This window comes from Pogoniulus pusillus, chromosome 31, assembly GCF_015220805.1.
Source record: "Pogoniulus pusillus isolate bPogPus1 chromosome 31, bPogPus1.pri, whole genome shotgun sequence".
In the NCBI taxonomy this organism is placed as follows: Eukaryota; Metazoa; Chordata; class Aves; order Piciformes; family Lybiidae; genus Pogoniulus; species Pogoniulus pusillus.
This window is the reverse complement of record NC_087294.1, coordinates 7,625,677-7,851,425: the sequence shown is the minus strand read 5'-3', so window position 1 is coordinate 7,851,425 and position 225,749 is coordinate 7,625,677. Positions and strand designations below refer to the sequence as shown.

Below are 225,749 nucleotides of genomic sequence, written 5' to 3'. Positions count from 1 at the left end.
TGAGCATCAAGACTACCTGTGTCCCAAGAAGAAATTCAGCCCATGCTGCACTGAAGTTCAGTCTCACCTACCTGTGTTGACAAGATGGTGTGTGTAGGCCAAGACTTCCCAAAGAGCATCCTGTATAGCCTATGAAAATGACTGGCAGCATCAGCTGGCCAGCAGGAGGGAAGGAAGCTGGCCAGGTTCCCTCCAGTAGGCACTTGATCCAGAACATACTGCAGAAGCTGCAGACACCAGAGCTGTCATTTTCTCCAGTGCTGCAGTTTTCACTCTGATTTATTGTCAACAATAAAGCCAACCAACCCTGAGTGTCCTCCTGTCGGGATGGTGGCGTGAGGACTAGTTAGCATTTACACATTGCTTTGAAATGGACAGAGGCTACTATGAAAAGGACACAGCACATGTTTCACGTTATAAGCTCTGGGAGAAACACCAAAGCAACAACCAGAACATCTTGCAGTACCTCTCTGCAGCAGTATGTACTTCAGATCAGCATCAGTAAACATGAAACGATCTACTTTATCCGATTAGTTTATCAAAAATCTCCAACGGTTCTTTAAATATACTTAACATGCAAAAACGCTACAAAGTTTGCTGTGCACCTGTTAATCTCACCCTTGTTCCAGTCAGTGCAGCTTGGTTCACTTTTTCCACTTTATTTCACTTCTCATTCTGCTATAATCTGCTTCTCCAAAAATTTTAGTCTCCTGGGACAGGCTGCAAGTAAGAGAAGTAGTAGAAAGACTCACAAACAATACTGGGGAAAAAGCTTAGGATTACATTTCAGGTTTTCTAGTTTCAGCACTAAGATGCCAAAATGGGATGGATGTGTAAGTACACTTTAGTTGTAAATTAGTAAATCTTGTAGTGAAAACTGAGATTAGTAGCTGGAGGCATGGTTTATGGCATTCAGTGGGTTGCCATATGCTGTGGGACACATCTTTTGAAGGAGATTTTAACCAACTCCAAAGACAATATGGCAACTGGCAGCCTTTTTCTTTATTGAAGCAAAGTCACAGCATTTTCATCACTATTCCCCTCTGGTGAAGGGAAGAGTTAAAGAAGGCCCCTGAAATTTACATTACTAACAAGTAAAGGATTGAAGAAAGAGATTACAAGCATATTTCTCTAAAATAAATAATCTACAAAGAGTGCTTTTTCTTCTTCAAAGCAGTCTAAAAATGTATAAATTCTAGGGTAAGGAGATCAAAAGATTTGAACAACCTTCAATATTTACAAACAATACAAAAGAACTGCGCACGCCATCAAACGATGCAAAGCTCTCCTTAAAAATCCAAAGTTTCTTTCCTACCAAGAACCTAAAAAACTCCAGCCAATATTTAAATTTCAATTAATGGTCTTCTTTACAATTGGAAAACCGTTAGGTGTCTTTGTTATCTGTAAAATGTACAATTAAAAAAACCCCAAACCTCGCTATGTTATTAAGGTTTAAAAAAAAAAAATATAAGAAGAGAAATACTGCAGGCAAATCAAAAAGGAAAGTAACTGTAACTTACTCTTTGGTAACCAAAAGTTAGCAAGGATGTGTATTTCAAGTGATGAAAGTAATCATCTTCTCATTCTGGCAAATGGAAGACAGACTTCTGGCAAAATACAACTCCCAACTCTCAGTTCTGAAAGGCAGGCTTCACCTACAGCTCCATAGTGCAAGTTCTCAAAACTGAATTTTGCTTTCTAATTCAGAAACATGAGCCTTCCAAGCTCTGGCAGTACACTGCTTAATTCCTCTTCCATCTCCCTTCCGTCTGCTCGCGTCCTCTGCGCGCACACCCAGTTCTTCCAGTTCTCTAAGGGAATACTCTAGTCAAGGAAGCTAATTCACTTGGAAATGAGCGTTTCACCACGTGCCCGTGCATGGCTGCACAGCAGCCAGCAGTGTGCTATAAAGCTTGGCTCCCTTTTCCATATTAACTCCTATTTCATTTTCCCTTAGGAAAAAAGAAAAAGTACCGTGGACCCAGTTCAGGACCTCAGTGATGACCTCACTGCTTTAGCAGGACACGCTTCATTGGACACCGAGGCATACTCCAGTAATAAGCCACAAAACCCCCAGCACCAACCCCACTACCTTCTCATAGGTCAGTGTTTCTCATCATGCCTCTCTCTCCCTAACTGTGTTGCACCACTACAATGCTTTTGAAGCAAATGTCCACCTTGTACCACAGAAGCCTTTCCAGTCCTCCTTTTCAGGCTTATTCCTAAATTTGCTTGCACAAATGCAGTCTCAAGAAAAAGAAAAACTTCACACCCCTACAGGCTCTGAGAAAACTCCCCTCCCACCCCAAGAGGACTTCTAAGGCTTTACACAAAAAGTTCAACTGTTCACTTTCTTTAAGCCACAGACCGCTGGTTCATAGCAAGTCCTCCCCCACCCCTCCCCAGCCATGCAGCACTATTGTTGCTTTAGCATTTAGACACACACATGCAGTTCATGGAATAAATGCTTAGCAAAGCAAACGTCTCCTGGTCTGGGCTTTCTCCTGGAATCTAGTCCTCCATCATTTTCTAGACTAATATCCAGTGCCTTTTAACTTTCTTCAGCTGAATGGCTTAGATACTTCCTTGAAGCACCTGGTTGAGTCGTTAAATCTAGATGGGTTGCATCCAAGGTCTCCTTGCAGCCTGCCTCCTCAGCATATGGAAAGTCATTTAAGTCCATTTCATCACTGGTAAACATATCAAGCTGTCTCTCTTGCTGCTCTTCCAAAGTCCTTCGGACCCTGCCCTCTGACTGTTCCACCACTTCCCCATCTCCTTCACTAATGACGGTCATGGGGCTGCTCTGGATGCGGTTGCGGACATTGTACTTGCTGCTGGCAGCAGAGGGGGGTGTTCGTGACCGGCCGTACCTAGTGCCAGAAAAGGACATGCTCCTTGGCATCAGGCCCTCACTCTTAGCCCACTCTTCCTGTGCCCGCTTGCTCTTGCTGGGTGAGCAGCTGGCAGAGCTGTCGGGAAGGTCAGAGGAGGAGGCATCTGTCTTTGTCCGGTGGAACCGTGGGTCTGTGTTCTTCAACATCTCTGCAGCAGACATGCGGGAACTGGTATCACAGCGGCTCCCCTTCTTCAGCAGCAGGGCTTTGAAGTTGTCATTGCTGGTGCTGCTCTTGCGAACGCTTCTCTGAATTGATCCAGCTTGTTTGAGGGTAGCTAAGGTTGGGGAAGCACCAGTGGGAGTTACGGGGGGGGACGGAGAATGGTTGCGGGTACGGTCATCTTCAGAGTCTTTACGGCCGAGGACTTTCCTTTTGGATCTGAGTATGAAAAACCAAAAGAGAGAGAGCCAAACAAAAAAAATGAAACTTTAAACCACCCTTAGCTAGAACTCAGCTTAGAAGGATGACAATGAATTAAGCCAAAGCAGACAGAGAGGTATGGGAGAAGTAACCTAAGTATAAAGCCTGAGTAAGAACACCTCCAAAAGAGTACAGGCGTTACTGTGGTGTTTGCAGTATAAGCCGAGTTTATTGTTCTTTTTCTGCAAATCTGGAACAAACAAACTACTAAAGCTGCCAATATTGATTTTATTCAGGAAATTTAGTGACTTAGGTTTTCTGAAGTCAGTATTCAACTGCATCATACTCCACACCACATGTCAGTTAATTTGGGAACTTATTTAAAATGTCACCTGGAGTACACTGGGGTTTTGGTTTTCCATTTCATTTGATGCTCTCTGGATAATTAGAACTGTGGGTTTGTGCACTAGCCTTTAGAAAAGGACACTGAAATGCACTGCTGCTGAAGTGAAGATGAGGCAAAGGCAGGCACATGTAACCATTCTGGATTAAGTGATTAAAGAGGAAAAGCCTCCCAAACCCTCTCCCCAGTCTAAATACTAAATTACTACTGAAAACTAAGTTTTTCAGCTTCTATTAAGGTGCATTCAGTTCTGTTGGTGCTTTGTCACTATGACACTCCAACTAAATGAAGGAGGGACCAACTTCTTGACATGAAAGTTATCTTTCTAAATGATAAGGCAGAGTGTTCTTTAATTTAAAATGCCAGGCTAACAAATAAAGGAGACAATCATAGAACTGGAAATAAGTGGAAATTGAACTTCTATTGCTCCATTTTCACGTTAGAAATCTTGAAGATATATTAGATGCCTGGTATCTGCTGGAAAGCTGCTTTGCTTCTGTGCAGGTTGAGCAAGAATTAATTCAAAAAGATTATACAAAGGCCAATTTTACAGATGCTATTTTGGCAAAACTGAAAGTAAGCCAGCAGACCTGTTACAAGATTAGCATGCTGTAATTCCACATTAATGTTTATGAAGCATGTGTTCAATACAGACTCTTCCCCTTGTAAAACAGGCTCCTGATTAACATGATCTTTAGCTGCTCCTTTCTTAAAGGCCTTGAGATTTTGCCAGGGCAAGCTCAAGTGTCTTCACGCGTTGCAGCCTACTCATAAGAAGAAACACCAGAAAACAAAGCAGCAGGATTCATCAGCTGAATAGGTGGCAGCAACAGACATTACCATAAACTCTGCCAAGAATTTAGAGTGATCCTGTCTTTCTTAAGTGGTGAAGTTTATGCACAGATCACTTCTGATTACCTCCCTCAAAGGCAAGTGTTTATTTTCAGCTGCTTCCACCTGCCTTTCTGGAAGAGGACTGTAATACTGACATCCATTCAGCCTGAAGATGAATAGACACCAGAAGATAGCACCAAGATAAAATGGTTACTTCAGTAGTTGCAAACATAAGAACCTTGTCTAGATTTAACTGTGTGGCCAGTGCTGTAGGCAGACAACGGATCTGGTGCTTGGATGCTCTGCCAGTCTGTACATGAACATGTGCATGAATTAGTTAGTGGGGAAAAGATTTCCCTTCTTGAGGGTCTTGGCTGCTGTGGATATCTGTAAACACTGCAATGCTGGGGTCATGCTGCTGCCACAACCCAAATGATATTCCCAATACATGGGAAGCAAAGTTCAACTACAAAGATCTGCAGGGAAAGACTCTGTTATCCTGGCTTGAAATAATTCAGTAAGACTGTGAATGCAGCGCAGAGCAGTCAGTTTGCTGTCAGCATCTAACCAGCTTTTCTCAGCATGTATGAAGTATGGCATAAACTTAACTAAATTTGGTTTTGGTGGCTTTTCAGACACAGATAGAGTTTAAAATCAAACAAAAGTGTGGCTAAAAATTAATGTTCTTTTTCCTGTCCTTAACACACATGCCACTAAATTTCTTGTCTTGCTCCAAAGCATGTATTTGAAAGCCAATCACTGAAATAATGCCTTTCAGAATACCAGGGTTGGGGGGAAGGGAGAGGATGGGATCAAAAGAGGTTTATCAGTTAAGAAACAAAGATAATTGTGGTTCAAGTCTAAAGCCAGCAAAAGCAAGGTCTTAAAAACAAATGTGTCAAGCAGTTTTAACTATGCCACATCCAGTTCCATTGTCCATTTCCCCATAAACTCAAGAATTAGATGCATGTGCATACACACAGAGATCCACTCTCTACCTGCGTGCATCATGGGCAGAGGTTACTGGCCAGAATATTCCATTCTCAGAACAGATTTGTCACAGTCTCAGGGACTGCCATGCAACATGAATGCAAGAGACCATTTTTAGAACAGCTCCTAGAGGCCTAAGTAATAACTGTAAGTTGCAAAAAGTCACCATCATATATATGTCATTTCAGTAACATCTGAAACAGGATTGTTTCAAAAAATTAAAATCCAGCATTTGCATCCCAAGTGCTGCAGTTTCTCAGCTCCCAGGCACATTCTCACAACAGGCTTTGCCCCTCCCTCGGTTCTCCTGACACAACTCATGCAGATAAGCAAACTATGGATCAGGATGCTGGCAAGCACATTCTGTGACCAGTTCAGAGAGATGACATCCCCCTACATTCTGAAGGAAGAGACAAAGCCACGAGATGGCACTACCACTACATCGATTCTAGTCTAAAATGCAAGCTCAGTAGTTCTGAGTGGTAATGGTCTTCTGTGTGTACTGTTTAAATGGTGCACGTGTTTCATTTTGTGGTTTTAAGCTTTGTTCTTCTTTTTCTTTCTCTCCTTTTTTTTTTACAACCTCACAATTCACAACAATCTAGTCGCCTATTCCAGATGATTGTGTTTTTTCAGGGAAATGAATAATGTCATCAATAATAAAGCCAGTGCTGCACATTTCATTCATGAACCAGTTTGACACAAAACACCCGACCTCAGGCTGGATTATGGCAAACTATAATCCAGCGTTTGCCATATGCTTTGCCATATGACTGACATGTTGTGTTACTTGCCAGTTTCAGCCACGCTTGCCATGAAGCATTAGCGTTGAGCCTCTGTCCCAAACTGCACCATATAAGCAGCGGAGAGAGTAAAAAGAGATGGAGAAGAACAAGAATGAAAACAAAAAGGTACACAGAAAAAAAAGCAACAGTAGAGTTAATATGGCAAATTGAGAATAGTACAATAAATACTAGAGGTAACTTCATATTTTAAGGGGCAGGAGGTTTATAACATGATCTACATTGATTTAATCCTTTTAGTTCAGAATGGATTAAATATATCTGTACAACAACAAAGCACGAGTCCTTTCCCTCATCTTTTTCATATACAGCCATAGCAGGAAGTTCAGAAACGTGTGCTTTCTGTTAAAGCAATAGCTGTTGTAATTGGGTGTTTTAGTAAAGCAATGTTCATTAGTTTTCGAGAGAACTATTGGACCTGACAGTATGAGAAGGGCAATTTCTGCAGTACCTGTGAATGGCTGCAAAAAGATCCTCCGTAGTCCTCGGTCTTGCTGGCGTTGCCACTCCATCCGTCTCCTCCCCATAACTACTGCTTGGCAGGAATGAACTGCTTGCTGTATCCGATTCAAACACCTCCACTACGTGGAAAGAATGAACAGTGATTGTCAGTCCGTGGTGGGAACCCAACAGCACATAATCCTGAAACCAGCCCTCACTGCTCTAAGGCAAAGCCTCCGAGAGACTGAGTGAATGCACTCTTGTCATTGCAGTGATTTCGGAGTGATGCTTTCTTAGGAGACCGCAGTGCATAAAATGCCAAGGCTTGCTCACTCACAGGGGTGGAGAACAATACTGAAAGAAAATCTGCATGGTTTCTACTTAAGTTGCAAAATCAAAATTAGCCAAGCTAATCGGGTTTGCATAGCATGTTATAATAAACATAATTTTCTTTCCCTGTCTGCAATAACGAGTGGTCAGAAAGGAATTAGAAGAGATCTCATGAAGTATTAATCAGATCCTGCAACTTTATTCAGACTTTTAGTTCTACCTCGCACAAGAGATTCTTTTCTCTACAGAAGCCCACCTGAATGCTAGGATTGCTATTCTCATTCCCCAGGCTCTCTAAAATAACTACTGCTGCATCTGAAGAAGAGTTAGAGAAAACAGACTCACCACTTTCATTTTCTTGAGAGAGGTGCCCATCAGCATTACTGCCACTGTCTTGGCTGCTCCCTGAACTGCTTTCTTCATCAAAAGCAGACTGCTCCTCTTGCCTGGCTTCTTCTGGAACTGGTGATGCAGCAGGCTGTACCACAAAGGCATTAGCTCCCACTGTCTCAGAGAAGGTGAACCCAGCAGCTCCTCCCTCAGGAACCAGGCTGCCAGAGTCCATCTCGCTAGAAGTGAGTCCATCTGTAAGACAACTTCTCGCTTCCTCACAGTGTGCAAGCACAGCGTCTCTCTTAGTTGGACTCGATGTGCTTCTGACAGTCTCTCTCACTTCAGCTATTTTCTCCACTGTAACATCTGATTCTATGCTTCTGTGATCTAACTGTGGAGGTGGTACAACAAGGAACAGTTTGGGTTTCTTTGAAATAGGAGGTGGCTTCTTGCTTGGCAATATGACCGGAGTCTTCTCAGGAGACGCTGGTGATCCCTGATGTGACATGCAAGAATGGAGGGCTTCACTCTGCACTGAAGACTCAGGTGTATCTTCAGTAGCTATCCCCAGTGCTTCAGCTTCAAAAGGCTTGCTCAGACCTACTGCACCTGCAGGCTTTTGATCGCTGTCAAGCACAGGTTTGCTATCAGAGAGAACGAGAGGAGAACCTTGAGCCAGTGTCTGAACTGAGTCTTTAAAATAGGTGCCTTCAGCTTTCACTTCTTCACCTAAGCTGCTACTGAGTCTTAGTGAGAGAGATGGCTTCAGGGAAGATGGTGATGATGAATTTACAGTACCTTTTTCCTGAGAGGTGGTTTCAGAAGCAGACTCAGGTGATGGCTCACCTTCTGTCACTTTTTTGACAGACCTCAGCTGCACCATTTGCAGTGCTTTGGTAGTCACTAAGGGCATTACAGGTCTCGATGCGTCTTGCTTGCCAAGTGGCTGTTTCACTGGACTACGGCAAGAATCTTTCAGATTATGTTTCTTAAAAGAATATTGTGGTGGGATTGTTGCACCTTTCAGTTTGGGATCAAGAGGTGGTGCTGGAGGTGGGACAGCTAAGGGCAAAGTAGGAGGAGAAGGAATAGGGGAAGAGAACGAATTGACAGAAGCTTCTTGCGGAAACCATGGGACAGGCTGGGCAAAGGAAGGTTTTACATCAGCTTCTGGGGGAGGCGGGGGAAATGTGGGAGAGGATGGTAATGGTGATAGATCCATGACTTCTGTGACAGGAGGAGGTGGGGGGGGAGGAGAAAGCTCAGGACAATGTGAAGGAGGTGTTGGAAGAGGAGGTGCACCTGAATCTGGAGGAGAGCTCAGTGTGGGGTCCAGTTTCTTCACACTCACACTCCCTTCAGTAGATGTATTTGAAGAAAGAGAAGTGGAAGATGAAGACATAGAGACTGAAGACAACAGGGAAGATTTCCTTTCAGGCACTTTAGGCTTCAGCTTAGATTTGCCGGTGCCTGATGATGCAGACTTTAAAAATACAGGCACTGGGGTAAGTGCAGTGGGCGTATTGGACTGGCTGGAGTACCCACTCGATGGCGATGTGACTCGGTGGGATTTCTCTGGGGAAGTGCTCTTTGGTTTGGCCAGTTCACTGGGCACTTGTGGCACAGAAGCCCTTGAGCCATCGCTGAAGTGGCTGATGCTGTAATCGCTGAGCGCAGATGATGTACTGGCAGAGTGGGTCACTGGTGATTTCACCTGGTCATCTCCCACTGCAGCATAGTCACTGTAGTAACCCCACTGGTCAGCATACTCTGACTTGATGCTACTTGTTTCACTCTGAGAGGGAGTGACAGTGCAGATGGAGTACAGGTTTGGAGCAGTGGTGGACATCATGCTGCTGCTTGCACTAACCGAGCTTTGGCTGCGGGAGCGCAGCACCCACGGATCCTCATAATCACTGCAGGGGCTCTGGGAAGGGGAGCTGCCATTTTTGCACTTCAGATTCAACTGCAGAGAATGCTGGAGGGTGGCAATGAGAGTTTCATCAAGCACCTGTCCATTAGACTGAGCTTTTTTCTTGGGCACCCTTCTGAGTGAGTCTGTTCTGGATGGTGGCAAAGGCGGCTTCTTTGCCTTTTTCAGAGAGATGTTTCTTGCAAGAGATTTGTCACCTTGGCCTGACTGGTCATCCTGATGTTTCTTCTCCTTTCCTTCAAAGACATTTATCACACTGTCTCTGGCACTCCCAAATCCATTAGTACTACTACATGGCATGTCTGACTTCAGTCCAGAGTCCATAGGCATGGAGCTGTAGTAGCCATCGTGGTCCACAGAATACAGAGAAGTAGAATCATCCCTGACTGAAGTCCTCTCCAGGCTGCTGCTGCTCAGGTTGCTACCAGGAGTGGCACAGCCTGGTGTGGTAGAAACCATCTTGAGTGAAGGAGTCTCACTGTTTTCTGCAGACTTGTACAGCCAATGCTCTGTGCTGTTCACTGCTGCTTGTGCTCGCTCCCCTGAATAGCTAGATTCACTTCTACCATCACTGTCCTGGGAAGGGTTTGGTAAAGCAAGATTGTTCCTACTGCTGTAGCTCATGCTCTGAGAACCAGCTTCTGCATTTCCAGAAGTGCTAAGAGAGACAGCAGAGTCACCAAGAGAAAGCATCACGGCGGTATTAGATGGGATGGTATCTGAAGTCTGTGAGTGACGTGTGGAGCTACTCTCACTCCAGTTACCACTTGAAGAATGGTGATCTTCTTTCCCACTTACTGTACTGCTGGCAACAGGATTGTCTCTCGGCTTTGGGTAGGCAGTGGAGCTAGTAATTTTACTATCCAATGACCCAACACTCTGGGCTGTGTGGATAACAATAACTTCTGAGGAGGATGACAGTGTTGCATTGGGTATGATGCTTGTTGAGTAAGTGGCGTGAGGAGAGACAACACATGCTGGGCTTGCAGACTTTTCACTGTCATAGCTTCTCACCTCTTGAGACTTTGGCCTTGACAGGCTGCCTGTCGTGGGATTATTCCTCAGATGCACAACACTATCATCCACTTGCAACTTACTTATCTGGTGAGGTAAAGTGCCAGCAACGTCTTCTGTCTGCCTAGAGCTGCTCTGTGTCTGGTCTAGGGACTGCAGAGACACTCTTGCACCAGCCCGCGGCAAGCTGTGAAAACCTATGTCATTGTTTTGGCGAGAGGTGAATACAACTGCAGCAGAATCGCTCATCACTGACATGTTTCCAGATGAGCTGGAGAACTGAGACATCTGGGCCGCAATGCCTTGTCCTTTCTGTGCTCGTATTCTTCTCATTGAAGGAGGCACCACTTTAACTTCCTCCGTCTGGCAGCTGGTGTCCTTGGTTTCGGAGCGCTGCATGGCAGAGCGATAGCTGTCCAGTCTCCCTAGCGTGGAGCAGTGATCCGGGACATACATCGAATGCCCTCGGAAATCACTTTGGCCAGTGCCAACTGCTGGAGTCAAAATAAAACCATTATTTCTTGAAGCACAAGTTCACATTTATGCTCTTACTCATTTAAAACCGAAACACATCAGCAAACTGTTTGATCCCCATGCTCTTGCAGGCTATGCCTTCTGAGAAAGAATCTGCAACAATGGATTTTGCACAGGCACTGTGTGTTTTCTGCATCTCTTCCCTTTTTCCTTATTACCATGAACCCCCTGCTTACAGGATTTTCTGCATTCCTGCTGCAGATTCAACACATGAAATCCTGTTTATGACATGGCAATAATTTCCATAGTAATCAGTTATGTCAGAAACCAAGTAGCACTGTTTGACTTCCAGTAGGCAAAGCAGCAGGAACAGACAAAAGCCTGAGCAATGTGAAGTGCGTTTCCACGCTAATGCCTCATGCAATAAAGAAAAGGGGAAGAAAATTCGGAGACTAATGTGAATAATCAGATCTGCTTTTTAAAAGCATTGCACTTCATTAACAAAAAAAAATTCTCAGAAGACCCAGCCACCACGTCTCCCAAGTCTCGCAGTGCATCTGAAAGGAGGGAACACACCGAAGCATGCATTGTTTTACCACAAATAATATGATACCCTTTATACAAAGACATCACCCAACAATGCAAAGAAATCTATTAAATACAGTTTCTCCACAGCACTAGTTTTGATTTATCACAAAGGAAAAGCTCTTAAGTGGGGAAAAGAAACAGCTAGTACTCAGCTCTGTCAGGAAATAGAAAATAACTGCACTTAAAAAAACCCAAGTAATAATAATAGTATATTGGCATTAAAAGAAACCAACAAACCTTTGAGGACAAAGGAAAACCCGTTTTTAGTTCAAAATACAGTTATCGTCGGGTCCACAGAAAGGACTCGAGGGTTCTTTTAAACTTACATGTTTATTGGTAGCTGCCTTTTAAAATCACAACCCAGAGCACTGATTTAAAATTAGGCTGGGTAAAGCTGTTGCTTTTCAGTTCAGTTGCATTATTGTATAAATAGCAGACACCGAGAGGCGGGCGTGCTGCTGGAGACGCTTCTAAGGATGCTGCATATGTCACTGCGGGGGAAAATTGGTTATTTCAAGTCTCCGCCTTAGCTAGTCTCAGGAGTGATGAAGCAGCACGCCTGATGGGACTGTTCTGCTTTCATATTTACTATGTGGAACTGGATCAGGAGGATAGGTATTCTCATCATGCAGCCCTAAACACCACTTAAAGGATATTTAATTATCCTTATTCTTGGCAGGCAAAAGAGGCATTTAGGATAAGGAAAAGAGAGCTCTGAAAAGGCTACAATGAACCCAGCATACACAAAAAGACTGTTTACTTCTTTTCCTCAGGCACATAAGTAGGCTTTTACCAGCTTGAAGCCTATTTAGTTTGTTTTGTGTAGATTCTCTTCCTCTCATGAAAACGTAGCCTCTTTCTCCTCCTGGTAGAGGTTTGCAGCAAAGCTGCATACTTGGATGCGGGCAAACATCTTGGATAATCTGAGATGCTGTCAGAACAGATGGACTACTGCAGCCAACCAAGAGAGGCATTTGCATATTCTGCACACAGTTATTAAGAACTGTACAGTAAAAAAAATAATTTAATTCCATTTTCCATGTGTATTTTTTCTATAGACCAGTGTCCCCTTTCTGATTAGAGAAAAACATCAAAGCAGATGTTATGAATGCTTCTGGAGCCATGACATCACTGATGACGACTGAGAGCCAATTAAGAATATCCAGTAATAAGAATCTGTGTACTAAATTTTACAAATTAACAAAGGGGTGGGGTATTTTTCTTCTTCCTACTACTGTGAAACACACACAGGCACACAAATACACACACACAAGACAGAAGGATGGGGCTGGTGAACAAAGCTGTCAGCACTACAGCAAGCATCTAACACTGTCGCATACTGACCTGTGGCTGAGAGCATCTCGTTTCAGTATGCAGCATGTCTGCACTCACAATGGAAGCTAAATACACTCCACTTCACAAGTAGCACGACAGAGATCCACAGTTTATGCTTAAGATGTTACTGCTAGTGAAGGTAAATGGCGAAGCAGAACAGCATTGGACTTGCTAACTTCCCCTTTCCCCTTTCCAAAATCAGGCGTGTCAAACACTACTGGGACATGCTGCTTACAGCAAACACAGAGTGGTGTGTGAAAGACAAAATTAAACCTTGGTGCTATATCTGCACTACTGAAAAGAGGCCAAGGATGGCTGTACCAAAAAATGGCTGAGGGAACAGCTTTTCTCCTGTCCCTTGGAACCCATGCCAAGATGGAGTCTGGTTAGCCCAGGCCAGAGCAGTGACGAAGAAGCATGCTTAACAGGAGGGCAGCATCAACAACCACAGGATGATGCTGGGCATCAGTGCTAATCTGCTTTGCTACTACAAGTAACTCAGGGTCCAGTCTAATGTGCTCATAAGTGGAACATCTCTGTTATGATGAAAGGATGAGACAGCTGGGTCTCTTTAGCTTGGAGAAGAGGAGGCCAAGAGATGACCTTGGTATGGGAAGGGTGAGTGTCATGAAGATAGAGCTGGGCTCTTCTCAGTGATGTCCAATGATAGGACAAGGGACAATGGGGACAAGCTGCAGCATAGGATGTTCCACATAACCATAAAGAATTTTTTTTTCACTGTGGGGGTGGCAGAACCCTGGACCAAGTTGCCCAGAGAGGATGTGAAGTCTCCTCCACAGAAGATCTGCCTGGATGCATTCCTGTGTGCCCTGCTCTAGCAGGGGGGCTGGACTAGGTCATCTTTCAAGATCTCTTTCAACCTCTAACATTCTGTGATTCTGTGAAATTGATCCAACAGCAGTAAGCCTTGGCAACCTTAATAATGCAGGGAAGCCCACTGGGGCACATCTCTGTGCCAACAAGAAGCCTCTTGTAGTTAGAATGGGTCAAAGCCCAAACAAACACAGGGTTCAGAAGGGGCAAAAGAGCCTAGTTTCAAGAGTATAAAGAACAGGGCTACATCCTTCGATCATGATACGGGATATGGTCAGGAAAGGGACTTTTCACAGCTGTTTCTATTACAAGAATGCAACACTGAGGTTTTAAGCAATTTTTTGTAGGAATGGATTATATTCTGAAATTACGTCAGCTTTGGTTTTATTTCCATGCATAACCTCAAGCAAAGCTGTGAGCATTTACTTGTCCTTTATAACACAGCAACTGTTCATTTTACAGTTCCATTTCCTGAAGAACAACAACAGAACTCTGCAGGGGAAATGGTTAAAAAAAACCCCAAACAACAACAACAAATTTAAGGCTCAGGTATTCTCTTAAAATACTTTAGGTTTTAAGACTGTGATGGGAGTCAGAGGAGGGTAGTGAGGAGCGTTTTGTTTGCAATTTACAAATGCACTGCAAACCTCTCGCTTGCAAAGCAAAACTGAAAAGCAAGGGGTTTCAAAAATCCTTAACAAAATGAAACAAATCAAGCCACCTTTGCTGATACTGCAACCAGGAGACAAACAGTCCAAATCTAAGGGCCAGCCCAAACCTTCACCTGACTATTACACTGAAAATGCCTTTCAGAAAGCTTCTACTCAAACAGCAGTCAGAAGTCCCAAGATTTCTGCAACACTACAATACTGGCTATGAATCAGAGCTCCTAAAGAATACTACCTGCAGGTCCATCTAGTTGCAGGAGGGATGTCTGAGCAGACAGCAGAGAAAAGTGTTGTGGAACTGGACATCAGGTTACAGATGCCGAATGTTATGAAGTCAGAAGTGGCTACAGTTTGGTGGTATGATAAATGTGCTGAAAGTAATTAGTAATTGTCTTGTCTGCATTTTATATTATCTTGTGTCCAGCAGCCTTGCAGACAGTGCTATGTCCAGCACAGGAGACCAGTATCTAGAGCTTTCTTCTTTATTAACGTACTTTTTGCCATGCTGAAAATACCTCTTAGGACAAAGAATCTTTGCTAATGCCCATTTTCAGTGTGGACTCCAGAAGCAAAACACCCACTATCTCAAAGGAGCAAAACATGCAGCGTATTTAAGATCTCTTGTATGGAAACACAGAGAAGAGACTCAAATGCATGCCTCAGCTCCAAGCACTTGATCCAAGATAGGCATATATACAAGTTACACCAGTTTTCCCTGACTCCAGTAGTTAATGATGTTGCTTGTTAGAGATTACAGGGACTGAGACTGACTGCAAATCTGATGGAATAAAGCGTCTGCATCGAATTCCTAAAGCCAGCACTAAAAGACTCCTTGTCTCCTTGTGATTCTGGCTGATCTGGTGGCACCAGTAACTCACTACAGAGAATCAGCAGAAAGGTCCTCTGCACTGAAATGAGTGCAGATAACCGAGGAGCACAGAGGATAAATGTGTGTTGATAGCATGAGGAACCTGCTTGTTTTGACTAGTCTATAGAAGTAATCACTCTTCCAAACTTCTTTTGATCAATCATTTCTGCTATAAGCACTTGTCTCTTGTGCCTCAGGCACATTCCTAAGGTCTACTGCTTTCATCTTCCCATGCCCCACCTAGCAATCCTGCTCTAAACCCAGTGACCTGGCCAAATCACTGCGCAGGCACCACAACTTCCACTGCTACAAAAAAAAAGCCCAAAACCCACACCCTTGAGATCCTTCATCTATTTTACCCTAGCAGTTACATACCAAATGATTTTTAATAGACATTCAACATGAAACAGAGAAGTACATCTGGCTTATGGTAATATTAAGTAATTTTCACTGTGCTCCATGAAACATCTGTAATCTCTCAGAGAGAAGAAAAATAGTGCAGAGAATCTTGCAGTACTTTCAATCCTGACAGCTAAAAAATACCTTGACTCCTTGTGTATGTTACTGACACCCTGACAGGGAGAATTTTGTTGAAAATATAGGAAATTGAAGTTTTCTTGAATCTGTTAATTTCACTTAAGTGAACAGTCTCTGGTAAAAATTACACTCCTAGCATCTCTGTCTTTCATCTCTCACTATCAAAAAGCAAGTCACACCTGTTTTCTAACACCCTGATCTCTGGATTAATAGTGCTGGAAATATAGAGTGTTTAGAAAAGTACAGCTTTAAATCAGTGTTAGTTAAAAGGCACAGTAAGTCTGGAAAGTTCTGTTCAAAGGCTATTGAAGCTCCAGCCTGAAGCAAGTACAGAACACCAGCCTGAGCAATTAGGTGTATGGTGTGTTTCTGTAAGCCCACAGCATAGCTTTGACTCTTCTTACCTGTGGGACCTGTATCTTGAATGACTGCTAGTGCTGAAGCAGCAAATTGGAAAAGATTATCTAATTAAGAGGAGTGTTCAACAGGACAGTTAAACTCTGGAAGAGATTGTCCAGAGAAGCTGTGGATGCCCCCACCATGGAAGTGTTCAAGGCCAGGTTAGATGAGGCCTTGAGCAAGCAAACCTAGTTAAGTGGTATCCCTGTACGTGGCAGGGAGGTTGGAGCAGATGATCTCTAAGTTCCCCTCCAACCTGAGCCATTCTAAGATTGATCAGAAGGACCTATATGCTCCCATGTTGCTGAGATGGAATTGTTTCCTCTAAGGCACCAACAAAGGGTCCATGCTGCGTCACAACAGATCAAACAAGGAACTAAGAATTTAGATGTCAATCATGTTAATTCTGAGGACTGACAGGAGGACCTATGGGTGACAATTCGTTGTGAACTACTGAAAATGTCAGGCAGGGCAATAAGCAGAAGAAAAGCATACAAGGTCATTCTGACCCTCTGAACCCTTCTGTTACAAAGAAAAATATGAGGGGTGGATAAAACAAGCCACAAAGCCATAAAGACCCTGAATTATAACTTAAGGTGGACAAAAAAGTATTGAAACAATTCAAGGGAAGCTCACACAAAGCATAAAACTAAAAGATCACTTTTGAAAATGTGGAGAGACTTTGTTTTATTAAAGGAAAAAAACAGCATGCCTGGCAGGAGACAAAATCAAAAGGTGGAAAACTTGAAGATGGCTTCCTCTCCTCAATTTTGGTGAGGTATGTTTAACTGGAAGATGAGTTGAGATGGAACTGATGCTCAGGTGTGAGCCCTGCTCCTGCAGCAAGACAGGGAGGGAGTTTGGGACACCAGAAGCTATTCATTGGTGCCTGGAACCGCACTGGTGCAGAGCTCTGGAAAAACATTCACAACCAGGTAACTCGGTACCTTAAGAAACAGAAAGTCAGTCTGAGCCAGACCTAGAGCACTGACACAGAGAAGGGACCATGGGAAAGCAAAGGCATTTCAATGCCTTTATTTCATCAGAATTGGAACACATGAAGATGAAGACAACTAAGAGACAAGAAATGAACATGACCTGAAACAGATTCTCCCAGAGAGATGCTCATCTATACCAAACTTGTTTGGCAGTCATCCTCTTCACAAGGGAAGAATATCAGTTTGCATATAAGGTACCATCTGGAGAAGACAGCTACAGGTGATGGATAATGGAAATGCAGAGCAGAGAAACTGAGTGCACAGTATTAAAGAAATACATCACCTCAAAGTTTCTTGCCCTTTCTGTAGTTTTGATCCAACACTGACTCCACTAAATATGTACATATATAACATTTATGTTCTGTAAAACGATGAAGGTAATTCAAAGGTAAGCAAAACTAATTTTGCGTTGCTGTGTTCGGCAGAGAGAGGAATGCTTTACTTCCTCCTCTTACTTTAATGTTGCTCTGCTCAATAGTACTGAGAGGGTCCTGCTGTTAAAAAAGAACTATTCAGAAAATAACTGGCATCTCTAAACTAGTGGGCATCTCATAGAATCATAGAATTATCTCCAGGGATGTGGCCACAACCACCACCATGGGGTGAGCTGTTCCAGTGTTCCACCACCGTAATAGTAAAGAACCTGCTCCAAATACCCAATCTAAATCTGCTCTTCTCTAGTTGAAGCCATTGCCCAGAGGCCTTTGTAAACAGTCTCTCTCCAGCCTTCTTGTAGGCCCCCTTTAGGTACTGGAAGGATGCTATTAGGCCTCCTCAGAGCTTCCCCTTCTCCAGGCTGAACAACCCCAGCTCCCTCAGCCTGTGTTTGTAGCAGAGGTGCTCCAATCACCTAATCACTTTCAGGGCATGCATACTCTTTTTCTGTCTCAAAGCATCCTCTATCCCATTGCATTTAATTTACACAGCATTTTTCAAGCAGAAGTTTCCAGTCTGTGCAGAGACTGGTTCCTTGCTGGAAGACACCTGTGAAAACACAGCAGTATTACAATGCTCAGAAGTAGGAATGTTTAAAGATACTTTCAACACACGCCTCAAGGGTGCAGTTAAGACCCCCTTTTGGTACACTCGTCTAAATTCTACAAGCGTACCACAAGCACTGAGCTCAAGCCAGGAGTCAGCACAGGTTTTCTCTTCTGTTTGGTATTTTTTGTGCCAAAGCAGAAAAGGGAGAACCCTATCAGTTTGGTCTGGCAGAAGCTCTTTCACAAAATTAAAGTAGTTCAAACTTGGTTGAAGCTTTGAGGTTCTCTCAAATTTCTGCTTCCATCTGAAGGACAAACAATGGGTAACAAGAATCTGCTGTATACGTTTCTTACTCAGCTTGTGCACAGCAATTCTGGTATACCAAGGGATTTTAATCTTTGTGTAAATATTACAGCCATTAGGCTTTAGGGAAGAAACAAAGAGATTTATTCAGCTGAAACCACAGGGAGAATGTCAATAGGCACAATGCAATTGCTTGATTTGGAGTTTAGTCCGGATCCTTGTTCTGATCAAATGAACTGTGGAATGTTTTAAAACAACTTGCTGTTTGTTTTGGGACAGTGTAAGAGAAATAGGGAATGGACAACTACAGAAATGTTTGGGGAGTGTCAGAGGAGAAAAGGCAAAGAGAGTACTGAGCAAGGATGGGGGAGACTGAACTTATTCCCAGCCTTGCCAGCTGCCTGGTGGGAGACTCCAGCTAAGTCATGGTTCCCCCTCTATGAGATGAAGATGCTGATAACTTTTCTCTTTTAAAACAGCTCTTTGTTTCTAGTGATGGAAAACAATATGCTAACAGGATGAAGAGTGCCATTAGAGAGTCTTCCTGACACACAGTCTGCTGTCCAGGTGGCATACAACCACCATGGAAGTAACAAGAGGCTCTTCAAACAACTTCCACTGTAGAGGGCTGAAGCTCTACTTGCCTGCCGGTTGTTGGTCAGGAACTCTCCAGGGAAGAACTCCTACACTGAGATACTGCCAGTCCTGAAGTTTCTGCAACTTAGAATAGGAGCCAAGGAAAATATTCAAGCAATGCAACATGAAACATGCTCAGCACAGAGGTGAAAGACTGACCATAAAACCTGTCACCCTTAGCAATTACCCATTTCAAAGTCCACATGCCTGAAAGAGTGTGGAGAAACCCAACAAGATACAAATGGCAGCTTGGAACAAAACATTCTACACCACTCTGCTTTTCTCTGCTCTCTGCCTCAAGGTGTCAAAGATTATACCAAAACCAAGGTCCATGACACATGTGCCATTTTCAGAATACCACAGAAGAATCAAGACCACCATAATAACCTTGCAAATGACCAAGCCATGTCTTGTTATCAGGTTTGCAATTAAGCAGCACAAGTGCTTTTAATGAGCACAAGTCACTGCATCTCAGCTCTAGACAAAAGAGCAAAGCAACTCAAGTTTGAAATGGAAAAACAGCTCTAGAACAGATGAGAGAGGATGAAGGCTGTTTCTGCTATTCCTCAAACTAGCTGTAAACATGGTACCTGAGGGATTAGCCTCAGAGAGATTTAAAACAGAAGGAAATCTTGTAGAGAATAATTTATTATTAAGCTTTACATAGCTCTGTTTGCAGCTTTGATCTTTCTTTGGTAAGAACACATCTACTTTATTTAAACTCTCATGCTTGCTTATACTTGATTGCAGGTCTGATGAATGTATCATTCTCTTTCAGGAAATAACAAATTCAAATTTTGACCTCCAGGAGCAACTCTAGGTCTGGAAATTGTCTCCTGCCAGGTAGCAAGGCCCACTACACACAGTGAAGAGGGAGGAAGGGAATCCACACTATGAGAAGCTCCCTACAACAGGCACAAAACAGTATCCATCTCACAAGAAGAGCAGGATAGATACATAGGAACTTTGGACAAATCTCAGAACAGCAGATAGAAATCACATCATTATGTGGGACCCAAATGTGATGACATTTAAAGCTGCCTAGCTTTAGCCATCCTAGCAGAGTTAGAAACATTGCATTTCCTTTCTTGAGGCAGAGGATCCCACGGCAGGGCACTGTGTCATTACAGATGTTAAAGGATGACAGAATCACAGAATGTTAGACATTGGAAGGGACCTCCAGAGACCATCGAGTACAACGCCCCTGTGAAAGTAGATTCACCTAGGGTAGTTCACACAGGAATGCATCCAGACAGGTTCTCAAAGCCTCCAGAGAAGGCGCCTCAACATCCCTGGGCAGCCTGTTCAGTGCCACATCATCCTCACTGTAAAGAAGTTTCTTCTCATGTTGAAGTGAAACCTTCTATATTCAAGTTTGCATTTATTGTTCCCTGTCTTATTACTGTGCACCACCAAAAAGAGACTGACCCCATCCACTTGACACCCACCCCTCAGATATTTATAGACACACTGATCAGATCCCCTCTCAGTCTCTGTTCCCAAGACATAGCAGCTCTGGGCCTCTCAGTTTCTCTACGTAGGGGAGATGTTCAAGTCCCTTAATCATCCTCATGGCTCTTCATTGGACTCTACCCAGCAGGTCTCTGTCTCTCTTGAACTGGGGAGCCCAAAACCAGACATAATACTCCAGGTGTGGTCTCACCAGGGCAGAGTAGACAGGGACAAGAACCTCCTTAGACCTGCTGGACATACTCTTCTTGATGCACCCCAGGATGCCATTGGCTCTGTTGGCCACAAGGGCACATTGTTGTCCCATGCACAACTTGATGTCTGCCAGGACTCCAAGGTCTTTCTCCATGGAGTTGCTCTCTAACAGGGCAACTCCTAACCTGCACTGGTGCCTGCTGTTATTCCTCCTCAGGTGCAGGACCCTGCACTTGTCCTTTTTGAACTTCATGAGGTTAGTCTTCACCCTGCTCTCCAGTCTGTCTGGATCTCATTGGATGACAGCACACCTTGACAGGCTGTCAGCCAAACCCCCAGTTTGGTATCATCAGCAAACTTGCTGAGGGTACATTTGATGTCCTCATCTAGGCTGTTAATAAAGATATTGAACTAAATTGGGCCCAGTACTGATCCCTGGAGCTCAGTTCCACTCACACACCACTTTTCACATGCTTGCCTCTCACTTTCTCTACACTTGGCCCTCTAGCTCATTTCAAATCCATTTACATACACATTTTTGCTCCTGTTTCTGAAAAATCTAGACAAACAACCAAGAATTGAAAACAATTAAAAAAGAAAGGGATGCAAAATGCAAGGCAGTAAAACATACTGAGATCATCAGTGAGAGGATTCCACACGTAAAACACCTATTTTAAAAGACATTCCTCCTCCACTGCAAAAAGAAAAATGGAGGTGGAACATAATTTTACCTGTAAAGTTCTAACTTAAAAAAAATAAATAAGAATAACCAGTTTTAAATCAAAGTGTTCTGCAAAGTGCCTGAAAGATCTGCCAAAACATAGACTACTTCATCAGCTTTGAATATCATGTATGGTACCAACTATGAAAGGATAGCCAAAGGTAGTGTAAATGTGACTGATGAGGAATTTTTTCCTTTGGAATATATATAATAGCTGATGAGTCCATCCAAATTACTTCCAATCAAATAACATTTATTCTTAAGGGATCACCAATTAGATCTAAACTGAGCTGGAAGATTTACAAGCTTTTCACTGGTGATGCAACTCTTGGCAGATCCAAGAAGGCATCCATGAACTGTTTTACTGCACTGAGTCATTATTTGCAAGCCAATGTCTGTCCACTTTAGTTTTGTTCCAATGAACATCCTGAGGGAGCAGCCCAAACCTCCAGGAAAACATTAAAGACCAAAAAACTTTTATCCCTGCAGATTTCCATTGTACCATAGAATCATAGAATCAACCAGGTTGGAAGAGACCTCCAAGATCATCCAGTCCAACCTAGCACCCAGCCCTAGCCAGTCAACTAGACCATGGCACTAAGTGCCTCATCCAGTCTTTTCCTGAACACCTCCAGGGATGGTGCCTCCACCACCTCCCTGGGCAGCCCATTCCAATGCCAATCACTCTCTCTGTGAGGAACTTCCTCCTAACATCCAGCCTAGACCTACCCCAGCACAACTTGAGACTGTGTCCCCTTGTTCTATTGCTGATTACCTGGGAGAAGAGGCCACCCCCCACCTGGCTACAAAGCCTCTTCAGGTAGTTGTAGACAGTAATAAGATCACCCCTGAGCCTCCTCTTCTCCAGGCTGCACACCCCCAGCTCCCTCAGCCTCTCCTCATAGGGTTTGTGTTCCAGGCCCCTCACCAGCTTTGTTGCCCTTCTCTGGACACGTTCCAGCACCTCAATATCCTTCTTGAATTGAGGGGCCCAGAACTGGACACAGTACTCAAGGTGTGGCCTGACCAGTACATCATTTTCCCTTCAATAGATGGAATTCAGATAAAAGGTCCTAATTTCCCTTGCCACCTTGTGCACTGGAGGCACATATGTTTGGAACTGTAATAGGCTATCAGACTGTATTGGTTTCATGAGCACTGGTAATGTCATTAGTCAAGTAATGATAAGCAGTGACAATGAACAGTGGATGGAATACAGTTCTGATGAGCCATACCTAGCTCCTTTTGTATGTTGTCAGGGATTCCTGTAATAGTCTTTCTCCTTTTGACTTTCTTCGGCCGTCTTACCACCGTGTCTGTGTAAATTAGAGACCGCCGAATGCTGGCTTGGCGGTCGAAATTCTCCCCTAATACATGATAGAACAAGCAAAGCAACATTACTTCCAAGCACGCTGACATCATGCACTTTCTTCCACTCACTTTGGTGTAGAAATGGAAAAAAAGGCATTAATAAATGATGTTAGCTTGTCCTACAAAGGTTTACACTGAAGGAAGATACAGCACATTGCCACAGTAAGGCCTCAGACACAGTCATTACACAGGGCTGCAGGCTTTTAGAGGACTTTTGACTTCCTGAGCCCAGTTCAGATTTGGTGAGAGCAGCTCTAATTCCACAAGTGAACAGAATCCTTGCTTTAATTTGACCCTCTGGGTGTTGGGGCTTTGATATTTTTTGGTGTGTGTTTCGTTTTTGTTTGTTGTTCCATTTAAAAGTGACGAGCTGCAACAAAAAAAGCAAATCTGCTCAGGAACACGAAAGATCACAACGGTTTGTGCAGGAACAGACATTGCTATTGGCAACAGCTACTACGTCTTTGCACAGCCCCATCATTAAATCACACAAGACTCTTCTTTCCCCTTCCAAGTTGCTCTGAACCTGTCAAGTGTATCACATTTCTGGTGGTGATCTTTTAACACGATACAAATAAGCACCAGAGAGCACGCAGAGATCAAACTGGTCTTGTGGTCTCATAAATATTTCAGTCAGAGCAGAAGATGCTTAAAACTGAAATTTTATACGATTATAAAAATATACAATGGTGAGAGATGAGAAAAAATGTGTGCAGCATGTTGCCAGACAAAGCCTTATGATGACCATGTGCTGTATCATAATGAGACCCAGAAGCACCACTATCATTAAGCAGCTTTTCTTTAGGAATTCACTTCTGTTTAGAGGTTTATAATTTGGCCATTTTACTAGGAGGAAGATAAAACTTACCCTATAGATTGTGAGCTGAGTTACTTCTGACACTTCTAAAAAATTAAGGACTACCCCTCCAAATCTAACACATAAATTCCCTTTTTAGAAGTTAAAGCATTTTAAGGCACTCAGTGCCCTTTAAATAATCCATTTAAAATTTAAATGCAAAGGGGGGAGGGGAAATTATGCATGTAGACATTTTTTGTTGTGTACGTTTTGAAAATCAATGACCAAATTATTTACCTCTAAGAAGTGATTATGCAGAGTACCTAACACATCATAAATACTATCCCTGGCTGACAGCACATCAGCATGATGTGTGTCGTGCAAAGGGCATAGAAAACCTCCTTACCTCTGTAACAGTCAAAGATACAGTCATATTAAAGTATAGCACATGGACTTGTGGAGATGCAAGGAAAAACCAGCAGTTTCATTCACCATTTTGTAAACATAAAGACTCTGACTCTGTTTGACTGGAGCCTTGTGCTCCCATGAACCACACTTGTGTTAAGTGAAATTCTTGCAGCTACAAAGAAGTGCCAGTTCCATCTGAATTTTGGATTAACTGACTGAAGTCAGGGCAGATTAAGGGAGGAGGAAGCTCATGGGATTTATAAAATTTAGAGGTGTGGATCCCAGTGGCTCAGTAGAAGCCCTGCAATACTGAGACAAATTGTGCACTGTCTGGGGCATTACCACTACCAGGTCACTAGAATCTTTATGGGGTCAGAATGAGGTGATCCTGCCACACAGGGTATTAATTCTATCCACATCACAGCAAATCCAAAGAATTTGAAGGAGAAAAGTTTTGCTTCTCTGAATAAATCTTTATCCATTCAAAGGCCAACCCCTGGGCCCGAGACTGTGAGATGCAAGGAAATTAAAACACAAATTTGAATGTCCTGAAATGAAACATAAATAGTAAGCAGAGGGTGCAAACAAGGAGAGAGTCTTTTACATGAAGCCTCAGACAGCACAAACAGGATGACCACAGAGAAATATTACTGTGTCAGCTGATCCACAGCAAGTTCTTTCCCTGAGCTACCAAAAAACTAACTCAACTAATCCATCTTCAGTGACTTTTGACACTCAAAGGTTTTTTTCAAAGCCACTGTGCAAATGTGCAGAATTTCAAAGTAGCTGCTTTAATAAATTCCAGCAATCAGAAGTGGAACATCTCGGTCTTTTTTTTCCCCCTTCTTCATTGCAGCATTATTATTATTAAATATATAAATATTTAATTAAATCTATTTAACATTAAATATATTTTGCAAATTTAAGAATACTTTCCTCCTGTTACAGATTTCTAACCAATCATCTGGGCATTCCTTATACAATTTACTCAGCTTCCTTGGATTCACTGAAAATATGTAAGTATGGTGCTTAAGTCTCACTGAAGTCAGTCAAGTCAGACTCAAGCAAATGCTTAAACGTTTTGCAGGACCCTGCCTGGCACTGATCACCTCCACCATCACCAGACTGTTGCATCTGGAAAGAAAGTTAGTTCCAAAACCCCCATGAAAGCAGACACCGTTATACATCTTTTAACCCCCAAGCTGTGGAAATGCAAGGATTGGCCACCACTAAAATTTCAGCCCAAACCCTTTTCAGGCCAGAGTAAGCTCAGCTCAGGCACTGCTGAAGTCTGACACTGCTTCCAAATCTGGACACCCAGCCAGCAGCTTGTCAGCCCAATGCAATGCCCCTGCACTTTCAGATTTTTACTGTGACTGTATTAGTTGCTGCAGTCTGTTCACCCAAGAGGCCCAAAAGCTGACCCTGTGGAGCATTTATTGCACAGCCAGGTGAGAGGCCATTGTATCAGAATCATTACTAATGTGCTGTCAATTGCCAGCAGCCTCTTCAGAGGTTAATCTTTTATTTCATGTCACAAGTAGTAAAATGGAAGTTTTCTGACCTCTCTTCTGGGAGAGTAAGGGGGGGAAAAAAGGGCAAGGGAAGGAAAAAGGCAGGTAAAACCACACACCAATGATGATTTGTTCCATGGCACATTGAGCAAACTGGACAGAATTCTTGGTTGTTTTTTCTCCTGCCTCATGCAGTAACATAAGGAACTCCATAAAATAAAATTACTCTATGTGTGGGAGGGCAGAGGAGGGGACCAGATTGTGACTTTTTAAAAAGGAACGAGGATAGCAGCTTTTCTATGTGTGTTGTGTGTGGCTCATAGTCTGTTACTGTCGATTGCCTTGTTCCACAGTAGTAATGTAATTATTCCAAGTGAAAGGAAACTGGATCACAGAGACCATACACATGCTGCAACAGTGATTCTCCTTTACTGCCCTCCCTTTCCATCCCTTCTGATTGCCATGCTTACAAGAGAATAAATGCTCAAGAGCACACTCCAAAGAGGTGAGGTGTAATACACACACACACACACACACTGCTTTTATCAGAAAAGCTGAGAACTGCTGTGTTTGCCACAGGAAGACCCAATAGCTCAGGGGACACAAGGTTTGCTACACCAGTCCAATTAAGCTGCTTTAAGTCTCATGACTAGTTTATCCAAACGTGGCGATGCTCCCAGTGACAATGAATTAAATCTATGAGGTTTATTTGATCTCTTTTGCCTCATTTTTCTTTCCATCTGTTTTGTTCCTCCATACATTTTCAGTACACAGGATCATTAAATCAAACAGCAGATTACTCTTTCTGTAAGTATATTCTGTTCCTGCTGTCACAATACCTAAGCCCTGCTCAAGCTTATCGATTATGTCAGATTATCCATTGTTCCCACAACTCAGCCTTCTGCACCTACATTCCCCAGATAATGCCAGCTGGCCTAGTAACACTTCAGCATTACACTTATTTTCCTTCTATTAATTTTCCACAGGTGAGGTTATTTGTAATTTTCAGTCATCTTAATGCTGTTTATTTCAAACATTTTCTGCTATTTAAGGAAAAATTCTTTATTTCCCAGCTTTCTGATGTTTATCACAGAAGTACTGCTCTTATACATTTAAATACTACTAGATACTACTATCTAAAATGATAGTTTCTAAAAAAATATAGGTGAAGAAAATATTGGTAGTCATATATGGAAGGAGAACACCCAGGGTACTTTCAAAACAAAATCAAATACTGCAAGCTATTGATTGTTAAGACTGAGCATGGAGTCAGAGCATGCCATATGGAATCTAAAATAAATTGGATATTGAATATCATCCTGGTTTTGGAAGGCAAGCAGTCAGTGATTTGAATTAATTAATAATGGCTTGATACTGTGTAGGAAGAGATTAGGAAATTGAAGTGATAATTCAATCTTTCAAAGAAATTCTAGTTACACATAGCAAAATATCTACTAGCATCAGGCTTGAGCATAATTTAACTTCCAGAAAGTGTGAGTTTTCCAACTGTAAAACCAAAGAGTAATATATATGTATATATGTAATATATATGAGAAGAGTTGATACATAACAAGCTGTGGACTATGGTCACATGAATGTCTTACCAAGAGTCTTGTTGAAGATGCAGCCTCATTAATTTCTGTTGCTCTTACCCTCTTCACCCTACTATCCTGCTGCTGGTAAAAGTAAGACCCCTGAGGCATTTTTTTTCTTGACTTCTGTCCTTTGGAATATAGAAAACCCTGATAACCCTCCTTATGTAAAAATTCCTAGAAAGAAAACCCTTGGAAATCACTAGCACTGCAGACAAAATTATTTACCATTACATATCTTCAGCACAGTCAACAGCAAAATACTATCAATTCTCTTCTAGTACTTCATGAATACCTAATGTCAGTTCAAGCCCATGTTATGTAGACTATTTTAATTAATTATCATTTTAAGGGATTTTGAGGCTTTCTCATTAAGTCTGGAGGTGGACTATTAAACAAAACACTGTTTTCACAGAAAGGTGCAGTAAGTAATTAAAATTCATGCATCAATTATATGAGTGTCAAAATACTATCCAACTGTATCAATCCTTTTTTATCCCTTCCCTCCCTCATCAGTGTAATGTAATGACTGAAATTAAAAGCCTACCAGTCACATTAATAGGAACCAGATCTGTTTGGACTGCCTGTGCTTGCTGTCGCATTTTCTCTTCTGGCGTTGGCAGTGGAAGGGACTTAGTCCAGTTGGTTTGGGTGTTGATATCTGATAACTCGTCTGAAACTGGAGTTTTAGGCCTCTTGATGCTAATAAGCTTTTCTTCTTCTGGAGAAGAGACAGGACACTACAAACAGAAATACATGGAACAGTGTAAGTTTACTACCAAAAAAAACCATCCAACAGCAAAGCACAAAGGTGGGACTGTGGCATTACAAAGGTACTGCTGCTGCAGCCAGCACGACAGCTTGTGGAACAAAACTACACCCTCACAATTGTCACACTTTGACCTATAAGAAGAGTGATTTAAAAAATGCTCCACCCACAACAAAACACCTCAACTGTACATATCCAAGACATCTAATGAGTCTAAGGAATATATACCAATGAGAGAAAAGAGTGGTCTTGAGCACAGCAAAGCACAGTGACCAAGTACCTTGCACACTGACATCATCCCTGGAGTGATTAACCCCTTGCACTGCATTGCAGTTTGCCTTCCCTTCTCTCCTCTCCCATCCCAGTGCCCTGTTAGGAGGATGAGATTTGACCGCTGCTCTGCTCCAGCTCTACTAGGTTGTGAAGGTGCTTAAGGTCCCAGCAAGAAGCCATTGTGAAAAGACAGATTTTGGGAGAGCTCAGTATAAGAATCAGTTTAATGTACTCTACAAAATCATCAGCCACAGATCAATGAGGTAGTAAGAACAACTCTGATTTCATGGTGGAGAAATTCATGCCACACTCAAGGGGTCCAGTTGTGCCCATTTCTCAGGGGTGAGGCAGTTAATATTAGTAGCCACACAATGTCTACCTCAAAACTAATTTCTTATCAAAGTAGCAGATTTTAATCCCCATGGTGGTTTTTCACTTCAGAAACTCAAAGCAACCAATAAAACAAAACCCTTTCTGCTCCAGAAAAAGAGGTTGCAACAGCTTGTGCAAGTCCTTCCACTGGACAAAGTTATAAGCCAAAAAAGCTATTTGCTTTCAGAGAGCAAATCTGTTTTCATTACAGAGCCCTGGCTTGTATGTCAGTAACAGCAGAGAAGGCTGTAACAAAGCCCTTTACCCATAGGACAGTACCAGTCCACAGGAAACCCCAAAGGCAGGCAGGTTCAAGGCACACAGAGAGACATCACTGAGGTTTCCAGCAGGTGGTCACCAAATTCAAGCAAACCCAGGAGAAACAACCTTCTCTCCTCACTCCTGCCAGCAAGGCACTCCAGGGAATCTTAGAAGCAGGAGAGGAAGAAAGCCCTGAGGCAAAACCCACCTCTGCTTCTTCCTGTTCCCAGGCAAAACAGAAAAAAGAAAGCCACAGAAGAGAAACTGAACAGCAGCACCAGCAGAGATCTCTCTGCCACCTCCCAGCTCCTCTGCTTCAGAGGTGTTTCTTTCATTTGGAAGCTCCCTCTTTACCACCAGATCAGAGTTACCTGTACTGGATCACTGCCACCCCTGGTCATTACTCCCTGGCTGCTGTACACAGGCCTGGGTAGAAGCACCACAGCTACTTGTAAACAGATGGAAGTTTTACATCAATCTGAGTTTTCAGTCTAAGCGATCTGTTCTGAGTGCTAGACAAAAGCCTACCCAGCCACTCTGTCACAACTACTGTTTATGATTTCTGATTTTCATTTTCTTCCTGTTACCATGAGGCAGTCCCACTGTTTATAAATAAATAACCATTCATTTATTCTACTAAGCTTCAACTATACCTCCTATAAGATAGGGCTCAACGTTGTATGGAATTTAAAAGACTAAAAAGGCAACTTCCAAGTAAAAGGTAAAAGAATACAGAAGCAAAATCTCTTCAAGTATTAATACTAAAAAAACCCAACACTTCAGGCAATGAAATTATTAGTAATGTCATCCTGTCATTTAGAACCACACTTTGTAACGTGAGAGCCTTTTATCCTGCCTTTCTTTACAAGAGAGGCTGCAGATGGGATGGACACTGCTCTCCAGGCAAGGCTGAGCCCTGTGCAAGGCCCAGCAACCCTTTCAACACAAGCTTCTTGGAGGCCATTGGTATTTTTTCAGGCATGCATTGTTTTTAACAGGCTCTAAAAAGCATTTCCCCCTGCCCAGGGAGGTGGTGGAGTCACCATCCCTGGGAGGTGTTCAAGAAAAGACTGGATGAGGCACTTAGTGCCATGGTCTGGTTGACTGGATAGGGCTGGGTGCTAGGTTGGACCGGATGGCATTGGAGGTCTCTTCCAACCTGGTTGATTCTATGATTCTATGATCTTTTTACAAGTGTATGCTCATACACTTTTTATACACACACCCAACGTGGGCACAGATATCTGTGTGCACACACATAAGGATTGTCCCGTCTCAAATCACTCAAATTCAAAATCTTTCATGAACATAAGCAATTTGGAAGAGAAATGCCATTGCAGAATGTAAAGCTACTTCTGACCCATACTTCCTCCCAGTTAGGTTTAAAAACAACTGAGAGAGTCAAAGGGTTTGTATGGAATGTAGCACTGGGGTGCTAGCCCAGTGTCACAGTGGGCATGAGTGTGTGTGCACTTAAAGGAGTCGCTGAGGTTGAGGCAAAGAAATTAGTTTTCCCCATTCTACAAAGACTTTTTTCTCTGCCTGAATCAGGGCACCAAGAGAGACCCCTCAGCCCGGGGTTTTGCAGTGACCTTCAGATACTCTGCTTGGTTGATATTGTCAGCATTAATATCTGTCACATTCAGACTATACAGCAGTGCCAGGTCTCAGCTGTCATACAGCAGTCACCAGGGGCTCCTCCAATATGTCAAGTGGCAGAGATATTGGTTACAAAGCCACCCTTCGTTTTCAAGGCAATTACCCAAACCAAGTAGAACACTTCTTCTGTTACAGTATGTAAATAGAAAGAAAATAAGAAACAGAAGCATCTACTACTATAAGGAAATCATAATTATCAAACAAACAAACAAAAAATAGTGGAACAACAATGACAAATTCTGGAGGATTAAAAGCTGAGAAAATTGGGGACAGATGGAGGAAGATGGACAGAAATGAAAGAGCCCAGTGAGTATGTAACAAATGAAAAGCAACTGAAAAACCCAACTGTGCAGCTGAGTTGAAAGCACTGTATCAGGAAGAAATATTTTCTGCCACAGGACAGTGATGTGTACTTCTATAAAATAATTCAGTATGAGTGATGGGTGGGTTTGGGTGTTTGCTTTTCATCTGTAGGTACACTTTCCATGGCTCCTGAAGAAGCATGACTATCTCAACCACAGAACCACAGAACTTCTGATGTTGCAAGAAATCTTTTGAGATCAAGTCCAGCTGCTTGCCTAGAGCTCTCAATCCAACCACTAGTGCTAAGCCACTACCACTAAAAGCATGTGCCTAAGGACCACATCCATGTGGTATTTCTTAATACCTCCAAGGATGGCAAGCCCATCACCTTCCTGGGCAGCCTGTTCCAATGCTTGATAACCCTTTCTGCAAAGAAATTTCACCTAATAACCAACCTGAGCTTCCCCTGGTGAAACCAGAGGCCATTTTCTCTTGTCCTGCCATTTATTGCATGTGAGAAGAGATCAAACCCAACCTTGTCCCATCAGTACATTATTCCAACTACTCACAAAGGTAGTGGTATAGGACTTTTTTTATGTGAAGCTGCTAAATTTCATAGCCATGATGAAACCATACACAACTTTCTTGCACGTAGAGGAAAAGAGCAGCTTGTATTGCAGCTTTCTTCACACATAAATTATTTTCCTCCATAGTCAGGATGAAAATAGGGATTCATATTTTTAGCAAACACTCCCAGATTTACAGCACAGAAGCTTGCTCTAAGATGCAGTGAATTGCTGCTGTGTAACATCTTCTCAAGTACTGTTACATCAGAAATAACACAAATGGTATACAAGGACTAGACTGTACTTTTGAGAGTATGTATCTGCTTAGCAAAGCTCATCATAAATGCTGTGTTCATAAAACAAAAAGCACTCATCCCATTTTTACAGCATCATTGATTCATAACAGTTTTATTACTAGACTTAAATGGCCACATTTCTGTGCCAAAGGGATGTAAAGACTCATCATCTCAGCGAAACTTGCTAGAATTTGTTCTTTTGAATGGATATTGGAAGAGCGAAAGGTGGGATGTAAAAGTAGCTGCCTTGGACCTTACAGTGTTTCCAGGAACACCTAGTTTTAGATGGGAAAAAGCATGACCTTTGAAATGGGAGTTAAAAAGAGAATCCAGGGAAAAAAATGCCCTACAAGTACCCTGCAGATAAGCTGTAGGGCTCAGTAAGCCAGAGAATCTTCAACGCTTTGCTGATATAGAATCATAGAATCAACCAGGTTGGAAAAGACCTCCAACATCATCCAGTCCAACCTAGCACCCAGCCCTATCCAGCCAACCAGACCATGGCACCGAGTGCCTCATCCAGGCTTTTCTTCAACACCTCCAGGGACAGTGACTCCACCACCTCCCTGGGCAGCCCATTCCAATGCCAATCACTCTCTCTGGCAACAACTTCCTCCTAACATCCAGCCTATACTTCCCCTGGCACAACTTGAGACTGTGTCCCCTTGTTCTGTTGCTGCTTGCCTGGGAGAAGAGGGGGGGGACGTATTGTTCCCCAGCCTACTCAGCTGCTGAGATATAACAAAGGAATGATTTCACTGTCTTGTCACATTCAGGCCATTTGAGAAGTCTCAGACAAGTGCATCTTTCAGCACACTCTACCTAAATGCTGTTCATTCTTCATCTTTTTTATGTTCCAGAGGTTTATACTACACTGTTAGCTGTCCAGTACTATTTGCCAACATCTTCTTTCTTCTCCAGCCTTTTACTAGGTTTGACAGCTTCAAGTGCCCAAAACCCAAAACCAACAATTGAACCTCAAGCCTTTAAATTACTGTTTCTTGGTCAATTGAGAATGTCACTCTGTGCTTGCTTCAGCCTGTGGGGTTGCACATTTTGTTATGGAACACTGCCACATCATACATTTACAAGAATTCACACTTAAGTTAAATTTGTCCTACCTTGCTCTCTTTGGTGTCCTTCCAGACCAAGGTCTCCAGTTTAATTCCCACCATTTCTGTAGACTATTCCTCTTTATTACTTTCACTCACAGATGTTAGTTTGCACTACCCAACTTTGCTATTCTACTAAATCCTTCACTATCTCAGTAAGGAAGGGAAATCTTTTTTCACTAGCAGAAAACACTGACCATCAAGCAAGTTATAACCTTCACCAACAGCACCACAGAAATGCTTCTTTCTTCTTTCTCTGCTGCAATAGGTTTAAAAATATAAGAGGAGTTGTACTGCACCAGTTCAGAGCTCTGGAGATATTCAAGACCCACCTGGATACGTTCCAGTGTGATCTGGTACAGGTGATTCTGCTCTGACAGGGGGGTTGGATTAGACGATCTTTTGAGGTCCCTTCCAGCCCCTAACATTCTGTGATTCTGTGAAAAGCCTGCCTGGTATCTGCATTATGATAATGCCTGATCAATAACACAGGTGAAGTGAAAGCAGAAGATGCATACAGTGGATACCTTCCACTGAATCCCTCAGCAATGGATGGAGTCCTCTTTCCTCAATTTACCCAGGTGCCTTCTCAACCCATGTAAACTTTCAGCATCCACAATTCCTGCAGCAGTTATGCAGTATATGTGGTACACAACAGATTATCTTGTTCGTTCAAAGAGTTTCTCTGCTCACTTCCTTATGCTCTTGGCATTTTATTGTTTGAACTGCTGTTTCAACTCCATTAACTGAGCAGTATCTTAAGAGATAAACCATGAGATAGTGTACAAGTGCTGCTTACAAGAGCATCCCTGCTTAAAAGTATCTCCAGTTCTGCTAGAGTCCATGCCTCAGGAGTCTCAGTCATTCCCACCTCCAAACCAGAGTGCCTACCTGCTTCAACCCCTCTTAACATCAAGCAAAGTTTTGGATGAGACCTCCTCAAGTTCCTCAAGGCAATACAGTTCATGCATCTGTTTTCACTGATGACACTAAGCAGCCTCTTGCACATATACTGAAGATACAACTAGCAGTTTGGCTGAGCACAGTAGTAAATATCTATTTTTTTCCCCCATGCATAAGCAAAATAGATGTTTTTGCACTCAAAGCTTCAGAGATTTTGTCAAGTTAAAATTCATGAACAACATGGCAGCACCTGGAGAAAAATATCATGAGATTTTGGCACACAGACAATTTTACAGATGGAATAAAGATATGATATGCTTCATGTCTGGGACCAAGTATTCTCTGTAGTTCATATTCCATCATTTAAGAAAAATACATTACTGCAAATCAGTAAAGGTCCTCCTTGACTAATTAAGAACAGATGAAACAGCTATTTAAAATACATTGTTCATTGGGGAAGGGGTTTCAAAGAAGGTAAATATTAAATGGCAAAAAGAAATGAAAAAAAATTTGGTGCACCAAGTAAACAGAGGACATTGACTGCAGACAAGGAGGAGTAATTGGGGAAAACCAAAGGAAACAAACCTGGCACAGCATTCTCCTGCTGACTAGGTGATTTTTAAAGTAGAAAACAGAAGCAGACAACAGCGGAAGGCTAAGAGCAGAATAAGACTGCATACATGCTAAATGCTACAAGTCACATCAAGCTGCAGATACAGCAGCTGGATGGTCCCACTTGTGGGCAAGGTACCTTGTTGTTCCAGGGAACCATGTTACAGCAGGCGCTAAGGCAAGACTGAGAGATGCAGTCTAACAGACTAGACTGGGTGAGACAAAAGGAAACAAAGAGAATGAGCGATAAAAAGGGAAAGAAAAACAAGTGAGAAGAAAAACCCACACAAAAGACATTTAACACACACAGTTAATACACACAATGCATACATTTTAGAACTCAGAGGGAATAAGAGTTTGAAAGTGACATCTAAATTTATCCTGAACTTCAGCAATACTGAGGGACAGGAATAGCTCCCGAGGTGTATCATCAACAGTTGACATGCAAGAGACGACAAGAAGGACGCTGGTCACGATACTGAGATGTGAAATCCAGATCAACAATCTAATCTCCAACAAACTCAATTAGGATCAGTACTGCAGTGGAGCTTGGATTGTGATTCATTAATGGAACTTGTAAGAAACAACACAGCAGAGTAGTACTGCTACTAGTACTAATACTTCCATTAAATTTTCTACCAGCTACCAGTCAGAGGCTTCAGTTTCCTGTGCTTTTGTTTGCTTTTCAGCTGGGCTAACTTGCCTGCCTCTCCTACTGGTTTTCCTTTCCAACAACAAATATTCTGCTTATCATAGACATTTTCTAACACTCACACAGAGTCATGTACTTTGTGGTATGAATATCACCACCCTCTGCTGCCAGACACTCACCTCCACAAAACCTAAGAATGGTTGCAGATTGAGGTCTTCTCTTGCATTCACTTAGTCACAGTTTCATAGTGTCTCCAGTGCAGGCAGACAAGTGGAGTATCTGGCTACAGATCTTTTTTTTTTTTAAAGACAGATCAAAAGGAGTGTGGAGAGATGGTTTCCACTGTGAACTTGCCATGCAGTTTTAACAGGAGTTGGCAGTTATGTGAACTGAGGAGCAAATTTCCAAACAGCAAGTAGCTATTCATCCATCCGTCTATCGTCATTCAGTTCTTGAATTTCAACTATTAGCTGCTGGATGTACACAATTTAAATGCTTCCCTTTTTTTTTTGAGTAGACAACTACACTAAAATAGCTTTCATCTAGTGGTGGTTCACATTTTCAGTCACAGGATTCTGCTGACCCCAGTTCCACACTGGTGCTGAAGAGCTATTCTGACAGCTGAAATATGACTTGCTCAAGGCGTAAGAGTTAATAGAATTACTTGGCGCTTTACCAGTGGGATTATAATTCAAATTCAGAGATCTGTTGTGCTAAGAGTTCGTTTTAAAACAAGAGCAAAATTCCAGGCAATTACAAAAAAACTGAATTAATCAAAGATGCTGGTCAAAGGACACCACTAAGCATTCATTTGTGCAATATGAAGGGAGGCTCATGCTATCTCTTGCATGGGATTGATGCCTTTTTGAGCAGCAAATTAAGAGCAGCAGGGTGAAGATTAAACTTCTGAGATAATCAGTCACATTCAAAACTGTTAGTTTGACAGCTCTCTTTTTCCACAGCTCTGAATCATCCTTTCAGCTAAAAATATTGAAAAGAGATGATTCCAATTCAAAATGTGAGTGCTATCCTATCTGTGAAACCTGATTAGCTGCAGGACTCTTTTTCAGAACACACATTAAAAATTGTTAGTAACCCGTACTGTTAGCATTCCAGGAAACCCTTAACCAGGCATGACAGGCAGCTCTTAGTCTCTAAAAGAACTCAGTCATGCTTATGTGCTCTCACTGGAATTGTTTCAAAAAAGTGTATTTATATTTTTTTTAATGCTACACTACTTTTCCATGTGCAGACATCATATGCAGCACAGTATTTGCTGGGAGGAGTCGATAAACTGTATCTGTGAATATATATGAAGTACATCAATAGCAACAATGTGCTAATACTTACCCCACCAGTTTCAATAAGGTTTTGCAAATTATCATTATAATGCACTCCACAGGATGAATGTGCTTTACATTCTCTGTTTACTGCCAGCAGATATCACACACAGCTAAACAAGATGCTCTAACATTTGCTGCCAATACACAGATAGAACGTAATCACCACCTGGATGAGAGGCTGTACATACTCCACAACTCTTTTTATTGTGTGATGAAAAGCTATGGAGGACAGATGTAGTAGTTTAAGGATTACTGGAAAATTCCAATAAGAAGAATCAAGACTTTCCTGAAAGCTCAGTGCAAAATGTAAATAAATTATAACACTGGATGTAAAAGCATAATAAAGTCTCTATCATTCATTGGCTTGCTAAGAGGGATAAAACAGCGATGTATAAACAGTTTCTCTCTGTTCACTTTGCCTTCTGTCTTCCACCTCCTCCACTGATCCTCTGTGCATAACTGCATACTAATCTCAACTGAACAGATAACAAGTGAGGCCTTGCTGGTTTTCTGTCTGGGGAGAGAGAAGAATGTGGTATTGGCCCCTTCTGGGTTTTCTTTGTCATGGGGGGAGGATTTATTTCTGTATTATTTCTACATTGATACAATTGTAAATACATGTAAATATATTTTGTGTGTATATATATATATATATATATATGTATTTAGCTTGCTGTAAATCATACCTTCATCTTACTCCCAAGTTGTCTGAGCCTGTCTGGTAAATGTTATTTGGGGGAGCAACAGAGATGAAAACACTGTATCTTTCAAACTGAGTTCTCAGGACTTCCACACTTTGTATAGAGATATTGATTTGCTCTGTACTACAGAGGTACATATGGTTTAGTAACAATTCAAATAAATTAGACTGTGTTACAATCAAGGATATCCTCCCACTCTCTGAGCAACACTAGTTTGTAGCAAAATATTCTAGAATATCTATCTTGAAAATCCCAGAAGCTCCACAATTTCAGGTTTGGATAGAGTGCATCTTCCTATTGATCCCAGCTGTAATGCCCCAGTCTGCAACACCCAAACTACCTTCTCTTTCAGAGCCCACAGGGTCAAAAGGTTCAGGAAAGAACAGGGGAGCAAAATATAGTTCTGTAATTGAAACATATATAAATTGTTGTATGCAGCAGTACATCTTCACGTGCTCAACTGTCTTTCATTACTTGCTTAATTAATTTCTAGATTCTAAGCTAAGCATACCAGAGCTGAGATGTGAGCATATAAACATGAAAACCATGAAGCAAACTGAAAACAAAACAGCTGAGGAACCCTATTTAGTGCGCAATCTTTTACTCTTCTGGATGCCTTTAGTAAAACAGCTGTGATGCAATATGACAAAGCCTTTACCTAATGAAACCTCCTAACTGCTTGTATTAGTAATTCAAAGTGTGCACAGGGTGCTGTTACAACGCGAGTACACTGATGGCTGGATAATAGCTTTTTCTGCTATTTAACTCTAAAGGTCTTCCCTTCAGATCATAGCCAACCCCCTTCTGGCTTTCACACCTTTATCTTGCCACCTGGAACTTCACAGGAGTAGCACTGGGATTTTTAAGAGGCGTAAGCCAGCTGACCTACTATCACTGGCATTCAAAGAAACAGGCACGCTTGTGATCTAGAAATCCTAACTTATTTCAACAGTATTATGGCAGGCAGCTAAACTGCACCAAGTATGTACTCCTTACAGCACTTCACATCCCACCATTACCTTTTGTTCAATTTCTTCATAATCATCCTGATAGCTTCCACAGATTGCACTGGAAGATGAAGAGAAGGTGGGGCCTTGAGAGTAATACTGTGAGCTCCGGTAGCCATCCCGTCGCAGCTTGTCACACTCTGTCAAAAGACAGTGAAAGAGGAGATGAATTCATGGCAGGGGCCATTACTGTTTACACTGAGTGTACAACAGCACTTACAAAAGTACAGAATACTCTTCTGAACGTGTTTACTATGCGTTACCATCATCTGCCTCAAGTGACAGCACCCAAAGCTGCATTTCTGGCATTTGTGTTTCCCCTTCCCTCACATACATTACAGACAAGCCCACACATAGCATGCATACACATGGCTTTTGTGCAACCCAGGAGATAGCAAAAGCTTTGGAAGGAAGAAGGAAATAGATTTATCAGAGGCCTGGCTCAATGTCTTGACAGATGGCAGCACGTTGCAGGATGGGAGATGGAAGTATGGGAGTAACACCAGGGGTCTCATTTGCCAGGCCGGTAGATACCCTTTATGTGCCTTACACTTGAAATGATGATGTTGCTCACTACTCAAGCACCATCTGCTAAATAACTTTGGCACTGACCACTTGTCTTCCTGCCTGCAGAAGAGACCATTTACTGTGATTCTGGAGAGAGGTACGCACATCACAGGGACATCACAATTTCATGTTGCTGCAGAGCACGTGTAGTTCAATAGTGAAGTTTTCAAAGTTCAGACAGAATTCAAAATGACCAAGCATGCACACTCAAAATGGCCAAAACCCCAGTCTGTATCTCATCCCCCTCAGCCAAGTTTTCCACAATCATCTCCTTGCCTAATTGATATTCAGTGTGATTGTGCTGAAGAATAACAGACGCCAGAGCATAAGGAAGAATTAAATGATCGAGATGAAGTAAACTCATCAGCCCAGGCAGACTGTTAGCTTTACATTTCCACAAGCAGATATCTAAGTCCATTGAAAGATGAGGAAAGCAAAAAGAAAATTAAGTATTTGGTACATTACTAAGGAACCAAAATTTCTGCACAGTACACTGGCATTAGCATGACACAAAGTGCTTTTATCATCACTCGCTGCAGAAAGACATCCTGTGATTGCATCACCTGTCTCCCTAACCTGATCTTTTGAATACCCCCTAAACTGGAAAACATGCAATGTTTATATTGAGGGCAAGGTTTTAGAGAGATTTTTGCCTGGCAAATGATTAAGTGGAGTTCAAATTTGCAACTCCAGCACATGTTTTATCTGTTACACTCAGATGCCTTCAAGGCTGAAGTCTGGAGGACTTCACACTGATGGGTTAACTGACCTAGAGCAGCCACAGCTCTACCCGGATTTAGTCAGTGTGGGCTCCCTGGTTATCTGCACATGCACATTGAGAAGGCAAGCTTGCAGGCTGGCAGCTACCCAATTCCAGAGCCAGACATACATCCTGGCCTATCACTTTTCTGTCTGGGGTCAAGAAGGGCAGCATGGCATGAACCTGTTCACTTTTCTCTCCATTCAAGGACAAAAGGCGGCTAAAGTGGGCTGTGAGATCCAGATCAATTGCTGCACCTCAGGAACAGAAGGTTGGTAGCCCCATTCAGCAGTTTTGCACATTTGAGTACACTGCCACTGCACGCATTCAGCAAACTGCTGCTGCAGTTCACAAGAAGGTGAAAAATGGCTGCAGGCAGTCACAGTGAAATTCCTCTACTGCCCTTCCAAATCTAGTGCTGGATCCATGCAGACCCAGCACATAACACAAACGTGAGCACCTTGATGGGCTGCTTGTTGGTTTGAGGTCCAAATCAACAGGAATAAGCAGGCTGCAGTAGAACAACAGAGTCCAGAGACTTGCATTAGCTTGTATCATGGGTTAAACGCACTCAGCTGTCAACACTGCCAAGTTTCATTTTCAGATCAGACACTAATCACCACAAAAACATATGAGGACAGCCTAAAGGGTAAAAAAGAATGCAGGGTAATTTTTTCCCTCCTGTTCTTGAGATAAGGCCCCAGGGTGCTGGCTGGCCAGTTTTGTGATTATTTGACATCAGGCATCACTGCATGCCCCTAGGCTGTTGGGCTATTACTGTGCATGATAGATGCACCCTCTGATATTAATTGCTTGACATTATTTATTCTCCTAACAAAGGAGATCATGATGATGAGTAGTGTGCTTCACAAAGCCCATAAAACCTCCAAAAACTCAAACAAGTCAACACCAAAGGTCTGAAGTCCACCACAAATTGAGGTGGACTGAAAACAAAATCCTGTCAGTTGATCAAGCCCACAACACAAGAGCCATGTAACATCAGAAGCTATCACAACGATGCTGCTGAAGGTGCCAAGAGAGCTGCAAGACAACTGCCAGGTGAACACACAGAGGTGATTCATCCCCCCAGATCAGCTTTCTCTATTTATGTACTGCCACCACACATTTTGCAGTGCTGCAGGAAACACACCGTGAATGGCAACCAAGACCAACAAACTTCAGAAGAGTTTTTAGCCATTCCTTACAACCATCCACAAGCACAACACAAACTCAATCACTGACTATGTCTAACTGAAGCTACTCTTGCTGCCAGACCAAGGGTGGCAGCTCCTGTTGAAGGACTGCTCTGGCTGGAGGCACACACCTCTCTTCTCATCAGTATTATTAAATGTGCATATGTTCTTCTGTAAGCAATTAGGCTTGCATTTCCCAGAGAAACACTGGGGCTGTAAATGTAAAAAGAACCTTAACGCTCATACTCTAGGAAAGATTCCAGACATGCTTCCTTTTTCACAGAGAAGCAACACCTTGTTCTATCCCTACAATCCCAACAGGGAGGAGGAACAACACACACTGTTAGCAAAAATGTTCTTGCAGTTATGCAGGTTATTTCAGAGACTGAAAGCTGACTGGGGAATAAAAAGATACAGCCAGTTCCAGTTGTTAATAAGCTTCAGTTTTAAGAATGTGAGCCAAGGCCATAAAAGCTCTTAGATTCAGCAGCAGAGATGCCATTATCTACCATGCAAAGCAGCCTTTCCATATCTCTATCCAAGAACTGCAGGGGCAAACTTTAGGAGACTGCACCAGGCAGGACACAAACACCTGTTCCAGAAGATGTGTCTGACAGTTCAACTCTGCAGCACATGGAGTACACTCAACATCACATAATCACAGAACAGGTTCAGATGAAATGACCCTGCCAGAAGCAGGCACTATGTCAAGTTGCTCAAAGCCTCATATAATCTGGTTTTGAACACTCCCAGGGAGAGGGCATCCACAACTTCTCCAGCCACTCTGTTTCAGTGCCTCACCACCCTCACAGTAAAAAATTTCTTCCCTATATCTAATCTAAATCTACCCTTTCCCAACTTGAAACGGTTACCCCTTGTCCTATCACCATACTCCCTGCTAAAGAGTCCTTCACCATGTTTCCTGTAGGCCCCCTCTAAGTACTGGAAAACTGTGATAAGGTTTCCCTGGAGCCTTCTCTTCTCCAGGCTGAACAAACACAACTCTCTCAGCTTGTCCTCACAGGGCAGGTGATCCAGCCCACTGATCATCTTTGTGGCTCTTCTCTGCACCCACTTGAGCAGGTCCATGTCTGTCTTACACTAAACACCCCAGAGCTAAGCACATTACTCCAGGTAGTGTCTCTTGCAATAATATTGTTGTGTTCCTGGTGAAGCAGTTCCATTTACACAAACACTGACCATTCACCTGGAAAGCCCAGGGAAGAGCCAATTGCAATCAGTGGCTGAACTTGGCAGCATTATAGCACAAAGATACAACATCCTTCCCTCCATCTCCCAGGTGCTTCTGAGGATGAGTGTGCAGGGGTGCTGCCTGTCATCAGCCCTGCAAATGCTTTTCTGGCTAGGTAAAATCACAGATCAGTTCTTGTCCTTCTCCTCCTATATTGATGATACATTACATTTCAAATTCCTGTTTTCTTCTGCATCATAATATTGTTTAAAATGCTGCTAGTCAGATTACATTACAATACAATTTACCCACACTTAGATCATACAAGCTAAAACCTTCCCAGAGAAGGAAATGTTGCCTAAAGTTGAGTTTTGTTGTTCACAGAGTGGTTTTAGTTAAGCATGAAGAAAGTGCATGGGAAATGCGGTCAAAAGCCTTTTGAAGGCCCCCTCATGATTTCTACAGTTATTAGAACAGGGTAGATCTGCTGTCCAGGACATGGAAGATGGAAGTCAATGTGTTAGAGCTGTCATATGATATATCCAACCATCCGCATGCCCCCTCGGGACTGCACTGCCACTGGCTTTGCTAAATCCTGGCATCAGACAGGCATGCTGGGGACATGCTTCTCACTAACAACAGGCGTCTGCATCACCCTTTTCTGCTCATTTCCCTCCCACTAAATAAGCAGGGGAAAGGGCAGGCACCAGTAGCACCATGCTGAGAGCAAGGGTACAAGTAAACCAACAGTGATTCATCACTCTGAGCCACAGGCAGTGGATTCAGCTCTGCTCAGAATAACTTGACCCCTCTATGTAAAAGCTTATGGGCTCTGTGACAGGCAGTGAGACCCAGTGTATGAAAATACCTTCAAGCCTCTCAGCCCAGATCTTCTCTCCATTTCATATGGGGAACTAGTACATAAATGCATTTGGCCCTGAGCTGGTAATGCACAGTTGTGAGTCTCACATACAGAGGTGATTTACTGCTTTTCCAACAACTCAAAGCCACATTCTTACATGATAACTTGATCCACAAATCACCAGAATGAACAGAAGGCACAGCACTGATACCTCAGTAATTCGTCTGACATGGTATTACTGTGGAAAACCAGGATTAACATTTACCTTGTCTGCTTAGTTAGACCTATACAGCACATTGCTCCTAGACAGAAGGAAGGCTGAGTTTGATGGGAGGGGATGGATGCATTGGCCTTTCTCCTCTTCATTCCTGATGAGCTTCCTAACACTCAAACTAGCTGCAATATCTTAAAACTTGATATGAAGGAAAATGCATTATCCTGCCAGCAGCAGAAGTGGTAAAAAGCAGATGGATTCATGGTAATAATCAGAAGTTTTCCCTTTTAAAAAATTATTTTATCATAAATTAATTGTGCAAGGCAAAGTGTCATTTTTCATGAGCTTCTTCATAAAACTATGCTTCTCCCTGCCAGGGTCTGGGCACCATATATTGCTATGGCTGCAGGGAGAAATAGCATTGGCAGCCCAGGGAGGTGGTAGAGTCACCATCCCTGGAGGTGTTCAAAATAAGACTGGATGAGGAACTTAGTGCCATGGTCTAGTTGATTGGACAGGGCTGGGTGCTAGGTTGGACTGGATGATCTTGGAGGTCTCTTCCAACCTGCTTGATTCTATGATTCTATGAAAAGTTCCAGAGGCTGGTTTTCAGGGCTGGACCCTATCTGAGCCTGGAACACCTCCCCAAGGTACAGCCTCAGCAGCAGTGCAGAGCCACAGCTTCCTGACACTACTCTGGACCAGTCTTCCAGGCCTTAGGGCTGAAATGCAGTCACCACTCAGTAAATTAGCCTTAATGAGATTACTTGTATAAGCAAACACTGCTCATGTGACTGTTGCAAGATCAGGTCTTAAGCTCTGTAGTTGTCCACATCCACACATAAACACTTCAGGCACACTCTTGCATGCATTGTTTCTAATTATTTATGAGTTAACCATTAAAGACAACAGCTAAAGAATTAAGCTACCACAATATTTACAGGTGTAAACTTGGAAACTTGTCATGGAGGTTATTCAGACATCTGAACAGCTCTGACTTCCTTGGCATCACTAGCCATCTCACTGAATTGGTCAAGCAACCAAAGACAGAAAGATAACAGCCCAGAAACATCTGAATTCTCCTCCTATCAAAGAACAGCACCTGAAACTTCAGACTAATTGCTAAACCCCAATGTCAGTCAGATAAGAGACAGCTTCCCAGAGAGAGGAAAAGACTTACATCTACCTAGCAGAGCTGCCTGAAGCCTCCGAGGTAGAGAGCACCCAGCACAGAAAGGGGAAGGATCAGTACACATTTTGCTTGCCTTTGCACTATACCCTGTTGTCTCCTTGTCAGCAAGAAGGGACAAGGGACCAGCTGGCAGCTGCATCTGCATGCTTAAAAATTTTCTCAGCTAAAGGCAGGATAACTTTATGGCAGAAGCTTTCATGCTGTAACCTGTATTTTGTAGAAGGGGATTCCCCTACTCGCCTCCTTTTATTTCGTACTACTAGAGAGAGGCTATAAACATCAACAGTCAGCTAAACTGTCAACTACAGACATAAATCTGCTGACCAGAAAATTGAAACACATTTATCCATTTCAACAACCCCCATTTCTGGGGTTGTTTAGCCTGGAGAAGAGGAGGCTCAGGGGGGACCTCACTGCTGTCTACAACTACCTGAAGGGAGGTTGTAGCCAGGTGGGGTTTGGTCTCTTCTCCCAGACAAGCAGCAACAGGACAAGGGGACACAGTCTCAAGTTGTGCCAGGGAAGGTCTAGGCTGGATGTTAGGAGGAAGTTCTTAGCAGAGAGAGTGACTGGCTTTGGAATGGGCTGCCCAGGGAGGTGGTGGAGTCACCATCCCTGGAGGTGTTCAAGAAAAGCCTGGGTGAGGCACTTAGTGCCATGGTCTAGTTGACTGGCTAGGGCTGGGTGCTAGGTTGAATTGGATGAATTTGGAGGTCTCTTCCAACCTGGCTGATTCTATAATTCATTCACTGCACAAAAACTGTTCTACTCCCTGAGGTCAGAAATCCTTTTTTTCCCTCCCTGTCTTCAAACATTGTAGTCAATCCCTTCCATATATACCCACACACCTTGTTCCTCCCTAAGTCACAACCACAAACACTGCCTTATAAGTTGCTTTTAAACATTACACCTAACCCCAAACAGACCCCAGCACACTTTTGCCTTATAAAAGAAAACTTTGACAAAGGGATGACCTGTTACATTGCAGGTCACATAGCAACTAAATAATCAGGATGTGCATAATATTGATGGGTTTTGTTTTAAAAGACCCTTCTGTTCCAAAGCTGATAAATAAGTGCAGAGCACTTTGATTTACCTCATGCATATTTTAAGTTTGTTTGTCCAGTTGAACTAAAGCAAATATGACCTCGTGGGCTTCTGACAGACTGGTATGGATGTCAGAAGACCTGGAATTTCCTACCAGACATTGCTTCACCCAAGCAAATAATTTTGGATTAGATTCAGTCAAGAACTTCTATCTGTAGAGAGAAACAACACAATTGATGTACATGCCTCCTAAATTAAAGGTCCAAATAGGTAGTTACACTTTGTCTGCAGCATACATACACATAGTGAAGCATCTTAGGATAAAAACAACTAAGGGAGAACTTGGGGTGCCTCAACTCTTACCCCTCCCACACCAGGAATGACCAATGCTTGGTCCAGTGCTGTGGCCATCTCTTTTCATGAGAAGCAGGAGAATACAACAGGGGTTTCAACATCATTAGTTCTGAAGATAATAGGCTTTTCATCCAACAGCTGCTGAAAACAAACTGCTGCAAGTTGAAGCACTTTTCAGGAGGTACAAATTAGAAATCTTTAAGAATAAGGTGAGCACAGGCTGAATCTCCAGCTTCTGAAGAACATGCTCTGAACGTTTCACAAGAAGACTGTCACCTGAAATGCAGCAGTCAGAGGTACATTTGTCTGGTACTAGCAGCACTGGTGCACACTGAGACATGCTCTAAGCACACCTACCAAACTGGGACAGAATTGGGTGCAGTTGCCTCTCTGCCTGCCTGCAGTGCTATAGCAAGATGTCAATAAAACCAGGGTTAACTCTGCCTACAGAGTTAACTAGGAATTTCAGGGAGGTAACTTTTCAAGATAAAGAGCTTATTTACAATTACTATGCCTGGGACTGTAATTAAAACAGACACCATAGCTCAAAGGTCTTCTTGGTTAGTAAAGCTAACTAAAATTACTACCTTTCACTCTGTGCCTCCTTATGACTATCTCATTTGGAACTGGGGGTAAGAATGCACAGGTCTCTGTGTATGGATGAAACAAGTTGTATAAAAGCAGAGCTGAACAAAGGCAATCCTGTTGTTTTCAACAAGTATCTCATGCTAAAGCCAAATGTGACTTTTTAAAGAAGACAACTCAATTTAACTCCAGTGAAGTATCTATTTTTGTCTCTGGATCTAAATACGAGGCAGACAGCTTGCCTCTGTTACTTTGCAGTCCTCCCAAAAATTCATTCAGCCTGGATCAAATCCCATTTCCCTTAAATGTATAAATCCCCATATCATCTGCAGAACTTAAATATCACAGAGAGTACTTCTATATCAAAGCTTTAAAATATGTTGCAAAGCCATAGCAATGATGCACTTGTTACAGTTCAGTTGTTACACCAAGGCTGACTGCAAAGCAAGTTCATGAACTTCAGCTGTGATATATTCAGTGCACTATTTTGCTCAGACTCCTGGTTTAATGGGTCAGGAATTTCAACAGATGTACTACCCATAACAGCCCAGCTGAAAAAAGCTTCTGCTCAACAGTTTGATATAGATGTTCTGGCTAGTACTAGCCTTTGTCAGGACAGATCCTTTCCTTACTATTCCCTTCTCCACCTCTAAAATGAATTTTGTATTGCTGTTTCTAGATCTTTATTTTTATCAGCCTGGAGATAGTGAACATTGGTACCCAACACACTTCCTCCACAATGCAAGTGCCATATAAAGTGTCAAGTTTTTAACCCACCAGCAAAACTTAATCATTTACTGCATTGCCTTCTTATCTGATGAGTAACAAGAAAGTTTTATCAGACTTTTAAAAAACTGTTCTGTAGGTTCCATCTCTTGAATAAGCAGCCAAGGGCAGCTACACAAGTAGCTTTTAAGGACACATGCCGTGTGGAGTTTCCCAGAAACAAGTATGTTTCTCCATAGGAAGAAGGTAACCTTAACAGAGGGCTGTTTGTGATGGAGAAGTCTCTTGAATGGAGACTTCGAGAAGTCTAACTGAAAGCAATCAAATGTATTTATGTTAGGTCTATTCCCCACCAGTGCATGAGTGCACACTCTCCTTGGGAAGGATGTTCTGACATGGGAACTGCAGGCCCAGTCAGGCTGGGAAACCCACCCTTCCAGATCAGCATCTCCAAGCTACTTCAGGGCTCAGCAACACCAGGAAGGGGGCATAAAAGCGCAACACTGAAGTAAAGCAAGGATGCAGATAATTTATTTTCAAGGGTTCAAATCAGATGCAAGTCTTTAAGAAGGACCCAAACTAAAGTGAACTTTGCACTGTGAAAATATCTTTAACAAGGTTAAGTCACTGCAAACCCACTGATAATTCCTTTTTCTTTTCTTGAAGCTTTTAAAAAACAAATACATTTGATCCCATTCGTAATTCCCCAGATAATCTGTATGATCTAGTCGCACAGAAAACCCTTCTAATGGCACCAAAATGCAATGCCATTACAAATTATATTTGTTAACAAGCTGTCTCTGGGGAGTGCCTAAAATAATTATCATTGTTTGTCTTAATTTAAATTCACAAAAGCATGTTATATTGCTACATGTACTGGTGATGAGATGCCTTAAGTTTAACAGTTTCCTTTCTTCCTTTTGCACGTTTGATGCTGGCATTAAAATCAAGCTCCCTGCTCCTCTCCTTCTCTAGCATTTTAACAGGTATTTGCTCTTTGTTAGACAACAGAACACAGCTAATGCAATAAAATTAACTGAGTTTTTATAGTTTTGGTTTTTTTTATTCTCCTCCTAGGACACTTACTGGTAAAATTAAAGCTACCTAAAATGCTGCAAACTAGCATGTATAACACCCCATCTAAGAGAGGAAAGAGGAAGAAAAGCAAACAAGGAAACAATCTAAAGTCTGATGTTGTGGCAGAAGTTGCTCTACCTAGCACTGAAACAAAGAGAACACACAGATAGTAACAGCTGAAATTTCTTCTCTCCACTTAAGGCACAGATCTGAAATGGGGTGAGGTTCAATAACCTTCCAGCTAAATCTTCCTACTGATACTGACTTCTATAACAAACATTAAGAAAACACATTAATCTGGTTTAAGGGGCAAAAAAATCATTAGTATTATTTTGAAACGAATTTTCAACTTCTCTCAAGCCTTTCACTGCAATTACTCTCACTTATGTATTTCTTGTAATCAATCCATATATAAGCACCTGGTATGCTTCTACACTAAGTGCTGCACTACAACACTAAACCTAAAAATAGGGAAGCTAAATGCTTCCAAGCAGCTAAATTTTTCAGCACAAGAGCAGCTTTCAGACATGAGCAGTGTAGACTCACAGTCAAATTCTGTTTAGTTTTATTTTAATATTTGCTTTTTAAAAAATCCTTATTAGAAAGGGCAGTTATGGAACTTGGCCAAACCCATCAACAGCTGTACTATGAATTAATTCAGGAATCTTAAAAAGGGCAGGATCCACGGACAGGACTTGTGGTAGTAAATTGAGTACTGAAACTAATGAGAAATCAGCTAATTTTTGGTTGTTTTTTTTATTTCACAACTTGAAGGCCTTTCCTGGACTCTAACAGTTTTACTTCACTAAGGTTTCCAGTTGGTGGGGAGCTGACATCTCTCTGAACCTGAACCAGACCTATTGTCAGTATGAAGTGGTTGCCTCCTATTTTGCAGCTCTTTAATGAAACATAAGATTATTTTAAGTCCATAATCTTCTCAGAAGGATTATCGACTAGTAGGGCTGACCCTAATATTGCTCATCTGAACAGTGATCTGGCAGATGCACTGAGAAAACAAAGGCTAAACACATACCTGTCTGGAGGGTCTTGCAGCAAGACATAATAGCGGCTTTATGAGTAACCACTTAAAGCTGGTTTTATTTGACAATGCTAACCAGATGTCTTCTGAAAAACAAATCAAGTGTTTCAATCACTGCTGCTTAAATACATTCCTTGAATTTGACCAACAAAGCTAAACAGAAGCTAGCCAGCCAAATCCAGCTCTTCTGAAGATGAGATAATAAATGAATCATTGCAGACACTGGAACAACGAGCCCTATATTATGTACATAGCTTGAATCAACACAATTACCCAGGGAGGGGGAAGGCACAAAGTACAAGCAGTTGTGCAGGAAGTCTCCAGAGTTACAGTCTGAAAAGGAGTGTGAAAGTCAGCCTATGAACCATTCCCTCTATTTACAGCTACACTTTCCTCAGTATGTACCTGCCACATGGTTACCTGCTGGAAAGGACAGCCAGATGGGCCAGGAACCAGCATGTGACAACTGCCAGTCCAAGCTGTTCAAGGCAAGACTGGATGTGGCACTTGGCGCCATGGTCTAGCCTTGAGCTCTGTGGTAAAGGGTTGGACTTGATGATTTGTGAGGTCTCTTCCAACCCTGATGATACTGTGATACTGTGAAGTAGCTTTACATCAATTACTAATAAATTTGAATCCAGTACTTCTTCGAATCTCAGATCTCATCTCAAATTTGAATGCAGGACACTCTTTTTTTTTGGACAGGCATTGACACAGAGTTCCCATGGAGGTGGTGGTGTCACCATCCCTAGAGTTGTGGGTATGTAGACATGGTACATTGCAATGTGGCTTAATGGCCATTGTGTGTTAGGTCAGTGGTTGACTTGATCTTAAAGGCCTTTTCCAAGTGAAACAATACTATCACACCATTTATAAAGTAGATTCATAAAAGGCAAGTACAGTATTTCTCCTTGATTTCAAAAGGGTCAAAGGCTAGTTCATAGCCATAAAAATCTAAAAAAAAAATCCCCATGCAACATCTACTACCACATACTGCATCCACCTCCACTATGTAATAAGCAGAAGGCATTTCAATATAGATTTTCTTTCTATAGAAAGTAAAATAATAAACCACACCAAAAAAAATTACTGAAAAAACTCTTCCTCCTCCTAACACAACACTGCTCTTCCTGTAAAAGAATGCAGACCATGCAGAGATCACCAGGTAGAACACTTACTCTCAAAACAGGTTACACATCATACACTTTAAGGTCTCTAGTCTTTTTATTCTTAAAACAATTTAAGAACAAGCAGCAGTAATACCTTTTCTGCTCCTCAAGTGGTGCTTAGAATTTTATTGCAAACAAAAGGCAGCTTCCTATCTACTTCACTAGGGCTTTTTTTGCTAGACTCATGCTGGCAAACATTTGCTGTTGAAATTGTACCAGAATAAATAGGTTTGACCTTGCATTGTCTGAAAAGCTAGACAGGATTTTCTCTGGTCAATATTAGGCAGGTGAAAACACTTTGACAGAAAGTTATCTTTTCCTTCCCAATCTCCTCTAGAAGTAAGGTTAAGTATACAAAGGCAATTTCTGAACAGTGTTTCTCTTTCTTACTCTTAGAAATCTCCAGTGATTTCAGTGCTTCAGTACCTCTACCACAGGAAAGATTCCTCTATTATTAGACCTAAGCACTTTGTTTCTGACTTACTACCAAGACAATACGAATTTCACTTTTGTTCCGTTCCATTCCTTGCAAATGCTTTCTGCAGAGCAGAGAGATTTCTAACAGAGGGGTTCATCCAACTGTTTCCTTTAGAGAAGAGAGTGCACCCTGCAATTACAGATTGTTAAGGGCTGGAAGGGAGGGAACTCAAAAGATCATCCAACTCCAGCCCCCCCTGCCAGAGAAGGATCACCTAGACCAGATCACACAGGTATGCATCCAGGCAGGTCTCAAATATCTCCAGAGAGGGAGACTCCACAACCCCCCTGGGTAGCCTGTTCCAGTGTTCTGTCACCCTCACAGGGAAAAAAATATCCTCCTCATGTTTCAATGGAACTTCCTGTTCCTCAACTTCCACCCACTGCCCCTTTTCCTGTCATTGGGCATCACCAAGTAGAGCCTGGCTCCATCCTCCTGGCACTCACCCTTTAAGTATTTATGAGCATTAATGAAGTCACCTCTCAATCTCTTCCTCTCCAAGCTACAGACCCCAGCTCCCTCAGTCTCTCCTCATAAGAGAGATGTTCCACGCCATCATTTTTGTGGTCTGCACTGGACTCTCTCAAGCAGTTCTCTGAGGTCCTTCTTGAACTGAGGGGCCCAGAACTGGACACAATATTCCAGATGTGGCCTCACCAGGGCAGAGTTGAAGGCGAGGAGAACCTCTCTCAACCTACTAACCACAGCCCTTCTAATAGAGCTCAGAATGGCATTGGCCTTCTTGGTCACAAGAGTACATCACTGGCTCATGGTGAACCTTCCATCTACTAGGATCCCCAGGTCCTTTTCTCCTTCACTGCTCTCCAGCAGGTCAGTCCCTGACCTATACTGATACCTGAGGTTGTCCTTTCCCAGGTGCAAGAATCTACACTTGCACTTGTTGAACTTCATTAAACTTCTCCCTGCCCAGCTCTCCAGCCTGTCCAAGTCTCACTGAATGGCAACACAGCCTTCTGGTGTGTCAGCCACTCCACCCAGTTTTGTATTATCAGCAAACTTGCTGACAGTGCACTTTGCCCTCATCCAGGTCGTTGATGAATATATTGAATACCATCATCTTGAATACCATCATCTATCCACCTGGTTATGTGCTCATACATTGTTTTTATTCCCTACCACTCACACATCATTTAGGGTCACATACAGCCATTCTACACCACCTCACCTCAACCAAAGAATCAGAAACACCACGATGTCAAACTGCAAGCTTCATCATGAGGCCAAGGAATGCAGAATTAAAAGTTCCCCATGATAGCCAAATGGTGTCTCTCATGAGACTACTTTTCTTCAAGGTTTATCTAAGCTATAATCACATAGCACTGAATTTACCTCCTACTCATTAAGAAGCTTTGGAAAACTGTCTTTTCTAAAGCAGCAGGTGGAAAAGCAGTTTGGCAGTTGTCACAATTATGTCACAATTTCAAGAGTACTTTTATACTGAATGAAGTTCATCTCTGGCTACAGAACTTTTAACCCAATCCTCCAAATGTGAACAGAAGCACCACTTGTCTTCTTGATTTGACAGTTCTGGCTGAAGCAGCAACAGAGTAAAACTGACTAAAGAAACTTTCTTCAGTGCTTCTTTTACTATTCAGACATCCTACAGGCAAGAATGAAATTACTGAAAACAGTGTTAAATTCATGCTGTAGCTACTCAGGACAGCCAGAGGATACAATAAGGAGTTATTTTAAAGCCTCTCTTGAGGAATAAATACAGACTAAGGAAATAAATAAATAAATAAACAGTAGTTTTAATGACTAAAATCAGCAGACTGAGGTCTGGTGAAGGCATCACAGTTTCTTCTCTCTATTACTATCCTGAAAGCACAAAACTGAAATTCAATTCTTTACCAAGGAGACCTACATCATATGTACAAGCCAGATTATTTAACACAAATGGCTAACTGATAAGTTATAGTAGTACTGAACAGCTTTTATTTAATGAAGAGCCACAGATCTGGAAAAAAAAACAACTGGCAGATCAAAATAGCTTCAGATGTGCAAGATGGGGGAAGGACAATATATTAGTTAGCTCCACACAAATATATTAGCTATACATTTATTTCAATAAAAGATGGATGTGCAGTAGACATATTTCTGATAAAACATAAATCAGAGAAAAATCAGAGCAGCATTTTGGCCTGTGCAGTTTTCTTTGACAATAGCCTCAAACAAGCAACAGAAAAACAGAAAAGCAGCTGAAGTTTTCCATAAACTAACCTTAAGCAGTGTTCTTTATAATCTAAAGCAAGGAAGTATTTTTCTTCTGTAAAGAACTGGTAAATGTGCCTTCAAAGGAACAACAAGCATTTTAAGGCTAACGTGCTGCACAGAAGTGTTAATCCAGTAACAAGTATAGAGGACACACAAGCTATCTGCTGAGCCAGGCACGAGCTAAAAATAGTGGCTGTCAAGACTCCCCTATTAAATTATAACAAAAGGCACCTAGCAAAAAGATGGTGAAAATCAATGTAGAGAAACAACAAGAGAAATAAAATGCAACAGCCGAACACTTCTCTATTCAGACATGCAGAATGAAGCTCTCTGCATGATAAAAAACGGAAATGTGTTAAACAAAAAAATCACAGTGCTCTTTTAAACCAGGTTCACCCTGCAAGGTATCAAGTAGCTACAGTTCCTGCTGAAACAGACAGGAAATTGAAACAGAAAGGGAGGTGGCTCTTTTCAAGGTAACCCCCTTTGTTACACAGTCGAAGCAAAGAAAAGCTTAGATTAACCACTTCTAGAACACAGACGTCAAGTTGTAACTTAAAACTTTACTTCTGGCCCGAGGTTAAATGTTCTGCAGTTTGCCTCGATGGCTTCCTGCCTCTGTCCTCATGGTTGTACTTACACAACACCTCCCATGTCAGACCAGACAGGTATACTCCCAGTGCATACACTAGGGGCAAAAAATGCTCCTTAAAAATATGCTGCACCCTTCTGAAAAAAGGGACTTTCTCTATTGAAAGAGTCCTTGTGAGTGCCCTGTTCTTGGTTTCCCTTCTCTGCCTTTAGTGCCTTTCCACCCCTGGAAAAGGCACTGTACAATAACAAAAGACATTACCTCTGATGTGGTTCTTAAACTAAAACATAAATGAGTAACACAGGACTTACTGAAATGGAAGGTACCATTCTGGAAACACTCTGAATATTGAATGGAAATGACCAAAAGACACAAGCAAAGGCATTTTTGCCCTATCCTTGCACTTGAGTGGATAAATCCCACTAATGCTCCTGATATGCTGCAGGCAGAAAAATACATAAGCTTCTTCTGAATTTGGCTATGTTTGCAAAGACTGTGACAGAAACCACTTGCCCTTTTGGACAAGTGGCAGTAGCAGCATCTCTTACCTCTCAGGACTGACTTGAGGTTCAGCTTGGCTTGTCTGTGCAGGTCTTCCACACAAGGTGGTCTTGAGGAGGGCAGGAAGACATTTTCCTGCTGGTGCCATGGAGCGGTGTAGTGCACAGTCCACCTGCTTTCTTCATCTAAGTTGGAAACAGCTGCAGAAAGAGACAATACAAATGCTATTGTAGATCACTGTACCTTGAAACCACACATGTAAGTTTCTCGTGCACCATCTTGCAGCTAAAAAATATTGTTTGTTGCTCTCTAGGTCCTCACTGCCACGACAGTTAAAAACCTTGCTCTCATTTCTAGTCTAAATTTGTTCTGCACCTTTCCCTCTTGCCATGTTTACACTCACTGTTGTGTTTACCTGTAGCTCTGTTTTCCTCTCCCAGCTTACATGTAAGATCAGTATCCTCATTCCCCTGATCCCTAGAGGCACTGTAATTGCAAGGTAACTTCCTCTTGCTCAAAGGTCACCCTGGGAATATGACAGTCTCCAAGAGAGATTATGATAGGTTCATTTGCATCAGGAAATAATTTTCTCTGACCTCATGCTTGCTCAAACCAGGAACAAAGATTCCAGTGAAGTCAACAAATTAGCTACTTTCCCTTGCCACAAGTGTAAACCAGATTTGGACAACAGTAACTCCCTGGGCAAATACTGCTCAGAACACAACACTACTGAAGAAGGATTATTCTGGCCACCTCTTCCAGCCAATACACACATGACAACAAAATAGAGACCTTGCTTAAGTTCAAAGTTCCCTACAGACATGTAGTGAATCCCTAGTAATGAATCAGTGAAAGCACATATTGCTAAGATTTGTTTACCGTTTATGCTTCCCAAGAGACAGCCACTACCTTTTGTTTAAAGATTATCAACAATAAAACCTCCTACAGCTAAATGACCTTACCCCTCCACCCTGTAATAATAGGATAAGGGTAGCTGGAGGTTGTGTTTTACGATCACCCAGGCACCTTTTTGCCTTCAGTCAGCATACTGCATGTACATCCTTGCTTTTAACCCCCCTGAGCACAAAGGCCCACTACAGCTGTGGTGTGTCCCAAGCACCTGCCCTGCTGCTGTGCTGGCTTTGCTGCCAATTCTGCATCTTCCCTTTGCTTTCCTCGATGCCTGGGCATTGCCTGCTGCCACATCAGTTTATGAAGTTTGTCTGATGCAGGGGAGGTGGGTAAAATTGAAAAGCAGAATGAAAGCAATAGTCTTTTGTTATCTCGAAAATTACCCCTTCCCTAACACTACTGTGCATCAAGATCGTTTCAGACGGAATTCATTAAAGAAAAGCTACGTCTTTGGCTTCAAAACCCATCCACAACCCAATGTCTGTTTTGTCCTAGGAGAACTTCGGGGAGGATGGAGGCGGGGCGTGTGTCTTAACTGCTTTTCTTTATTTCTAGATTAGTATCAGGGTTTCGAAAAAGGTTTTTGAAGACCTTTGATTAATCACTTCATTGCTCAAGTGGCTTGGTGCTACATCCTCTCCCCTCTCACACACATACTAACTGCAACAAGGGTGATACACATTCAACCTTTGCCTGCTTTTCTTGTTCTTGCTAACTAGAGGTCCAACCTAAATCATGACAAGACACCACCTACCTGATTACAGCATCAATCACCCTGATATTACAGAAAAAGTGGTACGTACAATCAGTGTCCTGCCCGAAAAGCAGCACTCACCATCCCCAGCCTGTGCAGGCGGGTGGGGAGGAGAGTAAGGCTAGGGGAGGAGGAGGGAAACAGAAGCCAAGCGTACTGTCTGGCTGCAGCCCCGACATACCAAAACTAAAGTTTGTTGCTCACCACAGCAACCGTCAGCAAAATTAGTTGACAGGAGTGCTGTGCACTCACTCTGAGGCACAATTTGCTTCACTCCACGAGTTAAACGAAGATCTGGATTTTTAAAAGCCATTCTGAAACCACAGCATCTTTAGAATGCAAAGCTCTGGTCAGAGAAAGCTTTCTGTAGACACCTCAGAGACACAAGCCCACAGCTACACAGGTGCCCAGCAGGCGCTCAAACAGAGGCAGGTAGGCGTCTGTGGCGCTGGGAGAATGCCCCAGCGCACCGCAGGACACCTGTGCCCAGCTGCAGGTGACGCTGGCACGCTCGGCCTTGTTACCAAGCTACTTGGGCTCACTTCACACAGAGAAGTTTGGCTCCTTCAGAACCACGTCGACGAAGAACTTCAAAAGCAACAACACAGCATCCCAAAGCAGAGGTCCTACGGCACCTTATAAGGCTGCATCCACACACTCGAAAACACTGTATGAAGGAGAGGCGGCTCCGGGGAAGCAGGACACAAGGAAAGCAGGACCGGAGCCTAAGGGAACTGCCCTTTCCTTTTCGGCTGTCTCTTCAAAGGGCAGCGAGCACGCACAACTACTTACTCTTTCTCTTAAAAAATTTCATCAGAGATTTAAGCTTTGTGTTGATGAAAACCACCATTTTCCAAGGGTTGAACTGCAATCCTGGAGTTTAAATCCCATAGAAAGGAGGAGCTGCAGAAAGGTGACTTTCCAGACCAAGCCTGTTCAAACTCCACACAGCAAATTCCTCTTCTCCAGGCAATCCTTTTCGCCTTTCTTTCCTGAAACTACAACTTAAAATCTGTCTAGATCTTCCTGGTGAGCGAAACTACATACAGTTCTTTAGCCTGGATTTTTCCTCCTCACATGTAAGCTTAAGGGCTGCAAGCAGCCAGGTCCAACATCAAAAAGAGGAGGAGCAGGAAAGAAGAAGAGTTCGCACAGAATCAAAAATTGAGCTTTCTTGCTATCCATGCATTTCACTCAGTTCGTCTTTTCATCCTCTGCTCCGCTCTCCAAGTTTGGCTGCTCCGGAAAGTCCGAGCTGGCAGGTGAGCGCCCTCCTCCCCGCCGCGCCAGCCGCCTCTGCCCGGCCAGACGCCGGCACCTTCCCCTTTTCCTCCTCCTCCCTCTCTCCGCCCTTTGCACCTCCCCGGTGCCCGTCTGCCAGAGAGGCAGGCAGGCAGCTCCCACCCCCACCCGCCCCCTGCTCTTCAGCCTCTTTCCAGCTGCAAATGAGTTGCATTTTCGTGCAAATCAGGATGCCCAGCGTTCCCACCGCTCCCATCCTATTCCCTACACATCCTTTTTCTTTCCCATCCTCTCACTCCCACTGTAATGACCCAAAAGCTGCGGTAGAGTTGGCTGCAACGTGCAGTCTCCCCTTTGCACTGTCTGCCCTTCCAGAGCCCTGCATTCATTGCCAGTTCCTGCGACGCTGGCCCTCTATTTTACATATTGAATTTCATTCAGTTAGATATCTAATTTACTCTTACTAGCGTCATCTCTGACCAGACACACAGAAAACAAAATCGAGTTACTGCTGGCTGACAGAGAATCTGTTATTCACCCGCTGAAACTTGTGCAGAGATGAAGTAGCCCAGCTCTTTCAGAATCACGTTACAGCCTCACACATTAATTAAAGAGATAAGTAACTGTACAGAGGGATCCACAGCCATCCTTCCCAGGAATGCAGCAGTTGAAGAGAAAATGCTAAGCACCAAACCGATGTGCTCAGCAGGGCATGCCCTTCGTACAATGTTCAGGCTCAAGAAGCAAGCCCTCCTTCACAAAGCAAGCTTAGGAAACCCCCTCGAGTTAACAATTAAAAGGATTTTTTTTTTCCTCAGGAAAAAGAAAAAGGCAGCAGCAGGGGGCTCAGACTGACCCCGAAGCTGCAGCAGGATCTGTCTTCTGGAGTGCAGCAAGTGAAAAGCAGATGCTCCACGGGAACTTCATGTTTCATGAAATGGCTAAAGCTCAGCACTGCACAGAACAGACTGTAAACAAAGTGCCTCCATCACTGTCTGCACACACTATCATCAGTATTTTTCAAACCCAGAGGTTTTACAATCGCAACAGTGCCATGAGCAGCAGGTCCTTCTTGAGCAGCTGTTGGTCCAAGAGACGTTTTGACTCAGCCAAAGCGACAGAATACCATGGTGCCATGGCAGCAATGGTGAGGAAGGCATCCTTGGTTTTGTATTGAGTTTTATCGAGCACCCTAAATAACTTCGAGAACACAATATCTACTTAACGTTATTTTTTCCTTTCAAGTCACACACACAACACTCCCCCAGTTAGGAATTTCACATCATCCATACATCGTTAAAACCACTTTAAATACACACTTGCTGGACACGCTCTGGAGGCAAGTGCAAATTGATTCAATTTCTAACTCCAGTAGTGTTGTCATCTGGTAACAAACCCAGAAGCCAGTAGCCCTTTTGCTGTGGTGGGGATCTTTGAAGGCAAGAAGTGTCTCCGTAAGTGGGGTGGGCAGCTACTGTACGATTGCAAAGGGAAAGTAACAGTTTCAAGCTACCATTTGCAGGAGATTGCGCTACTGGCAATGAGGCGCTGTCCCTGAGGTCTTTACAGCACCTCACAGAGGCTTGCGAGGCCTGGGAAGGAAGACTTTCCCCTCGCATGGCCGCGCCCTCCTGTATCATCATGATCCCGGGTACTCCTAACGCCTCAAGGAATCTCTCTCCGTTTCACCCGTGATGTGTGCCGTGCCAAGCCCAGCGTTTTCTTTGTTCCTGGATCCTCAGCCCACCCTGAAGCACTTATCTTGCCTAACAACGAGAGCCTAATGGCTGTCCTCAAGCTCTCATCTCCAGTATGGAGGCAGCTATTCAAACCCAGTAAGGAACAACACATAAGATGATGTCTCTCTTTCATCCTCACCCCGCCTTTGCTTCCATCTTCCCTCAGGTCATTCTGATAAAGAAGTCAAACATCAAAAATGGCTATCAAGAGGGAATACCCCAAAGGAAATACCAGTTGACTACTTGCATTTGCATCTCTCCCACCAAAACTCTTTCCCATTTGAGACAAACCCATCAGCTTCCATGAAATTCAACATACTATTTCAAATCGAGCTTTCCCTGTCAGAAGAAACAGAAACGGCTTCTAATGGCATCTCTCCTAGAACTGAAAGCATGGAACTAGTGTGCTTCTCTGAGAAGAGAAAAAAAAGATGAGTCAGTTTGAGAAAATTTATTTTGTGGTCATTATGAAAACAGGTAAAGGACTTTAGCCTCCAATAATGCCAACCCAGAAGACAAAACCACGAGCATCTCCCCAAATAACAGCAAACCACCCATCTAAAGTGACTTTGATAGAAAAAAAAAGTGTACATTTGTTAAAATATATCCAGCACGAAAAGTAGGTGTCCATATACTGTGTTACCTGTTCTTTAAAAGAAAATGACTCAGAGAGAAGCAGCAGACTGGGGAGACCTTGCTCTGTGACACACCTTAGACAAGTTAATATTAACTTACCATCTAAGTTCTCACATCATTCAAAGGGATCATATTCACTTGCCCCCTCAAAAGGCTACTATCACAAGTAATACAGAAAAGATCAAGATTTTTAGCACATGCCACTTCTCACTTCATACTAGAGGAGATTCCTACGGATTCCTAGAACTGCCTCCTAACAAAACTCAGAGATTGAAGCAAATGAAACAAGAGGCACAAGATGCCGTGCCAAAAAGCACACTCAGAATCATGAATGTGTAACACAATCATTAAGAAATTGTGGTTTTTTCTAAATTCACATTATAATAGTTTCTGAGTAGTTAAATTGACTTTAATTTCTAACAGACCAGGCACATAGAGCTGAGAAGTGAACACGACTGGCTGCTTGTGCATGGCATGCCTGAAATACCCCATCCATTCCTTCACTGCTCTCTCTGCTCTCTGCCCTCTTTAGAAGGGCCTTCCAGCTGACCTGCTCTGCAGCAGCCATCTGGGACAGCTATCCCTCCACATTCATGGCAACATAAAACAATGGCACCCGTGAAACAATCTGAAAATATTTGGCTTCCATGGAAATACTTAAAACCAGCCCCTGGGGGAGGGGGCTCTCCTGTAGAGCCCCCATTCACAATCCAATGCCCTGAACTTTGCACCAGTGCACAAGATCCATTGAAGAAGATGTGGCAAATGTTGAAAAGGGATGAATTTGAGTTGTTCATAACCTCGGCTGGAGCAACTTCCCCAGCAGCAGGCTGTCAAGTACACAAAACACATCTGTAAGAAACAACTGTTCATTCACCTTCTAACTGACACCCATCAGCCTATGCACACATGCGCTATCAAATTTAGGCAGTACCGAGCTAAAACACAGCCAAATCAACCCTCAAGAATAGTTAGAAGAAACCCATTCTTGCTACTTCCCACAAATTAAGACAAATGTTACCACTTATGTCCATGAAGGAGTGGCAAACCTGACACATACGTGAGGTTCATGAAAAGAATGATGCACCAAGCTACTAACGCACATCATCATCTCAAAACTTCAGACTTTTAGGTTGTAAGTCTTAGTGACTTTACTCAGACTGTAGAAGAAGCTTCCATTAAACTAGTCTGTAGCACTGGTAACATTTTAAGAGGAAAGAAAAAGTAAAACCATACAACTGAGCTGAGAACTGCACCACAAGAGCTCTTTCAAGGAGTTCAATAAGCAAAAGGGAAAGCAGAAGCGTTGGCAAGCAGATCTACTCAAAACAATTAAGCTGACTGATGCCTTTGGTTTTTATGGACATTCGCTCAGAACAAGTTTCCCAGCATCTTGCAGGGGACACGCAGGGAAGAAGCTGTTGAAGGGCAGCTGTTTACAGCCTGTCTGCAAAGGCAGGTCGACGTAGGACGTGCTCGGGATTGCTCCCTGCCACTCCCGTCTGCCTCCTCCCAGCTGCTGCTGCTATCCCCGGAGGGGTGCGGCTATGGAAGTGACCCCCACCCACACTCCGGCCAGGCTGCCCAGATACACTCAGGCGTCTGCAGGGCGAACCAGAGCCTCAGCAGGACTATAAAGCCCTTCCTGCAGGTGACAAAGCTCCTGCCTGCCTCAGACCTGGCCTTGAAAGCTGTATCTTCTAAGACTTCTGTCGTTAAGAAACAATCAAGCATCTGAGATAAAGACCGAACGCCTCAAGCGCTTTCAAAACTCGTGCCTAAGCTTTTATGCCCATTCTGTCCACCTTCACCCATGCAGTCAACCGCTTGCTGGTGTTTAGATGGTGTTGAAGCCGCCGCCGCAGACCATAGGAGTCAATAATGCATGGTTAGGAGGAGTTTCTCGCTCCCTCCCTCTTTCCAGAGCCAGTCCCGTCTGACCCTCTCCCTGCATCTTTCAGGAGAACAAAAGTGCTCCCTCCACAAAGGCAGTCCCAGGCGGCACCGCATTCAGCTGCCCTCCTGTCTGCAGCTCAGTTCGCTCACAATGGCCTCTTTCAAGGCAAGCTCAGCCTTGGTGAAGCGCGATACTTCCTCGGCTACTGAGAAATTACCATTCATTAAACCTGGGATCAGGAGGAAGAGAAGGAGAATGCACAGGGGAGAGGGAACAAAGGAGAAAAAGTATTTTATCCCAAAGCCACTGCAACAGAAAGCCAAGAGGGACCCATGTCCCATCAAACTGGCAGGGGAGCTGGGGGCTGAGCCCAACCCCACACAGACAATTACGATGCAGGTACTGCTTTATAGAAGGTGCACCGGCAGCACCCTCCTTATTCATGCTGTAAGGGATTATGACTTCAGGCTCTGGAAAAGAGGCTGCTCGGCGGGGGCAGGGGGTAAGCAGAGGAAGATGAGGAGATGTAGCACAACCTAAGCCAGAGAGGACAGAAAAGCAGCAGACTGATTGATCTGATGATCCTATTTAGGTCACAGCACAATAAAGCTAATTCATTCCTTTGACAATTCAAAACATCTTTCCACAGGATCCTCTATCATGCAAACACATCACCAGAGAGAAAAGGGAGCATTCGGGCAGGGCCGTCTCCAAACAAAGCATCAGTTTCTTCTGGTTAGAGCATCTCCATACACTCTGTAACCGCAGAGTGGAACAGAAAACCTCAGTGAATGCACAATTTTGTTTAATCGTTTTGTTTTAAATTGCAAGGAATTGCAATTGTTTTAAATTGCAAGTTTTCCTTTGGCCATTCCTGGACCCAGCTAAGGCAACATCGGCTCCCAGAAGAGTACTTTTCCATCTCCCTAGGAAGGCCTTTTTAAAATGCCACCGGGAAGTAGTCTTTATTTGCATTCAAAATCCACCTTAATGCTCCTATGCCATGGCTTACACTGAAGAAATGATCAAAAGTAGCTGCGGCAAGTAATAAGCTAGTCTTTGCAAAATCTTGCCTCCTATTTGCCTTAATAACACACTACGAAGATGACATTTCTGAGCTACTGATAGGAAAAATAATGGGCAGACAAGTTTGCATAAGTCTTCTTATCAATTCATCCTGTAAGACTTGGAGTAAAACGACAGAAAAAAAGAAACCCTTAGAAAAAGTAGACTGCAAAAAAGTAACTTCTGAACTTCAGGCCCAAAGCATCTTCCTGTTCAGCCTGTCATTCCATCTTTGGCAGCTGTGCACTTGTGGATCCACACAAATACCCAACAGACATCTCAACTAATCTCAGTCTGCATTCTCCTTCTGGGTATCCTGAAGGGGATATGCTCCCCACTCATTTCACTTATTTAAAGGTCACAGAAAGAATTCCTGTAGCCTATCTTCATCTCCCTGCCCAACATTGCTCTTTGGCATACGTTATTTATATATGAATTATCTTGGTATAAGAAGTTGGCAGACCTTGTTTTTCTTGCTTTCTTTTTTGTCTCTCTGCTTACTGTTAAAGCCAGGGTGAGTCACATTTAAGCTTGGAGATATCCTCTCTTAAAATTAGGCTGATATATCCACTAGATGCCTAAGAACTTTGCAATCTATAAATGAACAACATTAAGCTTCTCAGAAAACTCCAACCTTCATACAATCATGTAACTGCTCATGCCAAAATCAAGCAACAAGTGCTTGCTTACTCTCTCACACAGCAACTTGGGAGGGGGGGGAAATGTTTGCTTTGGTTTTAGTTTAAAAAAAACCCGTTGTTATTTACAGAAAATAAACAAGTAAAAGCTAAAGATCACAAACAAACAGGATTTCATTTAGTATTGTCACTAAAGGCCTAACATTATTGGCAAAATCTGAAAACCTGGGCAGGTTGCAGTAACTAATGACACAATTTGCCCTGAAAACCAGTACTGCCCAAATCCAAGTGAGGTGCCTATTCCATACAGCAGTCACCTAATCATTATGTTGCTACAGGATTCATCAATCTAAGCTCCTAAGGAATTGACTGGACCAGCGTCTGTGCCACAGCATCTCCAGAGAATGTCTTTGACTGGCCCTGGGCATGTGGATCTCAGACATGATCAAATGCCAGCAGAGCCTGAAAATAAATTTTAAGATTTGTGTGGTCAACATCATATTCCAAGTGAGATCTCACCTCTGCATTCAGTTTTGGGCTCTCCAGTTCAGGAAGGACAGGGATCTAAAAGAGTCCAACAGAAGGGTACAAGGATGATCAAGGGTCTGGAGCACTGCCTTATGAGGAGAGGCTGAGGGACCTGGGGCTTTTTGGTTTGGAGAAGGGAAGACTGAGAGGGGATCTAATGTTTATAAATATCTGAGGGGTGGGTGTTGAGAGGGAGCGAACAGGTTCTTCTCAGCTGTGCCCTGTGGTAGGATAAGGGGCAAAGGATATAAACTACAGCAGGGGCACAGATATAAATCACAGTTCCTCCTCGTGTTGAGATGGAACTTCTTTACTGTAAGGGTCACAGAGCACCGGAAAAGGCTACTCAGACAAGCTAAGGAGTCTCCTCTCTGGAGACTTTCAAGACCTGTTTGGATGCATTGCTGTGTGACCTACACTAGATTACGGTCCTGCTCTGGCAGGGGGCTTGTATTCAATGATCTCCAGAGCTGCCTTCCAATCTTGTGATTTCATAAATTGTCAAAAAAACAAATGAAAGATTAGCCTCCTAAAATCATACTGCTAATCAGCTGAACTTCAAAAATGTGTAAAATGTGGATAGCAACTGAAGATTTTATTACCTTTTGTTTGCTTAACAGTGTCTGAGATGCAAATACCTTTCTTATTAACCATATGCAATCCAGCAGCCCAAAACTCACATGTCAGAGTCAGTCAAGACTATCAGTAGTGCTTCACTTGATCCCTAACAAAATGCATCTAAACATTTAAATGGTGCTACTGTGAAAAAGGTATTTTGCCAGCAAACATCTTCAGAATGCACTAGTGAGCAAAACCATCATGTTTTTTAATATCGTGGCAATGATTTTATTAAGTATGTGAAGGCATTATGCAAACAACAGGTAACTCTATCTATTTCATCAAAAGGTAATGCACAAAAAGAAATCAAAAAAAGAAGATTCTCTCCCTCCTGCATTGCCTGCCATTTCTGCCTCCATTTCCTGACAGAGAAGGAAAGGAGTAGAGCCCTACTTTTTTTCCTACAGGATCCCTACTGCAGATTTGTATTCTAGAAAACTTAGTTATTCCCTGCTAAAGCTGTAGAACTTCAGAAAAATCAAACAAAGCTGAAGCACAAAGGGTTGAACAGATTCTATTTAAAATGAAAGACAACATTTTTAATTGCAAAAGTTGTCTCTCTTGGTATCCTCCGTTTCTCTACTTAGCGCAAAACGAAATCCAGAAAAGTTGTGTTTTGTTGAAAGAGTTTAAGTTGGAAAAGTTGGAGAAGTCTAAGTGTAAAATGAGGCAGCTGATGTTTTAAAAATATTTCTTCTGGTCCTTTCATTATTTTTATGTGAAAACCTTCAAAAGTCTGTAGCTACAGCACCATCTCCCCTACTTCAGCTCCAAACACATCACACACTGTAACCTGACATCACATCTCCATACTAACCTTCTTCCAGTGATGAACTCTCACAGAATCACAGAAAACATCCAGTTGTAACAGACCTCAAAACATCACCCAGTCCAACCTTCAACCCAGCACTGAGAAGACAATACCAAATCAAGTCCCTAAGTGCCAGGTCCACACACTACTTGAACACCTCTAAGGACAGTGACTCCACCACTGTCCTGGGCAGACCATTCCAGTGTTTGATAATCCTCTCTGTGAAGAAGTATTTCCTAGCATCTGGCCTGAAACTCCCCTGAAATGCAAGCATACATCCTACGAGGAGAGGCTGAGGGAGCTGGGATTGGTTAGCCTGGAGAAGAGGAGGCTCAGGGGTGACCTTATTGCTGTCTACAACTACCTGAAGGGTGGTTGTGGCCAGGAGGAGGTTGCTCTCTTCTCTCAGGTGGCCAGCACCAGAACGAGAGGACACAGCCTCAAGCTATGCCAGGGGAAATTTAGGCTCGAGGTGAGGAGAAAGTTCTTCCCTGAGAGAGTCATTGGACACTGGAATGGGCTGCCTGGGGAGGTGGTGGAGTTGCCATCCCCGGAGCTGTTCAAGGCAGGACTGGACGTGGCACTTGGTGCCATGGTCTAGCCTTGAGCTCTGTGGTAAAGGGTTGGACTTGATGATCTATGAGGTCTCTTCCAACCTTGGTGATACTGTGATAATTCAGACCAACACTGACGTTAAAGCTATCAAAGTACTTTTGAAAGAGCTTCTAAGAACATTATCCTACCAATAGTAGATACACTGCAGCCTGGAGATTTCCAACATGTGATTGGAGACTGAAGAGCCTAAAACTAAATTTCTGAGCAGAAACACCATGGGTTTGTCAGCAGTCCAGCATACAATAAGCTTGAAACAATCAACTATCCTGCCCAGTTTGGTCACCATGAAACTTCCCAGTAGCTGTTTTTAAGACAACAGTAAGAACAAGGCAAAGAAATACCAGTAGTTAAATACTACTAAGCAAACAACTCATCCATCTCAAGACAATTGATAAAACTACTGGATATCCCAGCAGCTGCATTTTTAAACTATGCAGAGCAGTCCAAATTCACCTCTGGGTTACAGATTTGTCCAGAGGACTGCTAATTCCTGACACCTTGTGCTATTACAGACTTGGAACATGACAGTGTTTATTCATTGCCAATTTTTGAGAACAAAGGAGTCTCATTTTAAAATGGCATGGAAGAGTGAGATGGGAAAGTTCTCACTGGCTCCAGGGCAGGATTTACTCCTGGATCAGAAGATCCAGTTTGAATGTAAAGAAGGAGGTGAGAGATCAATAACACAGTCAATGTGAGTAACTTCTACACCCTCAGGAAAACCAATCAATAAAACCACAGCTGTATTTTCCCAAAATTATTCTGCAGCATGTAGCATGCATGAAAAGGCTCTTCCTCTTCCCATCTTTGTGGATAATGATACAAGCTTTTCTAGACCTTGGCATCTTTTAAGGGTGGTGCAGTGTGGTGCTAAGCAAACTTCAATTCCAGTCTGCTCCAGTTAGACAGAAGCACTGCCTAACAGGATCCCTGTTTTGCCATCATGCCAGGAGTTATCTAAGCCAAATTTACATGTTCTGTTTTGAACTATGTCTGTTAGAAGAACATAGCTGAAACTACAGCCATCAAAAGTATATGATGCATGCCACAATGTCTAATATTCTGTACAGAGCATACACCCTGCTCCAGGAATTAAGAAATTAAAAGACTATGTTCATATAGGTTTTGAAAATTCCTCTTGTTATGTCAGGGAAATTAATATCTTGCTCTTCTTTGGATTATTGCAACCTAACAGGACAAGGTTAGCATTACACACAGGAAAAAAAAAAACAACTCACGCTCACCTTCAGTTATGGACATAGAAGAGCATCTTTTTCTCTGATGCTATTAATTATTTAATCTAACACTACTATCACCATCTGGTGGGGACCGGCTTGCACCCACCAAACAGCAGCCTACTATCCCTAGTCTAGCTGTGCCATCATGTTCGTGGCAAGCTTCTGACAAGCAAAAGGAGAGACAGGCCAATTAAAAGTTCATGCTGAGAACAATGAGGGATCAGGAGAGGTGCCAAACCTGGCTACTCAGCTAAAAGTTTAATTAGCCCTCTCTGTAACAGATCACGGAACTGCAGAGAAACAGTTTTATAAACACTGTTGATGCTTTTGGGCAATGACAATGTACTCCACTGCCCTTGTGTGTACAACATCACTGTTCTTAAACTCCTCGTCAAAGTGCCAAAAGGACAGCAGACAAAGAACTGACTGCACTGAACCAGAGGAGGAGAAGTTGTCCCATAGTCGTGGCTCAGATAAAAGGATGAAACTTCTGGGATGAGCAGCACATGGACACTGACCCCGGCACAGCAGGTAGCTGAGCATTCTGATGGAAGAGGCATCACACGCAGATCATTCGCCTTTCGACAATGGTATTTACAAGCTTTTCTTTCTCAAGAAGCCTAGGGTCCACAGACACCAGTTCACCACCAGTAACATAGCAGCATACTGAAAAACAGTTCCCAAACAAAAGCCAGGAGCTGTAGCCTAACAGCCATGAGCAACACTTTAAGGAATTCAGCCTTTAAATTAGTAATAGTCAGGCCACAGCCTGCCTGCCTGCACACAGGAGATGCAGGGAGGCTGATTCAATACTCTTCTGCTGTGACTAGAGTGGTGGCATCATGCAGCTTCATCTTTATTCTCCTCCAATACCTTCAGGACAGAACCGGTCAGTTACTAGTCACGCACTGTGTCTGTAACTGCTGTAATGGCAGGGCACTGCTTGCAATCCAAAACTCAAGCTGTGCCTTTCCAGTCGTGTATCATCCCACTGCAGTGTATTACAGCACCAATTGAGATGTAATTGCAGTGAGCCACTTAAAGCATTTTTCTGATTTAAAAGGAAAAAAAAAAACCACAAGAAAACAACTCCTTTGACCCATTTTTTTCATAGGCAGAAGAATGTCACCATTCTTGTTTATTTTGCACCAATCAGATGCAATCTATCTTTCAGCTGCTTATCAATTTCTTAACTGTGGCATCCTTGTGCTTTCCAGTTAGAAGAATGTTTTAGAGGGTTTGTAGGGAGAAAAATATATTGCCTAAAATAAAGGCTGTGCCCTCCCCTCTGCCACTTAAAAAAAACAAAACAAAACAAACCACAAATTTTCCCAATCCCAGCTCTTTTGAGACACTTAGAAAATGCAAGCAAAATGCCATCTGTTGGCAGTGAGGTGGGACTAAGCCTTTAATGTTGAAATATTTCAGAAAACCCAAGCAGGCAGATTTGAGTGACAAGACAGTTCTCTAAATCAATGCATATTCCAGGTCCAGCCCTGCACTTCCTTTCACATAATTAAGACACATTTCTGTTTAATCTGCCATTAATTCATCACTTCCCTTTTAAGAAAACAATAAACTGACCTTACCAAACCTGCTGCTCCTTCACTGGTTTAAAAATTCTAGGATGGGGCTTTGCTAAACTTCCTAAGGAGGTGTGAAGGGGAGGAGTCTCCTTCTATGGAGACTTTTAAAACCTTCCTGGATGCTTTCCTGTGCAGACTACCCTAGGTGATCCTGTTTCTGGCAGGGGGCTGGACTTGATCTCTGGAGTTCCCTTCCAAGCTAACATTCTGTGAAATAAACCCTAAGCAGACCCTTGGGTGCTGGAATCTCTTTGTCTTGTTTTAGCAAGCTGCTTCTGCACATATCATATATAATTTGCCCCTGCTGTGAGTGCCAGTCTGTGAGCCACAGGGGTGCCCTGTGGCAGGATACGGGCACCTCACAGGCCTGCCCCGAAGCAGCTGCTCTGCAGACCATGGTAAAGTCAGTCTGGGGGTGACAGGAAAGGAATCTCTGCATATATGCTCCCAACCTACACTTGCTACCCAGAAGAACTGCTGTGCATTTGGTGAGTGTCTGCTGTCTTCATACAGAAAAAAAATCCCAAAGAAATAAAGAATTTGAGGTCAGCTTTCAATAGTCCCACTCTCAGGAAGAATGTCATTCAGCATCCTACAAGGTGATGTGATGCCAGATACATGCAGCTATCAGTCTACTACAGCTTGCTGTAGGTATTCTGTAACAGCCAAGTCACCTGTGCCAAGGCTTTTATATTGAAGTTTAAGAAAAACCCAGTTCTGCTTAAGACCTATCACTGTTACCTAACAAGACTACACCCTTGCAGCAAGACTGCAAAATAAAGTATCAAAATCAGCAAGCTTTATGCTCCGTTTGGCTCTTGCAGCCTTGCTCCCATGAGAAGCGATTCCAGGCAGCGTGGGCGCATCCATTGGCACAGCAGGCAAAGGCAGGTGGCCAGGTGCCAGCAAGGCTGCCTTCTGCAAATCACCAAACAAATTCAGCACTCACTTGCTCAGGAGTGTTTTCATAGATATACAGTCACCACACATGGCACAATCCTTTCTACTCAAATCCTTCTTACTTTTATATACAGTAATTTATCGTGGAAGCTAAAACAAACAAAAAAACCACAACTCAGATTCCTTCTAAAATTCAGATTGCATTAGCAGGCTCCAGACACTCTATCATTCTGAGGTTTGTTCTCTGAAGACACCACTTTGCCAGTTAATTTTCTCTCTTCCACCAGTCTAGCCCTCACTCCACTCCACTGTCTCCCATATGGTTAACATGAATGTGGCAATTAATATGCAATTAATAAAATAGTGTGATCAACTGCTTTTGTTCACAGCAGCAGCTGGTCTGCATGTTAGAGGGTAATTAGACAAATTAAGATGTACTCCTTTTGTTTGTAGATGAACTGACAGCATCACTCTTGCTTTAAATGTCACTAAGCCTGCTGGCATTTTGGGATTATTTTAAACATGTCCTTTTTCATTAACACTACAAGGTATCAGTAAGCCAGATTTATATGCTGCCAGCTGCAATGCCAGCAAAGCACAAGTCTGCTTTACCTCCAAGAGGTTTGCAGAAGCCAATGCAGATTTATGGAGAGAAGTGATGTATTGCTCTTCTTCAGGCTCTTCTTGGTGATGCCCAACGATAGGACAAGGGGCAATGGGTGGAAGTTGAGGCACAGGAAGTTCTATGGAAATATCAGGATATTTTTTCACTGTGAGGGTGACAGAACAGTGGAACAGGCTGCCCAGGGAGTTTGTGGAGTCTCCTTCTCTAGAGATGTTCAAGACCTGCCTGGTTGTGTTCCTGTGTGATCTGGTACAGGTGACCCTGCTCTGGCAGGGGGGGTCGGACTGGATGATCATTCGAGGTCCCTTCCAGCCCCTGACCTTCTGTGATTCTGTGACTGCAGGGAATGAAAGTGCCTTTACTTAAAGTATGACAGCCTGTAGTATCATGTGTCTCTGGACAGAAGACAAAAGCAGACTTGACCTGTAACTGTGTCCGAGCAGAAGTTTGAAAACCTTGAGGCTCAAGCAGCATGCATATTTTTCAATGTTTTGTCATCAGATTAGGACAGGGAAACAAGAGAGGGTTAAAAATCTGTCATCATCTATCAGATTTGATAGCATTTCCTTTAAAAAGGCATTACTGTGGCCTATGCAAGAGGCAGACATGAGTAAAAGTGGTTTCAGGAACAGTTCCACGCTCTTTAAGAGTCAAGAGCTGAAGTAAAACCCCCCACGTCCTGGCCAGGCAGGAGGGCCAGGAACCCCAGCACCAGCAAACTTCTGTAACTGAGATTTCTCAACAGGCAGAGGCGCTGGGGTGGATGGCAGTGATGTTCCAGCAGCCACAGCTCTCAGGAGCTGCTCTCCAGAAGCCGGACTTCTTTGCCTGCACCGTGGCCCTGAGTGAGATTCTGTGTCCCCTGGAGGTTGTAGGCCCTTTTCTGGTTGTCCTTGCTGCACAGCCCACGTTGCTCCCACTGAGAACAACACAGAGGTCACCATGTCCACAGCAATATCCTGTTTAAATCTTTGCATGACCACCTTCTGTGGGCTCTGCAGAAGCAGCAGTGCAGGTTACCTGTATTTAAATTGAGGCAACATGTGTCATACACAAAGCACCAAACAAGATGCTTGACAAACCAAGCATTTGCAAGGCAACACACCATCACACCTTTGCAAGGGGTCATTATTAGAGCTTCTGGCTTCCCAGTTGTGTGGGAAAAAACATGTGTGAGGAGTAGCTGGCACAGGAAAAATAAAGGAGTGGCAAGGAAGCCTTTGAAGGTGTGTTCACATTTAGTAAGAGCTAACAAGAAAAGACAAGCAACCAGGAGGACTTCTGCTGTGGGAGCAGTGCAAATGTGCCAAACTCCACAGAAAGCCTCTACCATTCTACCTCTACCCTGCACATAGAGTCATACATCCCAACTCAATAGATGGATGAAAGTCACCAACCTGCAGAGACCTGGAAAACCAGATCTAGAAGCAGTGATATACATAACTACCTTGTTAATAGGAGGATTTGCTTCATACTCCTCCAGCACAATAAATCACAGAATCACAGAATGTCAGGGGCTGGAATGGACCTCAAAGTATCATCCAGCAATGGGCCTACAGTGCTGCTAGTGTTAGTTTTTTTTCCTGCAACGTATTTGAAGAAGCCCTTTCAGTTATCCTTGACCTCCCTTGCAACATTGAGTTCCAAAGAGGCCTTAGCCTTCCTAGCACTGCAGCTATAAATCCTTTTATCACTTCACCTCAAAGCGTTGGCCTGAGGGAGGGTGGAACACAGTAAGGAACATGGCATAGAAAAATGGATTTTGATAATGCTGCCATAATCATTTTCTGATGGCTAGTGTGACTCCATTAGCCAGGCTGATGAAGGCATCTCTTAGCACTTCTACCTTTTCTGTGCCGTTTCACCTTCTCCTCACCATGTTTCAGCTTTAATACAAATTGAGTTTAATTTTCTTAAAACACTCAAAACCATTTCTTGAATTTACTGCATTAGATAAAGCAACTTCCAGTAAGACCTGCAAACACATTGTACTCATCATCCATGAACCCCAGGTTTATGCACTGACAAGCCCATTCAGTCTGTTCTTAACCATCATCTTCAACCACAGGCTTTCCTTCCACTCTAACCTGTTTCACATGTGGATTTGCACTTTTGTTGCTCCACCTGCTTTCAGCAGATTCTCCCTCCTCCAATTGCCAAAAACACTGCACAAAAGATGTCTCTGAACTCAGACTCTTCCAGATGCACTTGAGTCATGTTAATGAGCTCTGTACCAAAACCTCTCTGCCTCTTCCTTGTGATTCTGAGTGCCACACATGGCTTCTCATCTGCTCCCTTGCAGAGATGAATGCATGAAACATCCACCACCAGCACTGACTTGCAACTGCAAGAGCAAGTGCACCCCTAGCAGTGAGCAGGCAGGCTAGCAAAGCATTTTGTTTCAGCAAGACAACGCAGCAATGCTTTCATATTCATGTTACTGACTCACTGTTTTACAACATCCCAGCATCAATCTCTCTTCACATCACATATTCCATGTTCTCCTTCATCCACAGCGTTCTCACATCTGATTCTCAAAAGGATTACAAACTGTATGACAGCAGCACGAGAGACCAAGAGCTGGATGTTCATGGCACAGCCAGAAAATGACAGGTGAAGGGCCTTTTCTATACAGCACACACAGGGAACATACAGCAAAATGAGTAAAAACTACTTGACATGTATTGAAAAGCACACCAGGAGAGTAGTCATTTATCCAAGACCTGAAGTAATTTTGTACGAATGGAAACATCCCTTTCCTTTGCAAGATTTCAGTGGCTTGTTTTGGCCCAATGAACAAAACATCCATGAAGACTCAAGTATAAGATAAGCTCTAAGACCACTGAAAGAAAAATAAACTGGTTTTTTTATAGCCACGTAATAAAAATTACCTTGAAGTCACTTTCTCTTTAATAAACAAATCAATTCCCAACTTATCTAATACAATCTGATCTATCAGCTCTTATGACAGGAACTGAATGCAGCAGATAAAATTGGGATATAATGGCCAGTCACTTGCATGAGGCTCTTCAAGTAGCCATCCCGGCCTGCTCGCTGCAACAGACTGAGCCCTTCTGTCACTTAGGGGACCAAAGACCACAAAGGGTTCTTCAGTGCTCCCCACACAGCCCGCGATTTGCAGAGATGGAGAGCAATTAAGTCTTTGTTTCGCACTCCTAAATGAGAAGACAAAGGATGAATCCTCCCCCAAGACACAAGGATTTTTTTTTACACAACACCCTTTAATTGAGAAATTCAAATCCTATCACTGCTGGAAGACTGAGGGGGGAAAAAAGTCATAGCAAACAGTGAATAATAAACCACCTAACTTAGTTCAGAACATCCCATTCATTTATCAATAGATTTAATTATTATTCTTTCAAATGCCATGTTTTTCACAAAACACATATGATAGATAAGAGAGCTGTCATCCTTAGAGTAACAAATTAAGAAGAAAACATTCTCTCATGAGCTAGCAGGCAACAAAATGCTGAGAAAAAAAGCCCAATAATTGAAGCTACTGTTCAACAAACATTAGAAGTAATCTGATACTGCCACTAGCTCACTTCCCTATCTGTAAAAGAAAGAAAAGAACCCTCCAAAATCCGTACCAAAACGTTATCATCACAAAAAGTCAGCAGATGCCACAATTTAGCTAGGTTAGCAACAGCATACAATATCTTTGAATTCTGAAAATTGGGTGGAATCTGAAGCAGCAATGGGTATGGCAAGAGGCAGGCAATGCTGTAACGAGGAGCAGGTGACAGCCTCCCACAGCAGCAGTCACTGCCAACAGCCTCAAATGCCAATTCGGCACACAAACACAACCATGCCAAGTCCTCGGCCTAACTTTGCTATAGGAATAATCAATTACCAACCACTCAGCACCACTGAGTCTCTGTACTGATAGTGTTTGTCTGCAGTCATCAAAGAACATGGGATGGTTATGGTTTCTCCACCACTGTAACACCATGTTTCTGGCAAGCAGGCTGTTAAAGGATGTACTGCTACCTAAAGTCAACCTGGTAGCAAAGAAAGGCAGAGGAACAGCACCATGGACGCTGAAGCAAAGCTCAGCTGGTCATGAAGAACCTCCACTTCACAATCACTGATTTAACAGTTTTGTCAGGACAGTTGCTACACTTAGAATCCAAACCCTAACGTGGTGACTTGACAGCCACAGTTACTACATCACACCACTGGTGAATATTGTGCAGAAGAGATGCTGCAAAGCGAGTAGGATTGCTGGGGATCACTGGGAGGATGCTTCCCCAGGCTTATGAGAAAGTTCAATAATACAACTGCATTATGTTTTCAAACAACCCTAACACTACCAGGGCTGTTTTCTGTGGAGTACATAAGCACTGTGAAACCTTCCAAAGCACAGTTCTCATAACACTTGATAAGGACCCCAAAGGGAGGCCTTTATCAGCTGAGATAAAGCTCAGCCAGTACTTCCCTGCTGTGCTCTGCAGTTATCACTCAACCAGGTCTCAGAAAGCACTTCCACTCCTGAACACTTTTGTTCCTTAAAATAAATATTAACAGAGTTTAAAAGCAATGTGGCCTCCCTGCCTCAAAGCTCTGTCCCACAAATAACACTTTTAACTGATGGCTTAATTACATTGTCATTCTTCTCCTTCTACTGACTGGAAATGAGTTAAGAAGAAAAAAATGAGGCAGCAGGGCAGAACTGGAGTTCCACATGCACACCCTTCTACCACAGGGGACACCACTACTGAAGCACAAACAATTATCCTGGGAAAAGTCAGGAAAGAAAGCAGGTTAACTGATTTTGCTGTTCACTGTTTCAAGGATTCAAGACAAAATATTGAAACTCCAGACGTTTGAAATTAAAAACAAACAAACAAACAAAAACCACAAACAAAATGCATGTATGGAGCCATACTAGGCATCAGTGGAAGTTAACATAAAGAAATCATGAGTAAACTTGGTCTGAAGCATGCAAGAGTTTGTTATGGTCCACATATTAAAAAGCTTTAGTAGATCATAAGTCAAACAATTCAACTGTTTAATTGTCAACAATGTGCTGATTATAAATAAAATTTACATACATAATTAAAAAATATTAAATAGAATCAATCAGAAATTTTCTCTCTTCATTAGGAACATCTTGAAGCAACGAAAAGGCACTTGGATAGGGTACTATAGGAACTACTACACCCCATTCAGATAAGCAAGTTTCCCAGGTTCTTCTTTGCATACCTATCTAAATAATTTCAATTCAGAGGTCACAAAGTTCTTTTCCAAGTAGACAGTGCCTTAAAGTGATTCAGCTACTGAAATGCATAAAATAATAAACAGAAATGCCTGTGTTTCAGTTTCCAAAGTTTTTACATGAAAAGATTTAAGCTCATCAGCAAGTACTTATCCATTTCTAATACTGCAGTATGTAACTATTTCCTCTGTCTCATCTTACGCAAAGTTTATTAATTTCAATTGGGGTGCATTTCAGAAAGGAGGGTAGGGACAACCTTCCCTACAGACAGCACAAAGAGAAAAAGGAGGCAGGCTGCAGGGAGGAAGCAGGGATTTCTGAGCGTTCCTCAATCCCATTTTCACATTCTTGAGAAGTGGGTTCAAATGGATGCTCCTGATGTTCTGAGCTTGACAGTCAGAGCAACACCTTCGATAGGAACCATCTCTGAAAGTCAGTGTCCTGTAGGAATGAATTAACTTCTCACTCATCAAGAGAGACATGCCCCCAGGCTGGCTGGGGCACAGAGGGACCGTGTCCCTCTCCTTAAACGCATCCCTGGAACCATTTTGTAGCACTCAGCCTCTTCATAGTGTCCAGGTGCTACAGTACAGGAACTATGGTAATTTTACATAAAGGAAGCATTTTCATTTTCCTTCCTGAATGAACCAGAATTCACTCTGTGCTCTAAAATACAAGAATTCAGTAGATGAACCAGATTTTTCTTTCCCCACATTTTAAGGCATTGCTTCCTCTCAAAGAAGGCCTGAAACACCCATATGGTAAATCACACTCTGACAGGAGGGGACATCAAATGAAGCTTGCTTAGAACTAGATAGAGAATCATAGAATCAACCAGGTTGGAAGAGACCTCCAAGATCATCCAGTCCAACCTAGCACCCAGCCCTGGTCAGTCAACTAGACCATGGCACCAAGTGCCTCATCCAGACTTCTCTTGAACACCTCCAGGGACGGTGCCTCCACCACCTCCCTGGGCAGCCCATTCCAATGCCAATCACTCTCTCTGTCAAGAACTTCCTCCTAACATCCAGCCTGTACTTTCCCCGGCACATTCTGAGACTGTGTCCCCTTGTTCTATTGCTGGTTGCCTGGGAGAAGAGGCCAACCCCCACCCGTCTACAATGTCCCTTCAGGTAGTTGTAGACAGCAATGAGGTCCCCCCTGAGCCCCCTCTTCTCCAGGCTAAATAACCCCAGCTCCCTCAGCCTCTCCTCATAGGATTTGTGTTCCAGACCTTTCACCAGCTTTGTCGCCCTGAAAAGAGACATACAGGTGGTTCCACTAACCGGTGTTCACACGGTGTGGCTAGATGACTGGTTTTCAATTGCTGTTAACTAGCCATTGTCAGATGATCAGCATGAGACTAATGAAGAAAAGAAAAATCAATAGAATTGCAAATATATTCACGTACTTTTTCCTTTTTCTTTTTTTTTTTTTTGGTTGGTTTGCTTGTATGTTTTTTAAAGGCCTGGTGCAAGATAGCCAGCCAACTGGCTTCTCAGGAAAAGCTTTCTTTGTCTTGTGCAATTTCTCCCTCATCACCCTTAAAGACACTTTTCTGAGCAACCATTCCACAGACAGCGGGGTCCCTTTGCTTAGGTGGTCAGAACAACAAAAAAGAAGGCAAGCAGTAAAACTAAAACCAATAAAAACAGATGAACATTACCACTCTCTGTCTATCTTCTCTCTGTTTCTCATCTGTATTCGCCAGTGAAACCTGAAACTATACAGACTTGAAAAGGAGAGTCATCACAATTCAGGAATTCTTGCTTGTCACATTCAGAGGGAAAATAACCTTAGACCTAAGTGCATTCAAAAGTTTGGTTTGTTTTTAATAAGCACCTGTCAAACCCATTATGCATCTTTGAGTCTTTTAGATATTTCTCTTATTTTTTCCTGGCCTTTTCATCCACTGATTGCTTCTACTGCTTTTGAGTGCCACATAACCAGCTCCACTTATCTAAGCCAATCATTTTGTTAAAAAGGAGCATTACTGAAGGAAAAAGCAAGTGCTCAAGGTCTCCCAGACATGGACATACCACATATACAGTGCCATCCTGTATCAATTAGCAGTCCCACCGGATGGGATATTTACCTGTGCTCACCTGAAGTGGGAATATATTATTTTCATTAGAAATTTGTTCCCAATGTTCATATCCTCTAAATAAGTAGGAGAAATGAGAGTACTTTCCTTCTCTCTGTCTGTTGTAATTATTTCCTCGGTAATGCTGACACACTGCTAAACGACCAAAACAACTACCAAAAAGGAACTGATCTTTTCTTACTTGGCCAGAAGGAGTCGTCGTCTTTGCTCAGTAACTTTTTCTTGAGGCGCCCGGGCAGCTTGGTGTGAGCGTTTCCCATTTTGCTGGAATACAGCGGGATAAGTTCCTCCTCCTCATCGTTGCAGCCGGGCTGCCACTTGCTCCTGCCGAGGCACCCGACCATCGGGTCTGAGCGCAGGCAGTGCACATAGGCAATCATTGTGAGATGCTGCTCTCAAAGATGCTCCTGCTGCCCCAATGGCTAGTTGGGAGCAGAAGGGAGTGGCCTGCTCATAACCCTTGAACGGATGCATACAAAAGGCTGCAGAGGAAAATATTTTCTCCTCCTCCGCAATTCGGCAAGCTAAGCTACTCCATTATGCTGGGAACTGTTTTGAATAGGATTCTGTTAGCTTGTTAAAAAAAAAATTAGGAAAGCTAAAAGAGGAACCACCTGGTTAAGCAGCTCCCTCCAGCTGCTGCCTGGCCTGCCCCGCTGCCGCGGGAGAAAACACAAGCCGCAGAGAGCTGGGAACGCCGGTCACCTGCCAGAGATCTCAGACTCCTCCCGTCCTGCTTCCACTCCAGCCTGCTGCTTCCCTTAAGCCTTATCCCCGATTACTCACCACCCCCTGAACAACAGGTACTCTGCCCATAGGCAGATGGCCATACCGAGCAGCTTATTTAAAGCTAACATACAGTAATCACTGGGACACTGACGTCTAAAGAACTGCACCCTGGCAGTTCTGCCAAGAACAGGAACGTTTACTTTTGTATTCTAGAATAAGAGAAGAAAAATACGCAGAACAAAGAATAAAAAAGAGCAAAGTGTTGCGATTTCAGTATGTAGACTTTAGTAAGGAAACTCCCTCTCCAAGTCAGAATCACAAGAAGGCATCTTCCAAGGTTAGACTACAATTGGACTGATGCTGAATGCAAGGCACAAGCAGTTACCACTTTGCACTCAGCACTGCATAAATACACAAATCCTTGCAATGCCTCTAGAAAGTAGATATTATTCCTATTTAAAGACAAAGACACAGTCCCAAAGAGATTTAATAACCTGCCCACAGAGTGCAAAAGCCAGGATTTGAATTGTGGTATTCTCAGTTCTTTAGCCTCATCCACAAGCCTTCAGGCTCTGGCACCTCCCTGCTCCCAAATAATGCATTGCTAGGTGAGAGTTTCCATGCTGTTAACCACATCGACTCTAATCTTGCATCCCCCATAATGTTTTTCTCTGGTATCCAGGAAGCAGGCTCTTCCTGGGCTTCTGAATTAGCTGCAACAGTATGGTCAGATTAACAGTATGGTCAGATTGGGACTGCAAGAAAAACAGCACATAATGAGACATGTGCCCTGCATATACAACTGTCTTCAGCAACTTCAAGTCTGCTTTTATTTTATACTGTTCAGAAGATTACATGGAATTTGACACTCCTACACTTGCTTTTAAAAACTGGGTGATATCAAAATCCCAAGTACAGTACAGTACAACAAAGGTCAAGTCTTACTCTGCTTTCTTAACTTTTCTTTTTAAACACTTCAGTTACAAGCCATAGCTTTCATGAAAGTGGCAGCTCTCTATGCAGGAGCTGAACAGTGTCAGGTAAGTATTTACACGTTTTAAAAAAGGCTTTTTTTGCTGTTTGTTTGATACTCAACATAAACTTTTGGACTGAAAAAAAAAAATCATACAAAACTCCCACTGTTTAACAGGAAAACAAAATTAACCACCACTACCAAGGCCAAAACAAGAAAAAAAAACCAATCAAATCAACAAAACAAAAAAAAACCCCACACACACGACACCAAAAACCACCCCAGTAATGAAAATTCAAATCAGAGTATACCTCTCTTTCTCCCTGACACACATACACATCTCCTGCTGCCTACATTGGCAGTAGCAGCCTGAAGGCTGGGTGTATACACCAGCTGCCCCTAGGCACTGCATCAGTGTGGCATCACCACTCAGGCGTGCAAAACAGAAAGCACCACCCAGCGTAAACTGTCTACAACACTGACTCAACTGTCCTGGCAAACTGGAGAAAGTCAGCAAGAAACTGGCTTGCGCTTGGTGTTCGAGGTTTGTGTGTAACAGACTGTTACACCGCACAGTGACCGGAGCAAGTATTTATCACTATGGAACACCTTACACACACCTCACACAGCCCAGCCTCGGCAGACTTGTGAGTAGATGAACACAGGTTGCAGAAGCGAAATGTCAGGCGGCTTTAAAAAAATAAAGACAAAACAAGCACTGTCCACAGTTTTACATCTTTTGACAACAATCTTCAACATCGGCAAAAATAGGAGGGGAAGGGAGAAAATGAGCCAACAGCACAGGCAATAGCTGTCGGCACCACATACTCATCTGTACGGAGAGCAGAAACTCACAGGCATAAATTGAACGCTTGCAGCCAGCGTCTGAGGCAAACACAAATTTACAAAGCCAAGTGCATTTACTCATCAGACTATGACAAAGACAAGCTGTGATTAACACTAGCCGAGTTCGACTCACTCATCAACCACGCCGATATTCTTGCATCCGCCAGAATAAATGAATGTCTAGACAGTCCTCCTGGGTGGGATGAATCCCTCAGAGTGCTGTTAGTGAACCAGTTCATAAGGAGGCCCTGTTAACGCCTCCCTAATAGGACGGTATATCTGTAACCCACTTGTCTAGCCATTGTGCCTGCTGTCTCACGCTTTCAATTCCCTGCGATTGTCAAGGGTCTTGGGAAGAGTCACTCCTGTGATCCACAAAACTTCCAAGCAACAACAGCCTAAAAGAGTGCACTGAGGCTTGTACTTATTGCTCCTGAAGACAGGAACGATATCTTTTATTAAACAAGAATACAGCTGTATTGCTGTTATGCTTTTTAACAACTCCAAATCATGTTCCCAGGTTCTATTTCAGAAGAGTATCAGCTGATGTTTGCACGCAGTCTTTGTATTTCTATATGATCATGTCACTTGACATAGAAGTTAAGTGTAGATCTACACATCAAAACAGAATTATTGGGTAACATGCATTGCAAACACAGGAGACAACAGGAGATACAGGCAAAATTCAATGTTCAGCAGCCTTAGATGTTCTCAAACACTTAACAAGATGACAGGATAACGCACTGGCCGAGAGTGCCTCTGGCAGACACCATGCACTTTTCTAGACTGCAGACATCCTGAATCAACCATCTTTCCAATGTGCACTCACAAAGTAAGGCTGATGTGCAGTAATGGGATCAGTGCTGAAATCCAGTTTAACAAGTATATTTACCATATGGTAAGCATTAATGTCCCCACAGACTTTTTACTTGAAGAATAACCTTTTTCCCTGAAGACTGGAGATCTTGGTAATACAGACAACAAAAGATTTGGAGATGGTTATGATCTCAGCTCCTAGCAAATCCAAAACCATGAAGAGCTAGGAAGAGGATGCACCATCTGATGCAAGACATTGTGTAGATTGCCTCTTCTAGTTTCTTTCCAAATAATCCTGTTAATTATTATTTTGTACTGTGTCTATAATGGAATAATAATTTCTAAGTATGATCAAATCAAAATGTCACCAAAAAAAATACTAAAAAACTTCTGATTTAAGTGAATTTATTGCACTGAATCTGTAACACTGTTTTATTTTTTTCAAATCCACAAAAGTGAGGCTGTTCATTTTTCTCAGCCTTGAGCCATCATTTACATAAAGACTTCCCCAAAATAAGATTTTATTTCCTTCATTAATCTTTTTCACACCTTTTAAAAATGGAAATATTTGTAATGTAAGCCTGAATGTTCTGATAGTAGACTATTAAACATGCATATTCATCATTATCAGCATATTTCATTTTTCCTAAATCACCTCTTTACAGTCAGGCTCTAGTAGGGAGAGCCTGAATAATTGGGGAGAAAATTGATTACATTATACTGGAAACACTGTCACATCTGAAGAAGAAAGACTCTTAAGAATTTGAGAGATTCCCAAAACTGTGACTAACTCGGGGATTACACAAAACAAAATTTAACACCAGCAACCAAATATAGCTTTAGCCCTTTTATTAGGCTCCTGAGTCCTGAGAACGGCAGTCATAGTGATGACTTACTACACACAGGAGTTTGACAAGCATATATATATATATATATATATATGATATATCCAGCAGGTACTCCGTGATTTGGATTTGTAATTTGGAATCATGTCATGTCATTCTTTATCTCTGGCTTTGGAAGATGACCAAGGCCAAATAATGGATGAAATGACTAACAGGCCCCAGCAATGCAAGTCAACTCTCTCTTCAGAGGAACTGTGAAAGAACTGATCTGGAAGATCAAGTGAATCCAAGAGAACCTGTCCTGTTTCCCACCTGTATGGTCCCATGTTTCAGCCATGAGGAGCAGGCACTTCCCTGTCCAAGGGAGAGAATCTGGAAGGTACACACAGTATGTATACCCTGTGGTTTTACTTACATGACCACAGGGAGGACATGAGGAAGTGGGACGGAAAACCCACTTCAGTCCTGGCTGCACAAGTACACCGATTACAAGGAAATTCTTCCTGGAAGAACACTGCCCCAATTTCCAGTATAAAGTAATCCAAAGACCGCAGAAGAACTGATGCTGCTTCTGATCCTCCTGAAGAGACTCCCAAAGCATCTTCACAGCATGCAAGTGATCCCAGTCAGAATTAGAAGGACCCTGCTTCCAACCAGACAGAGAAGAGGGACAACTGGGTTTATTGGACTGTACAGAATCAGTGGCTTGGCAAATTGAACCCATGAGAGTATACAGCTTTAGTAAGTACAGGTTCACAGTGTACTCCGATGACATCAAAATATGAGGTGGAACCCATCTGTCTTTTCGGTGTGACAGGGGGATCCCAACACCTGGATGTGTTTGAAGGAGAGCACCAGAATGCAAGCCACAGTTTGCTTTCACTTGGGGGTGTGTGGAAGGAGTTAATTGGAATTGCCTGTCCCAAGGGTGGAAGTACAGCCCCACCATTTGGACTGGTCATGGACTGATCAAAAATCTACTGGAACAGGGTGGAGCTCCAGAACATCTGCAGTGAGAAGTCCTCTATGTATTCAAAAGTAATCTCATTTTGAGTGAGAATAGATAGTGAATGATGTCTTATGTCTGTTGTTTGATGTTAATTGCTGCTGGGCATGACATAAATGGTACAGAATAAGGGGTGGCGAATGTCATAGGCTGAGTGGGATCTGCTGCTGATATTCAATATCATGCTGCTGCCATGTCAGCTTCAACATTAAAGTGCTGTCTGGAGTGAGGTATCATGGGGCTTGAAGTTCAGATTGTAACATGAGAGGCTTCCCATTCTGCTTGCTGCATCAGGTTTTCAGGTTTGGGGTGCAGTAAGATTTCCCCTTTCACTTCTCCTCTCCAGACTAAACAACTGCAGCTCCCTCAGCTACTTCTCATAGGACATGCTCTCCAAACCCCTCACCAGACTTGCTGCTCTTCTCTGGACAAGCTCCAGAACCTCAATATCTTTCCTATATTGTGGCATCCAGAACCGAACACAGTACTCAAGCTGTGGTCTCACCAGAACAGAGTAGAGGGGCACAATTGCTTCCCTACTCCTGCTGGACACACTGGTCTAGATACAAGCTGGGATGCTATTGGCCTTCTGGGCCCCTTGGACATGCTGCTGGCTCATGTTCAACTGGCTAACTGCCAGCACTCATCTTTTTCCACTGGGCTGCTTTCCAACCACTCTTCCCCAAGCCTGTAGCATTGTTTGGGATTGTTGTGACCAAAGACCCAGAACTTGGTCATGTTAAACCTCATCCTGTTGACTTCAGTCCATTGATTTAACTTATCCTGAGCTCTCTGCAATGCCTTCCTACCCTCAAGCAGATCAACACTTTTGCTCAATTTTGTGTCATCTGCAAACTTGCTGAGGGTGAGCTCAATCCCCTCATCCAAATCATTAATAAAGATATTAAACAAAATTGGCCCCAATGCCAAGACCTAGGGGATACCACTTGTGACTGGCCACCAGCTGGATTTAACTTTGTTCATCACAACTCTCTGAACTCAGCCATCCAGCCAGTTTTTAATCCAGCAAAGAGTCCACTGTCTATGCAATGGAACACAAGTTTCTCAAGGAGAATGCTGTGGGAGATGGTGTCAAAGGATTTACTGAAGTCCAGGTAGACAATGTCCACAGCCTTTCCCTCATCCAGTTGGCAGGTCACTTAGTCATAGATGAAAGGGCCCTAGGATGATGGGGCAGGCAAGCACCAGTTCCAAAATGAACAAAAGCTTCATCATGTAATAAAAAGCTCTTTCCATGTGGTCACCTTCATATTTTCCAGCATTAGTTCTATTTTCTACAACTTTCATGAATGTACTTTCATCACATGCTTGCAATCACATAGCATCTCCCAAGATTTTAGCAAATAAGGCATGTGCAGATTAAAACAGCTTGACAGCTAAAAAGCAATCCTACAAATTGAATATGCTTCCTAAAAAACTACAGCAAGTGATGCTGGCAACTGTCTGCCTGACTAACTGCACACAAATCTCTGAATGCTGGGCCCCAGCAGTGTGCCCACCAGTGTGTCCTGGTTCAAGAACAGTGTGGCCAGTAGGACAAGTGAGATTATTCCCTTGTACTCAGCACTGGTCAGTCCACACCTTCAGTACTGGTGTCCAATTCTGGGCTCCTCAGTTCAAGAGACGCTGAAGTACTGGAACACGTCCAGAGAAGGGCAATGAGGCTGGTGAGGGGCCTGGAACACGAGCCCTATGAGGAGAGGCTGAGGGAGCTGGGGTTGTTTAACCTGGAGAAGAGGAGGCTCAGGGGTGACCTCACTGCTGTCTACAACTACCTGAAGGGAGGCTGTAGCTAGGTGAGGTTGGTCTCTTCTCCCAGGCAACCAGCAACAGAACAGTCTCAAGTTGTGCCAGGGGAGGTCTAGGCTGGATGTTGGGAGGAAGTTGTTGCCAGAGAGAGTGATTGGCATTGGAATGGGCTGCCCAGAGAGGCGGTGGAGTCGCGAGGTGTTCAAGAAAATACTGGATATGGCACTTAACGCCATGGTCTGGTTGATTGGATAGGGCTGGCTGACAGGTCGGACTGGATGATCTTGGAGGTCTCTTCCAACCTGGCTCATTCTACAACTTGGCTAATTTCATCACTAGTACCCAAACAGCTAGTCCTAGACACAAAGCATTCCCTGGCAAACCTCAGACCTCTGCAGGGAAGTCCAATCTGAAAAATAAGTTGATATAGCAGTCACCATAAAACAACAACAAAACAAACCAAGCAAACAAAACCTAAAAGGATTGTGGGAAATCACTGCCTTGATGGAAAGTGAAAAATTCTTTACAAACCCTGCTGATGCAAGTTTCTTGCTCTCTGGCACATTCCAGCAACTACAGCCCTACTAGCAAGACAGCTCCTCTGGTTTCATATACACAGTAAACTCTCAATTAACACCCTTCCCATTAAAACTATGCAGATTGCTGCACATACTTTTCCTTTCTTTTTTCTATCAGCAGACTTTTTCTATCTCTTCGTATACAAATCTCTCATGCTGACAGTGGGGGATGAGTCTTCTTTTACTGTCTGGAACAGCCTCCCCACACCTGTATCTGTGCTTCATCAGGTCTGCACACATCCATTACTCTCTTCCATGACTTAATTTCTCCTTTGCTGTTCTGTAAAAGCACTCTGCAATTACTTTTAATTTACAAGTATTTTGATATACAACACATATGTAAGACACTAGAGGAGAAAATCATACCTTGCACTGCATTAGTGGCAGTCTTTGGGAACTCAAAGAATACACTTCTGTGTTCTGAATATTCATCTTTGCTTTCAATTGGGTAGCCTTCTTAAGAGCAACAAGCAATGTCCTATGTTTGATATTAACTCTTGATCACTGCTTTGCTATTTAAATGAGAAAGCAAACGAAGCCAGCTGTATAAGCAGCAGGTAAGTCAGAAAAGCCTTTTAATGCCTTTCCATTTTAGTTCTGTTGTCATACAGACAGAAAAAGCATTTTGGTTGGTGCATTCTGTGAACCAGACCACCTTTGGGAAGAGGATGATGCACATTCAGAAGAGAAGACAGCTGCTGGTGATACAGAAGCAATTAGATATTACTGCTAGTGTTTGAATCAGAAGCATTCTTGTTGCCTTACTCCAGGGAGGGACCCATGCATACACTGATGCTTCTGAAAATGTGGAGCCAAAGATAATGCTGCCAAAAGCAGAGGGAGAAGGCAGCTTCCAGGTTGGAGGCACAATGGATGGCCATGCTGGTAACACTGGTATACCCACCCCCTCTGAGAGCAAAGGAGACACATCTCTACCAGCTTATTTTACAACTCAAATAGCAATTCAGACAGAGATGGGTAGGATTACAGGTTCAAGATCTGCTCATTAAGCTCATTACCATGGTAACAGAAAGAAGACATCTCCTCACTCCTATTTTCTCTCATTCCTATTTATTCCTTTAATGGATTTAAAAGAAGGAAGTGCCTTTCCAATACAGAGCAGCAGTGACCTCCATATCACCAAAGCAGCTTAATGGAAGAGTCCACACACAGTGGGATTTTCAACACAGAATATCACAGCAATTTACACTACTTTATGAAAGCCACCTTAAAAAGCAGCCTTCAGTCATTAGGCTAAAGCATCCTAGCCCTCCTCTTCCTGGAGGAGATGCTCTGCAAATGCTGCCTTCTGTTCACGCACACCATCATTGCTGTCAAAAATACAGTGCCACCTCCTGGACACACATGTTCCGGGGAAGGCCTTCTGCAGCCAGGTGTGCAATGGGGAGCAAGGCTTTCAAGAATAAAACAGCAAAAGTAGTTAAAAGAATTCAACTCTGTGAGGGAGTTCATTTTTGGCAGGTGCTTGTAAAAACATTTTGGTTTCACGTGGTCAGAGTGCTTTACTGAATGCCCTATAAAGAACTGCTCTTGAGGTCCATGTAAGAAGGGAAGAAAGTGAAATTCAGCTCTACTAATAGAGTGTTCCTTCAGTGTATAGTAAAACATAACCTTGAGATGCCACAAGATGAGCTCGTCTCTTGCTTACTCATTTTAGGCAGAAAGCTCCACAAAGTCAAAACTTTCTACTCTGTAGGGCACAACAGAGAACACTGAAAAGTGTATCTGTCACCTGCTGCTGGACAAAGGGATTTGTTCACACTTTCACAGAGCAACAGCTAATACATGTGCTAGTTTGAAGCTAGCTAGAATGTTTTGGTGAGAGAATTAGATTATAGGCTGTGAAAAGGAAACAATGGTGATGTCTACTTCACTCATAGGCTTGCTGAGATGTATAAGAACAACAAAAACATAGATAACACAGTCGCTACCTGGGCTTTGGGCTGAACTCCTCTCTCTCTCTCTAACCTAACCTGCTGTCTTCGCGAATAATCCACCTGCTTCTTAACCCTCCATACTACCTTAAGCATAAGGCAAGATCTTGGGTAAGGTTGAGGTGTGGGAGGAAAGGTGGAAGGGTGGTTGAGAGCCCCTCCTGGGACTCAGGTTTCTGGGAGGGCTGTTGTGTTTCTGTATTACTTTTTAACTTGTATATTCCTGTAGATAATTGCATATCTTGTAAATATTTGCTTGTATCTTGTGCTAAGCTGTAAATACAAAGCTTCATTCAATTTCCAGAGCTGCTGAGTCTAGTCTGGGTGATTTCCAAAGTGGGAGGGGGCAGGTAACACCTAAACCATCACAATACATTAGATACAAATGCATTAAAATGTAATTCAACTACTGAAACATCAATGAATAAGCAAGAACGGCAGATATAACTGTCACAAAAGTAAGAAATTCAGTGGTAGTTTTTTGCTTTCCAGCCTTAAAAGGTCTTCCTGCATTACTGGTGCACATCTCAGCCATGCTTATGTTCAACTCAGGGATGCTCCCTTTGGTGTGACCCTGATGATCTCCTTACCACTGGTTGCACTGCAGGTGCAAGGATCTCAACAACTACTCCGCACTACAGATCAGCTCTCTCTTCTGTCATGCTACTAGCCAGCACAGATGAAGCTTCTTACAATACACAACCAATGAAAAGAGCAACTGTCACACACTTCTGTCAGCAGCCTAAGGGAAGGTTATACCACAGCTAAGAGAAGTATGTTAAAAGAACTAAAGCAATACTTTGTATCAGATATCATATTACTTGGAATGGTTTTGCACAATGTTTTTTAATCTGAAATGTCACATTTACTGAAAATATGTTTACATAAGATAAGCTAGTCGTCACTAAGCTTCTTGGGAATTACAACTAATTATGTCCCACCTACTCTCCAACAGGCCATATTAAGGTTTCTCAAAAGGAGAAAGTAAACTGTTGGATTGACAGATCATGGCAGAACAATGCATCAAATGCTATCAGAAAGAGTAATGACAAAAACATGCATGGAAAAGATTAAGCTAACGAGGAGCAGTACAAAGTAGCAATATTTCAATCCAAAACAAAGTCAAAGAAGTATGTTCTTCTTGAGTTCTAGATCAGTAATATATTTGTATGATGAATAAAGCTTTTAGTATCAATTACATAGTCTTGATTTTCACTCATACTGAGTTGTCACCTCTCTATCTCAAGCAACCAACTTTCTGGACTGCTTTTTCATGTAGAATATGGAGTTACTAAAGACGACTGCTCTTACAATATCTGATTTTCCAACACAATGGATTCCACGCAGGTGCTGTAGCTGCTACACAGCCTATCAGTGCCCCTTCTTGGCATCTGGAGTTACTGCTCCATGAAAAAAATGCAAGCCAAATGGGCAACCTCCACAAAACCAGTTGAAAGAGCACCCATACATGTATGTGCCAGTGTAAGCATGCAAATTAATAAATCCAGTAGCTCATAGGTTTCATTTCTTGTCTGTTCACTAGTGAAAAACAAAACCAAACAAACCAAAAAGCAAACTGCCTAAAGAAGAGTGTATTTTTGCTTTCAGGTGGTGTAAAGCTTTCTTTCAGTTTAACACAAAACTCCCTGCAAATGAAGGCTTCAGGCAAGAGCGTTTAACTGGTTCACCTTAAAAATGAAAAGCCTGGGTTCTTCTCAATACTTAAGTGTCATGTTTCTTTATCCCATGTAAGCATGTTGAAGATGCAGCACTTCTCTTAAGGCTGGAAGGCACACAAAATAATCCAAAATACCTCATTACACAGCTAGCAACATTTTGTTACAGGGCAAGACCAAAAGTAAACTGAAAGGCGTTTTCAAAGGCCAAAGCCCCTGTGAGGGCAGCAATTCTTCAGGTAAGACTCCTAAGGCAAGTGCAGCCCACTCTACAAGAGGACAGGAGATGCCCAGGGACCCTGACCAGGCTGAGCTTGTGGGGAGATTTCTGCCTCAGCAGTACCACTTGCTCAGTCTAAAAGGAAGGATGGGGTGAGCAGGGTACACCTGCACCATGAGGACCTACAGCACACCTTGTTTCTCATCTTGCCTTTCCCTGTGACCAGCCTCCAGTAAGCAACAGCTAATATAGAGAAACTTCTACAATTACATATTTAAAGGGGTAGATTTTCCTAGTCTTCACAGGAGAACCAGAGTCACTTAAACACAAGATGATGACAACATATGCACAGGACAAATGCAATCCTCTCCCTAGGCCTTCATGTAGCCCCATGGCCTTCTATCACAAACTGCCCTTGCTAGCTCCAGAAATTCTGACTTAAAGTGTCCCCAAACTGACTAAGAACTGTCCTTAAAACACTTCTTTGTCTACGTTATCCTGTTTGGAAGTCTATTGCACAACTTCCCTCCTCAGATGGTTTGGGACTTTTTCATGTCTGACTTCAGTTAACTCAGAACCCACTAACCATTCATCTCATGCCAATACACTCCTTGGACTTCAACAAGTTTCCTCCCTCCTTGTGGTATTTACTTTCCAAGCTACCAACTGGACTAAATAAGCCACGATTCTGTAATTCCTCTACATATGGCCATCAATTAAGTTTAAAATATTTTAAGGGCTGAAAGATTAAGAGTTAGACATGATCTTCAAATGCCAAAAACATTTTCCAAGTTTTTCTTCTTTTGTTTTTTATTACAGCTAAAATAAAATGGGATGCTCTAGAGGACTGGAAGTCAGACAGTGCTGGGACAGCATTAAAAAGAGATGCCTGGGGTAATTATAGACTGCTTCGCCTGTCATTAACCACAAGCAAGATCACAGCTGTGACAGGACTCTGAATAAAAGAATTAACAAAATTTCCATCTCTTAATACCAGGCAATGTGGTTTCACAGGGAACAGGTCTCCCATTGACAGAGGTTTCTGGCATTTTTCCAGAAGTAACAGTGGTCATCTGCACAAATGCTGTTGTGGAGGGTGGGAGGAAAACGAATGCAGGAGACTGACAAGCATGGACAGTAAAAATCTAGTAATGCTGTAGCACTGAACAATGTGAATTCATTACTAAGCTTAAACCTCTGAAAAATGTATGAAGATATTTATAGGTTCCAAGTAAGTGCATGCTGTTTCAAAGACCGCTTCAACATCAAATTCTTTCAATGCTTATGAATCCAATCAGCTGCACATGCTACTTCTTACATCTGTTTTAACATTCTCCAGCCTACAAGTTTTTTACTGCTTAGAATTAAGAGTTGTCTCCTTGCTGCAACGTGACAGAAATTCACTGCCCTCTGCTACTGCTTTGCACATAAATCACCACCTACATCGTATTCGCAGAGCACCAGACGATGGAGGAGGTTAACAGATATTGTTTAAAAGTAAACAGTAGCAGGTCATGGAAAACAGCAGATGATCTCTCCACTTATGATTCATTTACCAAAAGGACCTCTTCAGAACGGCAGTGCTGTGTGAATTAGTGCAAACGGCTTCTGTTACAGCCTGCAGTAAAGAACTAGATGTGGAGCAGAAGGTCCAGTGTGCATTAAATGCTCATATGAAAGAAAAAATAGAGTCTAAGGAAAAGCTGTGTGTTAATGATACAGCTGTGGCAGCAGATGAGTCAATCTTCAGTCTTAAAGACTGAACACCACCTGAGTAAACTAATAATAGGCATCACGTATTTTTGCCTGTGTGTACTTATACAGCACTGAGTTTGCAAAGCACAAGCCAAATTCGAGTACTGAAAGCTGGGTGTACACAGAAGTCTATCCTGACCTCCGCATGTCCAGTCATCAGCTAAAGTTTTACTGAAGGAGAGGTTCAATGCTAACTAATTTCACAGCTCAATCTATACAACTTGCTTTGTCACCATGTCACTGTAAGGTGAAAGACTTGTGTCACCTGGGAAAGGCTGGTGTACCTGCCAGAAGATGTTTTTATTTAATGGTGATTATTTTCACCCTGCTTCACCCACTGCCATTTGCCTTCTTAAAAATTTAACGGAAACAATAGGCACCCACACCCTGTTCTATGACCAGAAAAAGAGCAAAGCAAAACCACAGCACACAATAGGCATTCATTCTGCAGGTTCTGTGCCCATGCCATTTGGTGGTCTCATCAGAGGCAGTCAAATGAAACAGCAGGAGCTGCTTACACAATGTGGCAAACAAAAGTACTTAAGATGAAATCTCTCAAGTGCAGAAACGAGAGCTGGGATACACCACCCTCCTCCAATGGGTCAGCATGGCAGAAGTACTCTCCAAGGTTTCCATTTGCCCCTTTTGCCACAAAGAGAGCCAAGAAACACGTAAGGTAGGCAGCACGAGCACAGCTGCAGCTCCACTCAGGCACCCTGCTGCCTTTGGAAATTCACTTTGCTTTTATACATACTGCTCCCTTCCCATGTATTTAACTGTGATTTCATCCAAGCAGAAACACTGTTCTCCTTGGTGCTCAAGTACAACACTAGAGGACAGGAGCATAGCCACAGGTGAAGCAGTCTAGTAATACTTAAGAGAAAAAAGAAGTCCACGGGGCTTTTCAGTATATCAGAGCATCTGGCTAACTGCAGCATGAACGTTATTATCCAGGCCTATAATCTTCCCTCTGTTATGTTCAATTTAATTCTGTACTTCCAGGCATGATTAGCAGCAATTCCCACTCACTGTTGCCTGATGGCGAGAGGCCAGTCCTGTATCAGAAGCCTCAGCCACAGACTTACCTTCCCTACCTCTGTACTACTCCTTCCTTCAGCAGGAGATAACAAAGCTGTCATTTAAGCAACAAAACCACCAAACTTTAAGCAATCTAAAACATTAAAATCTTTAATAATTATAATAATCTTAAACACTAAAATATTTACTAATTAAAACTGACTTTGTCCATAGCAAGTGAATATACCACGTCTGACAGAGCTCTTTGTGGCTCTCCTGGCATGCTAGGAATTCACACAGGTGTAACTGTGAACACTTACATTCAGCCCATAGAGACAAGAAGAGTGACAGATCACAGCTGCATCTGAGATGAAGCAGGGAGCCATTCACTCGAATATGGGTAGGAAAACCGGGGGTGGGAGGGGGAAGAACCAAACAAAACAAACAAAGTAAAAAACCAACCAACAAACAAAAAACCCAAATTCCTACAACTGAGGAAAGAACAGCAGAGAGCAACTCAGTAAGTTACTTGGAGAAATGAAAAACAGCAGAGCTCTTCTTTCAGAAGTAGTTTGTTTTTTTTTTAATCACAAAGTCATAACCTTAGTTCTCATTTTTTGGTACTAATTCTGCATTTGTTTTTGCATTTTGAATAATTACTGATAGGAAATGTCCTCAATGTTAGTCACCCTATTAAAATAACCTGTATGATATAAAAAAAACACGACAAAAAGAATGGGTCTGACGCATGAGTCCCATTGTGATTAAACAATTTCAGAGTTTTTTCTTTCTCTCTGAGCTCAGCCAGAGGAATACATACCCCATGATCAGCCTCAGGCTTAGACTACACTCACTAAATTCCACCAGGAATCTTCACATAAATTTGTACACATCCCCGCCTTTATTTTGGCCTCCAGTTATCCACCACCCCCAAAAATGAAAACCCAAACTTTAAACAGAAAACAATAAATAAATAAATAAGTAGGGAACTTGTACAAATTTTTGCTTGCCTAGTTGGACTTGGAAAATGCATTTAAGACATCATAGAAAATCTGTTTCTGATTTCAAACACTGGCTATTTTATGAGAAGACTGCCAAGAAAGGAATCCAAGGAATGTCCTAATGCACAGAGAACATGCAAGACAACTGGTGAGCGGCTCTCTGATCTTTTACCCAAAAAAATAACAATACAACAAAATTTCTTCGTTTCTAGCATTGAACTCTTCTCCAGGGAGCAAACAGTACATGCCTGGGACTTTTCATGGATAGCTTCTATCACAATTTCTTGCTATTATTAGTAGAAAAGACTTCCCTCTCAAACCCACAGCTGTAAGGCAAGCAAGGATGGCGAATGCTTCCCAAGTGCAGGCAAGCAGTTAAGCACACATGCTTGCTTTACAGTGTTTCCTGGCACTGTTCTCCTTCTACAAAAGCTATGAAGAATTTCTAGGCAAATATTACAGAAACTTAATCTCATTTTTCAGCACATGCCAGTGAGCTGGCTCATGACCCTTCTAGGAATTCTTTTCTAGCAAAACATGTTTAACTCTTCTGTTAGTATCCCTTCCATCCAAAAGACCCATATGCCCAGAGTATTGTCTCTGCTGCTATTATATACCTTGTGTTTTGCACGATGGGGGGTCCCCTCTAAGGCCGTGCCAAAGAACTGTCGTGCTGCCTATGGGCTGGTGAGGTGTGAGGGCCACCAGGCAACCCAGCGATAGAGAGCTCAGGTCTGCCTGTCAGCAGGAGACATAGGGGCACCTGCAGGAGGCATAGGGGCACCTGCAGGAGGCATAGGGGCACCTGCAGGAGACATAGGGGCGCCTGCAGCAGACATAGGGGCGCCTGCAGCAGACATAGGGGGCCTGCAGCAGACACAGGGGCGCCTGCAGCAGGCACAGGGGCGCCTGCAGCAGGCACAGGGGCGCCTGCAGCAGGCACAGGGGCGCCTGCAGCAGGCACAGGGGCGCCTGCAGCAGACACAGGGGCGCCGGCAGCAGACACAGGGGCGCCTGCAGCAGACACAGGGGCGCCTGCAGCAGACACAGGGGCGCCTGCAGCAGACATAGGGGCGCCTGCCATGCACAGGCAGAGTGTTACAGTTTTGAAAACTACAGAGTTGGAAAAAACTCCTCCAGGGATGAGGCAGCCCAGGGCATGGACCTAGAAAATGGTTATGTTGTTATTCCATCCCATAACGCTGCTCTCTCTTTATAAGCTAGCAGCAAGGCCTCCTGTTGGCCCTTCTGCCTGCTCTCTCTGGCAGGAGCCCCTTACCTGGGAACACGGAGGAGCAGGCCTGCCTGTGGCCTGCAGAGGCCTGCTCAGGCCTAAGGGTGGCAGAGGAAACGGCGGGAGAGAAGTGGGGCAGTGGGCACTGTAGTTTAGTCGGGTTGGGGGAAGGTTAAATGTATCAGGATTCATCTGTTCTGTAGCTTCCTCTGTCTGTTTGAAATATAATTCTGTATTTCAATTCCATGAGAGTGTTTTATCTTACTCTTAGGCGGGAGTAAGATTTTATCTGCCTGCTCTTTAAACCACAGAGGCACACAGCACTCATTGCCTCTTTCCCCCAAGCATCTTAAGGGGCAGCAGGCTCACAGGGCTCACGGCAACTGAGTTTTAGAGCAGGGGCAATTAATCACTGACCTAACACACACAATGCTGCATCCACACCCACCAAAAACACACACTTGGTCTCAGCACAAACCTGGGACTAACCCATCCAAGCGCGACTGCTCGCTGGGTCAGACTGAGAAAGCACCATCGGAGCTGACAGACAGGGCAGTGCCCAGACCACTACATACCTTCTTCCTGAGCCTTCAGAGCCAAAACAAATGGCCACCTGAAAAGCCTATGTACTGCGCAGCTTCAAACACAGATAAACCTGCCTCTCTATACAGGATACCATCAAGTCAGTAAAAGGACTGGCATGTAACAGCTTCTCTCCTTTGCATCTTAAGGTCAAACAAATAAATAAGCAAGTGAATAAGGTGATTACCTCCAGATCATGATTTTCAATGCAATACCCAGGAACTGCTGCTCCTTAACACAGGAAACTGTCCACTACAAACTGACAAAACAGTGCAAGACACACCTGACTTAAAGAAAAGTAAGTGCAGGCATGCAAACGGGAAAAAAATTAAATATTACAATCAAGATCACAGTATTACCAAGGTTGGAAGAGACCTCACAGATCATCAAGTCCAACCCTTTAGCACAGAGCTCAAGGCTAGACCATGGCACCAAGTGCCACGTCCAATCCTGCCTTGAACAGCTCCAGGGATGGCGACTCCACCACCTCCCCGGGCAGCCCATTCCAGTGTCCAATGACTCTCTCAGGGAAGAACTTTCTCCTCACCTCCAGCCTAAATTTCCCCTGGCGCAGCCTGAGGCTGTGTCCTCTCGTTCTGGTGCTGGCCACCTGAGAGAAGAGAGCAACCTCCCCCTGGCCACAACCACCCTTCAGGTAGTTGTAGACAGCAATAAGGTCTCCCCTGAGCCTCCTCTTCTCCAGGCTAACCAATCCCAGCTCCCTCAGCCTCTCCTCGTAGGGCTGTGCTCAAGGCCTCTCCCCAGCCTCGTCGCCCTTCTCTGGACACGCTCAAGCATCTCAATGTCCCTCCTAAACTGGGGGGCCCAGAACTGAACACAGCACTCAAGGTGTGGTCTAACCAGTGCAGAGTACAGGGGCAGAATGACCTCCCTGCTCCTGCTGGCCACACCATTCCTGATGCAGGCCAGGATGCCACTGGCTCTCTTGGCCACCTGGGCACACTGCTGGCTCATGTTCAGGATACACTGGTATACAATGAACTTAGCCACTTTGAAGCACAGCCCTCAGACGTATCACTATGTATTGTAGCTAGCAACTCTTGTTATCCAGAAATAAAACCTGACCATTCTGAAAATTTCTGTCCTCCATATATTCAAGATAAGATTAATTTTTAAAAAATAGTACAATTCAATTTAATTATAAAAGACTGCATAAAGGAAATATCTTGCTTCTGTACAAACTCATTTGCTTCCATGTATGACATCTCTAAGAACTTCACTGTTAAACATGTACACCAGATGACAGAAGCCTCAGTCTTCTTAGCTGCCTGGTTAATGCACCTCACTTGAAAACTGTTTCCCTACCATACTCCTCACTTAAACAACAGCCTCTATGCTGCATCTCTAAGTTAAAGCTTTCAAGTTTCATCTCGCATTCCTTCTAAAGTCCAGTGAACTGCTGTGAACTGGAAATCTCTCGCGAAGTTATAAAACAGCAAGTAAGAGCTGATTTTTAGTTTTATTTGCTTGTTTTTGCTTTGTACACTGCAGTAATTTAAGAGAAATCACTACAGGGAAAACTCAGTATTAAGGTTTTCTCTAGAAACACCGATTCACTACTCCGAAATTCGCAAGAAGAGAACACGTAGAGGCACTTAGTAGAAACTCTGCACAAATAGAAGCCATTAGTAGAGTAAGAGCAGTGGACCTTCTGAAGCAATGCAGAAAGAAGAGCGAAATGAGCAGGCACCGATAAGCACTCAAGTATTTAACTTAATTGCTCTTCCTTCACAGGCAAAGCATCTTTTTTACAACCTCTAACCCTTCCCTTGCAACAGCTCCCTGGTGTCGCCTTACAACAACTGTACTCTTCAGTATGAAGAGTATTTTTAGTAAATACCGGACGTTAAACAGAAACAACAGTGGTTTGCTACCCGCGGTTTTCAGAACCACGCTCTTTAAGAAGGCTAATTAAAGACGAAATAAAAATCTCTTTGGACAGAAACTCTTCCTGTCCTGACAGCAACCATCGCCCGGCCGAGCCGCTGGTGTTTCTGTGCAGCACCTGCAATACCGCTCCACCATCAACTCTCTGCTCCTCTCCGGGCACATGGTGACGCTTCATCCAAAGGAGGACACAACCAAATAAAGGTCAACAAACTTCAGGTACTGCATCGCCACTTACAGATGCTCCACGCTATAAGCCACCACATCAGTCCGTCCCGTAAGGCAGAAACACCTCCCCGCCCGCCGCCATCCGCCGCCCGGGACATGCGCCGGCAGAGCAAGAGCCAGCCCGGCCTTTTGTTTGGCGAGCTGCCCTGCAGCTCCCGCGGGGTTCCCGCCGGGCAGCGCTGCCCTGCTCCCGGGGACAAAAGGAACAGCAGATTCATAGCTCGCTCATCAACGCACTGAGAGCTCCGCTAGCTTTTTTTAAGGACCAAGGTTCTGTTCTAAAGTCTCCCCTGAGCCAGCGGCGGAGGCCCGGTGGGAAAAGGCGGCACCCCTACCTTTCAGGCAGAACATCCTGCAGCTGGCTCTGGCGGTGGCGAGGTGGGGCCGCGCACTCCTGACGAGCCTCCCCGCAGCCCGCGGCCCGGCCACCTCCCGCCCCGGCCCGGCCCATCCCGCGGGGCAGGCGGCTGCAGAGCGGGGCCCAGCCCGGCCCCAGGGCAGCTCCCACGGCCCCGGGGCGCGGCCGCCCAATCCGCGGGGCTCTCGGCCGCAGCGCTGGCACCTCCCCATCGCTCACGTCCCCCAGAGCAAAACGCCCGTGAACTGAGCAGCACTTACAGAGCGGGCCGCCGGGCACCCTCGGCCCGGAGGCAAGTGTGTCAGCTCCGCTGTCAGCTCCGCCACCACCGCGGGTGCACCTCGTGGGCATCGCTTGGCCCGCGCTCGAGAAATACATCCCTTTGATACCACTTAGCTGTTTATCAACTACTAACTCTCTTTCTGAGTTATTCTTTCTTTTTAATTCGTTCTGGAACACGTCTGGTCTCTCTGCAGGAAGGGCTTTGTGCAGTTTTCCATTTCATCTACAAACACAGCTTTTGTTGAACGAAAACCTTGTGAGCACAACTGAAGAGTCAAGCTGCAGGCACCTCGCCTTCACTTGCCTGCTACCAAGTGACAGAGGACACGCCACACAATTTTCTGCACAAAGAAGATGAACAGTGGCGAAAGCATGCCTGCATCTTCGTGTAAGAAACTGATTAGCACAGTCTCTAGAGCCAGGACATGGCCTGGACCTCACAAAAGTGCATCCCTCTCCCAGTCATGCTAATTCCAAGATAGCAAATTTACACAACAGTCTAAGTAGGGAAATGCCTTTTATTTTTCCTTTATATAGTCCCTTTTGTGTTCCTTAAGACTGCTTACACAGTTCAGCATCAGGGATGATAATGGCTAAAAAGACTTCTTACAAACACCTTATTTCTGCGGGGGAGACTTTCAGGAACAAAAGCACCCAACTTTGTAAGCATTTCACTTTTACAAGGATCTCAAAGAGCTGTCAGCACTGTGCTTGCTGGTGATACTTGGATCTGTATTGTGGTCACCAACTTTTGTAGCACTTGGCCTTACACAAAGAAATAGGGAGTAGGGAGCAAGTTAAAAGTCAGGGTAGTCTACCTGACTGAGCAACTGAGAACTGCCAGTGTCACCAAATGCACGAGTCCTAAACTCCTCCACCTAAAGCTAAATGAAAATGAAGAACACCTGCAAACACATTATCTTTGGGTGGAGTTTTGGGGAAAAAAATGGTTCAGACACATTGCAAACATCAGTTTAGCCCCTAGATGAAGCAGCGCTAATGAGATGCTGAGTGCCATTAGCACCGTTTAGAGCTTGAAGTATCACATTTCAAGTATCCATCATCATGTAAGACAAGTTACTTCTTTTTAGAGTGGGCTAAGAGTGGCAGAAAAGTGGAGATATTACAGTGGAGTAGCTCAAAATCCAGAAAGAGCATTTAGCCTTTACCTTTTCTCTTTTAAATCCTGCTAGGGAGCCTGCAGACTAATGTCAAGACTTCCTTATGCTCCGAGAAGCAAAGGAGCCCTTTCCCCCTTAATTCCGTTTTCTGGTGCTCTAGGCACGCACACACTATTTCCTACCGTAAGTCTTCAGAGAGCTCCAGGAATAAACACTTCATGGAGGCAAAATAAACAAAAACATATTGTAGCTGGAGGAAGGTCGCTTGGATACCAGAGGGATTTTAAGGTCCAATCTTGTTAAATCTACTCATTAATTACCTGGAAGGGGAAGTAAGCAGCGCATCAGTGATAATCACCGGGGACTGACAGCGGGTGTAGACACACACAACTGGGGACTCAGAAGCAATAATAGATTCTAGGGGAACCACAACACAAGTGGGAAAATAAAACAGAAACCCAGCAGCCAGTTCTGTACACAAGCAGTGGGGAAAACGGTCAATAAATCAAGGAAAAGAAAGCCAACTACAGAACAATACTACTGTTTGCAAAATTAGATAGAGCTCAGATACAATATGGTGTTAAAGTGCTGAAAACTCAGAAACTGCTCTGGGCTGTAAAACCCACATACCCCTCCAGGAGGGTTGAGACCAGTGTCCCTTCCTCAGGGCATGCCTGTTGCCATTTTCACTAACTTATTAGGAACCCTATCTTGTTCTCACTGTCACTGGAAGGAGAGCAAAGAAGCCTGAATGGAGACACCCCTCCCCTTGCCACTGCCTATTAGGAAAGTGGAAATGCTTATAAAAAATACAGTAAATAAATTGAATAAAAATTCCTTGATTTGGGGAAGGGTGCAGAATTACAAAATCCCAGTCCAGCATCTATTTCACCTCCTATCAGTATGTCAGGACTCTTTGAGTGCCCAAAGACACATGCACAGCTTTACAGCAAAACTAAGGAGGCCTGGTAACCCACCAAGTGCCTCAAGGGTGGTGAACTTTGCTATCTAGGAGGGCAGGAGGTCTAAGCGATGCTATATTCTTACCTGACCATTTGCAGCAACTGGACATGTACCTGAGCCCTCTCCAGCAGCTCTGACACTTTGAGGATGTCACACCTAGTCCTGACTCTGCGTCCCATCAAGGAAGCAGTTCTCTGACTTGCTAAATCTCGTTTTGGTGTCTCTGACATTGGGGAAGCAGATTTCCCTATTGTATTGAGGTGAACTCTATGGAAATAACACAGAAACACTTTATGATAGCCAAATTATAAAGCACATTCATTGTGTAAAACCTTACATGTCAAGCTGCGTATGAAGGGGCAACTGCTACAAGCATCAAGTGCTGCCTCCAGGAGCACATTCCGCCACATCTACCTCATGAAGGGAGAAAGAGAAGAGTAATGCCAGCTGCCATCACCACGTCTCACAGAGGCACTGCTCCTACTGACTGGGTGCTAAATTATCTGCATAGAGACCACAACTGCTGTGGAGAATTGCATGTATATTCATTTTTACTAAGAACTGGTCATGGTCTTCTCAAGCTAAAGGTTTCAACCATCTGAAGCTGAAAATTGGCACACCAAACCATGTATTTCATTCTCTCCCTTACTCTCAAGTCACTGACGTTTTTATCAGCTCTCTGAGAACAATGAGAGGTATTAACTTGTTTTTTCCATGTTGAAAACAGCATTGTTAGCACTGTTTCTCTTAGCTACCCTAACCTGAAAATGCAATAGGATGAAGGGAAATAAATTTAGATAAAAAATATATATACTTGCAATAGTTTTTCATAGTAAAAGCTGTACCATTAAAATGAGCCTTAAAGTAAACTAAGCTCAGACTTGCCCAGCTCAGAGAAAAAATATGAGGGTTTAGGCTGTTTCTGTCTTGCTTCATATGTTGCTGTACAGCAAAGTGCATCCTTGTTTGACTGGCAGCTGGCAGGGGTATTGGGACATCTAATTAAATCCTTTTTCTTTTTAGAACCAAAGCCGTCTACGTTTCTGATAACCTGGGTGGGTGCCAGCTATCAAAAGACTTTTTTTTTCCTAAAGCCTGAATCATCTGACACACTTCCCTTTTAGACTGTGCATAAAACACAAAACCAAACAAAACCAGACAATCTCTTCCCTCCCCCCCCAAAAAAAAACTCCACCTTGAAAAACTACCCAAAGAAAACAGCTATTGTTAAAATAAATTTTTCAACCTGAAGGTAGCCAGAGCCCAACATTTTGTAGTCTGCACTTGGCTCCTCTGCTAAGGAGAGCCTAAGCCTACCAGGCACTGTGGTGATAACAGTGAGGAGATAAAGAGAGGTCAGGTCAGCCCAGTCCTATCTTTAAAGGGGCAGCATTGACTCAGAAACCAAGCACCAGCTGAAATGATATTAACCATTATTTTGATAAGTAAAACCACATATTCTTGTAACTACAAGGAAAGAGAAAAAATATTTTGCTATTATCTCTTGCAGTAGATAGTGTGTATTGTATTCCTTGTTCTGTTTGAGGACTGATTAGGGTGGAGTTTCCTCATACAGTGAAGATAGAAAGAAGTATTTTTTCAAAAGTATCACAGAAGATGAAATTCATTTGGGGAAAGTCACAGGAAACATAATAAAACAAGCAACGTACTCAAACGATCAGGCTGGAAGTATGTTCTTTAAAGCAGAATCCACTGTGAATAATTAGTCAAATAACTAAGTCAAATAACTCATTGTCATGGCAATCTGCTGAAGTTCCTACTGACTGGAAAAGAAGAAAGAAAACCACCATTTTTCAGAAGGGAAAAAGGGACAACCCAGGGAAGTACAGGCCAGTCGGTCTCAGCTCTGTGCCTGGCAAGGTAATAGAGTAGATCCTCCTGGAAACTGCTGAGGCACACAAAAAACAAAGTATGGATTGGTGGTTTCATCCAGAGCAAATCATGCCTGACAACTGTGGTGATCTTCTGTGATGAGGTAACAATATTGATGGACAAGGGAAGAGCAACACTGATGGACAAGGGAAGAGCAACTGTCTACCTGACTTGTGCAAAGCTTTTGACACTGTCCCCAACAACATTTGGGAACAAATTGGGAAGACATGGCTTTGATGGGTGCACCATCCAGTGGAAAAGGAATTGGCTTGATGATCACACTGAGAGAGTGATAGTCAGGCTTCGATGTCTAAGTGGAGACAAGTGATAAGCAATGTTTCTAATGGGTCACTACTGGAACCAGTGCTGTTCAACATCTTTGTTGGTTACACGGAGACTGGAATCAAGTGCACCCTCAGCAAGTTTGTCAACAACAACAAGGTGCATGGTGTAGCCAACATGATGGAGGGAAGGGATACCATCTAGAGGAACCTTCATGGCTTGAGAAGTGGGCCAATGCCAATGTCCTGAGGTTGAACAATGCCAAATGCAAGGTTCTGCGCCTGGGTCAGGGCAATCTCAAGCACAAATAGAGGCTCAGTGGACTATGAATAGACATCACTCCTGAGGAAGTGCTGGTTGATGAGAATCTCACCCTGAGCTGGCAATGTATTCCAGCCCAGAAAGCCAGCTGAACCCTGAGCTGCATCAAAGGATGTGTCAAAAGCAGGTCAAGGGAGGTGATTCTCTCCCTCTACTCTGCTCTCATGAGACCCCCACCTAGAGTACTGTGCTAGCTCAGGAGCCCCCAAGACAAAAACAGCATGGAACTGCTAGAACAAGTCCAGACAAGGGCCTTTAAGATGATTGGGTCTGAAGCATATCTCCTTCAAGGACATACTGAGAGAGTTGTGGCTGTTCATCCTGGAGAAGAGAAGGCTCCAGGCAGACCTTAGAGCAGCCTTCCAGTATTTGACAGGGGCCTACAGGATATCTAGAGAGGGACTTATTTCATAAGCATGTAGTGACAGGGTGAGGGTAATGGCTTCAAACTGTAAGAAGCTAGATTCAGATTACACGTTAGGAAGAAGTTCTTCACCATGAGGGTGATAAGGTACTGGAACAGGTTGCCCAGAGAAGCTAAGGAGACTTCAACCCTGGAAGTGTTCAAAACCAGGTTGGATGGAGCCTTGAGCAACCTGGTCTAGTAGGAAGTGTCCCTGCCCATGGCATGGGGCTTGAAACCAGCTTATATCTAAGGTCCCCGCCAACCCTTTCTATGATTCTACAAACTCACACTGATAAATATCCACCATAGCAGGAGGTGAAAGAACGTGTCCTGTCTCACAAAAAGCAATGCAGGAAGGTGATGTTGGTGAATGGACTTTCTCCAATTATCAGCTGAACAATAGTGTAGAGCTATTCATGCAGTCCCAGATTCACAGCTACAGGGCATAGTCATACCTTTCAAGACTGGCATAAGAAACAGAATTTCCCAAATATTCAAATGCAGAAGATAAAAACCTAATGTTAAGCACTTTTAAGCAACAAGGACAAACAGAAACAAGATAAGCATTTGGGAAAAAAAAACAGCAAATTCAAAACAACAAAATGAAACATTTGCCAATAATTAAAACTGGTTTCTATAAAACCTTATTCCAGAAAGAAAGAAAGAGAGAGAGAGAAAGAGAGAGAGAGAGAGAGAGAGAGAGAGAGAGAGAGAGAGAGAGAGAGAAAGAGAGGGAGAAAGAAAGAGAGGGAGAAAGAAAGAGAGGGAGAAAGAAAGAGAGGGAGAAAGAAAGAGAGGGAGAAAGAAAGAGAGGGAGAAAGAAAGAGAGGAAGAAAAAGAGGGAAAGAGGGAAAGAGAGAAGGAGAGAAAGAGAGAGAAAGAGAGAGAGAAAGAGAAAGAGAGAGAGAAAGAGAGAGAGAGAGAGAAAGAGAGAGAGAGAAAGAGAGAGAGAAAGAGAGAGAGAGAAAGAGAGAGAGAGAGAAAGAGAGAAAGAAAGAGAGAAAGAGAGAAAGAAAGAGAGAGAGAGAAAGAGAGAGAGAGAGAAAGAGAGAGAGAAAGAGAGAGAGAAAGAGAGAGAGAAAGAGAGAGAGAAAGAGAGAGAGAGAAAGAGAAAGAGAGAAAGAGAGAGAGAAAGAGAGAGAGAAAGAGAGAGAGAAAGAGAGAGAGAAAGAGAGAGAGAGAGAGAAAGAAAGAGAGAAAGAGAAAGAAAGAGAGAAAGAGAAAGAAAGAGAGAAAGAGAGAAAGAGAGAAAGAGAGAAAGAGAGAAAGAGAGAGAGAAAGAGAGAAAGAGAGAAAGAGAGAAAGAGAGAGAGAAAGAGAGAAAGAGAGAAAGAGAGAAAGAGAGAAAGAGAGAAAGAGAGAAAGAGAGAAAGAGAGAAAGAGAGAAAGAGAGAAAGAGAGAAAGAGAGAAAGAGAGGACCCCACACCTCTGGAAACATTTGAAATTGTTTCCCTATGGAATTCAATCTAAACCACTGACCTCTTACTTGAAGGAAGGACATAGCTCCACTTTAGTGGACACAGGAGCCTGTGTCAGTGTTTTTTTTCCCCATCAGAAGATGATTTGCAATGAATCAACTTTATTTGTATTCCTCCTACCTTAGCTATAGCTATAGTGCTATACACATACTATTTGTGAGATTGTGTTATGGATTTGGATTAGTACAACAAAAAGTTCTTCTGTAATAAAGGCTGTAGTATCTGCAGGTGTGAAGTGTTTGCTTGACATAAAAATTAATAAAATCAGTGGGTTTAGGAATGGGCTATTTTCTGCCTTAAGTGAAGAAAAAAACAAATACAATGAGGTCATGAATTAGTCCACTTTATCTTTTGTTTGCCTTACTCTTCAGACAAAGGGCACAGAAAGGGCAAAATCTTTTTAAGAGCTGCTATAGGTCAAGAAAGGAATTTGTAACCAACTTCTCCAAATTCATTCAGGAATTTCTTTGCTAAAGAAATTGAACAAAGAGGGCATTCCTGTTTGTGCAAGGAGGACTGAAGTGTATAGAGGCTTACTACATGACAAGGGGAAAACTAATTACACCAAAACACTGACTGACAGTCCTAAATTTAAAGAGAGGCTGGAGTAGAAATTCTAGGGGGAAAAGCCTGGAAAAACAACAGGCAATCCAGTAATTTCCATCTGCTGCCAAAAGGCTTGCTACTAAATAAGACCAGTTTGTTTTGGAAGGAATGTGTGCCAAGTTGTCTTTAATGGACGCAAAAGGCCTTTATCAGTAATGTTTATTATTAAAGCAAAACAAAGAAGCCCCTTGTAGGCACTTTCATTTGGCCAGTCACCAGTGCACTGCTCTAGAGAACCACTGCAGGTGTACTATAGGTTGACGTGGATTTGCTCCTTCAGACTGATGATGTCAGTATTTCACTAGCCCTGGTAACAAGAAGCCCCTGAGGAATGCTCTGAGGCCACCTCTGGGTAACCAGCAGTATCAAAATGGCAGGCATCAGGAAAGGTCAGCAGGAAGGACACTGGAATTACCCCATTATCATCCTAGCACCCAAATGCAATGGTGCCGTTACCTGCCACCCCACAAGCAAGAAAAGAGCACCACTACGACACACTGCCTCCAAATACAGAGCAATGCTCTTTCATCTAAAACCTCCCCAAGGCTGAAACACACAACCAGACAAATGGAAAGCACTTAACAGAAAAAAATCAGTTTCTCTTCTGCAACCATGCAGGCACCATCGGTACCAGCCGAGATCTGCCGTCATTGATATTAGCAAAATGTTTACCTAACGGACCAGAAATAGTTCTCTGAAATGCTGAGCTAAAACCAGCAGTACTTGAAACACTTTTATTCTTATTGAAAGCTATGGGCCAAAATACACCCATGTCCTTGACCAGGAATGACAAGAATTGGCACTTGAGCAGTCACTGTCCTTGAGCAGCAAACAGAACCAGCACTCTCATCAGTAACCATGTGCAAAGCAGCATATCAGAGCAGTTTGTATGTTATTACAACTGCAATTGTGCATTGCAATGGGAAATATTCCTGAATTCCCACCTGTCTTGGCTCTTTTCCTGCTACAAACTCCAGTCAGCCCCAAGGCATTTTCTGCCTTCACTCCCAAGGTAGAAACACAACTGCTTCTTCACTGAGACTTTGGCACACGTGAAGTGTCAGCACAAAGCAGAGAACAAAATGAGTTATGTCTCATTTGACCTGATTAATTTAATAGATTTGCTGCCTTTCTCATAGTCACAGCTGAATCACAATCTGCTGGAGACTGGGGGAGCTGCAGAGCCCTCAGTGTTGGTCCAACTCCACTACCACAGACAGCACATTGGTAGGAGGAGTTGGGCTGTTGAGCACAAGGACTCTTCCCCTTTGCAATAGTAGTTAAAGGTGGCTACAAGTCAAATGTATAATTCCATATGCAATTTTCCCACTGCATAACACAATGACCTAATTTTCATTCTCAAATGAAAATGCCTTATTTGTTGCATGTGGCATTATATGCATCACTCAAGGTCAATAAACTGAGTTTAATTTAAAGTTCTAGATGAGTTTCCATATAAATGTACAGTATGCTGTAATCAGTCTCTCTCACTCATTTGCTCTTCAGTAGTGCTGACTACAGAGGAAAAAAAACAGGTACAAAGGACCCCATGGAAATTATAAGCAAGTACAAACAAATTTCACTTTCTAAAAGGCAACAGCCTCCACTATGCATTCATTACTGTGTCTGTTGCAGGCACTGAAATTAAGCATGAACGACAGAACCAAAATTAAAAGCCTGTTTTTCCAGAGGTCCCTCTTTAATTAATATAGTTACTAGTGAGGTGCCTACAAGAGTGTGATTCAGAATATGAAGCCAAATATATATATGAACTGTGAGCACCCCTGCTGCATCAGGAAGCAAACATCTTCATGTGCAAAATAAAACAAAGCCACAGGGAAGTAAGGAAATTCACACATGCAAGCAAGCAAAAGACTAAGAGGCAGCAGGTGATAGGAGTAGGTCTGATGGGACTTGATCGACAGGGATGTGCTGTGTGAACCCAGGCACGTGGGGTCCAGCAGGCAGGTGCCATTCCCAGGCAAAGCCATGTGGAGGCCAAGCTGTGCTTCCCTCCAACAGCTGACCAACCTGACCTGCCAACTGGCAAGCACAGCTTCTTGTACCACGGTCAATAGGCATGGCACACAGTTCATGTAAGAAGTGGCAAGGGAGATCATGTCTCTGCCTCCCCCCTCCCTTTCAGTATACACACACACACACACACTTTGCCTGCAGACCCATGTTACCTTACAGAAGCTGCCGCCAGGGATAACTCCTATGTAACACCTCTGTGAGCTACTCTCAAGCAATATGCAGCCCTCTCAATCCCCCTGCTCCAGCGTTAGATTTGACAACTTCTGAGGAGCTTCACTGAAAGCCTTTTACAGCTTTCTCACATCTTTTAGTTTTGAGTGAACAGCCAGCAGAGGCACCACTGCAGTTAATGCTGCGGTGTGTGCAGTTCACAGCTCAGAACTGCCTGCACTACACTGCAAGTTCATCGAGATTCGTGTCCAGGGAATCCATCTGCTCCAGGGAGATAAAGCGCCAAGCAGAAGCTGCCATGCCATATGTAAGGGAAGCTCTAGAAGGAGCAGAAGGTGCATGTATCAATTACCTTTCCTTGGCATGGAAAATACTCCATGCTACTGCATGTCCAGTATACATGCTCACATGGTGAAAATACATCTTGCCTCACCTGAGCCTTGTATTTTAACAGATCACTTCTGCTCGGGCTTTGAAACAGCAAGATATACTTGAGGTTGTAACAGACTTTTCCTTTCAGTTCATTGGGGGGGGAAAAAAACACACCAACAAACACACACCAACAAAAAACCAGCAACCCCAAACCACACAGCAAAGGGGTTTCTACCTATAAGTGGGAAAGAGACTACTAAATAAAATAATAGGTAAATGTCGGCAAAAAACCCAAACAGGTGCATGGAAAAAACCCAAAAGTTTAGTTTCTTGATTTTAATTGTGATGCTGCACCTAAAAGACAAGTTAAAAAAGTATTTCACCATTGAAATTACAAAATGTCAAATCCACCCCTCTAAGTTGTTCCATGTATTGCAACAGAAGCAAAACACACTGTCTTTAAATTCATTAACTTTGGTTATAAACCACATTCCTAACCTTTCACTTCACTTTCTATTAATTTGTAATGGAGATGGAAAAAAAAAAAGACAAGTAGCTATAGCTGTCCTGCCAGCATGGTGAGCCATTCCCATGCTGGATACAAAGGTCCCCTCAGTTCTAAGGGACAATTCACAGAACAGTTGGCTGACAATTGCATGGAAACAGAGATTTTTTTTTTCCATGTGTTTTCTTACTTGCTGGGCAGTGCATAGAAAAGCACATACAGTGAGCTGGTGCAGCTCAAACATACAATGTCTCACCAGATAATAACCAGCCTGCTTTATAAAATACAGCTAGCTAAGAGTGAAATGTGAAGGCTTTGGTCCCTCAGTTTCAGGGGAAACATTTCACAGAATCATAGAATCAACCACGTTGGAAGAGACTTCCAGCATCAGCCAGTCCAACCTAGCACCCAGCCCTAGCCAGTCAACTAGACCATGGCACCAAGTGCCTCATCCAGTCTCCTCTTGAACACCTCCAGGGACAGCAACTCCACCACCTCCTGGGCAGCCCATTCCAATGCCAATCACTCTCTCTGCCAACAACTTCCTCCTAACATCCAGCCTAGACCTCCCCCAGCACAACTTGAGACTGTGTCCCCTTGTTCTGTTGCTGCTTGCCTGGCAGAAGAGCCCAACCCCACCTGGCTACAGCCTCCCTTCAGGTAGTTGTAGACAGCAATAAGGTCACCCCTGAGCCTCCTCTTCTGCAGGCTAAACAACCCCAGCTCCCTCAGCCTCTCCTCATAGGGTCTGTGTTGCCCCAACCTTTCAGCCTGTGGATTGGCTGGGCTTCGGAGGAGGATCCTGGGAACAAGTATATGAAGTGTATAAAAATGCACTCAAGTGAAATATATCATCACGAAATATAACCCAGAACATTCGCTGAAGGAAAACAATCCAAGTGCCCTGCTCAGTTCTTTATTGCTACAAAAAAAAGCAAGCAAAGGACCCGCTGTTCTGGGAAGAGCACTGCTCTAGCTACAGTGCTAATCCAAACACCAAGTAAGGTAAAACTGCCAGACAAACTGAGCTCTGATGTCCTTGTAATTTTTGTAACACATGGTTTTAAGTCAGGTGCTACTCTCTTTGTTTGCATTTCCCAGGACTGTGGTCTTCTACAGCAGCCAACCAAGGGAACCCTTACTGCAGCTACTCTTCAAGTGAAATTCAAAGCATGCTACAGATGATAAAAGCACTCAGGGTCTCTCCTCACAGCAGCATAGAGCTGCCCAGAAGGAGCTGTTGTCACCTCAGGAGCAGCAACCCAGGGAGCTTCACCATTCTCAAGTACCAGCAGCTAACTTCCCCTTCATCTAACAAAAGCAGACTTCTGAGGCAGCAGCAACTCAGATTCCCCACATTAAGGCCATACATTCTGTGTTCTTCCCTTCAAACTACAAATATTAAGATGCAAGCTTGACCATATAGACAGATTGTTACAAATGCATATAACTATATCCAATTTCATCTTTGCACACAGACCCTACAATGTGTAGAAGGTCTAAGACAGAACATTTGCCTTTGTATCAAAATCAAAGTCATTAGTCCTGCTCAAACACTTACATTTGTATGTGTCCTTATGTGTGCAAAACCGTGTGTCTATACAACATTTGTTTTTAAAAAGGTCTTCCACAAATAAGTGCACAAAACCTCTAATGATTGTTCTGAAGTTATTCCAGTCTTTTACACAAATGCTTTTTGAGGTTTCCATAAGTGATTATTTATGGACTTGCCCACAGCTTCAGGAATCCTTTTCACACACACACACCCCCCCCAACACTACAATCCATCACATATTACTGCTTCTACAAACACTAACAGCTCCCTTCAGGTTTATGAGCCCTTATCTATGTAGTAACTGACATGACTTCTTCACCTCTGGACCACAAGATCTTGTGCAAAAACATACAGGAAAAAAAAAAAGCCTTGTGAAAGGATTTTATATTAGAACAGCAACAGCAGGGTTGGATTTGGTGACCTTGCTTACAGGGCCTAATTGTTTCTCAGTACTTTTACATCTCATCATTAAAATGATAAATAAAAATTATGTGATTGCTGCTCTGCTCCTGAAACATTCTCATGAAGTGTTTGTGAATTAAACCCCCAACTTTAAAAATTCATTTGGACTTTAGAAAGACTGAGCTAATGCTCTGGCGCTGCAGTTAGAATCCCTACACTGACTTTCTACAGGAAGCACTGAAAAAACAAACTTCTTGGTATTACAAAAACTGAAGGTCTGGAGTCCCAGCTCTGTCTCTGGAACATCAAAAAAAGCCTTATCTCACATGATCAAACCTATGTCTGATTAAAAACACCACAGGTAGTACAGACATAGCTAAAGAACATCAGTTGGTGTCCAGTGATGTGCCCCAGGGATCAGTACTGGGCACAGTTCTATTCAATGCATTTATTGATGACTTGGATGAGGGGATCGAGTCTGGTGTTAGTAAACTTGCAGATAACACCAAGTTGGGGGGCAGTGTTGATGTGCTGGAAGGTAGGATGACACTTCAGAGAGACCTGAACAGCTTGGGTTGATGGGCTGAGGCCAGCTGGATGAGCTTTAACAAGGCCAAGTGCAGGGTCCTACACTTTGCCCACAACAGCCCCACAAAGTGCTACAGGCTGGGGGATGAGTGGCTGGAGACTGGCCTGGCAGAGAGGGATCTGCGAGTGCTGTTGACAACCAGCTGGGCATGAGCCAGCAGCATGCCCAGGTGGCATTGCAGGCCAATGGTCCCTTAGCTTGTATCAGGAATAGTGTGGCCAGCAGGACCAGGGATGTAATTCTACCACTGTACTTGCCACTGGTGAGGTCGCACCTCGAGCAGTGTTTGCAGCTCTGGCCCCCTCACTACAAGAAAGATACTGGGGTGCTGGAGTTGGTCCAGAGGAGAAGGACAAGACTGATGAGGGGCTGGAGAGAAAGTCCAGTAAGGAGAGGCTGAGGGAGCTAGGGCTATTTAGTCTGGAGAAGAGACTCAGAGGGGCTTAATCACACTCTACAACCACCTGAAGGGAAGCTGTAAGTCAGATGAGAGTCAGGCTCTTCTCCCAAGTCATTTGGGACAAGATGAGAGGATATAGTCCAAAGCTGTGCCATGGGAGGTTTAGGTTGGATGTTAGGAAGCACTTTCTCATGGAAAGAGTAATTAGACATTGGAATGGGCTGCCCAGGGATGTGGTGGAGTCACTGTCCCTGGGGGTGTTCAAGAAAAGGCTGGCTGTGGCACTTAGTGACATGGTCTAGTCAATGTGGTGGTGTTAGGTCATAGGTTGGACTTGATCTCAGAGGTCTGTTCCAGCCTCATGAATTCTGTGATTTTTACAGACTACATAGGGCTCCTATGACAAGAGAAATTAATTGCTTGGTTTGTGGAAATTTAACCCCTTAGCAAGTGTGATATTCTGAGATCATGATAAGCAGGAGGTGGTTTTAGGAAGTTAACTGACAGCTTTTTTGGGAGCTGTCATCAGGATGTCAGGATTACATCCATCGGATATGCCATAAGGCTGAGCCCACAAGCAGTTACTAATTTAAAGGACTTTTAGCATTAAAAGAAAGTTTCACTGGTTCTGCAAGAGAAAAATGGGCATACCACATGCTTTTTTATCAAGGACCAATACCTGGTCTGCACACAGCCAGTGGCTACTACTTTTTGAGCTGTCTTTGATCAGTCTTTTAAAGAAGACCACAATTACCTGAGAAATGAGATTTCTCTTATGACTCCCAATCGATTTCCCAGGTAGTACAGCCTGCAGTAAAAAGCAGGCAAAGTTTTGGACTTTTTTTGTTATGCACAAAGGCTGGAAAGTGACCAAGTGAAAAGTAGCTAAAAAATATCAGAGCCATAAGCGTTGATAGGAACTGGAGGTAGAGGGGGAAAATCCCCCTGTTGGATAACTGCTTCTTTTGGTGCATCACCACCTGAGGCCAAACATGACTGTTAACTGTGCTTCTCCAACAGCTGGATGGAAATAGCAGGATAAATAAGGACACTAGGTCAGGTATATTTAACCATTCTGGAGAAACATCTTCCCATTCTCTGCAATCTTGCCAACATGGCAGGGAGATCAGCATGATCAGCCCTGAAGGTAAGTAGCACTACTCAGAGCTGCTGTCACAAACTCTCCTTTCCCAACTCCCAAAACCAACGGGAAAGAAGAAAGAAAAAACAACCAACCAACCAACCAAACCCCAAACCAAACCCTAAACAACAAAACAACACAAACAAACCCACCCCAACAAATCAAAACCCACAAAACAAAGTCAGCAAATCTCACTAAGATGTTGTGGTGCTGTGGCTTAGTCAAAGTAATCATGATGGGTGAGATGTCTACCATAAAACTGACTCATCTGTTACCTCTACTCGCTGTCAACTTCTGTGTCATACTCATAGTAAACAGTGCAGTCCTACATGGATACCTGCTTCCACAAATCAAGCCTCCTTTGCAACACATGCAAGCACCTCCACACCAGTTTCAAACAATAACTGTCTGTTTTTCCAACCATGTGTCTTTTTTGAAGGAAGAAAGGAGCACCCTGAGTTTAGGTCTGAAACACTCACAGCCTCTAGCAGCACACTGCCCATCTTACATGCCTACCGCTGCTGCACCTCCAGCACACGCAGAGCCCACCAAGGCATGGGGAACTGCCCCTAAAAACAGGACCTGCTCAGTTTTGCATGAGCAAGCAATCCAGCCCTGCTTCTGGTGGGAATTCTAGGCTTGGCCACCACAAAAATTCAAGTTGTTCCTTTGGTTCCCACTGAGCATACCAGAAGCAAGCCATGCCATAAGAAGAACAAAGTAGATGAAAAACTACAATGCCTACCAACAAAAAGTTTGGACCAAACCCAAAGTCTGACTGGCCTTATACCTGCCTCTTCCAAGTGGCAGGCATCACTGCACATTCTGTGAGGGGAAACTAGTCCATTATCCCTCACACTGAGAAGTTACAGAGTGCTCACAAAGCTGCCTCACCAGTCCACAAGATCCTGCTCAGCAGAAAGAGCCATTTCTGTTGACCAAGGCAGTACCAGAGCAGCCACAGGACCCAGAATGCTGGCGTCTGCTACTCTAATAGCATTCATAAGATGAACAGCCCCAGTCAGTGGCACCCTTCAGTGAGGATGGCTGAGTACCACTGCCCCACGTGCAACTGCATGAAGCATAGTCAGCTCCAGGGGTTAAGTCCATAACAGACTGGGTGAGCTGGCCTGCATTCTTCCCTCTGGGAATGCCAGTGGCAGAAATGGATAAGGAGTGTCTATGCAAGAGAAAAGGAGACTTGAGCATGAGTAGGGAGTGAAAAAAAAAAAGTGAACAAGATCATTTAATGTAGATACATGCTCCAAAAAATGGAAACTTCTGCTACCCCTGAAAGGATCTGAACTGCAAAATCAGACTAAAGAAACACAGGAGTTAGCGTGCTCTCATTTCAGAGGTCTTTCAAGCTGACTGAGGCAGAGGAGGGCTGAGCAAGAAAGGGTTCAAACAACAAACCTCTACTGTGCTATCATCTTTGACTCTCTCTTTCAGTAACTACTGTATGAGATATGAACTCTGATTGGTGCTGCCAGTTCCAAAACACTCTGCAATACCGTGTGCCTTTTGAAAACCAACGAGGGAAGGAGCAGCAGCCTCTGACTTGGCTTCCTCACAGACCTCGGCTGTGCAGGACACGAGGGTGTGCCCCAGGTTAGCAGTTAGTGTTCGCTTTGGTTTTCTTGCTCGTTTTCAGCTGCCAGGTCCAACCAATCTCGCTGCTCGCTACTGTTTGCAAGTCCCCGTTAGCAGCCAATGCAGATTAGCCACTTTGCTGGTGAAATATCACGTAACACATGCCGGCTCCTGCCTGTCACCTAGCAGCCTGGTGGGAATGCGATATGAGCCAGGAAGCCCCGGGAAGCAGCAAACCAGGGAGAGTTTTAAAAAGACAGGAAGAGAAACAGCTCAGAAAGAAAAACAATGCTTGGGTTTTCCAGTTCTGTTAGCACTCTTGCTTTTACTTGTAGGGTTAGGAGAGCCTGGGATTTGTCAGGCTTACCTTTCACTGACTTACCTGAGGAAGACCTGGAGGCAAAATCATAGAATCAGCCAGGTTGGAAGAGACCTCCAAGATCATCCAGTCCAACCTAGCACCCAGCCCTAGCCAGTCAACTAGACCATGGCACTAAGTGCCCCATCCAGGCTTTTCTTCAACACCTCCAGGGACGGTGCCTCCACCACCTCCCTGGGCAGCCCATTCCAATGCCAATCACTCTCTCTGCCAACAACTTCCTCCTAACATCCAGCCTGTACTTCCCCCAGCACAATGTGAGACTCTGTCCCCTTGTTCTGTTGCTGGTTGCCTGGGAGAAGAGACCAACCCCCACCTGGCTACAAACTCCCTTCAGGTAGTTGTAGACAGCAATGATATCCCCCTTGAGCCTCCTCTTCTGCAGGCTGCACACCTCCAGCTCCCTCAGCCTCTCCTCATAGGGTTTGTGTTCCAGGCCTTTGACCAGCTTCATTGCCCTTCTCTGGACACCTTCCAGCACCTCAACATCTCTCTTGAATTGAAGGGCCTAGAACTGATAGATGAAATTTTAACAGTTTTGGGGGCTAATTGCAACCAAACAGCCTGATTTTCTATATATACCTAGCCATCCAGCCTGCTGTGCATTCTATTTCTTCCTAATCTACATGAATTGTTTAACTCGGCACCAAAGACAGCATTGTTTTGAGCCCCTGGTCTTACAAAAGCTGGCAAGCAATAATGCAGCCCTGTGTGAAACACTTGCAACCATGACAGAGTTTCTCCTCTCCTGCCTGAGGATATAAGCTAAACTTCCTTCAGCCCTGGCATCTTCTGCAAGTTTGTCAACTCCCTCCAAGTGGAGGTTCTCGGTCAGCAGAAGTGCACAGTTAGATTTATGATCCAGGCAGATAATGCAAGTTAGGTCAAACTGTGCCCTGTGAAGGGGAAATAAGCCCTGAATAATCTATACCTCCCCCTCCACCTTCCTTTCAGAAATGACCTATTGTCATCTCTGCTATAGGAAGGCAGGGAGGCTTTCATAGCTTGCTGCCCAATTACAGGAGGAATTCTGCCCTCCTCCTCCAGCCTGCACAATAGGCTCTTTATGTAAATCACTCAGAAAAATTAATACACCATTAATCCATCGGTAAAGCTTCCTTTCCCATCTCTGCCTTGTGGTGTGAGCGTGGGCTAAGGCAGGCAGCATGAGAAACTTCATGGAAGTTACAGAGACCAGCAGCAGGACTGCCTTGTCCTTGGGATCCACAGCATGCAAGATCCCACAGGTGTTAAATATGCATCTGACACTGCTGTACAACAGCACTGTGCCAACAACCAGAAATAAAAATTCATCACTGCTTGCAAATGTGAATTCCCTTTTTAGAAGCCTTCCAGCAGTGAAAGGGGTTAAAAACAATCTTCAAAGCACAGATTAAAATCGTCTCCTAGCGTGCTGGGAGCAAAGCACAAGCATATACATCCTGTGTTAGTGTTCCTGCATCCAAACCATTTACCAAAGCCACAACTTATTCTGAGTCAGAACTGAATTTCTGGTCAAACAGCTCCCAGAAACAAAAAGAAATACAAACCCCTTTGAAGTCCAAAGGCCCTTGGAGAGCCTGCCTGCTCTTACAAAAGTGACCTTGCAGCAGAACTGAAGCAACCTTACACTTTCCACTAACAAATTAGTGCTCTGGCAGCACTGGAGAAATTACAATCAAATCATTTTATCACATATTTTTGGCCATGCACACCACACATATGCCACTGCCTGCCAGTCAGTAAATGCACTGGTAACAGTAGCTCACTGTGTCAGGAGTAAGCTTCTGACATTTATTTTGATTCATGTCAAATATGAGGTATGCTTAATTAAGTATCTGGCAAACTCAAAAAAAAAAAATCTATACAAAAGATAGAAGTACGTTTTGGGAAGTCTCTTATAAAATATACTCTGTGTTTGAATGTTTCAAGGGTTCACTCAGAGCTTCCTATCTTGCATCGTAGATCTCCCATATCCTCCTCTCTGTAAAGTAACTCCCATCACCATCCCATCATCTCTTTTATTTTGCACCTGGGACCATTTCTCAATCTGCCTCCATAAAACAAAACAAACCAAAAACCCAACACTTAAAATTTTCCAGCAGGGCCACGAGGCAGTCATCCAAAACGCCACCCAGTCTGGTTCAAGGGGACTCTTAAATGGGTTTTGGTACCACATGGAGAGATTCCTGCAGCACTGCCACCAGTGACTATTGGCTATAAGAAGCATAAGCAAACTTACCTACACATCACAGTCAGTCCCTTTATGTTGCCCAGGTGGGAAATTAAAGGTTTTCCCTGATGATTACCACAAGCTTTCACAGTTTTAACCCCCTAAAAAACTTGGCAAGGTGGTGCTGTGCCTCTGCCCTCCTCCTACCCCACCTGTGTCTCCCAGCAGGACCTAAGCAGCTGGACGACAGCACAGAGCAGGTGCTGACAACAGCAGCAGCAATCACAAGGGTTAGAGAGAAAGCAAGTCACCTTTTCTCTGCTGGCTCCTGTAGGTCCAGTTCTCATCATCCTCGTCTACCTGCTGCACGCACATGGAGGAGAGTTCACCATCGCTGCGAAACAGCCTCTTTGTCTGCCTTGACAGGGAGGAGAAATTTATCCAGCTTACAGCACGCGAGAGGGAGCCTGGGTTTTGTTTGAGTTTGAAAGACCTCGACACACACTCCTTTTTCATCTTCTTCCAAGCCAGCTACTGGCCTCGGTTCCGAACAGACCCTTCTGAAATTGTTCCTGTCCCCTCTCCAGTGCTTTTTTTATGGAAGGCTAAACAATTTCAATGCCACTTCCGTCCAGGTTTCTTCTGGCTGCGTTTAAGGCAGCACCAGTATGGAGGTAGGTCACCGTGCCAGCACAGCTCCCTGAAGCTGTTTTGATACAGCACTTAGGGAGCTGCCAAAGAAAACAAAGGGGAGAAAAGCAGCAGAAAGTGGCACCTTGCAGCAGCTCAGAGAGGCATGGAAGGGCTGAGCGGAATACGGCACTAAGGCTCGTGTTTTCCCCATTCTCCGCTCAACGGCAAAAACTGCAGCTCCACTCTTCTCCCTGGCATCGCTCCCCAGGAGCATGCATGCAATTCGGTCCTGTCTTCTGGCTCATCAGAAACACCCCACAATGGGGGAAGAGCAGGCAGAGATCACACTCCAGCGTGGCGCAGTTCAGGAGGGAAGATGAACTGATCGCACTTCTGCCTCCTCGTTTGGGCTGTCCTGCTCTCCCCTAGTGAGAAGCCTGGTGAAGGAGCTCCAGGCAGGCTCTTCTAACAATAAAACAGTCTGAGTGGCTATCGCTTAGGATTAGAGTGAAATACGATAGGCTTGCTCTCCTAAAAGCACAACCGCAGAAGTAAAACTCCTCCTTTTCCTCAGCCAGCTCGGTGGCAGCGCAAACTTCTGAGCCCCATGCGCAGAAACAGAAAAGCACTCTGTGGACTTGGAGAGAGGAGAAAACAGAACTCTGCAGCTTGTGAACACCACAAGCATCCCAGAGCACACTGGAAACGTTAATGCCTCTGTAGTTGATGGCATGTTTAAAAAGAAACTAAGTGTGAATGCATGAACACAAACACAAACTGTGCCTGGGCACTTTTAGTGACCAGACTCCCACCAGTGTGACTCCCACTCACAAAACAGGTTTCATTCCCAGCCACGCTATGCTCTGCGGCTTTCTCCTTAAACTGGAAGCTGGAAAAAGCACTTAGTAGTGTGAGGGTCTTAAAAAGTCAGGTGCTATTGAATGCTGCTGCAATGCGAATGGCTTGTCCTGCATGCCAACACCACTGCTGCTTGCAGGAGGGCACAAGCCTGGAAGAAGGAGGGGCAAAGGCTGCATCATAATACAGAAAGAATTTGGCAATATTAAGGACTCCAAATACCTGTGGTTTTGATGAGATTTGTCACCAAGACAGAAGCTAACAGAAAACACCCAAGTTTGTGTCTTGCAGCAAAGAATAGTCTTGAATGGATCAGACAGACAATAACATTAGCTCAGTGAATCCTCAAGATGTTGGTAGTAACTCAGGATAACAAAAGCCAACACCAAATAAAAAGGTGCCTCCTATCTGAAGGATAAGCATTAATGCCATAACATCTTAATGGCTGCAGATGATGTTAGCAAAAGGAAAAGCAGCTTAAGAAAACAAGGGTAGAGCATTTCAGCTCCCAGGCCGTCAGTCAGATTCACACTACTGCAGAACACACCCCGACGCTCGGGCAGATGCTCTCACAGCCTTCTGGGTTCTGCTGCACAGCCTCTTCAAAACCATTAAAAACAAAGGCTCTGGCTTTTTCTGAAACTTAGGGTTCTCTGGCTCATCAGAAGAGCATAAGCATTAACCCACTGACTGGGAGGCAAAAGAGCTAAGCACTGTATCAGATTACCCTATGAATCAACCAGGCGCACCAAAGTGACCTTTGGCTCCTACTAACACAGCACAATGGGTCTGCCAACTGTCTTCTGTAAATAATTTAATACACTGCATTTAAATTGAGCTCTCCCAGCAAGGTCATGCATATCTACATATGCAGGTCCACCAGTTCCCCAAGTTAGTGGTGGGGTTGTTTGGTTGGTGAGGGGGACAGAAGTGGTACACAAATAGGAGCATGAATTATAGAATTCATTACTAATGTTTGGGTTTTTTTCACCATTATCAAGTCCTTCTATTTTGACAGGTTTTGTCTTAAAAAGACACCACTCCCCATCCATAATGAGACAAGAACCTTGGAGAGGGTCTGGGAGGAGGAGGGGGTAATTTTATTCTTTAGATCCTTTGCTTAAGAAAATATATGGAGAATGTGGGGTGACCTACTCCTTGAGACTCAAACACTGGATCCATTTGGGGGCAGTCTATATTCAATCACATAGAATTTAATGTAAAAATCAAATCATCCAAGACCATGCTTCAAGTCAACTTATTGTTTCTTCTGAGAAAAAGCAGACATTTGGAACTGGCAGTGCAGTAAACTACCACAGCTATAACTGGCTAAATTACAGAGAGCTAGATGTATAAAAATCCTAGTAGGAACTGCAGAATCAGTCATCTCCTCTCCACTGTACTACTTAGAAACAGGAGATTAGAGAAACCAACAAGAAGGAAAACCTTCCAGGTTAACCCAAAATGCCAGGGTAAATCCCAGAGCCCTGGCAGCAATTTGTTTTCAGGAATTTTTTCTAACCTGCCTTTAAACCACACTGCTGAGTCACAACTTGATGATGCAAGGGTGAAAACATTGTAGTGGGTGGTTGACCATAACATTTCCACTGTTACTGTAAATACAAAGTGGTGCAACACTTCACTCAGAGCTCAGTATTACTATGTTTTGTTCCAGAAAAAGATCCATGAGCATGCTGTTATTACTACAGAATGCTGCTTATTTGTAGGTGTCAAGAAACTGTCAAGTATTACCATACAATGTTGCAAATGTGGATCAAGAAGCAATTACCCAAGATCAAGATTTTTCATTATCTTAAAAAAAAAAAACAACCCCAACCCAATAGTTATTGAGGCTTTTACACCAATACAATTGCAGGATAATCTATGCTCTAATTAGTAGTCAAACATAAGGCCAAGGAGTTGGAAATTTCATCATCTGATATACTTCAATAAAACACTCTGCAAAACCATTGAAGAGAAACAAGGTAAGCTTCTAATAAGCCCAGCAAATTTTCCAACCTATTTTCTCCTTTATGAACTTAGGGCCCTGAGCATGCTCAGAGGGCTGCAGCACCTCTCCTATGAGGACAGACTGAAAGAGCTGGGGCTGTTTAGTCTGGAGAAGAGGAGGTTCCAAGGTGACCTTCTTGTGGCCTTCCAGTATCTGAAGGGGACCTAAAAAAAAGCTGGGGAGGGACTTTTTAGGCTATCAGGGAGTGCCAGGACTGGGGGGAATGGAGCAAAGCTGGAGGTGGGGAGATTCAGACTGGACGTAAGGAGAAAGTTCTTCAGCATGAGAGTGGTGAGAGCCTGGAATGGGTTGCCCAGGGAGGTGGTTGAGGCCCCATCCTTGGAGGTGTTTAAGGCCCCATCCTTGGAGGTGTTTAAGGCCAGGCTGGATGAGGGTAGGGTGTCCCTGCCAATGGCAGGGGGGTTAGAACTAGATTATCCTTCTGGTCCCTTCCAACCTTGACTGATTCTATGATTCTAACTCATCATGCATGTGAACAGGCTTCCTGTTGTCCAAGCTATGCATGTACAGTTTAAGGCATTATATTTAGTTTCACTTAATAGAAAAAAAAAACCAACAACAAAACAAAAGAAAACATGAATGAATCATAAGAAACTCAGTTTGAAGTAGAATGCTAAAATCATTTCCTCCCCCCTCATCCCTTTTATTATTTTGGAGGCAAACAAGAGCAAATATTCATAGCCTCACAAACCATCAGGATTTTTACCATCTATCACAACCTCAGTCAAGAATTCTCTGAAAGTCCATAAGCAAACACATATATGTGGCTCAGAGCCACTGCACTCCCCTAAGGCCAACAAAGAAACCCAAAAATGGTCGCACAGAAAAGATTTAGATTCAGTGTAGAAAACCAACAAAACAAAAAGAAAAAATACCAGCCCTCAGACCCCTCAGATGTGCTCTGGTTTTGATTGGGCTGTGGTTTTTGGCATAATTCACATCCTAATTTTATTCCTACATTTCCTAATCTATCATTTCTGATGCCTTGGACAGACAGTAACAGACTTCCTGGGTGTTTTCCTTCAGGTGGTAACAACTCCTCAGCAGCCAGTCATAAAGCTATTTAGATCAGGCACTGTCAAACACCCAGTGACAACGCCTTGCCTGCAGACTCAGCCCTTCCTTATGTATCTCTCTCTGCAGCCAGCAAAGGGCACAGGGTGACCCAGCAGTCCTGAAACCCTTTCTGTCCCAGAAACTGTCCCCACTCCACCAGGTGCACTATGTATGGTCACATTGACAGTGCCACTCATCATCTTCAGGCAGAGAGGCGTGGGAACTTCAACAGGTTAACACCTGTTCTGCACCTACAGCATGCCTGTTCTTAGACAGGTACCCTATAAAACACTCACATAGCAAACCCACAAAGTGAGCCATATTCTTGCATGATTACTTAGAGCAAAGCAGCCACAGAGAGCATTTTGGTATTAAAGCAGGGCCTCACACTTCTAGTTAATATTCTACCCCTTTTTGTGCAGAGCACATAGTGAGAAACTTTCCCTTCAAATGTGAATGGACTCGAGAGGGAGGAAAAAATAGTAAAGATGGAAGAGGATCAAAACAAAGGTTACTTGCCCAAGATCACAGAAAGGATAAGCAGCAGAGCTAAGAAAAGAAAGTAGGTCTCCTGGCTACCAGCCTTGCGACCTACTTAAGTTGGCCCCGTCTCACACAAAAAGCTATGCCAGTTAATTGCTTCTATCAGAACCATTACAGAGCCTTTGGATGCCCTAATTACAAATGAAAATGTCCTTTTTGCTTTGTTACTCCTGTTATCCTTTTAGCTTGGTTGGGGTTTTTGTTTGGTTTTCAGCTTAAAAATATACCATACCATACGTGAGTACCTAAAAGAGCAGGGAGTTGTCCACTGTAGGTTGCTTTGAGTGTCCCATACACATTTCCAACTTTAATAGGTATGTGGTTAAAAAAAAAGTCTAAAGTAAATAAAATCAGACTGCAGACAACTGTAGAGGAAAAAACAGTTTTAGGACAAGTCTGTACAATGCACCTGCTACAAGCCTCTCTTCATTCAACTTCTGTGCCCTGGAAGGATTCACCACATCAGACTAGGCAGTATTTTCTCCAATGTAGTAGGTGCACTTAACACTGGTAAAGAAAAGTCATCAGATCAAGGGGACAGCTTCCATAAAGCACCAGGTTAATGTGGGCTTCGTTCTCCCCCCAAAAAAAACAGCTGCACACAAGCATAACTCCCACCCAGCCAAACAGTTCTCATTATGAGAGGGAGCAACTGAGCAAGGAACACCAATAAGGCACTCACACGATCTGCTTGTTAGCAACCAGACTAAATCTACTCTCTTTAAACCCATTGCCCCTTGTCCTGTCACAGTAGGGTCTGCTAGAAATATTGTTCCCATCTGTCTCACAGGCCCCTTTCAGGTATGGGTAAGCTGCAATAAGGTCTCCCTGGACCTTTCTCTTCTCCAGGCTGAACAGTCCCAACCGTCCTAGCCTTCCTTCATGGCAAAAGTGTTCCAGCCTTCCAGTTATTTTCATAGTCCTCCTTTGGACAGATCCAGCAGGTCCAAGTTTCTCTTGTCATGAGGACTCCAGAATGGGCCACAGTACCCCAGGAGGGTGAAGTCTCCTTAAAGCAGAGCAGCAAAATCACTTCCCTTGACCTGCTGCCCATGTTTCTTTTGACACGGCTCAGGATAAGGTTGGTGTTCTGTCAGCCAGTAACTGATTTCCAAGTAAAGCAGCTTATATTTACTGGTAATATAACTTCTGCTCTCCCAGCAGGAGCTGCCAAGCTCCTTGCCAAGACCAAGGGGAATGGCTGTGGCCAGGGCCGGCAGGTGGCAGCAAGAACACGGCTGCAAAGGCAGCACCCCCCTGCCCAGGGGTACCTGTGCAGCCACTGATGTAGCAGCAACACAGTTAGAGTGAAACACACCTCCTGTGAATTAGCTGCTCGCAATGTGCTGGTTGAAAGGTGTTATTATCTCTGCTGAAATGATAATTAACAATTTCAGTGTTTTTGACTCTGGCACGACAGCTTATAAATTAGGATGTCTCTGCTAAAAGCTCCCACTAACTCTAGCCTCTGCCTTGGTTCCTGCCCAAGTCCCTGTAAGTTGTGGAGCTCTGCTTTTCTAACACAAAACTATCTTAACCGAAGGGTTAACCTCCCCTCCAAAGCAGAGGCTTGGACGTGGAATTACTCCACTCAAAACTGTTAGCCAACACATCCCAAATGTTGATAGTCTGTGAGGATTAACTATCCAAGTATTGCATTTTAAAGGAGCAAGTAAATTTTCTACCTGAAAATGATACATTTTCGCCCCACCCAGGTACTCCTTTGTTCGTTGGATCAACAGAAGTTATTGGTGCTTGTGAACATGGGAAGTCACTTACAGCATCTGGGAGAGAAACTTAAGAGGTCCTGCAGCAGCACCACCTCATTACGCCTGCACCACACTGATTCTTACTCCATCAGACACCCACTGGCTCCACACTGTTGGCCCAGCTGACCTGAAGGATGCTCCAAATCAAACCAGCTCCTGCATCTCACTGAGAATCTCTTACCTCCCAGGAGAGTTGTGTGTACCACTCTGTCTCTACATATATTCCTCTCTGCTCTTGAACATTCTGCAATGAACACATGGATCTGAACAAATTCTAGCTTTATGAATGAAGCTTGCATTGCTTTAATCAACATTGTAAGGTCATTTTACTCTCTCTTACTACTTTACTTTTACTATGTTCATACTAAGAAGGGTCTTAAATTTAACTTTTAACACATGAATATGCAGATGAAACTTCACAATACAACAGCTGCATTAGAAATTTACAAGTATCAGTTTGGTGAAGCACAACAGGCTTCAGTGGATCAATCCAAGTTTCCTGTGGAAATGCTGACAGCTGTACTAAAAAACAATTGAAAGCTAGTTAAAAAAACATACTATATAAAGAGCATTTATTGATATGCAATTGAGGACCACTCTCCAGCAGGGAAGCACCCCAGACAACTAAATAAATATCTTTCCGTTTCCCACTTCTCTGTTTAAGAGGATCCCAGGGACACTGCAAAGGGGATATGGTTGTTTGCTTTGAGGTGGAAGCCCTCTGCTGGTTAACATAAACTAATTAACACACTAATCTGAACGTTTTTCTAGGTAACAGAACCACAAAGAGCAGGAAAAGAGAGTGTAGTTAAAAAAGCAGCAGCACAGAAGAATCACCAATTCTGGAGCACAGCCCTATGAGGAGAGGGTGAGGGAGCTGGGGTTGTTTAGCCTGGAAAAGAGGAGGCTCAGGGGGGACCTCATTGCTCTCTACAACTACCTGAAGGGAGGCTGTAGCCAGGTGAGGGTTGGTCTGTTCTGCCAGGCAAGCAGCAACAGAACAAGGGGACACAGTCTCAAGTTGTGCCGGGGAACGTATAGGCTGGATGTTAGGAAGAAGTTCTTGCCTTGCCAGAGAGAGTGATTGGCATTGAAATGGGCTGCCCAGGAGGTGGTGGAGTTGCTGTCCCTGGAGGTGTTCAAGAAAAGCCTGGATGAGGCACTCAGTGCTATGGTCTAGTTGATCAGACAGGGCTGGGTGCTAGGTTGGACTGGATGATCTTGGAGGTCTCTTCCAACCTGGATGATTCTATGATTCTATGACTCAATAATCTAAGAAATCCTCAGTCTTCATCTTACTCACTAGGCCCATAAATGCAAAAGGACTTTGTTTCTTGCTTGTATTTCTATGTACTTTTGACTTGCAAAACAAGCAATTTAACAACTTTTACTGGTTAGTTGCAAATATCAGATGCTAAAAAGGAGCTTTATAACCAGGTGAGACAGTTGGGCAGACCTGACCATTCCAACACCAAAAATGCTCATGTGTGCACTAACAGGGTCTCGCTGTTTAACACGTGAAACACAGCAAACTTCCTCTTCCCATAGATACAAATGCTGTTTGCACACATCTTGCCCTCCACAAACCTTTACTCTTTAAACCATATTTCAGAGTTAGCCCACAACCAAACCAGCAAAATTATTTGACCTTACTGACTCTCTAGAAACCAAGCTAAGGATGTAATTTCTGCAAACAACACATAAATCTTGAGCTTTGTAAGGAGAGCAGAGGCTCACTTTTGCCTGTGTGTGCACAGGTACAGGACTGCTCTCATGCTTTTTCTGTTCATTTGTAAACTTGCATCCCTGCTTTGCCTGATATGTAGTAAGTAAAGAGCAGTGTGTTGAAACTCTGGACATAATTTGTAAATGAAACCCAGCTCTGTCATGCCTGAAGGAATGCTGCAGTCTCCTCTCTTCCTCACAGCAGGCTCTCTAGGTTAAAAGAAACTCATTTCTAGATGGAGGATGAGCACAAGGAATGTTGCTGACACACAGAAAGCGAGGAGGAAAACACAATTCATGTCTCAGTTATTGTCCTGCATAGTTAAACTGAATCCCAGTTAAAACAGCCCTGCTAAAAGCTTGATAAAAATGTAAGAGAAAACAAAACTCCTAAAATAATGAACATATGGTCTGTGTATGTGTATGCACTCCCTCTGCATGGAGTGCCTCTGCATGTGCTCACTCCATATGTACACTTCCACGTATCCAGCAGGAGCACCAACTGTGACCAATAAGACAAAAATTCTCCCCTCTGCAGTTTCCTCTTCTCCTTTAGACAGGTCTGAAATCAACCTGGATTTTATTTTTTTTCACCCTTGAAATATTTTCAGATTTCCCCCTAACAACAGTAGCTTCTAGGTGAAAAAAAGAGGCAAGAATACAAAAGAATAATATGCAGGGTCGTTCTTGTAGAGCTTATAGTCTCCCCCAAAGCCTCAGTACAAAACATTTGGCACACCAGAAGGGGTCCTACTCATCAAGAGCCAACACAAGGTGATAACAGGAGGGAAAATGAAAGCTCATGTTACCCTTAGTAGAAGACAGGATAAATAAGGACACTGATGCTAGCAGCAGGAATAATCTGAGGTTGCTTCTTAACCATTAGCATGGGAAATACTCAGCCTTGGTAGGACAGATGTTTAGTTGCAGTTAAAAAGCCCAGCTCTGAAATCATAGCTCTCTGCTTACAGCACAGGAGAAAAACAAATCAAGGCTTTGCAGCCTTCTGTAATTTTGCACCACAGCTTCTTGTTTAGATAGGTAAGGAAAGCTCACCTTCTGATCTACCCCTTACTGAAACACGGAGTGGGAGGGGTAAAAAGCAAGAGAAATCAGGTATTAATGAAATTATAGCTGTAAGAAGTGGTTGCTCATCAGATACTAATCTCTTGAGAGGCCAGAGGATGTCTCCCACAATACTAACACTCCAAATCAGCTTCTCCCAAGGAGGAAAGTTTAGAAGGCAGACTTCCTGACTTCTTACAGCCACAATCACAATTTCAAGTAGTTTCATCAAGGCAAAGAAGATTTGCACCTTGAAAGTAATTTTTAAATGAAGTCACACTGACATTTCACTACTAACCAGTGGACTAAATTACAGGCTTAGTCTTCATCTACAGCTTCTTCCTGCCCACAAGACAATCTGCTTGCAATACTCTGCTAGCCTGAAAGTAACTCTATGCTCCTCATCATGCAGTTTCTTCAAAGCCTTCCTCTTCAGATGTTTGGAAACTGAGTATCAATCCTGATGCAAGTACCTTCTACAGCGTGACCTGAGAGACCTGGACAGGCTGGGTCCATGGGCTGAGGCCAACCAGATGAGCTTTAACAAGGCCAAGTGCAGGGTCCTACACTTTGGCCACAACAACCCCATGCTGCACTACAGGCTGGGGAATGAGTGGCTGGAAACTGGCCTGGCAGAGAGAGACCTGGGAGTGCTGTTGAAAAACGTCTGAATATGAGCCAGCAGTGTGCCCAGGTGGCACAGAAGGCCAATGGTCTCTTGGCCTGTATCAGGAATAGTGTGGCCAGGAGGACCAGGGATGTAATTCTGCCCCTGTGCTTGACACTGGTGAGACCTCACCTTGAGCAGTGTGTGCAGCTCTGGGCCCCTCACTGCAAGAAAGATATTGAGGTGCTGGAGCAGGTCCAGAGGAGAGGGACAAGACTGGTGAGGGGGCTGGAGAGGAAGTCTGATGAGGAGAGGTGAGGGAGCTGGGGCTGTTTAGTCTGGAGGAGACTTGGGGAGATCTTATCACTCTCTACAACTACCTGAAGGGAAGTTGTAGTAAGGTGGGGGTCAGGCTCTTTTCCCAGGCAACCTGTGACAAAAAGACATGTCTGGAAGCTGCACAAGGGGAGGTTTAAGTTGGATGTTAGGAAGCAACTCCCCATGGAAAGGGCGATTAGACACTGGAATGGACTGCCCAGGAAGGTGGTGGATTCTCCATCCTTGGAGGTGTTAAACAGGGACAACAAAAGATTGAATGTGGCACTTAGTGACATGGTCTAGTCAATGTGGTGGTTAGGTCATAGGCTGGACTCAGAGGTCTATTCCAGCCTCAGTAATTCTGTGATTCTGTGACTCCTCCAATGACCAACATCAAAACATTACTCCTACCTATACTCTATTTTGTTGTTGGTTTATTTTCTTTCTTTTACTAAATGGAGCACCTTGCACCACTGGCAGGCCATGTGCAAAATCCAGTATTTCATGAGGTCTTTCACCTTCTCCTGGGCAGATACAAGGAACATGGCTTGAGCTTGAATGGTCACAAAGGAAAAAGAGGAACAGCAAAAAATCTGCATGAGAACAGCCCAGGTTCCCAAACAGCACACGACAAAAGCAATGTCTTTACATCTTCCAGGAGGTGAGGGGTGAGGAAAAGAAGTACGACCCAAAGCAGAAGCTAACTCCTTTCTTCTTCTATCCTCTATGTAAGTAAGAGTAAAGGTCACTTAACATAAAAGGCAATGTCAAACAGACTCAAATAAAACAGAGCCCCAAAGGATAATACTCAACATATGCTTTTAAAGATAGATTTTTTTTGTTTGTTTTAAAGAACTCAAAATGCTGTGTTTTTCACTTAGTTTTGCTTGTAAAGTCAGGCCACCTTCATCAGTGTAAACCCTACTGCACCAAGAGCAAATGGAAACCAAATTACACTGAGTAATGAGAGATGCTTACTATTTCTCTTGTAATAAGCATTCCTTATTTACAATCATGTAGCAAACCACCAGCAGTACAAACAGATGTCATACAGACACTCCTGAAGAAATAAGAGTAGAGACACATGGCATTAACATAGAAAATGAACTGAAGCAGAAACACCTATCATCTAAACCTGTGCTCTCTCAAATACCTCATTTTTGATATGTAATCAAGTCTGGTCACCCAGAGGAGTCCATTGACAAGTAAGGAGAATTTATTCTTTAAATGAATTCACTGATTCATTAAATGAAAATAACAATGGTTTCTAGATGGGAACTACCACCTTCTTTTGACTCACATGCCTCCCATGCTACTCATTCTGAACTCCTCAGGTTGATAAGATTATCAAGATTGCTTACACTGCCAATAGTTCTCAGCAGTATTTTTTTCCCCCCTGAACTAGTAAAGTGGAAAACATGCTGTCTTTCTCAGCCAGCTCTGGCACAGAGATAATGCCATGTTCTGTGGTTAACTACTAGCTCTTCACCCTCCAAAGCAACATGAGTCATCTCTGCTTTCCACACTGCTGTCTTCCAGACAATTCTGGGTAAAACTGTGCTAGTTCATTCTCACCAAAGACACTGTTTGGGAGCACAATTACAAAGAAAGGAGCACATATTAAACACATTTTTAAAGCATTTCATTAGAAAAAAATGTGCAAGGCAAATACTGCAGTTAGCTATTAATTGAGGCTAAAAGCAAATTAAAGCTAATGAATGTCATGAAAGATGCTCTAACATTTGCTGGCATTTAAAGCTTTTTTTCTTTGAGTAGCAGCATAGTCACAGCAAGATTTGCTCCTCTGATCCAAGGGCACCTTTTCCCAAGCTTAGGCAAACAGATGTGAGGAGATGGTTTCAATCTTTACTTGCAGACAACATTGTTTTTTTCATTATGACAAAGTGTCACTGAGCTTGGTAGAAGAAACCACCCTCTTTCAGAGGCTCTTGGTGTAGTTAATATTCCTCTGCTTAACAGCAGCTGCCTTGGTCTAAGGCTGTTTATATAGGCTGTTGTTACAGCACTGCATCCAACTGAACTTCGTTTATGAACAGCTGCTCAGGATCCTGAGTTGTTCTTTTTAGTTTAGGGCCACCAAAAGCCAACAGACTGACAACTGTAACAGTCACTTGACCAGAAAACAAGCAAACACCACCCCCCCAAAAAAAAAAAAAGAAAAACAACAAACTAAAAAAAGAACAAAAACCACCAACCTCCATCTTGGCTAAAATATGTGGCACTTGGCAGCCTCCTTCAGCAATGAAGGGGCACTATTAAAAGACATGATTTAGTTGTCAAGTCAGTATCCTGCATTGCTTAGATATACATATAAAATAATTTGAAAAGAGATTAAAAAGTGACATTTTATAGACACTTACAAAAACCTAAACATGCAGACAAAGCATCTCTTTTATGGTTCCCAAATTCTGGGCTTCTCTACAGGTTGCTGCATCTCAGAGAAGAAGCTTACAACATCCCCCAGGAGAGTGCTTGCAGTTCACCCTCCAAGGTAGGGTAGATCCCAGTGGCTCAGGTGAGGTCACAACAAAGTACCTTTTCCTCTGCTCTCAAGTGAAGCCCAAAAATAAAGTTCCCATCTCTCCCTGCCCCCTGTGTGTTTGTTCTTGCTCTGCAGCACGCAGAGGGCTCCTGTGAAAGCACAGCTGCCTCACGGACTGCCCAGGACACCGCACCGCTGCAACCCTGACCTTTCAGAAGCATTGGGATTTAGCCTGAATCACTGCAGCAAGTCAACAGATGCCCCCTAAACAGCCGTGTCAGCACAAAGGGACGCTAAACTGAAGAAGGGTGGACAGACCAGTGAGAGAATAGGAACTTCTTCAGCAGAGAACATCAGGTTAGCTAGCTGTATGCTAGCTGTATGCACCTCGGAGACTACATCCGTCCAGGGCGTTCTACAAAGTCCCCACTTCTGGGGAATTCAGAGTGTTGACAAGGAGAGGTTCCCTGGATCTCTACTCAACTTCCCTCTACTCCTTCCTTTCTCAAGAAGGGAGGGGGTAAACAGAAGGGGAGGGGGAAAACAGAAGGGAAGGGGAAAACAAGAAGGGAAGGGAAAAAAAAAAAAGAAGGGAAGGGAAAAAAGGAAGGGAAGGGAAAAGAGGAAGGGAGGGGAAAAATGGAAGGGAAGGGAAAAAAGGGAAGGGAAGGGAAGGGAAGGGAAGGGAAGGGAAGGGAAGGGAAGGGAAGGGAAGGGAAGGGAAGGGAAGGGAAGGGAAGGGAAGGGAAGGGAAGGGAAGGGAAGGGAAGGGAAGGGAAGGGAAGGGAAGGGAAGGGAAGGGAAGGGAAGGGAAGGGAAGGGAAGGGAAGGGAAGGGAAGGGAAGGGAAGGGAAGGGAAGGGAAGGGAAGGGAAGGGAAGGGAAGGGAAGGGAAGGGAAGGGAAGGGAAGGGAAGGGAAGGGAAGGGAAGGGAAGGGAAGGGAAGGGAAGGGAAGGGAAGGGAAGGGAAGGGAAGGGAGGAAGGGAAAAAAGAAGGAAAGGGGAAAAAAGAAGGGAAGGAAAAAAGGGAAGGGGGAAATAGGGAAGGGGGGGGAAAGGAAAAAAAAGGAAGGGGGAAAAAAAAAGAAAGGAAGGGGGAAAAAAAGAAAGGAATGGGGAAAAAAGAAAGATGGGGGGGAAAAAGAAAGGAAGGGAGAAAAAGAAAGGAAGGGAGAAAAAGAAAGGAAGGGGGGAAAAAGAAAGGAAGGGGGGAAAAGAAAGGAAGGGGGGAAAAAGAAAGGAAGGGGGAAAAAGAAAGGAAGGGGGGAAAAAGAAAGGAAGGGGGGAAAAAGAAAGGAAAGGGGAAAAAAAGAAAGGAAGGGGGAAAAAGAAAGGAAGGGGGAAAAAAGAAAGGAAGGGGGGAAAAAGAAAGGAAGGGGGGAAAAAGAAAGGAAGGGGGGAAAAAGAAAGGAAGGGGGGAAAAAGAAAGGAAAGGGGAAAAAAAGAAAGGAAGGGGGAAAAAGAAAGGAAGGGGGAAAAGAAAGGAAGGGGGGAAAAAGAAAGGAAGGGGGGAAAAAGAAAGGAAGGGGGGGAAAAAGAAAGGAAGGGGGGGAAAAAGAAAGGAAGGGGGGGGAAAAGAAAGGAAGGGGAAAAAAAGAAAGGAAGGGGGAAAAAGAAAGGAAGGGGGAAAAAGAAAGGAAAGGAGAAAAAAGAAAGGAAAGGGGAAAAAAGAAAGGAAAGGGGGAAAAAAGAAAGGAAGGGGGGAAAAGGAAGGGAAGGAGAATCCCACAAAACCCCCAAACCAACCAACCAACCTTTGAAACAGAAGTCTTCTTTGATGGAAGTTTTGTTTGCATGGGTTAGGGTTTTTTGTTTAGTTGTTGTTTGTGGTTTCTTTAATAGTGCTCTATTTTGGCTGTGTATGGGAAAATGACGCTTGAAGTCTTTGGACATTTTCAACACAGGATAAAATTACTAAAGAGACTTCGTAGTGAGGTGAGGGTCAGGGCTGGGCAAGGAGATCACTCAGAACATTTATGTGAATCATGTCACCAAAAATAATTCAAAACACTTCATGTGTTGAGAAGTCATTGCCACAGCACAAAAGGAATACAGCATCCAAGATCACAGAAAGGTCACGACTGGATGCAGACTTCTTATTTTTCAGTTTGGCATTCGGTTTTGCTATCTTGGAAGTTCTCTCCTGTGCTAAGGTTTCATTAGAATCCAAAAGCATCTTAGCAACCAGCCAAGACAAGGATCAAGAGAGGGAAAACACTGTTATGCTCTGCCCAGTTCAGAAGAGGATGAGGCCAAGGTAAATAATTTAAGTGAGCTGTCTTCCGAAGTAAACTTTCTTTTCAGTTCATGGATTATTTCACACTGTCAGCCAACTACAGACATTACAATTTGTTAGGGCAGCCTGCTCAAGTTAAGGGAAAATTTATTTCTATCTTTTTTCCTTTATCATTTTTTAACTCTAGGCCCTCTTGGCAAAGTTATTGCCTGTTGCTTGGTGTTCAACACTCTGTTGGGTTTTTTTTTAATGGAAACCTTGACCTTCAGACCTTACTGCAAAGAGCTGCTACAAGACTTCATGCTGGAAGAGGACAGATTTACACTGAACATTAGGAAGAAATTCTTTACAGTGAGGATGGTGAGAACAGGTTGCCCAGGGAAAATGTGGATGCCCAAGGCCAGGTTAGGCAGGATCTTGAGCAATCTGGCTTAGTGGAGGGTGTCTCTGCCCATGGCAGTGATGTTGGATCTAGATGATCTTTAAGGTTGCTTTCCAACCCAAATCATTCTATGAATCTATGAATAAGACAGTGCAGAAAATACATTTCTGTGTTACAGCAAGCACAGAGAACAGGGAAAAAGCATAAGTCATTAAGGTGGGTAGGACAAGCATCACTGGCTCTCCAGTCCTGATGGAAAGGAATGCCATTGCTTTGCAGCTGAGGTGAGAACTCAAGCTCACTCTTGAATTCAAACACTCCCTGGAAAAACAGCTCAAGCTGCAGCCTGAACTACCGTCCTTGCCTTCAGCATCAGGTTCATGGGGCAGGTACTCATCCTTTACGTACTACCAGCTAGCTTTAAGCTTAGAGAGAGCCATTGCCTTTGCATGTCTTCAGCATAGATTCATCTGCAGTCGTCCTACAGGTTCTGCCTGTATAACTGGGTCTGCCGTCTCCTTGCAGAGAGGCTGGCCTCCTCCTTACCCTCTCTTCTCATCCCACAGCCTCTCTGTAATGACTGCTTTCTTCTTCAGGGATGGACACTGTTAGTCAGAGCCACAGAGACACATGAGAAAATATCTTTAGCCTCATCAAACATTTTCTCCGGTATTGTTCCCTCTCCGTACACCCCAGGATTGCACAAGTGGGAAACTAAAGACAGGCAGCACAGAGCAACCACATTGCCACTCTGCACACAGAATGTGGGGGGCAACACCCTGCATGTGCACCCAAATTCTGCAAAATTCAGAGTGAATCATATCTGTGCTGCTTCTCCCCACATCCTAGTTCTTGGGAATCACACAACTGGGTGAGAGTCCCATCTTTTATCTTCAAAGAAGAAAAATCCTCAGTGTAATTTGAGGGATGGCAGAAATCCACACAACCTAAGCATCACAGAAGTACAGACCTTAAGAGCTATTAAAAACAGATCTCTTATTTTCATAATATTTTCCTTTCCCAAGTAAGCTCAAGATCCTGAATGCTTTGGTTAAACACACTTTGTGCTAGTTTGAAGCTAGCTAGAATGTTCTGGTGAGAAGAATAAGCAACACCTGAGATGACTGGAATGGAATCACCGCTCTCATGTCCACTTCCCTCCCTTTCTTCACCAGTTCTGTGTAAAAGAAGTGTCTTTCTGAATCACCCTAAGCTGGGTGTGTAGAGAGGAAAGCAGGCAGCTCTGGCTGGATGCCTCCACCTGGCTATCAATTAATGTCACAAGATTTACACTTCATCTATTTTCCTTCTCTCCAGTTTTGTTTATCCTGCATGGGTGATGAATTTATGACAAAGCCACAAGACTAAAAATTCAATCACTGCCACCTACTGAAGCCGGTTCACCAAAAATTGAGTTTAACAATTTTTATGTTGCCTGATGGGAAAGATTAAACTGCAAGTTCCTACTGAAACATTTCTTGTTTATGTTTCTTTGTTGTCATCTGAGACAGCTTACTAATGAGTTTGCAGATCAGCTTCACAAAAAAGATGCTTCAGTCATTAGAAAAAAGCAAACCCAAACCAAAGCAACATTTAACATTCTATATCTGAAGATGGAATGTGCCTACCAATTTAGCCAAGTGACCTGTATCTTGCTGTAGAGTGATTTTTCTTCTCTGGTCCTTCCTTAGAGAAGACTAAGCCAATATATTAGGAGGACTTAGAAAGAGGAATCACAGAATCATATTATCATAGAATTGTCAGGGTTGGAAGGGACCACAAGGATGGTCTACTTCCAACCCCCTACCATGGGCAAGGACACCTCACACTAGATCAGGTTGCTGAGAGCCACACCAGCCTGGCCTTAAACACCTCCAGGCATGGGGCCTCAACCACCTCCCTGGGCAACCCAGTCCAGGCTCTCACCATTCTCATGCTGAACAACTTCCTCTCCACACTGAATCTGAATCTCCCCACCTCCAGCTCTGCTCCATCCCCCCCAGTCCTGGCACTCACTGAGAGCCTAAAAAGTCCCTCCCCAGCTTTTTTGTAGGCCCCCTTCAGATACTGAAAGGCCACAAGAAGGTCACCTGGGAGCCTCCTCTTCTCCAGACTGAACAGCCCCTACTCTTTCAGTCTGTCCTTATAGCAGAGCTGCTTCAGCCCTCTGAGCATCCCACTGGCCCTTCTTTGGACATGCTCCATCATGTCCACATCCTTCATGTAATAGGGGCTGCAGAACTGGATGCAGTACTCCAGGTGGGGTCTCACCAGAATGGTGTAGAGAGGGAGAATCATCTCCCTGGCCCTGCTGGCCACACTTCTCCTGATGCAGCCCAGGGTCTACTTGGCTTTCTGGGCTGCAAGGGCACACTGCTGGCTCATGCTGAGCTTCTCATCCACCAGCACCCCCAAGTCCCTCTCCTCTGGGCTGCTCTCCAGCCACTCACTGCCCAGCCTGGATTTGTGCTTGGCATTACCTCAACCCAGATGCAGAAGTTACCTCTAAATTCCCTCATCTCCTCAAATTATGATATTTCTGAACCATCAACTGAAACAGACCAAAAAATGGGTATGGTAAGTTGACTGGGAGGCTACTGGGAAACTTGTGGACAGCAACAAAAACCAGGAACTTTGGCAAACAAGAGAAAAGATACACAAGGAAGAATAAACTCCATTTAGCAGGATTATATAGTCAAACTGAAAAATTATTTTTTGATCTGGTCTGTGGTTGCTAGCCCTCTGTTAAAGCAGACACACATATGTTGAATGTCTGTGTGTAGAAACAGGAAACATTCACTAAACCATACTGGGACTCAAAACCTATTTGTAACTGAGACCATAAAAGGGAGAAACCTATGGAATGTGTTACATTCATCTAGCAAAGCTGTTCTCTAGCAATCAGCAGATTCAGTATAATCAATCCTGCTTTTTAGACAAAATAGAGACTGATCTGGAATACAAGAGTAAACTAAGACCATCAGAAAGCTCTCCAGAGATTTCATCTTTTTCCTTCTTTTGTTGTTGTTGTTGTTGTGTGTGGTATCAGACACAGTTGGCAGGGAATTCTGATGGCAAGAAACATCAGGAGTTGAAAGGTGCTCCAGCTTTCTAGCAAAAGGATGTAATCAAAACACCTCCCTACATACTGCACACACACACAAAAGGCTGCTCAGGGAGGTGGTGGAGTCACTGTCCCTGGAGGTGTTCAAGAAAAGCCTGGATGAGGCACTTAGTGCCATGGTCTAGTTGACTGGCTAGGGCTAGGGGACAGGTTGGACTGGATGATCTTGGAGGTCTCTTCCAACCTGGTTGATTCTATGATTCTATGAATTAAAGAGAAGGAAATTTTCAGCAGTGGTCTTCACTACAGATAAAAAGAGTCTGGAAGCAATTAGCAAGTCAAAAAAAAAAAAGGAGGAGGAAGTGTAATAAAAAGCATAATACTTGAAATACTGCATAGCAGTGATTTTTTATGGCTAGACCCTAAGCACCCTAAACACTGCAGGTAGGGAACTTTGATACAGAATTTCATGCAGTTCAAAATAAAACCAACCCCTTCAATTATCAGTGTTCCAAGGCCATAAACTCACACAGCAAGTTATCAAAGAAAAACATCTGTGAACTGTCCACACATGGAGCGTGTGCTTATAAAGCAAAAAAGAATGATGTCAGTTCAGCCTGGCTTTTATTACATTCCACTTCCTAAATTCACAGCAGCACGACCCCTACCTCAGTCTCTAAGAACCAGCCCAGCATTACTTCACCATCATTTTAGGGCACATTTACAGGGAAGTCATTTGCAACACCCCACGGTGCAAATGTTCCCTCTCGCTCATGATGCTGCTGCATGGTTTGATTTTCCCTCCACAGCTACGAATGAGTCCTTGCTTATAAGTGAGGCTGAAGCAACACAGATTTGGGTGGCTTTCTTCCTGTGCCAGTAGCCTGCTCTCTGAACACAGCTGGAGCAAAAGTCTGCAAGTCTATGCAATAAAACGTAACACCAAAATGGAGAAACTGGTTTGATTTCCAATAGAGAGCCACAGCAACCAAAGCTGAAATCCTCAGACACCTACTGCCATTGAGGCTTGAGTGCTCTGAGCTCACTTGATATGGCAAGGAGGGAATTGCCTGCCTAAGAGAACATAGCAGAGGCCACACATATCAGCACTTCTCTAGGCCAACTGCACTGTGTCCATCAACCTTCCTGCTTCAACTTCTCATCTCTCCAAAACTTCATTTATGCCAACCTTCTCAGCACTGATTTTCCCCAGACACACACAGAATCACAAAGCTACAGGGGTTGGAAGGACCTTCCAGAGATCATCAAGTCCAACCCCCTTGCCAAGGTAGGATCCCCTAGGGTAGTTCACACAGAAATGCATCCAGGCAGGTTGTGAAAGTCTACAGAGAAGGAGACTCCACAACTTCTCTGGGCAGCCTGTTCCAGTGCTCTGTCACCCTCACAGGAATAAAGTTTCTCCTCATGCTGAGATGAAACTTCATCTGTTCCAGTTTGTAGCCACTGCTCCTTGGCTTATTGCTGTGCACCACTAAAAAGAGCTTGACCCCCTCTACTTGACACTCACTCCTCAGATATTGACAGACATTGATCAGTTCCCCTCCCAGCCTTCTCTTCTCCAGACTAAACAGAACCAGGTTTCTCACTCTCTCTCCAGAGAGGAGGTGCTCAAGTCCCCCAGTCATCCTTGTGGCTCTCTGTTGGACTCTTTCCAGCAAGTCCCAGCCTCTCTTAAACTGGGGAGCCCAAAACTGGACACAGTATTCCAGGTGTGGTCTCACCAGGGCAGAGTAGAGAAGAAGAACCTCCCTAGACCTGCTAGACACACTTTTCTTGATGCTCCTCAGGATGCCATTGGCTCTCTTAGCCACAAGGGCACATTGCTGGCCCGTGCAGAACTTGCTGTCCACCAGCACTCCAAGTCTTTCTCCACGAAGCTGTTTTCCATCAGGGTAACCCCCACCCTGTACTAGATAGTATAGCCTGTGACAACACAGCAATGCACTGCTTATTTCTTCCCTCGAGGGAGGTTAATGTAAACAAGAAGAACTGCTTTCAGGTCTAGAATACATCTATACACTGTCACCCAGGTTTGGGTTGTTGGGTTTGGTTTTTTGTTTGGGGCATTTTTCTTGGTTGGTTGGGTTTTTTAGTGGGGGTGAGGTGTATGGGCTTGTGTTTTGTCTTGTAAAAGGGTCTTCTGTTTTGCTTTGGGTGGGAGAATGCTGGTTTTGCCATTGTTGTTCATCTTATTGAGGGTTTTGTTGTTGTTGCTGACTGAGGGGCTGAGTTTGCTTCTTTACCATGCTAAAGAGAAAGCATTGCCCAGCAAAGCCTGCAGGTTTGTAGGTTCAGTGGCCTGCATCAGGAATGGTGTGGCCAGCAGGAGCAGGGAGGTCATTCTGCCCCTGTACTCTGCACTGGTTAGACCACATCTTGAGTCCTGTGTTCAGTTCTGGGCCCCCCAGTTTAGGAGGGACATTGAGATGCTTGAGTGTGTCCAGAGAAGGGTGACGAGGCTGGGAAGAGGCCTTGAGCACAGCCCTACGAGGAGAGGCTGAGGGAGCTGGGATTGGTTAGCCTGGAGAAGAGGAGGGTCAGGGGTGACCTTATTGCTGTCTACAACTACCTGAGGGGAGGTTGCTTCTCTCAGGTGGCCAGCACCAGAACGAGAGGACACAGCCTCAAGCTACACCAGGGGAAATTTAGGCTGGAGGTGAGGAGAAAGTTCTTCCCTGAGAGAGGCATTGGACACTGGAATGGGCTGCCCGGGGAGGTGGTGGAGTCGCCGTCCCTGGAGCTGTTCAAGGCAGGATTGGACGTGGCACTTGGTGCCATGGTCTAGCCTTGAGCTCTGTGGTAAAGGGTTGGACCTGATGATCTGTGAGGTCTCTTCCAACCTTGGTGACGCTGTGACACTGTGATACTGTGATTTCTAATTCTTTAAGAAGGACTAGCACCTTTCAGTGAGGACTTAATAAACGTAGCCCCTCAATAGTTTCATGGAGGGATACTGAGCAGAGTACATGCGTTTCTCAGAGCAGTTCCAGGAGACACTGGAAAAAAGCCATATCCCCTTGATTCAAATGAAGTCACTCCTGCCTCTCTTCCAACAATTACAATAGCACCATGTATGAAACTCATCAGTAACTGGAGAATCTTGGGTTTCATTATTTAAAGCTGGGTTTGATGCAATATGAACTCCTTTTTGAAAACAACTTCTCACAGAAAGGCATTAATATAAACTCAGTCATATATGTTTTTTTCTTACGCATACCAACGCTTTCTTGTCATTCTCTTGGACTGTGTAATGTTGGCCTTACACAATGCATATAAAAATAGAATCATAGAATCAACCAGGTTGGAAGAGACCTCCAAGATCATCCAGTCCAACCTAGCACCCAGCCCTGGTCAGTCAACTAGACCATGGCACTAAGTGCCTCATCCAGTCTCCTCTTGAACACCTCCAGGGATGGTGCCTCCACCACCTCCCTGGGCAGCCCATTCCAATGCCAATCACTCTCTCTGGGAAGAACTTCCTCCTAACATCCAGCTTATACTTTCCCTGGCACAACTTGAGACTGTGTCCCCTTGTTCTGTTGCTGCTTGCCTGGGAGAAGAGACCAACCCCCACCTGGCTACAATGTCCCTTCAGGTAGTTGTAGACAGCAATGAGGTCCCCCCTGAGCCTCCTCCTCTCCAGGCTAAACAGGCCCAGCTCCCTCAGCCTCTCCTCATAGGATTTGTGTTCCAGGCCTTTCACCAGCTTTGTCACCCTTCTCTGGACATGTTCCAGCACCTCAACATCTCTCTTGAATTGAGAGGCCCAGAACTGGACACAGCACTCAAGGTGTGGCCTGACCAGTGCTGAGTACAGGGGAAGAATAACCTCCCTTGACCTACTGGCCACACTGTTCCTGATGCAGACCAGGATGCCATTGGCAGTCTGTCCTCTTACCCAAGGATGGGCTTGAGGGACTCCAGGGTTGTTAAATTTGGACAGACTGTAGCAGGAGTGTGGGATGTGCTCACAGGCACAAGCATCCCTCCCAGCGCCGCAGAGGCCAGCCTCCCCGCGTGACGGACAGCTTGGCCCCCACGCCAGCCACAGCTCAGCCCTGCGCTGCACAGGGAAAGTCTCATTCCCTTCCAGAGCCACGGCAGCCATGTAGCTTGCTTTCCATCTCTGTCGGCCCCTCTCACTCTTGCCTGGCCTGCTGTGCTAATGTATTACCAAGGCAGCAAATTGCTGCAGCATCTGGACAAATGCACAGCAATGTAACAACCTCCTCACACCCCTGCACAGAGCATGGTAACCCACACGTTCTGCTCTGCCCTGCTGAGATCTCATCTTGAATACTGCATTCAGTTTTGGGCTCCCCAGTTTAAGAGGGACAGGGATCTGCTGGAGAGGGTTCAGCAGAGGGCTACGAGGATGATTAGGGGACTGGAGGGCATGGCTGATGAGGAGAGGCTGAGGGACCTGGGGCTGTTCAGTCTGGAGAAGAGAAGACTGAGAGTGGATTTAATATATGTTTATAAATATCTGAGGGTTGGGGGTCAGGTGAGGGGGGACAGGCTCTGCTCACTTGCTCCCTGTGACAGTACAGGCTACAGGATGGAAGCTGCAGCACAGGAGGTTCCAGCTCAACACAAGGGGGAGCTTCTTTACTGTAAGGGTCACAGAGCACTGGAACAGGCTCCCCAGAGAGATTGTGGAGTCTCCTTCTCTGGAGACTTTCAAGCCCTGTCTGGATGAGTTCTTCTGTGACCTGAGCTAGACTCCTGCTCTGGCAGGGGAGTTGGACTCGATGATCTCTTTTGGGTCCCTTCCAACCCCTGACATCCTGTGATCCTGTGAACTACTGTACTGGCCCTGAAATGAAGACAGATTCTGAAAACTCCCAAATGTAGCAATCTCCTACTTCAAAACAACAGCCTTTGCACATAAAGTCACCTAAGTCAGCTAAAAACCCATAAATACCTGAAAATCCTCTTGCTGAAAGCTGATGGGAGGGAAGGTATCACAACAGTAATACAAGGAGTAATGCTTACAAACTGGAACGTACAACACGAGGAGAAACTTCTTTACAGTGGGGGTGACAGAGCACTGGAACGGGCTGACCAGAGAGGTTGTGCAGTCTCTTTCTCTGGAGACTTCCAAAACTTGCCTGGATGCATTCCTGCATGAACTACCCTAGGGGATCCTCCCTTGGCAGGGAGGTTGAACTTGATGATCTCTAGAGGTCTCCTTCAACCTCTAAAGTTCTGTGACTCTGTGATTCTAGAGTATTAAACACCACAATTCATATTTACTCCAAATGAAACCATCAAGCCAAAAAACTATTAGCAACAATAAAGAACTCAGAATTTCACTTTTTTACTAATACAAATGAAATTGATTTAACTGCTTCTCAGAAAGAAAAATACTACTGGCAGCTCAACCATTCTTATCACTGATAATAAATTCTTTCATAGAATCAACCTCCAAGATCATCCAGTCCAACCTAGCACCCAGCCCTATCCAGTCAACTAGACCAATTTTGATACATTTTATGCTGATATAAATGCAATCAATAGCCAGATGGCTTCACTAAAGACTTCTGCTTCTCTATAAAGCACACCTAGACACAATTAAAAGTAATCAATCAATGTGAAAGAAAAGACTGTGCAGTCACCAACATCTCTCTGTGCAGGAAGTTACTCTCATCAGATATCTGGTTATATTTATTTACATGTACAGACAGAGAGATACACTTTCAATTCCTTCTATATCACAGTATCACAGTATCACCAAGGTTGGAAGAGACCTCACAGATCATCAAGTCCAACCCTTTACCACAGAGCTCAAGGCTAGACACACAGCAGGTAAAGCCCTACACGCAAAGCAGATAACAAAAAGGCCATCCAAAAAGAGATGCTGCCCCTGGAATGCATACATTCAATCCCACTTTTCAACCTGTTCTTCCATATATTTCAGTTGGAAAAATCTCCTCTATCTGGTGTAAGTGTGAGAATGCTGACACTAGTTAGATTGCATTATAACTCTTTAAAGATTTCCACCTAAAGGTTCACTTCAAAATACAAAGAGTTCAGGGTCTTTGCCCTGCTTTACTACTCCATTTGTTAAAGCAATTCTTCCAAGCATGAGTAACCAATAGAGGTTACTCAACAGCATTTTCTGTTGTTATTTATGGTTGACTTAGAACATATTATGAAATAATAATAATAAGAAAAGCCCACACCACACTTAGGTTAGAATCTATGCACTTGAATTCTGACTTGGCTATTACACACACCAAAAAACTGAAAGTGTAAATAAACCAATGAACCAACCCTTATCTGCATAATCATAGCTGCCATACAGTTGTAATAAAAAACCCTCAGTTGCTCCTGCTGTAATTAATTATTCCCTTCTAAATATAGAACAATTCCAGGCCTAGAGACTCAGGTCACCAGGTAAAGCATTACAGAGCATAAATCTGTCACCACCTTTGCTTAAAGCACCTCTTTAATCCAAATTCATTTACTGTGACAGTGAAAAGTGGCTGGTTTAGACAGCACAGTCAGATCATTTTGAACCTGTTTGTCCTGTTTTCAAAAGGAAGGAGATCACAGTGGAAACTCGGAGGAGTCAGCAGAATCTCCACCAAGTTGTCAGCCTGCCAGCCAACCTTTTTATCTCTTTATTTGTTTGTTTGCTTAATCTCCTTCAAAACTGCATGTTGGTTACAATCACTACTGATTCCCAATGACATCCAAAAATCTGTTTCTGTTTTACATCCTTGTAACCATCGTAATTACTATCTATATGGGTAGCCAACCACTACCACAAATAAGATGATGTATCTGCCATAATTATAAGGGAAAATAAGTACTAAAACAAATATTGTTCAATTTTCCAAATTAATGCAGTTACCACTGAGCTCTAATTTGTCTCATCTATGTCAAAGTTAACAAATAACAAGCATGTTCTTAATAGGAGGGCATTTCAATTACTGATGCCCAAGGTAGAAATGCATCTGCAGTAATCTGTTTGAAAATCAAAGCAATTCTATGTATTTATGTTCTTTTTTCTTTCTTTTCTCTTTCATATATATATATATAATCATAGAATCAGTTAGGGTTGGAAGGGACCACAAGGATGACCTACTTCCAACCCCCCCCCCCGCCATGGGCAGGGACACCCTACCCTAGAGCAGGCTGCCCACAGCCTCATCCAGCCTGGTCTTAAACACCTCCAGCCATGGAGCCTCAACCACCTCCCTGGGCAACCCAGTCCAGGCTCTCACCACTCTCATGCTGAACAACTTCCTCCTCACAACCAGTCTGAACCTACCCATCTCCAGCTTTGCTCCATTGCCCTTAGTCCTGTCACTCCCTGAGAGCCTAAAAAGTCCATCCTCAGCTTTTTTGTAGGCCCTCTTCAGATACTGAAAGGCCACAAGAAGGTCACCTGGGAGCCTCCTCTTCTCCAGACTGCACAGCCCCAACTCTTTCAGTCTGTCCTCACAGCAGAGCTGCTGCAGCCCTCTGAGCATCTTCCTGGCCCTTCTCTGGACACACTCCAGCATTTCCACATCCTTTTTGTAAGAGGGGCTGCAGAACTTGGATGCATATAAGCATACACACATTAAAAAAAACAAACCACCAAACAAAAAAAACCTATTATTGATCTACAACTAGATAGAGACATTCACTTAAAAAAAAAGAGACAAGTTCAGTCTTCTGAAGCAATTTGTATTTTGTGAGAGGAGGCAGCACTGAGCTTTAACAAACTACCACCAGATTCCAAAAACAGCTGTTCAAAATATTTTCAAATACTTAAGTGTTCCCAATTAAACTAGAGAAATGAGATTTTAATTGGAAGCAAGCATTTATTTGCAACTTTAATAGATGCTTCAATACAGGCTTCTAAAGTTGAGATGCAGCACTAGGCACAGTGTGGCAGGTTAAAGGAATCCAGCCTTCGTGGGGATAAAAGGAACCACCCAGTTTTCTGTGCACATCATATGGTTAAATCAGAGAGAAATTAGTCAAGCAATGTTATCACATTTAAGTTTTCATTAAAAATTACTTCCTCTACCAGAGCCAAACCAAATTAAACAAACTGTTTAGAGAAGCTCAAACTGCATTTCAGCTGCAATTCGAACTCCAGTGGCAGCACTGCTTCAGCAGCCACTCCTGCCCGTGTTCTGCAGTGGACAAGGACTGGTGCCACCCTGGCAGCCAACCAGCCCAAGGGATTGATCCAACCTTGCAAAGTGAAATGAATTAATCAAACCTTTTCATCATCCCCACCCCTGTGTGATTCCCTGTGCAATCACTCACGTGCCAGCCAAAGGCACTGGTGCCAAGGTTTTGCTCAAGACATGCCCTAAATTTTCTTCATTTGCCAACTAAGCTGGTCAAGGACAGAGGAAGAGTGGCCAGCTGAAGGGTGGGTAACAGCTGAGCTGTAGCTCCAGCCGCTGTGATGGCAGACACCCCCCTGCCCAGCCCCACTGGCTGGCAGCTCCTGCTGCAAGCCCTGCTCTGGTCAGAGCGGAGACTGGCTAGTTAGAGCTGAGAAATGAAGCTGAGGGAAGCCTCAAGGCTTCAATTCTGAGCAGCTTTAGACAATCTAATTGCTGTCTGCAAACATCCCAACCCCCTAGTCCCAGGCCAATTACCCAACAGAAAATCTTATTCTGTTGCATTACCCCATGGGATTTGTTTCTGCCAGCTGACTGAAATGGCTGAGCAGAGAGGGGAGTGAGGAACCACAGAAGCAGAGACATCACTGAGTTCACAGACAGGTTCCCATCAGTCTAAGAAAACCTACAGTCTATGTTAAATAATCATCTTTGCAGCAATTTCTACAGCAGTGATTCCTACTGTCTTAATAATCTAATCTAGCATTGCCATGACCCTTTGTAACACCCATTTTTCCTAATGTATTTTGCCTTTGCTTGCAGATTGCACTTTAAAGCTAAGTAAAACAGTTGTTAAAAACACTTCTTGCATCTTTCAGGGCTGCAGAGTACACAGACCTCACCACAAAGCTGACCCACAATGCTGCCACAACAGGTCATCAAAGAGATGCAAGGGTTGGATCAGGATTCCAATGGGTCTCAAAACTTGCATACTTATTCCCAGACCTGCACAGCTAAAAAAAAATAAACTGGGACTCCCTCCACCTTCCCTCTTTAAAGCCACAGAAAAAGGCTGTGGTGAGACACAGTGGGGATGGTGTCTCATCACAGGCTGAGGGAAGCCCAAGCTCTGTCGGCTCACTCAAACTCTTGCATCTGATATTTAACCCCAGCAGTGCTTCTGAGCCAGAAGCTGTCTGGAGAGGTAGGCCCAGGTGAACCTCATAAGGTTCAACGAGAGCAAGTGCAAGGTTCTGCACCTGGGCTGGAACAATCCTCACTATCAATATAGACTGGGAGATGAGGCAATAGAAAGCAGCCCTGTAAAAAAGGACTTAGGGGTGTTGATGGACAAGAAGCTGGACATGAGCAGATACTGTGAGCTTGCAACCCAGAAGGCAAATCACATTCTGGGCTGCATCAAAAGCAGCATTGCCAGCAGATCCAGAGAGGTGGTTCTGACACTTGGCTCTAGTGAGACTTCACCTGCAGTAGTGTGTCCAAGTCTGGAGTTCTCAACATAGGAAGGGCATGGATCTCATGGAGCAGGGCCAGAGGAGAGCCACAAAATTGATCAGGGGACTGAGCACCTCTGCTATGAGGACAGGCTGAGCAAGCTGGGGTTGCTCAGCCTGGAGAAGAGAGGCTCCAGGGAGACCCAATAGCAGCCTTCCAGTACCTAAAGGGGATCTGCAAGGAGGATGGAGAGAGACTGTTTACAAAGGCCTGCAGTGACAGGGCAAGGGCAGAGAAGAGCAGATTTAGACTGGGTGGTAGGAAGAGGTTCTTTACTCTGAGGGTGGTGGAACACTGGAAAAGGTTGCTCAGGGAGGTGGTTGGGGCCCCATCCCTGGAGGTACTCAAGGTCAGGCACCTGGGCAACCTGATCTAGTTGAGGATGCCTCTGTTGACTGCAGAGAGAGTTGGATAGATGACCTTTATAGGTCCCTTCCAACCCAGACCATTCTAGGTATGAACTGAGCAAGGGGCAGGTTATACACCTGCCTCTGAGCCTCAGATTCCCAGCAGTGCACCATTGGTGGGATAACCATTGCTACACCTGCTGCATCCCTGTTCATCTTCGACAGGAGAGAACCAATACGAGACAGCCAGCACAAGCTGTCGTCATTAGCTTGTCTCTTCTGCAAAGCAGCACAGCCTATAGATAGCACACACTGCTGTGAAGGCAGGGCTGTGACTCTCATTTCCTGCAGGAGGTGGGGAAAAATAGGAAGGAAACCACCGTGAGGATCATGAAGGAGGAGACACCTTTGTCTGAAACAGCCATCCAGCTACACACACCTCAAAAGAATTAATTGGTACCTGCTTAAATAGGTCTTCTCCTCATAATGGATATTTCTTCCTCCTGTTTCCACTACTGAATTAGAATGTAGGAGAGAGTGATTTTTTGTATTATTGTCGTGGGGGCAGAGAATTAATGTGGCTGAGTCAGGCATTATAGCAATGGAATTGTTTTGTTTTCTTGGAATCCCACCCCCAAACTATATGCAGAACTAGCTTAGGTTTATTTACAGATTTGAGTTTGATCAGGGATTCTTCAAAAGGATGTTATGGGCAAATGTAGAGATCTAGGTAGTCAGGAAATGGAAAAGGTTAAGCTATGGACACAGTTTTACCCCACTGTCAATCAGACTGAGGAGAGAATGAAGGGAACAGCAGGCTCTACTCATGGAGGTGAGATGGTCTTCAACAGTGATCCCTTGCTGGATTTCTCTGCTCTCAGCTGCCTCCTGACACTGCAAGCAATATCCAATAGCCTGGATCCACGTGGCAGAAGCCCAAGAAGAGTGGCAAAGCTGCAAAACTCAGAAATGTCTCAAGACACAACTGCCACAAGACAAGGAGTGGTGGAAGCGACGCTGCCTTTGCAGCGGCAGGGGAGAGCCAAACTGCCAGGGTCTCCCCAGGCCAGAAGGCAGCCAAACTGCCAGGGTCTCCCCAGGCCAGAAGGCAGCCAAACTGCCAGGGTCTCCCCAGGCCAGAAGGCAGCCAAACTGCCAGGGTCTCCCCAGGCCAGGAGGCAGCCAGGAAGTTGGCTGTGATATGGCCCAAGAGTAGCTGGGTCCGGGTGCAGCCAGCAGCTGTCTCCAAGGACCTGAGGGCTTGCCAAGCCTGCAAGTTTGCACAGAATGGTGCAGAAGTGGGGAGAAGCATCCAGAAGCAGGGACGGTGTAAAACCGAGAGCCATGCAAAACGGTCGGAGCCATCTAAAAGCAGGATGCTCCGAAATGGGAATTGTGCCGCGGCAGGAACCTGTCCCGTCAGGCACTCTGTCAAGGTGGCAGCTCTTTCAAGGCAGGAACCCTCTCGCCTTCTCCCTTGCTCTGTTTATCCTTCCCTAGACAAAGTGTCCATTTGCCCTTTTATACTGGGCGTGAAAACCCAGCCAAGCACCAGCCCGACTCCAGCGCAGGTCAGCACAGGTGAGGAAAGTGCCTCCTGCTGTTCCCCCTCCAAGCCTGGGGGGGGAAGCAGTTTTTGCACCTTATTTCCCCATTCAAACCCGGGGAGGGAGGAGAAGAACGGAATTTGGAGTACTTTGGAACAATTATTTACAAGAGAGTCTATGTATCTGCATGTTCACATCATGCTTGAACCAAACCAATCTAACACTCCATTGCAGATTGCTAAATACATGCAGCCTCATGACCACCTTGTGATTTATGGTGTCATTTCCTCCACAATGAAAAAGCTACAGAACAGAAGATATCTCAGATGAGCAAGTTATTAAAGAGCTCTATGAGGAAATCCACAATAAAAGCCAGCTCATTTCCATGGGGCCAGGATTTCGTGTCTGCTTCTCTGACTCTCCTGCCTGTGCTTTAACTTTACAATTAGCACCAAACTCCAGTGAAGCAAAGCTCAAATAATTAAAGATGTAGCCTGCTTCCATTGAAGCCAGTGGCAAAACTGATTTTAACAGAAGCAGGATTACATAAAGTGCTTAAAAAGCAGCTGTGATCACTGGAAGTGACTCCCACATTCTTGATATTACTCGCCATGAGAGTACATCCACCTAAGCAATACGTTTAGCTTAAGCAGCCAGGAGGAAAGAGACCTGGGGGTACTGATAGATAGTAGCTGAAGATGTGCGAGCAATGTGCCCAGGTGGCCAAGAGAGCCAATGGCATCCTGGCCTGGATCAGCAACAGTGTGGCCAGCAGGACAAGGGAGGTTATTCTTCCCCTGTACTCAGCACTGGTCAGGCCACACCTTGAGTGCTGTGTCAAGTTCTGGGCCCCTCAATTCAAGAGAGATGTTGAGGTGCTGGAACATGTCCAGAGAAGGGCAACAAAGCTGCTGAGGGGCCTGGAACACAAATCCTATGAGGAGAGGCTGAGGGAGCTGGGGGTGTTTAGCCTGGAGAGGAGGAGGCTCAGGGGGGACCTCATTGCTGTCTACTACTACCTGAAGGGAGGATGTAGCCAGGTGGGGGTTGGCCTCTTCTCTCACCCAAGCAGCAATAGAACAAGGGAACACAGTCTCAAGTTGTGCCAGGGAAAGTATAGGCTGGATGTTAGGAGGAAGTTCTTGCCAGATAGAGTGATTGGCATTGGAATGGGCTGCCCAGGGAGGTGGTGGAGGCACCGTCCCTGCAGGTGTTCAAGCAAAGTCTGGATGAGGCACTTAGTGCCATGGTCTGGTTGAGTGGATAGGGCTGGGTGCTAGGTTGGCCTGGATGATCTTGGAGGTCTCTTCCAACCTGCTTGATTCTATGATTCAAGCATTCAAAATCTGGTCTGAAAACCTTGATGGTTTTTAAAGGCTCTTGTTCTTCACAAGAACATCGTTGGAGGAGATATGGTTATTACTCACACTGAAATGTTTCACATTAATAATTTCAATGTTTTGCTAACAGCAGATACCAAGGATACTCCAGCAGGGGACAGAAGTCCCTCTCAGGATTCTCACTTCATTATCTCCTCTTGCCCCTGGTTATAACAGCTTTTCATTTGTTTTCCAATTAAAATGGTAAATTAATAAGATTTGGAAGATTCATCCAATCAACAACTTCCTTTATTGCTGTATGCACTGGAAAAGGCATTAAATACCTCCAAAATGCAGGAAGGAATTCTTTTCAGAGTGTTTCAGGACAAGTTCTTCACATGAAATTGTTTAGATTACAAAGCACAGCAGACACAGTTTCTTGCAACTGCCTGAGCTGTTTGGGGGTTTGTTGGGTTTGTGGTTTGTTTGGAGTTTTCTTGCATTATGAAGTTTTCTCTATGTGGTGTCTCATACTGAAGCAAATATAACATAAAGATCACGAATGATGTGGCTCCACCACATTTCCTTGCTCAGTTTTAAAATACAAGCTATACCCTGAGTAACACAAAGGCATACGTAAGTTCTCACCAAGACTTTTGGGCAGCAAGGGAGCAAATGAGTAGAATCATAGAATCAACCAGGTTGGAACAGACCTCCAAGATCATCCAGGCCAACCTAGCACCCAGCCCTAGCCAGTCAACTAGACCATGGCACTAAGTGCCTCATCCAGTCTTTTCTTGAAGACCCCCAGGGACAGTGACTCCACCACCTCCCTGGGCAGCCCATTCCAATGCCAATCACTCTCTCTGTGAAGAACTTCTTCCTAACATCCAGCCTATACCTACCCTGGCACAACTTGAGACTGTGTCCCCTTGTTCTGTTGCTGGTTGCCTGGGAGAAGAGGCCACCCCCCACCTGGCTACAATGCCCCTTCAGGTAGTTGTAGTACTACTCAAATATGCTTTAACTACAACCCAATGAGCACAGGTGAGTACAGAATTGTGCCAAGAGCATCAAAGGACCTACCCTTATTAAGTGTGAGCAAGAACTACGCTAACAAACATCAGTACTGCAGCTTTCACCAGAAAGGTCACAGGCAAATCAGTGCTGTGAGCCACAGCAAGTAGTAAGGAAGAAGCAAGGTGGCCTCTATGGCTCTCCCTGCAAGGGAAGTGATATACAGGCAGCTTGGCTCCAAGTCAGATCTTGCTCTATCTCTCATGGGATTTCAAAGAGAAGGCCTCTGGAAGCCAAAAAAGCATAGCTAACAGCAACAACTTTCACCCAGGAGAAAAATGCCACAATTACTGTATCAAACAGAGGACTCTCCAGGAAACAAAGCATGGAACAGCATCCTGAAGCCACACACATCTGTATGTCAAATAAATCTCAAATAATGGATTTTTTCTCACATTTTTTCCTTTACTTTGCAGCACAGTGTCAACATTTGGGTGGTGATTGCCATGTCAGCATCACTGTTTAGACATATTTACCCAGATTAGAAGAGAATGGAAACAAAAGCCCAGACTACTGCTGCTGCACAGAAGAAATTAAAACATTTCAAGTGTTTGCACTTTAAAAACATGGAGGCCATGGCAAGGCAAAATGCTGCTTCTATCCTGCCCATAATCACAGAAGACTTCAAGTAGAACAGAAGCTCAGACTGCTCTTAAACGAGGATATCTGCAGATACTCAAAGCTTTTATTTTGAAAGACATGGAAATATTTTTGCAAATCAGCTTTAAGGAACAAACATTAACTGTTCTCTGCCAGTCTGAGTCTGCAGCCTCTGTGAGCTTATCAGTATAAGGAAGTTTAAGTTTTCTATAGTCTCACCTTAGCTTCCAGGATTCATTACATCAAAGTCATTCACAGCTTCATCACATCATAGTCCCTACATTTTTGCTGAAGATAAATCAGTGAATAAATACATTTGTTTCAAGCAAAGAATATTCATCTTTCTCTACAGCAGCATTGTGCTTGATTCAACAGCTTCTTTGACTAACTTCACTTTCAGATGAAAAAGATTATCCCGAGCAGCAAGGACAACTTGCTCTTTTACAAAGCACACTCTCCCTTCTGTTTAGTCAGCTAAATCCCAGAAACATAATCCCCCATTTAAATCTACCTGCAATAAGCAGAGATGAGAAATACATTATTTCCAAATGCAAAATCTCATCTGCACAGAAACAAAATTAGAATCATAGAATCAATCAACCAGGTTGGAAGAGACCTCCAAGATCATCCAGTCCAACCTAGCACCCAGCCCTATCCAGTCAACCACACCATGGCACTAAGTGCCTCATGCAGGCTTTTCTTGAACACATCCAGGCATGGCAACTCCACCACCTCCCTGGGCAGCCCATTCCAAGGGCAAATTGGTTGTTTCTCCAACAAATGATGGCATCCTGAAATTACCCTACTCACACTTGTGCTAAGAGTTGGCACCATGCCCCTGTGTCCACCTCAGCTCCACCAGATGGGAATCCCAGAGGCGTTAGGTGTGCTTAAGTAATCTTTGCTCCCTTAGCACTTGTGCTGGTTTGAGGCTAATTGGGATATTTTAATGAGAGAAATTATTAGATCATTGGTTGTGAGAAGAGAATAATGATGTCTGTATCATTCACTGGTTTGCTGAAAGGGATAAAAACAAAAATATAAACAGTTTTCCCCTACTTTGTCTTGGGACATTTCCCTATTCACTCCACTCATCTCTCCTCTAACAAATAACGATGTAAACTTTGATGCTTCTGTTTTTGTTTGCCTGTTTGGGACGGTAGAGAGGGAGGAAGAGGGGGTTGCTTTCAGCCCTTCTGGGCAGTTTCTTTGGGAGGGAGTTTGGATTTGTGTATTGTTTCTAATTTGTATGTAACTGTAAATACTTTGTAATGTTGTAATTACAAACTCACAAATTTTGTACATCTATGCTTGTTAATTTTGCCATGCTGTAAATTTAGCTGCTTCTTGCTTCCAAGCTGCCTGAACTAGTCTGGTGTATTTCAATAGTGAGAGGGGAAAGTTCCTAACCCACGTCAGCTCTACAAACTACACGTGCTTGCACTCCCTTGCACATCAACTAACTCTCTCACCAGGCAAACTCACAAAAAAATTGCTAACTCAAAGCACATTTACAAGCAGCACTACCTGCTGCTTCCTCAGATGAACACCTCCAAGTAGCTTAACTTTCCATAAAGGAACCTGAACTTTCTCTCCACTTCAAAACACAGGAGCTTCCCATATCCCTGTAAGGATTTCATCATGCTGGTGAACACAGAGCAGACCATTTCAGCTGTTTAAGCCATCTGTGCCACTGGATTCCTTTACACAAATGAATACAATTCAGTCTCATTTGGATCTTTCCAGTTGTCTGCATACTACTTTTTCCCCTTGCAGGTAGCTCTGCATTTGTGCCAGCTACTAACAAGTCACTCACTAACTTTCCATGCTCCTCCAGCCCCTTTCTAAATCTGAAGCACTAATGAGTTTCACAATACCCTGTGATGTGCCAGCTAAGTATTGATCTCATTTCATAGCTGTAGATGGAGTTGTTTAAACTGGGGAGAAATTAAAACATACTTAGGAGCTAACACTTGTGACACTCAAACAGTAAAGGAAAAGAACTATTTAAGATGCTGTTATTACTGTGCTACTGAAACTTCAACTTAATACAAAAGTATAAAATCATAGGATGGTTTGGGTTGGAAGGAACCCTAAAGATCATCTAGCTCCAACCTCCTTATCACGGGCAGAGATACCTTCCACTAGACCAGGCTGCTCAAAGCCCATCCAACCTGACTAAGTAACAATTTGAAAGTGCTTTCTGAAGCCACCTTCCATCACAAAAGTATTGATCACAGGCAGCAATGCTTTCCACTAGACCAGGCTGCTCAAAGCCCCATCCAACCTGGCCAGGCAACGTTTTGAAAGTGCTTTCTGAAGCCACCTTCCATCACAAAAGTATTGATCACAGGCAGCAATGCTTTCCAGTAGACCAGGCTGCTCAAAGCCCATCCAACCTGGCCAGGCAACATTTTGGAAGTGCTTTCTGAAGCCACCTTCCATCACAAAAAGGGTATATGCTACTAAAGCATTAAAATATGAATATGGGTAAGTAAAACTGACATTGGTAAATGTTCAAAAGTAGTCCAGTGGTAAAGAAAAGGTGAGGGGGGGGGGGGGGGAAGCCAAAAGAGCCTGTCACTCTTCACACAACTATTCATCCCATTTAAAGTGTACTATTAAGCTATACTAAAAGAAGAAAAACCAGAGTGGAAATCTACTCACCAAAAGAGTAACCTCTTGCTTTATATACCCAGAAATGGAAAAGTTGCTTGAAGTACAGATTATATTTGACACAAAAAAAGAATTAAAGAAGAGGGAAAACAACAAAATAAAAAGGAAGTGGGAGCAGATCTAATTTCACACTTGGGGGATTACAATGTAGAGAATACACAGAGGCATTCTTCACTGACAACAGCACTGTGAAGCATTCGGTGCCTTGCCGCCGCTCTTTGGATTTAAAAGATTTAATGTTCTGCTTCGTTACTTCACAGCATGCAAAAGTTTGGAGAATGCTGGAATAGCAAGCAGCTTAGCAGAGAAGAAAAAGGCAAGGAAAGGGCCTCATCAAACGTACTAGATCTTGATAGACCTCATTTGACAGCATTTTACTGTGCCCAAATTGCGGAAAATAAAAGCAACAAAGTGCTTCTGTTCCCTTAACTGTGTAAGCAAGGCCACGGAGTGGGTGCCATACTGATTTCCCCAAAAGCAGACTGCACATGCATCAACATCCAGTCTTCACCTAACCTGATGTGCTAGTCTGAGCCTAGCTGGGATATTTTAGGGAGAGGAATTAGATGATAGGCTGTGAGAAGAAAACAATGGTGATGTCTACTGCACTCATAGGCTTGCTGAGATGTGAAGAACAAGAACACAAACACAGATAAGGGAGTTGCTCTCTGGCTTTGGCTGCCTCCCTTCTCTCTCTAATCGGCTGTCAGTGTAACTAATCCATCTGCTTCCTAACCCCTCTGGCCAATTCTCCAAACTCACTTTGCACGTAAGGCAAGGTCTGTGATAAGGTAGAGGGGTGGAAAGGAGGTGGAAGGGTGGTTGGAAGCCCCTCCTGGAGACTTTGGTTTCTGGGAGGGCTGTTGTGCTTCTGTATTGCCTTTTTAACTTGTCTATTTCTGTCTATAGCTGTGTGCATTGCAAATACCTGCTTGCATATTGTGCTGAGCTGTAAATATAAAGCTTCATTCTGATTTCCAGCTCAGATGAGTCTAGTCTGGGTGATTTCATAAGAGTGTGAGGGGGTGGGTGACACCCAAACCATCACACCTAATAAAAAGAAAATTCAATGCTTTCCTCACTCCCTTCATAAACACCCATGAAGACTTGCAAGAGCTAAAACCAGAAACAAATTGATGGAACTTTAGACCTGCAGCAGTTGCACTAGAAAATTTGCTTGTTTTTTCCTGAATATGGGCCAGTTCTCATCTTGGACCTCCAGGATCCAGTGCTTTCCAGTGGTCTGCACTGAGGTGGGCCACTGCTCCTCAGTGAAGAGTAATAATGAGGGCAACATGTCTGCATGCTGCAGCAATTTCTGTCTTTTCTACCCTGTGCAGCCCCACAGGAGCAACCCAGGTGGGAAAGTGACAGCACTGCAATAGCTAATCCCAAGAAACAAACTTCCAAGAGAGAAAATATGCTCTGAAAATGCAGTATTTGTTCCGAGAGGATGAGACTCCTGCAAAAACAAGGAGCCTCAGTAGTTACTCTTCAGGATGAGAAGGTGGTTCTTTCACCTAAAGATTCTTTAAAATCTTGGGTATTAAGTTTAGCTCAAAGAAAGCAAGTTTGGGTTTTTTTTTGGGTTAAGCAAATGTCTAAGCACCTGGAAATTTTAGAGCATGCAACTGCAATGAAAGCCAACTTCAAACAACCAAATTTTGTGTTTCAGTTGCCCTTTAAATTACCTACGTAACACTAAAAGGTTTGTGGCTGTTCCCACACTTCTTACGATAAACCATTTTGTGGGGAGGTTTTGTTGTTCCTCTTGCTCTGTTCAGAAAAGGCTTGGGGGAGAAAGTAGAAATTCACTTGGAATACACCTCCCCATCCTTCTTTTCTTGCGAGGCTTCATGGTGAGTGCTGAAAACCTCTCACAGTGTGCAGGAAAGTAATGGATCCAATCCACCAGCACAGCCCAAATGTTTCATGGGAAGCCACTATCCTCTGCACACTTTATTCCTCCTTGTTGGAAACTATGAACCTGAGATGGTATCTTCACACACTTCTTCCTACGTGCATCCTTAAAGGAACCCACCTGGCCTGGGAAGAGATCCCAGGAGCAGCAGTTCCTTAGGAAGCACCCACAGAAACAAAAGCTTTTTCTGTCTTGTGTCTCTTCAGAGTTGCAGCCTGCTAGCAAAGTTATGTAACCGACTTTGTGTGGCCTGAGCTGTGCCAACTGCATCATATAGGTTAAACTGACCATGTTCAGTTTGTTAAGAGCATACACAGCAAAATCTATGCACAGAAATGTCTAAACCAGCAGTTAAGTCAATCACTTAGGACTGGCTGATGTAGTCTCAGCACATTGTTTTAGCACTCTAAGTGAGATCAGTACCTTGGCTTGAACAATTTCCATTCCTCATCAGTACATCCCTCCTTCTCCCTTACTCATATCCAGCAAGAATCTGACACTGATGAAAAAAACTGCTCCTTCTCCTCTTTTTCCTTTTCCACACCAGCTCAGGTCCACCACTAGCTCACAGAAGAGCTGGCACAGCTCACAGCAGCACCACCAGCCTGCAGTGCAAGGCCACACAGCTTCAAACTGAAAGAAGCTAGATTTAGATTAGACATTAGGAAGAAATTCTTCATCATGAGGATGGTAAGGCACTGGAAAAAGTTGCCCAGAGAAGTTGAGGAGTGTCCAACCCTAGCAATGTTCAAGGACAGGTTGGATTGGACCAGGCTGGCTCATGGTAAGAGGTGTCCCTGTCCACGGCAGGGTGCTTGGAACTAGATGATCTTTAAGGCCCCTTCCAACCCAGACCATTCTATGGTTCTATGACACAGCAAGTGAGGGGACAGGTGGTGGCCAGGGAAGGATTCCACCACATTTGATACTCCTGTAAATATCCAAATTTTTGGCAAGGTAGGCAGCTTCACACATGCTCTCCCAGTACACTACCATGGCTCTACACAGCACAGGGAGCTCAAAGGATGTATTCTGACAGCCAGAACTGTTGTAGCTGACTTTTTAATTTAATGTAACTCAGACTGCACTTCTACAAACAGGATCAGGTTCACTGGGAGTTGATCTGCTCCTGGATCTTACTGATGGCCATCACCCATCTCCTAACCCTGCCATATTCTTTTCAGCTACTAGGAAAAGGCACAAATTTAGCAAAGGGCATTCAGATGCAGCAGTTTTCATAGAAACAGAAGAAACAAAAGTAAGACAGAATTGAAGAAGAAACAAAACAGGACTCCCTAAACAGATCTAGTTGAAATATCTAGCTTTATTTTATTTCATATATGAATAAATGTTTGCACAGCAAGTGCAGCATAGAAAGTAAGCAGTAATTGCTTTGGAAGGAACAGTAAGGTTCCGAGATGAGAATAAGCACTGGAAGCCAAGAGCAAACAGGAAGAGCTTAATTTGCAAAAGAAAGACATTACAATTAAAAACCCTTTAATTAAGAAGTGCCTATTAGTAAGGGAAACACTAGTGCAAAATGCACATGGATTTTCATCAAGTATAAGACAGGAAATTACTAGAACCATACAGTATAGCGTTTCATGTTGAAAGCTTACTGAACTTAAACTAGGCTGGATAGACACAACAGAAGGTTAGTTATTGTATAAGTAGCACTCATCTCAGAAGGGTATTAGCTCTACAGCCTGATGCTGCTTCCTCATAACAAAGTCTAATTACAGCCTAACAAGCACACCCACTAGCTTCAACGAGACTAGCTGAAGAACAAGACAGGCTCCACTGTTGGTCAGGTTTGGCAGCTTCCTGATGAAGTACTCTGGGGGAAACAAACCATTTGGCCAGTTAATAGAGGAAACTATTTAACATAGAAGCCAAGGGAGAAATGATGCAACTTGCTCAGCACTATAGCAGTCATCTTCAGTGCCAGAAGCAGGACTTGAGAACTGCACAGCCTCCATGCATGTGCACCAGATCATCAGACCTCCTCATGGAAAACTATCACCTTCACTGGATCTTTAATTTCATTGTTTATTTCCAGCTTTGATAACAAGCTTCTGAATTACATGTTTTTATTATCCTGGCACTTTAGTTATAGATAGGTCACTGTCTTCTACTGGAGGACTGCACACGTTTGCAGCTGTAATAAAAGGTACAGAATGGCAATAAAGGAAAAGTAACTGGGGAAGACACTCTGGACTCAATGGTGGTTGGTTTTAAGTGCAACCTTCTATCAAGAGGCAAGTCATTTCTGCAGATTTGCTTGGCATACTGCAACACACACAAAACTTACCCATCCAGTTGATATCTCCCCTTCAAAACACTATTTACTGCAGCGGTATCAACCTAGATAGCAATTTCACTTCAAGAAATCTCTTGGTTTGAGTAGGGCTCTCTGCTCCACTCTTCAAACTACACTGGAGTGGTACTGATCATAGTCCCTGCTCAAAGCATCTGAAGTCAATCAGATCAGGCAGCTGAGTGCCTCTATTAGAAGATGCCACAGCTGGGACCACTGAAGCTTGCAGAAGTGTCCTATGGAGAGCACGCTGACAAGAGATGCTAGTAGTAATTCAGGGACACAAAGACAGTGGCACATCCTGGGCAAGGTATGCCAAGCAAAGCTGTTTTCATTTCTGACTGCACGTGGATTTGGTTACACAAGGGTGTTCAGTAAAAGATGTTAAATATTTGGAAATGTAATATTATGACTGAGCCAGCATACTCACATTTCACACACTGTTTGCATTCCTCCTCCTTTCATTTCCCCTCACTTCCACCTGAACTACAACCAATAGAGCTCTCATAAGCTCTGTGCCCAGCTCTGCAGCACAGCTTCTGTGATCCTCCTGGCTGGGAATGCTTTCTCTTCCAACTGGAAAGATGCGATTTGGCCACAGCCTCACTGCCAACTTTGCCCTGCTCTGTGGCAGGCTGACTCCATTCATCAGTGGGCTAAAGTAAGCACAATTAATACAATCTCAGTTACATGGGCATAAGGGTTCAGTGTCTGGTTGGTCTACATGAGACATCCCTGGTACCTGTCAGACAAAGCCTGAATTTCTTAAGCTGCACAGGCTCAGTTGAATCTGAGTGCGCTTGAGGCTGGCGATTTATAAGGGAAGGTCTGTGCTGTGTTCATAACAAGCTATGATTTGTTGCAACAGCCAAATGACAGCCTGAACAAAGAGAATATCCACAGTGATCGTGTTCCTGATGTATGGCTGCACTAGCACGCTTAAAATATGCAGGGAAGTGAGGCACCTTCCTCTGAAAAACAAAACCAAAACAACAAAACACTGGGGAGGGATGGGGTGAGAGTAGAGTACAGCATGGAAAAATTAGAGCTTGTATCTCTCCAGCCAAAAATCCAAACCAACCTTATCAATGGCATCCCTTCAACCCATCACAAAAACATACCTGGCAGAGAAGCCAGCATGTTGTGTGCACACATGGTCCTCCTGCACTGAGGTTTGCCCCACCGCCCAGCTAGGTAGCCAAGAGGAGGAGGAGCTGGCACAGGCATCAGCCACAGCAGTGACACTCCACACACAGTGTTCATTCCATCCTTTTTGTCACTTCTCCTGAAATGCTGCTTTGTTCCATGCATTAGGCAAAGGAGAAATTGCAGTCACACATACATTATGCTTCAGCTTATTTCATATGACAAACCCTTGGACAGGTACTAACCGGTGAAGCTAACATTTTCCACCTCTCCTCTCTTTCCCCTTAACTAGGGAGCCAAACTAATCCTTCTCCTTTGAAACTGTAATGCTCAGATTGGAGGTGTAAAAGCAGACTCAGGTTGATATTTAATTACCATTTCAACATGTATTTTGGTTACAGTCTTAATATAGGCGTGCTAAAGGCCCTTGGGTCTTACTTCCTTCCCTCCTGACCTTATCTCACTTCATTCAAATCACTAGGTATGACTTCATGCAGCTTAGCATCAAAACCTGAGCAAAGCACCAGATTACTATGAATTCATATGGCTAAGGCCACCCCATCACACAGATATCTGCATTTCTCTTATGTGCCAGTCCCAGCAGTGCTGTAGACATGCAATGTGGCTTTAAGATGCACTGCTCCTCAGTGACTTGGGAGGAGCAGAGGGAACGAAGGAAAAGGATAAACAGAACACGGTGGCCGTTATGTCACTACATCCATTTTTCAGGATGCAGTCCTAGGGCACTCTAAGTCCTCAGGTTCCTGCATCAGCAGAGACAGTTCAGTCGGGATTCCTGCTTCACCCAAGAGGAAGAACTTCAAAAAGCACACACAAGCTGTTCTCAGGCTCTTCAAAGGAAAATGCCAGACTACAGTATATTCAAAACCTGGTAATAACAGTGGCAGCTTCTCCCATCTTCTCACATTAGAGAAGTATCTGTAACTCACCCCAGCAGCAAACCAAGGCAGCAAACAAACCCATACAGTCAGCCCACAGGGAAATGGAATTTGAGAAGCGAGAGGACAGAGGATTTTCACAAAGTATATAAATTGAACGATTTTGGTCAGCTACTTTACTGGAAATTTTAAGACTAACTTGGAAGGGGTAAAGGGTAGAGGCTGCAAAGAAGTACAAAAATGCTTTATTTTTAATCAGCATTGTCAGATGTGTTCTTCAGCCTGTACCTCTGCTTCCCTGGCAAAGAGAAAAGGAAGCTATGAAGGGGTTGCCAAACTTGCAAGGGGAAAAAAAAAGGAGGTAAATAAGCAAGCAGGTAAATGTCCCAAAGACACAGCTTCAAAAGGAACTGTCAGTGCCAATGCCATGAGCTAGAGGGACTACCTGCCCTGATCCATCCATATTTCAATGGTTTGGTTTTTTCCCAAAACTTACTTATGAATCAAAGGCTATTTCATACCTCAAGGAAAAGGAAGAGGTCTGAATGAACCAGGGTACAAAAAGAAAACACAGTCAGCATGACAGCAGCAGTGACAGAAGGACAGGCTGACCCCACACAGCCACTGTAAGCTCATGACACGATTTCATCCACCAGAGCCTCACGCAGTAGTGCCTGTTTGAAATGCTGCTGCCCACCCTACAGTGATGCCAGCATGCCTCTTCACACAGACACACTGAGAATCAGATCTGGCTTTGACAAGCAAAACAAAACACACAAAATATGTTGTTTCCTCCCCCCCTCTCCTGCATTTTTAAGTCAGACCCAGTCCCTGTTGTGGGTCACAGGAGAGCTGTATGGCTATGCTGGAACAACTGAGAGGTGTGCATGCGGATGCAGGGTGGAAACAGGGGATATGAATTCATCTTGTGAAAACACAGTTTAAGCCAATTCTCCCTGCCAGAGACAGATTTATCTAGACTTAGAGGAATTTCTGAAAGCAGAAGTAAAAGCTATCCAGATCAGCCTTTTTAGAGACAAAGCTACATCTCATGCAGTACCATACCCAACGGGCATGAATAAATAACATGTTCTGAAGATGCTGACAAGACCTGCTGCCAGCAGACTGCCCCCTTTAGAGCCTAGGACTTGAGCTGCCTGATGATGGAACTGCTTGTGGCTGGCACACCCAAGCTGCAATCCTGATCTTAGGTCACAGAAGGACAAATCATAGCATCGCATCCCAAGGGAGGTGACTAGCCAAGGCCTATCACCTGTGCTCACTGAGCAGCCACGTGTAACAAAACACAGAGAGAACAGCTTCACTTGCAGAAGTCAGTGCAGCTTTGGACTGCAGGACAAAATGCACTTGCTAAAACACTTGTGTCATAATCATGGTTCTGAGTGCAGCTCTGCCATTCCATGTCCATTTCACAGTATCACAGTATCATCAGGGTTGGAAGAGACCTCACAGATCATCAAGTCCAACCCTTTACCACAGAGCTCAAGGCCAGACCATGGCACCAAGTGCCACGTCCAGTCCTGCCTTGAACAGCTCCAGGGACGGCGACTCCACCACCTCCCCGGGCAGCCCATTCCAGTGTCCAATGACTCTCTCAGTGAAGAACTTTCTCCTCACCTCCAGCCTAAATTTCCCCTGGCATAGCTTGAGGCTGTGTCCTCTCGTTCTGGTGCTGGTGGCCACCTGAGAGAAGAGAGCAACCTCCTCCTGGCCACAACCACCCCTCAGGTAGTTGTAGACAGCAATAAGGTCACCCCTGAGCCTTCTCTTCTCCAGGCTAACCAATCCCAGCTCCCTCAGCCTCTCCTCATAGGGCTGTGCTCAAGGCCTCTCCCCAGCCTCATCGCCCTTCTCTGGACACGCTCAAGCATCTCAGTGTCCCTCCTAAACTGGGGGGCCCAGAACTGAACACAGTACTCAAGGTGTGGTCTAACCAGTGCAGAGTACAGGGGCAGAATGACCTCCCTGCTCCTGCTGGCCACACCATTCCTGATGCAGGCCAGGATGCCACTGGCTCTCTTGGCCACCTGGGCACACTGCTGGCTCATGTTCAGGCAGGTATCAATCAGCACCCCCAGATCCCTCTCTGTTTGGCTGCTCTCCAGCCACTCTGACCCCAGCCTGTATCTCTGCATGGGGTTGTTGTGGCCAAAGTGCAGCACCCTGCACTTGGAGCTATTGAACCCCATCCCCTTGGACTCTGCCCATCAGGGTATTTCAAATACCCTGAACCCAATGCACCTCGACTTTAAAAAAAACAGCCAACACTTCTCCTTTCTTTGCATGACTTTCATGATTTCTACACATGTGTTTTAAAAATCATACACTCACAACTGTTTAAATGATCATAGAGCTCAGAAACTGAATTCTCATTTGCAAGGCAAACAGCATTTGTGTCTGAAGGAAAACAGCAACAGCAAAACCAAACAAAACAAGCCCCACTCACCACTTCTGTCAGAACACAAGTATTTTCCCATCTTTTTGAATGCTTGATTCCTGTTTTCCCCTGTGTTTTAACTGTCTCTAGAATTATTATGATGCATTTGAACAAACTTTTTCTACCACTAGAGTGAGAAAACATTCAGGTGCAAACTCTTCATTTTGAAAGAGGAGAAAAACTGTCAGGTTTCTGCAGAATGCAAAAGAAGCCTCACATGCAGTAGGAGAGCCCTGCTATGAGGGACTCTGACAGGCTGGATGGGTGGGCAGAGGCCAATGGGATGAGATTTAACAAGGCCAAGTGCAGGGTTCTACACTTTGGCCACAACAACCCCAAGCAGTGCTACAGGCTGGGGACAGAGTGGCTGAGAGCAGACAGGAAGAAAGGGACCTGGCTGGCCAATGTGATTCCCATACACAAGAAGGGTCGTAAGGAGGAGACAGAAAACTACAGACCTGTGAGCCTGACCTCAGTGCCAGGCAAGGTCATGGAACAGGTCATCTTGGGTGCCATCACAAAGCACCTACAGGATAGCCAAGGGATCAGGCCCAGCCAGCATGGGTTTAGGAAGGGCAGGTCCTGCCTCACCAACCTGATCTCCTTTTATGATCAGGTTACCTGCCTGGTGAATGTGGGGCAGGCTGTGGATGTAGCCTACTTGGACTTCAGCAAAGCCTTTGACACTGTCTGCCACAAGAAGCTCCTAGCCAAGCTGGCAGCTCATGGTTTGGACAGATTCACTCTGTGCTGGATCAAGAACTGGCTGGATGGCAGAGCTCAGAGAGTGGTGGTGAATGGTGCCACATCCAGTTGGCAGCTGTCACTAGTGGTGTTCCCCAAGGATCAGTGCTGGGCCCAGTCCTGTTCAATATCTTTATTGATGATCTGGACGAGGGCACTGAGTCCAGCATCAGTAAGTTTGCAGATGACACCAAGCTAGGAGCAGGTGTTGATCTGTTGGAAGGTAGGAGAGCCCTGCAGAGGGACCTGGACAGGCTGGATGGGTGGGCAGAGGCCAATTGGATAAGATTGAACAAGGCCAAGTGCAGGGTTCTGCACTTCGGCCACAATAACCCCAAGCAGCACTACAGGCTGGGGACTGAGTGGCTGAGAGCAGCCAGGAGGAAAGGGACCTGGGGGTACTGGTAGATAATAGGCTGAAGATGAGCCAGCAGTGTGCCCAGGTGGCCAAGAGAGCCAATGGCATCCTGGCCTGCATCAGGAACAGTGTGGCCAGTAGGACAAGGGAGGTTATTCTTCCCCTGTACTCAGCACTGGTCAGGCCACACCTTGAGTCCTGTGTCCAGTTCTGGGCCCCTCAATTCAAGAGGAATGTTGAGGTGCTGGAAGGTGTCCAGAGAAGGGCAACAAAGCTGGTGGGGGGCCTGGAACACAAATCCTATGAGGAGAGGTTGAGGGAGCTGGGCCTGTTTAGCCTGGAGAAGAGGAGGCTCAGGGGTGATCTTATTACTGTCTATAACTACCTGAAGGGGCATTGTAGCCAGGTGGGGGGTGGCCTCTTCTCCCAGACAACCAGCAACAAAACAAGGGGACACAGTCTCAAGTTGTGCCAGGGTAGGTATAGGCTGGATGTTAGGAAGAAGTTCTTCACAGAGAGAGTGATTGGCATTGGAATGGGCTGCCCAGGGAGGTGGTGGAGGCACCGTCCCTGGGGGTCTTCAAGAAAAGACTGGATGAGGCACTTAGTGCCATGGTCTAGTTGACTGGATAGGGCTGGGTGATAGGTTGGACTCGATGATCTTGGAGGTCTCTTCCAACCTGGTTGATTCTATGATTCTATGGGGGTACTGGTAGAGAGGAGCTGAACATGAGCCAGCAGTGTGCCCAGGTAGCAAAGAGAGCCAATGGCATCCTGGCCTCTATCAGGAACAGTGTGGCCAGCAGGACAAGGGAGGTTATTTTTCCCCTGAATTCAACACTGGTCAAGCCACACCTTGAGTCCTGTGTTCAGTTCTGGGCTCCTCAATTCAAGAGAGATTTTGAGATACTGGAATGTGTCCAGAGAAGGGCAACAAAGCTGGTGAGGGGCCTGGGACACAGCCCTGTGAGGAGAGGCTGAGGGAGCTGGGGGTGTGCAGCCTGGCGAAGAGGAGGCTGAGGGGTGACCTCATGACTGTCCACTACTACCTAAAGGGAGGCTGTAGCCAGGTGGGGGTTGGTCTCTTCTGCCAAGCAACCAGCAACAGAACCAGGGGACAGAGTCTCAAGTTGTGCCGGGGGAAGTATAGGCTGGATATTAGGAGGAAGTTGTTGCCAGAGAGAGTGATTGGCATTGGAATGGGCTGCCCAGGGAGGTGGTGGAGTCACCATCGCTGGAGGTGTTCAAGCAAAGCCTGGATGAGGCACTTAGTGCCATGGTCTGGTTGAGTGGATAGGGCTGGGTGCTAGGTTGGACTGGATGATCCCGAAGGTCTCTTCCAACCTGGCTGATGCTGTGATATGACGTAAGTCTAACAAAAGGCACTGACTGTAGCAGTTGGAAAACAGAACAAATATAACACTGAGATTTTTTCCTTTTTTTTTTTTTTTTGGCTTGCTTCCCAGAAAGACATCCACAGGCTGACACAGTGACCTGCTTACTGGAAGCCCTGCCTGTTTATGTGGTAAAACGTGTTAGCATTAGAAAATTCTCCATTGTGAGGATGCAAACTTCATAGCTGTGCTAGTTTGAAGCTAGCTAGAATGTTTTGGTGACAAGAACTGGATCATAGGCTGTGACAGGAAAATAATGGTGATGTCCACTTCCCTCAGAAGTCTCGCTGAGGAGTTTGGGAAGAAGAAAGGAAAACATTAGATAACACTCTTGCCATCTTTCTCTCACTCTCTCTCGGGCTGCTGACTGAGCTGCATCTCTCTAACACACCCTCCACTCACCTTTGCTTCTTAACCCCCTGGCCGAACCTCTATTCTTCCTTGGGACTGGGTTAAGGTTGAGAGGAGCAGGGGGAAGGTGCAGGGGTGGTTGAGAGCCCCTCCTGGGGACTCAGGTTTCTGGGAGGGGAGTTGTGTTTCTGTATTACCTTTTACCTTGTCTATTTCTGTCTATAACTATATATACTGTAAATATCTGCTTGTACATTGTGCCAGCTGTAAATAAATAGCTTCATTTATATTCCCAGAGCCGACTGGGCCTCTCTAAGTCCTTTTGGCACTGTATCTTGAAATGCTGCAAATAAACTGCAAGCCTGACATGTCCACAGACATGGGGTTACACAATTAATGCCAGGGGAACCCAGGCTCAGACAAATATTACTGAAACGTAGCAGTTATTTATTACCTTCTGAAAAGAATTAGAATTTGTATTTCTCATGGATGTTGCAGAGTACAAACTCTTAGGGAAGAGGAACAGACTTCAAAATATGCTTTCAGAATTACTCTGTTAGGATGAAAAATGCCTTTATCTTTTAAAGCTTTTAGTTGTCAAGCATATTTCTGAGAGAGGTGATCATCTCAGGCTTATGTTAGTGAGCCTGATGTAACAAAAACCAGTCACTGGACGAAGCTCGCGAGCTCTGCATGTCCCACCACAGAGTTTGCTCTGTAACAGCCTATTATGAAAATACAGACTCAAGCAGGAGAGAAAACCAGGCTAGATTAATTATGCATCCAGATCATAACTTGGAGAGTTTATGCTCATCCTAATCCTGGCTCCACCTCTTGACTTTAAGGTTGGTGCCAGAACTGTTGTCTTTCACCTGCGTCACTCCCATTGCCTACAGTAAGAGACTCCAGCATGAGCTGTCCGAGCATACAGTGTATAGAATCATAGAATCAACCAGGTTGGAAGAGACCTCCAAGATCATCCAGTCCAACCTAGCACCCAGCCCTAGCCACTCAACTAGACCATGGCACTAAATGCCTCGTACAGTCTCTTCCTGAACACCTCCAGGGATGGTGACTCCACCACCTCCCTGGGCAGCCCATTCCAATGCCAATCACTCTTTCTGGAACAACTTCCTCCCAACATCCAGCCTATACTGCCCCTGACACAACTTGAGACTGTGTCCCCTTGTTCTATTGCTGGTTGCCTGGGAGAAGAGACCAACCCAATCTGGCTACAACCTCCCTTCAGGTAGTTGTAGACAGCAATGAGGTCCCCCCTGAGCCTCCTCTTCTCCAGGCTGCACACCCCCAGCTCCCTCCAACAAAAAACATCATTTACAGCCTTAAGAGAAAAAAAACCAACAAAAAGTGATAATAAACAAATGTAGTTGATGGACAGAAGGAATGGAAATAGAAAAAAGAGCACGTACAGCTTCACAGCAGTATCATAGAATCATAAAATGGCCTGGGTTGGAAGTGACCTCCAAAGGTCATCTAGTCCAACCCTTTCTGCTGTCAGCAGGAGCATCCTCAACCAGATCAGGCTGCCCAGAGCCCTGTCAAGCCTCAGTTTGAGTATCTCCAGGGATGGGGCCCCAACCACCTCTCTGAGCAACCTGTCTAGTTGCATAGTTAACTGGAATGAAGCTTATGGATTCAGACCATTTGAATTACAGATATAAATAAGTTACTGCAGGTCAAACAACTGCTTCCTGACTCATAAGACTCAGGGATGTAGTAAGCCTTTGCACATTAAAATGATGAATAATTCTGCACATATCACTCAGCAAAAGCTCATGAATGCTATATGGCATGAAAGAAAAATGAAATAACCAGCAATTCAGGGGCAGACATTCAGTGACTGAACATTAAAATTGGCAAGGATAAGAACAGTGAAGCAATCACTTCACAGACAGGTAAAGTTCGTACGCAATACTGACGTGGGCCAAGCTGCATGAGCACCATGAGAAGGCAGCAAAACTTGGAAGAACAGGATAACAGCAAATATTTTGGAAGACTGACATGCCTACTGCTTTCTGCTGAAGAGCAATGGTGGCGAGAACATCGCTTTGCAAGGAGTTATGGCCACCTGCTGCTCACTCCCTGGGGTCTACCTGCTCAACAGAAACAGCCCAGACAAAAAGCTACGCAAGGCAGGAGCACAGAAGGCAGAGAACTAGAAATCATGTGGTTGTCCAGCCAAAGCTCACTCTGTCTGAAACATCTGGTGCTCTAATATTACCAAAAACTTTACAGGCATTCATCTGCAAATCCAGGTTTGCAAATACATTAAGCACAATGTAGCAGTGCAGTCAAAAATACAAAGCTTCAGGCATATCCTAATTGCCAAATAAGAAAATAGCAAATATGCCTTAGAGCAGCTTTCCAGGACCTGAATGGGGTATAGGCTGGATGTTAGGAGGAAGTTCTTCACAGAGAGAGTGATTTCCCATTGGAATGGGCTGCCCAGGGAGGTGGTGGAGTCACCGTCCCTGGAGGTGTTCAGGAGGAGACTGGATGAGGCACTTGGTGCCATGGTCTAGTTAACTGGCTAGGGCTGGGTGCTAGGTTGGACTGGATGATCTTGGAGGTCTCTTCCAACCTTGTTGATTCTATGATTCTATGGACATATTTAATGCTTTTAAGGAAGTCTGATACCTCCTGGAGAAGGCAGATTTCCAAAAGTCACAATGATGTCTGGTTTGCATTTTTACTGTCTAAAAGTTTAATAGAATAAACTGTGGCTAAGAAGAATTGGTGTAAAAAACTGGAGCAGGTTGCAAAGAAGGGAACTATTTCTGAATGTATAAAATGACCATGAAAATATTCTGCCTTAATTACATCTCTACCATACTGGAACCCCAACGCAGATTGAGGGGAAGTTTTTTCTCAAGAAGCTTCATGATAAAGCACTTGATAGATAGGCTTTTGAAGATCTTGCTGTTGGGGGCATTAATTTGAAGCAGAAAGCTCAAGGCAGGAACTCCGTAAACTCCGTGGTAGTTTCTTCCTCGCACACCAAAACTCACATCGAGTTTCTGACAGATTTGTAGCAGTTGGTAAAGTCAGACAAGACAAATCTCTACCCACACACCCTGTCCCAAGGCAAAGGTACCACATTTGCACATTAAACAGCTCAGGAACAAGATGCAGTTTTCCTCCCAGAAACCAGAATCTGTTTACCTTGGTCTGTGCCCAGTTAAAATGTGTAGATTTCTGCATGTGAGCACATGGAAGAGCTCACCAGTTATAGCCTGTCCTTGAAACACTGTTTTCAGCTCCCATATCATTTCCCATCAAAAGAGCCACCCAACAGCACTAGGAAATCACTCCCAGAGATCTAACACTGAACCATGTATGAACATACTTGTCAAACTAGGTTCTGGCAGCACAGGCTGGAGCCAACTGATCGTTGTTGCCATGTTCCACAATCCAGTATAAGGAAGTTTCCAACAGAAGGACAATCTCTAGACTTGATGTAGAGTGATGTACTAAACTGTTAACTTCAAAATCAAAATGATAGTGTATTAGAGCACCACCTTCACATTGCACTGCTTTCAACACATCTGCTAAAATTATTAACTATTAACTATCTGGGTCCCCCAGTTTAGGAGGGACATTGAGATGCTTGAGCGTGTCCAGAGAAGGGCGACGAGGCTGGGGAGAGGCCTTGAGCACAGCCCTACGAGGAGAGGCTGAGGGAGCTGGGATTGGTTAGCCTGGAGAAGAGGAGGCTCAGGGGTGACCTTACTGCTGTCTACAACTACCTGAAGGGTGGTTGTGGCCAGGAGGAGGTTGCTCTCTTCTCTCAGGTGGCCAGCACCAGAACAAGAGGACACAGCCTCAGGCTGTGCCAGGGGAGATTTAGGCTGGAGGTGAGGAGAAAGTTCTTCCCTGAGAGAGTCATTGGACACTGGAATGGGCTGCCCGGGGAGGTGGTGGAGTCGTCGTCCCTGGAGCTGTTGAAGGCAGGATTGGACGTGGCACTTGGTGCCATGGTCTAGCCTTGAGCTCTGTGGTAAAGGGTTGGACTTGATGATCTGTGAGGTCTCTTCCAACCTTGGTGATATTGTGATATTTCAGTAACACTCACTTTGAATCTCCTCAAATACCTAATCAGTATCTGCTTGTGTAACATTCAAATAATGTCATGCACTAACATTGATCTTTGATTTCAGTTTTAACCACATGGAGTAAAAAAGTACCCAAGAAAAGAAGACCTATGAAGGAAATTGCTAAGTAGGCAAGAACTGTGAAACCAGTTAAATGCAACAGCTGACTATAAACACAATTCTATAGCCAAACCAAATTTCTCACAGATAAGTAGTGATAGAACAAGAGGGAATGGCCTCAGGCTGCAAGGTTTAGACTGGACATCAGGAAACATTTTTTCACAGCAAGAGTGGTCATGCATTGGAATGGGCTGCCCAGGGAGGTGGTTGAGTCACTGACCCTGGATGTATTTAAAAGTAATTTGGATGTGGTGCCTGGAGATATGGTTTAGGGTAAACCTTGTAGAAGAGAGTCATTGGTTGGATTTGGTGATCCTGATTGTCTTTTCCAACCTGAATGTTTCTCTGATTCCAAAACATTTGTTATCTTCAGAGCAACTTCCAAAATTCTTCCAAAGCCAGTGTGGTTTTGTAGGCTACAAGCACTAACAGATATCCACCTCAGTCATGGTCGTGCAGAATTTTTACCACAGCTTCCACACAACACCAAAATTTAGCATTTAACTCAAATATCTCCATTGTTATTATTAATATTAGTACATAATTATTATTATTAAATAATAATCACAATAGGAATATTTGAGTTATAATCTTATGACTGATTTAATAAAGATGTATGCTAAACTTGCATTGATTCCAGTGGCATTTAGTTTGACAGATGATGGCAAAACAGATGATGACAAACCTGATAAATACTGTGTTTGGTATGGGAAATGTATCTGCAAGTTCTCAATCTTCAATTTAGGGATTTCATGAACCTGACCTCAGCTCCAATTTGGAAGCATTTTATTTGGTTGAAGAGCTCATCTAGCAGAACAAGTTAAACTTTGTTGGTTCTTGCCCAGGGAATAGGTGTGGTTTTCAAATTCTGCTCTCACAGACTATATGTAAAGAGGATAGAGCTGAAAGAGAAAATCATGGTGGAGCTAGCTTCAATTTAGTTGGTGACAGTGGAAGAGAAAATACTCACAACATAGCAGCACAACCTCTCAGTGATACCCAATGACAGGACAAGGGGCAGTGGGTGGAAGTTAGTGCCATGGTCTAGTTGATTAGATAGGGCTGGGTGCTAGGATGGACTGGATGATCTTGGAGGTCTGTTCCAGCCTGGTTGATTCTATGATTCTACGTTGAAGCACAGGAAGTTCCATGAAATATCAGGAGACAATTTTTTCCACTGTGAAGGTGACAGAACACTGGAACAGGCTGCCCAGGCAGGGTGTGGAGTCTCCTTCCTGGAGACATTCAAGACTCTCCTGAATGTGTCCCTGTGTGATCTGCTCTAGGTAATTCTGCTCTGGCAGGGTGGATGGACTGGATGATCTATTGAGGTCCCTTCCAGCCCCTAACATTCTGTGACTCTGTGAAGTTTTTCCACATGGCTTTCACAAAAAAATAATTTAAAAAAAATCAGAACTTCTGTTTTTGGTATTTAGTGAAGGCAAGGTTGGTCTCTTCTGCCAGACAACCAGCAATAGAACAAGGGGGCACAGTCTTAAGTTATGCCTGGGGCGGTCTAGGCTGGATGTTAGGAGGAAGTTCTTCCCAGAGAGAGTGATTGGCATTGGAATGGGCTGCCCAGGGAGGTGGTGGAGTCACTGTCCCTGGAGATGTTCAAGCAAAGACTGGATGAGGCACTTAGTGCCATGGTCTAGTTGACTGGCTAGGGCTGGGTGCTAGGTTGGACTGGATGATCTTGGAGGTCTCTTCCAAGCTGGTTGATTCTATGAAAAGTGCATTTCACATTCTACTTCTAGATTACTAAAACCAGCAGCTGTTAGGATATGAAAAATGATCATTCCTTCAGTTAAAACAGAGGCACCACATCAGCTGTATCTATATGGCACTGCACTTGTGTACAGGCGAGGCCACTGACCATATGGTACCACATCATTATGTGGCAAAGGGTTTAGAGCAGTCGCACCTTACTTCTGGGGAGGGAGGGAAACCCATTGAGCTACTTATGTCAACAGTTACACAGGCTCTAAACCCAAGCTTTTGATCTACTTCTAAAAGTTTCTGACTAACATCTTTCCTGCAAGACTGTGAAAAGTATGTAAAAATCTATGCTAACCACAGTGACATCTTGAAAACAGGAATGATGTGGGCTCTTGGAATAAAAGTGAGATCAAAAATTTCATGTGCTACTAAAAACATCAAACTGCAATAACTTCCAGTTCAAAACTATTTACACTACTAATAAAAGAAAAAAAAATTAATTTGTGCATCCTACAAGTTTTGAAATAGTTTTGAGGGGCTGCCCAGAGAGGTGGTGGAGTCACCGTCCCTGGAGGTGTTAAAAAAAACACTGGATGAGGCACTTGGTGCCATGGTCTAGTTGATGGGATAGAGCTGGGTGATAGGTTGGATTGGATGAGCTTGGAGGTCTCTTCCAATCTGGTTGATTCTATGAAATAAAGCAGCAGAAGTAATTTAGCAGTTAATGAAAACTACAACTTTGTTCTGGGCAACAGGTAAGGTAGGTTGTTTCACATCACAGTATCACAGTATTGCCAAGGTTGGAAGAGACCTCAGAGATCATCAAGTCCAACCCTTTACCACAGAGATCAAGGCTAGACCATGGCACCAAGTGCCACGTCCAATCCTGCCTTGAACAGCTCCAGGGACGGCGACTCCACCACCTCCCCAGGCAGCCCATTCCAGTGTCCAATGACTCTCTCAGTGAAGAACTTTCTCCTCACCTCGAGCCTAAATCTCCCCTGGTGCAGCTTAAGGCTGTGTCCTCTTGTTCTGGTGCTGGCCACATAAATCATAGAAAGGGCCAAGAGCATCTCAGAATGCACAAGGCCCTCTAGGAATAGTGAATGCTTACAGGCAAATTAGCAAGACCTGAAATAGTGAGGAAAGTCTTAAATTTCAGCCCTGACCTCTCCTGTCGCAGAGACAGAAAAGAGTCCCACTACAGCTCTATAATTTGGGTTACACTTCTACTATCTTAGCTCAACTACATTTTCCCTATGCCCATATTTTTGGAGTTAAGGGACAAAAATGAAAGCAAATATTTCAGATTCTATGCAAGAGTCTACGCTACTTACTTTACATTATTTAATTTAGAAGTCTATAATACACAAAGAACTTGATTGCAGTTTACTTGAGCTCTACAACCATTAGAGTGACATCTCTGCATTCAGTGACCTTAATTCTTCACCTCTGGACACTGTTCAATTTTCTGGTCCTCGGGTGAAAAAATACCCAAACACATCTTTGAGGTTCTAATATAAAATCTCTAATATTGAATTTCTACTATCAAACAATGGTGGTGTGTTGTCTCCCTCAAAATTTGTCATGCATGCAGTAAGCAGAGGTACATTTGTGCATTCATGCCCTCCAAAAAACAAAACCAAACCCATCTAGAACTTCTCCCAGTGGGTAGCAATTTAAAAACAATCAGGAAAAGCTTTACATAAACTAGCAGTGAACAAAAGATGTTTCTGGTGTCATGATGAAGCCAGCACTGACATACTGGAGTTAGCAGGGTATTGTATTCCTCTTAAAGCAGCTACTGCAAGCTTCAGCAACTGGAAAGATCAGCATCACAATTCATTTCAGAGCTCAGGATCAAAGTGCCAGGCTCCTGGAGGTTCAAAAGCAGGTACAATCTCTTTGCCAGGAAAAAAAAGAAGTGAAGAACTAATGTGAAAATTAAATTTCTTTTCTGCACTGGTTGTCTCCTAGGTGCTAAGCCTGCAGGCACATCCCTACCTCGCTGACTGCTGCATACACCCAAGTGCGTCTTTGAGCAACCCACTCAAGCCCCAGTGCAGGGACTGTCCCAGAGCAGGCACAATGGCTGCCACCTGGGACCATGGCAGATAGCAGAGCAGCTGGAAGTACCCAGAGCTGCAGAACTGCTTTTCAGCTCATTATCTTAACATCAGAGACTACACTGCAAACACAGCAGCCCCTGTTACTTAAAATATGACAAAGAAAATCAAGGCAGACTCGACATAGCAATCACAGGCCATAAATGAAAGTGACTTAAGCCTTCCCTTACACTAAGCTCTTCATTGTGGTTTTCCAAAGCTCTGTTTATTCTGTTTATATTGTGTCAAGTTTTGGGCTCCCCAGTTCAAGAGAGATAGGGACCTGCTGGAAAGAGGCCAGCTGAGAGTCACAAGGATGATTGGGAGACTTGAGCAACTCCCCTACACAGAGAGACTGAGAAACCTGGGGCTGTTTAGTCTGAAGAAGAGATCTCATCAATATTTATAAGTATCTGAGGGGTGAGTGTCAAGTGGATGGGGCCAATCTCTTTTCAGTGGTGTGCAGCAGGAAGACAAGGAGCAATGGCTACAAACTGGAACACAGAAGGTTTCACCTCAACATGAGGAGAAACTTCTTTCCAGTGAGGGTGACAGAGCACTGGAACAGGCTGCCCGGAGAGGTTGTGGAGTCTCCTTCTGTGAAGACTTTCACAACCTGCATGGATGCATTCCTGTGCAGATTACTCTAGGTGATCCTGCTTGGCAGGGGCGTTGGACATGATGATCTCTGGAGGTCCCTTCCAATCTCTAAGGTTCTGTGATTCTGACAAGATTAAAACAGTGTCAGTGAAATAAAACATAGTTTTAGCAAATATGCAAGATGGGGTATATATATTTTTTTACTAGATAATAAGAATCTTTTTTTGTTTAAACCAAGAAGCTAAAACCTGAAATGGGACAACTGGCCTAAGCAACACACTGCTGCGGCAGACACATGTGGTGGTGCAAGGCTGCTGATCATGCTGCAACAGCAAGAGTTAAGGAGCAAAACATGAAGGAGCATACCTGCAAACTGTCACCCTCAGACAGTACAAGGGGCAATGGCTTCAAACTAGAGAAGAGTAGACTTAAATTGGATGTTAGGAACAGGTTCTTTACCACAAGGGTGATGGAACACTGGAACAGGCTGCCCAGGGAGGTCGTTGGGAGCCCCATCCCTGGAGGGATTCAAGGTCAGGCTGGACAGGACTATGGGCAACCTGATCTAGTTGAGGATGCCCCTGTTGACTGCAGAGGGTGTTGGAATAGATGACCTTCAGAGGTCACTTCCAACCCAGACCATTCTGTGATGCCTTCAGTGTGCAGTTTCCCAAGAGGTTTAAGAAAATGCAAGGGCATTTTTGTCTCTTTCATTGTGACAAAGAGGCAGCCCAACTTTGCCTGCCTGAACCAGTTTTAAATTCATCTGACAGCAGTGGGAGAATACATTTAGAGCTAGTGAGTGTACAGGCACGAAGAAACTCTCTTTTTAGTAAATGAAGAAGTTTCTTAAATTCAATTAGGCCTCCACATGCAAACACAAAATTAAATGTGCTGTGGAAATGTTTTATTTGTGCTTTCCCTTCTAATCTACACATCTCCAGACATTAAAGAACACTTCTGTGGACCTGGCATTCATTCAACTTGAAATACGTGAATGAAAGTGCTGAATGCTGGAACTGCAGCAATAATACATCTCAATCCTGCAAACAGGGAGATTGCAGCACTGACAGGGAATAGCCTGGATTAGGAACACTCTGAGGGAAACCACGTACCACTCACTACAAGGGGAAAGTGATTCAAAGGTCAGGTCCCAGTGCTGATGTGTCCTACCTCTGTCAGCAACAGCTCAGCCAGCACAGAACATCCCAGCTGGGCACCGCTGTACCACTCCAATCCTGTATTTAGCAGCAGCAGCACAGGACTGCTTGGGTGCAGAGCTGGCACTGCCTCCAGACCTAGTCGCCAGTGAAGCACACCCTGCAGCCAAGAGCTGCACTGCTGGCTGCATCTGAACCTGTAACACAGCAGTTTCCCCTAAGCTGCTCATTTTTCTGACATTTTGCTTACAGTTAACTCCCCTTTGTTCTAGGTCACTATGCAATGCTATAAATCAGATGTTTCATTTAATTTAGGAGAAAACCCACCATATTCTTACTGCACATCCTCCAGCTACCCCTTCCCGTGCTGCTCTGACCACTGCCTCCTTGCCTCGTCATCACCTCAACACGAAGAAGAACTTCTTTACTGTAAGGATCACAGAGCACTGGAACAGGCTCCCCCGAGAGGTTGTGGAGTCTCCTTCTCTGAAGAATTTCAAGCTCTGTCTGGATTCATTCCTGTGCAACCTGAGCTAGATTCTATGGCCCTGCTCTGGCAGAGGGGTTGGACTCAATAATCTATGGAGGTCCCTTCTAACTCCTAACATCCTGTGGTCATCCCTTGCTCCCTGCCTGGGACAGACAGCTCAGGACCCAACTCCCCAGTTCCTGTTCTAATGTTAAAGGCTTTTCCCACATTAAGGTAGCCAGAAACACCTCAGGCTGCTGACTCTCACTCTGCTACCAAGTCTGGCTCACAGATATTTTAAGAGGTTCATATGAAAATCATAGTGACAATGAAGCAAGACCAAGTCATTAATCAGAAACCATTCAAAAATAATTTCCTTTAAACCAAAATATTAACACTTACACAGCAGGGAAATGAGCAAAAGTTCTCCAATATCAAAATGAGAAATACAATAAAGTATTTGCTTCCAAGTATGACACCACTGGAGCTTCTCTAGATTTTTAGTAGTCAGTCATTTTTAAAAGTATCTCTTGGTTTAAGTTAACAACAACAAAAAAAACCACAGAGAGAACAGGTAAAAGAGAAAGAAATAAACAAGTAGGGGTTTCCCACTGCAGAAATTGTTCAGTCACATATATCCAAGATAAAATATATACCTTAAAAACATTTAAAAGCATCAAAATTTAGAGGTGGGTTTTTTTTCAGACCACTTAAGACTTAATCCTGCAAAGGCTTATGTATTCTATTGAGCACATGAGCAATTCATTTTATTTGGTGTACTCTTCCCCACTTAGATGTTCAGTATTTGGTATGACACTAACTGAGAAGAAAAGTCTTTAATTACAAAGTGTAAAAGAAAGCAAGACACAGTGCACAAACCATTTTACAGGTATCTCATTGTGTGCAATCCTCTCCCAACACTTAGCATCCAAGGTGCACCCACACTTTCAGGCTTTTCTACATTTTTTCCAATTTCACCAGGGCAGACATTCCAAAGGCTAATTTCCTTCTCATTCTTGCTATTTAGAGCTTTGAAGGATCTGTAAAGTCAGATTTCACAGAAGACCCTTACTCACTACCAAATATTGTTACAATCCTACACGTGCATGCAGGGGTTTTATGTTTTCAGAAACAAGACAAGAATCTTCCTGTGTTATCACAGCAGAGTTCTGCAAGCAGGATTCTTTCTGCATGGTTTGTCTTGTTTTCTACATGTTTACCTCCCTGGGATTTTTACTGTGCTCCAAACAGCACAGTCATCTCAGCCACTTTCAGTTGCAGTCATAAAACATACGCTGGACCTAAACAAAAATCAATAGCTAATAAACAGCGACATAAAGTAGATAACTCATATTTACCATGCAGTTCAGAATATTCTGCATCCATCATCAGGTGTCAGGCAGGACAAAACGAAGCAGGCTGCTCCAGCTGAATAGTTTGGTTGCAGTTTGACAATGAAAACACTTTTTAAAACAGAAAAACAAGCAGGCAATGGCAAGCTGAATAGTGAGTGGAAAGCACTGGTAAGCGCATTCTGTGACACACACTGCTGCAAATCACAACAGGCAATGCCCCTGGTTTGTCAAGGGATTGCTACAATTTAAAGCAACCTGCAAACAGTAAATATAATTGTGGTGACTCGTTAAGAAGCATTAACTTAGCTCATATTTATTGGGGATTTTAATCTCTGTTCATATAACACCATTCGGTGTGTAAAAAACCAAACTGCAAGTGGCCCCCAAACCAAATTGCATTGGCTCCTCGTTAGTAAGTATCTTCAGAAACAAGACAGGAGTCTAACTTTTCACAGTTTAAAAGGCACCAAAAAAGGGGAAAAAAGCAGCCCAACACCACCCAGTTTTAAATCAACTGTAAATCAAAGCCTAATAGGATGGAACAGCCATATTCCTAGCACTTGCACCAGACAACACAGCCATGCAGATGGTTTGCTCAATAGCACATTTTCTCTGACAGAAGAATCAATGTTGTCTATTTGCATTAGAACAGCCAGACAAAATCTCTGCGTGATAATTTGCTGTAGCTAGCAAGAATTTGCAATGAGAACCTGAAGGTCTTCGTAGCAACCCACAGCCTCTCTGTGTGCATGAGGGATTCAAAAGGAGACACTTTTGCTCGCTGCCCAAAACCACTGTCACGTAGGGCATAGACCAAAGGCCTCACACCTTGAGCTTCGTCCAGGCTAAGCTCCAAACTTTCTGATCTCTCCTTCATTCTTTTACTTATTTCTTTCTTTTGACTAAACAGACCTCTTTTTCCTCCCCCCCTCCTCCAGTTCCCTATTCAAAGTCTCTAATTCAAACCATTCAAATTCTTACAATGAACACTGCTACTTCTTGGGGTTGAGCTGTATCAGTTTGGTTCTAACTTCTCTCTGCATTGTTTTTTTTTCAGAAGCCATCCACATGAAGGGCAGCTCTTACAATCTCAAGATTTATGCAGATCAGTGCAGAACAAGGACTCCATATAAATATTTCTAACATACAAAACCTACATTTTTTTGTCACTCATATTTTGTACTTTGGCTTCAATGCTTTTATGCAATACAAGACTCAAGAGTTAGTTAAGTAACATAATTAATTGTTTTTCATATGAATCAGAAACTGGAAGTTTGATGAAAGCAAATGTCTGCCCAGTGAAGCCATCAGATTGCAAAACAAATGGGTAAGTCTCTTGGGCAGTAATAAAAACTACAGTCTTCCAAGAGTCTCAGAAGGCTCTACAAACTGAACATAAAAACATAAAAGCAGATTTCATTAGGAGACAAGAGTACTTCAGCTAACTATAGTGCTTATTACCATGCAAAGCTTCCAGAGTAGATGGAAAAAACATCATTGTGTGCCCAACTATCACTCAAAATAGCTTAGCACAAGAAAAATAAAGGTAACTACATACATAGTGAACAGCTAATGCCAGGTAAGGTTAGTTAAGAAAGAAGCTCTTTCACAGATGCAGAAAACAGACAAAATGAAAGGAGAACTTCAGACAATTTGCTATTAAGAGAATAAAAAGTAAGTAGTGTGGCAGCTTTGAATTTCCTTACCACTAAGAGAAGGGCAGCAATCAACTGCTCATCCTCCTGCATGTCCCAAGCAGTAGGGTAAGGTCAGCAAGTTGTCACATTTACTGTGGTTTTCTGGTCTCTCACAGGATGAGTTCCTTTTACTCCAGGTAAGACCTTGCCACAGACAACAACATTAAGGACAATGGCAGAGAGATGCTGCACCCCAATGAGGTTTTAAGAGTTACAAGAAGCACATGAAGTGCTGAAAACCAAGCAGCAACAGCAAGAGTTTGATACACGGATGGTGGAGTTCATTAAAAGAAAAGTTAAGAGGCAAATAGAAAGGGAAAAGTGTTTGAAATTGTATAACTAAACTCCACTCTAGTGTATTTTAGTTATCTGGATGAAAGAAACTTGAGGCAAGTAGATAAAAATCTCCACATTAGGATTTACTCATACCACAAGTACTGACCATCCAAATTTCAGACAGTTTATCTTGGTTTATAATCATGTAACACATACAGCATCTTCCCTTTTCTGAGTAACAGGCATCACTTACAAACCTTAATGCATTTCATTTGTAACATTGCTTCCTGTTCCTGATAGGGAAAGGAAAATTCATGAGGCAAATATTTAGCTCCAGGCAACAGGCCAGTATAGCAACAGAACGTTTCACACTTGTGCCAAGATTTCTTGGTTTCCTTTTAAAATGAAAATCGTGACAATTATCTTGATGCTTTCTGATGAATCCGGTCTGTCTATATGAAAAACAAAAGACTTTATTTCCAGCATGCTACTTTACAAGCTTATTCACTTCAAAGTGAGAAAAACATGGAAAAAGGGAAAGAAAAAAAAAGAGAAAAGGCAGCTTATGTACCAACTTAAGAGCTAATGTAATTGCACAAAAACATTTGTAACCAGTCAAGCCACAGCGATTTTCAGTTGGTAAACCTGAACTGCCAATGGTAAGAGTTACAGAATTCCAGCAAGGGGATGAGTTTAGAGTCACTTTTCCAAACATGCAGTTATTGCCCACTTTGTTCCACACAAAACACCTGACTGGTATGGAGTGTCGACCAGTGATCATGCTAGTGGTTTAAAACCCATTTCACCACAAATTGAAGTTTCAAATGAACTTGAAAAAACTCCAAGTACTTCACATGCTATGCCTATGATGCTTATTCTAAAGTTTAAGAGTTATTTTGCTGCTTCTTTGTCCCATTTGTGCCCCATTCTGGGGTCTTCTCAACACTACTCCTGTACTGTTTTCTCACCAAGCGCAGGAAGTGTTAGCTATTAGGTGATCTGCAGGTGGCAATATGAGCTCTGATCAGTTTTAGTCTCCTCTTTAAACTCTGTTCTCACACTAAGCAGCAGCTAAACAAAGGCTAAGGTAATTTCACTTGGAGAAAAACAACAACCCAACCAACAAACTAGCTCATCTCCAGAATGCTTTTTGAAGCTGTGATTTTCCAGTTTACTGAGTTCAAGAATCTAATCTGTTTCTAATGTGCATTGATTTCCCTTGCTCTTGTAGATTTCCCCCCAGAAATGTCCTCCTGGCTCTCATGAACGTGCTTCTTGACCATCAGCTGACTGCTCCCACTGGTAAAGCCGAGTCCAAGAGTGCTGCAGGTACAAAAGTTCACAGCAGAAAACAGTGTCTACATTCAGCTAGAACTTAGCATTTTCTGGGCTTCTGCCTCTCCCTCCTTCTCCCCTCCTTGGCAGAACTGTAAGCACATTTTCTGCTCCCAACAGAACAAACACACAAGCACATTTGAAAGGAGCAAACTCCAAGTGCAATATCTTACATAGGTTTAAATCCTATCATGCACAAACCCCCACTCCTTTGGCAGCCAAATGTCCCCACTGTGAATTACCAAGATTCATGACTGTCAGACCACGAGCAAAACGTAAGTAAATAACAGACAATTTGACAGTAACCAGGGAAGCTCTCTCGGTCACACAGCAGCTTCTCAGCTTTCAACCTGCCTCACGGCTGCAGACACAACAGATCTCCTCCACTACTCTGCTTACACAGACAGTTACTGTACAGAAACATTACTTTGAGCACAGAAGGAAAGACTGAAACCAGATATCCTGCAGCTCTTAAATCAGTGCCTGTCATTCTTTGCAAGTCCATCCCCCAAGACAGAGCAGAGTGCCCTTAGGAAGCACTTCAAGTCCATTTTGAAAAGAATCACACACTATGCAAAGCCACTTTTCCCAACAGACACCAAGACTACAGATCCGTGGTAGAAAGCCACTAAGACTACAAGTGAAAAACAAAGGACTCATGGCATTAGATTCTCTGTTTCCCTCAGCCACTCATTATCTACACTATCCAAACCTGAATCTCCTGCCCTTAGTAATGCTGCTGCTCATCCCTACCATACCAACACTCTTCATACAATCACATACTTAAGATACCTGAAGATGCTATGACAGTCTTAATTGTAATTGTTAGATTGTTATCCATGAGTATGCTTTCTTTAATACATCTGATATTACTACAGCAATTGCAAAAATATCCAGTAACTACCTTCCTTTTTATTGGAAAAGGTTTTCATCAACTGTAGCTAATGAAACCAAATTCTAGAAATTAAACTTCATTCCACAGAACCACAGAACGTCAGCAGCTGGAAGTGACCTCAAAAGATCTTCCACTCCAATTCAGGATCACCTAGACCGGATCGCACAGGAACACATCCAGGAGAGTCTTGAATATCACCAGAGAGGGAGACTCCACAACCTCCCCAGGCAGCCTGTTCCAGTGTTCTGTCACTCTCACAGGGAAAAAAATTCCTCCTCATGTTTCCATGAAACTTTCAATGCCTCACCTTCCACCCATTGCTCCTTGTCCTGGCACTGGGCATCATCAAGCAGAGCCTGGCTACTCATGTTTCCATGAAACTCTCAAAGCCTCACCTTCCACCTATTGCTCCTTGTCCTGGCACTGGGCATCATCAAGCAGAGCCTGGCTCCATCCTCTTGGCACTCACCCTTTACATATTTTTGCCCACCCAGAGCTTTTGACCAGAGAGAGAAGAAAGACTTGTGCTCTTTTAAGCACATACCATAGAGATCTTGTGGTAAACCCCACTGTTATCCCTCTGAACATGCTTCATTTGGAGCTATACAGGGTTGGTGCCGAAACCAAACAAGCAGAGGCTGCTCAGAGGGAAGAAGATAAAACAAACTACCCAGAATGTAGTGTATTATTACTCCTGCAGCATTATATCATTTGTGGCTGAGTTCTATTTCTGTTAGTTTTTTAAAAGATTCCTGTTATGCAGTTAAATACAGTTTCTATATTTGACCTCCCCTGAGATTGCCTATAATGATTTTATGGAGTTAGTGGTGAAGAAGACACTCTTGACCAAAGACAATCTGGGTGATACCTCTACAGACACTGTAGTGGAAGGAGCAGGGACTGTCTAATCTAGTTTTTTTCTTCCCTCTCTCCCAGCTACAGTCATTGTTTTATGGAAGTGATCACAGCTTGAGTGCTGTGTCCAGTTCTGGGCTACTCAATTCAATAGAGATGTTGAGGTGCTGGAACATGTCCAGAGAAGGGCAACAAAGCTGGTGAGGGGCCTGGAACACAAATCCTATGAGGAGAGGCTGAGGGAGCTGGGGGTGTGCAGCTTGGAGAAGAGGAGGCTCAGGGGGGACCTCATTGCTGTCTACAACTACCTGAAGGGAGGCTGTAGCCAGGTGGGGATTGGTCTCTTCTCCCAGGCAACCAGCAATAGAACAAGGGGACACAGTCTCGAGTTGTGCCGGGGGAAGTGTAGGCTGGATGTTAGGAGGAAGTTGTTGGCAGAGAGAGTGATTGGCATTGGAATGGGCTGCCCAGGGAGGTGGTGGAGGCACCGTCCCTGGAGGTGTTGAAGCAAAGCCTGGCTGAGGCACTTAGTGCCATGATCTAGTTGACTGGCTAGGGCTGGGTGCTAGGTTGGCCTGGATGAGCTTGGAGGTCTCTTCCAACCTGGTTGATTCTATGAATCTATACTTTGGTATGCATATGAAAATCTCGAGAAACACGCATGGCTACTCCTCTCAAAACATGGAGCAACCATTACTGGGATGGGAGAGGGCAATGAGCAAGGCTGGGCATGGTCATATGCTCATTACTACATTTCAATCTGTGCAAGTTAAACAGTCCTTCAGAGGGGGAGCCAATGTTTCATCACAAACCCAAAGTATAATCTGTTTATTTTCTTCCGCAGGATTTTGTCCAACCTCTGGCATAATAGGGAACTCAAGAGGACAGCAGAGAAATCATTGGGTAGCAGCACAGGCATATCCCATGCACAGCAAAACATTTGCTTTTTATGAAATGCCACATTCCAAGCCTAAATCAGAAATCCCTGCAGTATTGTCTGTAATTAGCAGGTTCTGTAGAGAGCAACACAGGCACTAGTTCCCATGCTTACAAGCACAGCAGCTGACACACCCACAGTCTCAGCCAGGCTCCAAGCTTGGCTTTGTCTCTCTCCACAAAGGACATCTCATGATAGGTTTTCCACTTGTTTGTTTAAAAACAAAACCAAACAAGAATGCTCTTTTATTCCCTCTCTTGCTCTTGCCACTGATCTCTTCTTCTATCATCCTACTTCCAGTAACCTTCCAGCACTCACAGGTGTTGCAGCACTGGCCTGGCCTTTCCCCTTCATTGCTCATTATCTCTGCTTACCACTCACCACCACCTACCCTTCAGACTTTCTGACGCTCCATCAGACCCTTTTGCCTTTGCCCGTGCCAGGACTCCCTATCCTTAAGATTTAAGGTTACAGGAGAATGCTGCCTGCATGTGTTGAAGTAAGATACAGGCTTCTGCTTGACTGTTTCTTCTGCAGTACCATACCTAAAACTGACTTGGGCTGTGATGAGGTACACAGCAGCTTGAGAAGCAGCTGAAGTGCCTGACAAATTCAACTGAACTCAGCACTCCCGATTAAAAGGATGTTTCCCATCCTCCCCCGCATTGCCCTGCTGGTCATGATTTAAATGTTGCTCTAGGGCAGACAACGGGAAGTACAGGGCAGGAAACTGCTCCTGCAGAGGATGCACCAACCTCCTTCTCCTCCCAGCTTCATTCTCAGCCAGCACAGAAAGAAGAGCCACTGCACAGGCTTAGGAAGGATTATTAATGGCAACAAGACTAAAACAGGAACTGGAAGGAGGCCTCAATTTCAACAGGAAGAACTGAAGAAATGTGCACTTCACTGGATTGTTCAATGCTTTCCTATTAGCTCACTTAAATTAGACCTCCTAGGAAATAAAGGGATACAGGAAGAGTTTGCCCCTGGTTTTGTGGGGGGACTAATGGTAGAGCTGGAATCAGGAGTCCAAACCTTGTGAGTCCACTCCAGTGCTCAACCAGCTGCCCAACACCGCAGATGCAAGCTCAAAGCAGCTCCTGATGGCACGCTTCTGTGCTGCTTCCAAAATGCTCCGAGTACTATTGTACTCAGCAAAAAAAAAGCTACAGAGAGGGTTAAGAGTGCAGTCACAGAAGGTGAGATAAAAACAAAAGCTGAAGTCCCAAGACCAGAATTCTTTGTATTTTTACTTCTACACTTACACACATAATACTCTACTTACGCATTAAAAGACAAACTACAGCAGCCACTGGGGAACACCCAACAGCCTTCCTTCTATGGCAGTGCCCACAGGCAACCAACAAATGCATTTCACAAAAGCCAAGGGGCCTGACCAATATATGAGTTTTAGAGCACTGGTTCACATCAATACAGTTCACCAGCAGTCAAAACCACTATCATACTAGATAGTCAGTGACCTCAGCTGTTGTGAAGGTGATATTTCATCAGTTTACTCACTGGTATTGTGACTAGAATTACAGGCATAGTAAATTCATACTTGCACAATAGGTGAAAAAAGATTTCATGCCCTCTGAAGAAGCTGATACCAAAAAAAAATAAAAAAGAAGTCCATGTCATGCTAAAATCTAAGAAATCCTGGCTCAAATGACATCATTGAGAAACCACAGTCTGAGCACCCAAGACCAGGAAAAGAACTACCATTATTTTTTTAGCATTTTCTTTGAACAGGAAGCTTTATACTAGTGACACTGAAAACAAAGACTTTGTGTAGTGTTTGGATTGTAGTTTGGGGCTGACTTTGAGAAAAGTTGATTTCTTGTGGGGAGGCAAGGCTCAAAAAAGTACTCACAACCCAAAACCAGCCCAGATACACAGCCTGTGGAATGGAACCAGCTTCACAATCTTAAGACAGTTTCCCAAGCTGTTTAACAGTAGACTGAGAAAGGAACACAAGAACAGAGGAGGAACCAGCTAAAAAAAAAACAAAAGCCAAAAGCCACCCTAATGAAAAGCAATTAAGCAATAATTGTACACGGGGCAGTAAACAGCTACCCAGCCCACCCACCAATATGCCAACTCCTACCAGCATCTGTGCCAATGACCATGCCCAGCGTTCCCAGCCAACCACTCTATCACCATGCTCACAGATGCAGTAAAGCAAAAGGTTGCTGAGCAGCCACAACCTCCCCAATCCAAGGGGAAGTTCAAAACTGGGGCCCCACGTGCACCTTAAATAGAAGGGACTGTGCTTGATACAACCCTAACGTGTCCTAACAAGGAAACATGGATACTGAAGGCAGAACAAATGAACATACAGTAGAGATAAGCAATAGGGTAGAAATCAAGCAGGAAAAGGAAACCTGATCTTAATGAAAAGGAGATGAGACACCAACGAATGCAGGAAGAACCAGGCAGGGCTGAACATAGAGGAGCAGCAGTATTCCCATCCCAGCTCCCAGAAAAGCCAGATTACAGGGCAGCCTAAAAACCCTGAGTTTCCAGCAAAATGAAGCAGATCAAAACCACTGACAAGCACAGACCTGCTTGTTTGGACATTAGCACTAGCTTCTGGTTGAATTAAACCCATGATCTGTGAGTAACCATTTAGAAAATCCTTTTTCAGTTCCTATTAAAGCAGATGCAAACAGGAAGGGCTAATATCCTGCCTTCTACTCATTTAGTATCTGAAAGGCATCTGCTGTGGTCTGAACTCCAAACCAGCTGCTTTCTGACACTGTAACATAAGTCACAGACTTGTACCAGGCTGAGAAGTTCAGTGACTCAGGTTTTTCAAGACATTAGGCCTCTTAATTAGTGAGCTGTAATGCAGACTAAGTCTGAGCAAAACAGGTTTAATTTGCATTTAATTACAGCAGTAGATCAAGCCACACAGGTCTGGCATCAATTTCAATAGGGTGAACTAATGAATGCTCAAGGTGTGTGAGAGAAACAGGACTTTCAGCTAAGTTCCAGTTCACACAGACAGACAGGAGATGGCGAGAGAGTAGGAAGGTGTACTCCAGAGAAATATAGGAAGCAAAGTTTTCCATTTGGACATGCCAAAAACACTTGGCAATGTAGGTAAAGTAATTAGATTTATAAACGCTGTGGAAGCAAGAACCCAAAACTTGACACACAGAACTTCTAATTAATAATAGTTGCATTATTAATAATAAAAAGCAGGGGGAGGGGGAACAAATCACTGAATTGAAGCAGAAAAAAGAAATCACTGGTCTAAAGCAGAAAAACATTCCCAGAGTACAGACCAAAACTCACATTAGTAATCCAAACCAGCCAAGTGCCCTAATTCCCAGGCTACAAAGTCTAGGAGGCTTCTTTCTCCATTTCTTCCTTTCTGGTCCCATGACCTTCACTTCAGCAGGAGGGATAGAAAGTGCTGCTATTTCACACCAGCTCAGGGACAGAAGGTTGTATACTGTGACTGTCTTCAGTTTGAAGTGCCCACTTAATGAAAAGTGCTTGTTGTTATCCTTAAATGAAAGGACTACCAAACGAAAGAAACAAACACACAAACACCAAAAAACAAACCCACAGACGAAACACACCGAAGCCAACAAGCACCTCCCCACTCCTCCCCCCACCCAAAAGAAAAAAGGGGAGGGGAGGCAGTTTTCAACTGAGTTTAGGCATTCATGGGCAGCAGTGAATTACTGGACAGCAAGCCCAGACTTCTAAGCCCAGCAACTTCCCAGGGACATGGTTACTCATTTATGGTTACTCATTCTGGTAAGCGAATACCAGACAAAGAGGTCTTAGCAGGTTCTTTTACTTCTTCACAGTTATCTCAGCTTGGCCTGTTTCTCTGATCACTTTGGTGCTAGAGAGAGGGCAGAAGATGTTGAGTTGGGTGCTGCTGAAGTGAACACACTGCCATACTTCCAGCATAGATATTACTCCTAACCTACTAAAGTCCTGTATTGTCCTGTCTGCCAGAAACTTTTCCATTGGATCAGCAGGCTAAACTGGCACTGCACTCACTGCTTCTGGCCCAAGGGGCCTGCAACCACAGCAGGAGGAGAAGGGCAATGGGTGGCAGCAACCTGTAGCTACACAAATCAGATATCACCCCCACTGCAGTGGGCTGTGCCTGTCCATCAGCTTGCTGCCACCATCAAAGGGTCATTCACTTTCTTCTAGCTTCTTTTGGGGCTCAAAATGCATCTGGAAGAGGTCTGGAACATTTCCTTCAGTGGTGCCTTACTTGCTCCTCACATACCACACCAAGCTCTTCTGATATACTAGGAACGGCTAGACAGGTTATGCCAGGGCACATCATAGATGCTTCAACAGATAAAACTTACTGAAAAGACCCAGGAGCTAGTCTGAAGCAAAAGATGAAGCACGCTGTAGTGTTATCCACAGCACCATTCCAACAGCTAAGGACACGGGCTATACATGGCTCCATCACATCACATCAGACAGGGAAGACATGTTCAGAAATTAAGATGTGAAACACCCCTTATATTTTAGACCAAACCAGTAGGAGTTAAAATATAAAAGCCTCTCATGGTCACTGTACAAATTGTCTTTGTTACTGTTCTAAAATTCCCAATTCCATCTTAGAAATTAGTTAGATCCTTGCAAGCAGCTGAAGAGACACTGCTGCCACCAGCTTAATGACAACACCTGGACACATTCCTGTGTGACCTGCCCTGAGTGGTCCTGCTTTACAGAGGGGCTGGACTCGATCTCTGGAGGTCCCTTCCAACCCATAGCATTCCATGATTCTAGCACCAAGCCTGTGTCTGAGAGCAGTTAGTGCTACCACCCACAACTTGGCAATGCAGGCTCCAACTTCTGCATTGCTGGAGCCTCTTTGGATTCTCCACGCTCCCATACTTTACAAAGCAAAGTGCAAAGCTATCTACAGAAAAGCTTGATAACCACCACAGCTGGGAAAAGAAACAACAAAAAAGATGGCAACCCAAGCAGAGAAAAGAAAAAGCAAACCCAAGAATTTTCAGAGCCTTCTACTCCTATATGCATAGACTAAAAATAAAGCACCTGCAAGCAGCAAGCACAGACTTGACATTACAGGTGATGAAAGACATTTCTATTATTTGTATGAAGGTGGAAAGCTTCCATGGCAGCAAAGAAAATAGAACATTTGTTATCAATTCCATGCTCGAAACCAGCACCTCACTGTTTTTCTCCCTCCTACATTTTTCCTGCTGGCTTCTTTTTAAACAAGATCTAATTACTAGCAGATGCTACAGCAGTGCAGTCCTCAATGAACATGTAATTAACAGAGGAAAGTTCAGCAGCTAGAGTCAGATGAGCTGTACACTCCTCACCCCATAAGGAAAGGGAATGAGCAAACCAAACCCTGCCTCTGTTCCCCTCTGTAAAATGCCACAGAGTGGTACACATTGAATGAGACTTGGAGGTGTTGAGATAAAAAAACCCTCAGTGGTCTGAAATTGTTCTAAGTGTTGTTTGCAGGACTTCAGAACTGCAACTACTATAACACTAACTTTCTCCAAAGCTTAAGAATATTCACTACCTTTCACAAAGCTGAATGAAAAAAGAATGAAATACAATCAATTCTAGACATCTGATATTGACCAGTGAGAGATATTTACCAACAAATTACAATCTGTAGAATGTAATTCTTTACTTCAACACCAAAGCTTGTGAGTAAGTAACTTCTAAAGCTCAACAGACCCTCAAAATATCATTTATTTTCTGCAGCATATAGAAACAGAACTGCAAGCTGAATGTGGGGGAACTGCCACACATGAATGAACACAATGTATGGCTTCAAACAACTTTAACCCAGTTTAGTTGCTACTCCCACTACTTGATAGCTGCCACAGTTTTCATTATTGCTTAGCTAACCTTAGAAATATGCCAACTGGGGCTCATTTGCCATTCTGGGCTTCAAGGTTTGGTTGTCAAAAACATAAGCTACAACCATAAAACCCAAGGAAACAACACATAAAGTAAGGACAAGCTTGGGTAGTCTTTAGTCTTTGCCATTCTGGGCTTCAAGGTTTGGTTGTCAAAAACATAAGCTGCAACCATAAAAACCAAGGAAACAACACATAAAGTAAGGACAAGTTTGGGTAGCCTTCATAATTATTCAGCTGAACTTCAATTATTGCAAGAGTAAGACCAAGTGCCTCAAAAGATCACAGATGAAGAATGTTGTTTTGTGCATGTAGATAAGACTGCTATGGTTGAAATTATTACTACTGTCATAAACACATGGTGGTGAGACATTCACTGGGTCAGAAATAAAAACACATTACTTTGGGATATTGTATTACCCAGGAACAGATTTTGGCTGGTAACAACGTGAATGACTCCATACAGGAGTTCAGGCCACACATGCCTGTAGGAAGGAGGCTAATAAAACTCAACCTGTAATTCCTGAATTGCTTTTGAGCTAAAAATAATGTTTCAGAATATTTTCTTGTGGAGGAGGCAGGGGTTGGGAGAGAGCAAAGCATGCTTTAAGGACTGTAAGGAGAGCTTTAAAAAAAATAAAAAGCATGAAACCCTAAAAACATCATCACTATAAATCTGATCTTAAGACAATAAAATACTGCTATTTAATAATCATTTTTAAATATTTATTTCAGACTAATGTTTTTATAAGCAGACAGGAATTTCCCCTTCTTTCTCCCCCCCTCCAAAGAGTGGAATATGAACCCATAAGCTGAATAAAAATCCTGAAAGCACACTCAATACCACTAACTGCTCTACAGAGTTAAGAACAGTTCAGGACTCAAAACCATTTAATTAAAGAAAATATAAAGCCTTATATTTGAGCTCTTCAGTATTTATTACATCCTTTGGGAGTGGTTGCAGAGGTTTGACGGGCATACCAAGCTTACACCAAAACAACTATGTCTGTTTTCATTTCACATTTTATGTTAATCCCCAGCAAAATCTGCATGTGCACAATTATTCTGGAATCAGATGCTTGTTCAAGGTATTACCACTGGCATCAATGAGGTGGAAAGAAGTACTGCCGATACCGTCAGGTCATGAAACAATGTAAGGCTGGCCAACAAATACCAAAGCCAGCTCTTGTTTCATGTTTTTCTCCTAAGTGCCACCAAAACCAAGGGCTACTTCAACTCCTGCTAACTGATGACGGCCCCAAAGGCCAGGATTTGGCCGTGCTTGCTCAAATCATGGATTCCCCTCATTTGTTCATCAGAAGCTGCAAGATGCTGCAAGCATGTGCTGCCTTCATGCCAGGCAGTGATTTCACCTGACTTTCTGTGGAGTTGCAGGAGTGCTTCCTTTGGGTCACTGCTGCTTTGTTGGGGTTTGTTTTTTTTTTAGTTGGTTGGGTTTTGGGTTTTTTGGTTGGTTGGTTTTTTTTGTATTCACACACCAAGAGTGCAAAGTCAACGACTTCTTAAATCAGTGCAAGTGTTGACTAATCTCTCTCCCCAGCATAAAAAAAACCACCACAAAACACCACATGTAATTTTCAGAGCTTCATAAACTCCTATTCTGTATAACTTTTGCTTCCCTGAAATCCAAACCTGTTTTAGCATCCTGAGTTGGAGCTTGTGGCTAGTGGAACCACTACAACTTCACTGCTTCAATGATGAAGCATTTTCTTCTTGCTTCTCCCCTTCTCTCCTGCATATTTAATTATCAGGTTCTGAGATGGACCAGCTATGGACCAAGTAAAACACTACAAGAAGCTGCTGATCACCAGCTTAAGCATTTCAAAAGATTCATCTTCCTTCAACAGAAAGGACAACACTGCCTTGCATGACAGCCTGCAGATGTGGGTATCCTTTAAAAAACAACACACAAACCCACTGCACTGAATTCTTATGTTAGCAAAAAAAGCTATTTTTAACAATTAATCAAGCCCCAATACTACAGCATGCCAGTATCTCAAGGTCTGTGTTGTGGCCCTCCAGGGAAAACAGCAAATCAACAAATCAGTCAGCTGCACTTAATACTGGTCACATTAGCCAGCTGAGCACAAACAGATTAGGTCTGGTTTTACTTTTATTCGTACCAGAAAAATCTTCCTAGCATCCATGAAGTAACTTCTTTGTAACTGAAAGAGTGGTCTCACCAGCAGTCTGCTGGACAAGTCTGCCCGAACTGTCACTTCTTGAGGGGAGAGCAAGTGGGGCTCCTGTGAGCTAGCACAGAGCTGCTACCAACACAGTGTGAGTGGGCCAGACTTCTGCCACAGCTGGGTGCAAGCAATTTAGACCTGAAAGGCACTAGTGCCATGTAAACGGGGCTGAAAACACAGCTCCTCTGATTCCACTCAAGAAGTTGTCCAATAATAAGCAATGGACAAACAAAGCCCAACACAAGGGAATGTGACTGCAGCAGTGCACATCATACAGAGAAGCACAAGCACGCCTGCAGCCTCGTCCTTCAAAAGTGGGGTTGAGGTCACAGTGAGAGCAAGCAGCACAGGCAAGATAAGCACTGTCTGTCTGCCTTTCTGCATGGGACATCTCACAGTTTCACATATTCAGGTATGCTTTCCTTTACCACAACAGGCATTTTACTCTATTTCCTTTCATAGAGTCATAGAATCAAATAGGTTGGAAGAGACCTCCAAGCTCATCCAGTCCAACCTAGCACCCAGCCCTAGCCAGTCAACTAGACCATGGCACCAAGTGCCTCATCCAGGCTTTTCTTGAACACCCGCAGGGATGGTGCCTCCACCACCTCCCTGGGCAGCCCATTCCAATGCCAATCACTCTCTCTGTCAACAACTTCCTCCTAACATCCAGCCTATACTTCCCCTGGCACAACTTGAGACTGTGTCCCCTTGTTCTGTTGCTGGTTGCCTGGGGGAAGAGACCAACCCCCACCTGGCTACAACCTCCTTTGCACCTAAGTGGAGAAACTGTCCAATTTACCCATCCCAACAGGCACTGGGCTCCTAAGTCAATGCAGAACTTAGCACCCCAGCACAAGAAGTAACACCCTCCCGCCTTCAACCACCCCAGAAAGACTGCATCCTTGCAAACTCCATTTTCAACCAACCAACCAACAAAACCCAACCTCCTAACTTCCTCTGTGGTCTTCAGATATTAATGTTAAGTATCATGAACCTTGAAATCTAATTTCATACACATACTGAATGGTCCTACATGTTCAGGTCAATGTTTGTGCATTTCCAATTTCAGCGTTGCCAGCAAAAGCACTCTGAAACTACTTACAGACTTCATGTAACCAAGGAAAAAATGGTTAATCAGCCTGCTGAAAACACTACAAATTCTGTATTGGGTTACTCAGCATCAATCTAAGTGTATTATAGCAGTTTTTCAGATGGAGCAGTTGGAATTAAGTATACACCTTTCTGTTTGGTATTTTTCAGTTCTCAGCCTGATTTCTTTGTGTACACTCAACTCTCCTTCTTCCAGAAGCATAAAGAAACAACCCAGAGCGAAGCCTTCAATTTCTAAATCAGTGGGAGTTAAACACCAAGCCTCAAAAATAATTCTAGACACTATCTTTATCTTGGGAGCTATGCAAAATATTTTTCCCCTTAGCAGTCTTCACATCTAAAATTTCAAAAGCCTCTGCAGACATTTACATTTACCATTCACAAACTCTTTGTTGGGAATCCATCAGAGATTCATATTACATAACTCAGCTGGGTTAAGTATTTGAAAGCAATTAATCACTGGGGTATCACATACACATCTTTAGTGACATTTACTTAACTGAAGTCAAAAAGCATTTGACCCTTTCCACAGAAATCCTCAGGCATGCCTCACAAAGTCATTTTGGTAGGTACACACACACTATAATCCTTTACCAGTCTAAGCAGTTAAACCACTATTTGATTTGTTTGAAAGAGTTTGTTAAATTAATGAAATTGGAGATCTTGGAGGAAGGCTTTTCAGGATTGTTGAAGTAGAGAGGAAAGATTTCAGCCCAGGCATTAACCAGAAGCTCAGTGAGAAGTCTGACAGCGCAAGCCAGGTTCAAAAGAGCAGGCATTACCTGTGCTGATGTAGATGCGCACACACAAAGCTAAGAAGGCAAACAGGAAACCCAAGATGCCTTTGGACCACCTGCACTATTGGCCACCAGAGAAGGTAATCTTGTGGTTAATTTCCTAGTACACCAAAATGAAATGTTATAACGGTAATAAACCCACTAGTTTCATATCATAGAATCAACCAGGTTGGAAGAGACCTCCAAGATCATCCAGTCCAACCTAGCACCCAGCCCTAGCCAGTCAACTAGACCATGGCACTAAGTGCCTCATCCAGGCTTTTCTTGAAGATCTCCAGGGACGGTGCCTCCACCACCTCCCTGGGCAGCCCATTCCAATGCCAATCACTCTCTCTGCCAGGAGCTTCCTCCTAACATCCAGCATATACTTTCCCCAGCACAACTTGAGACTGTGTCCCCTTGTTTTGTTGCTGGTTGTCTGGGAGAAGAGACCAACCCCATCTGGCTACAACATCCCTTCAGGTAGTTGTAGACAGCAATGTGGTCACCATACTGCATTTAAATGCCTCTGGAAGGTTAATGCTAAAGTAACAACATTATCCCCTATAAAATTGTCTTAACCATCACAGTCATCCCAATTCTGTAAAATATCAGGCCCTCCCACACCCTTCCTCCTCAGATCTGGTAGATAGGTCTGGCCACTCATGTTCTATTTGTCAAAGCCAAACTGATTGAAGTCAAATTCAACAGAAGCCAATTCCAGCCAGATCAAGCTTGTGCAGCCTACCGATTAGAAAGCATCTTAATCCACTGGGATTGAGATGCAGGCTCTGATCCTAGCTTACTTGGACATGTCACTCTACCTTTCTGAATTTTATTTGTCTTAACTGTAAACAGGAATTCAGTCATCCTCAAATCCCTTTTGCCACATGTGAGTGAGAATGTTTTTTAGCCACAGTTACAGCCCCATCACAACAGCCACACCTACGCTGTGCCTCACTTTGAAACCTCACTCTTCAAAGATGGGATGTTGCTCTTCCATTTAAGGATTTTTTATTGTTTTATTATTTTCTGGTGGTGCCAATATTTTAATACAGAGGCTTCCCAGATCTTCGTGCATTACTCTGTTCTTCTGCATCCACACATTCAGCATTTCCAGTTTCCAACATCAAGATCTATCTTTTCAAGGCTGCCAGAGGAAGAACTCCAAATTCAGGCAAGCCTTCAGTCATATTATCAGAGATCTTGCAAGCTTACAGTACAAGAGTGCTGGTTGTTGTTAGAGGTCTCACAGGGATGCTGGCAACCATAAGCACTCTGAACACTGGTACTACTCATAGGATGATTTCATTCACAGCATTTCAGCTTTCTTTGCTTTTTTTCACATTCATTCAGGCTTTTTCCTACAATTCCCTCTAGCAAAAGAAGTGACACTTTTAGCCCTCCCCTTCATCTGTTTGCCTTCATTTCACACACAAACAAGCACCACACTAGCAACAGTAAGAAAACACACACAAGAATCTCACTTGATTGCAAGATGGCTGCAGAGGACAGAACTTCTTCAGTTCAACAGGACCAATGCCTGCCTCATCCTAATTTTGTTTCTCCCCAAACCATCCCTTTCCATTTGTGCCACCTGCTCTTACAATCACTTTACCTTTTCCATGCACAGCTAAACAGATGAATTAATTAAACATGAAGGAAACATCATCTAGATATGACAGCACAGGCAGACACATTCTACTGTCTGATCTCAGAACACCCTAGACTACTGGCATAAACCCAGCTGGGAGCCACAGCATCATCTCAACACAGCAGCACTTGCTCCACTAACACTCTTACAGCAGTTCTGCTTTTATGCCACACTCATTTCTGAATATTCATAAAACCTGATTAAAAATGCAAGGGCAATCCTCAGTTAGGAAGAATTCTGTTTTCAAATTTCCATATCACAAAACTCAGCTTCCATAGCACTCCTGGATATACCACTGTTCAGGCTGCTGCTTAGATTGCTGGTAGCTCTCTCTCCTCCCAGAATGAGCCCCTCTCTGTTTTTATAGCATTTCAGTGAAGAAGAATGAGAGGTAATCTCAATAATTCTGCCAACACATGAATCTGCAATAGCTAGAGCTACTGAAATACAGGAAGGAAAAGCTGTGAAGGGGCCTGGGGTTCAAAGAAAGATTTTTTTCTCCACAAGTAATTTGAAAAATAATGTACTACAAACCACAAAGCAAGTTGTTCAGAGGAGAGAGAAAAACGAATACAACAGCATTTCCTATGCCAGGCATTGGCAAATGCTGATCTATAAGCTACTACCTAAGTAAGAAACAGTGGGAGATATCCTCTTCCCAAAAGCAAAAAGGAATAAACCCCCAAAACCTACCTGCACATTTTCAACTTTTTCTGTCTCTCCTGCATCTTCTCTATTACAGACACATTCCCAGAGTGCCAGCCTCAAGCAAGCAGACTCTTCCCTATGAAGACAGCTCTCAGTCTTAACAACAGACTATGCTCTAAGGATGTGAGCATGGGGGAGGGAAACTTCAATATTACAACCCATCCATCAGCCACTTCTATAAAGCTCTTTTATTCCAAGTTCATACTTAGCAACTCAAGGTCAAAACTGATGTTGGGAAATGCAAATCTTAAGTCAACCCAGACTTTCACTCCTCAGTCTCTTCTTAACCTACACACAAAAAAAGTGTATATAAAGGATCAGAATCAATCCAAAAGTGACTGGATTAGGTTGTTAATCTACAGTATTAATGATACAGACTAGAAAATATCAGAATATGTGCACTTGGGAGACAATGACTTTGCTAGTTTGGTTTTCTTACAGTTTGGACTAAGTCAATCAGTTGCTGGGAGATTTTCTGGTTTGGTTTCTTTGAGGGGAGGAGGCATTTAAAGATACATATACACAAGGTTTGATTGACCACACCAGAGGGAAAAACAACTGGTTTAAAAAAAAAATAATACAGCCTTTTCCCCTCTGATAAAAAAAAACAAAAGGAACACCTCTCTATTGGCCTTTAGCTTTAAGAAGTCCTGAGTGAGATGTGAACAGCCTTAACAAAGCAGAAAAACAGTTAAGTATTACAGACAAAACAAAAGAAAAAAGCCCACCAAACACACAGAGCAAAGATTTCATTGGCAGCAGCAGAGAAAACAGGATGTATTCCACAGGCTGTAACTATTCTCCTTAGAAACACAATAGTGGAAAAAAGAAAAGTAGTCAAATAAAATAATTCATCATGGTCAAATCCCTGAGGCCAGACTTTTCAGCCACCTCCTTTTTTGCAAGGTTCCAGAGCACGAAGCAGCAGAGACGCCAAATACCTGCGATTACAAGCTTATCCAGGGGATATTTCCCAGGGGTGCCATAACAAGAAATCAATTTACATGTACAACACAAGGATGCTGTAAGACAAGAGAACTCAGACACACAATTGCAATCTAGTATTTAAACCTCCTAATTTTAGAATGACCTGGTAGTCATTAGAATTGTCATCTCGACACTTTAACAAGTTTTACTCTAAGAGCTTACAAATAACATCTTTCATACGGGAGGTGTCCTGCCAAAAGCTTTAAAATGCAGCTTTACTGAATGCCAGTTTGGCTTCCTCCATGCGAATTTGGACACTTGAACAGGATTTTGTAAACTTCCATTGGAAATAAAAGCATACAAAATAAATGTATAATAGTAGTTGGCCAAGGACGACAAAGCTGGGAAGGGGCCTGGAACACAAACCCTATGAGGAGAGGCTGAGGGAGCTGGGGATGTGCAGCCTGGAGAGGAGGAGGCTCAGAGGTGACCTCATTGCTGTCTACAGCTACCTGGAGGGAGGTTGTAGCCAGGTGGGGATTGGTCTCTTCCCCCAAGCAACCAGCAACAGAACAAGGGGACACAGTGTGAAGTTGTGCCAGGGGAGATCTAGGCTGGATGTTAAGAGGAAGTTCTTCCCAAAGGGAATTATTTGCCATTGGAATGGGCTGCCCAGGGAGGTGCTGGAGTCGCTGTCCCTGGAGGTGTTCAAGCAAAGCCTGGATGAGGCACTTAGTGCCATGGTCTGGTTGACTGGATAGGGCTGGGTGCTAGGTTGGACTGGATGATCTTGAAGGTCTCTTCCAACCTGGTTGATTCTATGATCTACTTACAGAGTAAGTGTGTAAGTAATAGGCTATGTAAAATAGCAGACCAACCCACAGTCTAACAAAGCAGTTTAAAATAAGTTATTTCTCTCCAGTAGCTTTTATTTAATACTTAAACCACAAGTTTCATTTAAAGCACCATCATGCATACGAAGTCCTGGCAATTAACTCAGCCTAAAGGGGTGCTTACTAAAGGGAAGGGAAATGTCTTTAATTAGCAGCAACTCAGGATAGCAAGAGACTGCTTTATTTGATCAATTGATGATGATGAAAAAGGTGTTTCCCAGTAATCCTCATTGGAGTTCATTTGCCCCAGGCAAGATGAAGAACAGAACTGCATGGTGTTTTTCTCACCTCCTTAATAAAGCTCCCATCAACAAGATGGGAAAAAAAAGGGTACTGCATTAGCATAACCCAGATCCTTGACAGTTTCAAACAACCTAGCCAAGAACCTTTGTCAGGATTTCAAAAAGAAGCTGCTGCTGAAATTCTTCAGCATGCAGAAGGGTTGTTCAGGACTCCTCCTGCAAACACTGAATGCTCTTCACTCTTCAAGGGACACTGCCGACAGGGTCTGTAAGGTGAGACACCAGAAACACTTTCCATTGTTCCCACTGACATACTTTCCATCTTTCTGCTATCAAGTGTATCACCTTTCAAACACAGCAGTGGATATTTTTGTTGGGAGCATTAAAGGTCTTCCAAAAGAGCACTACAAGGTCAGAAGTCCTCAAGTAAATGGTGGTTTTTTAATACTTTTTAAAAAATGTGGTATTTGGCTGCCAGATTTGTTACTTTTCCTAACTAACACCTTCCCTTACTCATCCTTTCACCAAGAGAAGTGTGGCCAGCAGGTTGAGAGGCGATTCTCCCCCTCTACACTGCTCTCATGAAACTCCACCTGGAGTATTGCATCCAGTTCTGGAACTCCTGTTACAAGAAGGATCTGGATGTGGTGGAACATATGCAGAGAAGGGCCATGATGATGATCAGAGGGCTGAAGCTCCTCTCCTATGGAGACAGAGAATTTGGATTGTTCAATTTGGAGAACAGAAGCCTCCAAGGAGACCTTCTTGTGGCCTTCCAGTATCTGAAGGGGGCTTACAAGAAAGCTGGTGAGGGACTTTTTAGGCTGTCAGGTAGTGACAGGACTTGGAAGAATGGAGCAAAACTAGAAGTGGTTAGATTTAGACTGGATCTTAGAGTGAAGTTCTTCACCATGAGGGCAAGGAAAGGCTGGAACAGGTTGCTCAGGCAGGTGGCAGAAGTCCCATCCCTGGATGTTTTTAAGCCAGGCTGGATGTGGCTCTGAGCAACTTGATCTAGCGTAAGGTGTCCCTGCCCATAGCAGGGGTGCTGGAAGTAGATGATCCTTGAGATCTCTTCCAGCGCTGACATTGCTGTGATTCTGTGATCCTTTTTCAATTAAATGTGCTAAAAGGCCACTCAAGGCCTCAAAACACCTCAGCTGTCCTGATGAGGCTGTTAGTCTTGCCTGCAAATTAGTACCCCTCTTGGACAGCCCTCCAGAAAGACAAGTATGCCAGTGTTCCTGCTTACAACACCTTGAGAAGAGGCAATGCACACAAACTGAAGTACAAGAAACTCCATTTAAACACATTGAAAAAACCTTTCTACTACAAGGGCAGTCAAGCACTGGCACAGGTTGCCCAGGGGGACTGTGGATGCTCCATCCATGGAGATATTAAAACCTAACTGGACACAGTCCTCAGCACCATGCTCAAACTGAGCCCATTCCCAGCAGGCAGTTGAATTAGGGGGTCACATCCAGAGAGTAGTGGTCGACAGCTCAGTGTCCAGATGAAGGATGGTGACAAGTGGTGTCCTTCAGAGATCTCTACTGGGACTAGTGCCACGTAATACTTTTATCAGTGACACAGGCAGTGGGTTTGAGCTCACTTTTGGCAATTTTGCAGGTGACATCAAGATAAGTGGTGTGACTGATATGCCTGAGGTACATGATGCCATCCAGAGTGACCTAGACAAACTTCAGAAGCAAGTCCTTGTGAACCTGATGAGGTTCTATGATGCTATGATTTCCCAAGATGTTGTCCCACATGTAGGATTCTGTGATTTCAATAACCACAAAAAGACCATTTACCCTTCCAGTTGAAAAGCTCTCAATACCTGACCTATGGTGACTGCTCAAGCACCCTCAAGAACTTTTCCTAGAAAAGTCCTGTTCCATTCAAACTCATACAGTCACAGCTTCAACCACAGCCACCAAGGCAGAGAATCACAGAATCAACCAGGCTGGAAGAGACCTCCAAGATCATCCACTCCAACCTATCCCCTAGTCCTATCCAGTCAACTAGACCATGGCACTAAGTGCCTCATTCAGGCTTTTCTTCAACACCTCCAGGCACGGTGACTCCACCACCTCCCTGGGCAGCCCATTCCAATGCCAATCACTCTCTCTGCCAACAACTTCCTCCTAACATCCAGCCTAGACCTCCCCTGGCACAACTTGAGACTGTGTCCCCTTGTTCTATTGCTGGTTGCCTGGGAGAAGAGGCTACCCCCCACCTGGCTACAATATCCCTTCAGGTAGTTGTAGAGAGCAATCAGGGAGAAATCAAAGAAAGAACAACAGCATGCAGTCCAAGTATCTTTTGTAACACCCTGTAAGTGGGGACTGTGCTCCAATGTAAACTCAAACCACACATGACTTCGAGGCTGAGTGATGAGACAGGCTCTGGCCACTCCACTGTCTACATAGAGTTGACACCAAAGCCTGGGATTTGGTGGTGTCTGCCTGTTGTCAGTCATTTTCCAATTTGCTATTGCTGTTGAAAGCTGAGGTATTCTGGGGTTGTCCCTGGTAAGTTCAAACTTCTACTAGAAATGTACCCATGCAGGATTATTTTTTTTAATAGGCCATTAATAATAATCTCAATTAGAAATGCTGCATATGCATAGATGTAACTACTGATAAAACCAAGAGATCATAAACATGCCAACCTGACTGGAGCTCAGATGAAGTCAAGCTTTTGTCTAACACAACCTAATCCACTTTTCTACCAGTTGCACTAGAGAATGCATTTAAATCATCTAAGTATCTTGTGTTGACCTGCAGCAAGTTCTCTCCATCTACAACATTCAGTTCCCAACTTTTGGTCCTGCTGTTCACAGGCTGCAGCTGTTCCCAGACTGAAACAAGTTTCACAATTTGTCAGCAGAGTTCCTATGGAAAAAGCTACTGTTATTTTCAATGTCAGGAAAAGGGGTGGGAGAGGACAACAGGCTCTGTTAGAACAACAGAGTCAGAACATCCCCCCGCCTTGAAGAGCACTCCCTCCTCTATCACATACCACAGCTCTTCAGAGGGGACATCAAAAGCTACATAATTCAAGCCAAACTCAGCAACCAGTGGGAGCAGGCAAGAGAACTGCACAGGGATTTGGTCTGGCTGACCATCAAGGAGGGGCACAGTATCTCTGTAGCAGACACAGAACAAGCAGAGGATTTTCACAAAATCACAGAAACCTTCAGGTTGGAAAAGCCCCTCAGGATCACCAAGCCCAACTGATTTCCCTACTCTACAAGGTAGGTGCACCCTAAACCATATCCCCAAGCACCACATCCAAATGACCTTCAAACACATGCAGGGTTGGTGACTCAACCACCTCTCTGGGCAGCCCATTCCAATGTCTGACCACTCTTGCCATGAAAAAAAGAGTGTCCTAATGTCCAATGTAAACCTAACCAGTTGCAGCTTGAGGCCATTCCCTCTTGTTGTATCAGTAATTACCCGTGAGAAGAGAGCAGCACCAACCTATCCAAAACATCCTTTCAGGTAGCTGTAGACAACAACGAGGTCTCCCCTCAGCCTCCTATTTTTCAAACAAAAAGCTACAGCTCCTTGGGTTGCCCTTCATAAGATTTATTCTCCAGACCCTTCACAGCTTTGTTGCCCTTCTCTACACTCACTCCAGCACCTCAACATCCCTCTTGTAATGAGGTGTCCGAAACTGAACACAGTACTCGAGGTGTGGCCTCACCAGAGCTAAGTACAGGGGGACAATCACCTCCCTACTCCTGCTGGACACAGCATTTCTAATCCAAGCCAGGATGACGCTGGCTTTCTTTGGGCACACCACTTGCTCATATTCACTTGCTTGCTTGTCCATTAGGACTCCCAGTCCTTTTCTGCCAGACAGCTTCCCAGCCACACTCTGTCTTTGTGATATCCTCCACCTCAGGCAAACACTCTATGGATTTCTAATTACTTGCTCTTCCTCCAGACCTCAAGAAAGCCCACAACAATTGCGAAACCTTAGGTTCTTCAACTCAAACTTTTTTAAGCCACACTTGAAACTGCATCTTCTAGCTTGATGTCTATGTGTTAAGACTAGACTTTGTCAGGGCAAAGAGCCTTCTGATCACAGTTAAATCTCTATTGCCAAGTGTTTTCTAATGCTTTAAGGAAATATGTGGTCATTAAGTAGATCAATGCTGCACTTTCACCTTCTTTCAAGGTAAGCAATCAGGGTCCCACTCTGCTCCATGCAACAGATTTGTTGCTGAAAGGCAGCCCTGTCCTACCATGGACCCAGAGAGTGGTGGCGAATGGTGCCACATCCAGCTGGCAGCTGTCACTAGTGGTGTCCCTCAGGGATCAGTGCTGGGCCCCATCCTCTTTAATATCTTCATAGATGATCTGGATGAGGGCATCGAGTCAGTCATCAGCAAGTTTGCAGATGACACCAAGCTGGGGGCAGATGTGGCTGGGTTGGAGGGCAGAAGGGCTCTGCAGCAGGACCTTGACCGCCTGGACAGATGGGCAGAGTCCAAGGGGACGGCATTCAATAGCTCCAAGTGCAGGGTGCTGCACTTTGGCCACAACAACCCCATGCAGAGATACAGGCTGGGGTCAGAGTGGCTGGAGAGCAGCCAGACAGAGAGGGATCTGGGGGTGCTGATTGATACCCGCCTGAACATGAGCCAGCAGTGTGCCCAGGTGGCCAAGAGAGCCAGTGGCATCGTGGCCTGCATCAGGAATGGTGTGGCCAGCAGGAGCAGGGAGGTCATTCTGCCCCTGTACTCTGCACTGGTTAGACCACACCTTGAGTACTGTGTTCAGTTCTGGGCCCCCCAGTTTAGGAGGGACATTGAGATGCTTGAGCGTGTCCAGAGAAGGGCAACGAGGCTGGGGAGAGGCCTTGAGCACAGCCCTACGAGGAGAGGCTGAGGGAGCTGGGATTGGTTAGCCTGGAGAAGAGGAGGCTCAGAGGTGACCTTATTGCTGTCTACAACTACCTGAGGGGAGGTTGTGGCCAGGAGGAGGTTTCTCTCTTCTCTCAGGTGGCCAGCACCAGAACAAGAGGACACAGCCTCAAGCTACGCCAGGGGAAATTTAGGCTGGAGGTGAGGAGAAAGTTCTTCCCTGAGAGAGTCATTGGACACTGGAATGGGCTGCCCGGGGAGGTGGTGGAGTTGCCGTCTCTGGAGCTGTTCAAGGCAGGATTGGACGTGGCACTTGGTGCCATGGTCTGGCCTTGAGCTCTGTGGTAAAGGGTTGGACTTGATGCTCTGTGAGGTCTCTTCCAATCCTAATAATACTGTGATACCACCAAGACAAGGGAAGGCAAGGAGATTGTCTCACAGCCACCTTGTTTGCTCCAGCTTTTCTATCTTTGCTGAAGGTAAAGATCATTGCTGCAGAATAAAATTCTGTGTATTTTACAATGATTATGTAATAGTACCTGCAACTACAATTTCAGAATCAGCTGTAACGACCTATTTCCATTCAAACCACCCTCAACATCTCGCTCGCCTCGCCAGGATGAGGTAAGCCCTACACGATGCTACCCAGGATTTCAGCAAGCGCGGAGGCAGAGCTGCTTTGGCACATGTTGCACAACCAGGGCTGAGCCCAGCTGCAGCCCAACACAGTCACGGCCCCCCCTCTCCACGGAACTGCTCCCCACGGGGCTCGGGGCTGTCCCAGCCTGCCCAACAGGACTGCACATGCTCCCCCATTGCGAGGGCAGCAGTCAGAGATACCGGGAAGGGTGTTGGCCCGGCACAGATCAGTTGCTATACCAGTTTGCCATACCTCGGCTTCCATCAGGCTCCCAAACACAACTGGTACAAAACATTTCCATCTCCCACTTATTGCCCCTCTACTTCCTACTTCACCTATCCCCTATGGCACGCATTCAGCTGTGCAAACTGACTTTTTGTGATAGGTATGCTTGTTCCTTACTGCGCTCTTAAGCCATCACACACACATGCTGCTAAACAAAAAGCAGCTGACCAGGAAGAACCAAGCAATAACCACCTACATTTCCTTTAGTAAAGAAACAGTCTAATGAACCAGCTTTAGAAGACAGTATCTAAACACACAAGGCACACAGAATTTTTATTCTTTCTCCCTCATAACACTCATATTTAAAACCTCACTGCTCACAAAGTAGGGCCTACATCTTTTGCACACTACAAATCAAAACAGTGTAAAGGGGACCACTACCATGTCCTTCATTGCATTGTTATCCATATACACAGTCTTCCACACAGAAACACCTACAGTGTCTCATACATGTGTTGGAGAGGGCAGAAAATCATCCAAGATCTGAGAAGAATTAAAAAGGATTTTATTTGCATGATGTCCAGAATAAGTGGGATGGGAGGATGGATGTTCTTGGCTTGTTTGTGCTGTCTTTCTTCTAAATTGAAAATCAATTATCACACCTCAAAAAAAAAACCCAACACCAAAACCAACCAAACCAAAGCAAACCAAACAACACCCAAAACCCAACCAAAAATAAACCCCACCCACTGTTTTAGATAGGTTTTGTAAGAGCTTGTTCCAATTTCCTGCTATCTGGCTTCTTTTTTCTAATTCAAAATGTTTTAAAGCATCTCTAAGGACAATGTGGCTAACATTTTGAGGTTGTCTTCTTAACATTTAAAAGATAACTGCATTAGCCAAACATCACTTGGTTTTTCAACTCACTCAAGCAGATTCAGTTACTCACCATCAACTAGATACTGAATAGGAAGGGAAAGCCAACACAACTCACTTGGGAGCTCTTTCCTCCCATACAATAGGAACAAAAGGTGCCACTAGAGATAACCCACAAAACACTCTTCTCCAGTCCTGCTGAGCTTCCTGTAAGCAAAGTGACGTTTGCTGCCAGAAGCCAAAACTTGCCAATGTAGAAGAGAGAAGACAGATGTCCCTTTGCCAGAAGAAAGACTAAGCTTGCTTTCTTACTCAAACCCAAGCTGCTGAGAAAGCTTACCAACACAAGAACCAGACACAGAAGAACAGAAGCCAGCAAACAGCAATATTAAAAGATGGTGACCAACACAACAACCAGACACAAAAGAACAGAAGCCAGCAAACAGCAATATTAAAAGATGGTGACCAACACAACAACCAGACACAGAAGAACAGAAGCCAGCAAACAGCAGCATTAGAAGATTGGTGACCAACACAACAACTAGACACAGAAGAACAGAAGCCAGCAAAGAGCAGCATTAGAAGATTGGTGACCAACACAACAACCAGACACAGAAGAACAGAAGCCAGCAAACAGCAATATTAAAAGATTGGTGACCAACACAACAACCAGACACAGAAGAACAGAAGCCAGAAAACAGCAATATTAAAAGATGGAGAAAGCTCTTCTGTGGCCAGCATTTTGGTACTAAAATGGAACCTCCCCAAAAAAAAAGGGAGGATCAAGGAGAAAGAAGAGTATTCAAGTACATTACATAACTATTGAAAATATTCTGGAGAAGTCTCTTGCTTTCATTTTCCACCTGGCCATTCAACCAGAAAAATAAAATAAAACCAAAACTTGACATATCTACTTTAGTTTTCCCATTATCATTAACATTAATATCTACTGCTGGCAGAAAAATTAAGTGGCTCAGTTCTTCAACTAGCATACATACGCTCAAATTTACTTCAGGAGGCATCAGTTATAGCCTTAATCTCTGAAAAGTCACTATCTTAAACAGAATTTGCTTAGTTGACTGCATATTGCTTTTACTGTAATCAGTCTGTAGTCTAACTCAACAGATCTACTAGTTAAGGTGTAAAATTTCAGATTAAAACAGAGCTGCTGCTTATGTAGATCAGGAAGGCTAAACCAAATGAAAATATTTAAATGTTCTTTCAGTTCAAAAGTTGTAAGAAAGCAGCCACAGAATGCATTACAGTGAATTCCTTTGATTGTTTATTTCAAGTAATCCCTGGATACTCTTAATTCCACCACTTTAATGGTGTAAATAGAATCACAGAATCAGTCAAGGTTGGAAGGGACCACAAGGATCATCTAGTTCCAATCCCCCTGCCCTGGGCACGGACACCCTACCCTAGATCAGGCTGCCCAGAGCCTCATCCAGCCTGGCCTTAAACACCTTCAGGGATGGGGCCTCAACCACCTCCCTGGGCAACTCATTCCAGCCTCTCACCACTCTCATGCTGAACAACTTCCTCCTCACAGCCACCCTGAACCTACCCCCCTCCAGCTTCACTTCATTCCCCCTAGTCCTGTCACTCCCTGAGATCCTGAAAAGTCCCTCCCCAGCTTTTTTGTAGGCCCCCTTCAGATACTGGAAGGCCACAATAAGGTCACTTCGGATCCTCCCCTTCTCCAGACTGCACAGCCCCAACTCTTTCAGTCTGTCCTCATACAGAGCTGCTGCAGCCCCCTGTGCATCCCAGTGGCCCTTTTCTGGACACTCTCCACCACATCCACATCCTTCTTGTAATGGGGGCTCCAGAACTGGACACAGTACTCCGGGTGGGGTCTCACCAGAGTGGAGTAGAGGGGAAGAATCACCTCTCTTGTTCTTGATTTAGTCCCCTTTAGAGAGCAATAGACATGTCTGTGTTTGGAAGAGAAGCATTGAAAATGAGCAAGGGGACATACATGGACAAGATTAAGATCACTTCCTATGGTGCTCTCCACTGTGGCACAACCCCAGCCAGGAGGGCCTCATACTGAGACTAACAGAGAGGGGAATGAAATGGAGGGAGGAGAGTGTCACCTTCTCCTGTCTTTGTCTTCCAACCCCTTACCTCATTATTCCCAAATCACACCAACCAACAGACATCCAGAGCATCTTGTATTTGAGGAAGAGGAAGTGCCCAAGTCCAGTTTGATCAGGCATGATCTAAGTGGCAAGGTGCAGAGCAGACACATAAACTGCCACTCCTCAGAGCAAGCAGCACTGCAGATGAGAGAGGCAGCTCAGAGCACACCCTGGGTGGGGAGCCTAAACTGCTAAGGGAAAGAAGGAAGAGAAGAGGAAAGGAAAAAATTAACAATCAGGCCTTAACCTTAAAAGCATGTAGAGCAGTGGCTCCAACAGTGAAATTACAAGAGAAGTTATGGCAAAAACAATTACTCAGCGTTGCCTCTCTCCACAGGCATAGCTACCCTGACTCCGGATTGCAGTGATGTCAGTTCAACCACATTCAGTAGGATCCTAAACTATGATTCTAGCTACTTAAAATGTTTAAAAGGCAGGATAATCTCATATACACAATGCTGATTAAAGGCCAAGAGGCCAATAAATTAATAAATAAACCCAGCCTAACACCATCATTCACAAATGACAAAGTGAAAATTAAAACAGTAATAACCAAGAGGAGAGCCTGAAGCCCGAAGAAGCCCTGCCCAACTAAAATATGGTACAATATAAATACAAACAACTTGCAAAGTCCACCCACGTTAATCTGTGCTTAAGCCCCAGGTAGAAAGGTATTTCTGCTAGTCTCTTAAGTGGCATGTCATTCAGGCTCTCTGGAGACTGCCATCCGACCAGCAGGTTTCCTACCCAACTTACAGCCAAGATCAACATTTAATTACCATGTTTAATTGATCTCGTTAACTGTTAGGGTGGACAGCTTTGATCCCGCCTGCTGATAGCTAGTTTATGACTGCAGCAGAAACTGGGACTTTGCATGAGTGCCAAGTCTTCAACGTGCATTTTTCAATCTTTTCTACTTGTCAGTCTCCCCTTCTGTTTGTGTTGCACCAGTGCTCCTGATAACAGCAGCCACAGTGCATGTCTTTGGCCATCGTATTATTTATTTGAATATGGGGGGGGGGGGGAGAAAGAGGAGGAAAGGGAAACTGCTGCCCTCCACTCAGAAATGCAGAAGAGGGTCAGGAATTATCACAGTGAATTTGGCCTTGGCAATGGTAAGCACAGCATCCCATGGCGGATGGCAGCTGGCACCAAACGCTTTGGAGGGAGGTGCAGGATTCACTAAGCACATGTGGGACAAATCTGCTCCCATCCCCCTTGAAAGCCTTGCTTGACTCTCCACTGATTAGGGGCTGGTTTAAATTCCAGGACAGAGGGTTTGAAGAATTTCAGTGGCTTTCCACTGTGTTGTTTTACGTTTGTTAATAGGTTCACCAAAAAAATGCTGGAACTTCACATTAGCAGCTTAGGAGAGAAGCCCACAAGACCAAGATTACTAGCTCACTCTCAACCAAGCTGAGACTCTGCCAACACTAATAGGAAGAGCAACTTCTGAAGAGATTTTGTTGTATCCTAAAGTATCTAAGAGCCTTCAAAACAGATCCTAATTAAAAACAACTAAATACAAGTATGTTTAATTCATTAACTACCTCTCCTAAACATTGTTTTCCTGAATGATCAAGCCAATCATAAGGTCTATGGAAATAAATCTTCATAGGTGGCATATAATAGGTTCTGAGCAATGTACAAAGCAGCTCTGCATTTCAGCCAAAGAGTGTCAACTGTTTTCTAAACAGCAAGCCAAGCCTCATCAAACTGAATTCAGCTGGAGATTTGCCACTCAGCAGGACAGCGACTTGGCCTACTGTCCCCATGGGAAATCTTTCTCTAACTCAGACTTTCTTCCTGCTTATTTCAAATGAAATCTCCTTTGGATCAAGTTGAACTTCCACAGATAATTAGTCTTGCACCAGCTAAATAAAACAAGAGCTACACTGCTTCTGAGCAGCAATCTGAATAATTACAAAAGGGTGAAAGAGAAAAATCTTTCTTTTTGGGGGGTGTTTTTTGTGGGTTTGGTTTTCCTTCTTTCCAAGGGGACCTTAGCAATTAGCTGTTTAACGTGGTTTGATCTTTGCTGCTGAATCTCTGTATTACACAGCAAAAGAAGAAAGTACCATAGTGCACAACCATCTCCTGAGTACTGTAGTTCTCAAACAGGATTAAAACAATTTTTTTTTCCACCTGAAAGTCAGTCCTTCTGCAGCAAAACTTCCTCAACAGCACACCAGGGTTCTGGTGATTGGTTTGAGGTTTTTGGGTGTGGTGTGGTTTGCTGGTTTGGGGTTTGTGGTTTTGTTTCTTTTTTTTTTGGGGGGGGGAGGGTGTGTGTGTGGGGGGGGGTGCTTTTGTTTGATTGCAGGTTGGATTTTTCCCCTAAATCATTTCCTAAAGAAGGTATCTTCTCATTATAACAAAATGATCAATATCTTCTGCACTCTATTCTTATACTAGAAGCTATAGAAAGCCCAGAAGTCAGTCAGTTCATTCATCTCCTGCCTACTGTTGATACTGTCTCAAATAATGCTCAGTTAGGTTAGGGATGGAGGAGGGGTTTCCCTAGGAATAAGCTGAATAAAGCTTCCTGTCCGACTAGGGCAGGAAATGTGTTCCAGTACTGCCTTGCACACAAAGAGTGGAAAATACTACGTGAAACAGCAGGAGATGAAGCGTAAACTGGATTGTCCTTCCATCATGCAGACAAATAAAATACTCATCCTCCCAGCTCTCCTGCACTGATGTGCTTAAACTTGGAAAACACCCATACAGATTCTGCATGAACACCAAATGATGATGCTGTGCCTTTAAAACCAAACACAGAGAGATTTTAAAGAAAAACAACAAAGCTAATTGGGAGGTATCATTTCCTTGCTCCCACAGGATCAGTTTCTTCTTGTTAGAATGGGAGGTACCATTGGCCAAACCCCATCCTACTACTTGAGAAACTGTAGCAGGAGCTGTCATTAGGTTAACCTCCCAGCATTTCTCTCAAAACACCTCTTCAGAAAGACTGAAAATAGCATCAAGATAAAGGGAAAGCCCCTCCAGTCTGTCAGACTTCTAGGATTCACAAAGAGAACAGCAATATTCAATTTTGCAGAAGTATCTGCAGATGGTTCAAGGAAAGTATGAATAGAAAAAAAAGGTCCTTCATGCCCTATAAAAACAGTGACTGTTTAAGGCCTTGCAGTGCTTCCCAAGAGCTGGCCTTGTCATGCACTCAAGATTTCTCTGCTGGCATCATATGTCTTTTGATGAGCTCTAATCATTTCCAAGAGGCATTTGTCGTCACCCACCCGGACCTTTAAGAACTGAAAGTGATGAAAACTACATCACCCAATGCTAGGTCACATCTACAGATACACACTGCTAGAAGATGAAAAGCTGTTAAGCAAATCCCATGGCGTAAAACATATCAGGGCAGCTGGATGCTGGAAATACAACAAAACACCACACAAAACAGCACACACATAAGCTTAATGAAAACCTGATGAAAGACTTTTTTAAAGCACTGGATCTAATTCTCTAGAGGTGACTAGTGTAGTTAAACTAAGGTCACAAGCAGAGCATGCTACACTTGGATTTTATAGTTCTATATAATGGCTCATCTTGAGCCATTACTGCTTCCCACCATCATGAGTTATAAACCAGTCACCAGCCCCACGGGGATATGTCTCATTGTATTTTGATGTCCTTTCTTATTGGCTCATCATGCAAATCTCAAATGCATGTCAGGAAAACATTTTACTTCAAAACAACCTTGTATTCAAATAGTCAGACACCACTTTCTTAGTTGGAGGCCATGAAGAGAAGCTCCTCTACTACTCTAAATGGAAAGTTTAAGACAGCCAAACCAAACCAGAAAGAGCTGAACCATTCCAGAAAACTCTAAAGTCTGTGGTCGACCCTCAGAAAACAAACCATTACTAAGACTGCATGCAACTCCAAGCTACCATCGATATCCTGAAATGGATGTGAAATTAAACACCTGGAAATCAGCCCCCACAGTTAAAGGGCACAGCCGAAGCCCAGCCACTATTGATAGATGAGAAAGTTTCCCCATAGTAAGGGTTGCAAGGACATAGCACCAATACTAACCAGTTTGCCACATCAGAAAGTTCTACCACATGCAGTGCAACGAATGGAGGTACTTGAACTAATGCATTGACTACAGGATATCAAAGAGTCTAAGAGAAAACTGCAGAGATCAAGATACATTTATCTGTTAATCCTCCAACATGTGTATCTAGAAGCACACAGGACACACCGTACAGCCAACACAGGCTGTGACTGTAAAGGATGACTAAGTGAAGACAAAGAGCTTTGCCCTGCTTGCTTGCCCTCCCTCACATGCCCCATCAATACTCAGCGAGGAACAAGCACTAACAGACCCCTGTTATCTGAAGGATATTACATGGAAACTTTACTTTGAAACAAAATGATGACAGTACACAAAGTATGTACCTTTCTCAAGCACCAGAAACAGACATAATGGAACTTAGACTAGCTGCCAGTCTGCAGCGAATTCCCAAGAAGCAGATGTGACCCAATTTAAAGTTTGCTGGTCCTTCCCAAATAAAATCATAGGAGAGCTACCTTGGAACTTTCAGTTCCAAGTATTGTCATGGGCCTGCAAACAGAACAAAAGCCATTTATTCAAGCAGAAACTACCCATTATTTGAAAGGGTGTACAATGTCCTGTCCCATCACCCTGAAAGCCAAAGCAAAATACCCAGGTCATCTGATACAATACCACGCTGCATCTGCTTCTGCTTTACAGGAGATACAGTAGTTTACAACATTTTCTACACAAGAAAAGACTTATGAGAAATGGGAAGGCACTTAAATTTGTTTACAATCCTTTGTTCTTCTTACAGTCCCACAAACAGCTTTCTCCATAAAGCTTCTGGATCTTCAAAAATGAGAAGTGAAAATCCCCCTTTGTCATTGTTCCCAAACAAAGTCAGCATTATTAAACCATTCTCTTTGTTTTACAGGTATTTCTCCTTAATGCCAGCAAACAGGGTTAAACTTGCAGACAGGCCTTCATGACTTGTATTATAGAGACCTTCAGCATGCTAACTACAACTGATGATGCCACTCAATCTCCTTGGCCAAAGTACAAGGTATCAAGGTATAGAAAGCATGTAAGAAGAGAATTGACATGATTTTATGTGCAACTTTGTGTCAATATGCTTGGCTTACGAATCAATTCCTTATGACCCATAGGTAAATAAAATAACCTTCTTGTACAAAATATCTGTATTTCCTATAATTAAAGAGAATTATATATAAAAAGCTTTAGAAAGAACGAAATTATTGTTAATTCTCTTTGCCCTTAATAAATGAGATCCTTGAAAAACAAATACTAGCAGCAGCAATGCAGCTGTTAAGTAGTGAAATTAAATCTGACAGCAGAGACGCCACTTACAAACAATTTAAAGCCAAATTAAGAAAGCAAAACATAAGAACTGTGTTCCACTTTGGGGAATTGCAATGACAACAGAAGAGATCAAATTAAAAGCAATAACAGGCTTAGCTCACAGAACAGAGTTGTGATTAAAAAAAATAAATAGTAAACATATAAACTGTGCAAAACGATGACCAGGTGCATTAATTGTCTGACACACAAAATTTCAGGGCTCACACAGTGCAGCACCCTTCCCTTTAGATGAGTCTGATCAGTGCACAGTAATAGTTAGCTCCTTATTTAAAATAGATGAATGTATACTGCTTCCTCTGAGGGCAATGATGTAATGCATCACCATACTGCAGGTATCCCCAGTACTCTCATTCTGATTTCAAGTCTGACTGCACCACAGCATGCTGAACTGTAACATAACTGTATTGGCAGAAAAGGATCTACCTGTCTTAGCAAGGAAGAGAATCTCCTTGAGTTTGCCAAGCAGTTGCAAAGCATCAAAAAAGTCAGAGTGCTTATCACAAAGCTTTGGTCTAACACAAACCCCAGAAACAGCCTTTTGGTAAGGGTAATGGAACTTTCCCTTCTTTGGAAGAACTATATCCTGAAGTATATCATAAGGAGTTAAACAGGTAAGTTACCCATACAGAGTTCATACTCTTTGAATCTTACGTGTGAAAGGCCTTCCTTATCAACTTTGCCCATAAGTATGCCATATGCAAAGTAGTTTTTCTCTTAAATGGAAGTAAGAAGGCTCAGTGGTCTCTGAGCAGCAATCCTATTTAGGCGAGGCTTATTATCTCACACAGCTGCCACAGAAGTTGCAACACGGTTCATGGGATTCCTAAATGTTTCCAGCAGATTGAGAAAGCAAAGCTGATGTTGCAAGCTACCATTCACTGTGTCTGCGGGGAGCTAGGACACACACAAATGAAACTCCGTGTAGCTGACATAATCACATAAAAACTGTTTCTCCAAATTCGGACCAAGCTTGGAAACAAACCTTTTCCTATACCTGTGAGTAGCTGTACAATTAGCTGCTTCTGAGGACCCCTTTCACAGGCTCAGAAAGAAACTCATCAAGACTCTCCTCAGACCGTCCTACTTAGGACTCTGAGGACAAATCCGGACCTTGCTGCTTGTGCACAAACGAAGTTGAAAATATAACCTTGAGATCAGTTCTGGACACAGAGCAGACACTCAGGAGAACCGAGCGACACAAATCCAGCTGCAAAGTACATCCAGGTTTCTATTTACTGAGGTCTTCCCATGCACATACAAAAGGATTAATCAGGCATGCGGGCTGAACTGTCAGAAGCCCGGCTGATCGAACGACTAGGGCAAATCCCCCACAAACACATGAACAGTTCCACCCAGCCCTCCCTCAAGATGACCGAGCTGGAAGCGTTGACAAGCCGCCGGCCTCCTTCACCCCGGCCACCCTCGCTCCAGACGCCCTCTCCCCATCGATCAGGCTTCTGTCGGACAGGGGCACCGAAAAAACACCGGCAGGCACTGGCCCCGCACGCTTTCATCTCCCTGACGGGAGCCGTCAGGACAGAGCCCGAGGCCGGGGTCCGCGGGAGGGGGCAAGGAGCGCCGCGCCGCAGCGGGCAGGGCACCGGGAGGGGCCCAGGCGGGACGCCAGAGGCGGCTGCCGCCACCTGAACGCGGGGAGAGACGAGGATGCTTAACTTTTCCCTTTCTTTTCTTTCTTACACAAATAAATAAATAAAGAGAAGCTTGCCGCGCAAACCGCCCCGGCGCGGGGCGGGCGCCCCCCGACCGGCTCCCCTCCGCCCCTCAAACCACAGCCCGGGAAAGAGCGGCACTCACGGATCTTGACTTTGCGGTGGTCGAGGCTGGCGAGGAGCGCCTCCAGGGCGCCGAGGCGGCGCTGGAGCCGGGCGTTGCGGTGGCAGAGGGAGTCCGCCTCGGTGAGGATCCCGCCGAAGATGTCGCCGGCGCAGCGGGAGAGGTCGGAGAGCTGCATCAGCAGCGACACCAGCGCGTACGAGCTGACCTGCTCCAGGGCCCCGAAGAGTGGCACCGCGCCGCGGCGGCGACCACCGCCCCCCTCCTCTGTCCCGGCGTGGTCCCCCGGCGCCGGGCCGCCCCGCTCCGCGCCGTCCCCGCCGGCCTCCTCCAGCCTGCACAGCTTCAGCGGCTCCAGGGTTCGCAGGGGGAACGGCATCGCGGCCGGGGAAAGGAGGGCAGCTCAGGGCGCGGTAGCGGGGTGTAAAGGCTAAGCGTCCGCGGCACAAAAAGTCTTCATCCGCGCAGCGGCGGCGCTGACAAAAGTTCAGAAGAGGAGAGAGAGAGAGGGAGGGAGAACAACAACGGCAAATGAATCGGGGCGGGAGGGCGGCCAGGCTACGCGCTCCAAGGCTGAGGTGCAGCCGCCTCAGCGGAGGGGGAGCCGCGCGCGGCGCCCATGTGCGGGAGCGGCCCCCGGAGGAGGGAGCGGCCCCGGGAGGAGCAAGGGAGGAGGGGAGGAGAGCGGGGCAGTCGCCGCAACAACGCCGCACGGCGGGCGCGGGGAGAGACCCGGGAGGCGCAGTACTGCCCCGCGGCCGGGAAGCAGGAATGAGTCCGGCTATGCCTCCCTGAAGAGGAGATTGAAAGGTGGGGGAAGAGGAAGCGTGGGAGAGGGGCTGGAGCGCCCTGGATGCAGCCACAAAGAAGGAAAGTCAGCCAGGGAGAGAGGAGGGGAGCAGGATAGGGAGAGGAGCCCAGAGCAGCCCCACCTGGGCAGCCCCGCGCAGTTGCAGGCACTTTCCTGAACGCACCAAACTCCCAACCCGGAAAGCGAGAGCTGGAAAGAGAGGAGGAGAGAGGGGAGCGAAATGAAGCCAACAAACCAGGCTTCACGAAACTGGGAACAGAAACGAGGCCGCCGCCTACCTGTGGCTCCCCGAACTGGAGCCTCTGCCAGAACCTCACCCTTCCTCGCCAGCCAACAGCTGAGGTCGCCGCCGCTGCTGGTGTGGCCCGTCCCGCCTGCGCTCGCCGGGGGGAACACCAGCCCCCTCTGACTCCGGCGCCACCGCCTCCTCCTGCCCCCGGAGAAGGGACAAACAAAATACGGAGCAAGTCCTCGCCAGCGTCGTGCTTCAGCTTCTGCAGCCGTGCCCCGCGTCAGGCCGGAGATGCTGCTCGTAGACAGGGGAGGAAGGATAACCTGTCTGGGACACGCGAGTCGCGGTGCGAGCAGAGCTCCAGTTATTGTTTGTGATCAATTTTTAGTAAGATTTGGAGTAAGATAGAAAAAGCGAAGTTTGAACCTGGCAGCACAACATCGAATATCGCTGCACCAAACGCTGTCCCAGCACGTAATTCTGGTGCAGGCCAAAGGCAGCCCCTGAGCTTTGCCTACCGTGTAAGACCCAGGCAGCTCCTGGCAGAGGTGGCCGCTCTGATGGACTGTTCCCCACAGACCCAATTTAGTTTGCCAGCAACTGCCAACAGCTGCTATTTAATTTTAATTGGACGGTGCCCTACTGGCTCTGCCTCTGCTATGGGATAAATTGAGGAACACAATCTCTCTCTTCTTGTGAAAAAGGACTCTGGGGAAAACTGATTGTGTAGCCCCTTCCTGCCTCGCACGTAGCTCCTGCTGTAGCTGATGAACCTGTGTGATGAAAGAATCAGTTGGAGAGGGAAGGATAGACAGATCTACTGCCACGGTCTAGTTGATTGGTTAGGGCTGGGTGCTAGGTTGGACTGGATGATCTTGGAGGTCTCTTCCAACCTGGTTGATTCTATGATTCTATGATACTGTGTCATTTCGTTAGCATCTTGAGGATACATAAATGATAACAAAATATTCTGCACTCTCATATGTAGTTTTAGCCTTGGTTACTTAAGGGAAACCTGAAGAAAACTATTCCACCAGCACACAAAGGAGTTTGGGAGCAAGGCCACAGACAATTTCATTAGCATCTTGAGGATACATAAATGATAATAAAATATTCTGCATCAGGAATGGTGTGGTCAGCAGGAGCAGGGAGGTCATTCTGCCCCTGTACTCTGCACTGGTTAGACCACACCTTGAGTCCTGTGTTCAGTTCTGGGCCCCCCAGTTTAGGAGGGACATTGAGATGCTTGAGCGTGTCCAGAGAAGGGCGACGAGGCTGGGGAGAGGCCTTGAGCACAGCCCTACGAGGAGAGGCTGAGGGAGCTGGGATTGGTTTAGCCTGGAGAAGAGGAGGCTCAGGGGTGACCTTATTGCTGTCTACAACTACCTGAGGGGTGGTTGTGGCCAGGGGGAGGTTGCTCTCTTCTCTCAGGTGGCCAGCACCAGAACAAGAGGATACAGCCTCAGGCTGCGCCAGGGGAGATTTAGGCTGGAGGTGAGGAGAAAGTTCTTCCCTGAGAGAGTCATTGGACACTGGAATGGGCTGCCCGGGGAGGTGGTGGAGTCGCCGTCCCTGGAGCTGTTCAAGGCAGGACTGGACGTGGCACTTGGTGCCATGGTCTGGCCTTGAGCTCTGTGGTAAAGGGTTGGACTTGATGATCTGTGAGGTCTCTTCCAACCCTGATGATACTGTGTGATACTGTGATACAACGGAATACAAACTAAAGGCTCAGTGGCAGTCACAAGAGTTAAAATCTACAGGAAACACTTTTAGGGGTGACACTCATATGCAAAAGTTGCAAGTCAACAATTCTTCTAGTACACTAATCAAGAAAAGACTTTCATCTTCATGGCTTCCTTGGGAAAAACAAAGAAGTAAAAAGAGCAATGTGATCTAGTGTTAATCAAAGAACAAAACTACCTTGATTCTATGTTCTAAAACAGTGGGAAGAAAACAAGCAAAGAGCTCAGCTAAGATGTCAGCTGAAAAGAACCCATAGCAACGTATCTGCTCAGGCAGGTATCATAAGACCGTGAGCATATTTTCTTAATGGAAATAACTCTTTAATTATTATTATTTTGAAATGGGCATGTAAAAAATGTTAAAAGATGCATTTACCAGTCTATTATCCTTTCTGAAAGCTCAGATAGAATTCTGATACTGCAAATCTTTCTGCATTTTCTTATGTGCGAGTAGAAAAAAGCATTTAAAACAGATTCAAGTGCAGGGAGAAAAAAAAATCAAGAAATCAAAACTTTAGGCAGCACTTAAGTGCAGTAAAGAGCCTCAGTTACTGTGAACGAGCATAATTCCAGTGTCAGTGAAGACTACATTACCTATTTCCCTGGTTCCTACATATGGGAATAAGGTCTCATAGAAAATAAAGTCTTTTTAGGAGTGACAAACCAAGTTAAGATATAAATCTGAACTTTAAATTCACTGACATTTCCAAAACATTCAGAGTCTGTGCATTTGTTCCAGAACAATATCTTTTTCATCATTAATGTACTTGGGTCTGGTTTTATTGGATGGGCTGTTACTGTATGGAATATACAGAAAAATACAAGTGCTAAAGAGAAGTAAATGTAAATTGCTGAATTGTGAGCAGGGATTAACTGAAACCAGTATAGGATAGTCTCTGAGCTTATTTCTTCACATGCTAAAGAAAGGGACACAGGAAGTGAAATGGAGCTTAAATACTTGCACTGTTGGAGATTTAAAGTATTCATAGTGCTGGAAAGGAAGCATGTAAAACTTCCAAGTTCAGCCGAAATACAGACTTTCTTTGGGACAACACTCCATCCCCCTCAGATACCTGTGTATGTTGTCTGCTCCAAGTGGTTATAGCTGGAAAATATTTTTCTGGCAGCACCTTGAGAATGTTCCTGCCCCTTTCTTATACTACCGTGGGCTGTGGGGAGCCCCAGGGCAAAGCAGGCACCACCAGCCAGGGCACAGTGCCTGGCAGGGCAGCCTGCTCGTGGGTGAGCCACCTCTGCAGCTCAGGGCCCTAACATGTTCCTATCAACACAGTTTGTGGCAGTCATGGTGTGTAAGTGGTGGGAGTGTGGGGCTGTTATAGTTGTGCCTGCTAGTGAAGGTGGTCTATGAGTTCAGTGGGCAGCAACCTCTTTCACTTGTGCAGCTACACTTGTCAGAGCTGTGACCTGATATGCTTGGTCTCACACCTGCAAATGCCCTCAGTCAGGAGTGGGAGATACTCTCAAAGGAGGAGCAGAGCCTAGAAAATCAAAGTGCCAGGGAGGAAGGCAAACTAAATGACAGTGGAGACTTCACTAAATATTTCAAGTCAACACTCGTTTAATTTCTAATGAAAGTTCAAAGTTCACTGAAAAGTTCATTACATCTGAATTGTAGCTTTCTTCCTTTGGCATTTGAAGCCTCAAGTTAAATTACCAGCTTAAGGACCTAATAACTTTCATGTGCTATTGCAAGAAACAGAAGACAAGTCTTGTGGGAGTTACTCATCTTCTGTTATGGAATGAATAATGCTCTTTCCTCAGTTTGCTTCTGCAATCAGTTTGGGCTCTCAGAAACAAATGGTAAGCAGTAGTACAAGAACCGCATGTCCAACCATAAAACATCAGACAGCTCTTCTTCTTGTAGTTACATGCCAAGAGGATGGTTTAGGTGTGGTCAGCTGGGATTGACAGGTTCATCCAGTCTAGCTTAGTCCACCAATTCAAACTATGTGCCTGTGTAGGCTATTTCTGTGTATCAACCAAAGTGACACACAGAAACAAACAACAGTAGAACTTGGAGGGATAGAGAAGGGTATTTCTTGTTTGCTCCCAGAGCAGAGCTGATGAGCTCTAGTTTGTAATGCAGAAAAACAGCTCTATGTTCTGGGCACAGTGTCAGGTTCTGTATTTTTTAGTTACTTTGGTTGTTGAGCTGTAGAAGTTTGGTGTAGGCTTAAAATAGAGGCAATTCTGCAAGAGAAGGATGTTTTCTGACATTGTATTCTTTCCTAGTTAATCAGAAAAATATGTGGATGCTCCCAGTCTTGCTGGGACACTAGGCACTTCTTATCATCTAACACTGTTTCTGTCTTCAGCAGAAAACACTTTTCAAAGGAACCTACATAAAACAGGCAGAAAACCAGAGCAGGTCTGACTCCTAACAAACTCAAATGGTAGCAGAATTTTGCCTGCATACTTTTTACACTTTATATAAATACTACCCAGTGATTATATTAATTACAACAGGGGGGAAAATATAGCAGTTTTCCTTGGTTTCTTTAAATGTATACACCACTATGTTAGAATGAAGATCACCTTTGCCTGACAAGGCACCAAGACTTCCAGTCATCATTTTTCTCTGAGCTAATCAATGCCAGAAAGTGGTAATTCTATGTACTGGTACCTGGACCTAGCACAACCAAAAAAGACTCCCTCCTTGTCCAGAGATGGAAGTCTTGTGGATATTCTTTTAAAACTAATTGCAAAACTTCTCTGCTGATGCCAGGGGGTTCTCTGACACAGGTTGCTTACAAATCTATTTCCCTGGATGTTTGTTGTGTCAAAATTCTGTCAGTCCCAAGCTCTCCATGTCTGGCTTATCCCTGGGTCATGCACCTGCTTGAAGCCTGGAGCTGAGATTCCTTTTATGTTTAGATCTGAAATATTTTTGTCCATTTTCTTCACCATGTTATCTTCACTATGAAACAAAGACAGCAACATATTTCCGATACCTTCATCCTTCTTATTCAAAACTTAGCAATTAGATGAGTTTAATATTTTCTTGAGCACAGTCAGATGAGTTTAATATTTTCTTGAGCACTATTTTAAATGCTATTGATTTGTTGCACCAGTTCCAGTAATTTTTCTACCCCTGTTCTCTTTTCTCAGTTCTAACATTGAACTAAAATGTATTCTTCAAGTCTGTCCAGCTTGTGGTTTAAACCTTGAGTCATTCTGCTATCTGGTCTCTGAGCTTTTCAGAACTATACAAGTGCAAGAATCAGCACACTGTTTTCTTCTAGCTTAAAATCTCTCAAATCCTTTCTCATAATTTCTGTTTTTACACAGCTGTCTTTGGATAAAAGCCACATTAGCAATGGTGCAACGGAACAATCAAGGCTAACTGCAGTAGGAATGACACTACTGAGGAAGTGGTAGTTGTGATGGCCTAAGGATATGATTCAACAACACACCAACCATGAGTACACAGCTCTTTGCCACTAAAAGAGGAGCTCTTCCCCACTCGCTTCCTTCCTTCTATTCCTGCTCACAGATGCATGGTCTATAGCTTGCTCTGCAAGCATCTGAAGTCCTCAGTGTAGAACTACTCTAGTTCTGCATAAAATAAAGCAGCTGATATGCTGTGAAGAAACAGCAAGAAAATGTACTCTGTGAGCTTCAAGGCATGGCAGTATCTGGGATCACTTGGGAGAAGCAGAACAGTGGGGGGAAATCTAGGCTGTGAAAATAATCACCTGAACAAGATTGTAGGACCTATAAAAGTATGACTATAGGCTTATGGCCCCCTCAGAATTCAAAGCACACTGATTACCAGAGACTTTTGGTCCTTGTATTCAATGGACTACAGTGCAAAGAGAAGACTGTCAGTCATTATGGCAGCATGGAACTGAAAGACCTTTAGGACTTGTTTCTTGGAAAATATAAACAATGCCAAGCTGTATCTCCCCACAGAAAACACAAGCTGCTGAGAAATACTCTCAGTGCACCAGTAATACTACTCCTGGAGTTGCTATACCAATTTGGTTGAAGTAATTCTGTGTCTTTTAATAAGATGCATTTTTCACTTCCACTTCCTCTGTGGCAGAAAAAAACACCACCATGATATATTCTTCAACTAATTGCTAAAGTGTTTAGGTTTTCACTTCACAAGGACTTCAGCCATCTAAGTATCAGGGAATCATAGAATCACAGAATAGTTTTTGTGATAACTGACCTTTCAAGATCATTTAATCCAACTTCCCTGACACAAACACAGATATCGCTCAGTAAATGAGGTCACTCAAAGCTCCATCCAGCCTTGAACGCTTTCAGGGATAGGGCATCAACAACCTCTCTGTGCAACCTGTTTCAGTGCCTCACCACATCATGAAAAGTTTCTTCCTCATAGCTAATAAAAACCTAATCTAAGTTCTATATAATTACTCATTATTAGTGAGTTACACAGCTACACATACGCATACAGCAAGAGACTGGGTGTCATTATTTGTGAAAGAAAACCTTCAGCTGGATGAACAAAGCCTGGAGGAATTAGTGCCTGAAAATCAGACTCAACATAGGGCAAAGTCTTTTGTGGCTATCCCTAGCTTTAATGAGAACAGTTTGTGTTGAAAGCTTCTGCAAATTCCATATGAATTTTTTGTTTATCCAAAACACTGGCCACATTTATGTCTTCTCTAATTGTGTTATATGTGGTCCCCTTTGAAGTAATTATACAGTTTACATTTTGATTCATTAACTAAATATTGTAACAAAAAAATCCTAACAAATTCAGTCAAACAAGACTTGAAACTGTATTCTTTTAAAAAGGCTGATTATCTTCTCAAATGAATGCCTCAGGACAAACAATATATCCAACAGATGGAAGTCTCTTAAATTGCTTCCCAAACATGCAGACTGTGCTGCTCACTAAAGCAGAACTCAGCTTCTCCTTAGATATTAGCTTCCCACTACCAGTCCCTATAGCGACAGCCAAGCACTTGTTTAAACTAAAAGAAAAATCCACCTGGTTTTGTTTCATTTGATGAACACAGAATCAGTCAGTCACAAATTATTTTCAATACATTGCAGCAGCTCCTGCCTCAGCATAAAATGCAGCTTTTGGTCACTGAGAAAAGTAGGGCATGTGAAACCACCTGTTAACCAACACATACTTCATCATTCTCTTTCTTGCAAGTGAACATGGTTTGTCACCCTGATCTCCACCACGGATGAATTGGTCATTGGTGCAGTTATAGTAGGGCTGTGCAATGCAACCTGCAACAGACTCCACCACTGTCTGACTCTCAGGTTTTTAGAGTTTTTGGAGACCTCTTGATATTTTCAGATTAAAAACCAAAACCAAACCAACAAACAAAAAAATCAACCAAACAAAAAACTCACAACCAACCAACCAACCAGGGGAAAAAAAACCCAACCTCAAAGTACTTCCTAAATACATTTAGCATACTATCCATGTTTTGGATGTTTACAAGATTAAAGGAAAGAAGGATTTAGCACTGTAACAGATCATTAAAGGTCTCTGTGTGGTTTGTCTGTGTTTGTCTGCATAATTTCATCTACCTGATGACTGGCTAGGATGAGGTCTATTGTGCTCATGCTGCAAAGCTCAGTGATTCTATTTATATAGCCAGTCTCACAGGCTAACATATTGCTAGTAAATAAAGTCCAATAAAACATTTTCAAATTCCAAAATAATAATTTTGAAGACTGACACCAAGGGAAAAGCTATTTTATGGGTATTTAGTACTACACTGAGTAGTAAAGTCTACACTGCGTGGAGTAACAGTTGAGGATCCAAACCAGGAAACTCAAGGCAATACCTGTGAAGACTGGTGTGTTTGTATTGTCTGTGACCTGTGTGTTGGCAGTCCCACTGCTTTACAGCTAGTGTAAATGATCTGAGTTGCTGGTGTTGAAGAACATTTCTTACTCACAGACTAAAAAAAAAAAATTAAAAAAGAAAAACTGAGAGTGATTTTAGAGAAAGTAAAGGAAATGAGGATTTTTAGAACACTCTGCTTTCTGAACACTCCCAAAAGTTTGCAAGTATCAAGGTAAGTGATTAAGAAGTCACTGTAATAAATGCAGCTGTGTTTACTTCATTGTATAGGTCAAACTGTACAAGCTAAGCATTGGTGTCTTGTTCATAATCAGTAAAAAAAACTGTAGCACTGCATGCAGGATTTACTCAGACCTTCTTTCTGTTCCAAGTGTTTTCAGGCTTGGCAGAATATGCATTCCTTAGAGGACTATAACTGTGCTGAGTTTTAAGCATTTCTAGCAAAATAATTTTTTGTTATCTCAAAGAAAACATATAAACACTTTGCTTAACAGCACAAGAATCAACTTTTAAATAGTGAAATACAGCTAAAAACATTCTCTTTTCTTTTTCCTTAAAAGTGCAATGACATAAAATTAAGGAATTTTGGCCTCTTTCCTATTTCATGAAGAGTCTCTTTAGAAGGAAAAAAAAAGCGCTGACTGTATCTGAGTCTTCTTTCAAGAGTATCCCTTATGGTCTTTCTCTAGAAGTTTGCAAAATTAATCCCCCATTGTTCATACACATTAAAAACAAAAACACCAAACCAAACAAAAAAACTCCCCACAAAAAAAAAACAAACCAAAAACAAAGCCTTAATGACCCAAGCTAAACAAACAAAAACCCCCAACAGTCTCACAGCAGTGTCACTTTGGTTCGTTAATGTATTGATTTTTCTGTGCTTTATACTGAATGACAGAGCTGCAGTATTTTGAATGCTAACACAATTATTTTGATCAACAACCAAAACTTGTAAATGCATTTGTGGTTGTTTAATATACTTTGATGAGGTTTCACTCAAACCTGTTATCCTATAAAGATTAATCTAAGAAAACCTTAAAATAGAAGCTTTCTCACAAATATCTACTGCAGCATACTGTAACTATTAGACTATATATATAACTGCCTATAGATTATAGGCAGTTATATATACAGTCTATATATACAGATTATATATAATTGCCTATAGACTACATATACACATGCCCAATGTATTCCATCATGTATTCAGGACATGCACATTTTGCTGCAGAGGCCCTTTTTATTCTACAGGAATAGGGTGCACACAGTCACAAGTGCCCTGTTTGGACCCAACACCTCTTTTCTTTTTAGGATTTCCAGTGTGAAGAAAAATGCTTCAGATATATAATTTTTCCTTTGTTAATTACAGTTGCTAGAGTAAAAAACATGTTAAAAAGGATTTTTAGCATATGTATTGCTTAGAATCAGCTTTCTGTACAAATTATTTCTGTGTACAGTCACTCTCCTTAGGGAACGGATTCTTGTTTGGTTTTAGTTCTGTATTTGTATACCTCTAACAAAACAAAGTCTGAAATTACAAACATGCTTTGTTTGGGAGACCAGACATAGTCAGTGGAAGATCTCAGCAATGTGTCTTCTGCCCTGGGAAAAAAAAAGTCACTTGCTGCTTTTGAAACATCATAGCAATTTTATTTAGACCAAGCCACCAAGCTATAGAGGGGGAAGGCAATTAAATTTCCCAAGCAACACAAAGAAGTGACTTGAAGCCAACTACAAATCGACCAGGAAAAAAATCACAGGCTGCAAATAACTCTACTTGGATAGTGAGTTGTATTTCTAGGCTATAACTATGTATCTCTATAACATAACTTTATTTCTGTAACTGTTGCTATGAAAGATCTACTTCATGCTCTTAGCCCTTTCAATAAAGGTGTACCTGCTTACCTTTGCAGTTCTTTGCAGGCATGATCTTCACAAATCTTCTCACTTTGAAAAATGACTGCATTTTCTTATGTTGAACATAAGTTTCTAAATGAGACCTGTAAGTTTGCATGTAGAGTTTCCCACTAACAAAAAAATTAAAAGGTATATTCAAGGTAGATTTATATTGTGTGGCTGCACAAGGAAATTATAATTTTGACTTGTTATCTTTAAAGCCAAAAGATCCATCTATGAAATTAACCTACACATTCTTTTGTGTAAGCTACCATGATGGTAACAGAACCTTTGCTGCTGTGCTTAAAACAGGGTGGATCATATAGATCCAGGCTGCCTGACTGTTCCCTTTTACTTTTTTTCCCCTTTGGTCTTTTATCCATCTGTTGTATGATCTTTGTTCTAGGAATTGCATTTATTTGCTCCCTGAGTTTGTAGAGTTTACCACCATTGGATTCTTGGCCATGACTGAAGACTCAGATACATGCAGGTGAGTATGCCCACAAGCTCACATTTGTGCACACCAGAGGTAAGGCTGAAATTGCTTATAAAAGTTAAACTTCACTTACAGAGCTTGCCTGGCATGCCTTGGGTTCCTATGTACTAGCAATACTGCCCAGTGGCATTTCACAGAGAGAATGTGAATAGTAGTTTATCCTACTGACATTAGGTGTAAACACTAGCAATTAAAATATTTTTGTAGGCACTTTGCCAAACTACCAAAACTACTGAGCAAGTATTTCCTTTCAGTGGGTACCTTAAGACTGTTTTTTCTCTCTGCAAGATCTTACTCCATTACATCCCTCTTGTGATGAATTGCTGAACCATTTGAAAAGCAGCATGGAGGAAACAAAAGATGCACCTTTGTTCTTTGTGATATGAGTGGTGTGCTCCATCTTATTGTGCTAAATTAATCATAAACATCGTTCAATATTTAAATATTTCAAAGTGGAAAAGAAGAGGTGCCTGACAAGTACAGGTGTTAGAAATTTAAGGTTAAATATGCATCAATCCTTTATGCATATTATTTCCACAATATCAGAAACCATTCTCTCACTGATTATGTCTGCCGTGCAGAGGAAAAGCCTTTTTATCATGTTTTCTAGCCTGGTTTCTAGAACTTACTTCCCACTTAGATTCACAAGAGCTCCATTTTACTGACATCACTGGAATGATGTAACTATCATGTTACTGATGTTAGACCAATTATAAACATTACTGCTACAGTGAAGACCTAAATGAGTACCCACAAAAATAATTCAGCGGGCTGCTTGACAATGAAGAATTTGCCCAAAGTTTGCTTTATTTTAAAAGCTCATATCATCATTGTCTACCACTGAATGTGCCTGTAAGCATTTGAAGGAGTGGTGCCATATTATGGCATGTCCTGTGCAAAAGGTTATTTATGACAAACTTAGTGAAACAGATTGGAAGATGGAATAATTTCATTATAATGCATTTTAACATGTGAATGAACACTGCCCAAACAAGACAACAGTGAAAGATGAAAATCAGCAATCATCCTGCACAAAAACTCTTTTTCCTCCATATTTCTTTTAGGTGACTCACAGATTTATCCTTAAAAAAAATCTCTTTTTACAAGGTGACAGCATCTAAAACCATAAAAACCCCACATCTTGATATAATTCTAAAGGAGAGTGCATCACACACTAGTGAACCATCAGTGCATTTCTTGCTAATCTTAGTCTTTTGTCCCTGACAGAGCCTGGAAAACTGCATCATGGTTTTAGGGAGTGGACAGATGCTCTTCTACCTCTCCCCAAAGGAGTAAAAGAAAACACTCCACGCAGGATTAGAAACAATTGGAAATTTAAATGGAAGTACCATTCACAACTACATAAACAGCACAAAAACATGCAAAATATACAAAATTCATATTCAGCCTCAATCCAGTACTCCAACAATCTCATTAGGCCAAAACCTTTCAAAGCCTCCCTCCACAACCACGCACATAAAGAAATTGAAGTTATTTCATTGAGACAAGGCCACAGCTTACATACCAGTGGTCCATCCAGCAGCTGAAGAGAAAGCAGGGAATGAAGGCTCTGGAATGAACTGAAATTGGGCTGCACGTGGGCTGCAGGGTGGGGAGGTCCCAGGTGGAATTTGCCAGGGCCACTGGGCCCTAGAGGCCTAGTTCTTGGAGAGGGTGCTGTGTAGCACTGATATATGTATAGAAATTGCATCTGAACCACAAATCTGATGGGAGTGGGAGAGTATTCAGAGGCAACGCCACGCATTTGCAAGCTTCTTACAATGTTTTGCAGGCATCTGCAATTGGCTGCTGTGGCTTTCCGCTAAAGACACCTGTCTTTATAGTTGATGGAAATCATCAAAGCTCCCATGATAGGAAGAATCAGCTTTCATTTCTAGGGATCTCCTAGGGGGATCATCTCAGCCTTTAAGTCACTATTAAGACAAAGGGCCAAAGCAACACTACAGAGAACTGAAGATATATTCAAAGAGAAGGAATTGGGGCATGGCAAGAATGAACACCTCCAGAAGTGAGGAAAGCTGGAATAGAATTGACCAAGAAAATCCCAGAAGGACATTATCAAGGAGCAACAGGAGTGGGTGTACAGGAGGAAACTGGCTAGACTGAAGGGAAAAACTCTGAGCAGCCATCATCCTTCACAGGGAGGCTTACCTGAAACTGAAAAGATTGTGCTTCCTAAGTGATTTGGCAAGTCCCTTCTATTCTCCTTCCTCCCCTCATTACTGCATGTGGGTGCACAAATCACCACACTGTTGGTCTGAGGAGGTGGTTTGTTAAATATCCACATGCTGGCAAAAGATTTGTTTTACTTTTAAGCAAGCCATATATTTGATTTTTTGCTATCTAACCAAGAATTGATTTTTTGCAATAAATTTGCCCTGGATACACATGTAATACTGGGGAAGGTTTAAACAACTTGTTCTCTAGTGTAACAGGACTGCTTTCAATGGACTAATCAAGTTCACAGTGCAGAAGCTTATCAGTAATAATATAGAAGTCTAAATATTTATATATGCTTATTTTCCTTCAGTGAGCCAAACTGCAGTGTTTGAGTATATATATATAGAGAGAGAGAGAGAGACAAAGTAAGTATACATGTTGACACAGCTTTCAGTGACATTACTTCAGGGCACATGTGTCATCATTCAGCAAAGCAGAATACACATGTGTTTATCCCACACAATTCTACATCCATATTTAATCTGGTGTTAATTAATTTCCTTTATATGTAATTTCAACTTTGCTGCATTGTTCTGCACATTTAGCTGGCCAATAGGTATACCTTTTTATGCTGGTAGTCACAAGCCAGAACTATGGACTTTACTTCACATGAATAGGTATGTCCCAGGCTATGCTCTTTTGTGGAAGGTGATGCTACAGCAATGTCTTGAGTACAACGTGCCACCCTGTAAAATGCATCTGAGATTAATTAGAGAATCTAAAAGACACTATTATTTCCTCATTGTCTTGGAAGCCCTTAGAACCCATTTGCCAACTCATGTTAACTGAATAGGGTTTCCAGAAAGAAGAATCTGATTTTATTTGCATGTATATCTCAATACAAAGCACAGACTAACTTCTTTGAAGTTCTTCTTCAAAGCATCTTCAAAGGTGGGCCTCAAATTTCTAAGAAGATATGCATGTAAATAAAATCAGATTAAATTAACTTTTTAGTTTGCTTCTTTAACAATAAGATTGTTACTATTAAAACAGTGTTACCCTTGGAGCACTTTAGTCAACAAGTATATACAAACACTACCACTGTAATGCTTGCTGATGTTGTCAGAAAAAAAGCCTTATATAGGAAAAGAAAAAGCAGTTTCCAGACTGTGAATCATTACCACAACACAAAATTATGCAAAAGCTCAGCTAAATGGATATAATCCAAAACACACTTTTTTTCCCCTGGTGAATGTAGGATACCTTTATTTGATTCCAGGCAACAGTGTTATCTGCAACAGCATATGTAGTATCAAATCAAGACCACACTACCTTTGATTCTTTGCCCTTAACTTACTACTATCTTTTATAAGAAATTAATTTTCACTATAAAATTACTTTCACTACAAAAACATACAGTGAAGTCTGATGCTTTCCTAGTTATCTACCCTCATGACCTCTTCTAAATCAGATACAGAAATAATAGAGACATTTTAATAATAATTCTAATGTATCATAGTGTGCAGTGATAAGAAAAGTACTTGGAGCAAAGCATTACCTGTGTGCTAAAAGTGATTGCATGTCTTCTGTAGGGTGACCCAAGAAAACTGCATACTGGTTTTGTCAAGTGTAACTAAATTAGTTTTCTTCCTCCTTCATACTTAGACACTACACTGAAGCAGGTTTGACTGTAGAATCCAACTGCTTTCTGAATATTAAAGTAATTTTGTTTTAAAAGTGCTTATATTAGTGATGGAAAGATTTCCCCCTTATTTAAAAACAGTCTATAGATACTCTATTTCAATTGCTCTAGTAGAAACAAAAGGTACCCAGTCGCCTTCTATCCTAACTGTCAAACCTCTTTGCTTTAGTTTGCCTACATAGAACACTATTAATCACAGAGGAAAAACTAAACCACACCTCTATATACAAACTAGACATGGGTAGGTCTACTTGCTTGTATAGTGTGTGAGAAATAAGCAGAACGAACACAAACATTTCTGGAGTTATCTTGCAGCTCATACAAATCTTGCAAATAAGTAC

General features: G+C 43.7%; 1 protein-coding gene across 4 annotated transcripts; it reads right to left on the bottom strand.

Annotated features, from left to right (window-relative positions):
* Positions 1 to 980: 980 nt before the first annotated feature.
* On the bottom strand, positions 981 to 115,677 carry LOC135189282 (NHS-like protein 1). 4 transcript variants are annotated; one of them, XM_064169460.1, is made up of 8 exons: positions 115,270 to 115,677; positions 53,692 to 53,844; positions 37,874 to 38,001; positions 27,580 to 27,772; positions 22,587 to 22,718; positions 7,407 to 10,835; positions 6,742 to 6,871; positions 981 to 3,278 (listed from the first exon to the last, which is right to left on the bottom strand). In XM_064169460.1, exons 1-8 carry the CDS (start codon positions 115,472 to 115,474, stop codon positions 2,552 to 2,554), a joined length of 5,097 nt encoding a protein of 1,698 aa, XP_064025530.1. In that variant the 5' UTR covers positions 115,475 to 115,677; the 3' UTR covers positions 981 to 2,551. The 4 variants fall into 4 exon arrangements, with proteins under 4 accessions (XP_064025530.1, XP_064025531.1, XP_064025533.1 ...); XM_064169461.1 differs by lacking the exon at positions 115,270 to 115,677 and adding an exon at positions 76,973 to 77,255; XM_064169463.1 differs by lacking the exon at positions 115,270 to 115,677 and adding an exon at positions 56,103 to 56,198.
* Positions 115,678 to 225,749: the final 110,072 nt, after the last annotated feature.

Bases quoted from the DNA above. Each gene is read 5' to 3' on its own strand.
- LOC135189282 (XM_064169460.1), bottom strand. From the start codon at position 115,474: ATGAAAAAGGAGTGTGTGTCGAGGTCTTTCAAACTCAAACAAAACCCA. The intron at 38,002-53,691 runs GTAAGAGATGCT...GTCTTTTGACAG, and splicing joins CCTCAAGTCAGTCCTGAGAG to AGTGTGACAAGCTGCGACGG. The intron at 6,872-7,406 runs GTGAGTCTGTTT...CTTTCCACGTAG, and splicing joins CTCTCAAGAAAATGAAAGTG to TGGAGGTGTTTGAATCGGAT.